At 40.6% G+C, this 271,897-nt stretch overlaps 1 long non-coding RNA gene across 12 annotated transcripts; it reads right to left on the bottom strand.

Moving 5' to 3' along the window:
* Positions 1 to 73,231: 73,231 nt before the first annotated feature.
* Positions 73,232 to 250,445, bottom strand: LOC144303157 (uncharacterized). Of its 12 annotated transcripts, none has more exons than XR_013370176.1 (10): positions 250,229 to 250,445; positions 186,039 to 186,227; positions 179,713 to 179,889; positions 178,807 to 178,861; positions 178,221 to 178,273; positions 178,020 to 178,137; positions 177,681 to 177,789; positions 141,731 to 141,883; positions 86,189 to 86,337; positions 73,232 to 75,612 (listed from the first exon to the last, which is right to left on the bottom strand). It is a non-coding gene; the product is annotated as an uncharacterized LOC144303157 (long non-coding RNA). The 12 variants fall into 12 exon arrangements; XR_013370175.1 differs by having other exon boundaries at positions 179,713 to 179,885; positions 250,168 to 250,438; XR_013370173.1 differs by having other exon boundaries at positions 178,020 to 178,116; positions 179,713 to 179,885; positions 250,229 to 250,431.
* Positions 250,446 to 271,897: the final 21,452 nt, after the last annotated feature.

Genomic DNA, 271,897 nt, shown 5'->3' with positions numbered 1-271,897 from the left:
CATGTCTGAGCTCCTAATTCACTCTTGCTGAAGGAAGCACACTCTACAGAAGGGTGATCTTTCTGAATGGGGGCTCAATCTACCTTCTCATAAAAGAGTGGTCTGTGGGGTGCTGACTCCCTTCTGATCCTGCTGATGGCGGATTGCTAAGAGCGTGTGGTCTGACTCTGAACACAGGCAAGCACTTGTACCCTGATAAATGGGGGACTTTAGGATGCTGAGCATTCTCCCAGACCAGACAGCACCCCAGTACCTTCACTCTTGTTGATGGTAATCTTTGAAAGGGGTTATTCCTCTGAAATTTCAAAGACCCTTTTGATACCTGATGACTGAGAAATTGAGGTTACCTTTAGGAATACTTTCTCACTAAAAACAATGTTTATTGGACACTTAATGTGCCAGGCTTTGTGGCAACTCTTAAAATACATCCTTATTTAAGCCTTAATGTCCCCAGATCTCAGCGATACAGTCCCATTTTACAGATGAGAAAATTGAGGCTCAGAGCTGTACTCCAGAGTGCTCAGCTACTAATTGCTAAGTTAGGATTTGAATGCTGGTCTGAATGATGCCAAGTCTTGAACTTATTATCACTACACTCTACCACCTCCTAACTGAGACATCACAAGACTGTTGCCTGATTGAGAGCTGTCAGTAGCTGGGCCAACTTCTAACAAAGGAAACTAGAAAACTATCCTTAGCTGTGGCATAAGCCTGTGAGCTAAGACAGACCTGTGGGAATCTCTGTGGATGAATTCCAGGAAACATTGTCTCTGGTCCAAGGTTCTTTCTTTCAAGAGACTGCAAGATCTCATTTGATGGCCTGCGGATAGTGATTTCTCTAACTTCTCAAGGTCTGGGACAGAATCTCCAGGTTTTAAATCCATAACAGAAAAAGAAATGATTCCCAGCATTGGAGAAATCTATCCATACCAGTGGGGGGAAAAAAAGGAAGTTGACCCAGAAAACTAGGAGCAGACCAGCTGAGCAAATGAGCTCACCTAGCTGCCCTCCCTCTCAGTGTAGTTTAGAGCAGCACCCTGGGAATTGGGATAGCCGATTCTTCCTTCATCTCAGATGTGATTTTGGTAGCTCCTGCAATGTTCTGGTCAAAGAGGGAGTAAAAGAATAGATTGTAACCAAGAAAGCACAAGGTTCCCTTCAGTTCTGGGTTTCCCATTGCCTCTTCTGGAAATAGGGAAGGGGAAGTATCTATCTGGTCAATTCTGGTCTGTCAGCTACAGATGTTGAAGACCTACTCCTTTAGGATTAGGCTGAGCTGGACCCTGAGCCAACAAGGACTGAGGTTGATGACATTTTAATAGTTACAGCCACCAACCCCACAGCAGACACCACAAGAATAGGAAGTCAAAACCTCATTGACCCTGATCTCGTTAGATAGCTACAAGTGTTTTCCTATTCTGATAACTATTAACATTGTTTAAATGTCTTTCAGTTTCTTTTTACCATTCCTATCTTCCCCTAACTTGCCAGTCCACACAATCTACTTGAGAAACTGAAAGTTCTCTAGAACAGAATGGATAGCCACTTGCCTTCTTTTCAACCTGTTCTCAGTGACCTTGAAGTACTCTAGATAAAAAACAGTTGCAAGCTTTGATTATGCGAGAGATGTGTTACTGAAAGGGATGTAGAAATGGAATTTTTCCACTAATACCTCATAACTTGAGATCCATTTATAAAGGAATAATTCTGGCCCCAAGATGTCATTGAAAATCACACAAAGAACATAAAATGCTATTTTATGAACTAACTCTGATAAAATATTTATAACCTCAGTTGAAAACTATACTAAAATGGTGGTACTCCAGGCTACCACAAGCTGAAGTAAGTGCTCTTGGGTTGTGGGCAGAAGGCCTCATTTCACTACACTTAAGAATTTGTGTTACAAAAAAAATAACTCCGGTAACTAACTGCATTGAACAAATGTTCTTCCCATTCAGTTCCCTGAGGTGCCTAAAAAATCATTATTAACTCTCCTTGAAATGTTCAGGTTACATACATGATTACATCCACTTGATAGGATTGCAAATCTGTCTTAAATTGCCCAAAAGGCTTACGCTTTTACACTTGAAGCTAATTAGACTACCCCTCCCCCGATTTACTGATTTCTAAATTTCCTTTATCCAGGTGATGAAAACTTAATGGGATGCTAAATACTTCACAGGTGTCCCCAGAAAGTTCCATCTCTCTAATCCCAGAGGTATGGAACCAAGCCAAAGCTTCTGCAGTTCCCGCAAGCATGAGGATTTGGGGAGACTTTGGCAGAATGCAGGCATGGATTGGAAATTCGGACCTAGTCCTTCAGCCCAGCCCAACCTCAGAGTTACCGATAAAGAGGGCAATGGGCAATGCATATTTCACAGGTTTGTGGGAGAAAAAGAAAAACATTTACCCTAGAGTGCCTGAAACTTCATAGGTGCCCAAATGTTGATTAAACACATTAAATCCATACCTCTATCCTAAAGGTCCTAAACACTACTAACTGTCTGGGGGGCCAGGCATAAGTGTGTCCCAGAGGGCCTGAGGGCAAGTCACTCAGTGGGGCTGCTGCTCAGTGCTCCTGGGAAAGACCACTTCAGTGCTGATGAAACTTGCGGTTTTTCCCTTATAGTGACAAGTCTGAATTTTTATGTGAAAAGATCTCAACTTTTAACTATTGCCTTAAATCTTTTTAGAAACCTTGTTTTAAAATAAATTTTAATAAAAATTTAAATAAAATTTTAAATAAAGCACACCTGCTACACCAATGTCAGCTGTGAGCCACCAGCTTGCAAAGCCAAATTTATAATTTTTTCCTGTTATTAATCATAAAAAAAAAGCCAAAGGGACACCTGGGTGGCCAGTGGTTGAGTGTCTGCCTTCGGCTCAGGGTGGGATCCCAGGGTCCGGGGATCGAATGCCGCATTGGGCTCCCCACAGGGAGCCTGCTTCTCCCTCTGCCTATGTGTCTCTGCCTCTTTCTGTGTCTCATGAATAAATAAAATCTTTTTTAAAAAAAGAGAAAAAGGAAAACATCCAAAACCAAAACAAAGAACAGAAAAGTGGCAAGATGATTCAATAGCAAAACACAGAAAGGAATATATTTATTGGTATCACCTATAGACAGGAAGGTTTTAGGCAACATAGGTAAAGAAATAATTTTATTAAAGAAGTTTCACATTGCAGACTTTTGAAATTGTATATATTGAATCATCTAAAGTGGTTCTCAAACCTGGCTACACTCTACTTTCACTTTGGAGGCTTTTAAAAAACACCGATGCCTAGTCCCTGCTTTCAGAAATTCTCATTTAATTGCTGTGTGGTGGAATCCGGGTGTTCTGTTTTTTTTTTTTTTAAGTGAACCTCTCTACCTCCCTACCCTCACCTCCACCCTAGAACTTACAGCCGAGATTAGGAACCAGATGTAAAGCAGCGACTCTCAAACTAAAGGAGGTTTCATTGCTGTTTTAACTGTGTCTTAGATCTACAGAATTGAAAACCAGTAGCTGGAGGTAGGGCTCAGAAATTTTCTTTGTTAATTTGCTCCCAGGTGATTCTGATGCAAGTGGTCCACAGACCACACTCTTAAAAACATCACTAATGTTTGGGTTGAGACACAATGCTTTCCTCCTATTTAGCATGTTCAATATGTGCACACTTTTTTTTTTCAACCTAAGTATCATTTCATAAAGTGTAATAATAGGGAAGGATCAGAAATGTGCTCACCAGGGAACATGGTGGAGCTCACATGGAGACTGAAACTGATGATTTAACCTCATTGGATGAGGACAGCCAAGTGGTAGCAACAGCGAAGAAAGTACAGCAGGGCCCAGCAACTCTTGGTCACCAAGGCATTTGCCAACACAGGGAACACCAGAAAACAAAAGCATCAGACTATATTTGCCATCAGGAAGGTCATGGCCATTTCCGAGAGAGCTGCCCCAGTGCAGCACCCACACCAGCGGGAGGTAGTGAAGCACAGAGGTGGTAAGAGTGGAGAGTGAGGGGCGAATGGAGAGGGCCGAGGAAGGCAGTCAGGGAAGGTAGAGCAGCTCAGCCACTCACTGGCATTCACCACAAGGCTGGGGTCCTGGCAGGGTTCTCAAGCAGAATTCATAAGTGAGAAACAGGCAGTGCCCAGCCTAATTGCTCCAACTAACTTTAACATCCTTTGATTCTTTTTTTCCTGGTCTCCCAGCCCTGGGAGTTCAATAAGAGGTTTCTGGTTGGCTGGGTAAATCTGACTGACTAAATGGACCCAGCTTGTTTATAATTCATAGGCATGCCGCATTTTTGTTAAGCATCAAATCATTCTTAAAAGCTTTGCTTTCCCAGGTCTCTCAATCAGCATAATTAGTCGAACACCTGTTATGTATCTTGAGCTGTGACCTAGGTATTACAGTGTGAGACAGAGGAAATGAAGATACGAATTTGTCCTGTACCTCACCAGACCCCTCCCTGTCAACCACAAATACAGCTGAAAATGACAAGATAATACAGCGAAGGAAATAGAGGGAAATGCAAACCCTCCACCACATTGTACCAGATTCTCTATAAGGCCGGTGCTTTATTTTCTAGGAGGCTTCCCCTACCAGGGAAGGATCCCAGTGGTGACTCAATATTGGTCACTGGGTCAACCGTATCTAATTCTCTCTTCCTTAAGATGAAGGTCCTTCCCAGGAGGCTCCCCTGTCACTCATGTAATAAATTCAGGTAGGCATGCTTCCCAGTCATCCTCAAATATCTAGACACTATTTACACAAGCTGTACCTCCCATTCCCCACTCACGACAAGAAGGAAGGTTAAAGAGGTGGAGGTGTCTGTCACTTTTACTGTCAAGCTCACTAACAGGATGTAGAATATTTACTAACTGGAAACAATCTAGAGAAAGCTGAAGGCAGAGAATATATGAGAATAACTAGATGAATTAATTTCATATTTATATGAGAGCCAAGTGCCTATTTGCTTCCCTTCTAGATTCCCTTGAATTTTCAACTTTCAAATCCAGCAGGAGATCATGAGTTTTGTTTCTGGTTCTTAAATGACTTCTTTCTTGCCTTTAACATACTTACTATGAATGTCCATCAACTGATGAATGGATAAAGAAAATGTGGCGTATATACACAATGGAATATTAGTCATCAAAAAGGACGAAATCTTGCCATTTGCCATGACATGGATAGAGCTAGAGTGTATTATGCTAACTGAAAAAAGTCAGAGAAAGACAAATACCATATGATTTCACTCATGTAGAATTTAGGAAACAAAACAGATAAACATATGAGAAGGGGAAGAATGAGAGAAGCAAACCATAAGAGACTCTTATCTTAACTACAGGAAACAAACCGAGGATTGATGGAGGGAAGTGGGTGAAGGATGGGCTAAATGGGTGATGGGGATTAAGAAGGGCACTTGTCATGTCAAGCACTGAGTATTAAATGTAAGTATGAATCACTAAGTCCTTCTCCTGAAAATAATATTACACTATATGTTAGCTAACTAGAATTTAAATAACATTTTGAAAAATAAAACCATATTTACTCTGTTTTCCTCTCCAACTTTTGAACTGATTTTCCACATCAGCAGTGAGACGCTGTATCCCTTTGAAAAGATGCATCCTCTTTTAAGTCACTCTCTAAGACTTCTCAAACCTCTAGCTTGCATCAAAGTCACCTAGGGGACTTCAGAAAACACAGACTGCTGGGCTCCATCACCAGAGTTTCAGATTGGGGTGTCTGGAGTGGGACCCAAGATTTGCATTTCTAACACATTCCCCAGTGATGCTGAGGCTGCTGGTCCAGACATCACACTTGGAGAACAACGAGTCTAAACCAACATCCAGTTCCTTTGGAGTTAGGAACTGAGTGGAATATCGCAGTGAATTTGCAAATTGGCATCAAAGAGCCTCCATAAGGTGGATACCAGAGTTGTATATACCTGCTCCCCTCAGAAAGTGTCTCACTACTCTTCCTAAAGGACTGCTTCTACTTCTCCTGCTAGATTGTCCTAGCTTTGGTAATGAGAATTAGAATAGGCTATTTCTGAAGACTTTTCAGGCACTCACCAAGTTACATGCCTCTTCATCTGTTAAACCACTGCCTTGAAAAATCTTCAATATTAAGCTTTATTGCTGTTTCCAACTAACTTTACAAAACATAAAATGGGAAATTATAGGAGCAGCCAGACTAGTAGCCTTAGGTTCCCTATGTGCCTGCAAGGTCAAAATGCCTAATTGTACCACCATAATTACAGTCACCCTTGAGTTCTCCTCAGACATAAGGGGTTACACAGAGAGAGTCATTAAACAATTACTTGTAAAATCACACTGTGAATTCAAACTTGGCCTTCATCAGCCCAGCCTAGCAATTATGACTTTTAAAATAAATATAAAAACCTTATTTAGTCTCCAGGCAATTGTAAGTATCAGCTAAAATAAACATTCAGAAAATACGAAAAGTATTTGTCTTCCAAGCAGCAGACATTTATGTTTTGCTCTAGTCCAATTAAAGCAAAGTTTTAATGATGCTAAATGTAATCATTCAGTGGGCTGGGACCACAATGCAATGGAGGAACAATTACAAACTGCTTTGTTGTTAAAAACCCATGTTCTAACATACCTGGAGAATAGACTTAGTGCTTGAACTACAGAAATCTAGACTTTCCTTCCTCCCCCATCAAGAGAAGGTAATAATTCAAAGTTAAGAAACACTGGTATGGGATGAGGTCAGGTATTTAGAAAGCCTCATATAGGGTGGAGAAAAAGTAGGCCAGAATATTAAAGAACATCCTGCAAGCCCTTTACCTATAGCAGCCATCCTCTGGGACAGGTTTGACAGATGCGGGAGATGCTTTTGTACATGTTAGTTTGAGATTTTTCCAAAAGATCTTTTCTTTCAGCATCTTCTCTAAAATCTAAGACTAACAATTTGTTCAATAACTTATCTAACTCATATTATGTGCCAGATACACAGGTTAACACTTAACAGCTAATTCAAACATATATTTTAAAATTTCCTCTGTTTTCCTTAGGTTTTAGTGCTAGAAGAGGCATACTACACAAATCTAGACAAGAGCTAGACTACACAAAGATTGTTACCTGGGGAAAACCAACCAGCCTCCAGTCTCGAGTTTTCTCATCTGAAGAGAGGCCATCTGGTTCCACATTAGCAGGTTTCAAACTATAGGATGCATCAAAATCACCTGGAGGACTTGTTGAAACAGAGATTGCTAAACTCAATCCCCAAGTTTCTGAGTAGGTCTGGGATAGGGCTCGGGAATTTGCTTTTTTTTTTTTTTTTTTTTTTTTTTTTTAAGAGAGTGGGGGAGTGGGGTGGGAAGAGAGACAATCTTAATCAGGCTTCATGCCCAATGTGGAGCCCAATGCAGGGCTCCATCTCGCAACCCTGAGATCATGACCTGAGCCAAAACCAAGAATCAGACGATTAACTAAGACTCAGTTAATTAACTCACTCAGGCACACCTGGGAATTTGCATTTCTAGTAAGTTGCCAGGTGATGCTGATGCTGCTGGTCCAGGTGCCATATTTGTCTAGAGTATAAAGATTATTACCTAGAAGTTTTCTCTTGCCAGGTTGCTCCTTTCCAAGTCCAAGAGCAGGATTTTTTGCAGAATGTTTTTGTTTGTTTGTTTATCTGTGGCTGTTGGTGTTTCTGGGTTGCCAGTATCTTCAGCTAAAAGTCTATATGTGAAACTAAAAGAAAGCCCAGGGAACTCATCACTATGTCATTCCTTGGGTCCTGAGATCCCTAGCCAGTCTTTATGCTTCCACCCTTTAGAGTCTTATGTTTGCTTTATATAAAATGTTTAGGACATTCTACTTACTATGAGAAACAGAAAGGTGGGATAGTGCTTCTCCACCCTCCCAGAATCAAAAGTCTCTGGACCTCATTTTGAGAACCACTACATTAGATACCTGTCACATCCTTTCCAACTCTATACTCTATGTAAAAAAGGGTCTCCATGAATTCATAAGACACATGACAGGGTAGACACTGAGCATCATAGAGAAGGGATAGGGTTAGCTCTCTGGGCTTCTCTGTATCTATTTTTCTAATTACAAGTCAATTAGCACTACCAGGTGTGAGGTCTAAGGCTCCTCCACTAACTCCCAATTGCCAAGGTTGACCCGCACAATCTGTCCACACCATACCTCCACACAAGTATTCTGGGTTCTACTGTTTGCTAACCTAGGACCCATTCTCTGGGCCCTCTCTCTGTGCCAGAACTAGTCTGTCAAACCTCTCTGTGTGTGACACTGGTGAGGCTCCAGATCACGTTTTTATAAGAACTTTATTTTTCTTTAACTTAGAGGATGGACTGGTAGTGATTTCAGTTGCTTCAAATCATCCTTCAAAGCTGGCCTCCCTTCTTTCCTGGTCTCCAACAATTGCTTCCCCACAGATCTTCTTCTGTACACTCTTGCCCCATTCTAACTTTCAATATGGAAGTCTGAGTGATCCTGTCAGAAAGAGAGGCTCATGGCTCATTTAGGTTTCAATCACTTTAAAACAAAAAGTACCTGCTATGTCTGATGTGGCTCTGCATGACCTGGGAGACACTTATCTCCTCTGCTCCCTGTACTCAGTGACAATGGCCTGCCTGGATTTCCTCAGCTATCTTCTTTAGTTCCAGGCACCTTCCTGCCATAGGGCCTTAGCTCTTGCTGTGCATTCTCCCTGAAATGCTCTCCCTATTCAGTCCGTTAATTCACCCTCCTTCACATGCCAAATCAATGCTTTCCCTGATCACTAAGACCTCATCACACCCAGCTGTTACTCATTTATAGCACTGTTTCCTTTCCTTCATGGCACCTATTGGCAAATAATCACAAAATCTCTTCTACTTTATTTTTCTTGCACCATTATATCACCAGGACCTACCACAATGCTTGGTATATGAGATGTGTTTAATCAATCTCTCTTAATTGGAATGTATTAGAAGAGGAGAAACCACCAAATAAACCAATTAGTCATGTGCTGCAAAAAAGAAAAAACTCACATTTGTTTCATTTCAATCAACAGTGCCTAGCACAATGGCTTTTCAAACATGTTGAAAGAGAAAATTTTCACATTTTATTTCATATGTTAAAGAACTAACATAGCGCTCAATACTCAACATAGCAGATTTTGCCATCCATAAGGGTGCTGTCTGGAGACTTTGGCTAATCCCTCAATACATGAACAACCCCCTCACATATTATTTACTCCACAAAAGTTTTGTTCAACAATGACAGACAAGCCTTTAACTCCTGATGCTTCAGTAAGATGACTGTGCCACCTCTCGACTTTGGATCACATTTGCAAAGAGACTCAGTCATGAGTTTCCTGAGCACGATCCCAACCACTGAGATAACTGCTGGATAGCCACACTGAAGTTTTCTCTCTTACCTACTAAGCCATTCTAGACCTAACCAAAACCTTCCTTGAAATGTATGTCACTTTTCTTATTCCATAGAGTGCATATGGTAAACTTGTTCTGGTTGGTCAGAATAAGAGCTAGAAATCATTAGGACAAATTAAATGCAGAACATTGAATTCAACTAAGAAACATCACTTTCTTTGACCTTGTCTAGGGTCACAGACACCGTATGATGTCTGTAGATCTCACAGGTGAAGAATCTTGATAAAGTACAAACCGCAGACTAAACTGTAATGCTGATTTATATGTAAGATCCCAGTTCATTTACTTAAGTGTAATTGGAACAAACTGTATAACATTGGTTAGCATGTATTTACAGCTACTTCTAAAAGGAATCGTATTTTGAGGTATTACATTCATAAAAGCAAGCTAAAAATTATCAAATATTCATAGAACAAAAAAAATTATGTAATACAAAACACTTGAAATATGACTTCTACTGTGAGAGTGGTTATTCAAAGCTTCACTTCAGTGAGCAAACATGGCTTGGACTAGAAAATTCAGTCAAAAAGCAGTCTGTAATGCCCAGTCATAAATGGTCATATACCCAAAGGAGTTCATATGTGCCCACTATAAGAATTTAATACAGTAGTAGCTGTAGTGTTTTATAAACAACAAACATCAATTGAAAAGTGTGAACCAGCAAAACATAGGTACCAATAAGGGAAAGAACATGGTAAGTCCAGAAAATGTGAATTGAGCTATGCAAAAAAAGGATTAAAGATGCTCAAAAAAGTTACTTGGAACCAAGGTAAAATTAGAAGGTAGAGGAAAAACAGTAAAGTACCCTCCAGACTGAGAAGGTACTTTGAGACCAAAAAAACAAAGCGAATTACTCCATACCATGTACAGTTTTATGCAGGGTAACTTACCAACAGGGGGGTAATTGGGCAGACAACAATCCAGGAGCTATTCTCTCCCAGACCATAATCCACAGCTTTTATAGGATGAGAGGCATCGCGGTGAAGTCAAAGGGTTGTGACCTAAAGTGTGCCATCTGTGTGCCAGAGGGAAGATCATAACAAGCCTTCTCGCATTCTGGTCAGAGTGTACATTAACCTCCCAGGAGCCTGGAACACATAGCCCCGAGGTAGGTCACCACACAAACATGAACAAGATGGGATTCCAAAGATGCAGTCAGAGTTGTTAGCACTCCTACCGCAAGTACTTCAAGTGCCTATTCTGATATGCTGTTGGGGACTTCCTAATGAGTTAGGCTTACAAGGACTGTGAGGCAAGATCTAAACTTAGCAGAAAAGAACAAATCACTAATTTTTAATACCTGCATGGGCTTGAGAGCAAAGGATGGTGGGAGAAATACCATTTTTTGTTGACCCGGGGGTCACTCTGGTTTTAGAGCTACTTCGAACTTCTCCTGGTCTTCACCAGTACAAGTAGTTGACTTTATTAGAGTCAATATTTTTCACAGAAAACTAAAGTGTTTGTTTCACTTTAGCAGAATTTCTACCTGAGGGGTCATGCATAGAGGATGGCCAAATCTCACTGGGATGCAGTGAGGTTTACCACCTGGCTAAGTGGTTTGCTGCTGCACAACAGCCTCACACATGGTCAGTTTCAGTTCTTGCCTCAGCATTGCCCAAATCACTACATGGGCATTTAGGGTCACTCACTGTTAGTTAAAAGTGTGATAGTTAAATGTGTAAATAAGGTTCAGTACTTGATTTGTGTACATGATTAGTAGTTTTGGACATAGTCCTTAATACAAGTTGACAATTTCTGCTGGAAAAGTAGATACAGTTGGATAAATACACATGTAAATAATGCTAACTTTGCAAATGTGAAGAAAGGAGCCCTTTTTAGAACTGAGCCTTGAAGGATTAATAGAATTTTGAAGGCAGGTTTTTAGTAAAAAAGAAAGTATTTCAGGCTAATCTTCCCTGGAGAAAATGTTTTTAACTCTAGTCCTGCTGCTTCTTCCAAAGATCCCATGGCTACCTCACCAATACTACTAAAATCTTGGTTTATATTAACTCTCCACAATTCTGCCTCTTGGCTGTTTTAGTGGGTGTTATCCTAGGACATACCCAACAGTGGAAAAGAACTCCACATAGCTGAAAAGCACTGCTGTGGTCTACAAGTCTCTAATTTTTCTGGACTGCCACAAGCAGAAGCCATGAACAGGATATATAATATTTTTTGTCTCTCAATGTTCTGAGGTTGATGAAAAGGAATAGCAGAAACTCAATAGATTGATGACAGGACAGACATCCCTTTATCCCTTTGCTTTTTTTTTTTTTTTTTTTTTTTGGGGGGGGGGTTGGGTCAGGACACAAATGCTTTTGTGCCACATAGAAAGTTTTGAATGATCTGAACTCAGCAGCTAGTAAGAAAGGCTCCCTGACCAGAGACACTTACCCAGAGCAGCTCTTCCATGGATGACAAAAGGTCTCAAACCTGCATGTATGCATCTACTGTATGTTGACGCAAATCCAGTGCTTGTGACCAAGAAGAATGTAAGATGGTAAATTGCTTTAGTATGCTTCTCTGACCATAATTTGTAACTTAATTTATCACTGAAAATCATATCTATAAAACATTTTCAATAGAAAGTATAAAATTCAGTGCAGCTTTTTGTGTTTTGCATTTATTTCTATTAGAAATTTGGCAAAGTGCATACCTCGGCACTAAATATTCCTAAGTCAGAATCCATGGAAGCAGGGTCTGAGAGGGAGTACTTGTTCAAATGATTTGTGGGAAGAGTACTTTCAAGAATAGGGGCATGAGGGAAGCAAGATAGGGCAGGGGGAGGAAAGGGAAGCAAAAGTCCACTCTCAGCTGGAGACGAGCTTGAGTCTCATCCCTGGGGAAGCTCTGGCGTATGAATTGCACCACGGAGTTAGTTCACTTTGCCAAAAGAGAGACAACCTTTGTACATACTTGCGGCAGTCATCAGCCAAAGTCAGGTCTCAAGAGGGAACATCTGTCATGTTTGTCAACACTCACAGTAACTGGGAGATCTGGGTGGGGCACCATCAACACCCACTGAAGCCATTTTTATTGGTAACTGGTCATCTATGCTATGACAGTTTCACTAATCAGTTGATTTTTCCTACTTCACTTACCTTTTCTCTAGTCCAGAAGTGTCAGCAATCTTTAAATATTTTAGGTTTTTCAGGCCACATATCATCTCTGTCACAACCACTTAATGTTGCTGTTTTAGCACAACAGTAGCCACAGACAATCTGTAAATGAAAGAGCTTGGCCAGGTGCCAGTAAAAGTTTATTTACAGAAATAGGCAGCTGGTCAGATGTGACACGCAGGCTGCTGACTGTTGCTCTAAGTCCATCTCTCTCTACGTCCTGACCTGTTTTCTTCACTACTACTCATCATTGATCTCCTTCACGTGTAATCACATGTCATTGCACCTATTAATTCCCCATTGCTCTCCTTCCTATTCTCCCCCTCTTCTGACATGCCTCCCAGCTAACTTCCTTTCCCGACTAGTCCTCTTCTTCTCCTCTTACTTGACCTTTGAAATACAGCATCATTTGAAGTACTTCACACAGTTGCTTGATAATATTCCCATTGTTCCTTCTCTTAAGACCTTTTCCTTGTTTTACTATCACATTTATCTTCTATTTCTTCTTCATCAGTATATCTGTTTATCCCAAAATTGAGTTCTCTTAGCCTGGTCTTCTAGAACACAGCAGCAACATTGTAGGCATCAACCAGGAACAAATTCTGTACTTATTCCAAATACCTACAAAAGTCCTGGTTTTCTGTTTGCTTTTCTTCCTTTTAGATATTTCTATAATTCTATTAACACTGGTTCAAGTTTTATATGCTGTATTTGGAACGCGAAAAAAATACTGATTTCCAACCAGTCTGGTAGCCCAATCTTACCTTACACCCTTCTCAAGGAGTATCTAAGGACATCGTGAAATCAATACTCAGAAAAGCAATCAGATATAGAATGTGGAGTTTTCTGTGGAGCAGAGATAAACTTGTTTTCCATGTAGAGAGTTCTTTTTCCTCCCTCTTTAAGACTAGTTTTATTCTCTAAGAACCCACTTCTTCATGTGGTGTTTCTGAAAATAATGGACAGGAGGGATTCTTCTTGGGTGGGGATCTCAGAAGCAAGAAAGTATGGAAATGCGGCAAAAACCTCTACATTAGTAGCCTTCACATTTCACTCTTAGTTATGACAAATTCATGAAGGTAAGATATTGCTTAAGAGTGTGGGCTAAAGCTCTGGCTACATTGGAATGAACCCAAGGTATGTATCCCTGGCGACTAATGGAAGTGGCAGCAATCATGGTAGGCAGCTGAGCAAAGATTTGAGGATTCAGGATACCAGTTAAATCTTTTCCCAGAGGGACACTTGGGTTGCTCAGTGGTTGAGCATCTGTCTTTGGCTCAGGTTGTGATCCCAGGGTCCTGGGATTGAGTCCCGAATCGGGTTCCCTGCAGGGAGTCTGCTTCTCCCTCTATGTCTCTGCCTCTGTGTGTGTGTGTGTGTGTGTGTGTGTGTGTGTGTGTGTGTGTCTTTCATGAATAAATAAATAAAATCTTTAAAAGAATATCTTTCCCAGAATCATACCTGATGGAAGTGACTAGATGCAGAACAGTACAGGATATGGGAGATAGGCTTACTCAGAAAGATCAGACTGCAGGGGCACCTGGGTGCCTTAGTCGGTTAAACATTGGACCCTTGATTTTGGCTCAGGTCTTGACCTCAGGGTCATGAAATCAAGCCTTGCATCAGCTCCATGCTGAATGTGGAGCCTACCTAGATTCTCTCTCCCTCTGGTCCCTCACCACCACCACTGCCATTAGCTCACTCTCACTCTTGCTCAGAAAGAAAAAAAAGAGAAAGAAAGAAGAAAGAAAAAGAAAGAAAGAAAGAAAGAAAGAAAGAAAGAAAGAAAGAAAGAAAGAAAGATCAAACTGCAAAAGAAACTTAACTTCTCATGGGAAAAGCCCCAGATGGAAAGAAAAAAATCTCTGGTATTGAGAGATATTCTCCATCACTGGTTCTAAAAGTCATCTCAGGGGGATAAGGATTCATCTTAAGGGCTAAGGCAGGTTCACTCCTAAAGTACAAATTATAACCACAATTATTTATCTAATCTCACCTGAAGCAACAAGATCTTGTTTCAGACACTGATAGGAATTCATTTCTGGATTGGGGCAGGCTCAGGTTAGTTGGGGAAGTGCACTTTGGATCTGACAGTATGAAGAATTAGTAGGAGGCAGTGAACTCACTATCTATTTTTGTTTTCCTTCTTTCTCCTACTTTCAGTGAGGACTGGAGACTAGCATTTCTGGGAATGCAAAGCCATGAATTTTACTTCTACAGTCTCCTATTATCTGCGAGGAGTTGCTTGCCTGTCAGAAAGTGGGAGTATCTTAATTTGGATTCTCCCAGAAACAGAATCTGAGACAAAGAATTGAGTATAAGTTGTTTATTTCAGAGATGATCCAAGAAACACTTGGAGGGAAGTGGGAAATGAGGCAGGAAAGGGAGGGTATCAAGCCAGCTAATCACTGTGGGCCACTAGAGGCTCACCCTGCTGGGAAACTAGGAATCATGGTTGAACAGGCAATCCAGAGATATCCCACCCAAGTTATTGATTAAGGGCTGCTTATGGGGCATCAATTCTGTGGCACTTAGGTACAAGCAGTAAGTTCCAGCTACCTTAGTAGCTCCAGCAAATCTGTGCAAATCCTGGCAGTTGGAAGTAAGATAGGGAATATACCACAAACATTAGGCTCAAAGAGACATGGTTGGGGGACCAACAGCATCTTTTACAAGGTATGATCCTGAATTCATTTGACTGTGGACTCTTCAGAAAAGTAGCAAAACTCCAATGTCCAAAAAAAAAAAAAAAGGATATAAGGCATTCTTGGTTCCTCCTTTTTTTTTTTTTTTTAAATTAAAATGTATGATCTGTACACAAAATGGAAAAAGGAGCCTTACAAACTACCTGGATGAAAAATCTTACCATCCCAAACTTAAGAGATTTTACTAAAAGAAAGGAATGTTTCAGAGTTGTGCCTACCTTCCTCTCCCCTTTCTTCTCCCCACCAAACATGACAAATTACAGTGTAAAAATGCTTTGTCAGAACTATTACATTTGAGTTTTAAATGGAGAGGGTGGGAGGGATCCCTGGGCTTTGACCCCGGATCTTAATCATTACAGCCCCATGAAGGCTGGTGCTTCTCACCAGGGTAGAAAAGGCGGTGGTGGGGGGTGGGGTGGGGGGGTGGGGGGTGTTCATCCCATCTTCAGTCCTAAGTGCCTGTCCCCTCCTCCTCCACATTATAACTAGGGAATAGTTTGACAAGTAGGGAAGAAAAGAGAAGAATAAGCAACAGCCACATCCGTTGGCTGTTGGTCTCGCCCCAGGCAGGGGACAGGCTGGCCATCCTGTGCAGTGGTGTGGCTGTGCCATCGGGATGGGAAGATGGAGGCCAGAGCAAGTACCTCGGTGGGGAAGCTCCCATCTTGCCGTCTGCAGGGTCCAGCTTGCCTCCTCCACAGGGGGCCAGTGGGTGGGGACCAAGCGCCAACAGAGTGGCCCTCTAACTGGGAGGGCCACGCCCCAGCTAGCGCCTCTGGGAAGGGGTTTTTAACATTGGTACATGTGCTGTGGTTCCTGAGGTGCCTTCCACTGCCCCCTGCTCAGTAACAGGGCCTTGGTAATTGGGTTGTCACTGGACAAAAGTGCTTGAGATTTAAGTTACTATCTTGGCTTTGCCCAACCTCAGTGACTTGTAAGACTGACCGTGAAATAAACTGTGTTAATCCTGAAAAATAAATAAATAAATAAATAAATAAATAAATAAATAAACACAAGTAGGCTAGACAATAGGTACCAATTAGTCTTGTCCTATGGAGAAACTAAAAGTCTCTCTCTCCTTCTCTCTCTCCCTCTCTCCCCCTCTCTCTCATCTTTTCTTGGTTTATATTATCTCCAAAATATGCTTCATCTTTGTGGTGGTCTCTTACTGAAAATAGCAACTTGTGGTTAGATTCTAAGATATGTGTTTGGTACTGGAAAAACTGGATTGCTTGGGGAATACATGTGCATATAAGGCAATTTGTACTTAGAATGTAAATATTTAGTTCAGTAGATCTGGGTCTAGACAGTTCCTTGGAACTTTGGAAATATGGAAGATTTGAGACTGGGGTAATTTCTGGAGGTGCCAAAGGAACAGTGCCATTTCCTATGGGAAATACTCTGGGTTGCAGCTGGAAAAGAGATCTAGACACCAGAAAGATAGCTGAGACTGAACCAAACAAGAATATAGTGACAGGCAAAGTATATATGTATATATATATATATATATATATATATATATATATATATTCACACACACTCATATGTAACATAATACCTGTACAATTATATATATATACTTGTATGTAATATATTACTTGTATAAATATACATGTTATTAGACCTCTAATCCTTCTAAGAACAAGAGATTGACTTTTAAAAGCAAGATAATTTTTAGAATTATATCAAATAAGGTTGTCTAGTAGAATAATAGGAACTGGAGTTATCCTCCCAACTTAAATAACTAAAAACCTGGACAAAATATATGAAACCACATTTTTTAGATATTAAGTGACAAAATAGCAGTACAAAAGTCCCTGAGAGATGGGAAACAAATGAGAAGATATCTACAACTTTACTGGTTTATGATTTAGAAGCAATTTTCAGGCCTTTGTGCAGAGGAAAAAGCCAAATAGCCCAGCACTTCTTGAATTGAGAAGATGGGCTAGAGTACAGGAGGCCAAGACAGCTAGAATTTGTGGGGCAGAAAACCAAAAAGGAAAGGCAATAAAAAGGAGAGCTTTAGATTTCTACAGCGGGATCCTCTAGAGTCTTTGGTTAAGTATAGAAGTGCATGTGTAACAGGGAAATAATCAAAAGAAAAAAGTAGGAAGAAAAATTCCTGAAAAGCCCACTCAAAATAGGAATAGATTTTTATCCTACTGACCAGAGTATAAAAATATCACAACACCAGGTGCATCGTGTAAGAGACTATAACTGTCATAATGGAGTTAAATTGATGCTAGAGTAAAGGATCATCTGGATCCACTCTAACAATTCTTGAAAGCCAAATTCAAAGATTCAACTGATTCAAGGTAATTTTACTGCATATTTGAATAAAATGCAGCATTATTTAATAAAAACAAAACCCAGCAGCCAAAACTAAAAACAATGTAAAATTAAAATGTTGGGCATGCAATAACAAATTATAAAGTATACAAAGCAGCAGAAAATTTTGACCTATAACTAGCCAATGCAAAAAGTAAAATAAAAAAAATTGATCACAAAATGGCTGAGGCAATCAGCTAGCACACAAACCATAAAAAAGGCTATAATATGTTCTACATGATCAAAAAGCTAGAGAAAAATATAGGCATTATGGAGAAAGAAGTGAAAGATAATTTTAAAAGACACAAATGGTTTTAAAAGTAACAATATAAAAATATGTACAATAGGGGCACTTGGGTGGCTCAGTTAAGCTTCGAACACTTGATTTTGGCTAAAATAAGGATCTCAGGGTTGTGAGGTCAAGCCCCATATCAGGCTGTGTGCTGAATGTGGAACCTACTTAAGATTCTCTCTTTCCCTCTCTCTCTACCCCTCCTTCCTTGCTTGCTCTCTGTCTCTCTTTCTCCCTCTCTAAATATATGTGTGTGTGTGTGCGTGTGTACAATAAAAACACTAATCAAAAGCAAGAAGGAAAAGCTATACTAAGGCAAGTAGACTTTAGTTTGAGAAATACTGCCACAAATAAAGAGAGATATTTTATAATGGCAAAGGGGTTGGTTCATCAAAAGTATATGCATTATTTTCCTGGGCCTACCATAACAAAGTACCACAGACTAGATGGCTTAAGCAACAGAAATTTATTTTCTTATAATCTGGGAGGCTAGGAGTATAACATCTAAGTGTCAGTATGCTTGGTTTCTTCCGAGACCTTTCTCCTTGCCTTGTAGATGGCCATCTTCTCCCTGGGTCTTCACACTCTCTGAGTGTGTCTATATCCTAATATTCTATTCTTATAAGGAAACCAATCATATTAGATTAGAGTCCATATAATGAAATCATTTTAATTTAGTTACCTCTTTAAAAAACCTATAGTCACATTCTGAGGTACTGAAGAGTAGGAGGACTTCCACATATGAATTTTGGAGGGATACAAATCAGTTCACAACAATACATAACAACCCTAAATGTATATGTACCCAATAACAGAACTTCAAAATAGACAAAGCAAAAACTATAAGAACTGAAAATAGACAAATCTGCAATTAAAGTTAGCTAATTCAACATATCTTTCTCAGTAATTAACAGAACAAGCAGAGAGAAACGTCAATGAGGATACAGAATGCTTGAACATCATTATCAACTAAACCAAACTGACATTTATTTCACAGCTCATCAACTGCAAAACACACATCTTTTTCAACTGCATATGGGATGTGCACTGAAAGAGACCATGTCCTAGACCGTGACACTAGCTTCAACAACTTTAAGAGAAGTTAAATGACACAAAACATGTTTTATAACCAGAAAAAGAATTAAACTAGAAATAATAGCAGAAAGATAACTAAAAAATCTCTAATATTTTCAGGTTAACTGACACACTTTTAAATAACTGCATGAGTTGAGAAGAAATCACAAGGGACATTTAAAAATATTTTTGAACTGAATGAAAATGAAACACGGCATCTCAAAATTTGTGGGATGGAGCTTATAAGAACATTTATAGCAATAAGTGTATTTAGAAAAGAAACAAAGTCTCACAGTAAGTTATGTATATCTCCACTTAAATAAACTAGAAAATATGAGTAAATTTAACCCAAATAATAAGAAGAAAGTAAATAATAAGGATAAAAGCAGAATTCAATAAAACAGAAAACAAGAAAACAATGGAGATAGTCAATTAATTTAAAAAATGTTTTTAATTGATGAACCTCTAGCTAGTCATGCTAATTAAGAAAATAGGAGAAATGACAGAAATTACCAATATCAGCAATTAAAGAGGGGTCGTCACTAGAGACCCTATAGTTATTTAAAAGATAATGCAGGAATATTATACACATTTATGCCAATACATTTGACAAATTAAATGCACATTTGTGACAAGACTCTTAAGATGCCAAGGCTCACTCACCAAGAAATAAATAACCTAGGTAGTCCTGTATCTTTTAAGTAAATTGAATTCTTAGATAAAAATCATCTCAAAAGTAAAACTTCATTCATCAGCGGTGAGTTCTACCAAATATTTAAAGAAGAAATAATACTAATCCTTCCCAGACTTCCTTAGGAAATAAAGGAAAAATACTTCTCAAATATTTTTTAATGAGGCTAGCATTTCCCTGACAGAAAACCAGATAAAAATATCATAAGAAATAAAAATGAAAATTACACACATAGATGCAAATATTCTTAACAAAATATTGGCAAATTAAATCCAGTAATAGATAAAAAGAACAAAGCATTTTTACCAAGTAGAGTTCATCCTGAAAATGCAAGATTGGTTCCTCAAATCAATCAATATAATTTGCTATTTATGGGCTAAAAAGAGCCATATGATCACCTTAATAGTTGCATTAAAAGCACTTGAAATTTTAAAAATTCAGCATCTACTTATGATAAAAAGCTCTCAGAAAACTAGGAATAGAAATATCCTGATAAATAACATATATGATAAGCATATAACTAATATCCTACTGATGGTAAAAGACTGAATGCTTCCTCCTGAGATCAGGAGAGAGGCAGAGATGTTCGCTTGTCACCAATTCTATTCAATGTGGTGATAGATATCCTGGCCAAGGCATTAAGGCAAAAAGAAGGGGGGGGGGATTTTTTTTAAAGATATACAGATTGAAAAGAAGTAAAACTCTTCATTTGCAAGTGACATGATCTATGGAGAATATCCTAAGGAATACAAAAAAGCTACTAAAACTACTGAGTATGGTGAGGTTGTGGGATACAAGATCAATATGCAAAATCATATTTCTATATAATAGAAATCAACAATTGGAAGTTGAAATACCATCAGAAAGTGTGAAACAGAGATAAACTTGACAAAAGTCATTGAACTTGTACAGCAAAAACTATAAAATATTGCTTAGAGAAATTAGAGAAAATTTAAATAAGTGGAGTGAAATTTCTAATCCTCATAAACTGGAAGACTCAATAATGTTAAAATATTGATTCTCCCCCAAACTGACCTATAAATTCAACACAATCACAGAAAAATACCACATGTATTTTTATATTTCTTTAAAAGATGCTTCTAAAATTTATATGGAAATACAAAAGACCTAGAATAGCCATAATCATTTTGAAAAAGAAAAAAGAAAGTTAGAACTTTCCTGTTTTCAAGGTACATTGTAAGGCTAGAGCAATAAGAGACTGGAGCATTTATATAAAGAGATATACCCCATTACAGAGAGCAGGAGCTTGGGAAGATGGCAGAGTAGAAAGACCTTGAGCTCACCCCATCCCACATTTTCAACTAAATATCATCCACATCCAAATCAACAAACCGGAGAGTACAATCCAAACACTGGCAGAAAAAAAAACTCTGCAACTAAATATAGAGAAAAAGCTGCATCTGAAAGGTTAGGAAGGTCAGAAAAGCAGACAGAGGCTGCCTGCAGGAGGGAAGGAAAGACACACAAAGAGGACAGAGAAAGGGATCCTCACACCAGGGAGCTCATACTAGGAAGACTAATCCCCATAATGTTTGGCTTTAAAAATATTCAGAGGGGCTGAATTTCATGAGTTTTTAAAACCAGTGGGACTTGGAGCTTGGAACTTTAAAAGTCAGCTATCTCAGCACGGGTGAGCTGGGAAGGCAAGTCATAGCTGGGTCACAGCCCTTACAGAGACAGCAGCCTGTGCAGAGAGGCAACATAAAAACAGCAGTCTACACAGCATAGGGGACAAGTAGGAGGCAGATCTGTTTACGCTAATTTGAGTGTGTTGGGGTACTTCTCTGAAAATTAGGGAGCTGACAGGTGCCATTTTCCTTGCCCACCCCCAGCATAAATACAGAGCCATGTGTGGCAGATGAAGTACACAGACACTGGTAGCTTGGCCCAGGGCTCAGGTTTTGTTTTCGTTAAGGTTGTTCAGATGCCATTCCCTGCTGCTGAGAGACTAGCTGCCACTGTGCACCACACCCAGCCACAACGCAGTACCAACCACTTGCTCCCACCCACCATTGTGCGCTGCACCCAGTTTCTGGGTGCATAGCTACTACCAAATGGCACCTCATCTGCTACACCATATACAGCCACATGCTCTCAACCACCATCATGTGCCCAGCCCACCATCACTGTAGGCCACCCCCAGCTTTCTGCCCCCAGCACACAGCCCACAGTTGCCACAGCACATCAGAAAAGCAGCATAGGCCCAGAGCAAATTTTGTTAACACTCCTGCCCCACTCCCAAGTTCCCCAGCAGGCACACTGCCTCAGAGCTGGCCAGTCTGGATCCCATTAACACCATAGACAGCAACACCAGACAGACAGTACAGATGACTGCACTGAAAGGACAAGTGACTCAGAGACATAACAATGGGGTGTAAACAACACACATAGGATATTCTCCTATAGTGCAAGGGTCTGGTGAACAGGGGAGTCTATACTGTAGATCACTCCAGAACCTCTTCTTCATAGTCACTACTTTCAAGAGAAGACACAGCTGACTTTGTTAACACAGAGTAGCAGATGCAAAGAGGCAGACAAAATGAGGAGACAGAGAAATTTAACCCAATTGAAAGTACAGGAAAAGGCCACAACCAGAGATCTAAGCAAGAGAGATCTAAGTGACATGCCTGATAGAGTATTTAAAACAATGATCATAAGGATACTCACCAGACGAGAAAAGAATGGAAGACATGAGTGAGACTCTTAACACAGAGGGGAAAAAATAACATGGTAAAGATAAAGGGCTCAATAAATGAAATGAGAAACACTCTTAATAGAATAAACAGCAGGATGTAAGAAGCAGAGGAATGGATTATGACCTAGGACAGAGTAATGAAAAGTAGTCAAGCTGAACAAAAGAGAGAAAAAAGAATTTTAAAAAAATGAGAATAGACTTAGGAAACTCAGAGACTCCATCAAATGTGATAACATTTATATTATAGGAGTCTTGGAAGAAGAAGAGAGAGAAAAGGGAGCAGAAAACTTAATTGAATAAATAATAGCTGAAAACTTCCTTAATTTAGGGCCCAAGGAAACAGATATCCAGATCCAAGAGGCACTGAAAACTCCCATCAAAATCCACAAAAGCAGACCCACTCCAAGACATATTGTATTTAAATTAGCAAAATATACTGATAAAAAATTTGCAAGCAGCAACATGAGTCAATAACTTACAACAGAAAACCCATAGGGATGGTGGGAGATTGTTCAACAGAAACTTTGCAAGCCAAAAGGGAGCCATGATCTATTCAAAATGCTGACTGAGGGACACCTGGGTGGCTCAGTGGTTGAGCATCTGCCTTTGGCTCAGGGTGTGGCCCTGAAGTACTGGGATCGAGTCCCATGTCAAGCTCCCCTTGAGGATCCTGCTTCTCCCTCTGCCTATGTCTCTCATCAATAAATAAATAAAATCTTTAAAAAACAAAAGCAAAAGCAAAATGCTGACTGGGAAAAATCTGTAGTTGAAAATGCTATATTCAGCAAGGCCCCTATTCAGAATTGAAAGAGAGATAAAGAGATTCCCAAACAGACAAAAACTAAAGGAGTTAATTGCCACTAAACTAGTCCTGCAAGAAAAATTACAGGGAATTCTTTGAGTGGAAAGGAAAGACCAAAAAACACAATATGAAAGTAGGAAACATAAGAGCAGTAAAAATGAATACTTCTGTTAAAAAAAATCAGTCAAGGAACTCAAAAAAGAAAACGGATATAAAATATAATAACATATACCTAAAAAGTGGAGAGGAGAGGAAAAAAGAATGTGTTCACACTTAAATGACTATCAACTTAATATGGACTGCTATATGTAGAAGATGTTATATACAAACCTAATGGTAACCAGATATCAAAACCCACTAATAAGTATGCAAAGAATAAAGAGAAAGAAATCTAAATATATCACTAAAGAAAATCAGCAAATCATGAAAGACACAAAGACAAGAAAGGATCAGAGAAAATCTTTAGGAACAACCATAAAACAAGTAATAAAATGGCAATAAATACATATCCATCAATAATTACTTTAAATGCAAATATAATAAATGCTCCAATCAAAAGACATAGGGTGACAGAATAGATTAAGAAAACAAGATCCATCTATATGCCGCCTAGAAGAGACTCATTTTAGACCTAAAGCACATACAGATTGAAAAGTAAGGGGGGGATCCCTGGGTGGCACAGTGGTTTAGTGCCTGCCTTTGGCCCAGGGCGTGATCCCGGAGTCCTGTGATTGAGTCCCACATCAGGCTCCCTGCATGGAGCCTGCTTCTCCCTCTGCCTGTGTCTCTGCCTCTCTCTCTCTCTCTCTCTCTCTGTATCTCTCATGAATAAATAAATAAATCTTTAAAAAAAGAAAAGAAAAGTGAAGGGATAGAGAAACATCTATTATGAAAATGGATGTCAAAAGAAAACCAGAGTAGCAATTCTTATATAAAATAAACTTTAAAACAAAATCTGTAACAAGAGCCAAAATAAGATGTGATATAATAATAAAGGGGATAATCCAACAAGAAGATATAAAAATTATAAATATTGGTGCACCCAACATAGGAGAACCCAAACACATACAACAGTTAATAACAAACATAAAGGAACTAATTGATAATAATACACTAATAGTAGGGGACTTTAACACCCCACTGACATCAATGGAAATATCTAAACCGAAAATCAAGAAGGAAACAATGGCTTTGAATGACACACTGCAACAGATGGATTTAACAGATATATTCAACACATTCCATCCTAAAACAGCAGAATACATACTCTTTTCAAGTATACATGGGACATTCTCTAGAACAGATCCCATATTAGGCCACAAAACAAGAATCAACAAATTTAAGGATATCAAAATCATGCCATGCATCTTTTCTGTCCACAACACTATAAAAGTCAACTTTTAGAAGTCTAGAAGTCAACTACAAGAAAACATCTGGAATGACAAATACCCACCATTTGCTTCAACGTGGATGGAACTGGAGGGTATTATGCTGAGTGAAGTAAGTCAGTCGGAGAAGGACAAACATTATATGTTCTCATTCATTTGGGGAATATAAATAATAGTGAAAGGGAATATAAGGGAAGGGAGAAGAAATGTGTGGGAAATATCAGAAAGGGAGACAGAACGTAAAGACTGCTAACTCTGGGAAACGAACTAGGGGTGGTGGAAGGGGAGGAGGGCGGGGGGTGGGAGTGAATGGGTGACGGGCACTGGGGGTTATTCTGTATGTTAGTAAATTGAACACCAATAAAAAATAAATTAAAAAAAAAAAGAAAACATCTGGGAAGACCACAAATTCATGGAAGGTAAATAACATGCTACGAGAAAATGAATTGGTCAACCAGGATATAAATAAGAAATTTAAAAGTACATGGAAACAAATAAAAATGAAAATACAAAGGTCTAAAACCTTTGGTATGCACCAAAAGCAGTTCTAAGGGGAAGTTTATAGCAATACAGGCCTACCTCAAGAAACAAGAAAAATCTCAATTAAACAACCTAAACTGGGACGCCTAGGTGTCTCAGTGGTTGAGCAGCTTCCTTTGGCCAGGTCCATTCCCACCAGTTCTATTCAACATAGTATTGAAAGTCCTAACCAAGCAATGAGATGGCAAAAAGAAATAAAGCACACTCAAATCAGTAGGAAAGAAGAAAAACTTTCACTGCTTGCAGATGACATGATACAGAGAAATTTAACCCAATTAAAAGTATATATATATAAAACCCTAATGACTCCACTAGAAAAGTGCTAGAACTGATAAACAAATTCAGTAAAGTCACAGGATACAAAATCAATGTACAGAGATTGTTGTATTTCTATATACCAATAATGAAGCAGCGAACAGAGAAATGAGAAAACAATCCCATGTACAATTGCACCAAAAATAATAGGAAACCTAGGAATAAACTTAACTAAAGAAGTGAAAGACCTTTAAAACATTGATAAAAGAATGAGGAAACACAAATAAATGGAAAGACATTCCATGCTCATATACTGGAAGAGCAAGTATGGTTAGAATGCCTATATGACCCAATGAAACCCACACATTTAATGCAATTCTTATTAAAAAAAAAAACAGCATTTTTTACAAAACCAGAACAAACAATCCTAAAATTTGTATGGAAATAGAAAAGACCCTGAATAGCTAAAGTAATCTTGAAAAAGAAAAGCAAAGCTGGAGGCATCACAATTCCAGATTTCAAGCTATATTATAAAGCTATTGTCATCAAGACAGTATGGTACCACACAAAAATAGACACATACATCAATGAAACAGCATTGAAAACCCAGAAATAAACCTACAGCCAATTAATTGACCTGCAGAAACAAAGACCTCTTCAACAAAGAGGGAAAGAATATGATGTTGGGAAAACTGGACAGCAACAAGCAAAAGAATGAAACTGGACCACTTTACTACTCCATACACAAAAATAAACTCAAAATGGATTAAAGACCTAAACATGAGGCCTAAAATCATAAAAATCCTAGAAGAGAGCACAGGCTTTGACATCAGCTTTGGCAACTTTTTTCTAGGTAAGTCCCCTGAGACAACAGATAAAAAGCAAAAATAAATAGGGAGACTACATCAAAATTAAAAGCTTCTGCACAGCAAAGGAAACAACCAAAAAAACTAAAAGACAACCTGTGGAATGGAAGATATTTGCAAACGACATATCTGATAAAGGGTTAGTGTCCAAAATATGTAAAGAACTTATAAAATTCAACATCCAAAAAACAAATAATCCAATTTTAAAATGGGCAGAAGACACAGACATTTCTGCAAAGAAAACATCCAGACGACCAACAGATAAATTAAAAGGTGTTCATTATCACTTACCATCAGGTAAATGCAAATCAAAACTACAATGAGATATCACTCACACCTGTAAGAATGGCTAAAATCAACAACACAAGAAACAACAGGTATTGGCAAGGATGTGGAAAAAAAGAAGCACTCCTGCACCATCAGTGGGAATGCAAACTGGTGCAGCCACTGTGAAAAACAGTATGGAGGTTCCCCCAAAAAGTTACGATCCAGCAATTGCACTACTGGGTATTTACCCAAAGAATATAAAAACACTAATTCAAAGGGTACATGCATCGCTGTGTTTATAGCAGCATTGTCTGCAATAGCCATGATATGGAAGCAGCCCAAATATCCAATATCCATCAATTGATGAATAGATATGCATATATATATTCATATATGGATGGAGCTAGATAATATAATGCCAAGTTAAATAAGTCAGTCAGAGAACAACAAATACCACAAGATTTTACGCATGTGGAATTTAAGAAACAAAAGGAGCAAAAGGAAAAGAAAAAGAGAAAGACAAATCAAGGAACAGATTCCTAATTATTAGGAACAAATTGATGGTTACCAGAAGGGAAGTGGGTAGGGGGAGAGGTAAAACAGGTGTTGGGGATCAAGGAGAGCACTTGTGATGACCACCAGGTGATGTATGGAAGTGTTGAATATTATATACCTAAACTAACACTGTATGTTAAACAAAGCAAGCCAAAAACCCACTGTATAGTAACTATTAACTAACTAGAAATAAATAAAAACTTAAAAAAAAGAAATACACCCACAATTTTTTTTTTTTTTTTTTTTTGCCAGTTGATTCTTGACAAAGGTGCCAACGCAACTCAATGTGGGAAGGATAGACTTTTCAATAGTGTTGAAACAATGGGATATTCATATATAAAAAGAAAAAGAAGTTTAACTGTTGCCTTATAGCATCAACAGAAATTAAATATTAGGGATCCCTGGGTGGCGCAGCGGTTTGGCGCCTGCCTTTGGCCCAGGGCGCGATCCTGGAGACCCGGGATCGAATCCCACGTCAGGCTCCCGGTGCATGGAGCCTGCTTCTCCCTCTGCCTGTGTCTCTGCCTCTCTGTCTCTCTGTGACTATCATAAATAAATAAAAAAAATTTAAAAAAAAGAAATTAAATATTAAAATAACATTACCTTATATTAATATTATAATATACACAAAAATATTAACAACCGAGTATGATCACATGAATCATAGACCTAAATGTGAAACCTAAAAGTACAAAATTTCTGTAAGAAACCATAGGAAAAAAACAAGACAAAATCTTTATGTTCTTGGGTTAGCAATGATTTTTTTTGGTAAGACACAAGAAGCACAATCTATAAAAGGAAACATTGGTAAACCTCATAAAAATTAAAATTTTTCAAAAGATACTGTCAATAAAATGAAAAAGGAAGGCTACAGATGGGAGAAAATGTTTGCCAAACATGTATCTAATAAAGGACTTGTATCTAGAACAGAGGTGGGCAAATTACAGCCACCTGTTCTTGTAAGTCAAGTTTTATTACTTGTTTGTCTTCTTTCAAGCTAAAATGTCAGAATCAAGTAATTGCAATCCAGACCTTATAGCCCAAAAGCATAAAATATTTGCTAGCAGGCCCTTTAAGAAAAAGTGTGCCAACACCTAACAATATTTAAAGAATTCTTAGAACAAAACAGAAGATAATCCAGTTTTCAAACAGACAAAAGATTTAATAGATACTCCATCAAAAATATATACGAAAAGAAAATTGAGTTATAGTTAACCAGATGAATAAATTCTAGAGATCTGCAGTACAACGTAGTAACTATAGTTAACAGAACAGTATCCTGCACTTCAAAGTTTAAGAGGGAAGATTTCACGTTAACTGTTCTTGCCAAAACAAAATCAAAAACAAAAGGTAAGCAAGGAAACTCTAGGAGATGTTGGATACACCATTACCTCAATTGTGGTAATGATATCACAGGTGTTTGCATATGTCCACACTCATCAAATTGTACACATTAAATATGTGCGGTTTTGTATATCAATTATACCACAATAAAGCTGTTTAAATATACCAAATATCATTAGTCATTAGAAAAATGCAAATTAAAATCATAATGAAATACCCCTATACATAACTAGAATGGCTACAATGAAGAGGACTGACAAAACCGTGCCAGTGAGAGTATGATACCGCTAGAACTCTCAGTCTATGCTTGTGGCAATATAAAATACTATAGCCATTTTGGAATAGTTTGGCAGTTCCTTATGAAGTTGAACAGACGTCATTTCACCCAACAATCCCATTCCTAAATATTTATATGAGGGAGATAAAGAATATGTCCACACAAATATGTTCATAATAGCTAGAAACTAGAAACAACCCAAACGTCTATTGATAGGTCAACAGATGAACAAATTGCAATGTATCTATCTGATGGAATACAGCAATAAAAAGGAAGAATAAATACAGAGAACAACCTGGATGAGTCTCAAAAGCACTAGGCTAAATGATGGAAGTATGAATTGGTTTTCACTTTCCGGAGTTTAAGTCAAAATGTTTACTATATTTGGACAACATCCTTCATTGTCTGTGATTGGAGTTTGCTGCTATTTCCTACGTTCATTTTATTTTTTTTAAGATTTTGTTGATTTATTCATGAGACACAGAGAGAGAGAGAGAGAGAGAGAGAGAGAGAGAGGCAGAGACACAGGCAGAGGGAGAAGCAGGCTCCAGGCAGGGAGCCTGGTGTGGGGCTCGATCCCTGGACTCCAGGATTATGCCCTGGGCAGAAGGCAGGCGCTCAACCGCTGAGCCACCCAGGGATCCCCTCCTATGTTCATTTTAGATGGATTTTTTTTATTCTACTTTTTAAATTTTATTACTGAAGCATAATTGACGTATGAGTTTTGAGTGCATAACACAGTGATTCAACAATTTTGTACATTACACAAGGCTCATACATTACCATAAGATGTTACCATCTGTCAGCATACATTATTAAAATTATATATATATGGTACTTTTCATCTCTGTGACTTATTTTATAACTGGAAGTTTGTACCTCTTAATCCCTTCACCAATTTTGCCCATCTTCCCTCTTTCCTCCCCTCTGGCAACCACCAGTTTGTTCTCTGTATTTATGAGTCTGTTTTGTTATGTGTTGTTGTTTGGTTGGTTGGTTGGTTTTTAGATTTTACATATAAGTGAAATCATGTAGTATTTATCTTTCTCTGTATGACTTATTTTACTTACCATATTACACTCTAGGTCCATCCATGTTGTTCCAAATGGCGGTATCCTATTTTTTTTTTATGATTGAGTAGTATTTCATTATATATATTATATTATATTTCATTATACATATATTATATATGTATCTATACATATATACATCTATTATATATATGTATACATTTACATATATATATATATATATCTCACATATATACCATTTCTTTATCAATTAATCTGTTGATGGATACTTAGGTTGCTTCCACAACTTGGCTATTGTAAACAAAGCTGCAATAAACGTAAGGGTGCATATATGTTTTCAAATTAGTCTTTCTATTTTCTCTGGGTAAATACCCAGGAGTGGAATTACTGGAAATGGTATTTATATTTTATATTTGTTGAGGAAACTCCATACTGATTTACAAAGTGGTTGCACCAATTTATTCCCATTAACAGTGCATAATAGCTCCCTTTTCTTGCCACACTTGTCTAAGAGAGTACTGCCTATGTTTTCTTTTAGGAGTTTTTAAGCCTCACATTAGGTTTTTAATCTGTTTTGACTTTATTTTTGTATAAAGTTTAAGAAAATCATCCTGTTTCATTCTTTTGCATGAAGCTATCCATATTCCCATCACCATTTATTGAAGAGATTATGTTTACCCTGTTTTATAGTCTTGTCTCCTCTATTATAGATTAATTGACCATATAAGCATGGGTTTATTTCTGGGCTCTCTATTCTATTGATCTACATGTCTGTTTTTGTGCCTGGCCATATTGTTTTGGTTACTATAGCTTTGTAGTATGCCTTGAAATCTGGGATTGTGATACCTCCAGCTTTGTTCCCTTTCAAGATTGCTTTAGCTATTCAGGGTTACATACAAAATTTAGAATCATTTGTTCCAGGTCTGTGAAAAATGCGATTGATGTTTGATAGATATTACATTGAAACTGTAGTTTTAAAAATATTAATTTTTCTAACCCATAAAGTATGGTGTTTCTTTTCCATTTGTTTGTGTTGTCTTCAATTTCCTTCATCAATGTCTTACAGTTTTCAGAAAATAGGTCTTTCATGTCCTTGGTTAGGTTTATTCCTAGATATTTTATTCTTTTTGGTGCAATTATACATGAGATTGTTTTCTTAATTTTGCTTTTTACTACTTTGTTATTAGTGTATAGAAGTGCAGTGAATTTTTGTACATTGATTCTGTATTTTGCAACTTTACTGACTTCAATAATTAGTTATAATAGCTTTTTGGTGGACTCTCAAGGTTTTTTATTTTTATTTATTTTTTTTTTTTTTAGGGAGGTTTTTTAAAGATTGTTATTTTTTTATTATTTTTATTTATGATAGTCACAGAGAGAGAGAGAGAGAGAGAGAGAGAGAGAGGCAGAGACATAGGCAGAGGGAGAAGCAGGCTCCATGCACCGGGAGCCCGACGTGGGATTCGATCCGGGGTCTCCAGGACCGTGCCCTGGGCCAAAGGCAGGCGCCAAACCGCTGCGCCACCCAGGGATCCCTCAAGGTTTTTTATAGACAGTATAATATCATCTGCAAATAGTGAAAGTTTTACCTCTTCTTTACCAATTTGGGTGCTTTTTCCTTCTTTTTCTTGTCTGATTGCTATGGCTAGGACTTTCAGGATCCTGTTGAATAAAAATGGTGAGAGTAGAGGACATCTTTGTCTCATTCCTAATCTTAGAGAAAAAAGTTCTCAATTCTTCACCATTGAGTATAACATTAGCTGTGGGTTATATATATGCTTATTATATTGAAATATGTCCTTGAGAGTTTTATCAAGGACATAAAAGGATACTGAATTTTGTCAAATTCTTTTTCTGCATCTATTGAGATTACCATATATGTTGAGGGTTTTTTTTTAAGACTTTATTTATTTGAGAGAAATAGAGAGAGAGGGAGAGAGCACAAGCACGGGGACAGCAGAGGGAGAGGAAGAAGCAGGCTACCTGCTGTGCAGGGAGGCCGACACAAGCTTCGATCCTAGGACTCTGGAATCATGACCTGAACTGAAGACAGAAACTTAACCAACTAAGCCATTCAGATGCCCCATATATTTTTAACTTTTTTTTATTTGGATTCAATTTAGGTAGCATATTATTGTTATTAACTTCAGAGATAGAATTTAGTAATTCATCGGTAACACCTAGTGCTCATTACATCAAGTGCCCTCTTTAATGCCCATCACCCAGTTACCCCAACACCCCACCCATCTCCCCTCCAGCAACCCTCAGTTTGTTTTCTAGAGTTAAGATCTCTTATAGTTTGCCTCTATGTTTTCATCTTATTTTATTTTTATTTTTCCTTCCCTTCCCCATGTTCATCTGTTTTGTTTCTTAAATTCCACATATGAGTGAAATCATATGGTACTTGTCTCTCTCTGACTTATTTCACTTAGAATAATACCCTCTAGTTCCCTCCACATCATTGCAAATAGCAAGATTTCATTCTTTTTTCCACTGCATCCATGTTCATCAGGGATATCGATCTGTAATTCCCCTTTTCGGTGGGGTCATTGTCTGGTTTTGGGATCAAGGTAATACCAGCCTCATAGAATGAATTTGGAAGTTTTCCTTCCATTTCTATTATTTGTTAACAGTTTCAGAAGAATAGATATTAATTCTTCTTTAAATATTTGGTAGAATTCCCCTGGGAAGCCATCTGGCCCTGGACTCTTGTTTGTTGGGAGATATTTGATTACTGATTTAATTTCTTTGCTGGTTATGGATCTGTTCAGATTTTCTATTTATCCCTGTTTCAGTATTAATCCATCATTCTGATAATGTGATGTATCATGTTACTGATTTGTGAATATTGAAACCATTCTTGTGTCCCTGAAGTATATCTCTGCTTGGTCATGGTGGATGACCCTTTTAATGTATTGTTGAATGTGAGATTTGCTTATATTTTGCTGAGGATTTTTGCTTTTATGTTCATCAGGGATATTGGCTTGTAAACTTTTTGTACTATCTGGCTTTGGTATCAGGAAAATGCTGGTCTCACATAATGAATTTAGAAGCTTTCTTTTTTATTCTTTGGAATAGTGTGAGAAGAATATATATTAATTCTTCTTTAAATAGTTGGTATAATTCGCCTGTGAAGTCATTCAGTCCTGAACTTTTGTTTATTGGGAACTTTTTTATTACTGATTCAATTTTGTTACTAGTAATTGGTCTGTTTATGTTTTCTATACCTTCCTAATTCAGTTTTAGAAAATTACATATTTCTAGGAATTTATCTATTTCTTTTACATTGTCGAGTTTGTTGCCATATAATTTTTTGTAGTAGTCTCTTATAACCCTTTGTATTTCTGTAGTGTTAATTGTTACTCTTCTCAATGAGTCTGGGTAAAGGTTTATCAATTTTGTTTATCTTTTCTGTCATTTTATTTTTTTAGTAATAAATTTATTTTTTATTGGTGTTCAATTTGCCAACATACAGAATAACACCCAGTGCTCATCCCATCAAGTGCCCACCTCAGTGCCTGCCACCCAGTCACCCCCACCCCCCGCCCTCCTCCCCTTCCACCACCCCTAGTTTGTTTCCCAGATTTAGGAGTCTTCCATGTTCTGTCTCCCTTTCTGATATTTCCCACTTATTTTTTCTCCTTTCCCCTTTATTCCCTTTCACTATTATTTATATTCCCCAAATGAATGAGACCATATAATGTTTGTCCTTCTCCGATTGACTTATTTCATTCAGCATAATACCCCCCAGTTCCATCCATGTCGATGGTGGGTATTTGTCGTTTCTAATGGCTGAGTAATATTCTGTTGTATACATAAACCACATCTTCTTTATCCATTCATCTTTCGATGGACACCAAGGCTCCTTCCACAGTTTGGCTATTGTGGACATTGCTGCTTTTCTGTCATTTTATTTTGGTCTTTATATTACTTATTTCCACTTATTTATTTATTATTTCCTTTCTTCTACTAACTTTGGACTTTGTTCTTTTTCTGATTCCTCTAGGCATACAGATTGCTTATTTTGGATTTTTCTTGTTGTTTTTTTTAAGATTTTATTTATTTATTCATGAGAGACAAAGAGAGGCAGAGACATATGCAGAGGGAGTAACAGGTCCTATGCAGGAAGCCTGATGTGGGACTCGATCCTGGGACTCCAGGATCATGCCCTGAGCCAAAGGCAGACACTCAACTGCTGAGCCACCCAGGCATCCCTCTTATTTCTTGATGTAGGCCTGTATTGCTACAAAATTCCCTCTTAAAACTGCATTTGCTGCATCCCAAAGATTCTTGGACTATTGTATTTTTGTTTTCATTCATTTCTATGTATTTTTTTAACTTCCTCTTTGATTTCTTTGTTGACTCAATGGTTCTTTAGTAGCATATTGCTTAGCCTTCATGTGTTTGTGTTTTTTTTTTTCTACTTATAGCTTGATACCTAATTTTTATTATTTTTATATCTATGGCCTTTTGGGAAGGGAGAAGAGTAAGTATACCTTTATCTTCTGTCTTTGGCTGGATATTATAAGCTCATGGTTATGCACTTCTCCAAATTGGTACAGATTATACTATACTCTTTGCCCTGAGTTGTGACTAGGATCAGGGAATAGGCCACTAGTTATTAAATATCTCATGCTTGCTTACTAATGGATTTAGATAGTTAAAAATGTTTAAGTTAATCTATAAATGAAAAATAGTTTTAAACATAAGAGTGAGAAATAAGGGTAAAAGGGACAGAGAAAAGAGAGAAGGAAAATTCTGCCGGCTTTCTGTGACAACACTGAAATTAACTCTAAGCTTCCTAGAATCGAAGGTTGGGGAGGGAAATCACAATGGCTGATTCAGTTCTAATACCTTGATAAAAGAAAGCATGTTATCCAGTGGTAAGCAACTATTTTTTTCTGGCTTTAAAAGAATTCATAATAAGGATTTGTTCAATAGATAACTATTGTTCATTATCTCACTACATATCCCTTATATGTTTTAAACTGCAAAAGATAGATTATTCTCCTCTTTGGAGGAGAGGAGCTAGGAAGGGGAAGTGCCTAACATTCAGGTGATAACAAACAGTGAGAGTAGAAATTGCCTCTGCCCTATCTGTGAATTTACTACTAGTGCTGGCTCTAGGTCTTCCTACTATACTTACACCTAGACCTGCATTCTTGCCAATCCTGATTTCTGAGGCCTAGTTAATCCTCCTGATTTGGTTTTTCTCCTGGTTCCCATAGTTTCTACTTACTCCAAATAATGAGAACCTCCTAGACTTACTTGCCTTATCTTTCTTGGGCCCGTAGCTTGCACCTCTTGCTTCAAATTCTGTATCTGATGCCATAGTATGGTAATGTGTTTCCTTATTCAGAAACATAAAGGGTCAAGTCAGCCCCTCAGTAAATGGTGGATATAATCATGGTGGCTTAATGGCCTCTAGAGAAGAGTGCTGAGATGCATTACTCAGATCCCTCACAAGGAGTAAAGGATTTATTCCCCCAGCTACTGAGACTGCTGATGGAAGAGATCTCAGCTGTCAGTTACCTATTGCCATGGCTGAAGGTGATGATTCTTCCCAAGGCTGCCTGAATTCAAAGAGTGATCTTCACAGGGATATGACCTTTTGTTCCTACAGGATTCAGAACTCCTTATAGGGTTTGGCAGAGGCCTTTCTTGAAACTATATTATAACTAAACTTCTCCCTCCACACAATCTGGCTTTCTTCCCTTTCCTTCCTCACTCACTAACAACTCTCCTGCCCAGTAATCCCCATTGAGGAGTCTACTTTCTATAGAACCTAATGGGTAAAACTTCTTTTTTTTTTTATAATAGATTTTATTTTTTTAAGACTTTATTTATTCATGAGAGACAGAAAGAGAGAGAAAGGCAGAGACACAGGCAGAGGGAGAAGTAGACTCCATGCAGGGAGCCCGATGTGGGACTCGATCCCCAGGATCACACCCTGAGCCAAAGGCAGATGCTTTAACCCAGGCATCCCTGGGTAAAACTTCTTAAAGCTAGCTTGGGCTGATCAACTGCATCATCATGATCAGAACATCATGTAATTGGCATAAGTGCCACAGTATTAACTAATACGAACATGTAGGGCCAGAAATGAAATACAGGGTACTAGAAAAGATTTAGAATTCTAGAATGGAAGGGGATGATTTAAAAGAGTAGGTAAGAAGGAAAAAGAACAGCAAGCATATCGGTGTAGCTATCTCTATCCTCAAGACACAAGTCTGGGGATTAGACATTGAAGGAATATCTAAAAACCACCCTCCACATTCCACCAGCACCATATCACCTGAAAAATGAACTCCTGAAACATCTTGAAGATTCCTAATCCTGAAACCTCTAAAATGTTTCTATGAATCTTCCAGTTTAATCATCAAGCTTTATCTGCCTGAAGTGGTGCCACCTTCATTTCACAGAAGGGGAGGAATACTCAGAGAGTTTAGACAATTTGTCCCAGGCCATCAGCTACATGCGCAAGGCCACCCCCATTACAGTCTCCTCTGAAATAGAGGGACCCAAGACAGCCAGTTGGCACTTATCCATTTTAACTTAGCTTTTTAAAATTAGAGTTGCCCATTTCCTGGGGTTATATACACAGCTTGAGTAAAACACTCTTGGATCTCTGGCCTGCATGAAGTCACTGCAAAAATAATGGAAAGCCAGTTAGAGTCAAAGAGAAAAACCCTGATCCTCTCAGCTGTTGCCTTCCACTCTCCACAGGTGTAAATACTACTCCACAGACCATTTTAGTGCAGGAGCTAGAGGCCTATTTATTTTCCTAGTTAAAAAAAAAAAAAAAAAAAAGCTTTTCTGAAATCTTGCTTGGGGTCTCAGAGCTTCCTGCTATGCCACTGTGTACCTGCAGTTTTAGTATATAAATATATGGAGCTTGTCCCTGAAGTTTCCATGGGGCCTACATTAGCTTTATTTTCCTTGTGTGGATCTAAGCATCACTTAGCAAATTAGAATCAATTCCTGGAAGACCATATAATAGAGAGTTGCGACTTAGCTGGCGAGGGACACTCTGCTGTGAGTCTTGCTACTGAATATTTTAAAACAGATATAGATCAAGGAACTCGAGAAAATCTCCCACTGTCTTTGCTCTGACTCCTGATTCTTGCTCATTTGGATCTGTGTCCAACATGCCCTGTTGCCTGCATTTTGTGTTGCCCTGGGAGGTGCTAGACTCCCAGGATTAGTAACAATGTATGTTTCCTTCTGTTTCTCCCCTGGACAGCATGGTTGAATTTTTTTTTTCATGTGTAAGTAAAATAAGCAAATCTCTAAGAACATCAATAGGAGAAAAATCAGGGACTTTCTACTCCAGCCACCTCTTGGAAGACTCAGCACAGGTCCTCTTCCCATGTATCACATGGGCTGGTTTGCCATGCCTCTCCCTTTAAGCCTGATTCAGGAGAGATTTTTACAAAGCTATTTTGATACCTGAGAACTTCTCTTAAAACAAAGCAATATTTAATTACCTTTTCTTTCTTTTATTCCCCTTTTATTTTGGTGTTTTCTTTTTTGTTTTTTTGTTTTGTTTTGTTTTGTTTTGTTTTAAGTAGGCTCCACACCTAGCATGGAGCCCAATATGGTGATTGAACTCACAACCCTGAGATCAAGACCTGAGCTGAGATAAAGAGTCAATCACTCAACTGACTGAGCCACCCAGATGCCCCTTGGTGTTTTCTTTTAACGAGAAGTATAGGAGTCATCCATACTGGCCTTTATTTTGTGGAAGAATGCTGTAGGTAATAGGACTACTTTGTAGAAGACAACAAGCGAAGAGGTTTAAACATAAGTTACCAATGCTGACATTTATGACGCTATGGGGTATTCCTCTTTTTTAAGTATTACTACCACAATGGAGTTGTGGGTGATGGATGTGGATAGTCAATCAAGACCCATACAAATAGAAAGTGACTTCATTTAATTTTCTTTGTAAAAGAACAGAAAAAAAAACAATTTTACCTAGGTATTTTATAATTCAGAACAGAATAAAATATTCTTCCATCCAAATGAATCATTTTAGTGAATATTTTAAAGAGAAAGCAGGGTAGGAATGGTAGTAAAGTGTTGTGTGTGGTGAATCATGTAACTATTGAGTGAAGACAGTCAGGACTGTGCTGCAATGTACTGGATAAGAGTACTAACTGGGAGGTAGATCTCTTCGTACTGGCTCCATAGGCTAAAGTAAAATTAAGGAACATCATATCTAATCATTCTCAGCCCTGTTATTTATGTCATTTAAATCTCAGTTATGGCCGAAGACCAAGTTCTGAATGTTAGGAGGTTTACTCTACCATATTAATACTGATAAACTTTAGGCTATTTAAATAGCTATTTAAATAGCCCCCAGGGCTATTTCTTCCCCCTGGGGAAGGTCATCTTTTGCCCAATTTCATACTGTTAAGAGGGAGGCCTGAAAAACCATAAAGCAGGAACCAGTATCACTCTAACCAATCAGATCAACTGAATCAACCTTTATAATCAAAGCAGTAACATGTTTCTTCTAGACTCTTCCTTCCCTGCATATCCACAAAAGCTAGCTTCCATACACCAAAACATACAATCTTTTTGCAAGATGCAATTTCCATCAATATAAGGTGCAGTTTTGGAACATGAAGTGTGTGCGTGTGTGTGTGCGTGTGTGTATCTGTGTGTGTATGTCTGAATGTGCTGATTTGCTGAGTCTGATGGGAATAGTTTGAAAAAAGATCCCAGAGTTAAGAAACCTGGAACAAAAAGCAGCAAAATAAACCTTAAAAAAAAACATCCTCAGATGGTAGGAAGAACAAGTGTGGCTAGACACAAATACATGCCACCCTTCAGAAAAGGAAATCTACTAAGCTATCAGATTGTGGGAAATATGGTCAACAAGATGGATCTGCCTCAGCTACAGACAGCTGCTCAGCCAGGTTGCTGCCTTTCCTGGGACAGCCTATATTTAGTGACCGAGTGAAGTGGAGGGACAAAGTCCTCCTATGTCTGTCCACCAGATAGTTCTGATTGACAACACACATTCCCAAACTTCCCACCAGCTTCCTGGAGACAAGTTGGGTCTGCATTGCAGTACAATTGCTTCCCACTGACACACCCTTCCTTTCCCAAGTGTTGGCTCTTAACAAACTGCCTCCATCCCAAACTCCATCTAGATGTCTACCTCTGGACAATCCAGTCTGTGACAGTTGGTGTCTGTTTCTGAGAAAGCTCAGATTGGGACTTGGAGATGGTTTGCTGGTCCTGGCTGGCACTGAGCTCCCCATCATTAGAAGAATGTGAAGGATAATCAGCTCCTAGTACCACTGGCGCTGTTGAACTGTGAAAACATTTGACAGTGCTAAGTTGGAATGATGCACTTTTGAAAGTATGGTAGATGCACTGGCGAACATGTCAGGTGTTTGAGACCCATAGAGGAAATAGTAGCTCTAGGGATAATAGGAATGCATGGTTATGCCTGTCTTCCATATTCCAGAAAGATAACTAATAGCTGAGCATAAGTAGAAGCATAGCGTGGCTCTCATCTCCAGCAGGAGGAGGGCAGAGGATTTAGAAGTTAGAGTGGTTCAACATCAAAGAATTAAACACCCCAACAGGACAATCATCTTATCCTGAGATCAGGGCCTAGGTTAGGAAAACACAACACTAACACACCAGATGGAAACTTCTGTGTAAATGCCCTTGAAGATTTTATCTCCCTAGACTCCTCAGAACATTCTCCAGTAAGAACAACCATTTCCCCCAACCTCTCCAACTGGAAGAGAGAGCAAAGGCCTCTCCCCTAAAAGGCAGCATGTGCTCTGGACAGGCTCCACCTCCCATCCTAGCTATTTAGGCCTATTTGTACGTAACCCAGTTATCTTTCTGGAGTATGGGACAGCAGCCCAATCCTGCTACCTCATCTTCCTCTCAAAGGTGTTGATTCCAAACTCCTCATCAATGCTTACTTCTGGAGAATGCTTCCCACAAAAGGAAGGGTCGCTTAAGATAGGCCCCAAATCATTTTTAAACATTAGTGTGAAAAACTGGATGTGTAGCACAGGAGAGTATATTTTGACAAGATATAACTCTAGAAGGACTGGTTCTGGGGTAAAACTGTGAAGTAGACAGAATTTATCTCTAGAGCATTTCCCATCACCCTGTCTGCCTCTATCCCTACCTGTCTGCCTCTTCCCAGGTATGTAAGGTCTTCTGCTCATCTGGATGCTCCCTCTCCTCATATTATGGTTCCCTACACACAAGGCTCTCTTGCTTTGGTCTCCCCTCATATCAAAATTGATCTCTAATACATAAGACACATAGGTATTAACCATGCACAATATCTTAAGGTGTTTCTCCCACAAATGTTTAATAGCTATGGTCAGTCAGCATTCTTAAATACCTATTAGGTGCCATGAAGAATTTGGAAGGGATTGTTTCCTGCCCAACAGCTTCCTCGTTAGTTCTACCTGCCATTAGCCTTGTCCTGTGTAAACGTATTCAACATGAGAGAGGTTGTCCCTTGAACAACCTTTCTAAAATGTAGGTTGATTATGTTGTTTGCTTGTTGGAATGCCCCCATGACTGCCATGATGCTCAGACTGAAATAACAACAGCAATAATGATAACTATCCTTTACCAAGTACTTTGTATATGCCAGGCACTGTATTCAACATTCTCTATGGGTTAGCTCAGTAACTCCTTACCACATCCCACTAAAGCAGGTAAATTGTTTCGAATTGACAGCCCTGATTCAGGTGCAAGTTTAGGATGCCAGCTCCTGCCCTCCTCACCATTACACTATACTACTGAATCCTTTCGGTGACTTATAGAAGCCCTGTATAATGTGGTTCCAGTTTTTCTCTCCAGCCTCCCCCAGTCTCTTGCCTCTCCCTAGCCTGAACTCACTGGGCTCTGCTATGCTTCAGACCTTTGCCTGATGTTTTCTAGAACTGCCCCCAATGTACGCTATAGCCCTGCTGCTTTCTTCTCACTTAGCCTTTATTCACTCTTCTAGCATCCATTTAGACATCACTTCCCATGTCAGTTCCCTTCACCATTCTCCTAACAAGTTGTAAACACATGTATTTACCCTTATTGTGATTTCTATTTGCTTGTCACCCCCACTAGTCTGCAAGTTCCTTGCAAGAAGGAACATCTTGCTTACTGCTATATCCTCAGTACTGGTAGCACCTGACAGAGAGTAAATGCTCAAAAACAATACTTGTTTGATGAGTGGATGAATGAAGCCCAAAGGAATACATGAGATGGGAATTTCTTGGTGGTGGTGGAGGTGTGTGGTTAATTTTATGTGTCAACTTGACTGGACTAGGTGGTACCCACAGAGACAGTAAAACTATTTCTGGATGTGTCTGTGAGGGTGTTTCTGGAAGTGATTAGCATTTAAATTGGTAGACTGAGTAAAGAAGATAATCTCCCTCAATGCCAGTGGGCATATCGTCCAATCTGTTAAGGGCCTAAATAGAACAAAAAAGTGGATGAAGGGCAAACTTGCTGTCTGCTTGAGTTGGGATATCCATCTTCTCCTACACTTGGACACCAGTGTTTCTGGGTCTTGGGCTTATGGACTTATATGGAGACTTACTTACATCCTTCCCTTCTTCCCCTCCAGCAGTTCTCCAACTGGTCATCTGCAGATCAGGGGACTTCTTGGCCTCCAAAATCACATCAGCCTATTCCTAGAAGAAATCTCTCTCTGTCTCTCTTTATATACATAAATATATACACACACACCATATATACACATATTTAGTATATACTTTCATTAGTCATACTTTTATTTATATGTATATATAAAATACATACATATATATTGTATATATATGAAAAAATAAGAGTTTGAACACTAAGCTCCAGGCATCTTGCCCCACAAATTCATCCATGAACTCTTAGGTGACTAGGGCTAAATTTTGGATCCAAGTCAGGTTCAGAGTCTGTTATGCCATTTTGTGTCTGACCACACGTGCCACCCAGGAGGATTTGGGCTGGCAGGTTCCAAGCCAGAAGAAGCCTGACAATTGCTTGTTGAAAGAAAATTGTTACCAACTCTCTAGATATTTGCAGTCTGACAAATAAACTGTCTTCCTCAAAGAGTTTAGACATACATAGCTAAACACTGAATACCCAGATGGCCCATCATGAATGAAAAGGTGGTAAATAAGAAAAACCCAGTGTAATCAATGTTGCTGTCTTCTAAACTACATGGAGAAAAATCCCAATCAATATTTGGGATAGTCAGTTCTTTTAAAACTGGGGAATGCTGAGAATGAAAGACTATTCCATACACAGAAAATGATTTGCGGAAACCTTCATTCTAATTTAAAATGTTCACATTTTTGCAATTCATGAGATTTGCTCTGTAGCAAAAAAGGGGAGCTACTGTATATAGAATTTAGCAGCTCTGGACAAAATTGACTAAATGCTGTAAACACTTTTGCAGTGTTTTTTGCCTACAAAACTGTACAGGAAAATAATAGCTAAAAGGCAGCAAGAAATAAGCAGCCTTAGTTTGGAGGACTTATTTTTGCAAATGCATTTTTTTAATTACCAAGAAATTGCCTCAATTAATTGTTTTTAGGAATAAGGCATAATGAAAATCTAAAAACAACACTTTCTAGAAATTATTTAAACCAACTTGGTTAAAAGACCTTTTTAACTTGCTATAAATACAGCTTGCTAACTAAATATTTATCTTACTAAGAAATCAAGACTATTTTTTTCATGATCTCTTATTTTTTCCCTTAGAAAGGGAGAATGTCTCTTTCCTTTCCAAACTTCAGTAAATTAGAATATCGGTCATATTTATTGAGTGCCCATGATTTGACCCATGCTGGTCTACCGGTTAGGCCTTTCTTCTGACAATAGCTCTGCTGCTTTCTTATGTATAGAGAGTGATTTCTGCTAATTTTGAAGAAGCTAAAAACACATTTCCCAATGGATCGCAGGATATCCTGGCTATGTGTGTCTGTTCTAGCCCTGACTGTCTCATGATCCCGGGAGTGTTCCACTCACTTAGGCCTCACACCCCTCTACCCCCATCATCCTTCCTCCCCAATCTCAATCTCAACACTCCACATCTCTGTGACCATATAACCAGCCCCAAATGGAAACTCAGGGCACAAAGCAATCACTTGTCATCCTTTCATTCTTTCCTTCTTTTGAACACTTAAGCATTTAGTCTGTGCCAGGCTCTGTTTTCAATATTGGAGAGAGACAGAAATGTATGCAAACAATAACCAAGATGACTCCAGATGATGAATGCTAAGAAGGGAGGAGTAGGCTTTACTTTTATTGAGAGTGTGGTCTAATAAGCAACCACTTTGCACAGATCTAGGGGCAGAGAACTTGGAGCACAGGGATAAGTAACTATGAAGGTAGTAAGGTGGGAACAAAAAGGCCAGTCTGATTGGATCACAGTGCTTTCTGGAGGGAGCTGGAGATGAAGTTATAGAGGTAAGGAGGGGTCAGACCATTTACCATCTTTAGTGGATAGCTCCCATCTGACCCTCCAGGTTCACTCTTCACCCAGCTTTGTGTCCTGGGGGCAACTTTCTCTGACCTTCTGCCTTCTGTTTGTATCCAGCCAATGATGAGTCCCAGCAGATGACAGAATATAGGGGCTTGAGTGTTTAACTGCTAGTCTCAGCTCCACGCAGCCAGTCCATCTTCACGTTAGAGTTAACAGGTAGCCTTCCTTTCAGACCTGGGGTACCATCTGTGCCGTTCTCTTACTATCTCTGGGGACTCCACACCACCTGTTGCTTCAGGATAGTCTGCCTACACTTTTAAGGAAAGTTCAGCAAAGTATTTACAGCTTTTTTAAAATTTGAATGTGTCATCTATTTTCCATGGAACCCTGACTCATATAGCCATATCAGCCATGGCAAAGAGTATGGGTTTTGTCTTAAGTACAATAGAGAGTTACTTGCAATTTAAAAATTTTTAAATTTCAAATCACGCTTATTGAAGTATGATTTATGTATAGTAAAAATCACCCCTCTTAGGTGTACAATTTTATGAATTATGACAAAGGTGAGTCATATGATCCCACCACAATCAAGATACAGAACATTTCCAACCATTTGAGTGTTTTAAACAAGGGGGTTACATGATTTTTGTTTCTGTTTTTAAAATCTTACTTAAACTTGAAGAAGGGTCATAGGAAAGCAAGAGTATATGTAGAAAGGCTAGTTAGGAGGCTACTAGAGTGGTTTGGGCACTATGCTGGTCAGGGTATGATAGTGAATGATCTGCTCTTTAAAGCATTATAGTCTAGCAGGACAAATCAACAAGGAAGGAGAACATTATAATTCAGTGTTATAGTTTGTGGGATATCCTGAAGTATGGGGTGCTATGGGAATACCTGGGAAGAACACAGGGGATCAAAATTGCACAAATTTTGTCTTTCTGTGACCTCTCTAGTCTAACCAATCCCTTTGGCCTGGGAGTTCCCAGAAGAGGTCTGATTCCATCAGCACCAGTACTTGTGGGCAGAGGGAAAAAGGGCTTTTGAGTTCTCAAAATCCCAATAGTTCAAGGTATGAATGCCACTCATTCGAAGTATAAAGCAAAAACATAAAAGATTAATACATCAACATCAGATAACATATATCAGTGCTTCCTGACATTTTCCACATCACAGTCCACATAGCACACTGGGGTAAAGATCAGAGGTAGCTCACCTCCAAGCATAGACCAACCAGGCTATCTTGGCACACAGTTTTTACCAGACCACCTTGAGGGCTGAGGAGTGTTAAGATTTTGGCTCTCATTTAAGCTATTAATTGAGAAGCACTAACATAGTCTCCCTCTCGTGTGAAAGGGTGTCACAGAGAGTGAAAAGAACCATGGACTTTAAAGTCACGAAATCTGGTTTAAGTCACAACACTGTTTGTGTCATCTCTGCCAAGGACAATCTCTTTGGGCCTCAGAAAATATCTTCTGATTTTATAGACTATTGAGCACTTTGTCAAACATCAGTTATTATTACACTGTAAAAACTTCAGTTTTTTGGTGCATACAGAATCTTCAAGATTGATCACAATGCCCTGCTTGATGTGTGTACCTGAGAAAAATGCTAGTTGTTGCCTGACTACCTCAGAAGAACAGCTCAGACGAGGGCAGTGAGTGGAGAAGGGAAGACTTTGATGAACCCTCATCATTAACCCCCTGCTGTCACTGCCCACCTGAATCACTTCCATTCACCTATATCAACAATCACCTTCTCCACCAAGCCCCTGGAAAGCAGAGGCTAGAAAAGAAAAGTGAGACAATGTGGTTGGAAGTACCACTGGGTTGATTTTAGGTCATTAAATAATAGACTTGAAGAGGGCTGAATGTCATTCTTCTATTACAATTTAATCCTTTGTTATATTTTTCTAAGTTTTAACATTACCTTGCATCTGTAGAATTATCTGAAATGGCTTGCTAAAGGTAAACAGTGGCTATCAAAGGATTCCACTTTAACAGGCAACTAAAGATCTGTCTGGATACTCAGAAGAGGAATGCTTTCAATCCCACAGAATAATATGAGTGGTAAATCCAGGCAGGAGGAAGATGATGGTTGATCATCACTGAGATGATGATGATAATAAGTACAAAAATAAACATAAGACATAATGATAATGCTAACTACATTGACAACATCAATGTTGACATTAACGATGAGCTATAGTGGTGTAAATGGTATAATGGTGCAAATAATTAAAAAGCATGAAATCTGAGGTCTCATTATTATAAAGTTAATGAAATGATCAAGGTGAGCCTGCTGTGGAGGTTGGAAATCAATTACTAGTTAAGGTTATCTAAATTTTCCAGGTTTCATCATACATACTATGTACTAGGCTTTGTGCTAAGCGTTATTATGAATTATCTTGCTTAGTTCTGACAAACAACCATAGGAGGTAGGTAAGTACTATTGATCCTACCAAATAACCAATTAGAAAACTAAAACTCAAAGATTCAGTATGGTTTTGTAGCCAGGCCAAGGTCAGGGAAGGGGATCAATGGCAATATCAGAAGACTCACACTTTTGGGAGGCAACTTTGCCACGACTTGAACCTCCTCATAGAGCTATGTAGCCAATGCAATTGGCAATTTATTGCCTCAAGGTCTTTTATGATGTTTCTGATATTATTCTCAGAAGTCTCTGAAATAGACCAGAGCATGACATCAATTCATTTTACTTCAAGGTCAGCCTCTATACTAGATGGATGGTTTTCAAATTTTGCCATGCATCATAATCACCTGAAGAGACCATTAGATCACAGAGGTCTATCCCCTATACTCAGCCTTAAATCAGAACCTCTGGGAGTGGGGCCTGGGAGTGGGGCCTAGAGAGCTGCATTTAGACAACATCTTCAAGGAATTCTGGTGTATATCTGTTTGGGAACTATCACAGCAGGCAGTAAGGAAAACATCTCTTATTATATTTTTTCATCTCAAATTATGCTCATGTGTTGTCAAAACTTTCTTAGGATTAAGAATCTAGTATATACAGTGAAACAAATAGAATTGTGTCAGCAATATATAAATACTGCACATTTGTTGCTATCTTCATTTAATTTTTAAAAATCAAAAACTTCATCAATTACTGGATATAATTTGGTGAGTTTTGTAAATGTATATAATATATATCGTTGCATATCTACCACCACAATGGCGATATGTAATATTTCCATTATCCTCAAATTATTTTGTGTCTCTTTGCAGTTAATCCCTTCCTTGGCCACTGGCAACCACTGATTGGCTTTCTGGTAGTATATTTGCCTTTTCTAAAAATTTCATATAAATAGATCATACTAATTATAGAATAGGATAATAGAGTATGTGTCTTTTATACATCCTTGGGTCTTAATAAGAATATAGGTTTTTCAGAAAATCAGTGAGAGACCAAGGGGCCTAGCTTTACCTGGAAGGATGAGTATGAGTGCATGCCCAGCCCATGCAGAGACCACCATGGAGACTGTTACACACTGAGGAACAGAACAAGAATTGAAGAAGTGTTGTGTCTATTTTCACGTTCTCCAGTTATGACTCCTGGCCTGAAACAACCAGAGGTGAGAAGGTTGAAGAGAGACTAGATTTGCTCTTGCTTCTTACACCCAACTAAGCAAGGTAAATAAGTACAAAATCACCAAACAAAAGACCTACAAGCCATGGAGCTGTACTACAAATTCACATGGGTCTCCTGCCTGGTGATCTGCATCCCCACAGAGGGGACAAGGGGAAGATTATCCCAAAACCCAAGGGATGGTAGTAGCATAGATGTGTGGAAATACCAAAATGAGAAAAGAAATTTAAAAGGCAAAAGAAAAATGAAGAACACATATCAGGAAAAACTATGGTGGAAAATTCAGAAAGAGGATATAATAAAGCCACTACAAAAATGTAAAACATTAAAAGCAGCAAAAAAGAAAAGAGAGACATCTGAAATGCAGTGACATGAACTCTTTGAAGCTAGGCAATAAAATGGGAAAAAAAAAGACAAAAGAAGAGGCTAAAGAGAAGATCAGAGGCATGGAAGATGAAAGCAGATAACTAATACACACATAATTGATAGTTCTCAATAAGGGAATGGAACAGATGGACGCCAAATTTTTTTCAAAAATATAATAAAAGTTGGCAGAGAAAAAAGCAAGCCCTAAATCTGCAGTAGCAAAGATCACACTATGGCCCAAGAAAATTTGCAGGAAAGCACTATCCTCACTGAAAAAGTCACATGCAAGGGGATAGAAGGTATCAGGTTGGCACATATATTCTCAACAGGAATGACATCACCTCCAAGGGGAGAAAAATTGGTTCTCAGAGGGTAAGGGGGACTGAGAAAAATCTTAGATGTTACAATAGTTTGTGGCCCACCAGAGGCCATAAGAGTAAACAATGTAGAGTATATTTGTGGTATTAAAGGATCTTTCAGAGAGAAAGCAGTAATGCAATTAGAACATATGAGATATTATGTATATGTGTGTGTGTTATATATGTGTATATAAATATAATAATAGTGAAAATAGAAACACTGGATTAATATAACAAATGTCCACAAAATCTTCCTTGCCAGAGCAATGTTTAGAGAGGCCAGGGGAGAAATAAGCATGTCCCAAATAATTTCAAACTAATCAAACATCAATCATGAATATAGTCATTAGCCATGCATTTGCAACTACACAAAGAATCACAACATAGCAATCATAGGCCCTAATGGGAAAAACTGAGAGAGAATGAACTCCAGCTAGCCAAAAGAGGACCTGAAATAAAGAACCAGAAATGAAGGCACTGTGATTTTTAAGGACTGGTGGTGAACACTGAAGCCATTAGAAGTTTATTACATTCACTAGAAGTGTTGTAAACTTTAATGCTGTGAAAATAAAGGAACTAAAAAGCAAAGTAGTGATGTAGGGGTGATGTAGGATTTCCCCATATTTCATAGCAAGAAGTCAATAGACCTAACTTTAAAAAATATTAACAATCATAAAGGTAGCCACTAGAGGAACTAAAAACCAGATTATAAATCTCTCAAAATATCAATAGTAGGAGAGCAATAGAACCAAAATAAAGACATAACCATATAGCAAAAGATGAAAAGCAACAGAAGCATTAGAAAGCGAAAACACAAAATGACAGAATTGAAATGTATTATATATGTAATAAATGTGTTCTATATATATATGAAATATAAAAAATTCTTCAAAGATTCTCAAATTGTATTTAATAAACAATAACTATATGTCTTAGTCATTCAGGAATGTTAAAAGTAAAATGAATGATATGACATGTGATTCTGGCTTTTCTTTTCTTTTTTTTTGGCAATAATTTGTCATGTCTGCCAGACAGACGTCAAGGCAAAAAGCATTAAACAAGACAAAAGAGTAGTTTATCATTACAAAAACATTCAAACTTAAATGAAGATATAACTACCGTTATATTTTACATTCCAATTATTGTAACATAAAAACACAGAAAGCTTAAAATACAGGGAATTTAAAGAGATTGCTCCAAATGGAGAAGGATTTTAATTTATTTCTTTCAGCTGTAAAAAAGTCAAATTCTCAAATGAGCAACAGTATAAAGAATCTGTAATCTAATCTATCAGATTAACATTTATTATTACAAGAATAGGCTTGTTTTCAGGTACTTCTAAAAACACTTACCAAACTTGACCATACTTTAGGCACAAAAAAGTACTTAAAAACAAATGGTAATAATAGTAATGACCATGCTCTTAGGTTATAAGCCAATTAGAGTAGAAATTAGTAACTAATAAAACCAACCACCTGAAATGTTATAATTCATTCTTTAACAATTCTGTTCATGATTTCTTTATTGACTCCAAAGTTACAGAATATCTAGCAAATAATAATATTGAAAACACTACATTAATAAAACCCCATGTCAATAGCTAAAGCTATGCACTGTAAAAAATATGAAGTTATTAACACATTACTAAATACAAACTCAACTCAGTAATTTAAAAAGAATAAAACCTAAGGCAAGCAGAAGGAACAAATTATTTAAGATAAAAAGCAGAAATGATATATTATAAAACAAAAGAGAGAAAGTAAACTTAATCAGTAAACCAGAAAGTGATTCTTAGGGTGAAAAGAAATAGAGATAAATCAGCAGTTAGTCTAAACAAAAAATAGAAAGGAGACAACGCAAACACAGATCATTAACAATGAGACTAAGGGAGGAAGAAACTTCATATGCATAAGATTTTTAAAAGAATTATGAGTACTTTGCAAAAACTCAAATTCAAAATATTGAATTCCTAGATGAAATGGATAGTTTCTAAGAGTTTAAAAAGTACCAAAACTGAGAGCATTCTTAATTTCTTTCATGTCTATAGATTTATCTTCTTTCTCTTCTGGGGTCAAAGAATAACTACTCCCCATCTCCCTAGTCCCCCAACAAAAGTAGGTCAAAAAGATGCAAAAATGCATTTTGTCAAATCTTCAAGGAACGAATAATGTGATATTATTTACACTCCTTCAAAGCATACAAAACAAATAAGAAACAAAGTTCAATCTTGCTAATTAATGTCAATGCAAAAATCTCTAATGTAATATTAGCAAATAGAATCCAACAGAACATTTTAAAAAATGTCCCACAACCAAATAAAGTTTACTGAGAAATGAAAGGATGGCGCAAGAATAATTAGAGGCCACAACCTTCCCTTTGCTATTGATCATTTCTTCCCTGGACCAGTCTTGTAACTGGCCCCCTGCCTTCTAAGTTCATTCATCTTCCCTCCCTCCTCATCATTCCATCAGAGTGGATCGCCTACATTATTGACTGAGAAAGCGTGCTAATACATGAATTTATATTTTGTTGTTTCCCTACTTGCACCGTCAGAGATTCTCCACCCTTCAAATAAAGTGTTATCCTCTATCTGTGGCATGTGAGGCAGGCCTCGCCCACCTGTCTAGCTTTGTTTCCTGCCTACGTACACACACAGTTGATTCTCTAGACACTGCAAAGTACTTGGAGATCCTTAACTCTTTTTATTGTTTCTCACCTTTGTGGTCCACGTGCTATTTCCTCTGCCCAGAACACTTTTCTTCCTCCTCTTAGCTTCTTTCTCAGCTTATTCTGGCATCATCTCCTCCAGGAAGCCTCTCGTACGAGGCTGAGTTGGTTTACTTCTGTGCTCACTACAACGCCTTGTTCAGACCTCAGTAGGACTTACCACAGTGCATTAGAATTGTTAGCTGTTGGCAGTCTCCCACTTGACACCTTAACTTCCTTGAAGATGAAGAGTTTTACTTTGTCTCTTGCATTGAGTGTATGTCTGGCATATGGCAGACGTTAAATAAATGCTGAAAGGGGGAGTACTTCCAGTCTGGTAGAAAATCAACTCCAGATTGACCAAGTCACTGTAAGTTGTTAATGAAATCACCTAGAAATGGAATGACTTTGGGGGCCCGGCTTAGAACTACTATATGCCAGCTTCTGACAATGAGAGATTTTTTCCAGGAGTGTCGCCACTTGAGAAACAGATGATTATGTTAGAAGACTGTGCATTTTAATGTGTTTTCCTATACTTGGGAGGATTAGAAACAAAATCCCATAGTTTGAAGATGACAGGATGCCAAAGACTAAATGACCCATCTCAAAATTCAATTTGGAGCAAGAAGAGATTTAGTTTACTACCACTGCATAGGCAGCATGCTTGGACACAAACACCCCTGGTTTGCCACTGCAGAAGAGCCACACAGCCACATATCACATTATTTTATATCGCAGAGTGTAACATCAATACAGGGAAGAGACCCCCATCCTTACCCCTATTGCTAACTAAAAGAGCTACTTTGTTTCTCAGTAGGATATCATCTGCATTTCTGGGTCCTTGATTCTCAAACATTTCTACTTCAACCACAGCTTCAGTTGTATTTGTTTTATATAATTTATTTCCCCCTGTAATTTTATCTAAAGATTACCTTCAAACTTTTTGGCAGGAAAGCACTCTGATTTGGTGCAACTCTTATTTCACAGATGAAGAATGTGAGGCCAGGTAGATTAGTTACGTTTGCCCACACAGCTAGTTATTAAAACCCAAACCCCAAAGAAATATCAAAAAATCCTAGATACAGTGTTCTTTAGGGAGAATAATCCTTATACTTATTTCTGCTTCCAAGGTCTATTATAGCACAGAAGTCTATGTGCTCATTGTCTATGTCTCTTAATACAGCATCAGCTACTATTTTATTCAATTTTCTGAGCTGGGCAGTCATATTTTCTCAAGTATTACTCAAAGACAAGATTTTTAAAACCTAACACTAACCAGACAACACACACACACTCCCATGAGGTTACCAGACACATATCTCATGCCACCTGGAAACTAGCTAGCAGATTTCTACTCTAATCAAATCCATTGTCAATAAGTCACAAAACAAATTAAAATGCAGCAGAGAATGAGGGAAGTTAACTTCAGAGTCCACCAGTGTGTTCATTCCAGCACCATCTGTGCATCTGTTACATGATTAGACTCTGTGTTGGGCAGTTTTTAAATAACTGGGCAGCCCTACCATAAAGACCATATGCTTACAAGTGAATAAGACTTGTCAATACAAGAACCATCAACTCCTCTGCAGATTTCTCTCTACTCTGAGAGAAATCTTCTTTAAAGAGTTTTGTTTTTTCTCAGACTGAAGTAAGATTGTAGAAGGGAGTTCTTTCTAAAGAGCTTATAAACTAGAACTACTTTGGGGCTACAGCACAATTACATGCAGCCACAAACCAAGCTGCCATTGCATGTGCCGTGGTAGAGATAACAGTTAAGCCTTCAGACCTCACAGAGCCACTCCATTCTGCGAAGTTTCACACAGCTATGAATGAAGTGGAAGAGGGCACTAGAGGAAGTATACTGAATTTCATATACACTATTCCAGTTTTTACTATGCACTTACATACTAAGTCATGCATTTTGTGTGTCAAAAACATAGTAAAAATTTTTTTTCTACTCTACTCTTTTCAAAACTCATTACAATGTAATCTCTTGCCAGATCATGTCTTACCAAAGAGGCAGTTATTTTTCCCTCCTTTTATGTGGAAATATTACACTCTTCTTAATCATCTGTTTTGTTTGCTACCCCCCCCCACCAGACAGGGAGCAATTTTGTATATCTACTACATAGTGCAGTGCTTGCCACATGCTAGATACTAACAATTGTTAGAGAGAAGGTGAGACGAGAAAGGGAGAGAAGGAAGTAGCTGTTGAGTCATCAGAACAAGAGCAATGTGAGAAACACAGAAAAAAGTATAGATCAGATGAGTTGTAAGATTTTTGCCATTTTAGCACATGGGCTATGGAACTTCAATCTTAATGAGAGAAGATTAAAGACTGACATTGAGAGACACAGTATATCTTCAAATTTTGTTCTTTTAGTATATACATATTATATACCATTTTCATTTTTGAATGTAAGATCAAAGGGATTTGTTGAAAGTGACAAAAGTCTTTATAAAGCCCACATTAATAAGCCTCTTAGATACTGTCATACACCTAGGTAGACATTGCATTACTATTAGAGTCCCGATCCTACAGCTGAAAGTGAGCAAAACTCCTTGCACTCTACCTGCACCTCCACCGTTCCCTGTTAGACAATTTTTTTCTGATGATGTTACTCATTTCATGACCTTGAGCTCAGAGCCTAATGTGAGCACATATGATCGGTTTACCCATCTAATGCCAATTCAAGAGGAAGTAGCCAGACAGAAGGTTACCATGGGAGGGGAAAAAATCAAGTCTGAGACAGAATATAAAGATAGAATAGGAACCAAAGACTAGATTGGCCTTGATCTCTCGAAACTGACAATCCCAGACTGAAATATCAATAAAGATGTATTCAAATTTCACTTGAGATTGACTATCTATGAAAGTTTGAAACTGCTAGGTTATGAAGAAGAGATATATTAACCACATTTGAAAGTAATACTGTTTCTCTGAGAGCACTGAGTAGCAAACATAATTTGAATTGAAAATTCTTAAGCATATACTCAGATATTAGTGATGTAAGAATCTTAGAATCATGTCCAGATCCCTAACACTAACAAAAGAGGAAGCTAAGGTTCAGAGATATTTCCCTTGGTCTAAGATCATTGAGTTAGTGTCAGATTGAGATTCCTAATTCCAACCAGAATACTCTCTCTTTCCGTCCATCTGAAATAATTCCTAGTTATGCATCATTTGCACAAAACTAGCTTAAACAATGAGGAACTATATGATTTAAGTGGGCCAGAAACAGAGTAAGCTTCCAGGTACCCTTGGTCAGCAACTCAGTAATGTCATCAAAGACCCAGGTTCTTTCTATCTGTTCTACTCTGTCTCCCTACGTACAACTTCCTCCTAAGCCTGATAACCTTCATTATTTCAAGACAGCATCGATTGCTACTGGGGGTTATGTGTTTGTTTGTTAATATTGGTTATGAGTGGTAGGGAAGGAATATAAATCTTTTCTAATTCAGCAAATTTAGATTTTATGCTCACTCCTCATCTTGAAAGCTGGAGATGGGATGGATACCTAAATAGATCCAGAGTGTTGTTATCCACTAGGAATTTAGAATTGGGTAATGAATTTAGTTTGACTACTATGTGTCTATCCCAGTGGTAGTTCAAATCAGTATGCAAGTAATCAGAAATGCAAGCTGCCCTAGATACACCTTAAATGCTCCCCTCCCACTTCTAACCCACCATTCCTCAATATTTCCTCCATCAAATTTCCAAAGTGATATAGCAGATGGGGTGAGAGAGAAATTGGCATAAGCTATTGTATCCATTTGCACGCAATTTCTGTTCCTGATTGGCAGGACTCCTTCAATTTTTTGGGTGGGCAAAACACAGCAGACTCTGCTAAACCCAGCTTTTGGGTTTAAATTAGTGTTGCATATTAGAATATTGATACCTGTACAGCACCAGGAAACTAATTAAATTAGTCTTTCGGGGGGTAGAACCTAGGCATAGGTATTTTTTAAAAGCCTAGGTAATTCTAATATGCAGCCAGAGTTGAGAAACACTACTGTGCTAAATTTCTCAGTTATTATCTTTGAGTTGTCTTGTTGGCCTAAGACTTTGAATTCAGTTTCTTTGCAATTCTCCCAGGTGACTTAAAGCATGATACATTTAAATAAAACATCATCTGTGGTATGATAACAACTACAATTTAAGGTAAGGATGCTGTGTCAGCTTCCTTTCAGAGAATGCTGCTCAATCAATGGATGAAAGTCTGAACCAAAATATTATATAGGCATGAGGGTTTTTGTATTGCTTTCTATCTATTTCTGGGTGTAGTGTATAACATGCATTGGCAACATTTCATTTTTATATTGTAATGGGATCTCCATAGGCTTATATTGAAATTGGTTTTCTGTTGTAATCTCACATTTTAACAGCCTCTATAGTCCTGCTCAGAAACTGACTAAAAATTGTTGTGAAGAATATTTGGCATCATAATTTATTTTTTTAAATTATACAAATGCCTCAATCCCCTCTACCACCAACCACACAGATATTGAAGTACCATTATAACTGCAATGGGAAGTAAATACTTGACATATTTGATAGTCATTTTACAAAAGCAAGAAACTGTTTTTCCCCCTGAGTAGAGAGTCTTCAGTCATCCTCAGATTTTTAATAGGATTTTGATGTCCATTTCAAATTATAAGAGAAAGTGATTTTATCACTTATTTTCTTTGAGTAAATGTTAACTTGAAATTAATATTACAGGCACCAGAGTTCTTCAAAGCCCCTAGTGCCTCCAGGTGGTAACTCTCCTTTATCAGACTTGTCACATTCACGCTGCTGTCCAGATCAGCCAGTGTTGGAGGAGGTCATTGAGAGGACATGACCAGTGGTTGACCCATGAGCTGGACCTGAGCTTCAGGGGCTTCTCACCTCCTTCCATGTTCTTGGGATGTGTATTTTGTTTGGCCTTTCCCAAGCTAAAAGTTTCCCCAAAGACATAACCTTCAGATAGTTATGTGGTATCAAAATCATCTGGACAGTATACACAACTGAACCCAGTTAGGACTTCCATATCGACTAATCCTGTGACTGGCTGCCCAAGACAAGCATTGCAAGTAAGTTCCCCTGCTTATTAAATCTGCCCACTTACTATCTGGAGTGGCCTGCCTCTTTCTTCGGTCTGTCTTTCCTCCCAGTGTAAGGGGGTCAGTTTGCTAACCAATAGTGGGTGAACCATCCCAGAAACTAAAGAAATGGGTGGAAAAGAGGCATCCCAAGTTGGCCATTGACCTCTATACAGGGAGGGATAGCCTATATGTTAGATGTTTTGTGGACTGCCATGTGAGTAAAAGGATTCCCTGAAAACACTGGCTGCATGAATGCACTTGTTTAGGAAACTACACATGGTGCATTGTGGCAAAGAAGTGAAATGAATGGCTGACACAGAGGGTTGGCCTCTACTCTGGGCAATTTGGCTAGACACTGATGCCCAACTAGAAGCTAAAGCTCAAGTTAGAAAGCAGGGAGGAGAACTGAAGTTAGAGAAGGATGTGCAATCTCCCACTACGCTGCTAGCTTCCAGGCTGGCAGGCAAGGTAGAAGAGCTGAAGAATAACTTGGGAGAACTTATTGTGCCATTTTGTAAAGCTAGGAGGCCTTGTGACAAAGCCTGATTAGGATGCTAAAAGGTAGAATCCCTGGGACAGTAAGGAAAGCAAAGGGAAGGATGTTGTGATTGACAGTGAAACATGAGTATCCCATGCTGTCTGACCCCTAACACAAAGGAAAATTTTAAATAGCAAATATCTAGACTTCTGATAATAAAGAAAAATACCTCAAAACTCCTAGGAGAAAAGTTGCATTCTTTCTCTGTCCTTTGAAGTTGTAAATCTTAAAATGTCTTTGAAATATAAACACCCCAGGAGATAACTAAAACACTATCCACAAAGACTTTTTTTTTAGAGATTGTTGTGATATTTATTTATTTATTTTGTGATTTTTTATTTAATTTGGGATTCTGATTAGAATAAGAACAGTGAAAATTATGCCTTATAAACATTGCATTATTACTACCATCATTGTGATATGGCTTCATATTGATTGTAGAGGGAAAAAAAAATAAGAATTAAGGCAATAACCACATGTGCAAACCAAGCACAATATACCCTGACACAGTCCTTAGTAAAAAGCTCTTTTGGTTAGGTGATGGTTGATATTGCTGCATGCAGATCAGTCATTGAAGGATGAGAAAGAGACTTTTTCAAATATGGACTGCTACAGAAGCTCCCCTGTCCAAAATCTAGTTCAGCCTCCATATGATTATTCATCAAGGGCTAAGATTTTGGAATAAAAGCTATGGGTCTCTGTTTGTGTCTGTCAATATGTTTGTGTATGTCTATGGATGTGTGTTATGTATAAGTAATTTTTTTGTACCTCTAGAGGTTATTTACAAAATTGATTTGTAAAAGAGCTCTATTTAATTGACCTAAAGAAAAATAGGCTTTAATATCAAGGTGTATTTATGTAAAACTGAAAACTAATTTTCTTTCATCTGCTAAAAGTTCTTGGTCTGTTCTTGGTAGGGTTGTGAAAGTCTTTGCTTTCCTTGTTAAGTAATATGCCAAAAAAAAACAAAGATTCTGTATTTTATCAAACTAATTTCTTGTGCTCTGTATTGTATTTATCAGGTCTTTGATTACTGGAAAAAACTGAGTCTTCTCTATTCAAAAAGCTAAGATTTTTTACAACTATGTAACTTTCTGTATTTACTTTGAAGTCTTTGTCACTTTCATTAATGGATAACTAAGTGTTGTTTCACAGTGACCTATGATCCTATTTAATCAAATGTTTTAAACATTTTGATATTTTTAACAAAGTTCCCCCAAATCAAATCCTGAATGAAGTCTTATTGACCCCGAGCTAACTTTGGGACTTTTCCAAAGGGTCCTGGACCATCTCAAAAGATATATTCTTTCTTCTTATGAATGCAAGATGCTGAACTAATTAGGCTTAATTGGTATATCAAATTTCATGGGAAACATTGTCAAATAAGAAATAATACTAAACTTTCCTTGGGATATATTTGTATGAAATTCCTAAAAATCTGACACGTCCTGGTATAATGTTATCAGTTATAACTTTAAAATGTGTGTCACTGAAATAAATTCCCTTGTCAACTGCATTATAATAAACTCTCATCAGATCTTTAACCATAGGTTGTTTTAAATCTTTTGCCATTTACAAACAGTTATTGTTTTACTCTGATATTTGCGAAAGTGTTCCTGCAAAAGTGTTTCATCTTCAAAGAGATTCACAGAAATGACTCTGCCAGGTACAGTTTTCTGATAATTAAGATCAATTGGCTTTCACATGGGAAGGTTAACAATGGACCTTACATATGCTTCCCCAAAGCTACCTATGTGGTCTTACAATATGTCATGGGATGGTAGCCTGAGACCTGTCCCTGTTCTTCTTCCCCGCATCAGTAAAATGAGCAATTCCATTGATAATATAATGTTTACATGTGAAGACTTGCCTCTGCTGTTAGACACTCTTCAGGCTTTGCTGAAACATCTGTGAGGGAGAAGTTGGGTGGTAAACTCACAAAAATTCCCACAGAAAAAAAGGCCAAGGCACCCCCACAAAGTATTTGGGAGTCATTTGGTCAAGCAAGACATACATCCTCTTAGAAACCATTGTTGACAAGATGCAAGTCTATCCAACCCCTAAGAATGTAAAAGAGATGCAAGCCTTTGTAGAGATTTTAGGATTGAAGGACTTTTTTTCCTCACCTGGCAGATTGCTTCCATCCCTCATACCACCTGGTAAAGAAAGGGCATGTGTGGGAATGAGGATTAGAACAGTAAGCTGCCTTTGGAAAGACAAAAATACTAGTGAGGCAAATTAAAGTGAAGCTCTGGGCATCTCCCAGGCAGGACTACCATTTGAGTTAGATGTGCTTATATTCTGGAATTTATAGGTCACACGCTGTGGCAAAAACAACAGAAGAGACTACCTTAGGATTCTGGTCCAAGCTCTAAAAGGGGAAAGAAACCCAAAATATCTCCTAGAGCAACAGTTCTTACCTAGGAATGCAGTTCTCCTCCAGGTAGATACTCTCATACAGAAGCCAGTGGAGTAACCAGTAGGCTGAACTCAGAGCAGCTTGGCTGGTGATCACTCATGATACCTGACCATTAACTGTTTGCACTAACAGTTGGACTATTCTAAGGGGATTAGCATTATGGCTTATATGATGGGAAGCCAAGATATGGATAATGATGAGCGGATCCTTGTGGGGTCAGGATGAGTGGAAGGAAATTTGGGTTCACCTGCAGGAGCCTGAGACATTCTTCCCTATCTTCCATGTCCTGGCTCATAATGCACTGGTATTCCCTGGCAATCAGGAAGCTGATACCCTAACCCAGGTATAAGCCCTAACAACTGACCCTTCTGTAGATATAGCAGATTGGGTGCATAGGAAGAGTGGCCATCATTGCACTTGGGTTGTTTAGAATGCTGGTATTGCATTAACCAAGTCACTATAATTCAAAAGCAAACCAGTATCCTTGGCAATATGCCATCCCACCTGGGTACAAAGATGACCCAGTTGGTAGGTGATTGGAAAATTGATTATATTAGCCCCTCCATCTGAGTGAGGGTTGTACATATGCCTTGGTTTATGCAGACCCCATATCTACACTCACTCAAATTTCCCCATGACCATACAAATCAGGCTGCCACCACTGGGGGTTTAGAGAAGCTGAGTACCATGTATAGATATCCTCATTAACTAAAAAGTAAATAGGGGTCACATTTCAAAGGTCATGATGTGCAGACTGGATAAAAGAACATGCCATTGAACAGAAGGTCCATCTCTCCTATAACCTGCACATAGCAGGGTTGGTAGAAAGGAAAAATGAAATATTAAACCAGCAGAATAAACTAATGAGTAAAACTACCTCAGTTGGGTAGACCAAAGTACTGTCCCAGGTTTTAATACATATGAATGTAAGGCCCACTGTCCCATATGCTAGACTGAGAACCCCTGCTGAGACACCCGGGGCCACAAGGGTATGGAAGTCGAAGGGAAACGTCATTGCCCACTCTCACTATAGATCAATGTGCTATGCTTCTGAGAACACTAAGCCCCATCAGACCTGGAAAAGGTGTTATCTATTAGAATTTATAATGGGATGTCCCACCAGGATGGGTGAGTTACTTCACACCCCTGGGTAAGGAGGAACTACTCCTTCTCCACTGAGATTCCTTTGTCCTGCTATAAGGTGGACCTACTGAAATGGAGTGGAATGGAACTATACCTGGAATGGACCATGCAGCATTAAAACAGGGAAGATGGTGGGTGGGGGGTCCTGGTCTGGCATATCTGGTGACAACCAGTCCATCTTCTCATGCCTGGCAGTACTGTCTCCCCCAGCTAACAAGTATGGTATATACAGTCAGGTCAAGCTCCTAAATCTGTCAACCTCCCTCTTCTCAAGTCCAGACAAGTACATTTTGTTTTCCAGTGGTATGATCATTTAGCCACCATCATTGTTCCCGCCTTTGGCCTGTAGAATGTTATAGCACACAGAAAAGTCCTTACTATATACACCCAGCAAGCTTTAAATAACAGCCTATCCTTATTGAACACTTAAATGTCTCTAGTGAGAAAGGTTGTCCTCCAAATAGGATGGCCTTGGATATTATTACTGCTTCACAAAAAGGCACCTGTGCCATTAGCCAAACAATGCTGTATGTTCATACCTGATGCACCTGCCTATGTGTCATCTTTATTAAATTACAAGAGGACATGTGAATGCTCTGAGTGCCTAGAAGACTTAATAAATCAGTGAATCAGATCATGCAGTTCTTGGTGGAAAAAGTTTTCACTGATGTTGGAAATGATTGTCTTAATTTATTTTCTTTTGCGTGTCCTGTATTGTTGCTATGGTATCTGCCTCCAATGCAGCCAGAGAGCTGCCACTGAGCCATACCCAAGCTAGCAAAACCCCTTGCCGACCACTCAGGACACATTGCAGAACAGGGGGGTGTCTGAGATTGTAAGAACTGGTCATGAGGGGTGGACGGTCAGAGGAGGTCATTGAGAGGACATGCCCACTGATCAACCTACAAGCTGAACCCAGCCAACCAGAAGGTCCTTACTCCCTTCCCTGTCCTTGGAATGTGCATTCCTTTTGCCTTCTCTACCCTAGAAATTGCCTCAATTTAGCCTTGAAATAGTAATGTGATGCTGAGACCATCTGGACAATGTACATGACCAAGCCCAGTTGGGATCTCTATATAAATTTTCAAGATTTGGCAGGTAGGTACAGAGATCTACCTGTCTTGCAGCCACCCAAGACTAGCCTCAAGGTAATTCTCTTGCTTATTAAACACGCTACCTACCAATCTGGAGTGGTCTGCCTTTTTCTTCAGCCTCCCCTTGCTTTCTGTGTATGAAGGGTAGTTTACAAACCAACAGCCAGGCCACTCTTTTTATCTATTCCACCACTTAGGCATCCCCAAAGTGACAGGAGAACTAAACCCACCTCCTCTGTGGTGAAATCAGCATTATCAGTTGCCTCAGAGCCTATAAGATTCAAAAGGGAGGTAGCCACCTGCTCCCTCAGGTCATCCCCTCCTCTGGGCAATCTCTCTGGGTTAGAGTTTCACTCCTTTATCCCACAGCATCTCTGGAGCTCTGCAGAGGTTCAATGTAAGATGCACGATTTACTAACTCTAGGTTATTTAAATAACTTTGCCTCAACAAATCTCCATTTCTTAATTAGTAAAATGCTAACATTACCTTTTAGTATCTTTGGGAGGATTAAATGAGATAATGCATAGATTGTGTTCACTCAGCACAATACACAGCACAGATTTTTAGCTCCTGTTGATATAACACTGCTACTGGCCATTGTTGCCACCACCATACTGATGCTTGCAGAATTCTATGGGTTTTTTTTACATCTAATTTATTTTTTCCCATTGCTGCTTCAGTCCTTTACCATATTATACCTAGACTAACATTGTTAAGATCCATAATAGTCCTCTTTTCCTGCCTTAGCTGCTTGTCTTTCCTCTCCAGCAAGAGAAAAACAAACAAAAACAACTCAATTCTCTTTGTGAGAACTTCACAAAGAACCTCTAGTTGAAATGGAAGACCATGGATGCTGTTCCCCAAATTTACCCCTCACCCTTTTTTTAGTACAGCTCTTATCACCCCTTTGAACTGTAATGCTGCAGAATACACTTTGGGAAATGGTATTTTAGGGAAATGATAGGACCAAGTCACAGGAGCCTACTATGCTCTTTCTCGATGTTCCCATGCCCTAGAGAACAAAAGGCCAACAGCCTAAGAGAGGGAGCACAGTCAAGCCTAATTGAAGTCCTCCTTCATGAACCAAGTTTCCAGGAGTCTTCACTTCTGTCATGATCTGTAAGGAGATGGCTTTAGGAAAGATGGTGACACATACAGTGTGAGGCCATCAAGACATGCACAGCAATGACATCCTGCATCTGATGCTGCTTTTCAAGCCTTTTCAGTAACACAGGAAGGACATGGAATTTTCTGAGTCACTCTATAAAATCTTCATTCCCATCGCCTGCTCAGCATGAACCTTGCTTATTGCTTGGGTTTGAGGTGATTTACTTAGTTGCTACTTTAGGATGCACCAACCACTGTTCTGTTTTAATTAGGCTAATGTAATAACCCAGGGTTCTGAAAAGAAAGCTTTGCTACTTGGTACAGAGATTGGTGCAAAAATTTATAAAAGCATTCTCTCCTGCCACTTCTCTCTCCATCAAAATATACAGTTCTGTAAACAGGAGTAAGGGATTTGTGCTCACAGAAATAACCTTTGCCACTCCTAACTAATAGTCTAAGTCTTGTACCTGTGGCGGCAGAAGCTCCATTAAGTGTTAAGCACCTGTTCTCCTCATCTCAGTTCACAATTTAAGGGTACAGTGGGCAGAGTAACTGCAGTCACTGCTTCATGGTACAGTATGAGTAGGGGAACTATGTAATTAATTATCCAGACCAGAACACTTTTAAAAGTGAAAGGGAACAATTAACAGTTTTACTTGGACAACAGGCATAAAACAGAATGATCCCAAGGAAACTAGGAATTATATCACCATACTTAACAAATACTACAGTTCTTAGAAAATGCTATGGGAACACAAATCTCAGTCCTGTGTCCCCAGAGATAAAGAAGATGACAAGTCTTCTGCTACTACCAACTGGCAGAAGAGAAGGAGCTCTTCTTCCCCATTCCCATCATCCAGGCCTTTTCTTCTAATCTGATATCTAGGATGAGAACTGTCTACCGCTCTGACCTTCCAACATCAGAAATCAGATTTTTTTCCTCAGAAAAAAGGGGAACTGTGTTCTCTGGTTTGATTCCATATTTGCTCATTTTATTTGCTCAAAGGAAGAAAGTATAGACTATCCCTGACTTACGATGGTTCAACTTACAACTTTTCTACTTTATGATGTGCAAAAATGATATGTATTCAGTAGAAATCTTATTTCAAATTTTTATCTTTTCTTGGGCTAGCAATATGCCCCATGATACTCTCCAGATGCGGAACAGTGGCAATGAGGCATAGCTCCCTCAGTTACACAATCACAAGGGTAAACAGCCAAACACTACAACCATTCTGTTTTTTCACTTTCAGTACAGTATGCAATCAAATACATGAGATATTTGACACTTTATTATAAAATAGGCTTTCTGCTAGATTACTCCACCCAGCTGTGGGCTAATGTAAGTGTTTTGAGAACATTCAAGGTAGGTTAGGTTAAGCCACAATGTCCACAATGCTAGGTTAAGAGTATTTAAATGCATTCATCTTTCAATGGACACCAAGAAGATGTGGTCTATGTAACCATGGAATATTCCTCAGCCATTAGAAACGACAAATACCCACCATTTGCTTCAACGTGAATGGAACTGGAGGGTATTATGCTGAGTGAAATAAGTCAATCGGAGAAGGACAAACATTATATGGTCTCATTCATTTGGGGAATATAAAATTAGTGAAAGGGAATAAAGGGAAAGGAGAGAAAATGAGTGAAAATATCACTGAGGGTGACAAAACATGAGAGACACTTAACTCTGGAAAACGAATAAGGGGTAGTGGAAAGGGAGGTGGGCGGGGGATTGGGGTGACTAGGTAATGGGCACTGAGGGGAGCACTTGGTGGGATGAGCACTGGGTGTTATACTAAATGGTGGCAAATTGAACTCCAATTTAAAAAAAGACACACAAAAAAAGAGTATTTAAAAGCATTTTCAATTTATGATATTTTCAACTTCCAATGAGTTTTCTGGACGTAATTTCACTGTAAGTCGGGGAAGATCTATAATTTCCTTTGACATTGAATCATAAAATCAACTGATTATTCAAATTAATAATTCTGAAAATACAGCTCAACTTGTGATAAATACACAAAAAGAAAAATCTAAGTTCACAATACCCCAGAAATAGAGGAAAATTCTAGTAGATGAATGGATAAAGAAGATATAGTATAGAAATACAATGGGATATTACTCAGCCATCAAAAAGAATGAAATCTTGCCATTTGCAATGACATGAATGGAACTAGAGGGTATTATACTAAGCAAAATAAGTCAGAAAAATACATATACCATATGACTTCACTCATATGTGGAATTTAAGAAGCAAAGCAAAAAAAAAAAAAAGAAGCAAAGCAGATGAACATAGGGGAAGGGAAGGAAAAATAAAATAAGAGAAAAGCAGAGAGGGAGGCAAAGTATAAGAGATTACTAACTATAGGGAACAAACTGAGGGTTGCTGAAGGGGAGGTGGGTGGAGGATGGGTAATGGGATGATGGGCGTTAGGGAGCACACTTGGTGTAATGAGCACTGGGTGTTTATGCAACTGATGAATCACTAAATTCTACCTCTGAAACTAATAATCCAGTATATGTTAGTTAAATTGAATTGAAATTAAAATTTTTAAAAATTAAAATAAAATAAATAAATCTTTCTAAAACATAAATAAGAAGAATTCCAAGCAATAAAAGCTGAAAAAATTCGAGAAAAAATTTTTAGAGTGTGTATACTGTCTCACAGTAGAAAATATGCTAAAATATATAAATGACCTATGTGGCAAAATTGAAATGATTATGAAGGGGATGATCAACTATTATAAAGATAACTGATCTTTCCAAATCAATCTATAGATCTAATAAAATTCCCATCAAAATTGCAGCAAAATTAGGATGTGAGAGAATTGCCAAGTGGTTGTCAAGTCTTTCTCTAAATATTTTATTCAACATCATTTTTGCTATTTTCACAGATGGAGGATGTCTAACCCTTACAAATATTAGAATATATTATAAAACCACAATTCCTAAAATACCATTAAAATAAGATTTTTTTAAAGTAAATATCGATATACATCTAAAAGCCAAATACATGGAGTAATTCATTAACTGAATTGGGAAGAGATTGTTTGAATAATAGTTGAGAAATTCATCTTTGGAAAAAAAAAATTCTAAGTCCTCAGTTCATTCCATAACCATAACCAAATAACCTAAATATATGTAAAAGTTAGATTTAAATTAAAACCAAAAAAATAAAATAAAATACATTCATATATTTAGTTGATTTCTCAGTGACAGATTTTCTACACATTAAAACAATGGAGAAATCACAAAGGGGAAAAACAGATTTGGTTTTATAAACCCCTTAAACTTCTAGAAGTAAAAACATCATAAACAAAATTAAAAGGCAAGATCTAGGACATATTTGTAATTTAATGGCTAAAAATAGGATAATACTTGTATGTTATCTATTACCATAGCAATCAAAGCCTCAGAAGACAATAACGATATTTATTGCTCACAGTTCAGGGTCAGCTAGGCATCAGCTAGATGGTCCTGCTCATCTTGACTGGATTCACTCTCATATCTAGAAGTCAGCTACTGTCAGCTGACTTAAAATGTTCTTGGGGCACCTGAGTGGCTCAGTCATTGAGCATCTGCCTTTGGCTCAGGTCGTGATCCCCAGGTCCTGGGATCTAGTCCCATATCAGGCTCCCCATGGGGAGCCTGCTTCTCCTTCTGCCTATGTCTCTGCCTCTCTCTCTGTGTCTCTCATGTATAAATAAATAAAATCTTTAAAAAAAAAAAGTCCTCTTCTCCTTTCCACATGTCTCTCATCCTCCAGCAAGGTAATTCTGGCACATATATACTCATGATAATGGTAGAGATACAGGAGGAAATGTGGAAATATGCAAAGATGTTTGGGACCTAAGCTCAAAAGCAACACACTTCTGCCTCATTTTATTGAAAAAGGAAGTTCTATAGGGTGGAAAATAGACTCTGTTTTATTGGGAGGAACTTTAAAGTCACAGGTCAATGGGCATAGGTGAAAATTTGTGACTATTGATGCAATCAATGTCCCAAACATCATTAATCAATTAAGAACATGATCTTATTCCAATTAATAAGGGGGCAAAGGCTCAGGTAATCACACACAAAAAGACAGATATACAGATGGCAAATAAAAATATTAAATTTCAATGAGGATAAACAAAATGCAATTTTTAAGAGATAATATGTAAAAATATTTTTTAATTTATTCTAATTTGATAGCTTTCAAAAATATAACTTTTAAAACAAGAAAACATACTATTATTTCCTAATCTATTTTCTAATTTGATACTATCAAAGGAGTATTTGATATTTGATACAAAGGATATTTTCTAATTGATACTATCCAAGGAGTATCCACTCAGATGGAGCTGGTGCAAACACACATTAGTACACCTTTTCTAGAGGAATGCTGGGCAATATATATTAAAAGTGTTTTCTCTATTACCTCTAACTTAGAGGAAATAAATACACCTGAAGAGGTTTGTAAAATATAGAACACACAGAAGTCAATAGCAGTGTATACTACAGGCATTTATTAAAGTTTGAGAGGGAAAAAAAGGAAGAATGGAGATAGGAAAGCAGACTACTAAAGTAAGCATCGGAATAAAGGGGCACCTGGGTGGCTCAGTGGTTGAGCATCTGCCTTTGGCTCAGGTCGTGATCCTGGGGTCCTGGGATCAAGTCCTGCAATAGGCTCCATGCAGGGAGCCTGCTTCTCCCTCTGCCTGTGTCTCTGCCTCTCTCTCGTTCTCTCATGAATAAATAAATAAAATATTTAAAAAAAAAGAATCTGAACAAATACAGCTCCAGATGCAGTCCTTCCTTAACTAAAAAAGATCATTTTTCTTCTTTGGCAGAACACACTTCGGTTTTTTACCCACATCAATCTCTTTTCTTTATCTTTTCTAATAGTACCCCAGTGTTGTCCATGCATCCTCCCCATTTCCTGAAATCCTGATCCTGTCCCAATCTGCATATAGCATTTTCCTGATACGATTACTGATCTTGATAGGAGCACATGACCCATGATGGGTCAATCATACCAAAGGGAAGAATGTATATTTCTTGCTACGGGAAAATGTTTCCTCACTCTTCTACTGGTTGTGAACAAGGAAGCATGGTACCCTGATTGCTACTGGTGATCATTCTGCAACCAAAAAACAAACAGCCCTAGAAGGTAATAGAGCAGAGAAATGGAAAGAACCAGAGTCCTGGGTCACCATGCTTAAAGTCAGCTTTGCCTCTGGGTTCCCAGTTATGTGAGATATTTCTCCTTATTGTTCAAGTCTGAAAGTGTCTAGGCTTTCTGTTACTTGTAGCCAGAGACATCCTAATCAGTACACATTCCCCCCAACACACACACCTTTTTACTAAAAGTATCTCCTTCTAAAGTATGTGCAGCCATTGGAACTAAAACTTCTTTACAGACTTCAAGACATTGTATAGAAAAATATTAATCAGTATCACTAGCCACTTTTGCCTCCTAACGAAAGCACCAAAATGTGAGACACACCTGCTCCCGCTTTCTTGCAGCCAGATATTGGAAAAGCATTCCACACAACCCTGAGAGTGTGAGATAAAGGGGGTGGCAGTGGCAGTGGCCCGCTTTCTATGGATCTATCTGTGGCCATAGACGCAAGTCAGAATCTCAGACAAAGTCTGTTATGTGCAACAAAAAGAGCATGGTTTTATGTAATATCTCCAAACATATTCCTGATTTAAGACTTAAGATTTAAGATTTAAGAGCAAAAAAGCTCTTTTGTGCTTGGCATTTCTAATCTGTGGGAATACTACTTGTGTCCCTACTAAAAATGGTTACAGTCTCAATATTTTCTTATCTGAGAACCAAAATACTAAAGATGTGTTACAGTAAATGTCTTTTATAAAGACATGAGTTGTAATTTTGTTCTCCATATCACAATTTTTAAGCTCTATTAGAGTGATTATGACCTTTCATTTGAACCGTTCTTGAGATTTTTAAAAGCCATATCCATATGATTAGATAGAAAAAGAATATTTTCAACACACTTTTAATAGGACATTAGGGTCCAATAAAACAAATGTTCTGTGGATATGAGAAAGTTCAAATTATTGGTGCCTTTTTCAAAAATTTTTATTAAGATTATATTGAATTTTAGCACTGAGTTGGAAGCTATTCCTATAGTACAAATGCAAAACCTCATCAATTTTGACTGCATGAGAATGCAAACTCTGTCCTTCCAAGTACCTTAATGAATAATTAATATCATGTTCAATGATCTGGCTGCAAGCACCAATCAGCTGGCCAAAATAAATTGGATTTGTATTGAAGAAATAGTTCCCCATGCTCATCACAAAGATTACTGTTTCTTTTAGGGAAAGCCTATAATAGTATAAAATGAAGCTCTGTTGGAAATACCTTGCTGCTATCTGCTTGAATAATCATTCCTTTTTTAAACTACACTGTCAAAGCACTAGCTGTTCCTAGAAATTAAAAGATGGTGGTATAGGTTGTTCCCGAGTCTGTTCCCCACCACCTACACACAAACACACACACATACACACACACACACACACACACACACGAAGAACTAACAACTATTCAAGAACAAGATACCACTGAGAGAATTTCCAAAACACAAGTGCGAGGCTAAAGCACTCCCCTGCACCACAGAGGCCAGGACCGACTGCATTAGAAGGGTAAGAGGAACATTTACACATTAACCACGTGATCCTCCCCCAAACCAGCACAGCACCATGTGGAGAGTCTCCTCTGGTCCTCTGGTTCCTCCAGTGGAAAAAAAGAACCCAGAAGGACAACAAGCTCCTTCCACCCCAGCACTGTGAATTACTTTGAGGTAACCCCTATTTTGATCTTGCACCACCACAGGGATTGCAGGGGAATTTGACTATGATGGAGAAGGAGGGAGGGACTTGCAACAACTAGCACACAGATCTTGACAGACCAAGTTTATATCTGGATCGTTCAACCAGCGGATTTCCTCATCTATAGAACCAAGTCAGAGGAGCAATCTAACCAGGGAACTCAGTAGGGTACAGATCTGCCTGATTTGAATCCTCAAGAAGATTTGCTAGCCCTAGAGCCCAGCTTAACTGTGCCCAGGAAAGGGGCTGAATCACAACCACACCTGCTGTGGCAAATCTCCTGCCCCCATCTGACCAGAAAGGCTAGACAACTCCTGGAAGCTGTGCAGCCCAATGGTGTTTAAGCCAAGACGTGGGCATGCAGAGATGCTCACCTCCAAAGCAAAGCCAGTACAGGGCATGGTCTATTCCCATGCTATACACAGGCAGGGGGATTAATTCATAGCCAAGACTACAGGTAGCTCCCAGCCCTTCACAACCAGAAAGTCATTTTGGGAAATTGAGAGTAAAACAATCCTTCCCAGTCCTACCCAGACAAAGAACTGAATCATAGCCCTACATGCTATGGAGAGTGTCTTTTGGCCTTATCTGACCAGAAAGACATTCTGTGCCCCAGTGGTCCTTGAGCTAACAGGTGGGCAGGCAGGGCCAATACATTGCATAATAAAGCCAGCAGCCCTGTTTGGTCAAGAAATTGAGGTCTAAGTCACATTAAGAGACCGAAGAGTTTTACTGGCATTAGAGCTGCTTCTCCCACTGCATCCAGGCAGGGAACATACTTCACAGCCCCATTCATCACTGAATATAACCTTCAGCTTTGCTGGCCAGGGAACCTAACAAGAACACACAGGAAGTGGCTAAAATACCCATTCAACAGCTCCATATACAGTAGCACTTGAACAGAGAGCACAGCTCATAGCTTCCCCTGTTTGCAGAGCAAAACCTGTGGCCTCACATAATCGGGTAATTCACACTCTGGCCTTATTCAGATCCCCCAAACAATGAGCTATACAGGCCCTGAGTCTGTCCTGCTGCCCTGCCAGAGCAAGGAAGCTAATTCATAGCCCCATTTACTACTGAATATAGTACACAGTCCTGACCATCTAATAAGCCTGATTAGAGAATTCAGACAAATGCAAGCTTATCCTATACACTTGCTTGGGTAGGGAACCAACCCAGAAGTCCTATCTAACTATACTCAGACAGTGACACACTGCCCATCCCTGTCCTCAGGGCTCAAACAGTCACCTCACCCAAAAATAGACCATAATAGCAGGACTCACTTGCCCAAAATATTACCAGCAAGCACAACTGAAAAACCCAAAATGAGCTAACTAATGAACTGTCTCTGCCAAAGCAAACCTGTAAAGTCAGGAAAAGGAGCCCAGTTGTTCAACTGGCACAGAAACCAACATAAAGAATTAAGGATCACAAAAAATCAGATAAATATGATACCACCAAAAGAAACTAGTAATACTCCAATAACTGACCTTAAGGAAATAAGAGATGTATGAACTGTCAGACAAAGAATTTAGAATTCTCTTAAGGAAGTTTAGTGAACTACCAGAAAAACACAGACAACTAAATGAAATTGGAAAACAATGTATGAATAAATGAGATGTTTAGCAAAGAACTTAGCAACCATCAAAAAAAAAAAAAAAACCAAAAATAGAAATCCTAGAGTTGAAAATACAATAAACTGAAAGGAAGAATTTAATAGAAAATTTCAAAAGTAGTCTTAACCATGAGGAAAAAAAAATCAGCAACCTAGAGGATAAGACTAGGAAATTATCCAGTCAGAGAAGCAAAAAGAAAAAGAATGAAAATGAGTAAACAAAGCCTATGGGAATTATGAGACAAAATGAAAAGAAACATTCTTTGCATTATGGGAATCCCAAAAGGAGAAGAAAAAAAGAAAGGGACAGAAGATATATTTAAAGCAATATTTGCTGAAAGCTTCCCAAACCCAGAGAGGGAAATGGACACCCATCCAAGAGGCCCAAAGTACCCCAAAGAGGTTGAAACTGAAAAGGGCTACACCAAGATACATTAAAATTAAATTGTCAAAAGTCAAGGTCAAAGAAGAATTTTAAGAGCAACAAAGGAAAAGAGAGAAGTTAAGGGAACCCCCATAGCCTATCAGTGAATTTTAGTGGTTGAGCATCTGCCTTTGGCTCAGATCATGATCCTGGGGAGCCTGCTTCTCCCTCTGCCTATGTCTCTACCTCTCTCTCTATGTCTCTCATGAATAAATAAATAAATCTTAAAAAAAAAAAAAAAGGAAACTTTTCAGGCAAGTAGAGAATGAAATGCCATATTCAAAATATTGAAATTAAGTAACTGTTAACCAAGAATTAGATACCCAGTAATGCTGTCCTTCAAAAATGAAGGTGGGATAAAGATTTTGGTGAGCGACCAAAAGTTGCAGAAGTTTATTAACACCGGACTTGTCTTACAAGAAATGCAAAAGGAATTTTTTGAGAAGTAAAAGAACATTCATTAACATAAAAACATAAAAAGGTAATGTAAATATTACTGCTAATGGTAAACACATAGTCATAGCTAGATTCTTCTATATGGTAACAGCGGTATCTAATTCACTTTCAAGTATAGTTTAAAAGTTAAAAAAAAGTAAAAATAATCATAATTACAACAATCTGAAAGCTATGTTAGTTACACAATATGAAAAACATGTGAATTTTAACATCAATAACTTAAGTGTGGGGGGGTAAAAGTGTAAAGTTTATAAATTCTATTGAAGTTATTTGTTTAAAATAGGGTATTATAAGTTTAAGATATTTTATGTAAGCTTCATGGTAACCACAAGGAAAAGGTCTGTGGCAATTATGCAAAAGAAAATGATAAAGAAGTGAAAGCCTACCGATACCAAAACACATCAAACACACGAAAAAAGTCATCAGAATAAGAAACAGGACAATAAATCTACAAAACAACAGAAAATAATTAGCAAAATATTAATTAATAGTAAGTCCTTGCCTATCAATAACTTTGATGTAAACATATTACATTCTATTACATTCTCCAGTTAAAAGACATAGAATAGATGAATAGATAAAAAGCAAGATCTAAAAATATGCCACCTACAAGCGACTCATTTTTTTCTAAGAGTTATTTATGTATTTATTTGAGAGAGAGAAAGCATGAGCAGAGGCAAGAGCAGAGGGAGAGAGAGTGAATCTCAAGCAGACTCTGCACTGATCACAGAGCCCAATGAAGGGCTCAATCTCCCTACCCTACGATCAATATTAAAGCTCCTAAATACATAGGGACACCTAGGTGGCTCAGTTGGTTGAGCATCTGCCTTCGGCTCAGGGTATGGTCCAAGGGTCCTGGGGTAGAGTCCTGCATGGGGCTTCCTGTGAGGAGCCTGCTTCTCCCTTTGCCTCTGTCTCTGCCTGTGTGTGTGTGTGTGTGTGTGTGTGTGTGTGTGTGTGTGTCTCATGAATAAATAAATTTAAAAAAACACCTAAATAAACAAAGCAAAAACTAACAGAGCTAAATGGAGAAATAAACATTAACATAGTAAAATAGTTGGGGATTTTAACACCCCACTCAACAATGCTTGATTAAATGTTTGTTATGTCTTCTTGATGTATTAACCATTTATTATTTGGTTTATAATGCTGTTTAGATCTAGAGAATCAATAAGGAAACAGATTTGAACAATGCTATATACCAAATGGACCTAACAGACATATACAGAACAATCTGTCCAAAAAACATTCATCTCTCAAGTGCATATGGAACATTTTCTACGATTGACTATATATTAGGCCACAAAACAAGTCTTGGTAAATTCAAGAACTTTGAAATCATACCAAGTATCTTCCCCAACCACAATGACATGAAACTAGAAATCAATGACAAGAGGAAAATTGGAAAATTCATAAACACATGTAAATTAACACTATCCTAAATAACTAATGGATCAAAAAAAATAAAAGAGAAATAAAAGTTTCTTGAGACAAATTAAAATGGAAACACAACATACTGGAACATGCGGGATGCAGCAAAAACAGTCCTAAGTGGGAAGTTCATAATAATAAAAATGTACATTAAGAAACAAAACAGATGCCAAAAGAAAAAAAAAAAAGAAACAAAACAAATGCCATATAAAGAATCTAACTCCAAGCCTTAAGAAACTAGAAAAAGAAGAACAAACTGAGTCCAAAGTTAGCCAATGACATGAAATAATAACTATTAGAGCCAAAATAAAGAACAGAAAAGATTAACCAAACTAAGAATTTGTTCTTTAAAAAGACAAACAAAATTGACAAACCCTCAGCTAGAATAGTCAAGGAAAAAAAGAGAAAGGACCAACACAATTATACATTTTTAAAAAGGAGATATTACAATGGATACCACAGAAATTCGAATAATCATAAGGAGCAACTATATGCCAAGAAACTGGACAATCTAGAAGAAATAGAAAATCTCTTAGAAACTTATAATTTATGAAGACTGAATCAGGAAAAAATAGAAAATCTAAATAGATCAATTATTTGTAAGAAGATTTAATCAATAATCAAAAATCTTCCAATGAAGAAAAGTCCAGGACCAGATGGCTTCACTGGTGAACTTAACCAGACATTTAAAGAAGAATTAACAGCAATCTTTCTCAAAATCTTCCAAAAATTGAAGAGGAGGAAGTATTCCCAGACTCATTTTATAAGGCCAGCATGATCGGGATACTAAAACCAGAAAAGGATGCTACTAAAAGGAAAACTACTTTAGTAATACAGATACAAAAATTCTGAACAAAATACTGGCAAACCAAAGTTAGCAGCACATTAAAAGCAATATTCACCATGATCAAGTGGGTTTATTGCTAGGATGCAGGGATGATTTAACATACACAAATCAATCAATATGATTCATCACATTCATAGAATGGAAGAAAAAAATTATATAATCTCAATAGACACAGAAAAAGCATTTGACAAAATTCAACATCTATTCAAGATAAAAACTCTTAACAAATTAGGCATAGAAGGAACATATCTCAATATAATAAAAGCCATATGACAAGTCACAGGTATCAAATCATACATGTGATAAGGGCTTAACATCCAAAATATATAAAGAACTCATACAATTCAATAACAAAGCCAAAGACAAATAACCCAATTAAAAATGGGCAAAGGACCTGAACAGAGATTTCTTCAAATAAAATATATGAAAGGTCAACAGGTACATGAAAATGTGCTCAACACCACGAGTCATTAGATAAATGCAAATTAAAACAACAATAAGATATTATCACCTATGCCTTTCAAAATGACCATCACCTACAAGAAAAAAATAGCACATGTTGGCATGGATATGGAGAAAAGGAGCCCTTGTGCATTGTTGGGATTGTAGATTGGTAGAGTCACTGTGGAAAACTATGGAGGATCCTTAAAAAATTAAAAATAGGACTACCACATGATCCAGCAGTTCCATTTCTTGGACTATATCCAAAGTAAATGAAAACACTAATTCAAAAATATATCTGCATCCCTATGTCCATAGCAGCATTATCTACAATAGCCAAGACATGGTAACAATCTCAGTGTCCATCAATAGATAAATGGATAAAGAAGTTGTGAAATATAAAAATATATGGATATATAAACATACATATAATATGCATATATGCATACACTTACATAAAATGGAATATTATTCATCCGTTTAAAAAAAAAAAACAAAACAAGAAAATCTTATCATTTGCAACAACATGGATGGACCCTGAAGGCATTATGCTAAGTGAAATAAGTCAGATAGAGAAAGATAAACACCATATGATCTCACTTCTATGTGGAATCTGAGGAAAAAAAAAAACCAAGACTTAGAAAAAGAGACCAGATGTGTGCTTGCCAGGGGGAAATTGGAAGAATTTATAAACAAACTTCTGGTTATAAGACAAATAAGTAGTAGGGATGTAATGTGCAACATGATAACAATAACTAACACTGTAAGATACATAGGAAAGTTGTTGAGATAGTAAATTACCAGGTGTGTATGAATTGTTGAATCACTATATAGTGTACCCGTAATGAATAAAACATTATATGTTTAAAAAAAAAAAAAAACAGAAAAATCAGAAGAAAACAGAAATGCCATTTCATTGAATCATCCATCTGGTTTTTGAATCCTCACTGCAGAAAAATATCACGTAGACATTTTTGTCAGAAACATACTTGGATCCCAGGGCCTGTCTTCTTCTTTTGGAAATAGGGTAATACTTGGTGATAATAAAAATGAAGCCATTGAATAAGCAAAGCAATTTGAAAGTGGAAGAGAGGAGGTTTGGGTTTATATACATATAGGTATGTCAACAGAGGTAAGAATAACTCATTTTGAGCTAAATATAGTTTTAAAGTCTAGCTAATGGTAAATTATAGGTGCAAAATGCTCCTGAAGCAAATATATCCTACTATATCCATAGTGTTAATGAAACAATTCACACAATTAACTAAATAACGATGCTAAACTAATAATTTTTAATTCAAACATTGTTATAAATGCATCATAAATATTATCAAATTATCATAGTTTAAAAAGAAAGGCAGCAATTAATTATGAAGCAATGCATCTGGAACTTTTCTGAGAGTTCCTAATCTCTATCTGTAAATATACAAAAATAGTTTTGCCATGCTGGCAATTGCTAAACACCATTTGTTAAATTACTCCTCCTCTGTAAGCTGGTAAGTGCACATATTTTCATTTATGAACAACATTTTATAAGTCTTCATTCAGATACCTTCAATGGCTAACAAAACCAAAATCCAAGGAAATCGTGCCTTCTGAGTAGCTGCCATTTAAAGAAGGGAGTTGAATTTTGGATCCGGTTTTGACTCATCAAGAAGACTTTTTTTGACCAGCAGTGGGCCACAAAATATAATTTAATCACCATCGTAAAGAGACCATCTATTCACTAGTGATCTTAAACTTAAAACTTAGAACTCTCCCAAGATGAAAGGACATGCTGTCTTCCGTTCACTTCTTTCTCTTCACAAGTCTTAGTTAGCTGTCACTGCCTCGGGCTGAACAAAACGACTCTAAACCTCTTCCACATGGCAGCCTTTTAATTAAAGATGGTGGTTTTTTCCCTGAGTCTTTTCTCCTTTAAGCATGATTTAGGATCCCATCACATCCTGGTCACTCTGCTGAATGCAAGTCTTGTGCTGAGTCTAAATAGCTGAAAAAGAGAAGAGAGAGGAGAAAATACTTGACAGAGAAAATGGTATATAAACAAGAAGTCAAGAAGAAAAAAAGTACCTAGTAAGTTCAGAGAAGAGTTGAGTCAGGGGTGAGAGAGGCACTGAGTAGGCTAGCCTGCCAGGAGTGCAAGGTCACTGAGAGTAGTAGAGGAGACAGTGCTGGCAAGCTAGCCTGGAGCCAGACTGTGTGTTGCCTGGCTGAAGAGTTTGGACTTTACATTCTGTATTTGGGAAGAAGCCAGGAAAGCTTTCGAGCACAGGAATAAAATGTTCAAAGTAGTATTTTAAGAACATTAAATCTGACAGCAGCATAAGGCTAGCCAAGAGGCAAGACATTTAGTTGGAAGACAACAAAGTATTAGTGATTACAGACTTGGGCTCTGGAGCCCAACTGTCTGATATGGAATTCCTGCTCTGGTGCTTTCTGTGTGAATGTAGTAGGCAAGTTTCTCAACCACCCTAAGCCTATTTCCACATCTATAAAGTAGGCATAGAAATATTACCTACTGCAGAGATTGGTTGTGAGCATTAAATGAATTAATATATGGAAAGCACTTGATATGTGATACATACTAAGTACTTAAAAATGTAAGCTTGTTTTACTATCGCATTTATTATCATTATAAGGCAACACTAAGTGAAACATAAGATCTTGCACTGGAGTTATGGTAAAGGGAATAGAAAGGAGGGGGTATATTTGAGATTTGTTGCAAATGAAATTTCTCACCCTCCTCCATAATCTTCCTTTGTCTTTCCTCTCATTGTTGGTCAACGACATGGGTTTCGGTCCAAATATATGTGACAGCATAAAGTCATGAAAAAAAACCTTGTTTAGTAGACAGGGAATGAATTCATTTTCTGTCAATAAGTCCAAACTGCCTCACTAATTTTAGACAAGTTAGAGAAAGGGTTATATCTACACAGACTGTAGCCCTAAACTCTTGTCTCATATACTAACTCCAGGATCTTTTATTTTATTTTATTTTATTTTTAATTTTTATTTATTTATGATAGTCACAGAGAGAGAGAGAGAGAGAGGCAGAGACACAGGCAGAGGGAGAAGCAGGCTCCATGCACCGGGAGCCCGACGTGGGATTCGATCCCGGGTCTCCAGGATCACGCCCTGGGCCAAAGGCAGGCGCCAAACCGCTGTGCCACCCAGGGATCCCACTCCAGGATCTTTTAATCACTCCTGCCCGCCGTTCTCAGATTCTAGTCTTTCCTGATCCAGGAGGGGAAATACTGAACTTATCAACCCAAATGTGATATTTTTTCTGGTGCTCTTTCGATTAAAACGTAAGAGTTCTAGGTTCTAAACTTATTGCATTCTGAGTTCTAAAACCTCACCATCAGAGGGAGGTAAGATGGTGGAGGAGTAGGATGACCCCTAGCCTGCCTCCTCACTCAAACACAGCTGGATAAATATCAAATCATTCTGAGAACCCAAGAAATCAGTCAGAAGTCTTAGAGAACAAAGCTGCATGTCCTCAAATCAGAAGAGTGACCCATGGAAGGTAGGAACTATGGACAGTTGGTGGGCGCTCCCTAGGTGAGGGAACCCTGCCTGCAGAGGGAGTAGCAAGAGAGGAGGAGAGAGAGAAAACCCATAGGGGAAAAAATAAAGAGTGAAAATACACACAAGAAAACTACTGCTCAAAACCGTTGATGGAAGAAAAGGAGAAGAGTACAATACCACCAGTTTTCTATAAATACAGTAGAGATTCTAAGGTATCAGAGGTTTGGGACATAGCCCTATTAATGCCTGAGGAACTGAGGGGTGCTCAAGGGGGAAAGCAGGGCTAAGCCCCAGCAGTGGGCAGCCTGAGGATCCCAAGGGTCACAGAGAGAAGTGGTGTGTTTCAGAGAGGTGCTATAGCCTCTCTTAAGGCAAAAGACCCTATTGGAGCCATTGAGCCGCCACCCACCAATATAGGAACAAAGACACCCACTGAGGGCTACAAATCCCAGTGCCATCTGTATGTTGCAATTTACCGTAAACTCTAAACTGCTGCATGGTGGTGCCACTATCTTCTGGGACATGCAGGCACTGGCCACAGCTTGAGGCATTTGGGAGAGGTGATAGGCCTTTCTGGTGGGCAAAGGACCCTGAGGGCCCATTGAGCTGTCCCACCCACCAGTATGGAACGAAGACACTGGCTGAGGGCTACATAACCTGGCCCCAGCTGTGTGCTGCAATTCACCATAAACTCTGAACTGCTAAAAGGTTGCACCACTGTCTTCTGCTACTAGCCAGCACTGGCCACAATGTAGGGAAACTCTCTCTACCCCCACCAGGAGGATCAGGGTGGGTCCAAACCTCAGGGGTCTCTGAAATGTGGGGTTTTGAAACACAACCACGCCTGAGATAAAACATAGGAGTGCTGTACCATTTGGCAGGTAAAAAGCTCTAACACAGACAGAGTAAGGTAGAAATCTGACAGAAACCAGGGATACAGGGGGCCTCACTAAAAAGAGGTGACATGCATTGAGAAAACCAGGCAAGACCATTTTCTCCCCACACCCACCAGCTTGATCCACCTCAGTGAGCTAAATAGCACCACCAAAAGCAGAATAGAGCCGCTACACCAAGCTTCCCCTTCCCCTGCCCTCCACTAGGGCACATCTCCACTAGGGCAATTCCACCTGAGAATCAGAGCAGCAGATCCTTCCCCAGGAAGACCAGCACAAACTCCTCACCCATACCAAGTCCATTATAGAGTGCCAGAAGGCTTCAGCTTTAAGGGAAACAGGATCTAGCATTTGGGGGCTTTTTTGTTTTTTGGTTTGATTGTTATTTGTTTCTGGTTGTGGTTTTTTTTGTTTTTGTTTTTGTTTTTGTTTTGGTCTGGTTTTATTTATGTATTTGTTTTTTGGACATAGAGCAATTAGTTATTTATACTATTTTATTTTTAATTTTTATTTTTTCTCTTTTCCTTTTCCTTTTCTTTTTTCTAACAAGCTTCTTGTAATAAGTAGACCATAACACACCTAGGATCTAGCTTCCTTTATGTATTTTATTTTTTAATTTTTTTCCATTTTTTTTATTTTTTTTCTTTTTCCCCTCCAAAATGACAAAAGAGAGGAATTCACCCCAAGAGAAAAAAAAAAAAAACAGGAAGAAATGATAGCCAGAGATTTAATCAATGTGGATATAAGTAAGATGTCTGAACTAAATTTAAAATAACAATTATAAGGATACTAGCTGGGCTTGAAAGAAGCTTAAAAGACACTAGAGAATCCCTTACTACAGAGAATAAAGAACTAAAACTTAGGCCAAAATTAAATATGCTATAACTGAGATACAAATCCAAATGAAGACCATAAAAATGAGGATGGATGAAGCAGAGGAACAAATCAGTGATACAGAAGATAAAATTATAGAAAATAACAAAGCTGAAAAGAAGAGGTCATGGATCATGAAGATAGACTTAGGGAACTCAGACTTATTAAAATGAAATAATATTTATTTGATAGGAGACCCAGAAGGAGAGAGAAAAAGAGAACTAAAGAAACTCGATGAGCCAGAAGGGAGTAGTAGGATATATTCAATGTTCTAAATGGGGAAAATATGCAGCCAAGAATTCCTTATCCAGGAGACTGTCATTTAGAATATTAGAAAAAATAAAGAGTTCCCCAGACAAACAAAAACTACTAAGTGACTACTAAACAAGCCCTACAAGAAATACGGAGACTCTTTGAGTGGAAATAAAAGACCAGGGCAGCCTGGGTGGCTCAGTGGTTTAGCACCACCTTCGGCCCAGAGCATGATCCTAGAGACCCAGGATTGGGTCCCAAGTCAGGTTTCTTGCATGGAGTCTGCTTCTCCCTCTGCCTGTGTCTCTGCCTCTCTCTCTCTGTGCCTCTCATGAATAAATAAATAAAATCTTTAAAAAAAAAAAAAAGAAAGAAAGAAAAGACCAAAATCAACAAAGACCAGAAAGGACCAGAAACAGCATCACCATCTACAGATAATACAATGATACTAAATTCATATCTTTCAATAATCACTCCAAATGTAAACAGACTAACTCTTCCAATCAAAAGATTTGGGATACAGAATGGGTTAAACAACAACAACAACAGCAACAATATCCAACTATATACTGCCTATAAGAGACTCATTTTAGACCTAAAGACACTTGCAGAATGAATGTGAGGGGATGGAGAAACATTTATCCTGCAAAAGGACGTCAAAAGAAAGCCAGAGTAACCATCCTTATATCAGATAAAATAGATTTTAAAACAAAGACTGTAGCAAATGATGAAGAAGGGCATTATATCATTATTAAGGGGTCTACCCATCAAGAAGATCTAACAACTGTAAATATTTATGCCCCCAAATTGGGAGCAGCCAAATATATAAATTAATAATAAACATAAAGAAACTCACTGTCAATAATACAATCATAGTAGGGGACTTTAACACCTCACTTACAGCAATGGACATATTATCCAAGCAGAAAATCAATAAGGAAAAAATGGCATTGAATTATACACGGAACCAGATGGATTTAACAGACATATTCAGAAAATTTCATCCTAAAGCACAAGAGTACACATTTTTTTCAAGTGCACATGGAACATTCTCCAGAGATCACATAGTGTGTCACAAATCAGGCCTCAACAAGTGCAAAAAGTTGAGATCATACTATGCATTTTTTTCAGACTACAATACTATGAAACTTGATGCCAATCACAAGAAAAAATTTGAAAAGCCCTCAGATAAAAGAAGAAATTTAAAAATACATGGAAACAAATGACAATGAAAACATGACAGACCAAAACCTTTGGAATGCAGTAAAAGCAGACCGAAAAGGGAAGTATATTGCAATATAGGTCAACCTCAAGAAGCAAGAAAAACTCAAATATGCAACCTAACTTTACATCTAAAGGAGTCCGAAAAGGAACAGCAAATAAAGCCTAAGGCCCTCAGAAGGAGAGAAATAATAAAGATTACAGCAGAAATAAATGGCATGGAAACAAACAATAAAACAGAACAACAAAACTAAGAGCTGGTTCTTTGAAAGAATTAATGAAATTGATAAACCCCTAGCACTCTTATCAAAAAGAAAAGAGAAAGGACCCAAACAGATAAAATCAGGAATGAAAGAGATCATAACCAATACCACAGAACTGCAAACAATCATGATGGAATACTATGAAAAATTATATGCCAACAAACTGGGCAATCTGGAGGAAATGGACAAATTCTTAGAAATGGACAAATTCCTAGAAACTTGCAGACTACCAAAACTGAAACAGGAAGAAAGAGAAAATTTGAACAGACCCATAACAGTAAAGAGATTGAGTCAGTCATCAAAAATCTCCCAACAAACAAAAGTCCTGGGCTGGATGGCTTCCCAGAGAAATGCTACCAGACATTTAAAGAAGACTTAATCCCTATTCTTCTCAAACTGTTCCCAAAAATAGAAATGGAGGAAAACTTCCCAACTTATTCTATGAAGCCAGCATTACCTTGATTCCAAAACCAAAGACCCTACGAAAAAGGAGAATTAAAGGCCCATATTCCTGATGAACATGGATGCAAAATTCTCAATAAAATATTAGCATATCAAATTCAACAGTACATTAAAAGATTTATTCACCACGATCAAGTGGGATTTATTCCTGGGCTGCAGGGGTGGTTCAACATTTGCGAATCAATCAACATGATACATCACATTAATAAAAGAAAGGATAAGAACTAGATGATCCTGTCAGTAGATGCAGGAAAAGCATTTGACAAAATACAGCATCCTTTCTTGATTAAAAACCCTCAACAGGGAATCCCTGGGTGGCTCAGTGGTTTAGCGCTGCCTTCAGCCCAGGGCGTGATCCTGGAGTCCTGGGATCGAGTCCCACATCGGGCTCCCTGCATGGATCCTGCTTCTCCCTCTGCCTGTGTCTCTGCCTCTGTGTGTGTGTGTGTGTGTGTCTTTTATAAATAAATAAATAAATAAATAAATAAATAAATAAATAACTCTCAACAAAGTAAGGATACATGGAACATACCTCAACATCATAAAGGCCATATACAATAGACCCACAGCTAATATCACCCTCAATGGGAAAGACTGAGAGCCTCTCCCCTACAGTCAGGAACACGACAGGGACGTCCACTTTCACCACTGTTATTTAACACAGTATTGGAAGTCTTAGTCTCAGTAATCAAACAACAAAAAGAAAAAAGAGGCATCCAAATTGGCCAGGAAAAAGTCAAACTCTCACTATTTGCAGACAACATGAAACTCTATGTAGAAAATCCAAAAGACTACCAAAAAATTGCTAAAATTAATACATGAATTAATACATGAATTCAGCAAAATTGTAGAATATGAAATCAATGTGCAGAAATCTGCACACCAATAAAGAAGCAGCAGAAAAAGAAATCAGGGAATGATCCCATTTGCAGCTGCACCAACAACAGTTAGGTACCTAGGAATAAACCTACCTAAAGAGCTAAAGGATCTGTACGCTAAAACTATAGAACACTTATTAAAGAAATTAAAGAAGACACAAAGAGCTAGAAATGCATTGTATGCACATGGAATGGAAAAACAAACATAATTAAAATGTCTATACTACCCAAGGCAACCTACACATTTAATGCAATCCTATCAAAATAACATCATTATTTTTCAGAGCTATAACAAACAATTCTAAAATCTGCATGGATCCACAAAAGACCCCAAATAGCAAAAGCAATCCTAAGAAAGAAAAACAAAACTGGAGGCATCATGATTCTGATTTCAAGCTATATTACAAACCTGTAGTCATCAAGACTGTATGGTACCGACACAAAAATAGACACAAACATCAATGGAACAAAAGAGAGAACCCAGAATTGGACCCACAACTATATGGTCAATTTACCTTCAACAAAGCAGAAAAGAATATCCGATGGAAAAAAGACAGTCTCTTCAACAAATGGTGCTGCAAAAACCGGGTAGCAGCATGCAAAAGAATGAAACTAGACCACTTTTTTTGTTTTGTTGTTGTTTGTTTACTGGACCACTTTCTTACACCACACATAAAACTAAATTCAGAATGGATAAAAGACCTAAATGTGAGACAGGAATCCATCAAAATCCTAGAGGAGAACATAGGCAATAACCTCTTCAACATCAGCCATAGCAACTTCCTACTAGACACACCACTGGAGGTAAGGGAAACAAAAGCAAAAATGAGCTACTGGGACTTCATCAACATAAAAAGCTTCTGCACAACAAAGGAAATAATCCCCAAAACTAAAAGGCAGCCTACAGAATGGGAGAAGATACTTGCAAATGATATATCACATAAAGTCTCCACACATACCATTCACTCTACTCTGCACCCTGTTCAGACACTTTTTATGTTTATATAAACACAACCCATATGTTCATCATACACCATGGACTTTACAGTGTGCCCTTATGAGTAAGCACGAAGTAAGAACTAATAGATGCTTTTTGGCAGTGAAAAAAGCCAATGCAAGACTTGCAACTACCCATCTTTTCTTCCTTGCTGCTTGCAGGTCAAGCTTTTACCAATACCCAACAATAGAGCTTCTACAAATAAGGATCTGAAAGCTTAGAACAGGTCAATGGTGTCAAAACTTGCCTTAAAAGAGGGGTTAGATAAGTTGATCTTTAGAGGTGACTTCAATTGCTAAGATGTAGATTCTCTATCTATGGTTTTACAGACCATTTCTGAAGTTTTTAATATCTGGTGGTATTACAGAAAGACCACATTGTCTAGGTGAAGTTTGGAAGCCCTACCCTGTACTTTGCCACATTCACCCTGCTATGACATGGGGCTTGGAGCTAAACTGAGGCTCATCAGTAAAATAAGGATAGTAATAGAATCTAATCCATACAGATGTTCTCAGTGCAGGTGCATATCAAGGGCTTAGCACAGTGCCTGGCTTATAGAAAGTGCTCAAAAAATGTTGGCCATTACTTGATTAACAGGAGATGGGTGAGTTTCTCCCCAACTTGATCTCAGTGAGTATTCACTGCAACAAACTAGCTGCCACATCAGATTATTCCAGGAGAACAGCAGCAGCCCTTCCTTTTAGGTGACAGAGACACAAAATGCCCTTTAATAACTGCAGGTCCCACTCGGATGAAGTTAATTGAGTATTCTCACTTAAAAAAAAAAAAGTATTTATACTCTAGTAGTTTATGTGCTCTAAGGTTCTAAAAGCAAAGACAGAAAACAGTGAAATAAGAGTTAAATTAAAGATTTTCTGCCACAGACCTCCAAATCTGCAAGAACAGGGGCTCCTCTAACATGCCAGGTCACTCCAGGACAAGGGCTGGTGGTGATGGGAAACTTAAATCAATGAGCGACATCACTGTCAAGCTGCTACTTGGTATTTTTAAATAAATTCCATTAGAGAAATCTCCACGTTTGGGAAAAGAGCAAATGTCAGTACTTTCTACCAAATTAGAAAGGAGAAAAGAAGAATGACCCTGAAAATGATAGATAAGTCAGCTTAATGTCACAAACCCTGGGTGACACTGGAGCAGATCATCAAATGATCGATTTATAATCACTCAGAAAATTAAGCGCTAACAAGTGCAATCGAATAGCTTAGGGAGCTACAAATTATACCACATTAATTTTACACAAGGGCAGTTTATCTAAACAAGGGCAGCAGGGATGGGAGAGCCAGAGATAAGACTCTCCTGAGCTCAGTGAAACTTCCAGAGTCTCCGCCTCAGGAGATTTTTCAGAAGCAAACCAGGAGAACGTGGTCTGGATCATAGAACTCTCAGGCAGTTTAACCCACTGTGACTTAGTTGGGTTATTATTTCCAGAAAAAGGCCTAGCCTATTTCCATCCTTTACTGATACAGCTGGACTCCAGAATAAGTGTAAAGGAGTAGCTACCATGTGCTAGGAATTATGTGTAAATTATCTATAATCTTCCTCCTTCCCTAGTTCCTCAACAATACCGCAAAGTAGTGATTTTCTTCACTAGGAAATGGAAAAATACAAACCTGAGAAGGACAAATATGAGTTGTCCAAGGCCATAAAGCTGGTAAGTGGTAGAGTTAAGGCTCACACTGACCAATGGAGAGGCTGAGGGGCAGTGGACACTAATAATAGCTAGTGAAAGCTTTGAGGAACTGGGCCAGATGGTTTGGGTCTTGAGAAAAGAGGACAGGAAAGGAAGAGAAAAAAAAAATGTGCAAACTATAGGCTGAGAATTTTGGAACTGAACTGAGGTGCAAAATGCTTTCTGACCCTCTTAGCCTCCATTCCTCCTCAAGAAAAACACCATGGGGCTTGGGGTCTCTCTAGGTAATATTCAAAGTACGCACACAGCGGGTACCCTCTGGATCCTGCTAAAAACTTCCAAGAAAGGGAGGAACTAACATTTCAGTGATCATGTACCAGACCTTAAGCTTACTGCCCCCACACTTGTTCTCTCACTCAGGTCTCTCTGAAATCTGAGTAATCCAATCTTTATCTTTTCCTTTTTACATGTGAAGCTCAAAGAGTCTGTCCCTTGACCAAAGTCAAAGGGCTAGGAAATGACAGAGCTGAAATTGGAACCCATATCTGTCTGACTCCAGATTTTTTCTTCACTGAGATAATAAACCAGGTATATTTTTAGGCCCTGAATCACTAGGCTGATGATTATTATCAAAATATATTTTTCCTGTGTGGGCTTTGTTCTCTCTCTCTCTTTCTTTTTTCCATGTGAGGCCCAAGAAAAATCAGATAGCAAAGACTATCTTGGAAGATGAGATACAAGGCTTTTTGATACAGATGGAACTTCTTGAAAGTACTCAGAATTTTAAAGTTAGCTCTCTTGGGTGTTCTTTTTAATATGCACGTCACAGTTGATAAGGTGTCAGCAGGAAGGAATCATACAATACTTACAGCAGACATCTGAAGAACATAATTGCCCCAGCTGACATGTGTGACTGCTCTTTCATTATCATGTCAAGAGGACAGTTCAGCTTATAAATTGTTTGCAGTGAAAATAAAATAGGAAGTACTTGCTTAAAGTTTATTATAGCCTTTTAGAGTAACATAATTATGATTATAAAGTGTTCTTCCTTGGTGTGAACATTTTATTTGTTCTTCCGAGGATTTCTTCAAGATCAAAAAAGAAAATGTTATTTCAGTGGATGTTAAGCATAAAAGTTCCATTCATGGAAACTTTACTCGAATGTTCAATCATATTCTCTGGAGGACATAAGCCCCCCAGGGGCCTGCTGTGCACTCTTCCACAGATTAAGAATATCTTAGCAGGTTGCCTTGCTGCAATTTTCCTGGGATATCAAGGCTCCGAACTAATCTTCAGGACCAGCATCAATCTATAGTAGAATTTAAAGTGAGAAAGGAATGGATTCATTAGAGTCAGGACTGAGACTGTTCTAACTCCCCAACAAGACAAGACAAGCCAGGAAGTGGTTTTCACACCTGCTAAAATGAAAGACCCCTGGGATGGGCAACCTCCAAAATACATCATTGGCTCCTTAAGTGAACTGATTTTAGGTTATATTTAGTTTTCACAAAATTCTAAGGACGAGAAGAGGCTTAGAGACCACCTTACCCAGTGCTTCCTTTCACAGATGAAATAACTAAGACAGTCAAGGTTGTGTGCCTTGTTCGGGATGACGGGAGACAGAACCAGGGGACAGATCCAGGACTCCTACTCCAATTCAATCATCTCTCATCTAAAGAGCATGAATCACTGGACAACTGAGAGAAGACAAAGGAGAAGACAGGAATCAGGCAAATTGCATCTTTGGTGCCCCTCATCTCTCTGTTCTGTTCCCTGAGATGAGTGAAATGACAAGACAGAAACTCATGCGGGAAATTTTTATGAAATAAGTTTTCCATGCACATGTAGTGTATATTAAACTGCCTGTATTCTGTTGCTCAGAACTCAGTCACATGGCCCCAAGCAACTGCTAGAGAAGTCACTTGGCTATGCAGCTAGGAGGCGAAGGAAATTGGTTTGGGTAAATATATAGCAATCTCCTTGAAATGTTCTAGTTCCATAGCTTTTAAGACATTTTTTATTTTCTTGTTCTTAGATTCAGAAATTGTTGACTGAAGAGGAAGCCTGATCCTCTTGAGGAAAACCATGTAACCCACATAAGTTATTACAACGAATACTTCCCCAGTTCTTCCCCTAAATGATCTGAAGCTATTTATCAGGGTAACTGTACACCAGGAAATGGAATGTCCAGAATATGAAAATTTTTTTGAGGATTGTGAGATACAAGAACTGAGCTGCCACTAATAATAAGAAATAATAAGAAACCCAAAATAGCTCCCTGGGCAAGGTGAATGTCTATTGAGGCCAGGTGATGATAGAGATCATACAAAGATCATTTTAAAGAGGGTTCAATAGGACTTCAGACCTGTCCTATGGTTATTCCCTAGTTCCTAAGTATATAATTGGATAGATATGCTTACTCCTAGAAGAATATTCACATTTTTTGTCCAACTTATGGGATAAGAACCATATGGGAAAGGCCAAGTGGAAGCCTCTAACACAGCCCCAGCCTTGGCCTAATTAGTAACTCACAAACAATACTGTACCCCAAAAGGAATTTCAGAGATTAGCACTACCCTCCAAGGCTTAAGGAAAACAAGGTTGGTACTCTCCATCACATCACTCATCAGTAGAAAAAGAAAAGAACCATCCCCTTTATCGCCTTAGTAATATGGGTGCTGGATATCACAGAGAACACCATCTGCGTGATACAAGTGAGAAACTATCAAACCCTGCCTATGTACCACCCAAGTCCTTGAAACTTCACCACCCCTTCCAGCTCTGCATGCTTTCTTATCTGCATCTTTCTTAAGCAGTTGCATCTCAACACCGCCTCACCTTCTCACCTTCTCCCCAAGTCTTGCTTCTTTCCTTTCTCTCTCCCAAGTGCTATCCTGTTGAAGCTGTTGCTGGACCCTAAATGGTACCCACAGGCACAAATGCACAATCAGGAAATGCTGGGAAGTTAATACCCTTGACAATGGAAAGCAAGGGTCAATAGATAAATTCTTCCCCTATCTCCCTTTTCCCACCCAAGGACAGTTCTGAGACACAATTTATATAACTTCTCAGAGATGTAGTCCCCTGATTTGAGCAATTAATTACACTGGTGGCCCATTAAATAGCACCTTCACACGGGCTCTCCCTCCTTGACTGCATTATTCACCTGGGTCCTTTACTCCTGCTACCTGAGATTGCATTTCCTAATAAAATAATAGAGAAACCTGCCTGAGCTTCTGTTTTCTTGGGAACCAAGAAAGACTAAGACAGTTACTATTGTTGATTTTATTATTGTTGTTGTTGTTGTTGTTATAATGGCCACCTAATAGATTTGTTGAAAATATTATAATTCTTAGCACATTAAAACTGCTTAGAAGCAATGCCTAAACATTGGCTATCATCATCAACATTAACCATCACCATTATTGTTAACATCCCAGCCACATTTCCTGCCCTACCCTCTGCCCTCCTCAAACTCTATATTCTATAAAAATTGCACTTGTCCATAAAAGAGAGGATATGTTCCAAGGTGCTCCTTCTTGTACTGATTTCAGAGGGGTAGAGATAGAGTGCTAAGTGGCAAAAGAAGGTAGTTTGGGACCATGAGGTGGTTCCCAGAATGTTCCGACTATTCTAAATCTTGGTTACATCCCTCCCTTCAGAATTCATGCACCACTAATTGTCTAAACCAACCAAAGCTACTTTTGATTTTATGGTGTTCTATAAAATTTATACATACACATGTATATACACAAGCACACATACACAAATATGTTTTGTCTTCCTATCTAGACTGAAGAACCTACTTAAATATGCCTCCTGAGGTACTGATCCAGGCTGAGCAGATTCTAGTGTTTGATTAAAGTTTATTTCTTTACTGCCGGACAGGCTGAACAGGATTTCTTCTCATTGTTCCCCCATGGCACCTTTTCTTTCCACTCTCAGTTGTTCATCTCACCTGCCTGGATTCACAACAAAGCATGAACTACTTGTATCTAGCATTTCTTTTTCACAATTCCCTGGCTGCTTCTTCTCTAATTAAATAAGTCTTTTCTTAGGCAGAGAAATCTACCATTTTATGGAAGAAGTACAAAAGAGTCCCAATGGCTCCTAAGCCTTCATGGAATACTCTGCTCCACACTATAACCATCTTGGCCAGGCTGGACACCCTGTCTTCAATGTAGAGTCCTGTCCTGAACACCTTGAGAAGAGTTTGTGTGCCTGTGCCAGCTCAGGGGAGAGAAATCAGTCAAAAGTAACAAAGCTAGCAAATAATCCCCACACACCTCCAATTCCAGACTTTGTATGGTCCACACTTAGCGCTAAGGCTGAGTGTAGGGAGTTTACAAGTAAATAATGTGGGGTAGCAGATAAGGTCCTTCCATATTACTCCCACATTTTCCTGTTGTTATTTTACCTTGTCTATTTCATTGGTGTTCATGTCACAAACTATGTGCCTCTGGGACTGGATCTTGTTCTGCTATTTTAATTTTATTCTACCATTTTCAAAATTAAAGGGACTCTGTTTTTATTTCAGACCTTCCTTCTTTCCCCTCTCACCAGATTGCCTGGAATATAATCTGTCAAGAGGAAGCAAAACCTGCCTTCTCCACCCTCAGTATTGCTAAGCTTTTCATCTTTGTCAAACAGAGGGGATAGCAGTTGTTAATTGAGCTTTCTTTGCAATTATCAAACTCTAGGCAAGATGGGACCCATGGGGCTCAGAATGTGCTACAGGGCTCCTTGCCAACTTTGTTACCTTTGTGGCTCACTTATACTTAGATGAGATATTCCTCACCTAAGGACAGTCTTCTCCTTGAGGATCTGTACAAAGTAATCACTCTCATGGATTTCTTTGAACATCAGAAATTTTAATCCTTGAGGAAAAAAATTTAAAGACCATCAGCTCTACTGCTCTTAAAAAAATGCTAATTTTCAGAAATATCCTTTTGATGCTTTGATAATAGATACAATTGGAGCCATACTATTAAGGGTTAAAGGCACAATGTACAAAAATATTCCACATCTAACCAAAAGAAGTTCTGACTTTTAGCTCAAACCTAACAAGCCTATCGTTTTGCACATGAGAACAATCAGTGCATTGTCAGTTGTGGATAAATGGTAGCAAATTCTGGATTCATTGGAACTCTAAATGCATCAGAATTTTTGGAACCCATAAACCTTTCCAGAAGATAAAAAGAAAATCACAAAGAAATATGTCTTCTCTGTAGACAGTCTCCACAAATCAAACACCTCTTTCTCTATGTATAGCTTTGACTCCCCTCCCCCCAATCTCCTATTGTACTATTCTAGTTAGGTTTATCTGGTTCCAAGAAATAGAAACTTGTTCCAATTACTTCAAATAATTCTGGGCTCATTGAAAGGATGGGCAATCATAGGAGTCCAAGAACAAGCAAAATTCAGACCTTAGGTGACTATGCGTCCATCCATGTTAACTCTGGGAAGAATTTCACAAGTCTTCATTAGGACATATAAGGTGATCAGTCATCAAGGTCACTTAGCAACTTTCCAGGTATCTATGTCTCTCTACCAAATGGCTTCCTCACCCTCTGCATTCCACCTTTCTCTCCCCAATGTCAAAGTTTTGTTGAATCAGAATTTGTTCCCTCATTTACTTCCATCTCCCAAGGAGAGAAAGAAGGAAGGAACATGAGACTCTGCTCTCAGCTTGCAATACTTCAGTGTCTCGTGATTTCCTCTTGCAAACTCTCAGGAGATTCTGATTCAGGTCAATTGATTTATTGTTGTTTTGTTGTTTCTACCAGGCCCTATTATAGATAGCTGGCTAGCTTGTACACTGGCTGCTTTGAGGACATGTGACCACCTCTGATCCTGTCTAGAGTCATACCACCCAAATACTATCACAATTGCCCTAAGCAGACCATTCCTAGGAGGGAATCTCAGTATGGCAGCCCCAACGGCTGATTTGGGAACCTCAAGCCCTTAAGTTCCCTTAGATAGAACTTAACCTTTAATCATGCATAATGCTATGTTGTTCACTAAGTTTTCATGTATTCATATCTGTTAATCTGAGCTACTATATATAAGCTACTTGAAGGCAGAGGCCATTTTTAAGAGTTCTGTGTTCTCCACAGCACCTGGCACAGGCTTGAACTTACACAGTAATATTAGCTTATTGGCTTCCTCAGAAACTAGTTAAAACAACAAACTAACAAAAATGGATTTATCCACTCAACCAAATCTCCGTATGCCTTCTATATCCTCTAATTCTGTATCATAATTTTAGTACTTACTGTCTCTACTTATACTGTATCAACTTATCCCACCAAGGTTTGAGGTTGCATGATCATTCATTTCCCAATAACAACGCTAAGGCACTAGAAGTTTCTGGAAAGAACTCAGGTTAATCTTTTGCTACGTGAGAAAAGAGGATTCATTATAGGCTGAAATAAGAATCATGTGTAACCTTGAGTCAAACTACTTTAATAATACATTTAGCTATTCTGGTTCTTTGTAGTTCTGCTAATATTTGGCCTTCCTCTGTGTGTCAGTTGCCTAATGTTTCCTAAAACCCTAAAAGAAGACCCAGAAGCAATGTTCACAAAACAGTAGAGCTCTCATCTCTCTCTTTGTGTTCAAGAAGCCACTAGATACAGAGAGATGATGTTGACTTGCTCCACCTCAGCACTTCTAGATTTATGAAATTCTAGAGTTGGAAAAAACCCTGGTAGTTCACCAGCTTTTAAAACTGAGACAAGATAGTGTAGCATGGGTTTAGAAGTTATTCAGGATTGGATTCAAGCCCTGCACTACTACTTACTAGCTGAAGATTGTGGGCAATTAATTACAATTTTTTAAACTAGGGAATTCACTTATAGAAGATGAGAATTGAATAAAATAGTACATCTAAATTACTTACTCAGGTGCCTGGGTCATAGGAAGTATTTAATAAATGTTAGTTGACTTTAATTATATAATCTATTTTCCTTAATTTACAAATGAGGAACTAAAGGCCAGAGAGGTAAAGGGAACTAGCTAAGGTTGTATATCTGCATACTAACTAAGGTACGTATTAAACACTTGAACAATAATTGAATGAAATCTTCCCTTTAAAAAACAAAGCTCCTTTCTGGCCCATGTTATGGACAAAGAATGGCTGCTCCAAACAAGAAAAGTAAATTGCATATGCTGAGTGTTTTCTCTTTCTCAAACACTGAGCAGATATAAAATGAAAAATAAAAATATAAATGAAACAGTCCTGTCTTGGAATCACTTAAAACTGATTTGAAGGGGCAGCCCGGGTGGCTCAGCGGGGTGTGATCCTGGAGACCCGGGATCGAGTCCCTCGTCGGGCTCCCTGCATGGAGCCTGCTTCTCTCTCTGTCTGTGTCTCTGCCTCTGTGTTTGTGTGTGTGTGTGTGTGTGTGTGATGAATAAATAAATAAAATCTTTAAAAAAATTTTAAAAAACTGATTTGAAGAGATGAAAGATAATCCTAATTAATTAATAAAATTTTTCCTAACTAAATGCCAGGTATGTGGAACAGGTTTGCTAAGAATGAAGAGGTGAGACACGGTACTTCCCTGGTGCAATCCGAGAAAACTTCTTGATAGGAATAGGTCTTAATATGGGGTTTCTTATTGGGCAGCTGAGGGAAGAAGAAGGGGGAAAGCATGACAGTATTAACATTTTGTTACCAGAGAGGGAGAGCCCAAAGTCTTCATTTGCCATCTAATTAAAAAATTCACAGAGATGTACTCTTTGCATCAATGAAATCTCCCTTATACAACATAATTTGAAAAATGAAATTTTATTTCTTTCAGAGATTATACCTTAAATCCTTTTCCATTACCTTTGATACATTAGACACTCTCATGTAAGTGAATGCAAAATGTAAATAATCCAGAAACAAAAGGCATATATATAAATTTAGCACTCTAGCAATACCAGGGAACTGTCCTTCATTGTCATTGGATAAACATTTCCTTTTTAACCATTAATTTCTTTAATAAGCCTCCTTTTTCCTTTTTTTAAGATTTTATTTATTTATTCATGAGAGACACAGAGACAGAGGCAGAGACAGGCAGAGAGAGAAGCAGGCTTCCCACAGTGAGCCTGATGTGGGACTCAGTCCCAGGACCCTGGGATCATGCCCTGAGCTGAAGGCTGATGCTCAACCACTGAGCCACCCAGGAGTTCCAAGCCTCCTTTTTTTAAAATAAATTTGTATAAAAATATATTTCAATCCATCTTCTTTAATTGGTTCCTGGATCCATGTATTCTTTCTTTGAGGGACAAGCCCCACATAGAGGGTTCTCATAATGTGTGCGTGCCCTGCATTCTGAGGATATGCTGCCATCCTGCATTCTGGAGGATGGCATTATATCCTCACAGTGTTGCCTCTGACCTGTGTATCAGCAGCACCTTCAGCAGATTGTTCCAACACTCTACTAAGCCACTGCTTCTGGGTGGTACAATATGTCCAACACCACAGATGTGTGGTAAGGAAAGGGCTGCTGGTGCAACTCTGGTGACTACTGTGGGGCTCTGGACTACTTAACTCATAGATTGTTTGTGCTTCCTGGTCCTACTTGTTCTAGATTCCACATGTACCACTTCCAATTCACAGTGAAAAACTGCTAGGTATACACCTGATTTTATGAGTTGGCGGTTCAACAAGACCTTATGGATGATGGGAAATTCTGAACCTATGGTTACTCAGTGGTCCAATGGCCAAGTATTCTGTCTCTACAAGGCACTACTGGGGTGTCAAAAGCTGTTTTGCCAAAGGTACTATGGCCTTGCTCCAGAACAACAGGGGTCTGCATTTTTATTTTCATACTGAAAGGCTTTGTTGGATCAAATAGCCCAAGAAACAGGGCGGCTTGTGCTGCAACCTGGACATGTTGCAATGCCTCTCTTGTTTTGGAGTCCATTAAAGGATGGCAGTCTTTTGTGTTACCAGGAATATGGGCTTAAGCACCATTCATAAATTTGTAATATGACACCTAGTATGAGTTGCAATCAATGAGTTAACTTCTGCTAAAGTTTCTTCTACCACCAGGCTTAATCTTCAAAGGAGAACTACCAGTGAAATTCTTAATGGTGCTAGTATATCTTTTACAAGTGCCTTCCCAATAGCTTTGGAAAATGAGGTGTGTCCTCAGCCCCTTTCCATGGAATATAATCCAATGGTGGATCTTCTGGACTCATATAATATCTCCACTCCAGCAAGTCCACTTCCCTGAGACTTTTGTTTTCTTCTTCTGATACCTGAAATGGCAATTCTGGCATTTCCACTTCAGTCAGCATGGGCCATCATTTTCTCTTAGTTCTAGAAGCCATCCTAACAGTGAGTCATTGCCAAGGTAGTAAATCATCTGTCCTAAGAAAGTGCCTCCAAGCCAATAAACTTTCTCATATGCAATGTTATGTTCTGGCCCCTAAAGAACCGTCAAAATTCAGTACCATGAGTACTCCCCTAGCTTCTGGTGGTACATGCAGACTAGATCTTGTAGCTCCTATAGAGTATAATATCATTCCTCCCTTATTATAAGATCTAGGACATCCCATCTGGGACATGCTATGATATGATCCTAGTTATAGGCCAAGCATCCAAGATAAGAGGTTCCGCCCATATCTTGTTGAGGCTAGAGAGAAGCCTGTGAGCTTACAGAAGAATGGCCAGAAATGGCTCCTCAGATGAAAGGGTTGTATATTAGTTCTTAGTAGGGAAAGGGACCACCTCTAAAAGCTCTGAAAATCCAGAGGAGTTTGGAGAGCCAACATCTGGGAGACAGCAACAGAATACCCCCTTCATCCATGTGTTAGGATGGGGACAGTTTTCTCAAGCAGAATCCTAACTTTGGCATAACAGACATGCTTCAGCCACATAACCAGTTATGTTTGAAGCTCTGGATTCTATTTAACCCTGCGTTTGGTCTGTTTCTTCTCTTCCAATGCTGAAGATAAAGGCCTCTTTTTAAGCTACCAAAAAGGACTTCTGATATCCTTAGTTATCAATTTTTAACTGCCTTCAGCTTTTCATAATCCCTCTAACAAGCATCAATGCTACTTAATAACAATCAGAAAATTCTATTCTCCTTGTATGAATTTTTTTCCCTTATCTTTTTACAAATGCCTAAACCATCGCAATGGAACATCGTCTCAATTCAGCAGAGAAAGTTTTTGCAATTGGGCCAACATCTTATGCCAGACACTAATCTGTGCCCCCCACATACCACCTGGGATAGGATTCTCATTGCCAATCAGGCACTGAGTGATCCAAGCCCAAAACCTCATCTTACCACCTGTTTTCCTCTAGCACTCCTGGAACCACTGTGTCAGTGAGGTCCTCTGGGAAGCAGGTGTTGAGAAAGAATTAAGAATGCAGATTGAAGAATAATACTCATGAAAAGAAAAGGGAGAAGTAGGATTGAGCAGAAAGAAAAAGAGCCCATAATGTGTATTGGACAAAGCTTCAGCCTGCCCAGTAAGAAACTCTGAAGCAAAGATCGCCCATTTGGGGAGTGCCAGCTCAAAGGCTGACATGGACCTAAAGAAATAAACAGCAGGAGGCTGCCAGCGAACCACGCTTGAGCAGCAAGTCCTTTCCTGAAGGAGGATCCGAGAAATGCATCTGTGTCTGTCACTATGCTAGCTAAAATAATTAGGTTTTATCCTATATATGCGCCTGAATATATATAGACCTAATTAAGGCTGGATGGCCCCTCATGAAAATTTGGACAAATTTTACTTTTTTAATGAGTCCTTCAACCCTCTCTGATCTCCAAAAGCTTCTAAGTTCCTCTGAGTCTCTTCTTAGTGTGTACCCAGACATCTTCTTGACATCTCCATGTCAAAAGAGATTTGGAATAATCGTAAGGAAGAGAGGAAAGTTTAAACATTACCATCATCTCTGAAACTATGTCCTATTTTCTAATTAGCTTGCTCTGAAGAGGAAGTCAAATGGCTTATAGTTAGTTCAACCAGAAAAACTACCCATGGCTACAATTCTCCAGTCAGACTCCAAGTGTCAAACAGCTCCAGTGTCAACATTTTGCAAGTTAACATACATTGGTCATAATAAAAAGTGCTGCAGATAAAGTAACGGCCTAAGCTCTGACGTTATGATGTTTGCAGTATTTCTGAGCATGTGTAGGAAATTCTACAACACTGAGACCAGAGTAGAGAAGACATTCACACTATAAATCTCTGCTTGAGAGCTATTAATCAATGGAGTAGTAACTCAGGAGCTAAGATAATACAATTTTCAACAACCACCCCATTTGTTGACACTGTAGGGAAGCTCTGAATCTTCTCAAAACGAGTGAACTGCTAGCCTATAAGAACTTAGGTCTTCGGGTCTGAACTGATACCAAAAGATTGGGATCGTCCCCTGCATATTCTCAGACCATAATGCCTTGAAATTAGAACTAAATCACAAGGAGAAGTTTGGAAGGACCTCAAACACATGGAGGTTAAGGACCATCCTGCTAAAAGATGAAAGGGTCAACTAGGAAATTAAGGAAGAATTAAAAAAATTCATGGAAACTAATGAGAATGAAGATACAACCATTCAAAATCTTGGGGATGCAGCAAAAGCAGTCCTAAGGGGGAAATACATCGCAATACAAGCATCCACTGAAAAACTGGAAAGAACTCAAATACAAAAGCTAACCTTACACATAAAGGAGCTAGAGAAAAAACAGCAAATAGAGCCTACACCCAGCAGAAGAAGAGAGTTAATAAAGATTAGAGCAGAACTCAATGAAATTGAGACCAGAAGAACTATGGAACAGATCAACAGAACCAGGAGTTGGTTCTTTGGAAGAAATAATAAGATAGATAAATCATTAGCTAGCCTTATAAAAAGAATAGAGAGAAGACTCAAATTAATAAAATCATGAATGAGAAAGGAGAGATCACTACCAACACCAAGGAAATACAAACGATTTTAAAAACATATTATGAACAGCTATACGCCAATAAATTAGGCAATCTAGAAGAAATGGACACATTCCTGGAAAGCCACAAACTACCAAAACTGGAACAGGAAGAAATAGAAAACCTGAACAGGCCAATAACCAGGGAGGAAATTGAAGCAGTCATCAAAAACCTCCCAAGACACAAAAGTCCAGGACCAGATGGCTTCCCTGGGGAATTCTATCAAACGTTTAAAAAAGAAACCATACCTATTCTACTAAGGCTGTTTGGAAAGATAGAAAGAGATGGAGTACTTCCAAATTTGTTCTATGAGGCCAGCATCACCTTAATTCCAAAACCAGACAAAGACCCCACCAAAAAGGAGAATTACAGACCAATATCCCTGATGAACATGGATGCACAAATTCTCAACAAGATACTGGCCAATAGAATCCAACAGTACATTAAGAAAATTATTCACCATGACCAAGTAGGATTTATCCCCGGGACACAAGGCTGGTTCAACACTCGTAAAACAATCAATGTGATTCATCATATCAGCAAGAGAAAAACCAAGAACCATACGATCCTCTCATTGGATGCAGAGAAAGCATTTGACAAAATACAGCATCCATTCCTGATCAAAACTCTTCAGAGTGTAGGGATAGAGGGAACATTCCTCAACATCTTAAAAGCCATCTACGAAAAGCCCATAGCAAATATCATTCTCAATGGGGAAGCACTGGGAGCCTTTCCCCTAAGATCAGGAACAAGACAGGGATGTCCACTCTCACCACTGCTATTCAACATAGTACTGGAAGTCCTAGCCTCAGCAATCAGACAACAAAAAGACATTAAAGGCATTCAAATTGGCAAAGAAGAAGTCAAACTCTCCCTCTTCGCCGATGACATGATACTCTACATAGAAAACCCAAAAGTCTCCACCCCAAGATTGCTAGAACTCATACAGCAATTTGGTAGCGTGGCAGGATACAAAATCAATGCCCAGAAATCAGTGGCATTTCTATACACTAACAATGAGACTGAAGAAAGAGAAATTAAGGAGTCAATCCCATTTACAATTGCACCCAAAAGCATAAGATACCTAGGAATAAACCTAACCAAAGAGGTAAAGGATCTATACCCTAAAAACTATAGAACACTTCTGAAAGAAATTGAGGAAGACACAAAGAGATGGAAAAATATTCCATGCTCATGGATTGGCAGAATTAATATGGTGAAAATGTCAATGTTACCCAGGGCAATTTACACGTTTTATGCAATCCCTATCAAAATACCATGGACTTTCTTCAAAGAGTTAGAACAAATTATTTTAAGATTTTTGTGGAATCAGAAAAGACCCCAAATAGCCAGGGGAATTTTAAAAAAGAAAACCATAGCTGGGGGCATCACAATGCCAGATTTCAGGTTGTACTACAAAGCTGTGGTAATCAAGACAGTGTGGTACTGGCACAAAAACAGACACATAGATCAATGGAACAGGATAGAGAACCCAGAAGTGGACTCTGAACTTTATGGTCAACTAATATTCGATAAAGGAGGAAAGACTATCCATTGGAAGAAAGACAGTCTCTTCAATAAATGGTGCTGGGAAAATTGGACATCCACATGCAGAAGAATGAAATAGACCATTCTCTTGCACCATACACAAAGATAAACTCAAAATGGATGAAAGATCTAAATGTGAGACAAGATTCCATCAAAATCCTAGAGGAGAACACAGGCAACACCCTTTTTGAACTCGGCCACAGTAACTTCTTGCAAGATACATCCACGAAGGCAAAAGAAACAAAAGCAAAAATGAACTGTTGGGACTTCATCAAGATAAGAAGCTTTTGCACAGCAAAGGATACAGTCAACAAAACTCAAAGACAACCTACAGAATGGGAGAAGGTATTTGCAAATGACATATCAGATAAAGGGCTAGTTTCCAAGATCTATAAAGAACTTATTAAACTCAACACCAAAGAAACAAACAATCCAATCATGATATGGGCAAAAGACATGAAGAGAAATCTCACAGAGGAAGACATAGACATGGCCAACATGCACATGAGAAAATGCTCTGCATCACTTGCCATCAGGGAAATACGAATCAAAGCCTCAATGAGATACCACCTCACACCAGTGAGAATGGGGTAAATTAACAAGGCAGGAAACCACACATGTTGGAGAGGATGCGGAGAAAAGGGAACCCTCATACACTGTTGGTGGGAATGTGAACTGGTGCAGCCACTCTGGAAAACTGCGTGGAGGTTCCTCAAAGAGTTAAAAATAGACCTGCCCTACGACCCAGCAATTGCACTGTTGGGGATTTACCCCAAAGATTCAGATGCAATGAAATGCCGGGACACCTGCACCCCGATGTTTATAGCAGCAATGTCCACAATCGCCAAACTGTGGAAGGAGCCTCAGTGTCCATCGTAAGATGAGTGGATAAAGAAGATGTGGTTTATGTATACAATGGAATATTCCTCAGCCATTAGAAATGACAAATACCCACCATTTGCTTCGACGTGGATGGAACTGGAGGGTATTATGCTGAGTGAAGTAAGTCAATCGGAGAAGGACAAACATTATATGTTCTCATTCATTTGGGGAATATAAATAATAGTGAAAGGGAATATAAGGGAAGGGAGAAGAAATGTGTGGGAAATATCAGAAAGGGAGACAGAATATGAGAGACTCCTAACTCTGGGAAACGAACTAGGGGTGGTGGAGTGGGAGGAGGGCGGGGGCTGGGGGGAATGGGTGACGGGCACTGAGGGGGGCACTTGGCGGGATGAGCACTGGGTGTTATTCTGTATGTTGGCAAATTGAACACCAATAAAAAATAAATTTATTAAAAAGAAAAGAACTTAGGTCTCTTCTTCTGCCAAGTAGAAATGTTATGGATTTAAGAATGTGTCCAACCTGGATACAAGTGATACTTCACTGTAATTAAATTAAATGCTAATGTTATCAAAGAATGCTCTGATTCAGAAACTTGGAAAGGTACTTCCCAGATAGTGAAGAAAAGTGTGATCCCTGGAAAAGGGAAGGGAAATAACTGGAGAGAAAAAAGAAACAGCAAGTTTTGTTTTGTTCACAGGTATCATTCTCACTTTATAATGAAAATGTTCTAGTTAGATAATGAGCCGAGTCCTCTAAGGGCTGGCGCTATCCCTTGCAGACTTTCTGAAGGTTGCTGGCAGAGGAGATCAGGCCCTCATACCCTGACTCCTGAAATCTTTTAGGTAGGTTTCCGATGTACAGGAAGGGAGGTAGGGGTGCTAAGGAACTTACACCCAGACCAGAAGACAAAAGCATTTGTTAGCATTTAATGAACCTCCCTTCATGTGGCTTCAAGCTACCAGAAAGCAGCCCTTCCACTCCCCACCCACATATATCCCTAATAATCTTCTCAGCTCTTCTACTGAAGAATTTGGCCTTCAGGATGACAGGCTGTTCGAGGAGCTTTCCCCTTCCCAAAACTTTGCAGCAGCCCAATCACACCATGTCACTGATAGGAGCAGCTCCAGTCTCGTCTTTGGCAGCATTTACTCATGTCTACTCACTGAGTAAAGTCCACAGTTTATCAAAGTTGACAGATGGGAAGAAGCTCTGGTTCCTCTTCAAGTGATAATGTCTCATAGCAATTTTTCCAAAGTAACCTAAGAGATATTTGCCCAAGTTGATCCTGTGGTGATGCATGCCACCAGCATTACCCTCCAGCTTCCTGGGTGCTTCCAGAGCTTGCCTATGTGACCTTGACCATGGCTCACATGGCTCAGTCTGGATGGCATGTTGGCAGCCCAGATGAAAGGGTGAAACAACAGGTTTTTGGATGCTCTGTGACCCCATAAGGGAACAGAGGCTGAGAAGAGATGGGGAGAATCAGAATTGCTAAGTGGAGTGATACCTGAGCCCAGGAAGAATTACATGGGACCATAAGGTACTGACCATGGACATTCACTGACTATCTTTACCTCAGAATTGTGGAATCACCAGTTGGGCTGATGGCTCAAGGGACCAGAAGAAAATCGGTTTTTTCCTACTGGTAAAGTGAAATGAAGAGCCATTTCCCATATTCCCAAGGCCATGGAAAGTGAGCTCACAGGGCTTTGAGGACAGAAATAAAGCCAACTATCAAGAAAGGCCAGTGACCTAAAGATAAGAGCAGAAACAGAAGCTCAGGAGTAGCCACATGATGTGTGGGTCCTAATTAGAATTACAAGCAGAATGTGGGTCTCTTGCTCAAAAATTATTAAGTTTAAAGTGCAACAATGAGCATGAAGCCAAGTACAAGGCCTATCTAAGCAAGAGGCTCCTGCAACTGCACAGGTTGCAAACCCATAAATCCACCCTGAACAAGTTAATTGTATTAGTTATTTATGGCTGGGGAAGGAGAAGTCCCCACCTTTGAAGAAAGGAGCATAAAAAGAAAAAAAAATAGGGACTTATATTAAAACTTCCACAGCTGTCTTCTGGTCGAAAATTATTTATTTTCCTCCCATGTGCAAAATGGACTCATCTCCCAAGATCCCTCAAAAGCCTTATCCTTTTATGTCACCAACTCAAAGTCCAGGACATTGGCATCCGAATCCAGTCCAAATGAGCATGACCAAAAATCTGTTTATTTATTGCTACATAACAAATTGCCCCAAAATTTAGTGTGTTAAAACAATAAACATTTCCTATCAGTTACTGCGGTTTATGTGGTCAGGAATTCAGGAGCAGATTAATGGGGTGGTCTGGCTCAGGAACTCTCTAGGGCTTGCAGCCAAGATGTCATTGAGGGCTACATTCACCTGATGGCCTGCCTGGGGCCAGACTGTCCACTTCCAGACAACTCACTCGCAGGAGGCCTCAATTTTTAGCCACATGAGTCTTTCCATAAGGCTGCTTGAGTAGGCAAACAGGTTCTGCCCCAAGTAGATGATCCAAAAAAAGAGAACAAGAGGAGGTTGCAATACCTTTTGTGTCCCGATTTCAGACACCACACACCATCATTTCTGCCTCATTATGTGTAAGGAGCTAGCCACTAGTGGGAGTCCAGCTCCCACTCAAGGGAAGGATAATTAAGTTCATATATGGAAATGGGGAAGAGATAGCTAAGGATTTTAGGACCTATTTTAAAGTCACCACACTGACCAATTCAGTAGTTATACAGAGTGTCCTTTCACTCAAAAATATTCTCACTCAAGAGTATTATTCACAGTTGCATAAAAAGCAATAGAAAAGGCAGTGAACCAAGAAGGATCCTAAAGCCCTTGAGTGGTGACAAGAAAGAGCTCCCTGACATTCTGTGAGTTTAAAAAGCCATTTCCCCTCTCACTATTGACACCATTCTACCTGCTTAAACTGGCGTGGGTCTAGCTTGGGTTGGGGTAAGTGCCTGTGACCCTGCAATAGAGGGAAGATGGTTATGTGAGTATAATGTCTGCGATCTGACTTCATGAGCACCACGGATCCAGCAGAATAGGTCACTGAGGAGGGTAAGAATAGGGAGTGAGTGCTGCTTAGGGCCATGTGAAGCCAGCCTTCTGCCGAGCAAAGCATGCCGGTGGTAGGGGATGTTTTCCTTCTTTCTCCTCTTTCTGTACTTTCTCTCTTCTACCCTGGGGAAGACCTAGATTCTTTTCCTCAAATATGATTCTCTCATGTGAGGAAAAACAAGCTTGAAGCAATCCAAAAATACCTGAAGACCTCAGGCACCCGTATTCCAGGTTTGTAGTCAGTAAGAACCAGTAGCATAAACACAAATAGGAGATGGAACTGCCAAGAAATCACGAAGGACTGGTGAGAAACCACTGAGAAGCAGCACCATGAATCAAGAAATCTGCTGGGAAATCTGCTGGGAAAGCCAAGGGAAGAAAGCCTTAAGGAAGTATTTAAGTAATGTCTTAAAAAATGATGAGATACAAAGGTGATACAATTTTGAGGGCATATCAAGCAACATATTTGGATAATATTTTGCTGACAAAGATGATAAAAGTTGCAAAATAGTATAGAGGAAAGAACATCAAACACCCAGACTCTTGTGCTATAATTTTGGCTTTGCAACATTTACTCAGGTGATACTGGACAAAACATTCTGCCACCTTTAATCTCATTATCTGAGAGAGAGACTAAGATTGTATAAAATTGTATCTCCTCTAATTTTCTCATAGGATGTTCTAAGGAGCAAATAACATGCAGCGAGAGACTAAGCTGCATATCCACAATGAATCAGAGATCCCGAACTGTTTTTCTAGGCATGTTGGAAAGAACCTGTACCTCAGGGGATGCGAGGGGCTGAATGTTTGTGTCCCCCTTGCCCCCACCTCAAACTCAGGACCACCTTCATGCCTTCATGTTTATGTTTGAGTAAAGACTAAAAGTAACCTTGTCTTATAACACTTAACAGCAACTAGCCCCTACGGGTCCTGAAAGCCTTGCTTCCAAATTCCTTAGCAACTTACACTGTCCCTAAACCCCACTAATTAAAAAGCATATGATCAGTCACTCCTCAAATTCATATGTGGAAACTCTAATCTCAATGTAATGGTATTTGGGGGTGGGGCCTTTGGGAGAAAATTGGGTCATGAGAGTGGAGCCCTCATGAATGGAATCGGTGCCCTTATAGGAAAAGACCAGAAAGCCAGCTAGCCCTCTCTGTCATGTGAGGATATAATGAGAAAACAGCAGTCTGCAAACTTGAAGAGGGCTTTCGCCAGAACTGATCATGCTAGCACCCTGATCTCAGACTTCCAGCCTCCAGAATCCTGAGAAATAAATTCATGGTAATTTGTTAGCAGACCATACTAAGACAAAAATTAAGACCTCCCACACAATCAGGAAAAAGATAGCTTATCAATAAACTCTCTAATCAATGCATTGAATGAGAGAAGGCAAGGCTTCCAAACAATCCCACAGAGTCACTGTTGTCAAGGAACTTAAATCTCATTTGTCAGTTTCACCTGGAAAACCCTGGAGTAGAACCTAGGATCTTAAATCATCGAACTCTTACATTTTGAAGCCATATCTGGACCTAGTAACTGTGACCAGGTAGGCACAGTGCTGATTTGAAAGGAAGCCACCCTAGACATTTGGGGCCCAGGAAATTGTGTGGTCGCCCTCACACATATAAATTAGAATGATGGGAATAGAGAAATAGGCATTTCCAAAGGAAGATGATGAGGGAAACAGGCAAGAGAAATGTAGCTTAAATTAAATCTCCTTACAGCTTGCAGCCCACTGATCCCTGACACATGCTGTGACATGACCTTCCTCAGGGAACTCAGAGCCACCTTCATGCCTTCACATTTATGTGTTAGTAAAGACTAAAAGTAACTTTGTCCTAACAGCAGCTAGCCCCTATGGCTCCTGAAAGCCTTGCTTCCCAATTCCTTAGCGATTTATACTTATCCCTAAGCCCCACTAATTAAAACGTATATGATCAGTCACTCCTCACAATCCCAGGGCAGCTCTTTCTGCCCACGAGTCCTGTCCCCATGCTGTAATAAAAACACCTTTTTGCACCAAAAATGTCTCAAGAATTCTCTATTGGCTGCTCACACACCCAGAAACTTCCAAATTTTATCATTTTGGGGCCCTTATGTGGGGCTTCGAATCTTTTCCACTGAAAAGATTGAGCCTTGGTGCAAAACTGGTAATTCTTCTCTTCCCTTCCTTTCATCTCAAGGGCTTTTCAATGAGCACAGTCTTACTGGAATGCCTTCCTGTCAGTTACTTAGGCTCCAAACCCCTAGCCCATGACTACTTTACAGGGTGGAAAGACTGCCTTTTGGATGGAAGTTAGTACCCTGGCTGGAATGGTAATAAGATCCAGAAACTATAAACCCTCTCTTTATTCCTATTCTTATACAGAGTTGTCTTTTGGGCATGGGACAGCCGCCTAGGTCACCAGGATGGCAGCCAATCTTAAGACTCCATGAGAAGTTTCCTCCTCATCAGTCTACTGTGATCCCCTTCACATCTCTGGTCTAGCCCCTCCTGGCTGAGGAACCTCTGACCCGAGCCAACTGAAACCAGTACTCAATTGAATTAAAACTCAACTGGGGACTGTTCCCTAGAGAAGTCGGTTATAAGGACTATACGTGTTGGAATGTCACTTAAGTCATGGTAGATTTCGATCTTCACTATTTTTCATTGGTGTCTCCTACTGATGATTGAAGACACAGAATTGTGTAATTTCCCCTTGTAAAACTTTTCTGGTGTTTTCCGTGAGTTGGAAATAGCAGGTTCTTCACTGCTCAGCATGGTATTTTAGTCCATTCACTGGTACCCAATTAGACAATGGGTAAGTTGGGAGATGCCAGCATACCTCCTGTGGGGCCTTTATGGCAGAATGGTGATCAACAGTGATTTTGTTCAAGGGACACCTCCGCTCACTTTTGACGCCTGGAACCTCTGACATATCCTGTGTGGGATGCCCACCTGGGAGTCAGGGGAGATTTTTGGTAATGGATCTTTTTTAGGCTTCTTCTTTAGTTCCCAAGAACTCTCCCTAGGAATGCCTTTATCCCACTGGAATAGATTCAGATTGCAAGATTTAAAAAGGACTGGTCTTCTGTAATATTGCACAGCCTCAATACTTCTTAGAGAAATGCCCATTAATGGGACATTAAGCTTCAGTATGACCTATCAGTTAGATCTCTCCTGCAGAAACACGGCAAATGGACTGAGGCACCCTATGTCAGGCCCTCAATGGCCCTAAATCAGGACCCTAATCTAAGGTCCTCTTGCAGAATGTGTCTAACCACCAGCCAAGTTAATGAACCACCTCTGGACACTGGATGTTGATCATCTAAACAAGCCTTCTCCAAACAAACCCAGATTGCCAGAGAAAAAATAGGCCATCACAAAGAAGGGGACGCTCTCTCTCACTGTTCCTCCTAATAAACTCAGGTTACTCTTGTTGTATGTAGGAGCTTCTCCCTCATTCATTTCTTAGGTTAAAGGCTATGGTAATGAGCCAACTGTCTGTGGTTAGTCTACCCCAAGCAGCTGCCGAAACTCCTTTTGTTTCAGGGAAATTCCCTGTCTTCTCCAGCCTGACATGGTCTGCATACTTCCACTTGTTGGCAGGAAAAAAAACCTATCTTCATCCATCCACACTGATGAGCTTTGGGACTGGGAGACCTCTTTCTCAGACCTCTGGGCTTTTATCCACCTCCAGACTTCCTGGCAGGACCTCACCTATTCTGTCTCCCCATCCTCCTCCTCCTGTTTCTGCACCACCTTGGGTGCAGCTTGCAAAACTGGCTCCTATACCATCCTCAGTGACTCTCCGTACCATCCACTCCTCCCTTCCCTGTCAAGGAGTGCACAGCACCCCCTTGGACTTACACTGCCTACTTCAGATTTCCCCACCAGGGTCCCAGGTAAAAACTGACGATGGAGAACAAACTGATTTTAACTGGGCCCAGGCGAAACACATTCAGTATTCAAACTAATTTGAAGATTGTTGGTGTAATTAAGATATACATGTCTTTAGAGTTATCACCATTAAATATAAAGCTTTTTATTCTACCAAGGTTTACTGAAGGTCAAAGAAGCTCATGTTATCTCTGTTGCAATTTGTTAGCAAAGGGATGACTTGAAAAGATGGTTCATTCTGTCTCAAAGTTGTCATGGGTAATTGTCAAGATAGCTTTCAAAGTCTTTGGTAACCTGAAACTTTAAAGTTTTGCTTGGCTGATAAATTGGATTGCATTTGTTAGACATCTAGGTCTTTTCCAAATATGATGGAGTGCTGAAGCATTGATTACTAAATGCAGGTGTGTGCTTTTGGCTTCTTATTGCAGAGAAGCTGAGGATACTTGGGTCTGTTGGTAAACATGCTTTGTGCTTTATTAAAAGATTATACTATAAAAATGTTTTTTGTTAATTATAAAATGTATTTATAAATGTCAGATCTAAAAGAAGTCTGATGTAACAGTTCTCAATTGGTTACTACTTAGTTTTCACTAAGAGATTAAGGTTCCTAAGAGTTAAAAGTCTGCTAAATGTAATTAAGACTGATTTTTTTAAAAAAGAGTTTAGGTCAAAACCTAAATAAATAACAAGTTGTAGATTTATAAAGAGAAATCTTTGGAAAGGAAATTTATGTGCAGTCAGGACTAAGGTTGAAATAAATAGATTTTTAAAGTACACTGGCATAAGACTGAATTCTGCTTTTCTCTGTTAAAAAGACAAAGTTTTCTCAGATTATTGACCTCCTTTAGATAATAAAAGAAAAAAATGTGAACAAAATTTTTTCTCTTTTGTCTCCTCAGAAAGCCAAGGTTTCTATGTTTTATCTTTATCAGGTCTTTAATAACTTAGTTAAAACTTCTTAATATTAAAGGAGCTAAGTTTTGCTAACAGCTATATAACTCTTCATAGTGGCCTGTGGAATCTTCTATTGCCACCTTGGTTAAATAAATAATTAAACTTTAAGTTTTGTGATGATCTGTAATCCTATTTAGGCATATGCTTTATAACTTTCTGAGGTTTTTAACAAACTTTCCCAAGATTGAAAATGTAAAGACCAATGAGGTTTGTTTATTTGGTACGTTAAATTACTTGGAAAGCACTGTCAAACAAATAATGATAGCCTTAGGTCATATTGCTTGGGTAAATGCTATAACTGTTCAAATATATACATATGTATATATACATATACATATATATGATTCCTGAAATTTTAATATGTTTTAATAATAAGGTCATTACTTGGTATTCTGATTATTGAAGTGTTATGTGTCACAAAAATAATTGAATTTCCTTGTCAATTGCATTATAGTCTTTTGTCATTTATAAAATAAACTTCAATGTGGTCTATGTATACAATGGAATATTACTCAGCCATTAGAAATGACAAATACCCACCATTTGCTTCGATGTGGATGGACCTGGAGGGTATTATGCTGAGTGAAATAAGTCAATTGGAAAAGGACAAACATTATATGGTCTCATTCATTTGGGGAATATAAAAATTAGTGAAAGGGAATAAAGGGAAAGGAGAGAAAATGAGTGAAAATATCAGTGAGGGTGACAAACCATGAGAGACACCTAACTCTGGGAAATGAACAAAAGGTAGTGGAAGGGGAGGTGGGCGAGGGGTTGGGGTGACTGGGTGATGGGCACTGAGGGGGGCACTTGGCAGGATGAGCACTGGGTGTTATGCTATATGTTGGCAAATTGAACTCCAATAAAAAAATTTTTTAAATAAAATAAAATAAACTTCATCTTCAATGAGATTCATAGGAAGGACTTTTTTCAACAAATACAGGTTTTAATATCTTTAAAATCATAAAACTAAAATGGGTAAAAATTTCTAGAACAGAAAAGCTGAATTCAAACTGAACAAGAATTAAGAACATGGAACTAGGGATCCCTGGGTGGCGCAGCGGTTTGGCGCCTGCCTTTGGCCCAGGGCGCGATCCTGGAGACCTGGGATCAAATCCCATGTCGGGCTCCCGGTGCATGGAGCCTGCTTCTCCCTCTGCCTGTGTCTCTGCCTCTCTCTCTCTCTCTCTCTCTGTGTGACTATCATAAGTAAATTAAAAAAAAAAAATTTAAAAAAAAAAAAAAAAAAGAACATGGAACTAAATGAACTGAAAAAGATGATTATAGTGTTGTGACTCTTGTTTAAAATATTGCTGGTTCTCTAATATTTTCTCTTGCAGACTAAAGCAACTTTCTCTTAAGATATCCATGATATAGGGGCACCTGGGTGGCTCAGTGGTTGAGCATCTGCCTTTGGCTCAGGTTGTGATCCTGAGGTCCTGGGATGGAGTCCCATACCTGAATCAGATCCCTGCAGGGAGCCTAGTTGTACCCATGTCTCTGCCTCTCTCTCTCTCTCTCTGTGTGTCTCTTATGAATTAATAAAATGTTTATATATATATCCATAAAAGACAGAAACAGGATAAAATATTCTTTTATATACAAATTGAAGCACTTAACTTTTCTCTCTACCGAACCCTCTGAAATTCCGAAATTTTCAGTGAATATTTTTTCTTCTATGGCAATTATAAGCATTTGCATAAGTTCAATAAGAATCTGTTCTCATAACAGGACACCATTGGAAACACTGGTTATTTTACCAAGACTTTGACTGGAATGTCATATTTGAGAGAGACATGCATAGACCCAGATATGACCAGACACTTTAAGGAACTAAAGTTGACTTTATGAACCATGGAGCCAATAAAGCCCTATGGAAATGTTGGCCTGATACCTTGCTTACAAAGTTCCCAGCAGCCTTCCCGAGTGAGTAGAGAATGTCACTTCCGGGCAGGTGCAGGAACTTCAGGATATTTTGGGGACCTCGAGAAGAATTCACCTAAATCTACAAGTATTACAGGCATGTCAGATGGCAAGTAGTTGGCTTGGCTTCTGGCCTCAAGAGGCTATTAAAAGTTCAATTGAGATTCCTTATGAAAAGTTCCAGCAAAATAGATTTTAAAAGATCTATACACTCGGGGCACCTGGGTAGCTCAGTCAGTTAAGCATTGACTCTTGATTTTGGTTCAGATCACGATCTCAGAGTTGTGAAGCCCACTTAGGATCCTCTCTCTCCCTCTCTCTACCCCCTCTCCCACTCATGCTCTCACTCTCTCTCTCTCCCCCTCCTCATTAAAAAAAAAAAAAAAAAGGATCAATATGGTCAATCACTATTCTTGCTGAGCTTATATAAATAAATAACTAGGTCAAGTTTGTTTTGGACTTGCTTTTTTAACAAATTAATTTTTTTAAAAGATTTTATTTGAGAGAGTATGCACAAACCAGGGGGAGAAGCAAAGGGAGAGGGAGAAGCAGACTCTCCACTGAGGAGTAAGCCCAACTTGAGGCTCAATCCCAGGACTCTGAGATCATGACCTGAGCTGAAGGGAGATGCATAACCAACTGACCCACCCAGCTACTCCAAACAAATTAATCTTGATTTAGGTATCTCTGATTAAAAATAAAGGTGATTGAAGAGAGGAAAGTGTTTCAATAACACATCTTTGTAAATATTAGATTTGATTTAGCCAAAAAAGATTTAGCCAATATTAGATTTTAACACTATTTCCTGAATTCTTCTGGTTTCCTCAAATATATGGCTCTCCAAACAGGTTTCCAATCTTCTTCTATTCTCTTGACTTAAAGTCATTAAAAACTAAAACTGCCCCTTCTCCTAAAGCCTTGAAAACTGATGCTGAACAACTTGAGGTCAGCCTCAAAAAATTGCCACAAAACTCAAGTATAGACAATCTTTGTACCTGTTGCTCTATAAGCCATTCGAAAGGACCACCAGAGACATCCGAATCACAAACCAGAAAAACCTATCTGATTCCCTCTGCCTATTCCCACTCTGAGGATACTTTAAGTCTGACATCTAAAAATTTTCTCACTGGCAGGACTTCAAAATCAGATACTGACTTTATAATTTACTCTAACCATTCACCTATATTTTTCTTTTGTTTCCATAAAAGCGCCTCTTATTAATTACCTGATTGCTTGCTAAACAAAACAGAGTCTATGTGATGGTTAACAACACCCGCTACACAATGAAGGCCTTAAATGGCTCTCAAAATAGCATTATATTATTAAACACTAAAATAACTCAGATGCATAACACAGCGCTACAAAATAAAATGTCATTAGATGCTTTAACAGCTGTATGAGGTAGAGCATGCACCATTATTAAAATGACATGTTGTATATGTATTCCAGATCATCACAAAAATATAACAGGATTGCTAAAAAATATAAATATATTGGTGCTTTAAACAATCCTCCCTCTTCTTTAATAACTGGTTAAACTCCTGGACTAGAGGAGGATTTTGGTTAACTATCAGAAGTCTTTTACTGGACTTCTTTTCTCATTATTTTTTAAAATATTTTATTTATTTATTCATGAGAGACAGAGAGCAAAGACACAGGCAGAGGGAGAAATAGGCTCCCCAGGGGGAGCCTGATGCAGGACTCCATCCCAGGACCCCAGGGTCTTGCCCTGAGCTGAAGGCAGATGCTCAACTGCTGAGCCACCCAGGCGTCCCTCTCTTCCTATTTTAATCAGGTGCTGCTGTGTTTTCCAATGTCTTTCCACCTGGTACAGAGACTCCTTCACTGCCATAACTTCAAGCTAACAGATGATCCTTTCTGCTCAAGGAGACTCCCATATGTTATCACCTCTAGATACAGCTGCCTCAGCCTTTCCTAACTCCTATTAAATTGTCAACTGACCAACCTGGATCCCTAGGTAGAGACATCTCTATGTCCATATTCAGTAGGAAGAAGCTACAGAAGATGAGACCTTTTGCCTTCAACAACCTTAAAGATTTAAGGGTCAAATTTGTTCAGGAGTAAAATGATGAAGGAAACAGAGGCAAGAGAAATGTGGCTTAAATTAAATATCCTTACAGTTTGCAGCCCACTGATTCCTGAAACATGCTGTGGCATGACCTTCCTCAGGGAACTCAGGGCCACCTTCATGCCTTCATGTTTATGTTTTAGTAAAGACTAAAAGTAACTTTGTCCTAACAGCAGCTAGCCCCTATGGCTCCTGAAAGCCTTGCTTCCAAATTCCTTAGCGACTTACACTTATCCCTAACCCCCACTAATTAAAAAGTATATGATCAGTCACTCCTCACAATCCCAGGGCAGCTCTTTCTGCTCATGAGTCCTGTCCCCATGCTGTAATAAAATCACCTTTTGCACCAAAAATGTCTCAAAAATTCTTTCTTGGCCATTAGCTCACAAAACCAAAATTTTACAGATTTCATCAAAGAGAGCCACATATCTTAGGAAAGGGAAGGAATTCTGCCCCCCCCCCAAAAAAAAAACCCCAATAGTTGTACTTTTTAGAAAAGAGAAGGTAGTTCAGACAAAGTAAAAAGCTGAGGTCAGGGGCACCTGGGTGGCTCAATGGTTGAGCATCTGCATGATCCTGGAGAGTCCCAGGATCGAGTCACACATCGGGCTTCCTGCATGGAGCCTGCTTCTCTGTCTGCCTCTCTATCTCTCTGTGTCTCTCATGAATAAATAAATAAAAGCTTTAAAAAATAAATAAAAAATAAAATAAAAGCTGAGGTCATTGAAGGGAACTGAAAATATAAGGTCAGTCTATCCCATGCCCTAGCTTCAAAGAGCTAGAGAGGTGCAGGGAGAGTATGCCATAACCCTCTGAGTTTGACCACAAATAAAGCAATGCTACTGCCACCTCAATATGGGTAATATCAAGCAAGAAGCGTTTAGGGTAGGGAGGGATGACACCCAGCCATGGAATGGGAGCCACAGGTGGCAGGAATGCCATGCCCTAGCTAGAGGAGACGGGCATTTAGGGGCATTCACGGTGACTCTCTGGGTGATTTTGGAGGTATTTGGGAACAAAGACAGCAGAAGCTTTGCTAATACTGCTGCAAATCAGACAAAAATGTAACATTGATTTATGCCTTAATTAAACTGCCTAGACTCTTGTTGCTTGGGAAACCATTGACTACTGAAATAATAATGCCAAAGAGCTAAACAAATTAAAAGTATCAATTTCAGAAGTGATAGGAAACATCTATTAAAAGGAGGCAGAAGGGAGCTGACATTTATGGAGCATCTACCACATGCAAGCTCTGAGCCAGGAAGGTGACAGTAGGTCTCACCTCATCTTTATGAACCCTCTGGGTATAGAATATAAGCTCCTCGAGGGCTGAGTTTTTTGTTTGCTCACTGCTGTATCCCCAAAACTTAAAATAATTCCTGCAACTTAAAAGGCACTCAGTAAACATTTGCTGCAAAACCTGAGTAAGTGTAACTGTCCCCATTTCTCAGAGGGGTAGAACTGAGTAATAATAAAGTAATTAAATTGCTGAAAGTAACGCAAGATTTTAAACCCAATTTGTCTGACATCATCAAAGCTGACCTCTCTTGGAAATCATTTTCTACTAAAGGCAGAACTTCCAAAAAATTTCTGACTCCATTTACTATTTAAACTGCACATCTCCAAAAAGAATTGGGAGAGCTCAATGTGTGACCTGTCTCACTATTTATTTCATCTTTCAAAAAGTTAAGGAAACAAATACTCCATATTTTGACCAATAAGAAAGTAGTAGTCCATGACACAGTTGTAATAGAAGAAACCATTTAATGTGCCATAACAAATGATGAGAATAGTGTCTATCACTGGGCATATAACCTAGATGCCATCCTGACTATAAATGAAATCCCAGGGTTAGATCATTTAAAAGGGAAGATACTTTTCCAGGATTAGAGATTCTCAGAAAGAAAATTCTGACATTTGAAATTTCCATGGACAGTTCTAAGATGGTAAGATATTTTTGAAAAAAACAAACAAACAAAAGCAAGCAGATAAGCAAAAAACCCTGTACCTCGCCTCTACCCCAAGCCTAACAACAGCAATCTGCCCTTAAGAAGGGGCCAGAGCATGGGGAAAAAAAAACCCTGAGAGGGGCAGGTCTGCAATGCCCACTGGGGGCTGAAAATAGACTGCAATTCTGAGAAAAATCCTGCATCAGCCTTGGGACCCACACAGAGCACAATATACCAGTAGCCAGATGCTGGAAGAATTCGAGGTCTGTGTGGAACTGAAGGTAGAGTCCTGCCAAAGGCACTGATCATAAATCTGATACTTTGCTTTGGCTGCTAAAGTACAGGAAATTCACAGGACAAAAGAGCATAGTGAAGTGCACCAGAAACATGCAGTTGACAAAAATCCAGACTGTGAGTAATGCTACAGGTCAAATACCTTCAGATTCTTCAACAGATAACTTATAAGGGAAAAAAAAGGGATGGAGAGACACTGTAAATGTTTTAAAAATAAGAGCAAATAAAAATGAACAAGACTAAGGTACACTGTCTAGAAGAGATGACTATAAAAGCCTGATGAGTGGCACTTTGGAGGGAGGGAGAGGATGGAAATTTTAACAGGGCACATGGAGGAGTTTCGAGATGGGTGGCAAAGTTCTGTTTCTTCGCCTGGGTGATAGTTATAAGAGTGCTTGCCTCATAATTACTCACTAAACCACACACTTGCTTTATGTGTCTTTTTTCGCTGTGTTTTCTACAATAAAAGGTTAAGAAAAATAAGTGTGATCTCAGACCTCGGAACTGAAAAGAAGTTATATAAAAGTTGAAAAACGGGGGCTTGACAAAAGATAGATCCTAAGAAGGACTAAAATCTATCAGGATATTGCAGAATAAACTCAAAGCAGAAATATACACAAGAAAAAGTAGACTCACTACCCATGGCAAAGGGATTCACGTTAATAGGTTCTCACGATGGCAGAGATGAGAGACCAGAATTTCGATCTCCAATTGAAGAGTGGAATCTTCAGTCCTTCTTAATGAGAACTATTCTTGTCTTTTGGGTCCAAAGTCCAAGATTGATTTGAAAAAAAAAAAAAAAATTACTTAGAGACCCTAGTAATACCCTAAGAATTCAGGTTTCCGGATTAAAATAAATTACATCTCAGAGTACAAGAATTATCTGATCAAAGGAATGTTTTCAGCCAGCTCTGAGGAATCATGGAAAGAAGTTTGGAGTGATTTGTTTAGACTCCACATAATTAGGGTAAATTGGAAATTATGAAGGTCTTCAGACAGCTACTAAACTATGCCACAAGTTTCCTATTAATACGTATTTATATATGCCTAGTAACTACAAGTAAAGATTACTTGTCAGAGTGCTAACGCATCATAGGCATTTTCCCTAAAACATGATAGCAAACGTTTTTATTTTTTAAATTACTATAGCCACAGTATTTGATTCAATATACACTACACAGTGACATGAATATATAAATTGTGAATCTTCCAATATGGAACATGCAGTGCTTTTAGCTTTCATTCTATTTTACTTAAGTACCTTGATGATTTTCATGAAGTCTGCTAACACCAGCATTTCTAGCTATAATTATGATAAAATAACTGCTATTTGTATTCTCACAGTGTAGAGTACTAGGCTAGAAGTCAGAAAATTTCGTTTTATTCTGAACTCTGTCATTAACTAGCTCCGTGACCCTGGTCGAAGCACCCTCTGGGAAAGAATTTAGTTTTCCCATCTGTAAAACATAGATATTGGATTATATCTGAGGGTCAAATAGAGTGTTTTCACTTTAATAGAGGGCTCAGGGTTTTGCAGGTTTCTCAGATTTGAAAGGGAACAAGTCTCTAATGGTGTCATTTTGGACACCTTTTCAGGGTTTGTGATTGAGATTTGGTGCAAGAGACCATACATACTTTGCTTCTCTGCTTCTGAGTTGAGAGCTCCAAGCTCAGCTAAGTCCAACCCCTCAGGCTCCCAAAAGAGGATGGTTCTAACATAGATCCACCAATAGAATCATGAGTTTGGGGATGGGGGAGGGGAACCTTTTAAACTGACTTATTTAAAAGCTACATGCTCATTTTCACTCATTAAATTGGCAAAATTTAAAAGAATGACAATACCCAGGGTTGGTATAGCAGTGGGCAAAGGTGCACTGTAGTTTACTGTTCAGGAAAGAACAAACTGGTAACGTTCTGAATATCAATTTGGCAGTATCTACCAACATTTACATTTCATATCCTTTGCCTCAGCAATCTCAACTATGAGAATTTGTCCCACTGAAAATGCTATATCTACATAAATACATACATGTGATAGTAGGTTTTATGGCCTTATGTGTGCAAGTGAAAACTAGAAAGAACTCAAATGCTAATCGAGAACTGGCTGAATAAAATGAAGGATAGCCAAACAATGAAATTCCACTCAGCTGTGAAAAGAATGAAGAAGATCTATTTGTACTGATATGATATTCCTATGAAATTATCAGTCAACGAAAAATGCACGTTGTAAAACAAAATGTATGACACCATTCACAAAACTATAAGCATTTGTATAGATATGCATACATATTCATGCATATATATGTGTGTGTAATAATATGGGAGCTTACACAGGCATAGGAAAAAAGCAGAAAGACAAAGCCCAAGCCCTGCAGAGGCCATGACAACATATGTCTTAGATTATCTACTGCAGGGAGCACAGTTGACCAATGGATCCCAGCTACTGTGCTCTGAAATCCATTGCTGGGTTAGTATCAAAGCCACATTCCCCACCAAATGACTAAACACAGCAGAGATACCAAGGCAGGCCCATTTCTGGAAGATGCATGACTCCTGACAGAAGACTGTCTCAAAGACTCCCCATTGGCCAGGCCTAAACTTTCTTGGAACTGTATTACTAAGACCTCGCTTCCGGCATTGCAATCTGCTGGCTCTTATTATCTCCTTTGACTCACTTCTCACTGTCCCTCATAGGCGTCTTCCCCAGTAATCTTTTCTACGTCTAAACCCAGGTTGACATCTGTTTTTTGAAGTACCCAAACTAACATCCAGCTGACAGTGTTTGCCTCCGGGAGACAAAAATGTATGTAGATATTTTGCTGTAAGCCATATTCTTTTGCAAACTCTTTTTCTTAAAGATTCCAGAATAGGGAAGCCCCAGTGGCTCAGCGGTTTAGCACCACCTTCAGCCCAGGGCCTGATCCTGGAGACCTGGGATCAAGTCCCACATCAGGCTCCCTACGTGGAGCCTGCTTCTCCCTCTGCCTGTGTCTCTGCTTCTCTGTCTCTGTCTCTGTCTCTCTTTCTGTATCTTATGAATAAATAAAATCTTTAAAAAATAAAATAAATATTCTGTAAGTGAAAAAAAAAAGACTCCAAAATAAAGCCCAAGTACCAATACCCATGTGCTTAAAGTAAATCCCTACTCTGTATGAGCACATGCACAGAGACCCGCAGGTGCTCTGGTCCCTCCAGCAGCAGAGCAGGTAATGACTCCTCCTACTGTTTGTAGAGTCCATTACAGTTTTCATTCCCAGTACATCTCCACTCAGAAAAAAACTTCAGTTCTCTGAGCCCCAGACTTCTTGATTCAATCCAGTGTTCCTATTCCCCAAATTGCCCCCTGCATTGGAGAGCCTGGGGCACCTGGTTGAGGTACTGCTATCCTGATGAGCCAGCATGCTATGCTCATACCCACCCAAAAAATAGATATTACCTTTATCCTTATTTTACAGATGAAAAACCAGAGGTCAGAGAAGTTAAGGGACTCATCCACAGTCATAGTAGGAAGTCATAATTCAAACTTTGAACCAAGGTAGTATGATTTCAAATAAACTTGTTGCATGAAACTACTAAGAAAAAGCTGACTAAAAAAGTAGTAAAATGGGCAAATTTCTCTTCTTCCATGTATATTTATTGTTACTCCTATTCTCCCCACTCCGGCAGAGGTATCTTTTCACCCTCTTCCACTCTTCCTTTCTCAAATGATTTTTTTTTCTTTATGGAGATACTGTCTTCAATCAGACTTGAGTGAAGGCATAATCTACAATCCACACCCTAGAAAGAGGAGGCATTGACTTGACAATGAGAGCAGACCTGAGGTTCAGACAAGAGTAAATGAGGGGTCTAGTGATTTAAAGGAGCCAGAAAGGACTCCACAGTGGCATGTAAGCCTGGGACAAGCTGAACCAAGGTGTGCCAGAGTGAGTCCTAGAAGTTCTCCTAATACTGGTTTAAACTGAAAAGTAATTCAGGAATTTTAAACTATTCTGAGACCTATATGCCAGTATCTCCAGCAGTGACTTAGGAAAATGGACATAAGAAATTGGGGAGTGAGGGATGCCTGGTTGGCTAATCAGTTAAGTGTCCAACTCTTGGTTTCAGCTCAGGTCATAATCTCAGGGTCATGAAATCAAGTCCCACATCGGCTCCATACTCAGCAAGGAGTCTGCTTGTGTTTCTGTCTCTTTCTCTCTCTGCCCCTCCGTCTTCCCTACCCCCAAATCCACACTCTCTAATAAATAAATAAATCTTTTAAAAAGAAGAAGAAGAAGAAGAAGAAGAAGAAGAAGAAGAAGAAGAAGAAGAAGAAGAAGAAATAGTAGTAGTAGTAGTAGTAGTAGTAGTAGTAGTAGTAGTTGTTGTAGTAGTTGGGGAGTGAGAGAGGGATAGTGATTTCAGACCCAGGGAACAGATGAGGAAGGGGTAGAGATCCTAACCCGAGGAAGAGGAAGGGGAAGGAGGTTAAGTCATCAGCCTCAGAGGAAAAAACAGGACACCTTCCTTCCCCCAAGATCTGAGGAACAGCCAGCCTTACAGAGAGCCACGTCGGATCACACAAAGCAATCAGGAATACCTGCAGTTCCCAACCTAGACAACTGAAAACACATTCCCCAGCATGTTGCCAGCATGAAGAAATTCTGTAATTATAGACATCCAGGGGTTTGTGCTTCTGACCTCACTCATCAATGAAACACTTCTATCCCCTCCATTTCCCATGGTGTCTTTAGCAAGAAATGTAAAGCTAGACCCTTCAGAAAAGACTCCTCCCAGATGTGAAACTGATCTTAAGATCCTCTGCATTTCCTGCTCCAGAAGTCTAGAAACCACCACCAAGAGATACACAGCCACCTTCCTGTTTCAGAGTTCATGGACTTCCTGACATCTTTCCATGGACCCTCTAGAAGTCCAAGGAACCCCTCATAAAGAACACCTACCCCACATGGCTCTGGAAGCCCAAGCCCTTTGAGCTCCTAGAGGATCAAGTTCAATACTTGAGGCATCTTTTTAGCCATGCTTTTGCTGAATGACTGACTTATCACCCCATACCACAAGCTGTGAAATGAACCTGACTGACCCCCCCTCCCTCCCCAAGAAACAGTTAAAACCCAGTGACACAATGGGTTATATTGGACAGAATCTTCTCAGACCACACTGTGCCTCCCTGTTGCTGATTCTGCAGCACAGAGTCTAAAGTGCCATAAAGTATCAAGAGGATAGATGGTCTTCACTGCAATAACAGAAAATACGGTACAGCTTAGACTGGCTTAAACAATAAAAGGTTTAAGCTTTGGTCCATGACAATAACAAAGTTCATGTCTAAAAAAAAAAAAAAAAGAAGTTGGGGAGTGTAATGTGGAGATAAGGAAGACTAGAGTATCATAAATGAGAAATGGGGATCCCTGGGTGGCGCAGCGGTTTGGTGCCTGCCTTTGGCCCAGGGCACGATCCTGGAGACCCGGGATCGAATCCCACGTCGGGCTCCCAGTGCATGGAGCCTGCTTCTCCCTCTGCCTGTGTCTCTGCCTCTCTCTCTCTCTCTCTCTCTGTGACTATCATAAATAAATAAAAATTTAAAAAAAAAAAAAATGAGAAATGGGAGCTAATATGAGAGAATGAGTATGAGTAATATGAGAGATGGAATTTTTAATAGAGGGTAGAAGTTTTTGAGAAATTAGAGGCATTATAAGTATAATCAAGAGCTAGCATCACTGCATCACATACCCATGCAGAAGGCTAATCTTTCCCAGCCACCTTTCTTGAAAAAGATCAGATAGGTAATGTCTTCTACCCAGGAGAGCTGAAAAAAGGAGATGGTCCCTGATCAATATCCACCAACTCCAAGCTAAGTTCTTTAGGTCATAATCCCAAAGGGTAAATAATCATAAAAAATTGAAGTTAGGTCACCATTCTACCCAGAGCTAGAAACCATCTGAGAGAAGAAGGTGTCAATTCCCTGATCAGGATGGCAGGAGATCAAGCAGAGAGTTCTTCAAGAATTCTGAGGCCAAGGACTGGCCAACCAGCAGAATCTTGACTCTCTAAAAATTCACTCATCTAGCGTCAGCTATGTACATGGCCTCAAAATAGTTGTGGCAAGATTACGTAGTTTGGGCCAAGAGTGCCAACTGCTGGCCCAAGCATCAGTGGGAAAAGGGCAAGAGAAATGTCAAATAACATTGCACCCAGGCTATGATGGGCTGCTGTGGTCAGCAGCCCAGGAGGAAATAGCAAAGAAAGAGAACATATGAAAGAGGATAGCTTCTTTATTTCTTCCTATCCTGAAGCCACACACCTGGGAAAAGGTTTGTGACAACTCATGGGGGCTGTATTCAGTGTTTGGTGCATAGGATCTTTCTTGGCTCCCCTCCGCACTAAAATGACCCCCCTGGATGACTGGAAAAAATGGAGGATGTAGGAGGGGAATTCAGTGACAGCCTAGTGGAGTCAAAAGAAGAGTTGAGTAGTTCAAAATTTTTCCAGTTTCTAAATTACCCAATGGATGTTAGGCTAATGACAAGATAATCATTTTATTTTTTTAAAGATTTTATTTATTTATTCATGAGAGACACAGAAAGAGAGAGAGAGAGAGAGAGAGAGGCAGAGACAAAGGCAGAGGGAGAAGCAGGCTCCATGCAGGGAGCCGGACATGGGACTCGATCCTGGATCTCCAGGATCACACCCTGGGCTGAAGGCGGCGCTAAACCACTCAGCCACCTGGGCTGCCCAAGACAATAATTTTAAATGACCTCTCCTGGGGCACCTGGTGGCTCAGTGGTTGAACATCTGCTTTTGTCTCAGGTCATGATCCCAAGGTCCTGGGATTGAGTCCCTCCTCAGGCTCCCTGAAGGGAGCCTGCTTCTCCTTCTCCCTATGTCTCTGCCTCTCTCTGTGTGTCTTTCATAAATAAATAAATAAAATCTTCAAAAATAAAATAAGTGATCTCTCCTGACCCCTCCCAACTTGATTTGGTTTTCTCAGATGTGGGTAGCAATGTATCATGTACTTGGTTAACCACAGTAAAATCACTTGTGCTCTTTCAAAGGCCAAGGTCAATCTGGAGGAGACATCTACCTTCAAGACCTAAGTAATGGAAAGTCTGCCCACACAGGGAGAGAAATCAGCTTATGAACACTCTCTTTAGGAGCTACACTGGAATGTTTGTCTAAACATTAGCATTTCCTGTTCAAGCCTGAGCTTTCCCAGCACTATCACATCTTCTGAAAGCCTCTTTCCTTCCATCCCTCTCACCACCCCTCTGGCAGCATGTGCACATCTTCAATGCTATGGGTCCAGTTCATCCAGCCTATTTTGTTAACCATAGACGTTCCAGGACAGCCTTCATTTTAAATATTTGATAGGTCCCATAAATCATAAAAGTATACCAGAAATTCCATTATGTCTACATCTAAATTATGCCCTCATACCCAGAAATAGCATAAAATTCCTCTTGCATATTTTTATCTCGATTTTTTTAAGATTATTTATTTATTTATGAGAGACAGAGAGAGGCAGAGACATAGGTAAAGGGAGAGGCAGGCTCCCTGTGGGGATCATCCAGGATCACTACCTGAGCCAAAGGCAGATACTCAACCACTAAGCCACCCAGGCACCTTTTTATCACGATTTTTATTAAGAAATAGACTATTCATTTTTAACACCAAAGATCTTGGCCTTGAATGGCAAAAAAAATCAGCCTGAATTCCACAGCTTCCTCCCTCTAAATCCACAGCAGAAATTATCAGTGTAATGCAGAGCTCCTTGCCACTGAGGTCTCATTCTACCCCAGAACCAAGACTGAGTCATTGTCAATCAATTATGCATTTGTTCTAAGTTTTGTAAACTTATTTATACTAAGATTTCACTGTCCAATAGGTTGATGTAGTACCCCACAAAGTTTTCTCTTATCTAGATCACTGTATCCCAAGATATCTGTATTTTAAATCTCATCCTGAACAGTAAATCTATTTTTTTTTAAGATTTTATTTATTTATTCATGAGAGAGGCAGAGATATAGGTAAAGGGAGAGGGAGGCTCCCTGCAGGGAGACTGACATGGCTCTCAATCCCAGGACCCCAGGATCATGCCCTGAGCCAAAGGCAGACACTTAACCACTGAGCCCCCCAGGTATCCCAGTAAGTCCATTTTCTAAAAAAGACACTGTGTTAATAGTTCCTTTATCAAAGAGTGTATCTCTACCTGTAAAATTTCAGGAGTTCAAGGGGATGGGCAAAATAGGCCCTCTTGAGGCTTTGAATGAAGCTAGGTGGGAGACTCCAAATCCACCTGTGCCTGAGACAAGCCCAGAAGTAAAAATGTGTGCTCAAACTATGACCTTATATGTCTTAGAGAAATCATTACTAAATTACAAATCCATCCCTATAATAAAACACCAAAGACACAAGGTATGTTACACTCACCAGGACTACCTGAGTCCTTTCTGGAGACCACAAAAGTTTAAGGAAGAGTGAAAATGATTGTTCTTACTCCCTACCTCTTATCACACAGTCGGAAATGCATGCACACATGAATCAGGCCCATAAGAGGATGATTTGCAGATGTATTTATTATAACAGAACTATTTCAGAAAATGTTTGGTGTCTGGGGAATTATTTTAAGGATGATAATTAGCATTCATCTACCACCTCCAGAAGTAGTTCTGTATTAGCAATGCTGTTTAATTTCTGAATTTATAATGTCACATTTTATGAGCTCAAATAAAGATAGAGACAAGACCCAGCGTTGGCTGAACTGTCTGAGGACCGTTTACAGGGATAATAATAGTAACCTGAAACTTTTGGAGCAATTGCTGTAATTTTCCATTTCAGCCCTAATTTCAAATATTGAATTGCAGGCTACAGAGGGTAGCCTGGTTCCTGAGTAAATTTATAGAGTGCATGGTTTTTGAAATTTGAATAAAAAGGATAGTGAACTATTTTCTTTTGAACATAAAAGAAAAGACAGGTTGATTGCCAACTCTGGATTATGTTCGATGACCACAAACTATCAGGCCAATATATTCATAAGCTTTTTTCTTTTCAAGTTAAAACCATCACAATAATATTACAAAAAAAAAAAAAAGTAAGGCAAAGCCTTTTTGTGCTTTGATTCTCAACTTGGAGGTACTTGCAGAATTGGGATTTGCAAAGGCCTTATGATTTGGCCCTCATATATTTTAAGCATAGTCTATAATAAACTTTAAAAACAATCTAAATGGCCATTGATCAGATAATATAAGAAAGTTGTCATCATCTACACAGGAATAACATGAAGCCATTAACAATGTCTTTGAAAAATGTGTAAATAGGAAAATATATGGAAGTACACATAAACATTTTGACAGTCTTTACCCCTGTGGAGGAAGTCTGAAAGCACAGGGTAGGAAAGAGTTTACTTCTCATTATCATACTATCTGAATTTTTTATTATAACATTTTCATTTTAAAATTAACTGTACATGGAGTATAATAATACAAATAAATAGGCTTATCTCTGTATTTTGTTTTCCTAGGTATTTTCTAAATATTCCTAAAAAAATGCATTGCTTTATAAAAAAGGGAAAATGTGCATAATTTATTAAAATACATCACAATAATCTCTTTAAGCCTCATTTTGATAAAGTAAACAATACCGGGTTTGGCCTCTGGGATTACAGAACTAATTTAAAAACTGGTTGAAAAATAAAAATAAAAATAAATAAATAAAAATTGGTTGATAATTCAGTAATACTAGGTTGTCCAGGTCTTCCTTTCTAAAGGCAACAAAAAGGTAACCAACAATAGTGACAAAGACAGACATTCATGAACGCTGTTGAAAAGAGAAAGCAAATTACACAACCCTATGCACAGAATGATTCCATTGCATGTATGAGCTAGTGTGTGGGTGGGTGAGTGGTTGGATGGATGCATGGATAGACAAGCAAATACAAGGAAGGAAGGGAGAAGGGAAACAAAGGAAGAAAAGAATGAAAAGATATTCACCAGTTTCTAAGAGGGTTTTGTTTTTTTTTTAGTGGGACTATGATAACCTTGCAGTTCTTCTTTTTGTTCCTTGACATTTCTGATTTTTCTACAATCAATGTGATGAATTTTTTTTAATTTAAATTAAATTTATGCTGAAGAAGGAGCTGGACCTCCAAAGAAATTCAATGATTTACTAAAGTCTATCTAAATAGCTAGAGTAGAACTTGGACTTCAACCTAGATTTGGTTTTTTGTTGTTTTTTTTGTTTTGTTTTGGGTTGGTTTTTTTTTTTTTTTTTGTATATTTTTTTTTATTGGAGTTCGATTTGTCAACATAGAACACCCAGTGCTCATCCCATCAAGTGCCCCCCTCAGTGCCCGTCACCCAGTCACTCCAACCCCCCGCCCTCCTCCCTTTCCACTACCCCTTGTTCGTTTCCCAGCGTTAGGAGTCTCTCATGTTTTGTCACCCTCACTGATATTTCCCACTCATTTTTTCTCCTTTCCCTTTTATTCCCTTTCACTATTTTTTATATTCCCCAAATGAATGAGACCGTATAATGTTTGTCCTTCTCCGATTGACTTACTTCACTCAGCATAATACCCTCCAGTTCCAACCACGTTGAAGCAAATGGTGGGTATTCGTCGTTTCTAATGGCTGAGGAATATTCCGTATCCATAGACTACATCTTCTTTATCCATTCATCTTTAATGGACACCGAGACTTCTTCCAGTTTGGCTATTGTGGACATTGCTGCTATAAACATCGGGGTGCAGGTGTCCCACGTTTCACTGCACGTATCTTTGGGGTAAATCCCCAGCAGTGCAATTGCTGGGTCATAGGGCAGATCTATTTTTAAGTCTTTGAGGAACCTCCACACAGTTGTCCAGAGTGGCTTCACCAGTTCACATTCCCACCAACAGTGCTAGAGGGTTCTCCTTTCTCCACATCCTCTCCAAAATTTGTTGTTTCCTGTCTTGTTAATTTTCCCCATTCTCACTGGTGTGAGGTGGTATCTCATTGTGGTTTTGATTTTCAACCCAGGTTTGTATATCTAAGTCTTGGCCAAGGGTTTCAAGTGTTTTATTCCAGCAAAACAAGCAGGCATCCTTATTATACCCTAAGGAATCTTTACAAATTAGGCTCCAAAACTAATGGCCTCAGAAAGTTAAGAATCAACTAATATACTAGGTACAAAGACCAGTTTCTGCTCTCCTTAAAGAGAGGGTGGTGGGTGTGTTGGTGGCTCATTGCTTCTTTTCATGCCTTCTGAAGAGGTAGGCTGAACGACTCCTCCCAAGGAACTAGGAGCAGGGGGCCTCTTGTTCCAAACACTGCTTTGGAGGAAATGAAATGGGGAGTTTTACTAACTGCTCTAAGCTTTTGTTTCTCCAAAATAAATGTATGTTCTGTTTCCACAGACCCAGCTCACTGGTTTGCAGAACAATCTGGTATTTTCATCAAGAAGAGTGATTACAACATCAGCAGTGGCTGGAAACAGTATCTATTGTCCTGATTATTCATTGTCAGGCATTCCTTGTAATCAGATCAGTGAAGCATTGTTATCCTAGGGCAGTCCCTACAGGGGCACTCACACAGCTACCTGTGCACTTGTACAGAGGAGGATTTAGCCTGTACTGTTTGAACACAGGGATGCAAGTTTTTCAAATTATATGTAGGAACAGTTGAAGTAATTTGGAAAACTGCATCCCTGTGCTCAGACAGTACAGACTAACTTGAAAATGCCATCTTTACACCCACTTTCTCCTTCCATCAAACCCAACAGTCTAATTGAACAATAGTTAAATGCGGTATCATAGGCCAAGCAGTCAGGCTGATATATACATGTATGGTTAGATGAGCAAACAATATGTCCAAGAAACATAAAGGTATCCTCCATCCTCCCAACCCCCCCAGAAAACGGTAAAGAGGAGGATGATTAGAGAAGAAAAAAGTTATAATTAAGTCATGAGTTGTTTAGAAAGGCTGTTTCCTGGATAGTCCCAAGATCCTCTATGTGAATCACAATGAAACAAGGAGAAGCATCTTGGAACTTAGAACGTGAATGAAAATGCTTCCAAGCCTTCCTAGGGAGCCAGATAAGAACAAAGGCCAAGCATAGGCTAGGTCCAGCACTCAGAATTAAGATCCATGCCCTAAATTCTACACTCAGATTCTGTGCCTGCTTGAAGCATACCTCAGGGTACAGCTCATCTCCCACCACATCACTGCGGATGCCCATCTGTTCCATTCATTACATCTCATGCCCACAGTCTGGCAGATTTTATTGTGCTCTAGAAACCTGACTTGAGAGTAAACTGTTCCTTTAGTTAAAAGATTTTCCTCTGGAAGGTGGACAAAGTAAAGGGAAGTGCACTCAGTTCCCAGGCCAAAGCCACAGAGAAGAGCCTCTCAGAAGAGCCTCATGCCATGAATTAATATCATGGGCTGAGGAAGCCAGTGAACCAGCCATCTTCTACATACGCATGGTTCCAGATAGGTCTGTCCATCATGCCATCTTTTTGTTCTAGTGAAAAGTCTGGTAGTTCTTTGTTGTATAGTAGGGCACCCCATGTCAAAAATCAACTATTAACTTGACTGAGTGATCCCAATCTTCCAGATTGCAGTAGCACCAACTTTACCCATTGAATGTGAGTGAGCAGTGTGACCACAGCTGGCTTAGTTACTCAGAAAATACCAATAATGATAATGGGACTAATAATAGTAGCAAATACTTATTTGGCATTTACTAGGTGCAAGGCACTGTTCTAAGCATTTTCACGTAGTTCTATATCTGAGCTTCAGTTATCCCGTATACAGTCAGGCTAATAATAGTACCTGTACCCTTGAGTTATAAAGATTAAACAAGTTCTGAAATGTTCTCAGTGACATATGGCCAATATAGTAGAGAGCCAGGATTCACATTTAAGCAAATAAAATCTGCTTTTGACTGTTTGTATTAACCATGTTTCCAGCTTCTATAAACCTGATGCTTTAACGCACTTTAACCCTACATGCATATGTCACACAAGCCTCGCTCTGGGCAATACAACACCACCATGTTTGAATCACCTTGCCTTGGCTTTCTGTCCCCATTGTCACCTGACACCCTCTTCCTCAGGAGTCCTCCTCCTCCCAGAAGCATGCTTTGCAAATACAAACTTACCAATACAGAGCTCAGACCCCCAACCACCAACCACCTCTATCAGGCTCTCATACTCCAGGCCACTACCCACCTGCTAAATTACCCTATGGCCAGAAAGCAGACAACTAGGGACAGGCCCCATGCCCCAGAGCCACTGAAAGTATTCAAACAAAGCAATCCCCTGCCTCACCTAGTCCTCCCATGTAAACTACAATAAAAGTTTTTGTCCACAGTTACCCCTTCTTCCTCTACTGCCTGGCCAGCCCCCTATGCCTCCCTGGGAACTGACATTTATATGATATGCCCCTTCCTCTTGGGAACTGACATTTCTAATGTCAATCATCTCTTGACCTGGTGGCCTTACTGTACCTCAAATCTTCTATTAATACACTGTATTCTAATATATATATCACTATGCCATACCCAGCGAACACATTCCTGTGAATCAGACCAGGAATGTTTGTTCTGTACTCAGTTCAATTCATCTCTGAAGGCTTTCTTGCTTCCAGCATTACTGGGTGGAATTTCAAAAAATTCATCTGTATATGAAAAGAGCCCTACGGTGCCTGGGTGGTTCAGTGGTTGAGTGTCTGCCTTTGGCTCAGGGCATGACCTCTGGGTCCTGGGATCGAGTCCCACACTGGGTTCCCCTCAGGGATCCTGCTTCTCCCTCTGCCTGTGTCTCTCATGAAAAAATAAAAATAAAATCTTTTAAGAAGAAAAGAAAAGAGCCCTAAGTGAAGTCTCTGATCCTTAGCCCCATCTTCTAATGATGTTTCCTTCTCACAGGATGAGGTGGGAGGCCCGTCCTTAAGCACAGCACTGTCAGGGTTGCTGTACATATTTAAAATCTATAGAGATATAATATTTGCAACAATATATATGACACATCTCTACTCTAAGAAAAAAAATTAAAACCTGCAGATCCCTCTGCAGGATGTATTTTCACTAGAAATTCTGCTTGCTTCAAATTTACATGGATAGGTGGAAATATCTAAAAATATACATATAGGGGGAACCTGGGTGGCTCAGTTGGTTAAGTGTCTGCCTTCAGCTCAGGTCATGATCCCAGGGTCCTGGGATGGAGCCCCAGGCTGTGCTCCTTGCTCAGCGGGGAGCCCACTTCTCCCTTTCTCTCTGCCATTCCCCCTGCTTGTGCACTCTCTCTCTATATCAAATAAATAAATAAAATCTTTGGAAAAAAATAGATAGAAAACGTATTCTTTGGTATCCTACATAAAGGAAAGTTCTGATTGGATATGTGACAGGCCTAAGGAAGGTAATAAATGCAGTTAGAATGTTCCTCAACTTTTTGCTGGAAAAGTTGTCTCACGAACCCCACAAGGGTTTAGGTGGTCACAATGGGCTACAGACAAAACACTCAGTGTGAACACCAACAAAGAAGGCAGCTCCAAATTCCAAAAGTATTTAAACCATGTTCTGAGTTCAGAGGAACTAACTAGTGGTATGAGGCTTTATCTGACAGAACAGATAACATCTGAAGATAACGTGACATGTTATTTGATAGGAAACAAAAGGTGAATAAAGCCCATTGGTGACTCCCTGATTGTATGTGTCCTAAAATATCCATCTTCTTGTAATCAGAAGAATCAGTACAGTCAAATCCAAACAGGGAAAGTCATCCTAGTGGTGACAGTCACTGAGACAGCCTATCCTGGTGCTGAGTGAGTTGCGAGCATATTTTAAAATCATAGCATCACTTCAAGACAATTTGCTAAAATGAAACACTGAGACCCCACTATATCTAACTCGCTTCCTCATTTAAGTAAATTGTATTTGTGAGAAAATGCTTTATTTGCATCAACGGCATATGCATCAGATGCCAGGTTTATCTCAATTCAGATACGCATTTTAAAGTTGTAAACATATGGTTACAATTTCTGTGGAGCTGTTTAGGAAATTTTTATGGATCAAATACTTAGTCCTGACATTCCAGCCAGGTTCAGAGATTTTTAAAACTGCTGCAAAACTCTTCACTTCCTAACGGTTCATTTATAACAGGAATTGGCTTTGGAAGTGTTTGTATGCTCTTCGGTGTTGTCTATAATTACTTTCTCAGCTGAAGTGGTGGGAAAGAGGGAGATCCAGACTGAGAAAGGAGATGAAAAAAGCCTGAATAAATAAATAAAAGTCTCTTATGGGGAATCTGTTTCATCTCTCTGGTCTTGCAATTTTCTTCCCCACCCCCCAGCTATAATTGAAAAAAATACTTGAGTCCAACTATGGATATTAAAAGAAACATTGCTGATTTTTGTTATGTGGGTCTCATAGGCTTGAGGTTTCAATAGCAGCTGTATAATGGGCAGTGTCCAGTGAGGAGACTGGGAACAGTGAAAACTGAGTTTTGTCTCCGTGTTATTTAGACACACTTGAGAAAACTATTTTCACTTTACCTGGGAGAATATGAAAAACAGCTTTCTCAGCCCTCTATTATGTGTATAGTGTATGAACAAGTCCAAGATAGGGTACTTGAAAGTAAAATTGCTATTCTGAGGGTTACTGAGGTAATAAACAAAACTTGTACTATGTGATGTGCTATGGGCTTCTTGACGGTGAGAGTTGGATAAAATCCAGAGACTCTCTGGACTGTGCAGTCTGGGGTCTGCGAGAGACCTAATATGAGATTTGGGTAAAATCCACCAAATTTGAAATTAGTAGAGACTTCTAGGACAGTGGTAGCTGTCTTCTTTCTTCCTACTATTTCATTTCTCTGATCATTGCATTCCACATCTTGCTTCCCTCATTACATTTGCCTACGCCCTGGATTGTGTCTACCTATAATGAGAAGAAACAGTGAGGACCCCAGAACAGCAATTGAGCAGGCAGGGATCACCCAGTAGAAATCTCTAGCAAGATACCACACCGAAATGTGGCCACTGCTTACAATAACAATGCAGCCCTTTTTCATTCATTGGACTATGATGCTGATAAAGGCATGGTTACTATTTTTAAACGAGGCAAAAAAATATAGAGACACACATATGGAACACTTTTAGATATGCTTCTAAATTAAAAAGTAGAGTCCTGAACAGTGAGTATTTTACTTCTTTTTTAAGGCAAGGACTTATTTATATCCATATGCATCTCTATGTTTAGACTATCTCTGAAAATATAAACTGATAATATGGAAAGGAAAGAGCATCAAAGAAAGAGAACTGGCTGCTCATGGTCTGAGCAAAGAGGGAAGGCTGAGTTTTCATTTTGTTCTATATGAATTTTTACTATGTACACATATATTAATCAGAAATTAATAAAACATAAACAAAAATAAAACAATGATTCGTGTGGTCTAGTTCTCAGAACAGTCTCAGCTCCAAAGAAACACAGTCAGCAGACAAAAGCTATTTCTAAAAAAATCAAGTAAGTTTTACTTACATCTCTTGAACACCATGAAGGACGCCTGTTTCGCTCTTCCACTTCCTTCACACCATCACTGTTCCAGAACATTTCCTCCTCTTTGTCTCCAAACTTCTTACAAAACTCCACCTCCCAACCAAGACTCCTGCATCTTCTATCTTTTACCCTTCACTCTTTTCTCCAAATTTTTCCTAATAAAGCCCCCCAGGAGTTTGACTATGGACACAGGATCACACTCACAGGGCAGGCAGGGAAGCAGACTGACTGAACCAACCTAGAAATCTTCTCAGTCAGGCAGGGAGGCGAAGGCTGAGACACAATAGAGGCATTAGTTTTCATCCCATTTCATAACACTTATTGACCTATCAGGACTGGAGCACTGGAAAACTGAAGTCAAGATACCTGAGCATAACCTGCTTCATCCTGACTGGCTTGGCCAGAAGTGAGTGAGCAGAGGTAAAGGACCAGTGGTGCCTTCTGTATAAAAACATGCTCTTAAGTGTTATATGTCATACATAATGAAATCTAAACATATTATGTGTGTTTATTTTTTTAAGATTTTATTTATTTATTTGAGAGAGAATACACATAAGCAGGGGAAGCGGCAGAGGGAGAGGGAGAAGCAGACTCCCTGCTGAGCAGTGACCCCCCCCCCCCGGCCCCCTCCAAATCCAGGCTCAATCCCAGGTCCCTAAGATCATGACCTGAGCCCTAAGCTGAAGGCAGATACTTAGCTGATTGAGCCCCCCAGGCGCCCCAAAATTTGTGTTTATATGTACACACACACACATACACACATAAAGACTGGTGATCTATAAGCGTCATGTATAAAGGGGACACTGTTGCAATTCAAAACTAAGCCTCAAAGATTTGGCAAGGCCCACTTTATGTGCACAGCATCGCTCTTAGCTTCGCACCCTCTCACTGGGGGCTCTGAGGCCTTGGAAGTTGGGTTGATTCACAGTGTAAGCTCTGAGTCTATGTGGCCGTACAGAACCAAAGTTACGTAGCCTTTATTATAAAAATTAAGAATTAAATTTTTAGACTATTTGCAGTTGTGTGCATGTACCAATATGAAGCCAATCCAAATCACTGCACATAATTAAAGAAAGGTGACCATGATTTTTTAAAAGTCAAGGCACAATTCAGCAGTACCTGTTCAATCTCCATCTACATAGGAGGACTCAACTTACCCGATCCTAGTAGCTTCACTCCTCCTGCTGTGTACCATGGTTCCTCATACAATTAAAACTTGATGCATTAAAAAAAAAAAAAACTTGATGCAAATGTTATTAACACCTCTAATTCTGATTTATTGCACATAGATAATATTAGGTTTATAATTTGGTTTCCCACACAATGAGCTACAGAGGGAAAATAAGTTAGCCAGAGGAAACAGGTGTCTGGTTTTCTCCACAGTTCTTATTCCAACTTAATTCACCAGCATAATGGTTTTAGATATCAGTCTCCATAAGTTTAGTTAATGTAAGTATACCCCTGAGAAATTTTACTATATTAAGTCAGCCCCCTCAAAATGGATTTCTCAACTTAAAAGCCTGGACTCTGGATCCAGTGAATTCTTACTTCGGAAGGCCTCTTGGAAGACAACCTATAAGCCACCTTAAAGGTACCATTTGCAAGGGGTTCATTTTTTCAATCATATTATTTGTTTGACTATATAAGTAATGGACTCTGGGCACCTTGGTGGCTCAGTAGTTGAGCGTCTGCTTTCGGCTCAGGTTGTGATCCTGGGGTCTTGGAATCGAGTCTCACATCAGGCTTCCTGTGGGGAGCCTGCTTCTCCCTCTGCCTGTGTCTCTGCCTCTCATGAATAAATAAATATAATCTTTAAAAATAAAAATAAAAAATAAGTAATGGACTCCTGTTGTAGAAACTTTAAAACATACAGAGAATTTGCAAGAAGATAAGAATCCCTCAAACAACCATAGATAGCCATTGTTACATACTTAGAATCTTTCCCCTGACTTCAGCTCTGCACTTGTATCTCTAAACATGCATGTGAAATTTAAATGCTACCAGAAATCACGTTGTAACCCATTAATTTCACTAAACAGAATATCTTAAGCATTTCTCATATCATTAAATATGTTTTGAAAATACCTTTAATCAATCCCTTTTGGATACTTAAGTCAATTCCAGTATTTTGTTAAAATAAAACATGCTCTGATGAACATTTCATCTTCACAGCTCTGAATATTTACTTAGGGTAAACTCATAAAAGGAAAAAATACTGACTGGAAAGGTATGAACAATTTTGGTGCTTTGATCTATATTGCTATATTATGCCCAAGAACTTGCTGAGCTGATTTTCACTAAATCAGCAATTTTGCTTTTGGTGCCAGGATGAGAGTTTTCTTTACCTTTCACCAATATTGGATGAAAGATTATTACTTTCAATTTTTGATTAATTTGAAAGGCTAACTTTATGTTTGCCTTGTAATAATGTGCACTTTCTTATACTTTCTGTGAACATTTCTTCAAATATCTGTGGCCACTGTAGTTCTCATTTTGTCATTTTGCTTGTTCTTGCCCTTTGTACATCATCTTCTTTACGCACTGATTTGTAAAATCATTTTTATAGTAATCCCATGTAACATATTAAATTTTCTATCCAGTTTGTCTCATATAGATCAGTTATGTTCATGGATCACTTTTTTCCATTTTTTGATAGATGGAATTTTTTCAAATTTCTCTTTAGAGATCTCAATCTCAATCTGTTCATACCTCCTTTTGAGTGAGTCAGCAGCCCATGGTTCCTATTGCCTGGCACTCATGCTTGATTTCAAGCAACCCCTTCTTTCCCAGTCATAGCTGAGGGATAAGAGATAAGCATCTGACCCAGAAACAGCTTCTCTGTAGGCTGATCTGCAGTCTCTACCTATAATGCAGTCTGACATAATGACAGAGATGTGGTTATTAGTGGAACTAAATTTTTATCTCTCAAGGAAAACAGTGGGGCAGGATCTGAAAGGAATAAATTCCAGAGGAAGAGTTGAAAAGCTAAAGGAACATTGGGCAGAAGGGAGACAGGATCAGAAAGAGGATAAACAGAGGAAACCAGTGAAGAGAGAGAGGACAAAGGACAAGTAGGAGAGCAGAGAAAGTGCTGCCCTGAAAGAACGCCCATGAACCCTACCAGAGAGATGTGGAGACCAGAGCTAGTCCCTTTATCTGCCTTGTTTCCTTGAAATTTTACATTTCCAAGACAAGGCCCCATGTAGGTGCATGATGAGCCCCCCATGACTTGACTTTGCAGGGGCATTTTTTCCTTTTGCATCCAAAAGGAACTAGTGATTCCCATGCAGTGGCATTTTTACCCCATAGGGAACGTCTGGCAACATCTGGGGACATTTGTATTATTATGACTGGAAGGGTACTACTAACATCTAATGAGTATAGGCCAGGAATGCTGCTAAACATCCTCCAGTGCTCTGCCTCCCATAACAAAGAATTATCTGACCCAAAATGTGAACAGATCAAGAAACTGACTAAACATACAATGGGTCACAATGTCTTCGTGCCTGTGATTACCACACACCACTAGAAGAGAACGTGACAAAGATGCTCGCAACTTTCTTGATTTAATAAGTCTTCTCTAAAAAAAAAAAAAAAAAAAAGAGTCTTCTCTTCCGTAAAGGTGAACCGGTTACTGTGAAAATCCATCTTCCTCTTAGTGGAGAGGCAAATGCTAATAAATCCCCTCAGCAGTTGTACTGAAAAAATACAGTCTATTTAACCACAAAACTGATGACATACAGGATTCTATATTTACTCAACCACCAGATGTTCAAAATTACTAGATTGGGGAAGACTTAAGAAGGTGGTACTCAAGGAATAGTGTCAGGATACTGGTCATTAGGCATACAGGACAGAAGTCGCTTACTTATAAGGTAGAGTTTTTAGAGGTTTTCAAGATGAGATGAGAGGATGGAACTAGGTTAATATGGTAAAAAGCTATGCCATGAAGAGTGGAATATGACTTAAATCAACTTTAGTGAAAGTTTACACATTTGAGCCGGTTTTCAGACGTCACATCCTGTCCTCTCTTCTTTTTGCCAACATTATGGGAGCCATAAAGTTTTCTAAGATTCTGTGAGGCAGATGGTTTCTGTCCGCATATCACCATAACAACCTATATTTCACAGTAACTAACAAGCATGATTAGGAAAGACAGATGGAATGAGCCTGCAAATGTAAAATATGCCCCTCAATTTAGAATCCTTTGTCCCTGGGGGAAGGTTCTCATCTGGAAATTTAGTTGTCTTCTTGTGAACTCTTGGTAGCTCATCACAAACAGCACTCACACATTAGACTTGTTCCTTAAGAACTCAGATTCTTTTCCCTGTATCTACCCTGAACCAAAGATTAATCCATTCTACCTGTCAGTGACTTGAGAAGTGGGGGAAAAAAAAAATAGGCATTTTCTGCTCAGTTACTCCAGATTCTATCCCCAGTATAATACAAACTACAACTTGAGCAGCTCTCTGAAATTTCAAATAGCAGCATTTTGCTGGTCTGCACTTGCTGGCAAATTATCACCATGACTTCATTAAGTACTTGTATCTTCTCTCCCCTGCCCCTTAGAACTTGAATTCTTATGTTGACTCTGTCTTTCATGCAGTCCTTATTTGGACATGGATACCTTTAAACCTAAGCATACTCACTTCCCCAGTACTTATGAGCTAAGTTAATATACATATATCTGGCAATGTATAAAACATCCACAGGCAGAAACATGGAGAAAAATTAATAACCAGAATACAAAATATAACTTTTTTCCATAAAAACAGGAAAGATCAATGCCATGATTAGAAAATGTGCCTTTAAACAAAACAGATTTGGAGAGAAAGAGATTGAAAGCCCTCTCAAGGCCTATCTATACAACAAAATAAGCTGATTCCAAAAAATACCTCTTCAAAAAAAATGAAAATAAATAAGTGTTCACCAGCAAACAGTCATAATCCAATGAGGTTGTTTATTAAGAGCAGTTTTTAATCTTTTCTTTGTGTAACACTATCATATAGACCAAGGGTCAGCAAACTGTTTCTATAAAGAACCAGATAACAAGTATTTTAGCCTTTGCAGCTCATAAGGCTTCTTTTCCAACTACTCAGTTTTGTTATTGTAGCACAAAACGGCCATAGATGATATGAAAATGAATGAGTGTGGCTGTGTTCTAATAAAACTTTATTTATAGACATTGGAATTTGAATTTTATACCATTTTGTATCATAAAATGTTATTCTTCTTTTGATTATTATCAGTGAGGTCAATGATTTAAAAACTTAAAACTATTTTTAGCTCAGAGAACATACACAACAGGTAACAGGTTGGATTTGGCTCATGTGCCAAAGTTTGCCGACCCCTGAAACTGACCTAGGTTTTTGGCTTCTTTTAAGATTTCATGTATTTATTCATGAGAGACACAGAGACAGAGGCAGAGACACAGGCAGAGGGAAAAGCAGACTCCCTGGCAGGAGCCTGATACAGAACTCCATCTCAGGAACCCCGGGATCATGCCCTGGGCCAAAGGCAGACACTCAACCACTGATCCACCCAGGCATCCCCAGACTAACGTTTCTTATAACTGAAGTGATTCTCAAAATGCTTCAGTGAGAAACACAACTTAATAATGTTCAACTCTCAAAATAATAATAATAATAATAATAATAATGATGATGATGATGATGATGTCCAACCCTCCTTACTTTGTTTACTGGGCAAACTTCTCCCAACCTGCAATCTAATCAGTTCCTTTGTGGTATTTCTTTCTGGTGAGTTGGTTCAATCAGAGAACCAAGAAGGGATTCTAGGAGCAGAGCTTTCTTTCCTGGTGCATTAATAAGCTCATTTCCAGATTTCAGTTCATCTTATAAATTGTCCCTTGTTCCCCTAAGTTTACATAACCATTCAAAGTTCCAGATCTCATATTTAAAGGAGCAAAGACTGTAATATGAAAGTAAACAGCAGCTATTAAATCCCTGGTCAAGGCAGAATCAACATCCTTATTGTAGATTCTAATACATCACTGTCAACTCAAAGGGAGTCCAAATGAAGACAAGTTACAGTTGAGTCAATTGCTAGTCTGATTAGTGATGATTATAAAGTAATAAATTATAACCATAAAACTTTAGGACCTCAAACATCTAATATGCACACAGAGTCAAAATGTGCCAAGATTGTACCTATAGGATAAAGGGAAGATCCCAACAGCCACATTGCCACAGGAGAGATAAAATGGAAAATAAACATCTAATAAGCAAGTAGCTAATAATATAAATATACGAGTTTCATAAAATTAATGGAAGCATACCTATCCCAAAAGAATTGTATAATAAATAAGAACCTAGTTTAATCTGTGCTAAATTTGTCTATTGCACAGTTGATCAATCATGGAATAATATGAAACCCATGAGTCCCCAGAACTCACCAACTAGATGGTAAAAATGAATTCTATTACTAATTTAATCTCATTCTTGTCTTCCTACACTGTTGAGCCAAACTTATAAGAGTCTCATTTTTTTTTAATGCAGTCTTTTTCATGAGATTTTTGAGGTTCTCATGAAAATAAATGTCCAGTGTCTTTCCATCCAGCTATTTAGACATGGAATACTGGAATCCTAACAAAGTGGAGAAAATATAAATCAAATAAGCAAAATCCTGATATGTGGCAGAGCTGAGGCTTAAACCTAAGCTACTGAGTCTAATTAGCTCTATAAATTTGGGACAAATTGTCTTTACTTCTCTGTGCCACGGAGCAATAGGGAGACCTTCAAGCTTATCTAGTCTCGATTTTGAAGCTCTTCTTTAGTAAAAGAATCTTTGTTTAAAATGTCATTTAACACATAACCCCCAAATGTAAAACTGAAAAAATATAGCTGCTTTGTTAAAGAGAGTTCAGAGCACCAGGTGCCCTGCCCACTCAGCCTTTCCAAGGCAGCTATTTTGGCCCCCAAGGGTCTACCTCAGAACCCTAGATCATTGGGGAGCACAGCTAGAAACCACTGATCTTATGCAATCCTCTCACTTTACAAATGAGGAAGCTACTAAAAACAAGAAAAATGGCCCTGCCAGCAGCCAGACAGCGCTATTCCTAACTGAACATAAACAATAAATATAAACAGCGCTCAGACAAGGCCATACTCCTGCAGTGTTTGGAACAAGACAGAGACAAGGCCACTCCACAATCTCACAATGACAAAACACCCCCTCTTCTGATTAACACGAGACTGCAGTTTCTCTCCTAATAAGAACTCCTAGCCCACCTATAATCAACCGGCCTCTGAAAAAATGTATTAAGAAGATACCCAGTCACTGAATGCCCCTGCTTTTTAACACCATCCATTCTAGAACCAGCCCCTGCTCTCCCGATTCCTCCCTTGAATCATCCAACATAACTTTTGGGTTTTACTCCAGGTGTGTCCCCCATGGTCTTTGGCCTCAATGCTACATTAGAACAATTCTAAGCAACGTCCTCAAGAAAAACAAAGCAGTACCAAGAATCGGTTAAGAGAACAGACAGGTGAGCTCCTGGAGTGATAAATAAATATATCAGAAACAAATAGAGGATAATTCAGGCCATAATAGACAAAACACTACATACATTTGATTGTTTCTTTTATTTACTAATAATTCTCAAATCTGCATTCCTAGGCCACACAGTTCTCCTGAGCCTTGATATCTACACTGGTTCATCTCACAGGCAATAAGTTGTAAGATTTTTTACACCTGTAAAAGCCTTGGTCATCTCCTCCTTTCACCTTTACTTTACTCCCACCTCAAGCCTGTTCTGTCTCCTGGTTTTTATATCTTTTCTTGGTGAACTGTCCACCATCCCCCACACCACATCTGAAATCTTGGGATCATTCTAAACCACTCCCTCGTTGTATTCTTTCATAGCATTAGCCACCAACCAAGTATTTCTCAGTTTCTCTCCTCTTTTCCATTCTTCCTGACACATTGCTTATTTGAAAGAGTCCCCAGAGTGTTCTCTCTGCTTTCATTTTCCTCCACCTTCAAACAATCTGCTACATTGCTGAAAGAGAGCTTCCTAAAATGCAAATCTAATCACATCATTCTCTGCTTAAAACGACCATTTCAGGCATCACCCAGCCCCAACCCCACCGCCACCCACTGTCCCAAGGAGGAGGCCCCTGCCCCATCTCCTGCAGTACCCCTCCCCCCACACTCCAGCCATGCCAACTGGCAGCATCCTCCCCTGGAGTCAGAGCACCAGGAATGCCCTTCACTCCTCTCTGCCTAGCTCACCTTAAGTGTTCTCTAAGCAGTTCAAGCATTGCCTTCAGAGGGCTCTCTCCATCCTGATCCTTCCCCTGGCTGAATTAGAGGCCATCTTCTTTTCCCATTGTACACAAAATGTTTCCACTCTGTGTGAGGCAATTCAGAGATGCTCGACTCTAGCTGCATGCTAAAACTCACCTGAGCATCTGAGTGCCCAGAACTCAACCACTGCGATTCTGATTTAATTGTTCTTGGAATCAATATGATTCCCATGTGCACTGGGCTTCATGCTTCTCAAACTTTAATGTAAGGAACAATCACCTGGGGAGCTTTTAAAAAATGAAGATTCTGATTCAGCAGGTCCGGCTAGGATCTGAGATTCCACATTGTTAATAAGCTCTCAGGTGATGTCAATGTTCCTGTTCCACAGACCACACTAGGACTAGTAAGGATCTAAATAAACTCTGACATTGGCCAGCCCGTCAGGAGGCAATAAAGCTGTAAATTGACAAAGCAACTACAGAAAGACTTCCCTGTCAAGGAAAACAGATGTTGCTAAAACGTGTGACATACCCTGGTTCCAGAAAATTTTATGAGTATCTGCGATAGCTGCAAGGTTGTAGAAGCTATTGTCACCTAAGGGTGTCAAGCCCAGAAAGTGAAAGTGATTTGCCCAGAAAATCACAGAGAGTAAATAGCAGGACAGAGATCTAAACTCAGAATACTTGATTTTCCAGTCTGTATTCTATTCAGTATGTTAAATGCCTGGAAGAGATGTTGACCATCACACTAGGGAAGTAGCAATCAAGCAGGGCATGACCAATATCAGCAAGACCCAGCTAAACATTTTGATACAGAAGTGACTGAGCAGTTCATTCAAAAGAGATCCCAGTCAACAACTGCTGATGAGAAGAGCAATAGGGAAACTGGTCACTTGAGGCCAGAGGTATTGAATGTGTTCCTGAATGAAGTTAACCTTGTCCAATGGCAAATGACATTGAAAACATGCACTGCCGAACTCCAGACTATGCCAATGTCTTTCAATATCTTGAAGGCAGCAGGAATGCACTGTTCATTTTAATATTTCCAGCATCCAGCACAGCATTTGATACATAGAATTCACTGAATATCTGTTGAATAAAGCCTAACCAGAGAAAGTCTTGGCCTTCTTTACATAATACTACATCTAACTATGTTGTAGCCAGTATCCGTCCTATAGGGTGAGATGATACTAGCCTGCTGCCTGACTTTCTCCTCTAGAGAATTCCTCAAGTTTCTGGGTGGGAGTATCTAGTGGAAGTATGATACAGTACGAGTTTCCCCAGGCCCTTCACACATATGCATGGAAGATATAAGGATTAAAGGCATAAACACAGTAGTGTTTATTCTTCCTGGAGAATCAGGCAAAAGTTAACTGCTTTTATTAAGTTGTGGAGTGAGGGATGGAGGAGTGGTGACCTCACCAGTTTTCCAGAAAGCAGAATTGTTGGTCAGAGACAAGAGAATCATTGAAGGATGAGTCATATTATCTAAAGGTGAAGAGCATAGGTTTAGGGTCTGAGAAATATGAGTTTGAATGTCATTTCTACTGATCACTCATCACTTGGTACAAGCTCCTTAACCTACTAAGCCTCAGCTTCCTCCTCTATAAAATAGAGAAAACAAGTAACTTCCAACGAGTATTGATGTAAGGATTGAGATCACTGTGTATTTAACACAGTGTCCAGGACACTGTAGATGTTAAATAATAACAGTTTAGCAATAGTACCAATGGAGAAAAGCATCAGTGCCAATTGTGGCTGCATGGCTAATTCTAGAATCAAGGGTTGTGGTCACCATTTGTATTTCTTACCAGAACATACAAGGACTGAAAAAGGGGTTTTATTCTTGTTTTTGTCTTTTCCCTTTTAAAAAATGAGAGTGATTATTTCATTTTGCTTGTCTCGATCACATTTTGGCTTGCCCTCTTTTGTTGTATATGAAGTAGGTAGGCGATAGGTATACTAAATAGACAAGGAATGGTGAATTTTTTCATCTCAAATCACTCCCGCCTATTTGGGATTGGTGGCCAAGCTCACTGTATTAAGAGGGATGTTGGTGCCAAGCCCAAGCTAAGTGAAAAAGAGAGCTATGATTGATCCGCACTACCTGCAATGAGTGCTTGTCACACCTCAGTTTTATCCAGAAGCAGTAGAATACTGAACAATAGCTAGGTAGGGTCACAATGAAGCCAGAGGGAATGGATGGCAATGGTAGCTTGTAGATGGAGAGACTGATAAACATTCCTACACTGACCTTGAGATATTTTGTGATATAGTTGCTGTGTGTGTGTGTGCCAATTTCCCCTCCACATCTACTCTTCACCCAGCTCCTTGCCTGGAAGCTGACCTATACACAGTACATAAACGGGGTTGTATGCCCACTGGCTCTGGTTGGCTTGGCCAATGGAGAGCACCCCAACAGGAGATATATGTGAGAAAACAGCAAGAGCAAGATCATTATTTCCCTGAAATTATTTCTCTCTGCAGGGCTGCTTCAGGCTAGCCATGGTCCCTCAGTATGAAGTCATTGATCCTCTCAGTGGAGTTGACTCTATATGATTCTTAGTTCTTAAAGATCTCAAAAGCAATCTCCTCTTCCCATCCCTTTAAAACAAAAGGTGATACAAGCTCTAGGATACTGCACTACCCTTGATGGTTCTCCTCACCTAAACTATTATAAATAGTCCCTTTATAAATGAACGCTATCAAACTATATCATTTTGAAAAGATCACCCATATCCCTTGGAACCCTGAATGATAGTATGCCTTTGGGTTGCCTATATGTTTGAAATGAAGTGAGCATTTACAGAAACACAAATGATAGAATATGCCAGGTAGGGGATCTTTGTAAATCTAAGAAAAAGGGTATGTGTCTGGTGGCCAGATAACTAGAGATAGCAAGACAGATGCCTGTCATACCTGCTTCTCCATCTACCTTAAACTGCCCACCAATGATCTGGACCTTGCTCTTCACAGCAAGGTCAATTAACTGAGCAGAATTAAGTACTACCATTAACAATCTCTAACTTGACCTGATGAGACAGGATGTCCTAGAGTATTCTGCTTCCCTTGATGGAAAATTAAAACTCAAAAATTCATCATCTGGATGTCAATGAGATGCAGAGGTACAGGGGTACCTGGGTAGCTCAGTCAGCTAAGCATCTGCCTCAGCTCAGGCCATAATCCCAGGATCCTGGGAGAGAGTCCTGCATAGGCTCCTTGCTCAGCATTGAGCCCGCTTCTCCTCCTTCCTCTGCCTGCCATTCCCCCTGCTTGTGTGTTCTCTCTCGTGCTCCCTCTCTCAAATAAATAAAATATTTTAAAAAGAGAGAGAAAGAGATGGAGAGGTACAGACAACTAGAGGGTGACTGAGTCAGGTTATCAGCAGAGAATTGGACTGAGGAGCACAATGTGGTCCTGCCCCACTAGTCATCTGCCTTTCCCACCAGCCTGCCCTTTCTGAGGCCAAGTTGTAGAATTCTTTCTAGGTCTCTACATTTGAGGAAATAAATGCATCTCTGATCCCTATTCAAAAGAAAGGAAGAAAGAAAGAAAGAAAGAAAAAGAAAGAAGAAAGAAAAGAAAGAAAGAAAGAAAGAAAGAAAGAAAGAAAGAAAGAAAGAAAGAAAGAAAGAAAGAATGAATCCCTGTTCACCACCCTTCAGTGATCTAAGAAGTAACATTTCAGGATCAGCAATGTAGACAGAATCAGGACAGGAAAGGTAACCTCTCCACCCTCAAGGTTAAAATGCTATGCTTGAATATTGCACCCAGCAATTTTGTGACTCGAATAATTATTCACCTGTAAAGCCCCATGTGGACTAAGGTGATCCCGGTTCTTGGTAGGAGACAGACCCCTCAGAACCATTAAGCCTTCTCCCAGTGTCCAGCATCCAGAGATAAGGCCTCCATAGCAAGCACAGGCAAGGTAGCGAAGTATAGCTCTGACTCTCTCCTATAGAAAAGATGAGAAAGCATACAAAGGGAAAAGGTAATGCAGGATTTCTCTGAGAAGGCAGATTGTAGGAGAGCAATCACAACACTATTTAGGGGAACAAAAGGGAGAGGAATTAGGGCCAAGGAGGGCTGTAGGTCTCTGCCCCTTAAGCTAGGAAGACAGTAAAGCTCACTCCAATTCCATTTTAGTAAGATTCTTTTTAAGCTTCTGCAACCCTTCAATTCACTATCTTCAATAGTCTTTTCATCTCTCAAGGTCCAGATCAAATGCTTTCTCTTTTGTGGAGGCCTCCCTGATCCCAACACCTCCCACTCCCAGTCAAAATTAACCGTTCCTTTCTTTACACTCTTAATGCATGCTAATCCTTCCTTTAGCATTTTTTACTTTGTAAGATATGAACATGTTTGCCTCCCCCAAATGATTTGTGAGCTTGCTAATGGCAGGACCTGTCTTAGTGATTTCCGAATAAAAATGGTCCCTAGATGGTAGTGGAATATTAAATGCTCACTAAGTTTGACAATGACAGGCTTTTGCTATCAACTGGAAACTGGACAGCCTCCCTCCCCCCACCTCACTCTCATCTCTTTCCAGATATGTCACTGGTGGGAAAGTTAAGGGAACCTCCAATGCAGGTAGATCTCTCTGAGCCTGGGTTCCAACAAAAAGTGGAATTTGAGGCAAGGACTTCTGGGAACAGAGGTGGGTATGGAAAGGCCAGGAAGAATTGAAAAGGAAAGGAAGGAAAGTCAAAATAAGGGGTGTTATTGAGCTGGGCCCCCCTTCAGCAACTAGGGATCCCCTCCACTGGGGACAGTCTGAAGGGCTATGTAGAAAGTACCTGAGGGGTACCTGGGTGGCTCAGCGGTTGAGCATCTGCCTTTGGCTCAGGGCATGATCCTGGGATCCTGGTTTTGAGTCCTGCATTGGGCTCCCCATAGGAATCTGCTTCTCCCTCTGCCTAATTCTCTGCCTCTCTCTCTGTCTCTCATGAATAAATAAATAAAATCTTTAAAAGAAAGAAAGTACCTCAGAATTGTCTCCCCAAGGCCAGAAGATGAGAGAAGATATCCACATGCTCCCATTACCCACTGATCAAGGATTACTTATGGGAGCTTACCTACCTCATACTTTCCAGTGCATGGCTGCCTGTCAGAATGACTGAGCAAATGTTTGCAGGAGGCTCAGATGACGGTAGCAGAGATGCCCCGGGACATAAAGCAAGTGACAAATGGTTCAGTCAAGTTAGGTGCAGTCCGATTACACCTGAGCAGAGCTGGTTACCACAGCAACAACTACAGTAGAACGGCGAGCTAAGAGGATGTGAGGGGGGCCATAGACGTATCCCACACACGTTGTGATGACTCTTATTGGCCCTTTGTGATTTCTATCCATCCTGGAGAATAAGTCTCCCTAATCCTAGCATTAGTCATTGTTAAGTTGCTAGGAAAAAGAAAACATTGCATGATACAGCTAGAATTTCCCCAAGCTCCACTAGACTGTGTGTACAGAGTCATGAGAAACACCCAAATTTCAATGGTTCTAACCCTATGGCTTCTAGCTCTAGTTCTCCAGCCATTTGCAAGCTTCCCCCAGCTACTGCTCCAGGCCTGCTGAGCGGGCTTCACACATACGTAGAGATCAGTCTGTCAGCTGTGATCACCCTGTGGAGTTGGCCATGCACTTCCCCTCCTGTTTGAGTCCCCCTTCTGCATATCATTTCCCAAGCAGCTCTTCCTGCCATCTCTGCTGCCATGGCCACAATGAGACCACACTGAAAGCATAATCTTCCTTGTTCCTGACACTGCCAAACCCTCTAAATGCCAAAAGGACACATTTCTTTCCACTGTCCTTGTGCCAGAGCCATGTCATGGCTCAGACACAAATGGGAAGATGCTTCTTTCCACCATGTCATCCTCTGAGCTAGGAGAATACCAGCACTGCTGCCTTGACCTGGAGGCTCGGTCATTAAAGGTAGCTCCCTCAGCTTCAGCTCTAGTCAAGGGTGGATCCTCCTCTCTTCCTTGTCTTCCCTTCCCCATCTCCCACCACCAACACAGCTCACGTAAAATGAGACAAATACACACATCCTCATGCAAATAAACTCAAAAAAGTCAGCAGCCTGTGGCCCGTCACCACAGGGTTGTGGACATGGCCAGGCAGGCCCGCACACCAGGGTGCTCACAGCCTCAGCACACACGCCATATATCCCTCTCAGGGCAACTATCTGATATCTTCTACATGCCAGTGATCATATGTGTTGAAGCTCAGAGTCACATGGATGCAAACAGTTTGGCACCAAAAAATCCCAAGGTGTTTGTGGGTTTGTTTGTTTTTTTACTACAGCTACAAAATGAAATCTCATTAGATGTCCTAAATAGCTTTTTATCCTGGCATTCCCTCACATCCCTTCACTTTAAAGAAAAATGGGGTTTTGCTTGACAAAAGTACTTAACCTCCACGAGACCTACTCTCCAAGAGCCACGTGGTATGAGTAACTCCAGTGCATACAAAGTTTCCCTGGACATATCCTTAAATGACAAAGTTCCCTAAAAGTAACCGTCACAGACATGTGACATCCTTCCTCAGTTATATCTGTAGAAAAAAATGTGTTCACAACATGCTACAGCTTGGTCCAGCTATTTGAAGAACAATAACGGATGGAAGCCAAGAGCAAAAGAAAATGGCAATAAAATAAGGTGGCATATTGACAGCTGAGATCTAGTGTGACATCTAGGAGTGGCTCTGTGGCTCCAGGATTAGATTGCTCTCACTTCAAAAAAGCCATCCATGAACTCCATCAATCAGCAACTTGGTCATATATACATAAAATTTCTTCCCCAATATGCTGCCAAAAAAAAAAACAAAAAGATGATGCTTAAAAAACAATGTATAGACCATATGCATTCTATTAGTGAACAGTTGCATTTTTCTCCTCGACTAATTTCCAAACTGAGTTGAATTTTAATCCAACCTTTCCCATGCCTCACTTTTACAAAAGGAATTCAATTTATTATTCTCCGTGGACTTCAAATAAAAAGGTAACATCAAAGTCGAACAGAAAATGAAAGCCCTGGTTCAGACATTATTTTGTTTTCCTCTCCCAAGTAAATATTTGCACTTGCTGAAGGAGCTTATGCCGCTATGTCTGTAAATTGAAGACGTATTTTTATGAGAAGGTAAGTAGCCAGGAACAAAGGGATGCAAACCAAAGTTCCCCTGTGCTCTCTTCCGAGTGACCTCCAGCCAACCGTTCAGATGACCTGTTTAGAAGGAAGATGATTTGGTCTCCATGGAAGCTCAGTGTGTGGGTTCTGCTTTCACAGATTGACAGCTGTGCTAAATGATGTTGAAATTACATGTAATAGATTTTAGATTATGACTATTGTCCAGTAAGGACTAAAGAACCTCATGCAGTGAGAGAGGAATCAGTCTGGTTAGCTACTTAAGCTTCATTGCAGAGTAAAAAGGCAAAGGCTCTTATTATAAATCGGACTTTTGGTTTGTCGGGGGAGGTAGTAAGTACTAAAGTAGTTTCACTAATTAGAAGCTATAACCCCAGAACAGTCATTGCCATTCTTTCCTAGAATGAAACATAGGCATGCTCTGTACATTTCTGGACACAACTTTACCCAACTGAAAGCTAGGAATAAATGAAATGCTTAATTTTTCAATGTCATAATAGCCAACTAGAGTAGCGTTTGACTCTTTGCAAAACTAGTGGGCTGCTGACCTGCTCCTGATATTTATTGATATGCAAGATTTTCTGTTTTATTTTGCCTGTATAAAGTAGGAGAGTGGGGTTTATAGGAGGATAACCAGGAGAGAGGAAAGTGATGGAAAGGATGCGGGTGTCAAACCCCAAAGAAATGGAGGAAATGAGCAAGAACAGGCTTAAACCTGAATACAAGTGAGATGGGATCCAAGAATTCCCCAAAATGAGGAGGAACCAAGTGCCTGTATGAGAAGGTAGAAGTGTAAGGTCTGAAAAATGTGCATTTTAAAACACTACCATATTTGTTTCCATTACTGGGAGTCAAAGGATAGATTACCCTGAGTACCTGGGTTTAAACAGTATCCCCTTTGTCATAGTACACCACAACACAGGTCATGCTCTATCTTTACCCTTTTAGAGAAAAGTTGGTGTATTACTCAATAATTAACATCCTTGCCCAAAGGACTTGAACCTCTGTAAAAACACAACAAAACAAGCAGCTTATTAAGCCACTGGATAGAGGACAGGAAAGGTAACAGAGAAATAGGAGGAGAAAATAAGTAAGAAAGATATTTTACATTTCATCAAAATATGAAGTCACATTTCCTGTTTATCTCCTCCAGCATACTATCACCACCACCCCCAAAGTGAAGCATCAGTCATATAAAAACTAGCTCCTTTTCTGAACTAAACCGACCAGTTCAGACAAACATGTATTTGCTCTAAAAGCTACTTTGGGAACTATGGTCTGAGGTTCACTGAGTGCCAGGGGAAACCCCCATGATGCAGTCACACCCACATGCTGTCTGGGGGCCGGCTACTAACATGTAGTCCCAAACCAGGAGCCTTGGCCTCACTTGGCAGCATATTAGAAATGCAGGATCTTAGCCCCACCCAAGACCTACTACGTCAGCCCAGGTGATTCATGTGCACATTAAAATTCACCCCAGCTCAGATGATCAGTTCCACCCTTTAAATATTTTGAGAGAAGCCAGAAAGGAGAACTTAAACAACAACAACAAACAAACAGGGTACCTGAGTGGCTCTGTTGTTTAAACATCTAATTTTGGCACAGGTCATGATCTCAGGGTCCTGAGATGGAGCCCCGATTTGGGCTCCCTGTTCAGGAGAGTTTGCCTCTCCCTCTCCCTCTACCCTTCCTTCTGCTTGTGCTTGTTCTCTCTCTCTCTCTTTCTCTCTCTCTCTCTCTCTCAAATAAATAAAATCTTAAAAAATAAATCTGAAAATAGTGAAGGTGGTAACTTATCCTTTCTTATTTGTCTCTCCCATTAAGAAAATCTTCCCAAAATGCAAAAGAACATACTTTGTGTAAGAAAGAGAAATAAAAAGTGTATATATTTTTTTTCACCAAAAAAGAAACATAGGACAGATAAAACAGAAAACAATCTGATTACTTACAAGGTATGAGGCAAGAGAACAGAGTAGAAGACATATAAGAGGGAGCGACACCTCTCCAAGTATACCTTTTGGTATAGTTCTGATTTACGGGATCATGTTAATATCCAAAAAATAAAATGAAACAATGATAGAGGAAAGAAAAACCTAAAACCAAGCTAAAACAAATAAACAAATTGTATTTTAAGTGAGTTCTACAACCACGGTAGAGATAAAGTCAAAAGGAAGAACTAATCCAAGTAACTTATGAGCACAGTATTTGACGGTACAGATGGTCCTCAACTTGTGATCGTTCAGCTGGCGATTTTTCAACTTTACAATGGTGCAAAAGAGAAATGTATTCAGTAGAAACTGTACTTCAAATTTTGATTTTCTTTCCTGGGTAGCGATATGCAGTACAATACTCTCTCATGATGCTGGAGAGGGGCAGTGAGCCACAGCTCCCAGTCAGCCATGTGATCACGAAGGTAAACCTACAACCATTCTGTATCTGTGCAACCATTCTGTTTTTCACTTTCAGTACAGTATTCAATCAATTACATGAGCTATTAGTGTTTCATTATCAAATAGGATTTGTAGGGGCACTGGGTGGCTCAGGTAGTTAAGCAACCAATTCTCCATCTCACCTCAGGTCTTGATCTCAAGTCATGAGTTCAAACCCTACATTGGGCTCCATGCTGGGCATGGAGCTACTTAAAAAAAAATAAAATAAGACAAAATAAAATAGGCTTTGTGCTGGATTATTTTGCCCAACTATAGGCTAATGTAAATGTTCTGAGTACATTTAAGATAGGCTAGGCTAGGCTATAATGTTTGGTAGGTTAGGTACATTTCATGCATTTTCAACTCATGATATTTTCAACTTACTATAGGTTTATCATGACATAACCCCATCATAAGTCAAGGAAGATTTGTAAGTCCCCCAGTCTTGGGTAAGATGGAATGATAACAAGAGCTACAAACAAATCCTAAACTTTTTTTTTTTAAAGATTTGTTTATTTTACAGTAAAAGAGAGAGAGTGAGCAGGAGAAGGGGCAGAAGGAGAATGGGAGAGAATGCCCAAGCAGACTCCCTGCTGAACATGGAACCTGACTCAGGGCTTCATCCCAGGACCCTGAGATCATGACCAGCCAAAATCAAGAGCTGGCCACCTAACCAACTGGGCCACCCCTTTAACTCTTATAATATCTTTGTTTCTTGTATAGGTATTGGCACAGCAATTCTGAAATTGTTTTAAATGTATTATAGGATTAAACAAATGAGTAAATGTATGATGTTGTTGGGAATCAAAGACCAGTGCCTGCTTGAGACACACACCAATGGCCACAGGAGCGAGCTATTTCCCTAAGCCCAGCATCAGGTATGATTTACATGGGAATCAAGATACACAATAAGAGATGGACAGAGGGAGTTCCAGATGAATACCACAGAGGAGAAGGCAAGGTGAAGATTAAGGCAGAGATTGGAGTGATGCAGCCACAGGCCAAGAAACGCCTGCAGCCACCGAAAGCTAGAAAAGACAAGGAACAGATTCTCCCCTAGAACCTCCAGAGGGAGCATGGCCCTGTTCACACCTTGACCTTAGGCTTCCAGCCTCCAGATCTGTGAGACAAAACGTTTGTTGTTTTAAGCCACCAAATGCATAATAATTCATTACAACCTCCCTAGGAAATCTGCAAGAAAGATATATTATCATCTCCACTTTCTAGACCTGACAGTAGAGGCATAGAGAGTTCAAATAACTTGCTTAAGTTCCAGAACTAGTCAATAATTTAATAGTAAATGTTAACCCAGGAAATGTGATTCTAAAGATAGCCCTTTATAACCTCTATTTCAAACTCTTTCTGCCATATAGTCATTAAAGATAAAAGCTACGTGGAGTAGCCATCTTCCCATATCAAAATGTGATTATGTAGAAAGGCAAGTCACAGAACTGTATACAGGGACACTTTGGAAAGCAAGCATGGAACCTTACCTTAGTAAAAACTCATAGAAATGCTGGGTAAAGAACTAAAAGAAATATATACCAAGCTGAGCTTGAAAGGAAAGGAAAATCCCCAGTAGCCAGAAAGGAAGGAACACAAAACCAAAGCAATTAAGCGTATGAATAAGGGCAGGGGATTAACATCCACCAAGGAGCAAGAAGCTTAGTCTCAGAATGTACAATTTAGGGAGGAGGAATTGAAATCTCCCTTTAAAGCCAGGACTCATAAAGAGCTATCCCTCAGTGAAGTGGAACAAGACAAAAGATCCACTCACCTGCTCAGGGAAGGTTAAAGAAAGCTGGTCTGTGCACTGTACATGGGGAAAAGATACCCCAATAGAAACAGCAGCCCCCGGCCTAGTCTACACATGTATGTGGGGGGTCTGGATTCATAAAAACCACACAGTATAGGAATCTCCAGCCAAGAAATTATGTAAATATGGGCTCCACATAGGTGAAACCCCTGGGACTTCCAGCAAAAGCAAACACCAAGCTGTTTAGGAACAAACCTTCTAAACCCTAAAACATACAAAACATTCTAAGGCACACAAACACACACACAAATAAATACATTCTGGCTGAAAATGAGCTCAAAATTAAAAATTCCAGAGCACAGGAGAAAGGGGGTCACCATGAAGCAGAATCAGCAGTCACTGCAAACAGAAAGATTTGGGTGGTCAATGGGAAGGCCAGCGGAGGACAAAGCACAAGGTGACACCCTACAACCCGCTCCCCCTATCCCCTCAGGTGGGATCCATGTGACATTCCTCAGGCATTCCTGGCTGCCCTAAAGCTAAGGCAAAGGAAGAACAAATAGTTAACTTATAGAGATTATAGTCCTATAAACCTGAGTCCCCCTCAGTTTACAAAATGTCTCCATGATTTACAAGAAACAAAACATTCTTATCAACAACTGGACTTCCAGAAGGAAACTCCCAACTATCTTAAGTTAATGCTTTACTAGAGGGAAAAACAACCTTAACTTGACAATAGTAAGGCCTCCAATTTCTTGTAGGTACTCTTTAGCATACAAAAATTATTTTGAAAATCTCCCTTTTCCTTACCTACCCTAACTCTCAGGTATATAATCACAGGTATATAATCCCTCACAAGCCTGGGGCAGCAGCTTTCCTGCCCCAGGGTCTTGTCCTGTGTTTTAATAAAACTACCATTTTGCACCAAAGAAGTCTCAAGAATTCTTTCTTGGTTGTCAGCTCCAGACCTCAACCCACAAACCTCACCTATATTCTAAAACTACCTCAATATGACAACCTGAAAGGGACTGTTTCAATAATCATGTTTCAACTGATACAATAAAAAGACTTGAAACCTTAAGGAAAGAACAGGCATTGCGTGGAAAGAACTGGCAGATATGAAAATGACCAAATAGAACTTCTAGAAGTGAAAATGTAAAATTCAACAGGTAAGAGAGCAGATTGGAGACAGCTGATAAGAATACAGATGTGAGGAAAACATCCAAACCACAGGAATGAGGGACACTTGGGTGGCTCATTGGTTGAGCGTCTGCCTTCAGCTCAGACTGTAATCCCGGGTGCTGGGATCAAGTTCTGCATCAGGCTCCCTGCAGGGAGCCTGCTTCTCCCTCCTCCTATGTCTCTGCCTCTCTCTCTCTCTGTGTCTCTCATGAATAAGTAAATAAAATCTTTAAAAAACAAACACAGCAATGAAAGATAAAGAGATGGAAAACATCTCATGTTTCCATGAGATGAGATGTTTCCATGAGTTAAGAGTCATGAAAAAGTTAAAAAAAAAAAAATCTTTCTCATTATAATTCCAAGAGAGAAATTAGAGAATGATATAGAAATAATAACCAAAATATAATGGCTGAGAAATAATGAGAATTGATGAAAGATAGGAGTATCAGGTTCTAGACAGAAAAAAACTCTCAAGCCAGGTAATTGAAAAAAATTTGATGAAGCAACTGTTTACAGAAGCAGGAGTGCAGGGAAATGAATAAGGGATAGAGGAACACCCGGGAGCTAGTAAGAGCAAGGAGTCTGCAAGGGCAAGGTGACCAGAACTCCGAGAAAGAGCTGCATGAAGAAAGTTGCCCAGAACAGCAGCTGTGCCTTCAGTGGAGCCACCCAGCGCCCCCTGGTAAATTAGCATGGGGGGAGCCCACAGAATAAACACACAGACCTCACTCTCCTTTGTCCCCAGAGCCTCTGCTGGGGCCTTGCACTGATGGAACTGTACTGGAAGTGAAAGGGCAGGAGGAGATGCAAACCACTCATTAACCTTCCTGGTTCAGGGTCTTCAGGTAAAGGCTACTAGCAGCTCCTTCCTGGAGCTCCTGGGTGCTTTATCAGTTTTCCTAAACCCTGCCACACCTTTGTAAATAGCCTCCAGGCATTGTGCTACTGCTTCCTGCCAGAACCCTGACATCCTTCACCTGTGTAGACGTGTGCGCCTGCATTATAAGTGGAAAGGAGAGAGAGGGGAGAAAAATACAGAGAAAGCCTAAAAGTAAATATACCAGAATGCCACTTTTTTTTTTTTTTACTTGCTACATTTTCTCATTTTTCTACAGTGAACACAGATGGAACACAATGATGCAAAACATCAATATTATAGTAATGCTAAAAATCTATAGAAAATATGGATTCTTAATCAATTCATTCCCCACTAGTCTGACATCATCCCTAATCCAGAACTCCCTGCCTCCTGATATCAGAGCTAGACACACAAGCAAATGATGCAGCTGGAAAAAAAGAAGAAAGCGGGGATGGGGGCGATGGGGAAGAGGCAGGATTCAAACCAGGTATTGAAAATACCTATTTACTTTGTAAATAGTGAAACTTTTATAGACAGGGTTATATGAAGACTTGCTTAAGCTCAGTAAAACAGAATCTCCCAACTAGGGCATGGCCAGGTTGTGGAACTGAGCCCCAGGCCCGTGAAAGGTAGCAAGAAGTCCTATGAAAACTGAGACAATTATGTATTTAAAAAGACAACAATGAAGTCTCGTCGCTGACTACCTAGGATGCTTCCAGAAATAGGTGTACCTTCACTTTGGCCAAAATGGAAGCTTGATGTTATGATGTACGATGCTTGCTAGATTTTTTTTTATTAATCTATGCACACAGCTAATCATTGCTTGAAACTCAAATAGCCATTTGTTGAGGCTGGGGGTGACATCTGGCTTTTGATGGATTAGCAGGCAGGTCCTCTTTTTCGTCTCTTGCCTCTAAATGTTGCTGCCTGGAAAGTGACACAGGCCCGGTCCCACGCAGCAAACTGGCCTGGATCCAGAGGGAAGAGCGCCATCTACCGCTGAACGCCCCTCAGCCTGCAGGCTCACCGTGTGCTTGCCCCCAAAGGCCTTCATTCGGATTGTTCCAGCTCAGACGGGCTCCCGAGAATTAACAAGATTTCAGCTGGGGGTGGGAGGGAAGGGAACCTTTGACCACAGACCAACACTTAACTATATTAAAAATCCCAAGTCTTTGGCGGGAACTGTTTGCTCTTAACGTCGCAGTGCTATTAGGCAAGGATAATGATTGATAGAAGTCATTTTACTAGGCAGTCAGATACAAGTGGCAATTTCTTGGAGTTTGTATGAGAAATGACATCATCCCCACAATTCTCTGGCGAGGAGTGCAGAAGGATGTAAAAGCCAGTAGAGCCAGCTAGAAGCCTTTTGGTCCTTAACAGGAGCCACTCCTGCCTGACACCCCTGAAGAGAATACCTAAATCCTACTTCTATCCTCTATCTGTGATAGAAATTCATGTGCGGGTGAAGGGACAGGATGAGGCAGTGCAATCACCTAGGGTGACTCTATCTTCTGCAAAAAGTAGACTTTGGTACATCTCAAGTGGGGCCGAAAAACAGGCTTTAGCTTAGAGAGCAGCAAGCAGTGGGGCTTGGTGGGTCAGATAGCCTCACAGAAGATTCCACCAACCACTGACAGAAAGCTTCACAAGGGACTGGCAGTCAGTCTCTTATGAGATGGAATGCAAATGTGGCTGTCTTTGGGCTATGAGTCAAACCCTGATTGGCATGCAAATGCACAAATATTCCTTCCAGCTCTAAAATTCTATGGCAGCTTACGCCCACATTAAACTATGTGATAAAACACAGCTCAGAGCAGCATCAAAACCAGAGTTCCCTGAAATGCAAATCAGAACCACAATGAGATATCACCTCACACCTGCTAGGGTGTCTATTATCAAGAAGACAAAAGATAACAAATGCTGGCAAGGATGCAGAGAGAAGGAAACCCTCATGCACAGCTGGCAGGAAAGTAAGTTGGTGCAGCCACTTTGGAGAACAGTATGGAGGTTCCTCAAAAAATTAAAAATAGTATATGATCTGGCAATCTCACTTCTGGATATATATGCAAGGGAAGTGAAATCACTATCGCAAAGAAATATCAGCGCTGCTTTATTCATTGCAGCATTATTCACAAGAGCCAAGATACAAAAACAACCTAAGTGTCTATCGACAGATGAATCGATTTAAAATATGGTTTAATATACACAACGGAATATTATTCAGCCTTTAAAAAAGAAGGAAATCCTGCCATTTGTGCCAACACAGACAAGCCTGGAAGGCTAATTATGCCAAGCGATGTTAGACAGAAAAAGACAAATATTGTACAGCATCACTTATGTGTGGACTCTTAAAAAAAAAAAGTCAAACTCTTAGAAATAGAGAGCAGGATGGTTGGCTGAGGGTGGGGGGAATGGGGAGAAGTTGATCAAAGGGTACAAACTTTCGGTTACGAGGTAAATAGGTTCTGAACACCTAATGTACAGCATGGTGACAATAGTCAATAATACTATGCTGTATATTTGACATTGGCTAAGAGGGCAGATCTCAAGCATCTTCACCAAAAGAAAAAAAAAATAACAATGTAAGATGACAGATGTGTTAACCTGGTCATGGAAATCTTATAATGTATACATATACCAAATCATCATTTTGCACACTGTTAAGTATATTATAATTTTATTTCTTAATGATGCCTCAAAAAAGCTGGGGGGAGGCGGAAAAACGGAGTGCCCTCAGCCTTTATTACCACTGCATGAATTCCTACCCCACCACCCAAAAGGCTGGAGGAGTTTCTTCTTCAACAGCTGCACCCTTGGGTCTGTAACTTTTCCCTGGCTCTATTACTTCTCTCATTACATCCTCTTTATCACAGAACTGAAAACTCAGGGTTTAGAAAAATATATATATCTGTGTGCCTCCACAAAGAAAGTTAATGTACATAGTAAGTAATTATAAGAAAGCCACATTCCACACCTTTAATTGCTTTATATTTCATTCTTTCTGCCCAGTAGGAGTCACCTCACCACTCATACTTTCACTCATTCATTCGTTGGATTTCCAGCCATCTGGGTTGAACTCTACCATCTGGCTCTCTTAGAGTGCAGTGACATAGTAGCTGGGCTTTATGGATTTCCAACAGAGTGAAGTACTCTCTATTATTTCAGCAAAGTTTTAGTACTATGGGCTGGCAGTCTGCGTGCAACTGTTGTTTACTCATCTTTGCGACTTCTACCTAGGGTTAGATTTTGAAGGGTCTGTCACACATATTCAGCAAATCCCCAGTTTGGGTTGGTGCCGCTGACCACCTGTCCATTCCACGTCAGGACCATTACAGAGAGAATCACACACACACACACACTTTTGGGTGATGGATAAGCATGAAATCAAAAGCCTTCCACATTTCACAGTGCTTCACAATCCTTCTACATGTTCCAGGTTCATTTCTCATGTTCATAATTTCTAAGCTTTATCTCCCTTCCTAAATCCTATTGTCTAACCATCTCCCCACCCTCTGCCCAAAGAGAAAAATGGATATGGGAGGAATGAACCCCTTTCATGTTTTGCTCTCCCATCTCCACCTCTTTGCCTGCACTCCTAACCACACCTCTGTCCCCATCAGATGTTCAGGATTAGTCCTCCCACCTGAGCTCCCATTCCAATCTTTCCCACTTTCTCAAAGACCTTACCCTGAGAAGAAAGAAATAAATAAAGAGAAGGAGAGAAAGGGGGAAAAAAAAGAAGAAAGGAAAGCAAGATAGAGAAAGAGAGAGAGGAGAGAGGGAAGTGAAAAGAAAAGAAATGGAATGCAAAGGGAAGGGAAAGGAAAAGGAGAAACTCCCTCAATGGGGCACCTGGGTGGCTCAGTGGTTGAGAATCTGCCTTTGGCTCAAGGTGTGATCCCAGGGTCCTGGGATCAAGTTCTACATCGGGCTCCTTACAGAGAGCCTGCTTCTCCCTCTCCCCATGTCTCTGCCTCTCTCTGTGTGTCTCTCATGAATAAATAAATAAAATATTAAAAAAAAAAAAAAGAAAAGAAAAACTCCCTCAAGACAACATCCCTCTGATTTTCACTCAATCTCTTTTCTTATGGCACATACCAACTAACTACCCTTAAGAGTGCCCTCTTGGGGTACCTGGTCAGTTAAGTGTCTGCCTTCAGCTCAGGTCATGATCCCAGGACCCTGGAATCGAGCCCTGCATCCTGCTCCCTGCTTCACAGGGAGCTTGCTTCTCCCTCTCCCCCTCCCCTCACTCCCGCTCATTCTTTCTCTCTTTCTCTCTCTAATTAATTAATTTAAAAAATAGTGTGCTCTCTACTTGAGTCTCCCTTGTCTCATAAACTACCCTTTCATCAACTGAGTGCAATCTGGTTCAGTCTCCACCACTCCACTGAACCCTAACTGAGGTACACCTGTGTGAGCATAAGTGTGGTGCATCCTACAGTGCCTGGTATAGGGTGCAAGGTCAATAATAAACTTTTCTGGCCAATCTCTCCCTAATCTGTAAACTAGATGTGAGCTTTCCAATTCCTCCTTTACTTGATGTTTCTACATCAGTGATGCCTACCCCCTCTGAAATCTCCCAGATGTGCCTCCAGGTCCCTCCTCTCTCCTGGAGTTTCTCCTACCTCTAACTACTCCTTATGTCTCCTTTTCAGAATCCTACACACCCCCGATGCCTTAAATTAGGACCACTTTTAGTCTTCATCTCTTGGCTGTATACTCTTACCGGGCGGCTCTATCAAGTCCCACAAAAGCTTTACCATCTCTATTAAATGGACAAACATACAATGAGTTCCTACTGTATACCAGTTCTACAATCCTCCCCACTGGATATCTCCATTGAAATCACACACACACACACACACACACACACACACACACACACACAAATTATTCTTCATTCTCTCCTTCCTGTTTAAGGAAATGACACCACCCATCCACCAAGTCAGTCAAGTGAGAAACTGATAATGTTAAAATTGCTTTTCACCCACCCCACATCCAAAGAGTTGCCAGGTCCTGTGTATGCTACCTCCTAAATTCTCGAGAGTCCCTGCCACTGTCTCCAGCCAATTGGCTGGCTTCCATTCACACTTCATCCTTTGCCATCTGAATTACTGCAGCAGCCTCTTAACTGGCCTCTCATGTCCATTCTAGTTCCTGTCCAGCCATTCCCTACCCTGGCCTTTCTAAAACATGATCTACTACTAGCATTTCTCTGTCTAAAAAAATTCAGTGGATCTCCCTGCCCCAGTATAAAATCCAAACCTGTCAAACTGCCCATGATCTAACCCTTTCATGTTTCTCCCACCAGCCTGCCCACAATCGCATCTTGACACCTACTCTCCTACTGATATTCGGTGCCTGTGGTTTCCCACACTCTCTCATGCCTCCAAGACTGTACACACTCAGGTCCTCTTCACCTCTTCCTTTCTGTCCAGGTTTGTTCTATTTCCAGACTCGGATCAACCGTCACCTTCTCTGCCCTTCCTCCTCACATCCTCAGTCTGAAGTAGGTACTGCTTTCTGAGGAATCCCAAAGCATTCTGTACTTCCCTCTGCAGTATAACTTATCACATGTTTGTGATTCACATTACATAGCCATATCCCCTATGATTTAAGCTCTACTATAAGCTCCCCAAGGCCAGGGGTCATTAATATTCAGTATCAACAGTACCTATCACAGTGCCTAAAACATAGTAAGTGTTCAGTAAGTATATGTTCATTAAATGTGTATAGAGTGAAAGCATTACAAAGCTCTCCCCAGCCTCACCAGCTATGGCACCAGTGAAGTCATAGTAACAATATTAACTCAAAGTCCAGTGAATTTAGGCCTCATCTTTTCATGTTAGATATAAGGCCCTGCAAATACACATGCATATGCACATCATGCACACTTGGTGAAAAGTGCACAGGAACTGCTGACGCATGATTCTTTCTGCTGGCAAGAGCTCCCTGTTCCACCTGACCTCACCACAGTCTCCATTGGTCACAGATGCCCCTTTCTGGTGCCTGCACTGGTACCCTAAAGGTTTTGTGATGGTGCTCCTTGGCAAAGGAGGAGCTGAGAAAATAAGCAGAGAAAGCCCATCTCCTCCATTAAAGGTGCCCCCAAAACAATACAGTTTGTGCTACAATTTTATTACACATCTGTGAATAAAACATCTTTTTATCACTAATCTGCACACTCCTTCTCTGCATGAGGCCCCAGGCAGGATCAGTAGGGGTTGTTGTCTGTGAGAAATCTGAGTATTGGACACTAGGCCAACTCAGTTACTTTTCCCTTCCAAAAATTATGGCATTCTTTACAGAGGAAGTTCATCTGCGTAGTTTCTCTCTCCCTCTGCCCTGCCCCAGTGGTTCAATGGATACGGTTGATTCTCACCTACCTCAAACTGGGACACCTGTCCTTACTACACCATGATCAGACATGTGCTGGCACTGGGTACAAATGGTCAACAAGGCAGACATGCCATCATGCAGGCAACGCAGCATAGAATTGAAAGGCAGGGAGCTGGAGCTCTACCACCTGGGTTTACATCCCGGCCCTGCCATCTTCCAGCCTGTGTGACCTACAGCATAATACTTTAACTTCTCTGTGCCTCAGTTCCTCCATCTGTAAATAGGTGATAATATAGCACCTACTTTATAAGGTTGTTATAATGAACAAGTTAATTCATGTTAAACAGCATTGCCTGTCAACATGTCACATTGCAAGTACTCTATAAAAGTTATCTACTATTATTATAGTCTAGTGGGAGGTAAACAATAAAATAAATAGATAAATAAGCAAAATAATTACTAGTTGTAATAAGTGCTAGGGAGGAAAGGAGCCAGCCACACAAATAGCTGGGAGTGCAAAATTCCTGGCAGGGAGACAGAAGGAACAGCAGCGCAGAGTCCCTGAAACGGAAAGGATTTGGTGAATCATAACTCTTGAAAGAGGGTTCATGAGCTGAGAAGAGCCAGTCGGGCACGGAACAGCACAGGAAGAGGAGAGGGAAGATCAGATTGTGTTAGGCTGATGAGCAGCAGCAGAAAATTTCAATTTCATTCTATGTTAAATGGAAAGCCATTGGAGGGCTTTAAATGTTATCTAATCTACATGTTTTAAGATTACTCTGACTAATGGACTGAAGGGTAAGCAAGAGTAGAAACAGGAAGATAATTAGGAGGTTATTGCTGTTGTCCAGGATAGAGATGGCGGTGGCTGGCACTAGGGGGTGGCAGTGGAGATATAATGAATCAGTGGTCTAGAGTGTTATCTGCAGAGAAAATGCAGTGGACTCTGCAATAGGGCAGAGCCAGCTGAAGCATTAAAGGTTAAGAGAAGGTGAATTATCTCCCTACTGTAACCTGAAAGAGAGAGAGGCCTTTATTAGTAAACATGGCTTTGGTTTTCCATGGAAGATACACAATCACTTCTGCCCACAACACAAAGCAATGATTTACTGGGAGCCTGTCGAGGGTATAGCTCTGGGGTTGGTAGAAATTACTTTGTTCTGTAATGGATGCACAGATAAAGATAACTTCTTTTTTCCTTGATACATGTGCCTGAAACCACTGCTTTTAAGCCATCAAAATTATATTTATAAATCCTCTAAACAATAAAAATGAAAACAAAATAGGTATTGGATATAATAATCATGAGAGAATTAACTGACATGTTTTAGGTCACTTATAAAACAATAGATTCATATTTGGTAGGTTATATGTGTTTTGTGATATTTTGTGGGGCCTTCTGTTGCAAATATATACAGTATATTTATTAATATTTTATGGAAATTATAATATAATCTGTTTTAAATGATTAGATTGATTTTATAATATTTTCCTTTGTAAATATTATATATTTATATATTACCATATGCAAGACTGTTTTATATGTTACACTTTTAGTCAAGAATTGTAGCCCTAAAAAGGGAAATGAAATTTCCTTCATGAGAGTTTTTAGAAACCTACTCTGCCAAAAGTGGGGCCTGCTTATGATCTCTGTTTACTTTTCCCTGGCTCAGAGTCACACATAGCAGAGGTTTTAAAATCATTGTTTAGTATTCTCTTTTCTCTGCTCCCAAATAATTGAAGCTTTCTCTCTCATAATCTCTCTTGTTACTAAAAAATAGCATCTAAGAATGCTATTACAAAAACATTGCAAGAGCGAGAAAAACAATCAAATCAAATCAGCATATATTTATCAAATAACTAATACTTGAACTCCCTTTTCTATATATTCCACTTCCAAACTTCATTATTTCATCCAAACTAAAAATAAACTATATGTGGATTGAGCCACCTAAGGAAGTAAATAGTTACTTAAATAGAATGGGGGAGAGGTATAGTTAGAGAAAAATAAAGGAAAATAAAAGAAACCATCCAAACTTAGGGGCTACTGGCTCCCTATGCACTTTTCTCAGGATGGCTTTCTTTTATATATATATATATATATATATATATAATTTATTTATTTATTTGAGAGAGAGAGCACGCACGTGCACACCAGGAGGGGGAGAGGGGGCAGAGGGAGAGAGATAAGCAGACTCAGTGCTGAGCAGGGAGCCAGACATGGGGCTCAATCCCAGGATCCCGAGATCATGACCTGAGCCAAAGGCAGACACCTAACTCACTGAGCCATCCAGGCACCACTCAAGATGGCTTTCAAGAGTAAAACTCAAGAGAATTGGAGCACCTAGCTGGCTCAGTCAGTGGAGTATGTGATTCTTAGTATCAGGGTTTTGAGTCAAGCCCCATGCTGAGTGTTCAGCCTACCTAAAAAATAATAATAAAAATAAACCTCAAGAGAATTAACATTTGTTGCATGTGTGAACTTAGAGAAGACTCAGCTAATGTGAAAGCAAATGACCTTCTTGGGAAGGTCATGTTTCTTACCATCCTTAGAACAGGTAAATTCAGCACATGGGTGGAATAACACTATGAGGAGAAGAAGCAGAGCCAGCACTGGGAGATTAGGACAGTGTGTGAGAAGGCAAGTCAATTTCCATTTATTCAATCAATGCATAGATAAAGACTAGCAGATGGGAAGCCAGCCAAGGGACTCAAGGTTAAAATATATACTTTGAGTTGAACATTATGCAGACAATAATTCACAAGTCTTTGGCTGTATCAAAATGTCTGAACTAGAAGTTTCTCAAATCCATTGCTAAGCTAGGAATTCTATACACTAAGTTCATAAACATGTAAGTGAGAGGATAGGGTGGAGGGAGACTGCATGTCTCCAAAACGGTCATCCTTCATGTTTATGTGTAGAGGAGAATCTGCTTCTTGGCTAGCTTGATGTTAAGGATCTGTTTCACCCATTTGGTTAACAACCAAAATGGCAGACCTAACTGATTATCTAAGACACTAACTCCTAGGGCCAGACTGAAAACTAGCCAAAGTGCAGGGAAATTATCAAATTAAAAGGAAATCAGGGGATCCTGGGTGGCTCAGCAGTTTAGCACCTGCCTTTGACCCAGGGCATGATCCTGGAGACCCGGGATCGAGTCCCACATCAGGCTCCCTGCATGGAGCCTGCTTCTCCCTCTGCCTGTGTCTCTGCACAGCCCCCCTCCCCCCCCCCCCCCGCCGGTCTATCATGAATAAATAAAATCTTTAAAAATAAAAATAAATAAATAAATAAATAAATAAATAAATAAATAAATGGAAATCAGATTCGAAATGGCTATTTTTAAATGAGACACATCATTTTTGAAGGCCAAGGGATAAAATCAGGTTAGGGAAGGAGAGTAGGAGTACAAAGGAATATACTGCTATTAAAAATTCCAACAGAATAACAGGATGCCTGTCCCAAAAATCTGTGCCCCTATAATCTATTATCAACATAGAATCCAGGTAATTCCATTAAACACAAGTCAGATCATGCCCCTCTTCTCTTCTAAACCTTCTAAGGACTTCTGACATCGTTCAGAGTAATTGCCAAATCCTGTAGGGCCCCAAGTGATTTAAATGGTGAGGACCAGAAACAGAAGGCTCCGTGGGATATTTCCCCCTTTTTTGGCTCCCCAATGTTCTGTACATCCTTCCCAGCTAGGGGAAATCCTCTGCACAGTATGGTGCTTAGAAGGAGGCAGGGCTTATAGCAGTGAAAGAGGGACTGTTCCCTGTCCCCACTCTCTAATCAGCAATCTCAAGACCCAGGCTAGGCCAATCTGGGTCTGCATTTTTTTATTATTCCCTCAAGATTCAAAGATGGAAACTATTTGCAATGATGGAATCAAGGATGCAGTGGCTGTCACGCTGTATATGGTGGTAGCAGCACCACCAACAGCAAGCTGTCCGTCTTCAGTGGTGCCATAGTAGCATCCCAACCAGACTGTTCTTTTGCATGACTCTGGTGCCTGCTGAGCTTTCTTTGCCTCCTGCCCATTTTCTGAGGCTGTTTCTATAAACTCTCCTTTGATTCTAAAAGTTGCTATGACCTGCCAATAAATTCCTTTTCTGCTTAGATTAGCCAAAGTTGTTTTCTGTTGTTTAAACCCAAGACTCATGACAGGTAAAATGAGCTTTGTTGCACATCGATGAATCTTTGAATATAGAAGGGAAAGGAAAGACTAGAGTCTAGTAGGGTGTGCAGAGAGCCAGCTGGCTCTGAATAAAGTAGACAAAATTGAGTTTCTTGGGGCACCCAAGGAGTAGTGGCCTGGGATGCAATCTTGAAGGAGAGAGAAGAATCTGAGTAACTGGGCTGAGGAACCCATGAAAGAAAGGGATCAGGAAAAAAAGTTCTGATGAGCAATAAAAGGAAAGGCAAAGGAAAGTGAAATTGTAAAAGCTTACTCTAAATAGCCTTACTCAAAATAAATAAATAAATCAGTAACCTTACTCTTGGGGCACCTGGGTGGCTCAGTCAGTGAAGCATCTGTCTTTGGCTCAGGTCATGAACCCAGGGTCTTGGGATGGAGCCCCATACCAGGCTCCCTGTTCAGCAGGGTACCTGTTTCTCCCTCTCCCTCTGCCTGCCGCTCCCACTGCTTGTGCTCACTCGCCCTCACTCTCTCTCTCTAATAAATAAATAAAATCTTTTAAAAATAATAATAAATAAAAATAAACAGCTTTACTCTTTAGAATCCCACCTCCTGTCCTGTATCTTATCTGCCCATAATTTCTTTTCTTACTGGAACTGCTCAGTTAAAGTCAGCAGCTCCAAAGCTTTGGGTGAGATGTCATTTGCTACAGCTGAATTTAAAAAAAAAAAATCTTTTTAATCAATACCTAGGTAAATCTGACTTAAGAAAAAAATGCAGTTGAATACGGGTCATGTATTCTGCTTCTACAGGACTATTGATGGCTTTGTCATTTGGTTGAGTAATTGATGTATTTTATCACTTGTTGGCCATTATTCAGAGATCAATTTATTGAAACATGAAACTTTGGAACAGTCAACAAAGAATGCTACATTTCTGAGGTGAGTAGTGATAGGAAGGGTGTAAGTCCCTGCATTACTCAAGTCTCACACCCTACATCCCTCTCTGGCCCTGTCTCTGCCCCTCAGCATCTTTTCCTAGTCACTTCTCCATGTCCCTGCCTCCTTCCATCTGTGTGCTTCTGTCTAGATCTGCCTGTTTCTGCTTTGTTAACTCCTCACCTCACGTTCAAAAATGGTTTACTGCATCTCAGAAATAGCAAGAAAACATAGATTCAAAGTAAATAAGAAAGGAAAAGAAAAAGGAAAGAAAGACACAAACAAGGGTCAAAAATGAAACTAATACAAAAATGCATACCAGGAAGCCCTACTCACCGGCAAGGGGACCATCAGTTTTTGTGGGGTTTTTAAAGATTTTATTTATTTATTCATGAGAGACACAGAGAGAGAGAGAGAGAGAGAGAGAGAGAGGCAGAGACACAGGCAGAGGAAGAAGCAGACTCCTCGCAGGGAGCCTGATGCAGGACTCGATCCTGGGACCCCGGGATCATGCCCTGAGCTGAAGGCAGATGCTCAACCGCTGAGCCACCCAGGTGTCCCGGAACCATCAGTTTTATCCACTCTCTAGCAATCATTTTAAAGATGGAAATACAATTGGTATCCATAAGATAAAATTATACCAATTGCTCAAGCTTCCTAAATCTGCATAGTAACTTAATTTGTGAAAACGATGCATCACAATGACACAATTTGTCAGAAAATCCCTCCACCTCACAAATGGCCCTGCCACACTTAATAAGCAGAAATAACTGGCAGAGAGTTCACTCACCTTTCTTGGCTGGAAGAGCTGGTTTCTCCGTGTGCTTGATGGGAGTATTGCCTCACACAGCAGGTAATAAATTTGCAGAATTCATTACCCCCAGGAGGAGGTGCAGGCAGGAAATAGAAATGGATTTAAAAAGGATTGGTCAAATTTATACATGGTGAAGCCATCAGTGGCTCTTATTTTGTTTCTATTTAATAATATTTTATACTGTGATCAACCCCACCCCCTTACCTGCTATCCTAAAGGGCATCCTTACAGTTCCTTACCTTTTTCTCCAGTGAGATTTCTGATGCTATATATAATACTTTATATATATATATATATATATATATATATAGAGAGAGAGAGAGAGAGAGAGAGAGATTTATATACAGAAATACTCTATTTTTACTTTTTATAGAAATATATTTCAAATTTCACTAACGTTCAAATATAGATGTTTTAAGTCTTCACATTTTCAACATATAACACCACACAACACATAACTAAATTAATAATTACAGTGCTGCAGTCCCAACTAATACCCTGCTTTAGAACACATTAATTGTGCTTTGACAATCCAACTGAAGTAAAGCTGGCCCTGGGAACATTTAGGAAACTTTCTTATTGTTCAAGGCCCAAAAGGGAGTGAGGAAGGTAATTAGGGTTGGATGAAGCTCCACTGACACTTTGCATGGGCAGGTAAGTCAAGTCTCTGCTGTGTCCTGCAGTAGTAGGTGCCTCTCTATCCTACAATCCTGCCTGCCTGAAAATCGGGAAATACATGGTCAGTCTTTGCAGGAAATCAGCACAGCTCTGCTATTACCACTCTAGGGATCACCATCAATGTGTAGTGTGGCAGTTCTGGGAACCAGTCACTCTTCCCCCACAGGTAGACATCGGACATCTGTTCAAAGGCCTCTGAGCATAACAATGGGAGACAGGGTTCTGCTGGGCTTCAGGTCACTTTCTTCTCTTCACTTTGGGGAAACTGTGGAGAACTTACCAAGCCCTTGAGCAGCTGGGAAAAGGTAACCAGAAGCCACATCCTCACTGGTTTTTTAGGGAAAGAATTTCTGGGCACCTAGGGAAGGAATCAGTTTCAGGTGTCTTATTTAAACCAGGAGGCACTGAGGCTCACATTGACAGAGTTCTCTGGCCCCTCTGAATGGGGTGATTTTTGGAGGTGGGAATGAGTGTAGTAAACAGTTTTGCAGCAATAAAAATATGCTTTTTCGATGTGTTGGGATTTTCTGTAGCTGCCACTAATACGGCAGAGACAGGTCTCATGATCTAGAATCAAGCCAGGAAAAAGAGGCCAGTACTGTCCTGGTGTACTTTCCCATTAGTCTGACTAGGGCTTGCTTTGAGCCCCATTAAATTGGAATATCACCTTGGACAAATTCCTTAACTCCTCTACATCTTCCTCATCCATAAAATCAGGCAGCTAGACTAGGTTATCTTGAAGGTCATTTCCAGCTCCAAGCTCCTTTCTCTCTGGCCTGGGATCATGGTTCTGTGGCTATAAAAGGCACTGCTAAGGGTGTTCCTGCCTACTACCTGTTAAATTTGCATGATGTTTCTAAGTACTGATTTTTTTCCTGATGGTAAGAAAGCAACACTCATCTCACCAGAATATTCTTGATGAAATGTAAAAATATGTTTCTACAAACATTTGTACTGAGCAAGAATTGCTTGAGGTTTTTAGGGACCTACCAGGAGAGAGTTGGGAAAGCAAATTCAGGCTGCTCACTTTCCTTCTGTTTAAAATCAAGATGAGGGGTGCCTTGGTGGCTCAGTCGGTTAAGAGTCTTGACTCTCCATTTCGACTCAGGCCATGATCTCAGGGTCATGGGATGGAACCCCTCATCAGGCTCCATGCTCAGCATGGAGACTGATTGTGCTCTCCCTCTACTTCCCCCACTTCAAAATAAATAAATGAATAAAATATTTTTAAATAAATAAATTAATTAATATAATATAATATAATATAATATAATATAATATAATATAATATAATGAAGGGGCTCCTCAGTGGCTCAGTTGGTTAAGTATCTGCCTTCAGCTCAGGTCATGATCTTAGGGTCCTAGGATCCAGCCTGGCATCATCAGGCTCCCTGCTCAGCAGGGAGTCTGCTTCTTCCTCTCCCTTTGCACCCCCTTCATGCTTGTTCTCTCTCTCAAATAAATAAATAAAATCTTTTAAAAAATAAAATAAAGATGAAAAGGACACCCACCTCAAGGTGTTGTAGAGATTAAATGAAACCATATTTAGCCACCATGGTTTCCTGTGTAAACAATGTTATGAATGCTATGGTGAGTGCTACCATGAGGTGGCTATGCTTATCTCTGTGCAGATAAAAAAAAAACTGAGATTCAGAGAAGTGAAGAAAATTCCCCAAGGTTATATAATTATGACATAGTAAATTGGCTTTTAAACACACAAAAATTGGAATGCCTGGGTGGCTCAGTGGTTGAGTGTCTCTCTGCCTTTGGCTCAGGGCGTGATCCTAGAGTTCCAGGATCAAGTCCCACATCAGGCTCCCCAAGGAGTCTGCTTCTCCCTCTGCCTATGTCTCTGCCTCTCTCCATGAATAAATTGAAAATGTCTTTATTAAAAAAATAAATAAACACAAAAATTTGACTCCAAATTTCATCCTCTTAACTCAGTATATGTATGAATTGTTTGGCTTTGCAGTCCTCAGTGTGTGTATGCATTTTGTAGTCAGAAAGAGATGTAAACAAATGATGACTAGCACATACAAGCAATAACTCTAGACAAATAAATTCATTTTGCTAGGCCTTGGCTTCTATATCTGGAAGGATTAAAGGAGATTATATATATATATAAAGCACCTGGGGGATCCCTGGGTGGCTCAGCAGTTTAGCCCCTGCCTTTGGCCCAAGGCGTGATCCTGGAGACCTGGGATCGAGTCCCACATCAGACTCCCTGCATGGACCCTGCTTCTCCCTCTGCCTGTGTCTCTGCCTCTTTCTCTCTTTCTGTGTCTCTCATGAATAAATAAATAAAATCTTTAAAAAAAAAAAAAAAAAAAAACACCTAACACATGGCAAACCTTCACCACATGGTGGTTTTCATCCTGAATTTGTAAGTCCCTAAAACAGACCCTAAGAAAAGGGTTTGGATGCAGTAGTTTGTTTGGGAGATGATCCTCAGAAGTAAAAATAAGGAGGTGGGCAAAGCAAGACCAGGAAGGAAGAAGAGTCAATAAAGGATGTATTAGTGGCTCAAGCCCATCTAGACTGAGAAAATGCATGAAAGCCACCTTAGAATCATCCCATGAAAGCAACAGTATTCAGACTTGAGGACACAGAAGAATCTCCTGGAGGGCTTGTTAACATAGATTGCTGGGCTCCATTCTCAGACTTTCCCATTCAGTAGGTTTGGGATGGGGCCCAAGAATTTGCATTTCTAACAAGTTCTCAGATGACGCTGATATCGCTGGTTCAGGGGCCACACTTTGAGAACTACTGCATTAAAAGAAGCCACTGGTTTGTCCCCTACTGATTGAGATGCCCCATTGTTTGAGAATGAAACTATCACACACATATTTCCAGGCTGACCTACAATGGTGAAGCAAATTTGAGCAGCACCAAAGCAAATTTTCAGGCACAGCAAAAGAGAAACGGGTGCTACAAGTAGGAAGCAACTGTGTCCCACAGCAGCTGATGAACCCAGGTAAGCTGAGGGGTAGGGGCAAGGCATCAATAGTATCTGCTATACTTTCTCTTCATTATTGTTGCTGCATTTCTGGCCATTATTAGTCTCTAAACTGAAAAGCTATAGTCTCAAGGTCACTGGTGGAGAAATCTCTGAACCCAATGGCTATAAAGGTGGAAAACTCTCACACCCTGAGGCTGATAGCAGTCATGAAAGACTCTTCTAAGTCAATTTCTTCGTCAAATCAAAGAAATGAGGACAGGAGTGAATGAAGGCCAGAGCAATTATCAGTGAGTGACTGCAATGACCAGCAGATCCACTATGACCCAACACAAACTTCTGACCCCACTGAGGCACTTCCAGGCTACAAAGAGGATACATTTTACATACAAATCACGCAGAGCTCAGTGCTCTCCCACAAGCTTTTTGTGCCCTGTGGAGAAAATGGCTAACACTGGTGATAAAACGGGACTGCTCCATTATTCTGTTCCGCTGTACATTTAATTGTCAACATTGCAATAGCTTTAACTGCAAATAAGCACAATCTCATTGCCCATCAATTGTTTGATGGGAGGAAAACAGGCAATTTGGAGATGATTCTGAGATGAGAAACATCATTATTATCTTTTCATATGAGGTTTTGTTTTCATTCTTCACTTCCCTCACCCTCTCCTCAGTGATTATATTTTTCCACAAATTTAACATCAAAATACTATAGCCAATACAAAATATTTCAGCATTCATATGAGTCCTGAGGGTTTCATTTACTAATTTCAGATATCTGTAGTAGCATTTTTTTTTCTTTTCTCAAAACACTTAGTATCTCTTAATCCATTCATCCTCATAACAGTGTCTTGAGCTTAGGGAGTTGGAGTACTTTTTGCAAATGAGGAAACTGAGGCACAGAATAGCAAATTGACTTCTCCAGAAACTGACTGATAGTGATAGAGCTGACTCACACTAAATTTCAGAGTATCACATTCAAATTTGCTCATGCTGTTAGAAAATCTTTGGATATTTAATCAATGAGTATAGAGAATTCCTCATAGTTCCTCTTCCCTTATTCAAGCTAGTAGCAGAACTCTGCTCAATGCCCAAGGAAGACATGTGGTTCAAAAAATAGAATAATTCCTGAAGAATTCTACAAGTTCCCAGAGGATGTAGGAAGGAAAGTACAAGAGCAAGTACAAGACTCTCCCCAGACTAGAAAAGGAATAGAAATTCAAGAAGACTGAAAAGAGAGAGCTGTGTGCTAAATCAACAGGGATCCAGACTCCATTTCCTGGCATCACAGTCAGGGAATAAGCAACATGCTAGGAAGTGCTGTGGGTACAGGACACCCTAGGTACAGACCCTGGACTCACAAAGACTTTCAGAGCCCCAGAATATTTAGGAAGCAATAGTATCCCAACACTTGAAACGATATAGGGACAAAGGCATAGTACGTCTCAGCTTAAAGACAGATGACCCATCATCAGAGGTCCTGCAGTTTCTCCTTATGTCCCAAACATGGCACTAAGTAATACATGAAACATTGAACCAAATCCATGAGACAGAGGCCAGGGGTGGGGGGCATTGTAATTGGAGAACCCTCAGAATGGCTGAATTAATTATCTAGCAGAGAAAGAATGACTGAATTATATGATATAAAGTAAGTGATATTTCACATTTCTGGAGTCTGGGGCTAAGCTTCTCATCTGTTATGGTATCTGTTGTTGCTTTGGTACCCGCAACATTCTTGAACAAGAGAGTCTTAGAGAAAACAAGTGAAGAGGCACCTGGGTGGCTCAGTCGGTTAACCATCCAACACTTGGTTTCAGCTCAAGTCATGATCTCAGAGTCATGAGACTGAGCCCTGTGTTGGGCTCCAAGCTGGGTGTGGAGCCTGTTTAAGATCCTCTCTCTCCCTCTCCACCTTCCCCCGCACATGCACTCGCACTCTCTCGCTCTCTCTCAAAAGAAGAAGCGAATGGAGGAGGAGGAAGAAGGGGAGAAGGAGGAGATTTATCTGACTCTTCCACCTCAAAATGCTGGAGCCCTCTCGGCACTTTCCTCTGCTGCCTCTTGGTTCCACGGCTGCATCTTCCTGGATGCTTGCTCAAGAAAAACCTTCCACTACTACCATCAGAACACCACCTTGTAGTACCAACTAGATTATTTAATTATCATTTTCAGTCTCCTACCCACCCAAGCCCTAGGAGATATAACACACAAACTTCCATCAGCATAACTTCCATCAGAAGCAGCAGCTCACCATGCAGAAATTCTCGGATGAGGATATAGAAATGGATATAGGAGAAATACAGGGATCTAAGTAGAGAGAAACAGAGGTAAGGTATGAGCTACTAATGTTCACCAAAATGGACATAGGTTTAAACATGAACACCCCAGTACAGTATAGGAAGAGCATCTTCAAATTCTAGACAAGGCCATTGGGAGTGCTGTAGACATGAGCCATGCAGGACAAAAGGTTCAGAGCCACTGCATTATGTTTAATCACAAAGCTTTGGAACTATGGAAAGCCAGGAGAATAGAGTAGATCCTAACTCTACCATTTACATCCGCATGACTTAAGAGGAGAGTCATAGATAATTATTCTCTCACACAGTAATACTGATATTAGCAGCAGCAGCATCTCATCCTCATCATCTCTCCTACTACTACTACTTACAGCTAGTACTTGCTGACAATTTCTCATGGAACAGACATTATTTTAAATGCCTTTAAGCTGCACACAAATGTTTTGTAGTATCCTTTTTATCACAAGGATCTAAGGCTCAGAGAGGTTAAATGGCTTGCTCAACAAGAGAGTCAGTTGTCTAAAGAGAGCAAACCCTGTACTGTGAAATGAGAGCTCCGAACCACACTGCTATTCTCTGCATAGAGGCATAAGGAGGGTTTTAGGAGACAATCCAGGACTGCGTTACATATACTATACTGAAGCCATGCAAAGGGGATATATAATCATGGGAAAACCAAGTTCCTTCCCAATTCATGGAGTACTAGTCAGGGTTCTTGGTTGCAAATATGTAACATATATCCCTGCAAACCTAAGCAGAAAGGGAATTTACCCAAAGGATACTGAATGATCAAGAGCTATAGAAAGCCTGGCAACAACACTAGGCTGAACACTAAGGGCAGTGAGCTACAGTGAGGACCCTACCATAAGAACAATCCACTCGGGACCCACCACCAGCACTCATTGGCCCCAATAATTGACCATGGCTTTGCAACCCTAAACCCTCCCTGCCATGCTGCCTAACTAACTCAGTAATGTCAGGTTTAATCTGATCGGTAGTGAAATGAAATAGAGAGGCCAGGCAAAAGTTGGTCGAAACAGGCTTTTAATGGGACAGGCTCTCAGGCGAGGTTCCACGGCCCGGCCCGCAGGAGAGGGAAAGAGTGGGGAAGTCGCGCGGAGGGGAGGGCGAGCCGGCTTTTTAAGAGGGGAGGGGGGGGAATCCCTGGGTGGCGCAGCAGTTTGGCGCCTGCCTTTGGCCCAGGGCGCGATCCTGGAGACCCGGGATCGAGTCCCACGTCGGGCTCCCGGTGCATGGAGCCTGCTTTTTCCCTCTGCCTGTGTCTCTGCCTCTCTCTCTCTCTCTGTGACTATCATAAATAAAAAATAAAAAAAAAAAGAGGGGAGGGGAAGGGGGTTGTGTGTCTGTCCGGGGTGATAGGTATTAGGCATTTTACTGGTGAAAACAGCATGAGGCAGTAACTGCCCATGTCCTTATGTGGGGTCTGGGCAAAGTCCGGTTCAGGTTTCCTGCATAGGTCCTGTCTCCCCCTAAAGACGTGTCCCCAGGCGGTCTGCTGGTGATGGGAAAGCTCTGAGGTGGGGGCAACAACGTGGGGGTCCGCCGCCGTTTTGTTGGTGCCTCCCGACCCCCTTGATCCCGCAGCCCAACATTCCGATCCTTCTGTTGTTATAGGGCATCGGTTCAGATCTGGCTACTTCCTGCTGAGTAGGGGGCATCGTGGGGTCCCCCGGAGTGGGCAAGCAGGAGTAGGGGTGTAGGAGGAGTTGGTTGACAGATACTCGAGACATCTGGTGGATCCGTTCCTGTTTCACTGATGTAGTCACAGCATTCTTCGGTGAGAAACAGGCAGGCTCGGCCCTTGTCTGCGGTGAGGAGGCCCCGGGCACGTGGGTTCTGCAGGGCCGGCCGGGCCACTCGGGTTCCCTGGCGTGGGAGGGAAGCCAGGGACTCCGCCGGGCCTCGGCCATTGGGAGCCTTTCAGATGGGCCCCTGGTGGCATCTGCGGAGTGGATTAGACCCCCGTCCCCGACTCCGTGGCCACCAGGGTTGAGGCCTGGGAGACCCGATAACTAGTGGGAGAAAGATCACTCGTTTCTGCTTTTCGGGGGGCCTGGCAAGGAGGGCTACTTCCGCCTGACTATAGAGGGTTAATCGGGGAACCGGGGAGACAGGCAGACAGGAGAGAGGCAGAGGCATGGAGAGATTTGGAAAGGGGGCCATTGCTCCAGAAGAAACTGCCAATAAGAGCGTGATGAGAGGTAACATTGACAGAGTGACGTTGCAGAGGGAAGAGTTAGGGGTGGAAGAACAGAAAGGGAATTGGTGGTTGAGAGGGTCAGTGAATAAGGGAATGTCACCGAGAGAGGGATAATGTCCCGGAGGTGTGGGTGGGTGTGAGGTTGGTGCAGTTAAATGCATTAGGAGGGGACCCGCCACCAGGGGGGCTTTGCCCAAAGCGCCACAGATAAAACAGTGGGGCGGACTGCCCGTATGGGAAAGGCTGGCCAGGGAAGTGCCTTGTTGGAGAAGTTTTATCCAGGAGAAGGGGCCCTGGTCCTGAGCTGGATTAGCCTGTAGGTGGGTTTGGAGAAGTTGTTCCTGTGCGTGTATGGTGTGAGCTTGGTTACTTAGGGCGGTTTGGAGAAGTTTGTTAAAACCTTAGAAAGTGGGATCCCTGGGTGGCGCAGCGGTTTAGCGCCTGCCTTTGGCCCAGGGCGCGATCCTGGAGACCTGGGATCAAATCCCACGTCGGGCTCCCGGTGCATGGAGCCTGCTTCCCCCTCCGCCTGTGTCTCTGCCTCTCTCTCTCTCTCTCTCTCACTGTGTGCCTATCATGAATAAAATAAAATAAATAAAAAATAATAAAAATAAAAAAAAAACCTTAGAAAGTTTTAAAGCACACACCCAAATAGGATTAAAGACCCGATAAAAGGCAAAACATAGAAACTGGTTTTTGTGGGCAGGCTAAGAGAAAACAACCCTTTAGATTTTCTTATCAAGAGCAGACCAACAAATCAAGAAAACTCTTGAATAGAAAGCAGACTTTCAATCTTATACCCATGTACTTCCATTCACTTCTTAGTCTGTCCTGACCACACCTAAAATTCCTTTCCAAGGATTTCCCTTCACAAACCTTCTACCTTCTACACCTTCCTTTGCATTCAGAATTTGTCCCAAGCCATTTCTTTCCAGTCAGTCTCATTTAGGACAAAATTGCTTTCTTTTACCTTGAACAGAAATATATTCCCATTCCTTATATTTTTCTTACACATCTTCTACTTTTCTACATACAGAGTTGCCTCCCTTATTCCCACTAGTCTTAATTCTATTTAGCAGAGTTTTTCACTCTTAGAAGCCTTAGTCTCCAGTGAAAACTAAGGAGTAACAAATTTTGAACTGTCACACCAGAACTCTTTAGACGGCAAATTTATGAAACGGTTAAGTACAAAGCATGTTCACCAACAGATTCGAATATCCTTAGTTCCTTTGCAATCAGAAGTCAAAAGCACAAACTGATGTCCATTAATCAATGCTTCAGCACTTTATCCTGTTTGGAAAAGACCTAGATGTCCAATGAATTTAATCCCATTTATCATCCAAGCCTAACTTTAAGGTTTCAGGTTACCAAAGACTTTGAAAGGTATCTTAACAACCTATGAAACTCGGAAACAGACAATTAACCATCATTTTAGCCATTGTTTTTTACTAACAATTTGCAAAGAGATAACAGAGCTTATATGACCTTCAATAAACCTCAATAGAATAAAATTTTCAGGCTTAGTAGTGATAATTTTCAAGACCTATGTTAGTTAAACCAACATATTTAGTTTAAGTACCTACTATGTCCCACCTGGATCCACTTAAAGTCAATTAAAGTCAATCAATTTGCTACCCATTGTCAATTTTTACCTGAGACACTGGTGGGGAATCTGGAGTGGGCAGTGTTAAGTCCAGGGGGTGCTCTTCTTGCTCCTGGATGGTGAGGGGAGGAGGAGCCCCTGCACCTGAGGTACCGAGGATGGCCTAGAAGCCAGCTAGGCAGGCCCTACCGGGGTGCTGCAGAAACAGGAGGAGGGGGAGGGAGAGGGGGAGGCAGAAGAGGGAGGTGCTGCCAGAAGGCAGGGAAAGGGCTCCTGGTTCTAGAGCGCATCGGCTCCCACAGAGGAGCGGACCCATGTTTTCCCACCAACAAGGGGGAACAGGCAGTCCACGTTGGACCTGAGAAGACAGGGAATTTCCCCCGAAACAAAGGGAGTTTTGGCAGCTGCTTGGGAATATTTCTTAAAGTCTGTCTCCAGGCAGACCAACCCCAGTTGGCTCCAATTATAGCCTTGCACGGGGACGTGAAGGAGAAGGACAAATGGTGGCCTGGAGTTTGTGTAGGATATCCCAGCCCAGGAGAGGAGCTGGGCGGGAAGGGATTATAAGGGAGGAATGGAGAAGGGGAACCCATCCAGGCTGCAGGAGAGGAGTGGGGTGGTCCGTGGAATGGAGGAGGTGCCATCAATTCCCACCGCCGCTCCTGCAGAACGGAGTGGGCCGCCCCGTCCAACAGGACTTACCGCCACCGCCACCGTGGGCAGGACCCTGGGCTCGGCCTGGGGGAGGGGGTGCGAGTCTGGGCCCGTCAGTCGCCGTTGGGAGGCCGGACTGGCTGCACTTGGGCTCAGGGCTTCCTCCGCGTGGAGGCGCCGGGGATCCCCGAGACCGGGCAGGCGGATTTCCAGTGGGGCGCGGCCGCGTTGGCTCCTCGGGATTGGGACCTCGCGGGCCCAGCGGCCCTCGCTGCAAGCCCCGGCGGGGGGCGGGGGCGGGGGGCTCCCCCTTTCTGCGCGTCCGGAGCCCGCGGGCCGCAGGGCGCCACCAAGGCGGGGCTCTGGACTTGGACCTTGGCTGGAGCCTGGCCTGCCTGAGGTTCAGCCGCTTCCCTCGGGAGGTAAAGACCTTAAATGCCCTTTCACCCGGCGGCGATGCGGGAGGACTGAGGGATGACACGGGATGACACGGTCGCCCAGACAGTAGCCCCGCCGCGAGGCAGGCGCTGGGTTACGGCCTCGGCCTCGGGAGCCTATTAAGGAAAACTGCAGGGTTTTCCCCTGGGTCCTGCCCGGCGACCGGAGTTTGTCTGAGCCGCGGGCCCGTGCGCCCCGAGGAGGCAGTGGCCGTGCGCTCGCCCTGGCCAGCCTGGAGCCGCGCGGGGACCCAGGGCGGGCGCCCCAGCACCCACCGCCGCCGGCATCGGCCCGGCCCTCGCGCGTGCTCCGGGGCAGCACCTGAATACGCAACCTCTCCTCCTGCGAGCGGGGCCTGGACTACGCGCAAACCCGGCCAAGTCAAGTCACAGGCCTGCGCCAAATACGGACTTCCTGGCTATAGTTTCCCGGGCTAGCAGAGTAAGAGCCCAGCCGTTTTTCAATTTGGGAAAAGTCCTGGAGCGAGAAAGGAGCGTGGCCCCGAACGGCCCCTCCAGCTCCCGCCACCCGCCTCCTCTCGCAGGGGCAGGCCAGGTCGGGGGAGGAGGAGGCCTTGTGGGATTTTGCGCACGTGGAGATCTGGAGATCGGAAGGGAGGTTGGAGGGGAGGTAGGGGGTGACGGTTGGGGGCCAGAAACGGTAAAGAAGTGTGTGGCTGGGAGGCAGGAGGAGAAGGAGAGGGGGCAGGGGGAGGGCTGGCATTCCCCAGTAGGTGGACAGGCCAAGGTCTCAGGAGACTCCAAGGGAGGGGAAGGGGGAAAGGACTCGGGGCTTTTGGAGCTGAGGGAATAGGTGGAAGGGAGGGAGGCAGCGGCGCCCGGGCCAAAAGGACCTGAGTGCTAGAGCATGGGGAGCAGAGGGAGGGACAAGAGCGGAGGTCCCAGAAAGCCTGCACGTATGACACCTCAGTCCACTTGCCCTGGCGTCTACAGAGATTGTCCAGGTCCGTGAGAATTTGCTAAGACGACGTTTTCTGAGGTCCTGTGAGAACTCCAGAGTTTCAAAATTGGCCAGTAGACAAACCAATGGAGTTTTGGGGTCTAATTTGTATTGGGCAGTTCCCATGATTCCATTCTAAGTGCTCATTCAAAAGCAGTTGATCAGCCACCCTTAGGTCACAGGCTCATTCCCTACCTTGCTAGAGATCTGTAACTGTCAACTATTGCCACAATAATGCTATATAACAAACCACCCCAAAACCCAAGAGCTTATAGCGACAAGCATTTACTTTCTTGGCTCACTACAAGTCAGCTGGAGTAGCTCTGCTTCAGACTGCAAATCCGTCAGGATCAGATCTGCTCCGTGAGTCTCTCATCTTCCTTGGATCAGAAGCTAGATGGCCATGTTTATCTCATGTACGTCATCAGTGCAAGAGCATGAACTGAAATACCTGATGCCTCCTGAGGCCCTGACTTTAAACCAGCATACTGCCACTTCCACAGATATTCCATGAGCCAAAGCAAGCCACAAGTTGTATGACCAGTCCCAACATCAATAGGGAAATACGCTCTCCTCACTTTAATGGGAGAGACTGCAAAGTCACATGATAAAGGGCATGGATGTACAGAATTCTAACACAAAAATGTGTAATATATTGTGAATTCACTCTATCACATGGGCCAAAAAGAAGGAATGTGCTTCTGTTCCCCAAGGAGTAGAAAGGGTGTTCAGCTTCTACTCAGCCACTACTCATTCTAGGGAAGAGGCCTTCCAGAGACAAGAGGACCAGACTAAGAAACCTCAGAAATGAGAAATCCTCTCACTTCACGCAGTGAGTTATAATCTCAACCCAAGTTCCAGCTTAGGGTCAAAATTTTATTGCAAGTTTTTAAAGAGGTGGACTTATTCAGTATGTCTCAGCCTGTGATACCCATCAATTGTATTATTTCCCTGGATGATTTTTTTCAATTTTTATTAGAAATGACAGCTTCTTTATTAAAAAGGCAGGAAATATATCGAAGAAAAATACAAGCAACAGTAATCAGGTGTTAAAGGATATGAAAGTCCTATCTTATGATAGAGAACTAACCATATCTTTAGAGGATTTATGGTTTGAGTGGTTTATTAAATCTGACACCAGGCCTGTAATTACCACCAATTATTTGGTCATAGTGTCAGTTCCATTTAAAGTGAAAAAGATAGTGATGGCAACAGCTTATTTTTAATAACTGATTTCAGAGAAAACCATTTTATGTCCAATTGCTACTTCTTCACCTTCTGATCTCCAAATAAAAGACTTGTACCTGTGGGGTTACTGGTGTGAACCCCAACTCAGGAAAGCAGCCACAAGATGCTATTATGGGCTGACAGTAAGGTATATATTTACTCCACTGCTCATCCACCCTATAAACACCTGGGTGCATCCACTGGGTGCTGGCCCCTACAGTAAATGCCTCCTAAACACGCTGCATTCGACTGAAATGCTGAATCTGAAAAATCTCACCACATTACTAAGAGGGCCTTCATTCTCAGAGCAGGAAGACACTTCATAGAGTCTTCTGTTGTGGTGCTTATGTATGAGGAAATGCATCCTTCCAGGTCTATGAATCCGCTCCCTCTTTACTCATTTAAAAAAGAATTGAGTGCTTTTGTTTGGCTGTTGAAAGCTGCCATCCTTGGGAACAAATGGCTTTCAAGTCCCAAGAGTGCTAGCAGGACAGCGTCTTACCCCTCACGCACTGGTCCCTGAGCCAGGGAGGGGAGTATAGCTCCAAATACAAAGTTGCCAAATATAAATGAAGTTACCTTTTAAAAATCCGCTTTTCTTTCTATTTCCAGATAAATGAAGTTACCTTTTAAAAATCCGCTTTTCTTTCTATTTCAAGATACAATCTCCCGCAATCTGTATCAAATGTATGTAATTTAGGGACTAAGTATTTATACACTTCTACTTCGAAGTGCTTGTGTTTGATACTATGTTCAAATGCCACACCCACCCACCAAGTTTTTTGCTTGATTTTGCTTCAGTTTTTCCCCTACTCCCTTAACTTACTTTTATGATTCTGGAGTTTAAACGACAGCAACTATGAAAACCCAGAAAGTGTAAATTTAAGAAGTTTTAACCATCTAATCCACGGAGGTGAGTGGATAAATAAGGTGTCAAGATTCAATTTTGACATAAAGAGTGACTACTGGTAGGAGACTCGACTGAGGTCATCTTTTCCAAATGTTGTCAGTGGGATGGAGTAGGAGAGAAAGGAGAGATGAGGGAAGGAGGAGGACATTAGGGAGAAGTCTGTATATTCTCATTCAAACAGACAAGCAAACAAAGACTAAGAGAACCTTTAAGCCTTTTGGTAAAGGCTCCTCACTGGAGGCAACACATGTCATCGTCTGTCTCAAGCTCCGAGCCTCTCTTCAGCGTGAACACAGCTGCTTCAGGAGACAGAGACTGAAATAGAAAACCAGCCATGGTGATGAAATGTGACAACTTGCTTCAGAAAAGACATGTTTGATGTGTTTTCCAACTGGATGTTTCTAAAATTTATGGCAGTTTCAGACAAGATTTCCAAAGAAATCCTTTTTCTTACTCATTTCAAGCTTCTGAATCTGTAATATCCTTATCACTGCTGCAAAAAAGACACCAAAGAAAGTTTCTTCCCCGCCAGTTTCACAAATTACCTTTCAGTCTTGAGAAGATGCGTCTCCACTTGGCCAACTCGGGTATCTCTCACAGATCACTCTGGCTCATCTTCCCCAGCATCATAGGACTTGCTTCCTAGAGATTCAGTTTTCTCATCTGCACAATGAAGAGGTTCTGCTAAATAATCTTTAATGCCCCTTCCACATGTAACATGCGGGAACCCCAATTTTACCACCAACCTGAAAGCATTTGAAGGATTCATTGCAACCATAATAGTGTTAATAGGGACCTTCTGGAAACACGAAGAGAAAAAACAAAGAGATGTTTTAGGACAAGGATTGAGTTTCTAGTAATAGCCAGGGAAACATCCTGCTCCATGTAGGAGAAACCTCTGCATATTCCACATGGAATAAACCCTCCATAGATAGATATTCTGAAATACAGACATATACAAGAAGCAGCTACATGAAGGCACAAGACAGTGAAGGGAAGTAGATTCTAGTGAGAATGAGATGCATGAGAGGGGGCATTGCATGGAATAAGTCCTCCATTTTGCTGCTTCTCTTATAACCTGAAGGGAGGCTCAGTCAGCATATATAAAGCATCAAGCATGTGTAGAAAATTGCCACTTTTTTGGCCCAGGGAATCAGAGTACTGAGTCCAGGGTAACTGTAGCCATTGGATAAAGAAACAATTTGGGAAGGAAAAGAACCAGAAAGGGAATACTCAAATTCTGCCTCCTTACATGTCTGGCTGACTCCAGAGCCATGTATGCAAGGAACAGCCTTGAAGTACCTCACCTAAAGGTAAAAGATCAGAACTGACCTGAGTTTGGAACTAGAGAAAAGCAGAGTTGGGAGCTCATATCTAATCAAGTGTGCTGGAATGAAAAAACGTGACTCATTAGAGGAAATGAAAAAGAGCATTCAGAGTCTCTACAATATTACATTGATAACGTACATGATATAATCCAAAATTACTCAAAATATAACAAATCAGAGAAATGGAGATCCTTAAGCACAACAGACAAGTTCACGAGGAAGGTCATAAGGGATATTTACTCCCTTATCTCCCTTCCTGTGAGGTCTGGCTATGTCCGGCCATCCCATAATGTTTTAAATTACCTACTCCCTTCATACCCCTCAATCCCAGGAGTCATTTTATTTCTCTAAGTTTGGTATTCAGTGAGATATTCATTTCAGGGGATAATAAGGGATTCTTTTCACCACTGCATGCCCTGAGCACCCAGAAGACCATCTCCTAATATAAAGGGATTTTTACCAACTTTTGCCCCCAAAGAGCGAGCCTGTATCCCTCAACTCCCTTTGAGGATTGGTTGTTTATAGTCTGCTCCCAGTAGCAGTATCGTAACACCAAGGTTCTTGATTGCAAACCACAAAAATCAAAGTCTAGCTGATTAAAAAGAAAAGACATTTACAGGAAAGAACAAAGTAGTTCAGAAAAGTATGAGGGAGACAACTGCTTCCAGCCATGGTAGAGTAACAAGAAATCCACTTTAAAGAGAAAGATACCAAAGGTAAAATCAGATGATGTGAAAAATATACCATGCAAACACTAAACATAAAAAAGCTAGAGTGATCATATAGCTACAAAGCAATTAGGTAGCTCTCTACAAGCCAAGAAGGGCAGCCTCAAGCCAAACCTGCTGACACCTCAATTGTAACTTCCAGCCTCCAAACTGTGAGCGAATATTGTCTTCAGAGAGCTTACCTTTGTTAAGATAGTGGAACTTTGGGTTGGAGTGTAGAATTGGGAGCGGAAGGACACTGGCTAGAAGATTGAATGTCCACAGTGGCATCCGATGCAAGTGATCAGTGTTATCAGCATTTATGGTGTGTATAAGAGCTGAGGGCAGTGGAATGGATGGAGCATGTGCTTAGACTCTGCCTCATGTTGCAAAAAAAAAAAAAAACATAAGTATTAGAAATACTTTCAGTATTATTTCTGTTCTGGGATCTAACACAAAGTGTGTTTTATCTGCCTATAGTATGAGAAACAGGAGACCAATCTAATAGAAATTCTTACAAATGAGTACAGTACATAGAAGCTGGCAGGGATGGGGGAAAGGATGGAGAAGGGAGGCACACAGGATCAATTTTATGTGCCTCTCACATAATAGGTATTCAATGTATTTGATATTGATAAAAATGACAGATAAACTAAACCTATTATGCTTGGGGTTTTTTTGTTTTTTGTTTTTGTTTTTGTTTTTGTTTTTGTTTTTGTTTTTAAAAAGGATAGGACAGCCCGGGGGAAGGTGGGGGGGAGAGTTCAGTGGTTTAGCGCCACCTTCGGCCCTGGAGATCCAGGATCCAGTCCCACATCAGGCTCCCTGCATGGAGCCTGCTTCTCCCTCTGTCTGTGTCTCTGTCTCTCTCTGTCTCTCTCTGTGTCTTTCATGAATAAATAAACAAAATCTTTAAAAAATAAAAATAAAGGATATTAAGTACAAATGCTATCCTAGCAATGATGTCCTACAAATGTGACTAGTTACCTGAAACCCTTTTTAACACCATGAATTAAATATATCTTTTATAAAAATTATAGGCTACCGAACCTTTATGGCAAAAGCATCAGGAAGAAATTAAGCAATGAGTCACAGCACCATGTAAAGACAATCAACCAGAACCAATTTTCAAGCTTCTGTCAGGGCAGTATTTATAGCATGTGATAGCTGGGTCAGTCCTCTTTGAATAAGAACCATGCACTAAGTCCTAATCACCATTCCCGAATGCCTATTAGCAGGACCCAGATCAGCTTGGCATTAAGTGATACCGTGATGATGTTAAAAAGCTGGCACAGAGAAGGCCTGAGGTAATGAGGGCAGGTTTGGGCTTTAATGAAAGGAAGGGGAGGTGGCTGTCATCCCTCTTGGGTACTACACATCACGTTGTCTCTAAGTCAAGCAACCAATGACGCAAGAGCTGTGCCTTCGACTGAAAAAAACGCTTAATTAGATCTATAACTACACTGAGCCCAAAACTTCACAGGTATCTTTTCTATGTTGTATGAGGTCTGTTTTCAATCTGGCTTTTATACTGCTAACCAAAGAATTCCAAAACAAAATAGACTTTTTGAAAACAACGTCAGTTGAAAATATTCTCAGCTCACTCCATATTTTTTAAAGAAGATATATATTTTTAAAGTTTGAGTAATTTTATTTAAAATATAGTATAAATGGGGATCCCTGGGGGGCTCAGCGGTTTAGTGCCTGGCTTAGGCCAGGGCCTGATCCTGGAGTTCCAGGATCGAGTCCTGCATTGGGTTCCCGGCATGGAGCCTGTTCTCCCTCTGCCTGGGTCTCTGTCTCTGTCTCTCTCTCTCTCTCTCTCATGAATAAATAAATAAAATCTTTAAGAAAAAAAATTTAAAAAGAATAAGTGTAGCCCTGGGGATATGATGACCACTCTGTAACTCCTATTTCTCATCTAAAAAAATGAGAATAGTAACCTCCTCATGGGGCTGATAGGAGTACTAAACGAGTGAATACCCTTCAAGTTCTTGGCACATAGGGGTGCTGGGTGGCTAAGTGAATTCAGTGTCTGCCTTCTGCTCAGGTCATGATCCCAGGGTCCTGGGATGAAGCTCTGCATTAAACTCCAGTGAGCCTGCTTCTCACTCTCCCTCTGCCTGCCACTCCCCCTGCTTGTGCTTGTGCTCTCTCTCTGTCAAATAAATAAATAAAATCTTAGAAAAAAAAAAGTTGGGATGCCTAGGTGGCTCAGTGGTTGAGCATCTGCCTTCAGCTCAGGGCATGATCCTGCAGTCCCGGGATCAAGTTCCGCATTGGGCTTTCTGTATTGAGCCTGTTTCTCCCTCTGCCTATGTCTCTGCCTCAATCTCTCTCTGCATCTCTCATGAATGAATGAATGAATGAATGAATGAATGAATGAATGAATAAATAAATAAAATCTTTATAAATAAATAAACAAACAAACAAATAAATAAATAAATAAATCAAACTGTTCCTGGCACACAGTAGGTACTTTCTTAATATTAGCTAGACTTCTTATAATTAATGTGTTATAGGATTTTTTAAACAGATTTTAAGCTATTTCTACTCATAGGTAATAGAGACAGTAATCTATGATAAAACTTAAGAGATCTTTAAAAACCCATTGCCCTTAAAATATACATTTATTCAAAAACAGTTTTATACATTTATATAAAACTGTATATGATATGGCCTTGCCCTTGAGAAACCAATCTACCAAACAATTTTTTTATTTTATTTTTTTTAATTTTTATTTATTTATGATAGTCACACAGAGAGAGAGAGAGAGATCGAGAGAGAGAGGCAGAGACAAAGGCAGAGGGAGAAGCAGGCTCCATGCAGGGAGCCCGATGTGGGATTCGATCCTGGGTCTCCAGGATCGCGCCCTGGGCCAAAGGCAGGCGCTAAACTGCTGCGCCACCCAGGGATCCCCAATCTACCAAACTAACTATAATATTAATAGGATATGTTTTAGTAACAAAAAGAAAGAGAATATACAAATTATCTCTTACCATCCATTGATGCAGTATATCAAGCATTTGAAATTTAGGGAAGACAAGCAAAACTACAAGGACAATGAGATTAGGTAGTTATTGTCAAGGGGTATTGATGCTCCTTAGAAATAAACAAGTTGCTAAGGTAAATTAACAAGCAATAGGAAACCAAGTGTAAAAGCCAGAGGACCACTTTGGTAGCACAAAGAAGTCCTTATCTCCTGCAGAGCAATGAAAGAAGAAACCAATGTTCAAGGCCAAGATTTAATGGTCCAAGTGACTGAATTACAAAAAAAAAAAAGGTCAAATGCCCAACAATGGCAGGTCTATTACACCAAGGTCAGGGCAAGGTCTCCCTACTTGGGAAAACCTAGTAACTGATATGCAATGAAGACATCTGGCAGGAAGCCCCTGAACATTTTGACTCCCTAGACAACTCTGAATTTTCTGAACCAACAGAAGTGGCCCATCCCCTATTAAGAGCTAATATTACCCCTTCCACCTCATCCTGGAAGACAATGCAAAGATCTCTTCCCAAGAAGGCAATAAGATCTACCTCACTTACCTCCCTTGCTACTAGGCCTATAACTAAGGTTAAATCACAGCATAACCCAGCTGGGAATATGCTGGGCCTGATAAGGAAAGAAAGGGACAATGTCTTCAAGGAAGCCACAAACCCAGCCAAAATACACCACCATGTACCAGCATATACCAGAGTAGTATATATGCATATGGGACCGGATTCTGAGGGTGATTAATCAAGGTGACTGGAACACAAACTTAAAATAGGAAAGTATTCATCAACTTGGAAGTGGTCTCCAAAGATACAGAATTTATCCCTTGACAAGGACCCCAACAGATAGTATGAGCTTGCTATAAAAATGGCTCCTAGAACATTAATTAATAATTACAGATGATGATCCCTGAACAAAGTTGCAATGCCAGGATTATCATGGCAAATGGTGCAGGAAGGGATTTAAGGACTGACTGAAGTGGCCGAAATGAAATTGAGATACTATGTATGGCCAGAAGACCTGCTCAATGATTATGTTCCACAGAAAGGCCCAGAAGACCTACCATTTGCCAAGACTCTAATGTGGTGGAGAGAGGCACCAATGCTAAAATGTTCAGTTTTGTTGCTCTTCTACAGGCCAGAGGTGATGGTAGGCAAGGCTGTTATGGAACAAGGCTCCTTAATAGCAATGGGGATAATAGGGCCCCAAAGCAAAAGAGAACAAATGGTAGATGTAAACAGCTCAAAGCCAGAGGATTGCAGTAATGGTAATGAATGGCAGGGCTGGCGCAGCAGTCATGAAGCCTGAGGTATAGAGAGTTACACAGATGATTAATAGAAACCAAATATCTAAAGGCAAAATACATGGGTACTACTCAGTTTATATCAGCAGAGGAAATTAATGATGGACTACCAGGAGACCAAATACAGTCTCCTCTACAAAAGGCATGATCCCTTATGCAGTTTCCACATTTGAGCCAATTTTCAGATCTAGAACCCACTGAATAGGTTGCCTGATACCCAGGAGGAAGGACTCTGTAATATCACAGCAGTATATACGCTAACGATTGCTCTGACTCTTCCCCAAAGGGACCTATGACCATTTATTTGGGTAAATGTACGCTGGGGAAAGGGAAACAGCCAGGGCTATGGAATATAGAGTTTGAGGACCTTAGCTGATAGCTGAAGACCTGAAATATTATCATGGACCCTTATGAGAGTAGGGATAAATGGGAGATAGGTAATAAATGGAGCCATAGCCAGGGTCTGGTTTATAGTAGGATCACTGGATCCACAGATTAACCTGGTGGCAATTTCTCCAGTGCTAAATTTACAATTAGCAGTTGGTATTACCCAATACAGTGGGGGAGGTTGGGCAGGAATAGTGGAAATTAGTGCCACCCTTAAAGATGTAAAGGATCAAGTGGTAATTGCCTCCCATAATATCTCCATTTGATTCTCCACTCCAGCCCCTACAGAAACCGGATAGATCCTGGAGGGTTAATGTAGACTAGTGGTCAGCAAACATGTTCTATTAAGGCCCAGATACCAAACATTTTAGGCTTTGTGGCTCATACAGTTTCTGTCACAATTCAACTCTCCCACTGTGATGTGAAAGTAGTTACAGATAACATGCGAGTAGGTGTGGCTATGTGTTCCAATAAAACTTTATTTATAAAAACAGGCAACAGGTCACATTTGGCTATAGTTTGCTAACCCCTGATTTAGACTACCACAAACTCTACCAAACACTAGCCCAGCTGGAACCATATGTCACATGTGACATCTGCTACAGCAAATTAGCATGGCATCAGGTACATGGTATATGGCTATTGATTTGATTTGATGAGTAGATCAGGAAAAAGAATTAGAAACATTTTGCATTTGTGCAAGAGAGATGTTAGTCATTTATAGTTTTCCCTCAGGACTATGTTAACTCTCTGTACTTTGTCAAACTAGAATTCAAAAAGATCTGAATCATCTGAACATTCCACACAATATTGATCCATCACGTTGATAATATGCTGATTGTACTAGATACAAAAGAGGTAGCTATCACTTAGATTTCATAAGAAACACACATTTCACATAACCCTATGAAGATTCATAAAGTGGAACCACTATTTTGGTAAAAACGTTAGGCTCTAAAGACCAGGAGTATACTGGACATCCCCTCCAATAATTTATTTAAAAATAAAGTATGGCTTCTTGTACTTCTTACCACAAAAAGGAAGGAAAACATGCCAAGCCCTTTTGGATTCTGGAGGCAGTATGTTCTGCACTTGCAATATCCAGTATAGCGGCCCTTAGCCACACAAGGTCATTTACACTTAAATTTAAATTAAATTAAGTTAGAATTTCAATTCCTCAGTTGCATTAGCCATATTGCAAGTGCTCAATAGCCACATATACCAGTGGCTACCATATTGAAAACACAGATATCAGGTATTTCCACCAGTGCAAAAGTTCTATTGGAACACACTGTACACCTATAAATAGGACTATTGTTCTGATCCATATGCCTGGTGACCCAAGAGCAGCCAGCTTTCAGTGCAGCCCAGAGCCAGAAAGAGTTCAAAGGTCTAAACTGCAGTGAAATAGCCTGCCACTTAAGCCATATGATCCAGCAGACCCTATGATAACACAGGTACCAATGGTTGGCAAAAAAAAAATCTTGTTGGAATTTGTGACAAGCTCCAGTGAGAGAATCACAGTATAGGTCCCTGGGACTCTAAAGCAAGGTTATACCATCTGAACTAGAGGTTACTGGTGAGATTAGACTTGGGATATGAACTGGGAAGGGGTGCTGTTAAAACAGTGATGGAAAAAAAAAAAAAAAAAAAAACAGTGATGGATGCCATGGTTTGGGGCTCTAGAGCAATGTCATGCTATCTGTCATAGGGAATTAGATGCTATTTGAAAAACAACTCCTGGCATGCTACAGGGCCCTGGAAGAAGCAGAAAACCTCTTGATCTTGCTCATGCTCATTCTCAGATGTACAATTTTCATATTACAACAGATAGCTATGCCCACCTGGTCATATGTGTTGTCAGGTCTGATGGAACTCATGATTGGCAAATCCTGATATATGGTCACTTGGTATTTTGTGGTAAGATATTTCTTCTTGCCAGGATTAGAAGTAGGTCCATGATCACAAAATCCATTGATCATATACTATTCCTCAATATCCAGAGCTGGGGCCTAACAGAATGTTGGATAAACCTGTGAAAGTCACAAAGAAAGTGTCATCTCAGAAGTAATACTCTGATAGAATAAGATGCCATCTTCCAGGACACAGTATAGACATTACATGAAATATCATTGCATGACACTGTCTGCAGTAGAAAGAATAAACAGGTCTGGGCACAAGAAGAGTGAAGTAAAAATAACCCCACTTACCATTACTCCCAATAACTGAATTAAAAAATATGTGTCTCCTATCCCCACAACTATGTGTCCCACAGGGTTTAAGATCTGGTCCCTGAGAAGAAACTCCTACTAGAGAACTAGCAAAATCCCCATTGAACTATAAACTGCTGCCTGGTCCCGCTGGTTTCAGCAGAAAGAGGAGTCATCATCTTAATAAAGTAATTATCCTTGATCATGAGAATAAGGTAGGAATATTGTTACAAAATAGGGCCAAGGAAGAATATGGGTGGCATTCAGGTAATTTATTCGGACACCTCTAGGCCCTCCCTTGCCTGATTATGACTATAAACAAACAGATACAACAAACTGTGCCAGAGAAGGGCATAGTTTCCAAGGTCTCAGACCACTGAGTATCAGGTTCAAGCCACTACATAAGTCCCTGAGGCTAGCAGACCTGGTCAATGAAGGTGACAGAAATCTTCAGTGGACTATAGAAGAGGGAAAGTAATAACAATTGCTATGACCTGGGGGAGCTGCTCCCCACAAAATATATGAAGAAGTGGAGCCAAGGAGACTATGGGCTGTAGTAGGTCAGAGATGCACCATGCAGATCCCTCTTCAGGGAAGGACTTGCTCCCCAACTTCAGGGAGAGCAGGGATCTTTCAGGTGTACCCCAGCTACAGAGAGTTGCCTGGCCAAGGTCATGTCCTTCCCTGAGACAGCGCCAGTGCAAAGACTGAGTGAGACAGGGGTACAAGGGCTCAGCTATTTCAGTCCAGTGAGGTACAACCCCAATGGGCAATACTCACTCCAGAGCTCCCCAGTAGGCTGGCTGAGCCTTTCTCAGACCCACAACTACAGTTCAGTTTCTCTCTCTGCCCAATCCTGCTTCTTCCCCTTTCCTTTCTCAGGTATTGATGCCCAATAAACATTTTAAATCCCAAACTCCATTTTTTTTTCCAAACTCCATTTTAATGTCTGTTTCTAAGGAACCCAACCTGCAACTGTGTGATTGTATGTTTGTAGGAGCCCAAGCAGACAGTACAACCCAGCTGAATGTAATATATAACAAAACAAAAAAACAAAAACAAAACAAAACAAAACAAAACAAAAAACTTTCCCCTGCCCCCTCCAAGAGTATTTGGAAAAACTGTTTCTGAGCTAAGGTGTACATCATTCCAAAAGTCATTTTCTTCAGTGGTCAATGACTATCCCAGGCTGTTGGACCATCAGTGTCAATGGCAAGTATGCCCACATCACCACAGACCTTTTGGTAGTGGTCAGGTACAACACAGAAGCATCAAGAACAGCAACAGCCAATAAGTCAATGAAAGAAAGACAAATACCATATGATTTTACTCATATGTGGAACTTAAGAAACAAAACAATTGAACAAAGGAAGAAAAGAGACCAAAAAAACACTTTTTTTTTTTTTTTTTTTTGCAAAAACAGACTTTTAACAATAGAGAACGAACTATCAGTTACCAGGGAGGAGGTGGGTGGGGGATGGGTGATGAAATAAGTGAAGGAAATTAAGAGCACACTTACGGTGATAAGCACTGAATAATGTATAGAATTGTTGAATCACTATATTGTACACCTGAAACTAATATGACACTGTATATTTACTCCACTGGAATTAAAAATAAAAGAACAGCAACACCCAAGAGAATGGAACAGTTCCCCTGACTACAGATTTTCTAGTCTTTTTCCATGGCAGGACAGTGACCAACACTGAGTCTCAGAGTTAAGCAAATACCCTTGGGTTTTCTTACCCTGATGTGTGAGCTCAAATTCTGAGACAGGAAAGAAAGGGAGAAAAGAGAGAGAAATGAAAGAAAGATATTATTTTTCTTTTTTTGAAGATTTTATTTATTCATGAGAGACACAGAGAGACAGGCAGACACACTCAGAGGGAGAAGCAGGCTCCCTTCAGGGAGCCCGATGCCGGACTCATCCCAGGATCACTCCCTGAGCCGAAGGCAGATGCTCAAACACCGAGCCACCCAGGCATCCCAAGAAACATAATCCTGTATTTTGGAGCCACAGAGTAATTCGACTAGAATATTAGAAGTAAAGTGAACTCATGCTTACAACCTCTAAACTGATAAAACATACTAATACAACTCTTAAATGAAAAAAGCAGATTATAGAACAGTATGCAGGGATCCCTGGGTGGCACAGCGGTTTGGCACCTGCCTTTGGCCCAGGGCGCGATCCTGGAGACCCGGGATCGAATCCCATGTCGGGCTCCCGGTGCATGGAGCCTGCTTCTCCCTCTGCCTGTGTCTCTGCCTCTCTCTCTCTCTCTCTCTCTCTCTCTCTATCATAAATAAATAAAAATTAAAAAAACAAAAACAAAAACAGTATGCATAGTGTGAGCCCACTGTTTATGAAATATATATCAATATGTTCATTTTAAAAAAAAGATCAGAAGGCCAAGATGTTTCTTTAGCAGTGGTTATGTCAGGATGGTGGATTTTTATTGCATTATTTCCCTTATCTGTATTGTCTGAATTCTCTGTGATGAGTTTGTATTTTGGTAACAAGGAAAAAAGTTATTGTTTCAAATTTACTGAAGTGGTAAAACTGTTCCCCCCCATCCTTCAACAGCTTTAAATTTTTTTTTTTTTTTTTTTTAAGAAAAAGAGAGTGGTGTTGCATTCTTTTCCTAAGAAATATAAACATTTCCCCTTTCTTTCAATTAGAACAGGGCTGCCAGGTTGGAGGCCATTCCAGATGTCAATCTACAAAGCAGTCTAGAAAGGCAGGAAATAAGCCATGGAACATTTTAATTGCTTTCATAACCTTGATTACAGAAAGGAGACATCTCCTTTGTGGTTTCTGCTTCTGAGAGGAAGGTGTTATGGCCAAGGGCTGAGAAGCTCACAGAATCCCTCACCCCCTTCCATGAGTATTATTGAAGACAAGGTATCACACTGAGCGATTGTGAGCATAAATAGAGTAACATTCATATGCTCTGTGAGCTCATCTAGTCCAAACGGCCAGCCTTTCTGCAAGCTCACTAATGGCTATCCATGCGATGCCCGCTTGAACATCTCTATAACGGGCAAATCAACCCCTAGTGGTAGTCCACTTAGATATACTTAGGTACTTTGAACTCAAAACTAAATTTACCACCCTTTCTCCCCATAACAGTACCTTTTTATATATTCGACTATTGCCACTCCCCTGACTCCCACCCTGCTAGACTGTGAGCAGGTCACTCAGCCTGTCTCATTTCTCCATAATACCGGTGCCTAGAACAATATAGTAGATAGATAATATAGTAGTTACTCAATTCACGCTGTGGAATTACTGTTGAATGAATAACAGGCACCCCAAAGATTCTCTTTAAAAAATCCAAGTCCTTTGGTAAGCTTTTGTCTTTGATCAGCTTGTCTGTTCAATTTCTGCTGTCCTTCCTTTGACTGCGACCTTGTGCTATCTTGGAAGCAGTTGGTTTCTGTCCATTTTCTTTTGCTAATTATCTCAGTACCCATAACCAAGGTCATCTATTTCAAGGAGCCTATGGGGTGTCAACATTCTACATATAGTCATATTCCTCGGTTAACCCTCCTAAATAAAATTTGACAGAAAAAGGCATTTTTTGAAATGTAAGGGTGAAAGAGTAGCTCAATACAATAAAAGCCCAGTAATTTGAACTAAGTGCAGAGAAGGTCAGTATGACAGGGAAAAGTACAAATTATAAAAGCTTTTTTTTTTTTTTTTTAATAGAGAGTGACTGGTCTCATGCATAGGAGGGTTATAGACCAAATTCAAAATGTACCTTTTAAAAAAATTAATGTTATATTATGGGTGGAAAGAGAGAGGAAAAGGCAAAAGCAGCCAGAAACAGAAAGAAGCAACTGGGCTCAGGCTAGAACACAGGCCACCAGGAAAAAGCCAACCATTAAGAATGCAACCTCTCTGTACATGCCGCTGTACTATCCAGAAAGATGAAAGGAAGTAGGCACCTGGGTGGTTCAGTGGTTGAGCATCTGCCTTCAGCTCAGGTCATGATCCCGGGGTCCTGGGATTGAGTCCCACATCAGGCTCCATACAGGGAGCCTGCTTCTCCCTCCACCTATGTCTCTCTGCCTCTCTATTTCTGTGTCTCTCATAAATAAATAAATAAAATCTGGAAAGAAAAAAAAAGATGAGAGGAAGCTTAGGAAATTTGAGGGAGGGAATGTTACCCATATTCTGATCTGACCTGAAGTCATGACCAAGAATGCCACAGAGGGTAGCATTCCAGGTAAGGCAGGCATCACACCTGGCAGTGATGAGGAAAGAGGGCTGACAGTGAGCAGTGAGCATCTCCTGGACTTCCAGTGCAGGCCCTTGTGCCATGCCTACTGCTTGAAGGACCATACATACCAGTCAAGTTTCAGGCATAGGACCTATGCAACTCACCTAGGCCTAAATCCATGAGGACAAACACCATCTCTTGTGAAACCCTGAAAGAACTAAGCCAGGCCCTGGGGCAGCACATGATCTGAACAGCATATGATGGTGAGATACAGTCAGACTATGGAAACCAGGACTTTGTGGACCAGTGGAAACCATCATGGAGGACACAGATCTCCCATATAGTAGGATGGGTAGGATTTGCTTAGTAAGAGAGAGGTGTGAGGGGAAGCAGGGTCTGTAGGGAGAACAGTGTGAGTACAACCCAGAAGTGAGGAGGGGAGTCGATCGTGTTGGGGGTGACAGCTGAAGGGATGGTCTAGGCTCAGCGTGGGGAACCGACCAGCTGAGACAGAGGGGGATCAGTATGTAGTCCCTGGGTACGAGGCACTGTTCACAGCACCAGGCAGACAGCAGGAAACGAGACCAACACACCACAAGGCCAACATTTAGTGGAAAGAGACATCCCACTGAAAAACTGGTAGGGAGCTGAAAAGCACACATAATAAAAAAACGAGAGCTACAAAGAAATTCACCTCACCCCTCAAAAAACCACAAGTTTTGTCCAACTGATACTGGCCAGAGGGAGGGAAGTGGTTACGTAAACTAGTGAGGATGGCCAGCAGTGCCACTGCACTTCTTCCCAACTCTGAGTAACCCGGTATGATAGGTGGATCACAGCTGAAGAAAAGAGGAGGTGAAGGTGGAAAAGAGCCTCCAAAATAATCATGTCACTTTAAAAAGACCCGAATCAGAAGAAACATACTCTGGATCCTTTAAGAAGTGCTGACTCATGCCTTAAAATTATATCTCCATTTACTTATAAAATAATTAATGTGCCAAACATCAGCAAATCAATCTAGTTTTTTTTTTAAGATTTTATTTATTTATTCATAAAAGACACAGAGAGAGGCAGAGACACAGGCAGAGGGAGAAGCAGGCTCCATGAAGGGAGCCTGATGCAGGGCTCGATCCCAGGACTCCAGGATCACGCTCTGGGCCCAAGGCAGACGCTCAACTGCTGAGCCACCCAGGAGTCCCTCAATCTAGTTTCTAGGCAGAATTTCAAATTGAATGTTTTCCCATTTGCCTGGAAAAGCTCTTCATAGGACAAACTAAGTCAAGAATAATAAGAGGTCTTTCAACACTTTTATTCCTACCTATTCCTTCTCTTCTTAGCAAAATAAAGACCAGTTCATCTCAATTTTCACTGCAAATATTATTTTAGAGAGCTGCCACCAAGTGTAAACATCTTCATTCACTTTCCTTTAAATTGCACTATTTTATTGAATAAATTATTCAGTGTCAGGGACCTAGACAAGGGACCACATTACTCTGAAAGAAGTTGAAATATGGCATTAGAGACTAGCAAGCTGTCATGGCAAATTGGGCATGACCCACCACCTCTACTCCCACCCAAGCCCCTACCATGTTCCTGAAGCTTCTGTGACTGAATCATAAGTCTGGAAAACTCAATTTGGTAAGTGTGGGAAGACAGATCTTAATTGAAAAGTTCAGTTCTAATAAAATGCAAGGTGGTAAAAGGTTGGGCTGGCAGGGTAGATCATTTGAGTCTTTATTAATAACATCAATTCATTTTAATTCAGTGAAGCACATAATTGGCATCAAGCTTTTCAAGTTCACCACACATTCCTGTGCCTGGAATCCCTAATATTTTTTTTAAAACTTTTCTTATTTGGTAATAGATGTTCTAATAATTTGCATTTTAACAAGAGGTTACTTGTAGCAGGCTTATACTAATTATAAGTATGTTGAGTTTTACTAAGCCAGTGGTACCCACCAGCCAGTGACAAATCTTTCTAAGTCTTAACTGGAATTCCCAGTAATTATTCTGCAGTCAGCTAAAACTCCAGCAAAGAGATGAATGAGGCCCCTTGAGATTACCGCACCTTGAATAATCACAGGCGGTCAGCAGGGTCAATTACTGTTTCAGTTTGTGCTGTAGCTGCAGCCTGTAAATCCGTTTACTAGGAGCTCCAAGAAAGCCTTGATAGCATTTGTTTCATTGCCTTTATCTCTGCAACTGCAGTCATTTTGTGATGCAAGACCCCAAGGGTGCCAAGGACCACCTACCTACATGGGAAGTGAGGTCGCCTGCAGAAGGGCTGTGTTTTTGAGAAGGAAACAAACAAACAAACAAGAACATCCTGTGTTGTCTTATTCACAGGATGGAAGAGAGGTGGAATTGTTGGCTTAGTGAAAAGACAGGACTGAGAATCCAAAGACAGTTTTCTAATCCTCCTTGGCTGAGATAACCAACCAGCCACTCACACCAATAAGAGCTTCTTCTGGGGCTTCATACTGTCATGCAGTTCTCTATAGCAAGAAACACAATAGGGAGTAGCAGAGGAAAAAAGGCAAGAGGCAAAAGCAAGAGGGAGAAGGGGGAAGAAGCCCTACCATGAAAGTAAAAACAAACAGGAACAGGTAACCCAGGCAGCCCTTGTTAGTGTAAAAAACCGAACATACCATTGCCTTCATTTGAACTGGATAAATGTGCACAGTGTTTCTGGTTTAATTTAATGATAACTTATTAATACCTATTGGATGTTACCGAGGTTACGAAGATAACTAAGAATAGCCACTGCCCTCAATCATTCAAGCTTGTAGACAAAAAAGACATATGCAAAGAACAATATTAGTGAACAAATGATGCCATTAATTGTTGTTCATTCAAATAAGTTTCAATATTTTTGCAAGATTCAGGATGTCAACTTTAGAACCCGTAAGTGTCCAAGCCTGGCTGTGCATTGGAATAAGACCACAAACCTTTTTTTTTGGAAATACAGATGCCCAGGGATCCCTGGGTGGCACAGCGGTTTAGTGCCTGTCTTTGGCTCAGGGCATGATCCTGGAGACCCAGGATCGAATCCCACATCAGGCTCCTGGTGCATGGAGCCTGCTCCTCCCTCTGCCTGTGTCTCTGCCTCTCTCTCTCTCTCTCTCTCTGTGTGTGACTATCATAAATAAATAAAAATTTAAAAAAAATTAAAAAAAAAAAAAGAAATACAGATGCCTGGATTCCAATCCAAACTTCAGGAACTATATATTTTTTTTAAAGATTTTATTTTATTGCGAGAGAGAGGAGGGAGGGGCAGAGAGAGAGGGAGAGAGAATCTCAAATAGACTCCCCACTGAGTGCAGAGCCTGACCCATGTCCCTGAGATCACAACCTGAGCCTGAGCTAAAATTGAGAGTTGGACGCTCAACTCAGGCACCCCAGGCTATATTTTTAATCAGCCTCCTAGATCATTTTTATTCAGTCATCCTGACACCAGAAAAGGTTCAAATTTTGAAATCCATGCAGCAATTTACAAATTATCAATTTTTCCCAGTTCTAAAGAAAGAAAAAAAAATCACCTTCATTAATCCCCCAGGCAGAAAAATGGAAAAACTTCCTCAGTTAAATCCAGAACCCAGAATACCTTTCTCCCAATTCACTTATCCCAACCCTCTGTTCTTTATGGCTTATTTTCTTCAATACAGTCAGGGACAGGAAGGAAGCAGAGGAAGTGTCAAATTCTCAACTTGCTCAAATATTCCTGTGCAGTGAGGAAAGCTCAGCAGGCTGCATCGTGGAAGTGCATTTAGATGGCATTTAAGGACAGCTGGAAATGTTTGGGAAGTAAAAGCAGCTAGTGTGACTTTTAAAGCCTGCCAAAATGATTTTACTATAAATGAGGAGACAAATGAAGAGTTCACCATAACGACCACACCTCTACATGGTATTAATGATGGGACTAGAACCCTGATCCCAGAACCCCCATAAGCTCCTTCCACAAGGCCTTTCCCATCCCCCCTCCTGGCTGCCAGCTGGCCATAATGGAAGTCAGGCACACATGGTTTTGTTCTCCTGCCACGACACGTATTTATAAAGGAAATGGATGACTATGCAAATAGTGCATTGGAAATATGTACTTAAGATATCTTGTCTCAAGGCTGTCCACTTACTTATTCAGCAACCAGAAAGCTAAAGGTTAAAATTCACTGCTTCCACTTCCCCTTAAAAATGTGTTTGTGGCTAAGGAACACACACTGAAAACAGTGAGTCAACATCTCTAGCCTCTGAACTCATTTAACGTTGGAAGAGATGAGCCCTGGTCTGGGCTGCTGGTGGCCACAGGCAGGATTGTTCACCACCCTACAGTAGGATCAATATGGAAGGTATAATGTTGGCCCAGGAAAAACAGGTAAGGGAAGACAGGGACATATCCTAGGCCTCTGTAGTCAAGTGGATAATAGTCAAGATGGGGAGGAGCCTCAGTGTGACTGGGCAAGGTGAGTGCAGGGGCATCAAATGGCTTTGCTTTTATGGGAGGTGTGTCCCTGGATCCCCACGTCAATGTCCCAGATTCAGTGTCTCAACAGATGAATTGACTAAACCTGTGTCGAGTGCCTACACCTAGATTCCTGGAGCCAATGAGAGGCCTAGCCCCTTCTAGCTTCCTCTTTTTCTCTTTGGAAAATAAGAATCTGCTTCCTATATATCCTCACATAGTAGATACAGGAAAATCAGACACACAAATTATAATTGCCCACTTTAGACACCATCTTTCTCCCAGCTACTAAGGCTCAAAATCATAGAATCATCTTGGAATATGAAGGAAGGGTTGGGACGCCTGGGTGGCTCAGTAGTTGAACATCTGCCTTTGGCCCAGGGCATGATCCCGGAGTTCGGGGATTAAGTCCCACATTGAGCTCCTTGCATGGAGCCTGCTTCTCCTCCCTCTGCCTATGTCTCTGCCTCTGTGTGTGTGTGTCTCTCTCATGAATAAATGAATAAAATCTTAAGAGAGAGAGAGAAGGAAGGGTCATTCTATAGTTCAATTCTGTGCCCCTTTGTCCACAGTGTTCCTTCCCTACCCTATCTGATGCAGGCAGTCTGGGTCTGAGGACCCAGAAGGAGTCCCAAAGGGCTAGGAAAAAGGGTCCTTGGCTTCATGCAGGATAGAAATCAAACATGAGCCAGCAGAAAGTGAAAGCAGAGTTACTGGAGTTAGAGAGAGAGATGGATAGAGCATCCAGGAGACTCTGAAAAGAAAAAGAGCATGAGTTTCATTTTTGCTTGGGGCCTGGGGTTTTTATTGGCAATTGTGGTCTGTTGTTCTCTTAGGCATCCAGGAACTGGTTAAAACAAGGACAGGGTCCAGATGTCCTCCATAAGTCACTTATTTCCTGAAGCCAGAGGTCTTGGCATCAAAGTGTTTGGAGTTCATGGTCTTAGAGAATGTGTGGCAACCTTGCCTGGTCACTGCTTAGACATTATTATGCTGGAAGACTCCAAAGTTACCATTACCTCTTTGTCCATTACAAGGAGGACATACACTATTTGCATTACAAGGCTGTGTAGAGTGGGGTGGGGGTGCAGGCCCTAGTAAGAATAGAAGCTGGAAAAGAGGCAAAGGGGAAAAAAATACAACTTTTTTTTTCATGGGATCCCTTTAGTTTTCCTGTCTCACCTCTAACATTCATAGGCCCTTATGCAAAGCCTATTTCAATCACCTCCAAACAATTTTTTTTAATTTTATTTATTTATTCATGACAGAGAGAGAGGGAGAGAGGCAGAGACATAGGCAGAGGGAGAAGCAGGCTCCATGCAGGGAGCCCAATGTGGGACTCGATTCCAGGACCCCAGGATCACACCCTGGGCCGAAGGCAGGCACCAAACTGCTGAGCCACCCAGGCATCCCAATCACCTCCAAATAATTATCTCAACACGTCCACCCTTTCTTCCATGGCCAGAAAAACGTGTCCATGCACAGAGTTCCAATAATGCACCTTCTCCCTCCATAACAATTGCCAATCAAATTAGATGTGCATTCTTTTCCTCTTTTTCATGTAAAGCCTTTCATTTTTTTTTTTTTTTAAGATTTATTTATTCATGATAGACATAGAGAGAGAGAGAGAAAGAGAGGCAGAGACACGGGCAGAGGGAGAAGCAGGCCAGGAGCCTGACGTGGGACTCGATCCCAGGACTCCAGGATCAGGCCCTGGGCCAAAGGCAGGCGCTAAACCACTGAGCCACCCAGGGATCCCCCATGTAAAGCCTTTCATATTGTGGTCTTCCCACCTACATTTCCAGCCTCTACTTTCCCACCCACCCCCCACCCCCAACACACACACACACACACACACACAGTTATAGCTTCCTGATTCTGAATCTTTACTCATGCCACGCCTTCCACCCAGAAGCCTTTCCCCATAATTTCTGATTAAAACCCTGCCCATCCATGATACTGTGATTTACAAGAAATCTGAATAACCAAAATTTATATGTCTTAGGTGAATTTGATCTTCCTCCACAGTTTCTGGCTCACAGTTCCCAAAACCCTTGGAATTTCCTGTAACAAGGGTGAATTAGAGTCTTTTGTTATGTTAATGAGATAGCTTTTGGAAAGCCCTTAGATAATCTAGGAAGAGGGGCTGGTTGCCAGGAGAAATGACCAGGTGATTTGAGGGTTTGAAGTTTCAGTCCTACTTCCCACATATGAAAGAGAGGCTGGAGGTTGAATCAACCAATGGCCAATGACTTAATCATGACTGTGTAATGGCTCCTTCATTAAAAAACCCAAAAGGACTGGGTTCAGAGAGCTTCTGGGATGGTGAACACTTGGGGTGTGGAGAGAATGGCACACCTGGAAGCTCCACACCATTTCCCTGTACCTGGCCCTATGTATCTCTTCATCTGGCTGTTGATCCATACCCCTTATTATATCCTTCAATAAACTGGTAAATGGTAACTGTCTCCCTGAGTTCTGTGAGATCCTCTAGCCTATTAATCAAATCTAAGGAGACAGTCATTGGAACCTCCAATCTATAATTGGTCAGAAGCCCAGGTAACAGCCTAGGGCTTACAAATGGTATCTGAAGTAGGGGGTAGAGGGCACTCTTGTATGACTGAGCCCTTAACCAGTAGAATCTGATGCCATCTCAGGATAGATGGTGTCAGAATTGAATTGATTGCTCAGACTCTCTACTGACGTCTGTAAATTGTTTGGTATTGCACATGAGGGAACTCCCCTGTCCCTCCCCTGCCCATGTTGGAATTGGGGCTGGGAACCTAAAAAGACCATCCCATAAAGAATCACCATAAATATCTGTTCCTTATCGAGCATTTCACAATGCCTCCCCTCAATTGCATCTCCTTCCCCTAAGTTCAAAGTCATTCACTTGTTACACTTGCCTTTCCTAGAGTACATTTTGCATTGCTTTCATGTTTGTGTCCTATTACCCATCCCCATCCCTAAATCCCAAGCCCTTTGAAATCAGGAATCAAATTCTACTCATCTTTGGGCTCTGCTCCTCCTCTCCAAGTCCTGTTTTCCTAGCATGCACCACAATGCCTCCTATCAATTAGTTGCTCAATAAATGTTTGTTAAGTGTAATTAAATTTTGTGGGTTAGAGAAAAAGAGCCATGGTTGTCTGAATTTTATGGTAACTAGAGCCAAAGTGCGGTAAGAGCCCTCGACTGACATTTGCCTTCCCTCCTGCATGTAATGTGTAATGTGAGTAGCTTTGGTGTCCTCCGAAACTTTCCTCATAATTGTCATTATTTATTTTATGTCCAGCCTTTCACTAGAATATAAGCACCACGAGGGCAGGAATCCTGCTTTACCTGATTCGCCTCTGTATTCCTGGTACATACCTCAGTGCTCAGCATACAGAAGGTGCTCAAAAAAGAGAACTGAATCAAACTGAACTGAATCTTATATAGTCTGATCTAACCACATGGAATCTAGAAGGAGAAGGGGGGTAGGTAACAGGGTGCAAGCCTTGCATTACATCTTAGTCAGCTGACTCCTGCCAGGAGCGGGGCCCAAAATAAAGAAAGGAGTCACTTAGGTCTTCCTAAGATTCCTTAATAGGAAATGACCCAGGCAGCTGAAGCACAAGTCTTGGGGCCACAACTAGCAGGGGGAAGCATGTAGGATAACATTTCATTAAAGGAACCAGATGGAGACAAGTAATGTTTTGCTGAAGGAAGGTCCACCTTAAGGCCTTTCTATCTTTTCACTTATGCTTAAAAGAGTTTTAAATGAAGGCCTGCAGTCTAGTCATGCAATTCCATAACAATTAATTAAGAGAAGAGCTAATCTTTGCAGGAAGCTGAATAAATCATTACTCATTTAGTAAAATTTAAAGGTCACTAAGAAAGCTCCCCACACCCTCGCCAAAAAAAAAAAAAAAAAAAAAAACCAGAAATATATCTTCCGATACTAATTATTCCTGTTTCCCACACATTAATTAGGTGACTTCTCTGAACTGCAGAACAAGATGTCAACCAGTCCTGCTTCACCCTATTACAGATGAACAAATCAACCATCTGTGGCTGCCTTAAATTTCAACATCCTACCATGAGAGACCCATTCCTTTTGGTTTGGGAGGAATCTTATCCTAAGGAGACCTTTAAAAAATGCCAATGGCCCTGGAAAGGGTTGTGTTATCATTATTTTTGTTGGTCTCTGCAAAGTTTTCTGAATCTAGTTGAGAGGGAAGAGTGTAGAAACAGGAAAGAGAGAAGGTGGATTCCTGGAAATAAGAGAGATATTTGAGAGGACCAGGGGTGGAGGAAAAGAGAACATGAATTGCTAATGACTGCCTTTGTTTCTGCAATTTCACTTATAGCTGGGACAACTAGGAAACTTCTCAGAATCAGTCTGACTAGCTCAGTCAGTTGAGTGTCTTCCTTCAGCTCAGGTCCTGGTCCTGGGATCAAGTTCAGTATCAGGCTCCCTGCTCTGTGGAGAATTGCTTCTCCCTCTCTCTCTGCCTGCCACTCCCCCTACTTGTGTTCTCTCTGTCAAATAAATAAATAAAATTAATACCCTCTAGAAAGTAAAGTTTATAGACAAATAGATTAGTGGCAAATAGATATACATACAGGAACATTGATTTAAAATAAAGGTGGGCGCCTGGCTGGCTCAGTTGGTAGAACATGTGACTCTTAATCTCAGGGTAGTGAGTTCGAGGCCCATGGTTGGCGTGAAGTTTACTTAAAAAAAAAAAGACGAACTTTGAAAAAAATAATAAAGTGGCACTGTGAGCAATGAGGAAAGAACAATATTGTCACCAAAGGATGACAATGGAATGCCCTTATGAAAACAATAAAATTTGACTCCTACTTCATTCTATGTAAAACTCAAATCCAGATAGACTGTAAGCCCAAATGTGAAAGACAAACAAACAGCAACCGAAAAACTGTTAAAAGAGTATAGAGGAGATTCTTGCTATCCAAATCAGGAAAATTTTTCTTAAACAGAACACACACAAAAAAACCAAAATTATAAAAGGGAAGATGGGAATTATACAGTTGACTGTCTTTGAATTAAGAACTTAGAGGCATGAAAAGACACTATACAGAAGTATAAAAACAAACCAAAGTGTGAGAAAACATATATTTGGAACACATTTCAACAAAGGACCCTAACCACAATACAAGAGTAACTCCTACAAGTCAGATTTTTTTTTTTTTAATGATAGTCACAGAGAGAGAGAGAGAGAGAGAGGCAGAGACACAGGCAGAGGGAGAAGCAGGCTCCATGCACCGGGAGCCCGACGTGGGATTCGATCCTGGGTCTCCAGGACCGCACCCTGGGCCAAAGGCAGGCGCTAAACCGCTGCGCCACCCAGGGATCCCCAAATCAGATTTTTTAAAAGCAGGTAGCCAGAAGAAAACTGGGCAAGAGATTTGAATAAGCACATCTGAAGAGAGAATATCCAGGCGGCTCCAATAAACACATGAAGTGGTATTCCTCATCAACTTCATTGTTATTGAAGAAATACAAAATAAAACCACAATAAAATACCAATGCACCCACCAAAATAGCTAAATTTTTTAATATCAAGCATTAAAGAGAACGTGGAACAAATAGGAACTTTCCTGTATTGCGGAAGGGAGTGTCAGTTAGAATAACCATCTGTGAAGAGTTTGGCACTATCTACTTAAAACAAATATACACGTTCCTTCTAAGCCAGCAAGTCCACTCCTAGGTGTATACCCAACAGAAATGTGCACACACACATCAAGAAAGCACACACATTTAACAATAATAGCAACATTATTCTTTTTTTTTTTCATTATTCTTGAGTCCAAATGATAATGACCCAATTTGTCCAACAGCAATAAAATTAAGTATATATTTATACAATGAAATAAAATACAAAAATGAAAAAAGTGAACTATTTCTATGTAAACAATATGGTTGAATCTCAAAAACAATACTGATTTTTTTTTTTTAAGATTTTATTTATTTATTTGAGAGAGAAAGACAGAGAGCATGAGCAAGGAAGAAGACGAGAAGCAGGCAGAGGGAGAGGGAAAAGCAAGCTCCCTGCTGAACAGGGAGCCCATGAAGAGCTCAATCTCAGGATGCTGGGATCATGACCTGAGCTGAATGCATACAATTAACTGACTGAGCCACTTAGGCGCCCCCACAATATTGATTTTTAAAACACAGAGACAAAGAATACATACCATGGATCCATTTATATAAAATTTAAAAACAGGCAAATCTAATATTAAAAGTCTGGATAGCAGTTATCTTTGGGAGTAGGCAAGGTTGATGATTAAGGGGGACACCAGAGGAAGGCCTCTGTGGGCTGGCACTGTTCTGTTTTTTGAGCTGGCTGGTGATTACATGAATGTTTATGATATCCACTTAGCTAAGCTGTCCACTTAGATTGTGTACACTTTTCTATATGTTTGTCATACTTAACAATAAAAACATTTTTAAGTGAATACCCTTTAACATGGCAATTTTACTTCCAAAAATTTAACAAAAAAATGTAACCTAAAGTTGATGTAAGGTGTAAAAAGATATTCATTGCATTGTTATTAATATGATGAAAAATTGGAAACAATCTAAAGATTCAACAATAGGGTATTGGATAGATAAATGAGACTATATCTCCCTGGTGGATAGACATATCTATTAAAATAACTGCACCAGATCTGTGTGTGTTCATGTTGGAAAGACATCATGTTATATTAAGGAAAGAAAATGGTGTATAGAATAGTATAAGTAATCTAAGTCTAATTGTGGAAATACATGCATAGAACATTACGGTTGAACAATCCAAATGTTTTTTATTTTTAAAGTTTTATTTATTTATTCATAAGAGACACAGAGAGAGGCAGAGATATAGGCAGAGGGAGAAGCAGACTCCCCGCAGGTAACCAGATTCAGGACTCCATCCCAGGATTCCAGGATCATGACCTGAGCCAAAGGCAGACGCTCAACCACTGAGCCACCAGGTGCCCCAACGATCCAAATGTTAATAGTTATCATCTATATATAGAATTTTGGCCACTGCTTTCCTAATTTTTCTGTAAACAAGATTACTATGGTTATAAATAACAATGGCTACTATGTATTGAACAGTAGCTTAGTGACAAATATTGAGAAAGATATAAGACATATTTTTCTTATTTAATCTTCACAAAAATAAGTACAATTATCTCCCTTTGGCAACTAAGGAGACTGAAGAAGAAGTTAATACGCAAGATCAAATAGCCTAAAGTGGTCAAAGTCTTTAACCAGGGTTTGTCTGGGTCCCAGCAAACACTCCACTCCACCTCATCACACAGTAAGGTTGTATTAAGAGTAAGGTTCATAGTCAGAGTTTGAACCCAAATCTCTTCATTCTATTTCAAAGCAAGAATTTCTATCAGTTCATGAAGTAGCACACACAAACCAGATACAAAAATAAAACCTTAGACACTAGATGTGATGTAAATAGGGAGTAATAAAAACTGCTACCATTTATTAAATGATGGCCACGTGCTAAGTACTTGCAAGTAGCATCTCATTTTAACCTCATTGTCCTGCAGTAGATTGGTTGTATTAATGGCCCCAGTTCTCTCTTCACATTCTTTGCAAAGTAGCTTTGTAGTGTCCTCCCATTCTGCCTTAGGTCTCCATCTTGTGATTTACCTTGCCTTGTGGCTAATACCAACAAAGTATTAGCCACCATAAAGCAAACAGAGGCTTGAAAAGTGCTTCTGTGTTTCTGCCTACTGTTCTTGCCTCTGTCATCACCATGAGATCATGCTAAAGCTAGCCGTGGGGCAGATGAAGAACACGTGGGGCACAGCTAGTCACCCCAGTCAACCCAGATGAGGCCATACAAGATTAGCCATTAGCCAGTCAACACCCAGACAAGTGATTGAGCCCAGTCAAAAATCAATGGAACTGCCTCAGGAACATCTCTGTGACCTCCAGACACATGAGCAATAAATACTCTAGGCCACTGAGATTTTGTGCTTATTTGTTATACCGCATTATTCTAGCAAAAGACATCAGTTTTATCTAAATGATAAAACTCTTGGGAGGTAAATAGTATTATTATTGTGTCGATTTTACATGGGAAGAAACTGAGGCTCAGAAAAATCAGCTAGTAAGTGGTGAAGCCAGGATTTGAATCCAGGTCTGTCTTAACCCAGAGGAATACATTCCCTCTACAAACACACCCCCAAGTATAATTTTAAATGAAGCTCCAGCAACCTGTGTGGCCTGTGTACACAAGTGCACACAAGTCTTTCTCCGCAGCTGCTCACTCACTAAAAATTTAAAATTTGGAAGCAGTATTTCTGACTAACTTTAATATCTGAGCCCTATTTAGCACTTTTTAAAAAGCTGACTGATCATAGTCAATTCTATGCACACCAACAATTCTGTGCATGGGGACTCTCATGTTTGTTTGTTTGTTTTTTCTCTTTCTCTCCTATACTCTCTCTTCCGTAGGCCACAGGTATTTAATTTCTCACAGATGCCTTCCGTGCTGACATGTATCCCAATATTAATTTGTGTGCTTCAAAGATTTATCCTAAAAATGCTGATGACACCAATAGAAGATGTAAAATCTGACCTTCACTTACACAATGATTGGCATTGACTATAATTCCTTATGAGATTTCACATAATCAACATGCTGATGTGTGCAGCTAGAGTACATAATCAGTTGTTCCGTATCAAAAATCAACTTGCAGTTGGGGAAAGGAAACAAATTTTTATATTATATGGTCAGGAGAAACAGATATCAGATATGCAGCCAACTTCTGGGGTGCCTGGGTGGCTCAGTCAGTTGAGTATCCAAGGCGATTTTGGCTCAGGTCATGATCTCAGGGTCATGGGATCAAGACCCAAGTCTGGCTCTGTGCTCAGTGCAAAGCATCTTTTCCTCTCCCTCTGCTTCTCCACCTATTCTCTCTCTCAAACAAATGAATTAATTAATTAAGTAAGTAAGTAAATAAATAAATAAATAAATAATTTTTTTAAAAAAAGATATACAGCCAATTTTCAATAGTCCATGTTAAGGATATAAGTGGATAAATGATATATCCACCCAAAGTTTTGCTTTCTCACCAGAAATCCCAAATTTATAGTGATGAAACCACAGAGGGCTCGCAGATAGTTTGAGGCCAGGTGCCATGAGGTGCCATGCTATGCTTTCTCCCCTCCCGAGGAAAGCATAGCATGTGGACACATAACAGGTGGGGTATCTGGAGACGTGACCTCCAGTCCCAACGCTACCTGAGACTGATGGGTTTGGCAGACACCTTTGCTTCCCAGATCACTCTCCACTCTCTCCTAACCTACCTGGTGCCAGGAGGTTGTATGGACTACCTTGCCCCTGGCTTCCAGCTGGGATTTCTGGAGAGGGAGCTCTGGCAACAAATCAGTGGGATGGAGGAGAGGGAAACAGAACCATTTGTTCCCCTGGCTTTCCACCTGTGGTGTCACAGTGGGGTGGCTGTACCCCTCCACAAAGGTCTCAGCTCTTTTCAAGTGGCCTCTCCACACATCCCTCCCTATCTCAGGGTTCTGCTAATCACTTCATGCATTCAGAACTAGAAGGAGTAATAGCCTCACTGCTTACAGTTCTAGAATCTGCCTTACCTCTTAACATGTTTCCCTACACCAGTGCAAACCTTTGTGGGTAATCTCTGCATTAAACCTACCTTGAATCTTCCTGCTTTGAGTGAGCTGGGACTGATCCACTCTGTGACCCTAGGGACATCCTCTCACTGGTGTCATCTTTCCAATCTACAGAATGAAGAAAATCTCCCCTATTACAGAGGGTGGGCAGATTTTCTTTTTTAAGATCTTAACACCAACACCCTTGAAAGGGTTAAGTGCTATAGAACAAAGATATTATTACATCAAGTCAGTTTTTTTTTTTTTCAACAACAGTGAGGGATGTGATTTATTGATAAATTGGTTACTAATGAAGATGAGTTTTTACACTATTTCCTTTATAATTAGCTAGTTCACAGAATGAAGAAAACAAAAAACAAAAGCGACACCCCAATCTTTAATGTCTGAACAGAACATTTCCCTTCCACTTACCTGAAAATATAAAAATATAAATGACCATGTATGGAGCTGTACCATTAAATTTACTTAGTGTTTCTGGTTTTTTACTGAGAATTTTACTTATTTACTTTGAAAAAAATTAGAAAATTGTCATTTTGAAATCAGAACCATTAACATATTGGAGGCAACAAACTAAAAAAAAAAAACCAAATGGCTAAAAATAACTCTGTTGTAAAAGTACAATTTACAATATCACATATTTCAGAAAAGTAAACAAAACCACTAAATGTCTTTCCTTCTAGATGACTATTTTCTCTCCAGAAAGAAAAAGCAATGAATGAAATTAAAATCAAACATATCTTAAAGCCTTACTGGGTTGACAGAAAACAATCGTATGTCAGAAACAGGAGGGGAGATGAAAGTGTGTAAAGAATCTGACTAAACATAGGGTCTGACGCAGAGAAAATGAGGGAGGAGAAGAACAGAAATCGGACTGCCCTTCAATGACAAGCCATGGTAGGATCGGTTCTGATTGTGACTGATGTCCTACCCACCTTCTTGGTTTTTGCTCCTTTTATCATCTCCCACTTAGAGCCCACTCAGGAAAGTCTATGTTTTGTTGAAAATTAAGGTATGTTAAACTTGCTGACATAAAAGATGAATATATTTGATGCAAAAGAATCTGGATAAAAAGTAAAAACTTCGCTGGGATCAATACTTATTGACATGGGCTGGCTCAGTGGTTGACCATCTGCCTTTGGTTCAGGTCATGATCCTGGGGTCCTGGGATGGAGTCCTGCATCAGGCTCTGCACAGAGAGTCTGCTTCTCCCTCTGCCTATGTCTCTGCCTCTGTGTGTGTGTGTCTCTCATGAGTAAATAAACAAAATCTTTAAAAAAAATAAAACTTATTGACACTATAGCCCATAGATTCCCCCTGGCTCTCTCACCTAACCTAAGGGCCTGGTCTGCGTCCCTATGATTGTGGCCAATTTGGCCTTTCACATTATGTTAACAGACACTGTAAATTTTTACTAACATTTGTTTATTCATTCAGCCTCATTTTTTAGATAACCACTGTGTGATAGGAATTCTCCTAGGCAGTGGTGAACAAGAAAAACAAGGTTCCTTTTCTCTTAGAGTTTATATTCTAGTGCCATAGTCCAATGGGATATGTATAATCTTTAAAAAAAAAAAAAAAGTCTTAAAGAGGTAAAAGCACAAATACTGATTTACAGTATCCTCTACATATATATGCAAACATAAAAGACTAATGATTATTCAAAAACGGAATTTCAGATCACTAAATCAGACCCCAAACGCCTCATACTTCCCCACCCCACTCTACTCCCCACACAGAGAAATTACAAATGAGTAAACAGACTGGGCGATCTTTGATAAATATCACAACCTCTCTGAACCTTAATAAATGGCAGAACCAGCACTAGATTCCAGGCCTCCTGAATCCCACCATGCTTCATCCCTGAGAGCTGATTTCTCTTGGTGTTTCCCTGCTCTGGTCACCCTGTGGCAGGTGGGAGATCATCTTCTCATCTTAGGAAGGCATCTCTTGTCCTGGTCAGAGCCTTTCCACCTGTTGTTTGCCCAAGCAGGCTATCTCCCTCTCTTCCTCAAGGTTCTCCAGGGAAGCTTCTCAGGACTTCCAGACCAAGCCGATCAGGGCCTGCCCCACCCGCACCAATACCCATCAGGCACATCTGCAGTAACTCACCCTCCCCCATCAGCATTGCTTCTCTTTCACAATTCCTAGCGTCTGACCGTCCTGCCCCACTAGACGTCTCTAAGGTCCGTGCGCCCGTCTCCCCCCTGTGCCCAGCAGATGGCAGGCCTGCTGAAAGGATCTATGAAGAAATGAAACTCTTATTTAATTTATAAAGGAAAACAGTGAGAAGATTGGAATGTGTTCACAGAATTTTACATGAAAGAAAACTCCAGAATGAGGCACTTCTACACCTCACTGTTTTCAGCAAAAAAATAAATTTGATTATGTTTCTGAATAAAAGAAAAAAGAAGGCTACTCCCTCCCTGGGCTCTTGTCCTGTGAGGAGCCAGGTCCTCCTTCCTGCTCTTTTCCTCCCCCTCCCTCAGAGCAGCAGGCCTGACACCACTTCCTCCTCTCAGGCCAACAGTGATTAACACACAACAGTCCCCTTCCTCCCCTTCATCCACAGCAGCACAGAAAATGTGTCTCCCAGCCTAGGAATTTCCTCATCAAATCTAAATGGGAGGAGACCAGAGGATTCAGAGGGAGGGAGCCTTTCCCCTCCAAGGCCATGGACCACACAGTCCTCAGGGTGGAGGAAAGATTACGGAGAAGCACAGATGGCATGCTGGCAGTTGGATGAATTAATGTGATTGCATCCCAGTAACGTTTCAAGTGAGATATTCATGTAATTCATGCAAATTCAGAAATAATTGAGGCTCGTGTTTCTAGGATAAAGTCGTGGCATTTTGCTTTCACCTGAACTACCCCCAAAAAGGGTCATTTTTATTATTCTGTATTCAATTATTCATAACCACACGCTCATGGATTTTAGAACCATAAAAGGTCAGCCCTCTTTGATTCTGCAATTGTTTGCCTCTGAAGTCGGAAGCGGTGCATGAATATGCACGCGCACACAATCCTGACACTTCCCTCACTGTTCATTAACAGCGTGTTCACTGTATATTTCAAAGTCAAACAAATAATACCTGTCATGAACATGAATTTTTAATATCTCCTATATTTCATTTTAAATGAAATGTCAAAATGATGGAAAATATTTCCACGCAAGTTTGGAAAGGGCAGCGTCGCCCCAGCGCTGCCTTGTGAAATCCAGCACTGGTTCGAAAGCATCATTGAAGCAGGTCCACTACCACTGGAATCAGATTGTTTTCTTGGTATTTTACTGCCTTTGTCATTCCCGGGAAATGTCAACGTGAAATCTGTTTGCCGAGTCAATATGCTTTGGGGGCTGATGGGACCCACTATCCTCTTTTCATCTGAAAACGGACGCCGTTGGTTCACAGCCTGTTCAATTCCCTGCTTTTTGGCTCAAACTGCATTTTATTTGTGCGTGGCGTTCCGCTTGGCATATGTGCCATTTGTCCCTCCTCGTTCTTTGAACACTATTGCTTATGCTTGATGGCAGGGAAATTAAACAGCTCTGACCTCCCTTTCTCTCCAACCCTCCATCAGAATTTCTTAATTTCAAGCTCCCATCTCCTTTTCCAGAAATAGCCTATTTTTTTCCCTAGAAATCGTTCCCTGGAGATTAGCACAAGTCAAGGGCAGAATGCAGCTGAGATGGGGTAAGAGAATGAGGCTCGTGGTGGCAAGAAATGACCAGTTAAGTCTATAGTAAAGTGTCTCAACCTCAGCACTACTGATATTTGGGGCCAAATAATTCCTAGCTGTGAGGCAATCCTGTGTATTAGAGGATGTTTAGCAGCATTGCTGGCCTCTACCCACTAAATGCCAGTAGCACACGCCCTCTTTCAGTTGTGACAGCCAAAAATGTCTCTGGACATGCCAAAAGCACCTGGGGGTGGGCTTGGAGGTGGGGATGCGAACTCCCCACCCCCACTGTAAACCACTGATCTACAAATACAACCACAAATGATTGTTTTCTCCTCTCAGCATTAAAGACAGCAGGTGGCCCAGGAGCTACAGCAAACTGTACCAGTACTAAAATGTGCAGCCTCTCTGATACCCTGGAAAGCAGAGGTTTTCTGTTCTCCACCACTTGGAGATTTGGCCAGGTAGATGTGGGCTGAGACTATGGTTGTGATCCCCGCTCCCCCCCCCCCCCCCGCCCCGCCCTTTTGGCCAAAAGCAATTTTCTGATCTCCTACCTAGTAACATGTATCCTATTATATAAGAGGCTATTATTTTAACCTATTTGTGTGGCCTTACCCTCCCACTGCTCCAATCTCTAAAGAAGGCTGAGGCCTGTCCATTGTCAGGCTCTTCTACCTGAGTCCTAGGGAAGGGTAGGGTGGGGTAGGGCAAGAACAAAGAAATTGGGGATAATGACTTGTATCCTTTTAGTGGTCTTCAAGACATACAAGCAAGGGACCTAAGCTAGCCTCTTAGTTGTGTGAAGGAAGAAAGCTGGGCTGTTTCTTCCTCAGAACCTCCAGAAGGAATCAGCCCTGCAACAATTGGATTTCTGACTTCTGCCTTTCTCAACTGTGATGCCCTCCAACTGTGAGAGAACACATTTCCACTGTTTTAAGCTATTTAGTCTATGGAAATGAGAATGGAAGTCCTAAGAAACTAATACAGCCCTTTTGTGTCTGGGGGACATGAACTTTAATGTTCAATTTGGGAGCATTGGAGCATGTTGGGCCAGACTATCCCTAGCCTCACAGTGTGTGCTGGAGGTAGCCACTAACAAACCCTACACCTTCTATAATCAGGTTCAGGCATGAATGAAGAGGCTTGCTCTGTCAACCAAGTGAGAATCACAATTGAACAACCCAATTAAACGGCTGTCTAAGGATGCTACCGGTTTTAGTGCAAACCTGGGCTTGGAGGAAGTGTTTCCCTTTCCACTCTCTAACTTCAGGATTACCAGCATGTGAGAGTCCTCCCCTAAGTGCACCAGACCAAGGGGTCCATAGGGAGACACCACAGGCCCTGTAGGAGAGTTCGACTGTGAGCAGAATCCCAACTGTATTCTGCTGCACACTCCCCCATGACCAGGCACCTTTAGGAATGCTGGGACAGATATGTAAGAGCATGTGTGCATATTCTTCCCCACATAGCTCCACCACTATGAGTAGCTATGAGATTTTTCTGTGCCCTAATAACATGGCTTCACACAGAAAGGGTGAAATAAGATTTATTCTGCATGAGAAGTCAGTAAGAATGGTAGAAAGAGGTAAACGTTTACTTAGTGACTAGTCTTTGCAGGGAACTTCATATATGAGCCAGCATAGTACCTATAAAATAATAGGAGGTCTGAAGTGATCGAACCATATAAAGGAGAAATATCGACAGGCCAGGGCTGGAAGGGAGGACTGGGAGGCACAGCAGCAGAAGCCACAGAAATTGTACACAGAGGAAAGAGAAGCAGAGTACAGACAGCAGGATAATGAAGTAAATGGTAAAAGAAAATGGTGATGAAAAAAAAGGCAAGAGACCCAAAGAATCCTATGTCAACAAAGCTGCAAAAGAATTGGTCCAAGTTCACTTGGATGCCTGGGTGGCTCAGCGGTTGAGTATCTGCCTTCAGCTCAGGGCATGACCCTGAGTCTCACATTGGGCTCCCTGCAGGGAGCCTGCTTCTCCCTCTGCCTCTGTCTCTGCCTCTCTCTGTGTCTCTCATGAATACATGTATAAAATCTTAAAAAAAAAATGAAAATTTGTATGATTAAGTGTTCATCAACAAGGAAAATTGTAATCTTCCACTCTTCTAAAAACAAAAGTCTCCTTCTTGATTTCATTATTTAAACAACAGATCTACTGGGAGGCAGTCAGCTGCCACCCATCAGCATAGCCCATGGGGACAGGTGGCATTTAGTGGGACAGCAAGACACAGGCAATGACTGGCTACATGGTCTCAGAGAACAGAAGACAGAACTGTGTCCACATTCCTGATCTTTTCCTGATCTTATCCTAAAGATTTCTCTTATAAATACCCCTACCCGATACTGTGTTTTGGCGATATTTTTGATCATCAAACAAACTACACCTGCTGGTTCATGGATGACTTTGTTTCCCCCGCTTTTCTATTAATTATTCATATGCCGTAGAAGCATACATAGCTTCTGATCAGTTTGCATATTCACCATTCCCACACTCAAGCAATAGAATCCTAAGCAAAAGCAAAGAAGCATGTGTTCTTGCCAGCCCATACAGCCCTTTCAGAGAGCAATGCATAATTTGTCTGACTTTCAGAGATTTAAAAAAAAAAAATGTTCATAGAGTCCCAGCACAATAGCATCGATCTCAAGGTCAAAAGATCCTAGGCTGGAAACCACTGATTAACTATGATTTTGTCTAGAAGCTGTTTGACCCCTGGTAAACCTATAGAGGGATTCCCTCCAATCCCTAGTTTCTACGGCTTTTTCCTTCTCTGTCATCTCTCTGCCAACCCTCCTACAGATATCAAATATCTCCCCATCATGTCAGAATTCTGTCCATTCATTCTTTTCCCTGTTTGATAACACTATTACATAGGTCACACAATACTATAGAATAAAACAAGAGATACTGAAATTCTTCAAACTGGTAGGATTATTTTCTATATCATAAACCTATTTTTTCATGGTAATAATTATAGACAGTGCCTCAGTATTCAGGTACGGGGAATGTCACATTTGTTTTTCTCAAGGTTAGTCCAAGTCCAGCATTACCTTTCAGAGCTCCTCATTCTCCTTTGGTTGGTTCAAGGCCCCCAGGAACTTACATAGCTCAGAAAGCAAGCCCCTTCCATTTTCCTCTGGGCCAAGAAGGACCCCCGCATCTGTTCTGGCTGCCTTCTCTGCCCTTGCCCTTGTCTGCCTCTTGGTGGTGCTGTCGAGCCTTCTTCAGACACCGGGGTCCTTGCAGCTTTGCTCAAGCAGAGGCCAGCTCTATTTCCTCCACAAGAAGCAATCTGGGCTTTAAACGCCACCACAATCAGTTATCAACCCATTGGGAGCCCACGCAGTCATCCTCTAAGATCCTACTACCTCCGAAGTGATTGCCAGCATGAACTCAGCATCCACCCATCCATCCATCTTTATAGGCCTTACTCCTCTTCTCCCAGGGGAGCCTCTTCATCCCCCCAGAAACCAAAGTGTTCTGCCATTACCTTATTAAGAGTGTAGAAACACAGAGGCCTGTTAACTCCTGTGAGGGTCAAGGGATGAAGAGGGGATGAGAGGTTGGTGAGCAAGGAAGGATCTCCCTCCACTTCTTCCTAATGAAGGAACCACAACAGGGCTTCATGCTATAGCACTGAAAAAGCAAAACTGAAGTTGTTTTCAGCAGGACACACACACACACACACACACACACACACAATGGCTATGGACAGGCTACTGCCCCAGCTTTACAGTTTCAAATGAAATTGTTAATATTTTCCAATTACAAATATATATTCACTGTAGGGATTTAGAAAATAAAATAATTAAAATAGCTTTATGTAACTCTGGATTCAGTAAGATAAGGAAGCATAGATTAGTATAAAGAAGATCAAAATGGCATTTTCCATTGAGGCCATGCTAAGGAAATTGCCACCAGACAGCAACATGACCACTAAGATTCCTGTAGAGGTTTATAGTCCCTCATCCACAAATCTGATTTCCAAAACCAGAATCTTTTCTGCAATTCATTTGGCATCAAAATCTGACCTAACATGGAACTATTTATAGTCTTTGTTTATCTTACTTAGTGTGAATATTCATATTTTGCTACAGAAATATTGGTGTTTTGATATTATTAGGTGCTTTCCCAAATGAGACTGAAAGTATTCCATTATATATTATATTTCCAAAATTCAAACCAATTCTGAATTCTGAAATCTATCTGTCCCAAGCTTTGTGAAAAGAGACCATAAATCTACAATATCCCAGTCTTTGAGGAACAACCTCTGCCGTGAGGAATTGGGACTAAAACACCCATTTCTTCAAGATCTTAAGTAAGATATTGTTTTAACACTGGGTCATCTCAAAAGAGCCAAAATTTACAACATTAAAATGCAAGCCTTTTTCACCAAGATTTGTACACTATAAACATTCTTCTCTCCTCTCTAAGCTCCTCTTCCCTATGGGGAGTCTTGGGGTGAGATTCAGGGACAGGAGGAGGGTGGAGGCTTGAAAGTCAGGGATGGACTGAGGGTTAAAGATATCATTTCACTTTTTTAAGTTCAATAGCTATTTTTTTATGGTCACAAATAGATATGAATATCACTACAGCAACCAAATGGCTATATCAAAATGTCATGAACCCCATGAAAGAAAGAAAGAAATCTTTATAGCTACTAAAGGAGAAATTGTAGCTGCTCCCAGGAGGTCTAAGACCTCAGAGAGATAAATGGCACCCAGGAGTCTGGCCAATGAAATACTGTAAGCCCTAGGTCAGACTGGAAAGCCACAGGCCTGCTTTGTTTAGATGGCACGGCATTGATCTTCACAGGTTTTATTTTGTTTTGTTTAATGTGAGTAGCTTGCCACCATTAAAATTTGGAAGCTTTCATGTAAATACCTTTTTATCTGTCTTCTTTTGAGAAATCTAAAGACCTGGCAATATTGGGCCCACATTCAGGCATGGCAAAAATCATCTTGAGCTAAAGACAAGCCATTGCCCCATTTTAAGCAGACATGATCTCCCCATTCCAGCACAGTCCCCATACTCTGGGAGCTCCATGTAGTCCCTGCCAGCATTTGGAAGTGAGACACAGGCTTTGGCCACCACCTCTGGGGTGCCTGCCAGGAATTCTGAGATGTACCAGTGTGTACCATGCTGGGGTTACACATGACCATGGATAAGCTAGGGACAAATTAGTCTTTCTCTGCAGGGGAAACTTGCAGTCTTGCTCCAAAGCACATATTTGAGCAAGAATGACTTATAAAGTGACCCAGGGAAATCACAAAGGGAAGTACTGAGCAGAACTGGGAAGTCAATGAGGGGTTTTGCATGAGTAAAATAGCAGTATTGGGCAGCAGTTGATACAGGTACTCTTAGCTGAAATAAACCTTAGGGGACTTCTAATATAAATATTTTCACTCATTAGAAGCCTGTTGCTCTTCTTCCAGCCAGACACAAACATCCCTAATGTTTATAGTATACCTACTAAGTACAGGTGTTTGACATATACTCATTTACTGTTTACAACATCCCTGGGAGGCAGATATTATGATGTCCATTTTTGAAACAAAGAAATGAAGGAAAAAAGAAATTACCATCTAGGGATTGTAAATAACTTTACTCAAGTACACCAGCTTCTAACTATTATAACTGAGATTCAAACTTAGGTTTTTGTGACCCCCAAATAATTCACTTCTCATTATACCACTAGACTAAAAGCAAATGTTTTTATCTTTACCCACCAAGAAAGTTATCCTCAAATAATTGAGACGCTTTCATTGTTTCCTCTCTCCCCTGAATAAAAATTACTCTCAGTACCAGACATACCAGGCCATTTTAAGTCATCATTTTAAGTCATTTTGGAGTCTTAACAGAAACCGCAAGATTTTTCACCCAAATGAAAGGAGGGAAGAAGGGCCCCTCCTGGTGTCACTGAAGTCACGTTAGCCTTTATTAACCATACTTCGGTTTTCGCCAAGCTTGCAAATATGATCTGGGAGGCATGCTCGGGGCCCATGTGTAAGTTTTCTCTATTAAGATTTGATCAGGGAAGTCACAACCTCCTGGCAAGGAGACAGTTTGGAGAAGGATAAAGCATTGATTGTCCAAGCCGTGCAAAAGTCTCTGGCACCCAGGTCCCTACTACATGATCTCAGAAAACCCGATTATTTTATTTTATTTTATTTTTATTAGTTTTTTTTTTTAGAAAACCCAATTATTAATGAGTATATGAACATCATTTTGTTTTGATTAGATTTCACTTTAATTTAGATTTTGTTAAAGCCACAAGAGAGTACAGAAACAGTCTCGTGAAATAAACGAGACAGTCTCAGTTTTATTTTTCATGTTTGCAAGCCAGGATTGTTGGCAAATCTTATCAGTCAGGCGGCAAATTACCAGGAACTGCATTAAAAATGTGTATAGTCATTTTCATTTTTGAAAGATTCAAGACTATAAATAATTAAATGCATTAGACATCTGTTATTTATGAACTGAAATGACAGTTTTAATTTAGTTCTTCATTTAGCTGAACCTGACGTATTGTGACTCTAAAGGAAAACACAGGAAATATCTAAAAATGACATCTTTCTGAGTCCACAGTGACCATAGGTGCAGATCAAAGCCTGGTTATTTTCACTTCCCTTCAAGACCTGTCAAGACACAATCTTCATTCGTGACCTTGTGTTGTCTGTCCTCGGAAATTCTGATTGGCTGACAGACCAGCCCTGCACCTGCTAGCTTCACAATGTAAATCAGGCAGCTCAGTAGGAGCTGGGAACGGGCTCCCAGTTAATTATATATGGGGAACTAAGTCACTGGATCAGATCTACAGTCCACTTCAGGGAAATGCCAAAGAATTCAAACCACCTGCCTTTCCCTCTCCCTATGCTAGAGATGTTATTTGGGTTTCCCAAAGATGTGCACAACTCATGGATTATGGAAAGGAGGAAGCAAGAAACAGATGCAGGAGTCGTGATTTGGAAGCCAAGGGACAATATGTTAATAATTAAGATGCACTGCAGTCACTAACTATAGTCAGAAAACGATGGACTCGTTTTTGGAAGTGGAGGCTCCCTACTTACACAGCCCCACACCCTCACACACATCAGCCATGTGCCCGGTGACAAGATACCCTTGGATTCCTGGCTCAGAGGAAGCACAATTTTCTGTAGCTTGGAGCCTTCCAGAACTGTGGTGAATCCTGAAGTGACCCTGGCCTCCAGTGATAGGGAATCACAGCACCCCAGCCTATGCCAGAGCCTCTGGAAGTGTGACAGGTCACATTATCCATACTCAGCCAGATAAAGAAGTGTGCCATTTGATTGAGCACATTAAGCATTGGCCACAGGCTACAGTTTGGAAATTACCGAATATTTAATAGTAGCTCACTGATTCCCATCCATAGATGGATTGACTGATTTGCAGCTTGTCAATTTCAAACGATTTGCCTTGTGAATTTTTATCTACGTGTTTGTGTATCATGTGTGTAATGCTTAAAGCACTAGGACTCCTGATTGGAAAAGACTAGCACACAATTAGGTGAATTCCAAGTGCCCAGAATTGCTTAACAGACTAACATGGATGTATGGTTTCGGGATCATTTGCAAACCACGTTCTTTTTGGGGAACAGTGGTTAAAGTGTTGTTTGATCCAATATACAAAATATAAATCAGGGAGCAAACCAATGCTTTTTAGCTGATAAAATACATGCAGGTAACAACCCTCCTGCCTCCCCAGTCCTGAAAGTTTTCAAACTCCCAGTTGGGACCACTTTGCCCTTCCTCGGGCTATAAGGCTGACCCTGAAGTCAGAGAAATGGAAGGACCACTGGGGCTCAGGGACTCACATCTGAGGAGCCTGGGGGTGTCCTTGCCCTAACCTTATAGCCAGATCCAGTGCCAGGACTTCTTCTTGCCTTGCTTCTTACAGTAAAACTTGCCTTACATACCATTGTCCATATTGTCCCCAGGACTCCTGAGTCCTCACCTTCCTTGCCTCTAGGTCCTGTGGGAGCTGGAATCAGCCTTGCTTTTTCCCCAGAAACTAGCATCTTCTCCTTTAAACCTACTGCCAGTAATGAGGTCAGACTCTGTCATGCACAGTCCTGGATACCTGCCTGGACCCTCCCGAGGCTCCCTAGGCCACCAGCCAGGACAGCTACCCCGACGTCTCTGCTGAAACCCCCCAGGGTCTGTTTCGACTTCTTTCCTCCTTACCCTCTCCACCCAGCTGGGTCACCCAGTCCAGTGCTGGTCCATTCTCACAATGCCTTCTCAGATGTGGTAACTAGGCATTTAGCTTTTCCCTCTGCTCCATCCAACAAGCCTGATTGACAGCTTTTCAGGGATTTCTGACTTCCCCAGCTGCTAATCCTGCTCCTCACCCAGCTCTGTATTTCCCTGCTCAAATTAATCTAGGCAGGAGCTGATTTGGCTTGTAATGTGAGGTTAATTACAGAAGTGATAACATTTCTAAATAAAAATGAGCAACTTGATTTTAAAAATCCAAATTAAAATAAAACCAGAAGGAAATCATGTTGGGTTACAAAAAACAACCTCTGTTCCCCGCTCTTGTGAGCACTTCTGCCAGGGGCAGCTTGTCCTTTTCAGCAGGGCCAGCTTCATGGACATACATCCTGAGCAGTCACTCAGGGTCCTGCCCACAGGAGGATCTTGTGCTTGGTTTAATGTTCTGCTGCTCTTGCCTAGAAATCCTCATCTTTGAACTGTTTTTTTTAAGTGAAGCCCCATGGGACAGTGGAGCATGCACGTGTGCAGAGGTAATGTGTGTGATCTACATAGTCTGTCATTTCCTTGCCACTCTGTCAGCATAGAGCATTCTTGATGCCCCATGAACGTGGAATTTGCATGGACCCATGATGCATCAGTGAGACTCCAAGTGACTACAAGGTACATATTATGTCTACAACAGAGTTTGGGGGGGGCACTGATAGCCCCCAGAAGCCATAATTTTCATTCAAACCAGAATTTGCTTTGAACAGAGAAGCAGAGAAGAAGCCAATGGTCTTCCTAAGAAAGTGGAATGACCAAGGAACCCTGTCATACCCTTTCTTACTTGTGTTACTTGTGTTCCTTGGAAGTTACCAGTAACTTCCAATCACTCCCACTGAAAATGATGACATAAAAGAAAAAGGAAAAGATAGTACAACCCACAGTTCTCTTCTTCTTACTCCTTCCTTACAACTTAGCAAGAAAGAGGTCGAGTGTGTTGGTAAAATGTGTACATATCACAAAGTGAATGAAAACAGTTGAGTTAGTTTAGTGTAGTGTTTCCACTGTTCTGGTCAGAACAAAATACATATGCATGTATTTTGCATGAAATACAAATTGTGTAACTTTGGTGGTTCTACATAGGAGTTGAATGCTCTTATATTTGCATTTAAAACTGGCATCACGGGATGCTTGGGTGCCTCAAAGATTGAGCATCTGCCTTCAGCTCAGAGCATGATCCGGGATCCTGGGATCAAATTCCAGATTGGGTTCCCCACAGGGAGCCTTCTTCTCTCTCTGCCTGTGTCTCTGCCTCCGTGTGTCTCTCATGAATAAATAAATAAAATCTTTAAAATCAATCAATCAATCAATCTGGCCTTGCAACTGGGTGATGGGCATTAAGGAGGGCCCATAACCTGATGAGCACTGGGTGTTATATTAATATATTGGCAAATTGAATTTAAATTTTAAAAAATAAATAAATAAAACTGGCATTGTGTAATATGAAGTTGAAGAGTAAAATCTGTGCTAATAATCTCAAATTTCAATTTGACTCAACTTAAAAAGATGGTAAATAGCAAATAAAATCATCACAAAATATTTCAAAAATAAAAAATAAATCACTATGACAAATTGTGGGAGAGACCATCAGAGAAAAGAAAAAGCTTTCTGTTTTGGTACTTTGAACATCACTCTTCCCTGATTTTTGAACAAGGAGCTTCACATTTTCATTCTGCCCCGGGGCCCACTAATTATATGGTTAGAAGCAGGCTAAATGGGCAGGCAGGGAGGGTCTTCCTCATGCAGCTTAGATGGGTGGGAGGGCAGTGCAGAGGCCCCCACTGCTCCCAGCCTGTAGGTTCATCTCTGTGTTTGCATCTTCGTTCTGGGACCCCAGTGCTGTGGCTCTTCTGCCCCAGTGCTGAGTTCCACTCTTCACCTGATGGACTAACCTTGAGTTCTATATAGCTGACTCTGCCGTGACACAATTTTGACCACTGTGTCCAGGCCACCAATACCCGAGGCCTGAGCCCCATCCATCTCCCCACCTCTACCCACCAGGACATTCCTGCTCACCCACTTCACACTGCTTTCCCCATCCTTCACCTTACCAACCTCCCTCTGTAGCTCTGCCTCCCCAGCAGTCCTATCTTTTCACCAGGTACCCCTATCCAAGCAGCAGGACCAGTTCTTGGCCACAAGAAGCCCCATTACTGGTTCAACTCCCCTCTTAGGTTTCCTGTCACTAGGGACATACCCTTTGGGATTGCCTGGTTCTCTATCAAACTGCTAACCTCTGTAGATGATCCATGTAGGGGTCAGAGGAACAGTGCTGGCTAGGGCCAGTTAGCATCACAGAAGGAGGGGAGCCCCACACCAGCCCCATAGCTCCCACAAATGTTACTTGGTTGTCTCTGACATCCAATCAGTCAAGACAGCTTACATCAGAGGTTCGCCACCTTCATTCATTAGAACCACCTGAGGAGATTTTAATAAAAACTGATGCTGGGCTCCCATCTCAAGTTCTAGCTGAATTGGTCTGGGCCCAGGCTCAACACTGGTATTTTCCAACATCGTCCTCAAAGGACTCAGACAATACAGAGATCCAGCCATAAAATAAATTGCTGAACTGAGCTTAAAGAGCAGAGCTAAGAATGGAAGACAGGACCACCTGGTTACCTCAAGATAACTGCCTGTTTTTACCTCTCAGGTGGCATTGGGTGAACCGCCTATGTCACTAAACATCACTTTTTTCTTGTGAAAAACAGAAATGATTTTATATATCCCTGCTATTGATGCTATAAAATAGGATTAGAGCAATAATACATTCCTCACGTGAGCCTAGTAATTTACAATTTATCATTCTTTCATAGTCATCAGACCCTAAGATAATCGGGGCACACTCGGGAGGTGATGCTATGGACTGCATGTGTGTGTCTCCCTCCAAAATTCACACAGTGAAATGTAATCCCCAATGAGATGGTATTTGGAAGTGGGACCTTTGGGAGGCAATCAGGTCATGAGAGCTCCACCCTTACAAAAAAGACTCCAGAGGGATTTCTTGCCCCTTCTGCATTGTGAGGTTATAGCATCTCCAAAACAGGAATTAGGCCTCACCAGACACCAAATCTGCCAGTGCCTTGATCTTAGACTTCCTACCCAATTTATGGCCACGCAGTCTATGGTATTCTGTTATGGCAGCCTGAACAAATTAGGACAGGTAGGGACATGGGAAGCATGTTAACAAGCTCAGACCCCCCAGTTAGTGTCGTGAAGACACACAGGCTGGTATATTTTACTCCATCTCTGAAAACTTCTTCAGTGTGACAAATACTTTGATAAATCATTAGTAAGACACAAATCCAAACTTATCAGCAACATTCTCAATTATTCCTGTTACCTATTTTTTAATTTAGCCACTTATTTATGCATAAATGTTTCTATCAACACTTAATGATCCCTTAAGTGGGTGAATGACCTGATCCTATTCTTTAATTTAAAATAATAGCTCAGTCAAGAACTTTAAGGAGACTGGTTTTGAAAGTGTAAAGCCTTCTACTTTGTCACCAGGTTCTCACTGTTTTTCTTTTTCTGTTTCCCTCTTCCTCTCTCTCCTACCTTTCTCTGGCTTCGGCTTCCTTCCCCTCCACTTTCATCTTCCCTGAGAGATTCACATTAGAAGAGACTTTTCTCAAGGCATCCAGTCCAATTCCTTGACTGATCCCTCTTACCGCATGACTCTGCTGGTACTGACGAGGCGGCCATCTCTGGGGACAGTCCTGTCACTCGGTCTCCTCACACAACTCAAGCAGCCTCAGACTGTGCGGCCTCCATGTTCCCCCACAGCCCCGGCCGCTTCCTTCCACAAGGATAACTGCCATTGGATATCTAGAGAATCTTTTCCTATTTCTTCTCATCCCTTTTTTACTGACTAAATGTGTGCCTTCCAGCAGAAAGTGGTTTTCCTCAACGTCTTCACCTGTCATTTTCATAGGCCATCACATGGATGGCTGAGGGTTAAGCTCCACTGCCATCCTGACCCCAAGCTACCTCTTTTTTTTTTTTTTTTAAGATTTTATTCGTTTATTCATGGGAGACACAGAGAGAGAGAGGCAGAGACAAAGGCAAAAGGAGAAGCAGGCTCCATGCAGGGAGCCTGATGCAGGACTCAATCCCAGGATCCTGGAATCATGACCTGAGCCAAAGGCAGTTGTTCAACCACTGAGCCACCCAGGTGCCCCTCCCCTACCCGGCTACCTTTTGAAGTTGGTTGCAGGTGGTTCCAGTGGTTGAGCCCGAAAACTGAAAACAATGGCAAGGAGCAGACCTCGGGGCTGGGCTTGGGCCTTAACAGGCAGTTTATGGGATCAAGAAGAAACTTCTGGGGAGCCTGGGTGGCTAAGCGGTTTAGCGCCGCCTTCAACCCAGGGTGTGATCCTGGAGACCTAGGATCCAGTCCCACATCGGGCTCCCTGCATGGAGCCTGCTTCTCCCTCTGCCTGTGTCTCTGCTCTCTGTGTGTGTGTGTGTGTGTGTCTCTCATGAATAAATAAATAAAATCTTAAAAAAAAAAAAAAGAAGAAGAAGAAGAACCTTCTACTCTCAGAGGCAGTGCATCCTTCCACAGTCCAGGCTGCCCTGGGGCGAGAATCAAAGGGCAAGCCATTTCCTTGTATGCCCACAGTTCAAAATGCAAAATGTTGCTGTCAGAAAAGGCTGAAAGAAGCATTTTGGTTTTTCCGGTTGGGCCTTTTTTCCTAATAGACATACACACACATTCCAGACCTATACACTCTCTCTCTCTTTATAATTTCACCTCCTCAACTTTCTCTATTCCTTTCCCTTCCCATCTGTCTCCTTCCTCAAATAATCACTGAATTTAACAAAATCTAAGTATATACATTGTCATTAATTGGTGAGACATCCTGAAAAATTTATTGTAGTCATTAAGGAAAATAAAGACACTTGACTGTATCAGGATCCACTTTTTTTAACAGACTATTTTTTAAGAGCAGTTTTAGGTTCACAGAAAAATTGAATGACAGGTATAGAGAGTTCCATATACCCCCTGTCCCCACACATGCAAGAGATGTCCCCATTATCAACATCCCCCACCAGAGTGATACACTTTTTTTAAAGATTTTATTTATTTATTCATAGAGACACAGAGAGAGGCAGAGACAGAAGCAGGCTCTCCCGAAGGAGCCCAATGTGGGACTCGATCCCAGATCCAGGGTTCATACTCTGAGCTGAAGGCAGATGCTCAACCACTAAGCCACCCAGGCGTTTCTATGTTGCTTTTATTATGATTGCAAGACACCCTCAGCAGTAACTATCAGGAAATGTTGAATGACAAGGTTTTAACTCACAACACCTAGAGAGTACACAGCACACCTGGGGCCATGCAGTAACGTCATGGGTAGAGAAAGAGAGTGTGGACCTAGGGTTCTGCTTTTATTGGGGTGGAGAGTGAAGGCCTATAGTTTTATGACTTATTCTTTCTTGGTGAATTTAACAAAGGAGTAGGAATCAATGCACAAGAAGGGAAAAACAGAAAGTCAAATGGTGAGTAATCTAAGCCAAGCAGCAGTCTCTAAAACAAAATGAAACTGGAGTGGGGAGTGTGCGGTAGCTTGACTCTTTATTTGGTCCTGTGGCTGGCAACGCATTTATTCAAAGTAGCCAGGTGTCTTTGAAACGGTTGCCTTTACAATCAAGAGCTTAAGTCAGTTGGGATGCCTGGTGGCTCAGCTGTTGAACATCTACCTTCAGCTCAGGGCGTGATCCTGGAGTCCCAGGATCAAGTCCCGCATTGGGTTCCCTGCATGGAGCCTGCTTCTCTTTCTGCCTATGTCTCTGCCTCTCTCTCTGTCTCTCTCTCTCTCTGTCTCTAACAAATAAATTAAAAATCTTGAAAAAAAAAAAAAAAGCTTAAGTCAGGCACTTGCATTACATTAAAAACAAAACAAAACAAAAAAAAAAAAATACCAGCCAGGAACTTACACTTGTCAACTCTTCCAGATTTTCTATATAAACAATCATATCATATTCAAACAAAGACAGTTTTATTTCTTCCTTTTCAACAATATATTTGGGGGGGGGGGTCTCAGTGAATTAGCTAGGACTCCCAATACAACATTGAAAAGGAGTGATGAGAGGGGACATCCTTGCTTTGTTCCTAATTTAGAGGGAAAGTTTTGAGTCTCTTCCTATTAAGTATGATGTTAATCATAGGTTTTTGCAGATACTTTTTATCAAGTTGAGGAAATTCTCCTCTATTCCTCATATACAAAGAGTTCTTATCATGAATGAGTGTCAAATTTTGTCAAATACTTTTTCTTCACCTATTTATGTGATTATGTGATTTTTCTTCAATTAATGTAATTAATTACATTACATTAATTGATTTTCAAACTGAACAAGACTTGCATACCTGGGATAAATCCCAACTGGTTGTGGTATGTAATTCTTTTTATATACCGTTTAATTTGGCTTTTTGATATTTTGTTCAGGAATTTTGCATCTATATTCATAACACATACTGGTCTATAGTTTTCTTTTTTCATAATGTCTTTGTCTGGTTTGGGTTTTAGGATAATGCTGGCCTCAGAGTAATTTAGGAAATATTTCCTATGCTTGTAAGAGATATAGAGATTATAGAGAACTGGTTGTAATTTTGTCCTTAAATGTTTGGTAGAATTCACCAGTGAACCTATCTGGGCCCACTACTTTCTATTTTAGAAATTTATTAATCATTGATTCAATGTCTTTATAGATATAGGCCTTTAGGGATTGTCTATTTTTTGTGTAAGTTTTAGCAGAGGGTGTCTTTCAAGGAAATGGTCTGTTTCATCTATATTATCAAATTTGTGGGCATGAAGTTGTTCATAATATACCTGTATTATCCTTTTAATATCCATGGAATTTGTAATGATGTCCCCTCTCACTTCTGACATTAGTAATTTGTGCCCTCTCTCTTTTTTCTTAATTAGCCTAGTTATAGGCTTATCAATTTTATTGACCTTTTCAAGGAACCACTTTTTGGTTTTGATTATTTTCTCTATTGATTTCCTATCTTCAATTTCCTAGATTTCTTCTCTAATTTTTATTATTTCCTTTCTTCTTCTTACTTGGGATTTAATTTATTCTTCTTTTTCCTAGTTTCTTAAGATGAAAGCATAGATAATTAACTTCAGATCTTTCTTCTGTTCTAATATATGCATTCAATGCTATAAATTTTTCTCTCAGTACTGCTTTCACTGAATCCCACAAATTTTTATAAGTTGTGTTTTCATTTTATTTAGTTCAAAACATGCTTTTAATTTCTCTTGGGATTTCTTCTCTGACTCATGTGTTCTTTAGAAGTGCTTTAGAAGTTGTTTAATCTTTGAGGATTTCCCTGAGATCTTTCTGCTGTTGATTTCTAGTTTAATGCCATTGTGTCTGATAGCAGACGTTGTATGACTTCTACTCATTTAAATCTGTTAAGGTGTGTTTTATGGCCCAGAATGTGGTCCACTTTGGTGGATGTTCCAGGTGAACTTGAGAAGAGTGTGTATTCTGCTGTCACTGAATGAAGTATTTGACAGATGTCAATTAGATCCAGTTGATTTTGGGTACTACTGAGTTCAGCTATGTCTTTAGTGATTCCTGCCTGCTAGATCTGTCCATTTCTTTTTTTTTTTTTTAAGATTTTATTTATTTATTCATGATAGACAGAGAGAGAGAGGCAGAGACACAGGCAAAGGGAGAAGCAGGCTCCATGCCAGAAGTCCGACATGGGACTCCATCCCGGGACTCCAGGAACAGGCCCTGGGCCAAAGGCAGGCGCTAAACCGCTGAGCCATCCAGGGATCCCCTGATCTGTCCATTTCTGATAGAGAGGCACTGAAGTCTCCAACTGTAATAGTGGATTTATCTATTTTTCCTTGCAGTTCTATCAGTCTTTGCCTCAAATATTTTGACTCTTTGTTGATAGGTGCACACACATAGGAGAACTGATCATTTTTTCTTTATGTAATCCCTCATAACTTTTGTTTTTCCGAAGTCTGTTGTCATGGATCTCCCCTTTAAAAAAAAGTATCATAACATGACAAGCAATACCTCCCCTTGGTATTGCCACTTGAGTAGTGACTTGTTAAGTCTTCTAATCATGGTGAATGACCAGGGCATATGCACACCCTCACAGTATAGCACAAAGAGTCAGTTTCATCTTGCAAACCATAGAGTGTTGTACACTATAAATATGTATGGACAGACCTGAGTCGGCTGACCAACCCAGTCTATTCTTATCTAAATGGCTAGAGCAAAGAGCTTGTGTTCCTTCAATCCTTCTCATCTTAGTTATGAAACATGAAGGCAATCTCTTTAGTTTCTACTAAAGACACAAGCTGACCTAAGGTGAACAATGGGCTCTGGACAAAAAGAGTTCTGGATGCTTGACTAGTCCTGGAACACATTACATATACAAACAAGTATAGACTTTGGAGTCACAGACAGCCATGTTGTATGACCTTAGACGACCCTTAGTTTTCTCATCTGTAAAATGAAAGAGGAAGAAGTGAGACTACAGAAATAAACATCTTCATATTTTGTTGTGAGAATTAAATGAGGTACAGTATGCATAGTACTAAAACAGCCTGGTACTTAGTAAATGCTCAAAAAATGGCAGAGAAGTATCTCCCTAAAATTATTCATTAATTACAAAGAGGAAAATAGTAACTTCACAGCAGAAAAACCTGAGAGACACCATCTTACCAAGTGATCAATGTTAATATCACCAGTAATGAGACAATCTGACATCAAGTGCCTCCTGATGTGATGCATTTCTATAATATTCCTGCCAAAAATATATAACTGAATCTAATTATGAAGAAACATCAGACAAATCCAAATTGAAGGACATTCTAGAAAGTTGTGGCCTGTACTCTTAAAAAATGTCAGTGTCATAAAGACAAAGGCTGAAGGACTATCCCAGATTAAAGGACTAAAAAGACCTGACAACGAAATGCAATGTTTGATCCTGTGTTAAATCCTGGGCCAGAGAAAATAATAGCCATAAAAGACACTATGAGGACAGTTGGAAGTTTGAATATGGGATGTGTATTAGATCACAGTATTTCTGCAATGTTAAATTTTCTAATCATTGTGCTGAGTTATGTAACAGAATTAGGAAATCTGCGCTGAAATATTTAGAGGTAAAGGCGCATATGTCTGCAGCTTACTATCAAATGGTTCAGAAAAAATAATCATTTTATATAGGTAGGTAGAATGAGAGAGAGAGAAAGCCAGTGTGGTAAAATACTAACACCAGGTGAATCTGGATGAACTACATACAGGAGTCCTTCGTGCAACTTTCTGTTCTGTGGGTCACAACTTGCCTGTATATTTGAAATTATTTCAAAATAAAAAGACTTTAAAAGGCAGGGAAGATTATTTTTCATTGCTAATTGGAAAAAGAAATCAAGGTACACTGCTCACTCTCTCAAAAAGGAGGAAGATCCTTTGATAAGGATTTTCTAACTTCTGTAAACTCTTAATTCACAGAAACACAGTATCTGAGCAACCCCACCCAAAGCAAAGCTATGATATTTGTATCGGTGAAGCACTTCCCTGCAAGCAATGACCCTCACCCCTTTGCTTTATCAGCATCTGAAGAACCAGAGTTCTGTATTGTCTGTCTGATAGGTACCATGCTAGACCCTAAGAGACTCATAGGAGGACATCAGTAGGTAACAAAAAGAATTATTCTTTTTGTGTGTATATGTATATATATATATATATATATACTCAAAAATATATATATAACATATATAAAATATATCTATATATATCAATTTAAGTTTTACCTTATTAAACAAATTATAACAATCTTTCAAATCATATATTATTACCCACTTTATAGATAATGAAACTGAAGCTCCAGAGAATAAGTGACATGCCTCAAGTCACACGCTAGTAAGCAATAATGCCAAAATTTGAGCTCAGATCCATCCAATTCCCAAGTCTTTGTTATTTCTACTATCCCTTTGCAGGATGTCTCATGTTTGTTTAGCAGATATACTCAAAAGCCACATCTTTGGCAGCTCTTTTGTTACATAATTCCCAATCCTTTCAAGCAATTAACAAGTTCTGGGGGCAGCTTGTATATTTCCGTAGCACTAACATCAGAAACAATCTCTGGGTGTACACACTACTATAGATAGCCCTAGGCACAAGGCTGAGTGTCCCACCAGGCATAATCCCTGCCTAACTGAGCACTTCACATAACTGAGCAGAGGGAAAAACATGGGATAGATTGCTTCTGAGTATCCTAGTGTGTAGATCTCAAATGGCAGGGGACGGCAAGTGCGCTAAAATGCCCAAAACCATGTGGAAATTCAAGGGGTCTTCCATAGCATTTATATGTGCTCCAAGTCTTACTGTGCATTGCAAAATAAGTAGGCCATGCTTGATGGTGAAGGTAACCTATTAATGTTGGAAGCTTTGGGGGGAAAAATCATTATTCTCAATGTGCTTCAGATGCTTGTCTGTAAACATTTTATCACCTCAGAACTCCAGCGATACAAGGCCATGGCTGATGCTGTGAAGGTTGTTGACTATCAGAATCTCATGAGTGCTAAATGTGAGGCAGTAAAGCTGTCCAAAGATTAATTCACACCTGTGGCAAAGAATATTCTTTTCCCAGGCAGAAGCTTAATTCTAAAAAATACTAAGGTGGGGACGCAGGATAGAACACTACCACAGCCCTCTAACAACTACGCTTCAGCGAAAGTGAACATGTGTGTCTGCATTCATTATCTATTGCCGTGTAAGAAATCACCCCAATATTTAGCAGTTCTTTAAAAATGCACACTTTTATCTCATGGTTTCTGTGGGTCAGGAACCCAGGTGTGGCTTAGCTGGGTCCCCTGACTCAGGGTCCCTCACAGGCCGCAGTCACAAGAGGAAGATAACCACTTCCAGGCTCACTCATTTGGGTGTTGGCAAGATTCGGTTCCTTGAGTGCTGTTGGACTGAGGGCCTCAACTCTCACCAACTGTTGACTGGAAGCCTCCTCCCTTGTTTACTTGCTATGTGAGCCTCTCCATAGGGCAGCTCACAACAGGGCAGCTAGCTTCCCTAAGAGTGAGTGAGCAAGCAAGATAACTAAAAAGGGGAGCAAGAGGGAGGCCAAAGTCTTTTTGTAACCTTATCTCAAATGTGCCACGCCATAACCCTTGCTCATAGATCATCATTCTATCAGTTAGAAGCGAATCACCTAGCCCAGCCCACACTCAAGGGGAGGGGAAAACCCAAGGGCCTGAATGCCAGGACTTGGGTCTCACTGGAAACCAGCTTAGAAGCTGCCTACCCCAGGGTCATTGGACTTGGTACAACAGAAGCATTCAAGTCAGGCTTTAGTTTGACTCTTGCCTACTTCCACTCTATAAACAGTAGCTCCTCACTCAGCCCTGGATGACGCAGGGGTACACTAGCAGGACCTATTCCAGAGGAGGCAGGCTTTTGCTTTTGTTGAAACTACACTGTTGTTCACCTTGTAATATTCCCCAATAACCTCTGCTTCATCCTAATAGAGTAATACTATGGAAAAACACACACACATTTAGAGTGAGAACACAAACAAAAATGGCCAACGTTCTCATTTTTTTTAATGTAGACTGAGCAACATCCTTAAAGAATTAACCTCATAAAAGTGGTGAAAAAGAAAAGGACCTTTTTTAAGATTGATTTTCTTAATTTAAATTCACTTTGCTAACATATAGTATAACACCCAGTGCTCATCTTATCAAGCGCCCTCCTTAAAGCCTGTCACCCAGTTACCCTATCCCCCTCCCATCTCCCCTTCTGCAACCCTTTGTTTCCCAGAGTTAGGAGTCTCTCATGGTTTGTCTTCCTCGCTAATTTTTCCCCACTCAGTTTCCCCCTCTTCCCTTATGGTCCCTTGCCCTATTTCTAATATTCCACATATGAGTGAAATCATATGATAACTGCGTTTCTCCAATTGACTTATACCCTCCAGTTCCATCCATGTCAATATAAATGGTAGATATTCATCCTTCTGATGGCTGAGTAATATTCCATTGCATATATCTACCACATCTTCTTTATCCATTCATCTGTCAAAGGACAGTGTGGCTATTATAGACATTGCTGTTATAAACAGTGGGGTGCGGGTATCCCATTGTTTCACTACATCTGTATCTTTGGGGTAAATACCCAGTAGTGCTATTGCTGGGTCATAGGGTAGCTCTATTTCTAACTTCTTGAGGAAACTCCAAGCTGTTTTCCAGAGTGGTTGCACCAGCTTGCATTCCCACCAACAGGGAAAGAGGATTCTTTTAGAAAAGGCTCTTTACGTATCAGACAAGAGACTTGAGTTCAAACGTTGCCTAGGGATTCATCGTATGACCTTTGACACCTCACTTAACCTTTCCTCACCTATCAAAATTAAAGAAAGAGAAAGAAAAAGGTGCCCCTCCAGCTCCTTTCCTAAAAGAACTCTTACAACCCCTCCTTTAGGGGCCTGCCATACTGTAATTTAGAAGAACTATACATTTGGGCATTCAGATGACCAAAATTTATTTCTCATATATATTTGTTCTTCATCCACAATTCCTTGTTCACAGCTGCCAAAACCCTTGGAATTTCCTAAATTTTAAGAGTGACAAAGGCATCTCTTGTTATGTTAATGGATGACATTTGGACTCTACCTGAGGATTAGAAGGTCTGAAACTTAAGTCCCTTTCCCCAACCCCATCTCCTCCTCCAGGGAGGTTGACTCAACTGCTGATGACCAATGAATTAATCAGTCTTGACTATGTCATAAAGCCTCCATAAAACCCCAAGAAGATAGAGTTTGGAGAGCTTCCAGGTTGGTGGACACGTGGAGGTGCTGGGAGTGTGGCATGCTTGAAGAGGACGTGGAAGCTCTGCACCCCTTCCCAGTACCTTGCCCTGGGCATCTCCACCATCTGGCTGTCCCTGGGTATATATCCTTTTATAATGAACTAGTAATCTAGAAAGTAGAATCTTTCTCTGAGTTTTGTGAACTACTCTAGCAAATTAATCAAACCTGGGGAAAAGGTCTTAGGGATCTTTGATTTACAATCAGTCAGGTGGAAGCAAGGATGACAACCTTGGTTTGTGACTGGCATCTGAAGCAGGGGCCGGGGGAGGGGGTGGTGAGCAGTCTTGTAGGCCTGAGCCTTTAAACAAGGGATTCTGATGCTATCTCTGGGTAAATACTGTCAGAATTGAACTGAATTATAGGTCACCCAGCTGGTCTTGGAGAATTGCTTGATGTCTAGGAAATCTCTCCCTCCACACACTGGAAATCAGTCTCAGAACACCAAAAGAGGGCCCAACGTCAAAAGTGGTCATTTGCCCTGTTTTCCCACATCCCAGGGCACCCTAGAACCCTGGTCAACTGGTTACTTGTCAGTGCACTCAAATTCCCACAGTAGCCAAGGATAGGGTGGTTTTTTTTCATTGATATGATTTTAATGTATTGATGGTTAAACTGAAGCAGCACTAAGCAATTCAATACTTTGTAGGACCACACAGTAGCAAGGGCCAGGCTACCAATAACCCGATAATTATGCTGTGAAGTGTCATGCCTCATAAAATAACAGTTAGGGACAAGTAATTTCAAATGTGGATATAGAACAATCTCATTATTAATGAATATTCTGAAAGGAAAGCTGATTTCTAAAGAAATTGGTTCCGTTTTAAAAATAATATGTCATATACAATCAGCACCACACCATTTAGCTTGTGTGCGTGTGTGAAAATCAATAAAGGGAAACCCCACTGCAATGGAGTCAGGACAGTCTGCATGGCAGCTCTCACACTCCACCGCTTGTCCTCAATTGCAAATTCAACAGGAAGACACAGACTTTGCACATGGATACTGCTTTACTCTCCCAGCAGGAAGAAGAAAGGCTTTTTTCATGCCCGCTCCCGGCCCCTCCCACCACAGTCACCAGCCAACTCAGCCACTACACTTCTAGTTCCCAGTTTACACCAATGGACTTTTTGTTTAAAAAAGGCTTCCCAACTCCACGCTTTCATTTATAAAAGAGCATTTGTCTCCTTTGTTCTTTGGGTTGCCTATGGTTTTGCCACAGCTTGCCTGTCCTGGATTTCAATTCTCTGATATTCACAAATAAATCCATCTTTTGTTAGTAAAATACTGAAAGTTTGTTGGGATTTTTTTTTTTTAAGATTTTACTTATCTGTTCTAGAGAGGGAGAGAGAGTGCACGCATGCACAAGTGGGGAGAGGGGGAGAGGGAAAGGAAGAGAATCTCAAGCTGACCTTCCACTGAGCACACAGCCAAATATGGGGCTCCATCTCATGACCTGAGTCAAATCCAAGAGTCGGATACTTAACCGACCGAGCCAGCCAGGCACCTCTGGAAGTTTTATTTTTAAGGTTAACATCACTCAGTGGCCTGTATGGGGATTCAGGGAGGTCCCTCAACAACTCTGAGACTAATGAGCAAAGGGGCCAGTACCCACAGAACCCATTGAGCTCACTGCTCTCTCACCAACCCTAGGGTTTAAAGGTAGGTTTTCTCTTGGATTTTGAGTTCCACATTTTGTGTTTGATCTCTCCAGGCTTTATTCAGGATCTGTTTTAAGGCCTCAGTTTGTGTTTTTCCCTCTGAGAGTACTCATTTGTCCTTAATTCCAGCTCCTTTTCAGAATCCAACTGTTTGTGATGGAAATATGCAGCCCTAGGGGCGCCTGGGTTGCTTAGGTGACTGACTCCTGATTTCAGCTCAGGTCATGATCTCATGGGTCATGAGATCAAGACCCACACTGGGCTCCACACTCAGCAGGGAATCTGCTTAAAGATTCTCTCTCTCCACCCTTCCTTTCACAATCTCTATCTCTCTCTTTCTCTCTTTTGCTCTTACTCTCTCTAAAATAAATAAATATTTTTTAAAAAGAAGAAGAAGAAATGTGCAGGCCTTCAAATCTGAGTCCTGTTTGGAACTGGACTGTTCTATTGAACTGTGCTAGTCTTCAGTCTGACTCCTTTTTGGAACCAGACAGTTCCTGGTGGAACTGTGCCAGCTTTCAGTCTGATTGCTTTGGAACCAAGCTATTCCTCCTGGAACTGTGCTGGCCTTTGGTCTGATTCCTTCCAGGACAGGCTATTTCAAAAATGCTTTGAGGGTGCATCTCCCTACTGGGACTCTGGCTGCTTTTATGCTTAAGACCTATGGTCCTTCCACATGCACATTTATAAATAAATGGACTGCCTTAGCCAAAAGTAATTCAGAACTTCAGTGGCCATTCTGTGGAACTTTCAATCTCCCCAAACTTGTTTTTCTTAAAATTAAAAGAAAGTCATGGCTCCTTAAAAGAACAAGGAAAAAAAAGAAAAAACCTGAAGGTATGCTAGAAGGTACCTTGAGGCTTCCAGATGGTTTCAGGATTCTGGGTTGGTGTCTTTGCAAAGTCCTATGTCTAAATTAACTAAGGTAAATAACTGAAAGAAGTCAAAATCTCTTCTGAGGCTTCTTTTTCCCCTCCCCCAGCTTCTCAGTCCACAGACACGTGGCAGCCACTTTGTGTCAGTCCCCGCCTCTGGTGCCATTTTCCTCTATTCTCTCTGCTGATTTTTCCTTTTCCTTCAAATCTTTCCCCTACTCCTTCCTCTTCTGAGTCAGTTAAAACCTGCTTTTTTAAAATTAAATCTTCTGAGAACCTAAATAATCCTCAAGTTTCTTATGTTCCCCAGGCTAAAGTCAAATTATGAGCCATAGTTACAGTGTTTCTTCTTTCTTTTTTCTTTCTTTCTTTCTTTCTTTCTTTCTTTCTTTCTTTCTTTTTAAAGAGGTGAGAATAAGTGACCTTTTTTTTAAGATTTTATTTATTTATTCATGAGAGATGAAAGAGAGGCAGAGACATAGGCAGAAGAAGTCTCCCTGTAGGGAGCTCAATGTGGGACTGGATTCTAGGAGCCCCAGAATCACAACCTGCGTAGAAGGCAGATACTCAACCACTGAGCCACTCTGGTGCCCACTGTGTTTCTTAAAGAGACTGAGGACCCCCATAAGTTTGGTGAAGAATTTAACATAGTTATTTAAACTTACCAACCTGGTTTCTCAGGTTTATATTATATTAATAAGTTCACACACTTGTTGGTGAGGTTCAGGCCAAACATCGGGTCAAACTAGCCAGAAGGGAATATCCCAAAAGGAATTTACAGAAACAAAGCCCTAATTTTTGGTAAGATGCTAGAAAACGCACCGGAAATCTCTATCAAGCAATAATAATAGCTTTTCCTGAGCCTGTTGATTGGAATGAAATTCAGGCTAGCACACAAAAGCCTGATGAATCTGCTCATGATTATTACAATCAACTCCAAATTATCTTTTAAGAATATTCTGGTCTTCCTTGAATGTTGAATCCATCTGGTAGCATAGAATTTTATGTTTATTAACAGGCTTAACCTGTGTCTTTCCCTTTTAGTTAAAAGGACTGGGATGGAATGGAAAATTATGTCCACTCTAAATTTAATTAATTAAACCCAGTTAACGTGTACCCTACATGAGTCACCTAGAGGAAAAACTGTTAAAATTTTTGATGTTCAATTCCAGCAAATGAAAGCCCCTAAACAAAATCAGAAATCTAGTTTCTGCTATTATTGTAATGAACCAGGACATTGGGGGAAAAAAGATGGTTAGAAATTTAAGCACACCAAGTGCCTTCAGCCTTCTAGGCAACTTTTACAGTGTCCTCCTAATTCCCAATGACAGGACTTCAGGGAACTACAGGAGCTCTTCCCATTCCTCCCTGTTGGTTGGCTCAGATAAACCATATTCCAGGCTGGGAATGAATCCCTCTCCCTCCTTGTTGACCCTGGACCTACACCCTCTGTATTTAACCCCACTGCTGTAAAGCAGTCCCTGCATCAGAGTACTAAAGTTTTTGAACAATAGTGAGGGTCTTTAAAAAGCCTCAACAGATTCCTGTCCTTAAGCCTATTCTATTTTGTCTAGGCCCTTTGAGAAATACACACCCTTTTTCATTAGTTCCCCTGCCCCTATTCATTTATTGTGCCAAGATCTCTTAGTAAACATGCCAGAATTTCTCCCAAAAGGGGGAAGCAATTCTAGAATTTGACAGTAGTAACCAAAATAGCCAACAAAGGGAAATAAGTGACCCTTCAGCATCTTTTCTATGCTCTGATTCTGATGACACTACAGCTGAGTCTGGGGATACTCATCCTTTGTTCCTATTGGTTCAGCTACCATCCCCTCTGTGGGCAAAATCCTCAGTAGATATTAGCAGAATTCACAGTACACCTACCAGCAAGATTCAAACAGATTCCTCAAAATCTCTTCCCATAATAAATTGATGCCCTTCAGGGCACCAAGCCCATAATAGAAGATTGCAAGGCTCAGGGCCTTATTATCTCCTCTACTGATCCCTGGAACACCTCTATTTATAAATAAACACCTATGAGGAAGCCCAATAGCCAAGGATGGTGGTTTGTCCAGGACCCCTAGGCAATAAATAACATTATTATCCCTTAGCACCGTGTTGTTTTTAACCCTCAGATGCTGACTTTCCCACTGAAGGCAATTTTTTTCACTATAATTAATATATGTAGTGCATTTTTAATATTCCAGTTGATAATGATAGCCAATATCTTTTTGCTTTCACTTGGGAAGAACGAAAATGCATCTGGACAGTAATGCCTCAGGGATATACAGAGAGTCCTTCTTACTTTTCACAAACCTTAAAGGCTGATTTGGATGGTAAAAGTTTTCTGCAGCCTCTACCTTGTTACAACATGTAGATGATTTCCTTCTCTTCTCCCCTTCTCAAACCTGTTCACAGAAAGATAGCATCCACCTGTTAAAACTTTTGGCCTGAAGGGACATAAAACCTTTTATGAGCAATTTGCTTAAACTCAGGTTCAATATTTAGGGCACTTGATCTCTGAACAAAGACTGGATTTGGACCCAGGTAGACTTCATGGAATCCTGAATTTCCCCAAATCTAAAACTAAGCACCAATTACGAGGCTTTCTTAGACTGACAGGCTACTGTCAAAATTGGATTCCAAACTTTCCTCTTATGACTCAGCCTTTACATGCCTTATTAAAAAACAAAAAACTTAACCCTATTTTTTGGAAAGAGGGGGATGATGTAGCCTGTGAGACTTTTAAGAAAAGCCTAACAAAGCCCCTTGCCCTGAGACATTCTAATTATCAACTTCCCTTTTCCCTCTTTGTATGCAAAGGAAAGGAAATGCCCTTGGAGTACTCACCCAAAAACATGGAAACCATCATCTGTCCATAGGGTACTCTAACCAACAACCAGACCCTGTAGAATGGGGATAGCCCCCTTGTCCCAGAGCCCTTCCTGCCACTTTTAGTTAGGGCCACTGAAGAAATAATCACAGGGGCCCCTTTAACCATCTTGTACCCCATGCAATAGAAGCCCTCCCAAATTCTCATCGCACTGAACACTTTACAGTCAGTTGCCCCACATTCTAGGAAATCCTTCTTTTAATTCCTCATATAACTCTTTCTCATTGCCACCCTTCTCCCCTCCTTCATTGATGAAACCCCTCATAGCTGATTAAGATTGACAGGTCAACTTTTGACTCCTTGTGACAATTTACAGGAAACTCCTCTAACCAACGCAGATTTGTCATGATTTACTGATGGTTCTTAGCATAAAAAATGGTAAGTGTCAGAATGGGTATGCTATTGCAACTCCTCCTGAAGTCATTGGGACAGCACCATTACCTCTGGCTGCTTCAGCCCAATAGACTGAGTTATATGCCCTTACTCGCTTCTACCTTAGCCATGGGTAAAACCCCAAACACTTACATGGATAGTCTGTATACCTTTGAGGTAGCTTGTGATTTGGGAACGTTATGGAAACAACAAGGTTTCCTTACTTCCAATGGGGATAAGATTAAAAGTGGCTCCTGTGTCCAAAATTTATTAAGTCCCATACTTTTGCCAATAGTTCTAGCTACTATTAAGATTCCGTGACATTCCAAAGTTGACTTCCTGGAGGCCAAAGGAAACCACCTTACTGATATTTCTGCCAAAACTACTGCTCAGAAGATTGATGGACAGACCTCTGTCATATTCCAAAGGGATGTTCTCCCAAATAACAATTTGGAAAAATTGACCAGAGATGCCTAATAATTGGCCCCAGAAAAGGAGAAACAATATTGGAAATCTAGTAATTGTTGGCTCATAAAAAGAGAGATCTTTGTTTTATACCAAACAAGCCAGTCCTACCAAAAATTCTAAAAGTTCCACTATGTACAACTGTAAATGCATTAAACCATTGGTCTATTGACAAAATGATAGCATTCATGGACCAGTATTGATGGCGAAAGGTTAATAAGGCGACAAAAAGTGGCTACTTCACTTGCCCCAGCTGTCTGAAGTATATAATCAAGAAAAACCTGTTAATGTTTGTACAAATGGATTTCATCCAACTTCCCCCTCTCACGGATAAACATGTTTTAGTCATGGTCTGTATGTTTTCTCACTGGACCAAAGCTTTCTCTTGTAGACAAGCCATTGCTGCTTCTATTAGAAAAGATTATCCCTACCTGGGGAACCCCTCTCAGACTTCATAGTAATTGGGGAACCCATTTTATTAGTCAGGTGCTTTTGACAATTTTGTGCTATTTGGTCAGTTTTATGACACTTTCATTGTGCATATCATCCTCAATCCTCAGGGTTAGTCAAACACAAGAGTGGCACTACTGAGACTCAACTGGCAAAATTTGTGACATTCTCCAAATACTTTGGCCCCACATTGTTGGTTCTTCTAAATCTCAGATCCACCCTCTTGGGAACTCAAAGATTCACCCTTTGAGACAGTCATAGAATATCTAAAGCATTTATATGGCCCCTGCCTCCTCGACCCCCAGTTGATAAAAGGAGATATACTTCAATAATATAAAGTCTAATAGTTTCTATTAAAAATAGCCATGATTTGGTAGAACAATCTTTTTACAATGCATTCCCAGGAGACAATTGCCTTAAGCATCTCACCTTACAACCTGGAGATTTCATCTGTTGGAAAGGACACCTCCAGAATGACCTCACTGGAATGACCCTTATCAAGAACTGCAAACCAACCCATGTTGCCCCCAAACTCCAGGAAATAGACTCTTAGATTCACATGACACATTTAAAGAAGGCACCATACCCTGACTGAACCTGCACACAATCTGGTGACCTGAAAGTAAAGATTTCCCAGAATTGAAGCGGATGACATCTGGTGAGACAGCTTTCCCAAGATGTCTGGACCAGGCTTGTATATCTTTTTCTCACTATTGCTTTTTCTCTCTATGAGAAAACAATGTCCCTGTCTGCATTTCTCAAGCCCTTGCAAAAGGGGGAAACTTCCTCTTCTTTTGATTTTGAACTTTCAGAAACAGGTCTCATTACAATTCCAGGACAAGTCAACTTTCACTTGTTTTTTCTAAAGCATTAGAAGGTTCAGTATTCATAAAAGTCCATTTTTTCAAGAATTTAAACTATTAGCTGATACTGGATTCTTATTCAAATTCATGATCTCTGAATTTACAACTTTACAGATTATATTATTGGATAACATTTGTTTTCAAAACAATTCTTTTGAGATCACAATGTTTTTCTTTACTACATCTGTTAGAAGTTTTGCTATTCTTGCAAAAAGTTCATTAACTATTGCTTCATGTTTATATTTGCACTGTAACTTCCCAAATGTGTCTGGTTATTTCATTCAGTGCACTCTCGCAGTATTCCACTACTTTACTTCGCAGCCACTTTAAGAGGGTTTGCAAGTGGCATACCTGACCCCAAGTTTGCCTTTACAAGAAGAAATCTTTCTTCCCTAAGTCCAATAGGTATTTTCAGTGGGCTACTTTCAGATGTAGGGTCCTGGCTCAGAACCAACAAGATCCATCCACATTGTCCCAGTTTAGAATTGTCATGTTACTTTCAACTCTGTACTCTTTCATCTCTTGTAAAAAGGATGTACCCAACAAGGTGATGTTGGCTAGACACTCAAAACCTCTAGAAGATGTAGACTTCAAATGGGAAGTGCCTGAGAGTTCTCTCTCTTATAGCCTTCCTTGTTACTCTGATGTGCCCTGAAGTGGTTTCCAATGACTATGAATGAGGACATAACTACCAGAAAAGGTCCTTTCTGACACTAAACCACTAAACCACTAAATATTAAAAACCTGACTATTGATCAGCAGTGCTTTCAAAGGAAGATCTTGATGTAAAGGGGGAAATGCGAAAATTAATAAAAGGCAGCCTCTCTAAACTAGAGTCAGGTAGTTTGGCAGAGGGAGCTCTCATCCTCTACCGCTTGTCTCAATTACAGATCCAACAGGAAGACAGACTTTGTGCACAGACACTGCTCCGCCATCCCAGTAAAAAAAAGAAAGGATTTTCTCACGTCTCCTACAGCCCGACCAATGAGAGACAGTCACAACTCAGCCAATGAAAAGCCACTATACTTCCAGCTCCCAGTGTACTCCAATGGACTTTTGCTTTTTTGGGGGCTGGGGGGAGATTTTCTCTTTATTACAGCCTTCCCAGCTTCCCACTTTCCTTTATAGAGGGTTCTTTCCCTTCGTTTTCTGGACTTGCCAATCGTTTTTTCAGTAGCTTGCCGGTCCCAGATTGAAATTCGCTGCTGTTCCCAAATAAACTTCTCTTTCACTGGTAAAAAAAAATAAAAATGGAAGTTTTGTCTTCAAGGTTAATGGGTGTGACTTTGGGTAAATTAACTTTCTCTAACTCAGTTTGCTCATGGTAAAATGTGGGAAAGAATTGGCAATTTGTTGGTGGAGTGTTAAATTAGATTGAAATAGCTAAGGTGCTTGTCACGATACAAGCCAAAACACTATATCTGTATTTATATTTTACAATTACATAAACATAAATTATATTATAATTGTATTTTTATTATAATTATTATGACTGGCTCATAAAGAAAAATCCGTGTAGTTTGTTTAAGTGATGTAATTAAACTTTGGGACCACAACAGATGGACAATAATTTCTCTATTCAGGTGAGCATCTTATCTGTTCTTTCAAGGACCAAAGAGTTAATCTGAAACATTCAGGGTTATTTTCAGGAGCTTCCAAGGGCTAAGGAGCAGTAGGACCCCCCATTAAGAGTTTCCCCTGTTATTCAAAAGTAGAGCATTCTTATGAAACCTTTTGTAAGCCGAAATGCCATAAAGTGAAGAAACAATTACCATTAGTTTATATGGGAAATAGTTCAAGCATTCCCAGATCCAAAAAAATAACTTCTCATAGACTTTTCTGATACCTTAGAACACACCTTGCTAATGGATGCACAAAGTAGGGATAAAGCACAGATGCTCCCAGACACAATTCAAAGCTATGACGGCTTGATGCTAAGACGTTGACCTTTCAAAAAGCAGAGTATACCATACAGAGTTTTGTTTTTTCTAAACTAGAATTCCCCCTCCCTTAGTATAGGTCACCTTGATAACCTTTATATGTATCTAAATTCTGTATGTCCTCTCTTTTTTTTGTCATCCAACTCCCAGATGCATATTTTATGTTTTCTCAGGCAACTTAATATAATTTCACTCAGCACTTAACAATTAATTTTTTCTCTTAATCTTTATATGTAATACCTAGAGTATATCTCCAAGTCTTCCACATTATTTTTATTTTATAGCAAGGAACCTTCTGATAATGAATGTATGAGCTATGCTTATAGCAGTGCCCAGCACAACGTTTTCAATGAATGTTGGCATTAGTGTGGCTGAGCCAACAATAGCTAGCTAATATTTATTGAGAACTAATTCTGTGCCAGGCACTGTTAGCCAAAGGCTTTTTTGTTGGGCTGGATTATCCAGGATCAATGTATTTACCAGGACATCTTTAAACCATTTAATTGGTATTCAAATTGATGGTCCAGATTCTTTCTTCTTCACAAAAACAGGTGTGGGATCGTGCACAGGACGCAGAGATGTTCCTGTAGAGGATATACTTTAGAAAAGCTCCTGCAATCTCATTATTCCCAGCAGTCTCACACATAAAATTTTTGATAGCTGACAATTTAACACATCCAACCAGAAACAAATCATCATCATTAAGCATCACTGATAGGCCATCCACTAAGCAGATGTGTGAGAATTTGTGTTGTAATTACCTATGGAAGAGTTGCCAGCAGCTATTGCCCCAGAAAATTTTTTCAAGCACACTGGAGTATTTTATATCTATTGTCTAATATGCCAGGAATCAAAGGTACTTTAGCAGCAGTATTAGCAATCCAACTATCTGTAATAACCTCGTTGGTGCCCTGAGTTTCAAATCAGTACCTTTCCCAATTACCCTTAAGTCCTAAAATTTCACTGTTCATTGTTGGTTGCAACCATATTTCTGATCCACCAAAACTTGAGAGTGGATATTAAATAGCCCACCTCCCTGCCTCTATTGGTAGCACAGCTCCCCATTAAGAATAGCAATAAAAGCCCTGTACTTGTACTGCCCATGTGTGCAGAATCCTTCATACTGAAATCTTGGAATGGAATATACTATATTAATTCATCCAATGGCAAGTACACAAATCCCTCTCAACATTTCCTGCATTTCTATTATTCCCCATAACACTAGCTGGGCACTGATTAGGGGTGAAGTGTTGAATTGCTGGACTTTCCCCTGTACCCAATCATTTGTACCCTACTTATTCTTGGTCCCACTCTCTCATGCTCAGATGATCTCAATTCCTATTTCACTGAATGGAGCTACTTTTTAAAAAATTGCTCCAATTTTATCAAGATATAATTGACAGTTAACATTGTATTAGTTTTAGGTACACAACATGATGATTTAATATATGCATATACTGTAAAAGGATGACCCAGTTAGTTTAGTAAATATCCATCAACTCACACAGTTGTACAGTTTTTCTTGTGATGAGAACTTTTAAGATCTACTCTCTTAGCAACTTTCAAATACATAATACAATGTTATTAACTATAGTCACCATGCTGTATATTATATCCCCAGAATATATTTCTCTCATAACTGGAAGTTTGTACTTTTTGACCACCTTCACCCACTTCACCCATCAATCCGTTCTCTGTTTCTCTGAATTTGGTATTTTAGATTCAACATAAAAGTGAGCTCATGCAGTATTTATTTATCTGATTTATTTCACCTTAGCATAATGCCCTCAAGATCCATCCACATTGTCCCAAATGATAAGATTTCATTCTTTTTTTATGGTATAGAAGAACTCATCCTTTTTTACATGGTGATATATCTAATATATATATCACCTATCCGTTAATCCATCAATGGACACTTAGGTGGTTTCTGTATCTTGGTTACGTGATGGTTACCTGATACCAAGAGGAGCCTGATGTGGGACTTGATCCCAGGACCCCCAGGATCATGACCTGAGCCAAAGGCAGATGCTCAACCACTGACCCACCCAGGTGCCCCTTTTTGGTCTTTTCAATAATAGCCATTCTACCAGGTGTGAGGTGATATCTCATCGTGGTTTTGAATTGCATCTCCCTGATGATTAGGAATGCTAAGCACCTTTGATGTACTTGTTGACCATTTGTATATCTGAGTAGAGCTAATTTAATTCCTCCTCCCATCTACCCTCATTTCTCTGTACCCCACCATCTGTGGAATTACTTTCCCATATGGGTTTTTCCCAAGATGCTTGTGCCCTACCACAACCTCAGAAGGATGAGTTACAGAGCAACTGCCATGTTGATATTGCAAAAAGAAAGTGTTGAAGGCAGAGAGCGCAACCTTCTAGTCAGAAAGTAAAGGGCATCTCATACCTATCCTGCCTTTTTCATCTCGCCAAAATGTCCCTGCTACTACTGCGGGAGATCCTCCAATATGGCGACCCAGCCCTGCCTCAGGAATTTGTAATAGACAAATATTATTTTTGTGATGTTCGACATTTGTCTATCAGGTAGACATTCTGGGTCTATTACAAAGCTATTTGGCTTTTTTTCTTTGTTATTGCTAAGGATTTTATTGTCTTGGTTTGTGCTAATTTAAATTTTCCTTTCCTTTCTTCTTCCTTTATTATCAATCCCTTTCTGTTCAAGCTTTTTTATTTTCTTTTTAAAATATTTTCCCTTAATCCTCTTTGTTAAAGTACTAATACTGAAAAGCATTCTGAATTCCTTATCTTGTACTTAAGCTTCAAACCCATCAACTTTTATGTTTTTCACATTTTTATAGCATGTTTTTCCATTTTTAGTCTTTTATTCTCTTGATGTTTTATCTTTTACTTTGATGCATTTACTCTTTCACCTTGTTGACCTTGTTGGTTTAAGTTATTGTATCTTTTATCTTAAATCTTCTTTATCTCGTTACTTTTTAATTCTTCATTTTTATTTTTAAAATTTTATTCATAGTCTGCTAACTTTATTTTTTAACTTCAATCTGACTTTGGCTTCTTTGTGTGTGTGCACACTCCGCTCAATTTCTTTCAATGATTCTGTCTGTTCTTCTATTTCCTTTATCTTAAATTTACTTAATTCATCTTTCATGACTATTTTAAGTCTTGAGCTTTTATCTGTATTGGCTTTATTCTCTTATTAAAACATTTATTCTATTCTTTTTCTCTCAACTTTCTCTTACCAAGTCTCAATGTTTTTATTTTAATGTTCTCTTAGCCTTCCACTCTGCTTTTACCATTTTCCTTAAGTTTTCTCTTCTTTTTTTCTTCTCTTACATTTTTATTTATTTTATGACTTGGTTTAAAATCACCAGCAGGAGCAGTAGTGAGAGAAAAACCCCACCTCCCTCAGGCAGGAATTAGAAAGCTTCTCCCCCAGGGAATCCTCCCTGCCACTGCCCCCCCCAGACCCCCTATCTCATGGATCCCCCAGCCCCTTTAAGGAGCCTTGAGAGACCATCCTCTAACTCTCTCCAAGACTAACATTTTCTTTTTGTTTTTTAAGATTTTATTTGTTTATGCACAAGAGACACAGAGAGAGAGGCAGAGACACAGGCAGAGAGAGAAGCAAGCTCCATGCAGGGAGCCCAATGCGGGACTCGATCCGGGAACTCCAGGATCACGCCCTGGGCGGAAGGCAGGCGCTAAACTGCTGAGCCACCTAGGGATCCCCCAGACTAACGCTTTCTGAATGGTTGGGGGTAGGGAGGTAGGCATGATGAGTTTACTCAAGGGCATTGCTTCCTAAGATCAAATGTTATCATATATACATATGATAGCCAACACAATGAGGGAAATGTGAGCAGTTCACATGAGAGAGAGGGGAACATTTTTTACATCAAATGTTATAATATATATTATATTAAATGTTATCATTTATATATGATATTGTCATTTATATATATCATTTATATGATATGTTATATGTAATTTGTATATGTCATTTTATATATTTATATATCATTTATATATTATATATGGTAACATATATATAAATGTTATCATATATTTGTGATATATCATATATATCACATATATTTGATATATTCATTGAAAGTATCATCACAGATCTGCAGAATCAACCCTACATCTGCTCAGACACAGGCCACAGAGGTGTTCACCAGTGCCCCTCCGGGACCCCCCCACCCCCACGCAGGTCACCTCGGACCTCTCGCTCTAGCCCACTATTTCTGCAGATAGACTCAGTGCGGGATGGTGGTTGGCAAGCCATGGCCCAAGGAAGGTGGTCCTTAGCTCCACTGGGCCCTGGCGGCCCCTCTGCCGCTTCAGCCTTCTCTGAGATGGGCCCACCTCAAGTGGTTGGGTGCGGTGGGTGGGAGCGGGGGAACAGGGGTCCAGGGAGGGTGGGAGTGCAGCATCGCTCGCCCCTGCCCCAAATGCTGCTTGCAGCACCCCTCTCCCCCTAATACCCATACTTAGCCTCAGCAGGAGCCTGGCCTGTAACTTAAAAAGTGCAACCTCATGCTGCACCCTTAGCTCCAGGAACTCTCCATGGACCTTTTTTTTTTTAAAGATTTATTTTTATTTATTTATGATAGACACACACACAGAGAGAGAGAGAGAGGCAGAGACACAGGCAGAGGGAGAAGCAGGCTCCATGCCGGGAGCCCGACGTGGGACTGACTCGACCCCAGGACTCCAGGATCGTGCCCTGGGCCAAAGGCAGGCACTAAACCGCTGAGCCACCCAGAGATCCCCTCCATGGACCTTATTTTTATACAAGATTAATGAAGATGTTTGAAATATATATATGTATGTATATATGTATTTGAAAATTTCGGTTATTTATTCATGAGAGGCAGGCTCCCTGCAGGGAACCCGATGCCAAACTCGATCCCAGGACCCGGGAATCATGACCTGAGCCAAAGGCAGTTGCTCGACCACTGAGCGACCCAGGTGCCCCCCACATATATATATATATTTTTTAATTCTTGTTGAGGCTGTCTCAAGCCTCAGCCTATGTTGAGGCATTTTGAGAGAAAGAGCCCTATGAAAACAGACACTGGGGGTTGCTAAAGATGGAGAGGATCCTTTTCCTGAGTTCAACATCAAGAATAGGAATAGTGATACTAGTTCCCCTCTCTCTCATATGAACTGCTCACATTGCCCTCATTGTGTTGGCTACTAGAAGTCTTAATGCCAAATGTATGGCCTACCCCAGGCAAGTTCCCAGAACCCAAGGGCAGGCCCTGTGCACACTAACTTCCCACCAATTTCATCCTCCCTTTCGCTCAGCTACAATTTTTTTTTTTAAGATTTTATTTATTTGAGAGAGCGAACACAAGCAGGGGGAGGCGGGGAAGCAGACTCCTTGCTGAGCAGGGACCCTGACGTGGGGCTCGATTCCAGGACCCTGGGATCATAACCTGAGCCGAAGGCAGACACTTCACTGGGTGAGCCACCCAGGCACCCCTCAGCTACAGTTTTCTAATCTACTTGTTTTACTCACTTTTGTGCTTTATATGTATTTGAAAGCATCATAAATCCTTTCTAAAACCAAACCACTTTGAGTTAGTACCTGAGTGACCTCAGGCAAGATCTTTGTTCTCTCTGTACTTCATCTTCCTCATCTGCAAAATGGAAATAACTGATGGGTGATTGTGAGAATTAAATGGAGATAATGGACAGGCCTACTTAGCACAGTGCCTCACGTACACTAAGTGCTTAACAAATTGTAGCTAAAATCAAGAGAGAAGCCTGAGAAAGGACTGGAATAACAAGCTAAATAAAGTGCTATACAAATGGGTTACAACAGACAGTATTTTCTAAAATTGGCAACATTTTCCATTCCACCTGCTCTTCTGTAGTGTGAACTTGCTCCATCATGGGGTGGAGCCTGTATCCCCAACACCTTGAATCTGGGCTGGCCCTGTGATTACTGTGACCAATAAAATACAGCAGAAGTCATTGTGCCCATTCCAGGCACAGCCCTTAACTTTTCCAGAAACTCTGTTTCTTGTCTTTAGGGGACCAGCCACCATTAAAAAGGGCTACAACCCTGAGATCAACAAACTCCAAGAATCCCAAGACATGTGGAGGGGCCCTGTAGTATGAAGCCATGTGGAGAAAGAGAGGCGAGGGAGCCCCTAGGACACCAGATATGAGAGGAAGATGCCATGTTAGGAACAGATCCTCCCAGCCCCTCAGCCACCCAGCTGATACCTTCTGGAACGCCTGACCCAAAAAACTGTGAGCAAAAGGAAAGAGCTGCTTTAGGTCACTAAGTTTTGAGGTGATTTGTTCTACAGTAATAGATAACTGAAATGGAAATGGAAGTTCTTTGTAAAACATATAGAAACTTATTGGGTCCTCAAACCAACACTTTACAGGGAAGTAGAATCAAATTAAACACACTGTTTTAGTTGTATGCTAAAAGTCCACTTCCTAGTAGACAAAGGCCATGTCTAACACGTCCACAGAATGTCCTGATAATTCCTAAATTCCAAGTTGGGCATTTTGGTATAAAGGCCATATGTCCAGTATGCAGGATATTTATTCATTCATTCAACAGATAAGTGTTTAGTACTTACTATGTGTCCAGCACTGTACCCCGTTGGAGATATAGCAATGAACATGTCAGATCAAGTCTCTGCTCTCAGCGAGCTGGTACAGATACTTCCCTACGCTGATTACTCTTCATCCCATCCACCAGATCCATTCTCCCTTCTCTGTACCCTGGAGGCCAAGCTCTATGGTCTGCATTACCTGAGCTTCTCCTCACTCTCTGGCTTTCTCATTAAACGGCAAAAAATTTACTGAAGGGTCTGTTCAGTACATAGGGCTCAGACATTAGAAGGCACTGAAAGATCAAATGGCAGAAGGAGAGAAGGGTCAGGATATTTGCTCCCCCAGTTCCCTCTCTGCTCCATCTCCCTTGGTTCTGTCCCTCAGCCTAAGGCCCAAGGACCAGTTCATATAGAAGGGGCCTCTTCCAGGTCTCCAGATCCCCAGTATCCTTAAACACTGTACCTTCTGTTTGCATTCAGGCCAGAAGATGAGAATTTATTTTCACTTGTACTAATACCTGGGTGCTTCACCATCCCTCTTAGGGTTCCTTGATCCTCCCCTGAACCCTGTCAGAGACCCTTCAGAGACCCTTCAGTACATTCTCTAGTTTTACCACATTGGGTATGCAGTCTGTTACCAGCCAGGATCTTGACCCGGTCTCATTTCAAACTCAACAGGATCTTTACATAGAACACATTTCAAACTTGAATTTATTTATTTATTTATTTATTTATTTATTTATTTATTTATTTATTAAAGATTTTATTTATTTATTCGTGACAGAGAGAGAGAGAGAGGCAGAAGGAGAAGCAGGCTACGTGCAGGGAGCCTCACATGGGACTCGATCCTGGGTCTCCAGGATCACGTCCTGGGCTGAAGGCGGTGCTAAACTGCTGGGCCACCGGGGCTGCCTTCAAACTTGAATTTAAATCAGGATGGCCATTGTGGGCTTCCAGAAGTATTGACCACTCTGGTACCAACTTTATACAACTCTAAAATCCAGCATTCAAAGACATCAATGATGAATTCCAATCATTATCGATCATGCATAAAGATAAAAGAGGTCTCATTTCATGCACTAACATCAATTAGTTGGAAGAGGCTGCATAGAACACCGTGTTGAGAACTGCAGGATCATATCAGGGTTCTGCAATGATTAGCTCTGTGATCAATTAGCAATGTCTGCTGTAAGCACAGGATGGGAAGTGACAGTATGTGAAACCCAGAGTTCAGGCCATGATTCTAGTATCACTACTGTACCACTATATGCCATTGGTATCTTCCATAAATACCCTTTTAAACATAATACATAAAGACCCACAATAAGTAAAGCTTCTACTTTGTACATGTCTATTTCCACGAGTCAGAGATTTTTTTTTTGTCACTAGAAGATCAAGGAAGTGAGCAGAACTGAACCCCATGACCTTGCAGTGCTCTGCCTGAATCAAACAAAACTTCAAGGTACAAAGACTATATATCCTCATGAAATCGGTATTTATTTGACTGTTTGGAACTATCACAGTGATTTTTAAAAATTTCTTTAGCAATAGAACTCTTCATTTAAATTAAGCCTCAGGGATCCCTGGGTGGCGCAGCGGTTTGGCGCCTGCCTTTGGCCCAGGGCGCGATCCTGGAGACCCGGGATCGAATCCCACATCGGGCTCCCGGTGCATGGAGCCTGCTTCTCCCTCTGCCTGTGTCTCTGCCTCTCTCTCTCTCTCTGTGTGACTATCATTAATAAATAAAAATTAAAAAAATAAATAAATAAATAAATTAAGCCTCAACAGAACCCTGAAGAGACAAAGGTAGAGTTGCTCTCATTAAAGACAGAAAAGCCAGAGGCTTCCCTTGTCTGTGACACCCATCGGAAGCATCTGAGCAAATCTCTGAGACCTGGAGGGCACATCTTGAACACTAAGAGGAACCCTCTTAGGTCCATTGAGGCCTATGTAATTGTAGCAGTAGAATATTTTGATGTATTAACCAATTCTTTTCACCTCCAATTCCCAGTTACCCTGTGAGCCAGCCCCAGTCATGCATTCAGACATGAAGCATGGCTTGCCTCAAGGAGGATTCATGCCATGGAACTGCAGATATAAAAGGTCAAATGCTTAGCATTTGTTTTCAAAAGGCAAGGTCCAAGTTGAATCAGTCTTCCTGATTAATATTAAGCTATCCTACAGCAAAAACCAACCAGAAACATCAGTGACTTGGCACAGGAAAACTTATTTGGGTTGGGTCTTCCTCCTCAATCTTTAGCAACATCATCTAGAACACATGAAAGTCGGTACCACAAAACAAGAAAGAGAATGGGGTCTCCCTTTTAAAATTTAAAATTCTTCAGCCTGTGTGTGTGCTCAGGCAGCCATAACAAAATACCACAGACTAGGTGGCTCAAACAATAGAAATTAATTTTTCACAGGTCTGGAGGCTAGAAGTCCAAAATCAAGTTGTCAGCAGATTTGGCTTTTCCTGGGCTTGTAAAAGGCCACCTTCTTCTTGTATCCTCCTTGTGGTCTTCCCTCTATATATGCACACCGTGGTGTGTCTTCCTCTTCTTTTAAGAAGCAGTCGTATTGGATTAGCAGCCCCCTCTTTGATCTCATTTGACCACATTTATCTTTGTAAGGGCCCCATCTCCAAATATAGTCACATTTCTAAGGTCCTGTAGTGTTAAGGCTTCAACATATGAATGGGGTGGGGGCTAGGGATGGAGTTTAGTCCATACGTCCTGGAACCAGTTAAGTACCATTTCCATTCATATTTTCTTGGCTAGAACAAGTCACATGGCCCTACCTGACCATAGGAGAGACTGGAAAGCTTCATCTTCACATGTGCCCAAGAAGTAAAGAAGAGCCAGATGTGAGTGAGCATTAGCAATCTCTTCCTCACAAGAGTAAGACAAAAAGATTTAGGAAAATATATGATTGGGCACAAACACCCATAGGGTGAGTCTTCCCCACCCCTCGCCCCTAGAGTGAATGATGGGGAAGGAGGAGGGACAGGTGACAAAAGGGAAGTGATGTGGGGAATTGATGAAGGGCCTCCATTCTGACAGACATGTGGATGTGCCCCCACATTCCCCTGCATTCAAGCAATAAACACCAGCACCAGAAAAACAAATGGAAACTGCGTTCATGCTCACAGGTGACCCAGACTCCATTCTATTCAAGTAGGCCCTCTTGAATAGGGCAGAGCAGCCATGCTAATCATCCTTTCCTCTACCATGGGGATGATCTATTATTGACACTGGCCAGCATGTTGTCCACTGACCATCCAGAAGGACTGTCGCCCATGTGCCCCAGACTTAGTATCCAACCGCTCCATCATCTGACTACTGTCTCCACACAACTCACACACAAACTGAGGCCCTCAAAAAACCGAGACACAGAGGGCTGAGATGCTGATGAGGGCAAGGGGCGGGGGAGCCTTCACCCCCCATTCTCCTCACCTGCGGGACTGAACGACACAGCCCGAGATTTTCCCCACTGGCCAGGGCAGAGGTGAATTAACCTCATCTATTTAGTGGCACCAACGGAACGCGTGTCAATACAAGGAGCGCCATAGAGCCATCTACTGGTCACAAGTAAAAAGAGAAGTCACCCGAAAACAATAAACAGGAAAAAAAATCAAAATAATCAAATCCAACTTTAATACCTTCATTATAGAAACACGATGGGAAGTGTCATCTCATTCCCTCCAGTGCAAGAAAACATAAGAGACACTCCAAGTTAGACATGCCTTTAATAGATGCGTTTAGGGAATTAGAATTGCAATATCCTAGAAGGTCATCCAGCACACGGTTCTGTGAGGTGCTTTCCAATGCTCTCAGTTCTACCTGTTCAGATTCCCTAAAAATAAGACAGGGATTGGGATCCCTGGGTGGCGCAGCGGTTTGGCGCCTGCCTTTGGCCCAGGGCGCGATCCTGGAGACCCGGGATCGAATCCCACGTCGGGCTCCCGGTGCATGGAGCCTGCTTCTCCCTCTGCCTGTGTGTCTCTGCCTCTCTCTCTCTCTCTCTGTGACTATCATAAATAAATAAAAATTAAAAAAAAATAAGACAGGGATATAAGACAGGGATTCATTTTCTGAAGCCTGAAACCTGCAAGTGTAATTAAGGAAATTGAGATCCTGCAGTTCGGGTGACAAATGACCCCCTGGGCACCCCGCTATTAGGTGCTCCGCGTGCACAATCACACAACCATGGAGCACGCACAATGTCTGAGACGGAGTTTCCTGGGCACCAAGGGTTTTAACAACAACAAAAAGCTCCAGACTTGGGGCAATAAGAGGCCTCCCTCAGGCGGATGCCCCCTTTGCAGGGCGATACCTGGAACACCAAGCAGCCGCGCTGCCCCTGGGGAGCTGGGATCTGCTCCACCGACTCCTCGGTCCGCGCGGGCTGCCGCGGTGCCTCTACCGCGGTCTCCGCCGCCTCGCGCGAAACCCCGACAGGCTGCGCGGCGGAGGCGCTCCCTGGAAACCCCCGGGTCACGCCGTGGCCTGTGCGCGCACCTGCGGAGCCCAGCGCGGGGCACGGTCCGGCCTGCGGGGAGCGCCGCGTTTGAGCACGTACCGGCTGACCTTCCGCTCAGGGTCGGAAATCGGCTAATCTGTGTCTCAGACTTGCTCCGCAGACGCTGAGCTGATAGAAGCAGTTTAACTAAAAAGACGCCGGACGCCCTCCCCGGACGAAGGGCCCGGAGACGCGCTGCCACCAAGCATCGAGTCCACAGCGCCACCTGCAGCACGATGGGTGCCGCTCATCGGAGCCCTCCGCAGCCGCGTGGGGGAGGAAGAAACATCCCCCCACTTTAGGGGTTCAGGGCGCAAAGTGACCCAAACTTTACACTTGGCAGATATGGGATGCCCGGGTGGCTCAGCGGTTGAGCATCTGCTTTTGGCCCAGGGCGTGATCCCGGAGTCCTGGGATTGAGTCCCACGTCGGGCTCCCTGCTCCTCCCTCTGCCTGTGCCTCTGCCTCTCTGTGTGTGGGTCTGTCATGAATAAAGAAATAAAATCTTTAAAAAAATTTTTTAAATACTATGTTTACTTAAAGGTGGAAAAAATAGAAAACTCCAATAACGTGGAGGAGTTTGGGCTAATTGGTTATAGGCTTGTCTGTTTGTTTTCTTGCTTACTTTAACAGCAATGAATTCTGACATTGTGATTTTTTTCCCCCTAGGATCTGTTGCAAAAATTTACCAGGAAGTAAAAATCAATCAGAAATAAGCATCAGGGGGATCCCTGGGCAGCTCAGCGTTTTAGCACCTGCCTTTGGCCCAGGGCGTGATGTTGGAGACCCGGGATTGAGTCGGGCTCCCTGCACGGGGCCTGCTTCTCCCTCTGCCTATGCCTCTCTCTCTCCCTCTCCGTGTCTTTTCATGAATAAGTAAATAAAATCTTTAAAAAAAAAAAAAAAAAGAAAGAACCGTCAAAAAAAATGTCAAGAGCAGCTGACATTGAAATCTGATGTGAAACATTCAATAATCATCTGCTATCTCTGAAATTTAGAAAATAAAACCCTAGTAGAAGAGACTCCAGAGTCTTCAAACCTTACAGAAGCTAGATAGAACTGGATGTGATCACAGCTCAGCATTCTGGAAAGAGCCGCTACAGTCAGCTTCCCACTAACTCCTGAAAGCCTAACCATCTTTCCCCAATTTTGAGTCCATCTTCACTGATTCTTTTCTTTATGTTTTAATTCAAACTGATTAAGCATCTACTACGTGATATAGGGAGATAAGATAGAAGAGGGAAAAAGAAATATAAAGATGAGATTAGCTCTTAACCTCAAAAACTTGTGCCATTTATACTGCCTACCCTAATTTTATCACTTTAACATAATGTGCTCTTATATACAGATCCACGTTTTCTACCAAGTTTTATTTGCTCAGAGGAGGAAAAGTCACTGTTTGGGCAATCAAGAAAATTTCATGCAGAGGGGAAAAAAATCTCACTTCTTCAAATTCAAGCTCAAATGTCAAGAGGAGACAGCATGTGAAACATAAGGAATGACACACAAGCAAAGCCATGGAGGTGCTAGATGTGCCCTACATAAAATAGCACTCACAACTGCACACATACAGGCAGAGACAGACACATCTTCACTTACACAAAATCCACTCAATCTCATTATTCTGCTTTGTTCTCTCTCATAACATTTATTATCACCTGATTTATATGTATTCCTGGGATTACATTCTGTCTCCATGACAAGCTATACAACAGTAAGAACTTTGTTTCATTCGCTTCTGTATTCTGAGTGCCAAATCTGGCACATTGTAGCTTCTAGATAAATATGGAAGGAAGGGAGGGACAGAGGGAGGGAGGGAAGAATAGGAGGAGGGGAGGTGCTTAGGACACCCACTGAGAAGCAAATGAGGAAGATTATGGGAAATTAGATACCTGGGATGATGAAGACAGAGTACAGGGTATCTTGAATGCCAGGTGAGAAGCTTGGATTTTTTTCTGCTTCTTCAAAGCTGCCAGTTTGTACAAAAGATAATGACAGTAGGCTAAGCTAAGATTTTAAAAGATTGATCTGGTGAAAGTATAGGATGAATCTGAGGGGAGACAGATTAGAGGTGAAAGGAGCAGTTACTGTAAAATAAATAATAATAATAATGGATTTATTCAATGGTTGTTGAATAAAATAGAAATCTATAAGACCTTAAAGATATAAATAAATAAATGAGTCCAAGTCCAAGATGAATTTGGAATATTTTGCTGGGTCAGAAAGTAAGGAAGTGCTCAGAGGTTAATGAAAATATGTCAAAAGGACTAAGGAGACAGCTTGAAGGGCATCCTACTAGCCAAACTTGGACATCTTAAACTATAAAATAAGTGATAGTGAATGTTGTACAGCCCGTTGAATAAAATTAGAGTCCATTAGAGCTTGAAGATAAAAATGGATACATAAATAAGTAGGGAAGAAGGGAAAGCTCTTTCCTACAGTTGAATGCCAACTCATAAATGTAGATGGAATGATGGAAATAGAAAGTCATCATTTGGCAACCATCACGGGGGGAGTTACTAATAATTGCTAAGGCAGGTGAGTAGAAGTTTAACAAGGAACAGGATATTGGTATAATTTCAGAATATCTCCCCACAAGATATTTACTAATCGCAATGAGGGGGGAAGGGTGGCTTTATTGGTGGAGAGACAGAAACCAACTTGACAAGGTGGTCAGGATTAATACCACCAGTTGTTAATGGAAAGAGTTACCATCAGCCTCCTGCTGGTATGATGCACCAAGAGCCTAGCTACCTCTCTGTACAACTCTTGCCAAGAATGTATGGCATGAGTCTGGTCGTAAAAGCACATCAACCAGACCTGGACTGAAGGTCAGGCTTCAGAATGGAAAGTCACTACTCTGGAAATCTTTCTAAGTCATGCAAGAGAGAAATACTGAGGAACCATTCTAGACCAAAGGAGATTCAAGAGACATGACAACTAAATACAGTGTGACCCAGGGCTGGATCCTAGACCAGAAAGGTAAACTGTCCCATGGCTGGGACAGTTGGGAAAAGTTGGATGCAAATGTATTAATGTTTTTTTTTGTTTTTCATTTGAGGACTGTAAGATGGTTATTAAGGAAAGTATTAAGGAAAGTTATCAAGGAAAGGAAAGTGATGGAAGATCCACTGTGGTATTTAGAGGTGTTGAGGTTTCATATCTGCAGCTTGCTCTTAAATAGTTCAGAAAAAGAAAGAGTAATAGCAATAATTCTATATAATAACAAGGTTTTATGTTTAATTATAATAAGATGGTATATAGAAAGCCCCTGGCACGTGGTAGATTCTCCCTACAAAGTTTGTTGTTTCCCCCAAGAAAAAGGGAGAAAATATTAAGGCTGTGTCTACACACTCTGTCCAAAATAAAGGTATCACATAAACTCTCTCTTCAACTTACGAGGAAGCCCACCCAAAGACAGCAGTGCTAATAACAGGTATTGAGCAACATGAAGTATAATGATAGTTCTTTTTGGATTACGAAGCACTTTTGAGTCCATTATCTCATTTTATCCTCGCGGTACCCCAGGGAGACAAGCAATTATCATTATTGTTGCTGGTTTTTTATACTATTATTACAGTTATTATTATGAAGAAATGGCAGTTCAGAGACCTCAGAGTCAGGCTAAATAAATAATAATTAAAATGATGGTTTACCTTTGCTGAGAGAGAAGCATGATTATACTCATAACTTGCATGCACTCACATATACAACCACAACCTAATATTCTGTAGACCACAGAGGCATCTCTCAGGACCCAAAGGAAAATGGTATGATTGTGTACTCACTCTGGAACTAGTCCAGCCTGACCTTAACATGCCTGTAAATGGGCTCTATGATCCTCAATATATGGTTTCCAACTCTGCACCAGTTAGAAGATGAATAAGTTCTGGGGATCTAGTGTGCAGCATAATGATGATATTTAATAATACTGTATCATATACTTGAAAGTGGCTAAGAGAGTAGATCTTAAACCACAAAAAAGAAATCGTGATTATGGGACATGATGCAAGTATTAGCTAATGCTAGGATGGTCATCATTTTGCAATCTATAAGTGTATCAAATCAACATTTTGTACATCTTAGACTTACACCATGTTACATGTCAATTTTATCTCCATGAAGCTGGGGGGAAATGTCAATGTTATAAAAGACAAACAAAGGCTAGGGAAATGTTCCAGGTTAAAGAAAGCTAACGGGACATGACAACTACATGTAATCCCTGACACGACACTGGATTCTATACTTGAGGGGAATGTGCTCTGGAGGACATCATTCCATCAACTAATAAAACTGGATTATTAACAGTAGATTAGGTGAAACATTGTATCAGTGAAACTTTGTGAGGTTGATAACTGGACTGTGGTGATGGAAGAGACGACCCCTATTGCAGTATTTAGTAGACCTAGTATTGTAGTTTAGTATTTAGTATAATGCATTATTTAGGGTTAAAGGCCATGATGCATGTAACTTACTGTAAATTATTCAGAAAAAATGTATATACAGATATAAAATATGTATTCGTATACATATAATATGTATAAATATATGTACATACGTATATAAGTGTATGTACGTGTATATAAATGTGTCCATACAAATATTCCATATATTTACAGAGAGAGGGAGAAAGACAACACAAATGACTAAAGAGGAGCAAAATGTCCTAATAGGTAAACCCGACTAAAGGGTATTTAGGTGCTACTTGCACTACTTTACATTGGCAACATTTTGTAAGTTTGAAATTATTTCCAAATAAAAATTAGGGGAAAGAGAAAGAAAGGCACTGTAACCCTGGCCCCCACTGCTGGATTCTGGAAGACCTAAGCGACAGGGACAATTCAGCTCTGGCCCTCTCAGTCCCTCTTCTTAGCACATTAATGTAGCTGATGCTTTAACAGCACTCTGGCACTTCTCAGAGACTGCTTTACGTGGCTTATGTTTATTAACTCACTTAATAATGGTTCACACACTGTTATCCCATTTTTATAAATGAGAAGAGTACAAATGAGTAAGCCAGTACCTCTTCATGAAGGGAGGTCACCTTGGACAAGCAGTGAAGCCAGGACTCACATCTGCCTCTTTCTGCTCCATGTTCCATCTTCTTTCCCCCCTTACGTGGTTCTCAAGCCTGGGCGAGCACCCAACTCACCCCAAGAGTTTTTTAAAGTATGGACTTCCACATCCTGCCTCAAATTCATCAGTCAGAAGCACCAGACAGGGGACATAGAGACCTATTTCTGGGTTTTGTTTGGTTATCTGCTACCCTCTTCTGTACCCATTAAGCTCTTCCATTGTCCCTGCTTCTAGATATCTAGTGTCCCACTGAACACATCCTCCCAGGATGCTCTTACTCATCTGGCCTCTGGCCTATGGACTCCTCTATGGAAACATAAGCATCCAGAGTCCCCAGATGCCTTAGAGGCCCTATCTCAATGTCATAGCTGACATCTGTGGCCAACTGATTCCAGCTGATGGGTAGAAGACACCATAGGCCATTCCAACCTTCTGTTTGGCTTCTATGCCATATGGCATATGGTAGGCCCAGATGATTCTATGCTCAAATGCTCACTATCACACTTCCTTCACTGTAAAAAGAGGCCTCTGGTATGAAAAGCTATTACGTGGGATCCCTTGTCAAAAGCAGACACTCTGTAAACCCTTAATGATACTAGTAGAGGCACAGAAAGGAAAAGAGATATCTAGGGGGATCAGTTCCATAAAGGATGGATCACTGTCCCCTGTAGGATGATAAAGGCCTGATGGAATCAACTTGCCAGCAAATCCAGCTAGACTTCATATTGAGAGTTCTGTCACCAACACATTGGGTTTTCAGCAGTGACTGTAACTCGACCAGCTTTGGACAGAGGGAATCCCTGCAGAGCCTCTATCCAGGCTATTATGACTCTGCCAACCACGGACCCATTGGGTGAGCACTAGGGTGACCAAGGGCAGAAGCTGACAGGCATCTACCAGATGAGTCCTCTCATCTACCTGGTTATGGAGTGACTTCTGCTGGGTATTAATGGTCAACATTAAGATCTACATGTTTTGTGCCCACTCCTGTGGTTCAATCATGTGCTTCTCCAGAATCCTGGTCTCAGATCTTCCACACTGTTCCTTCCAGACTTCTAACCAAATTATTCACTGCTTCTTAGGAGTTCATGTAAACTACCTCAGGCTACCTCTCCTTCCATACAAAATGGACAAACAAGGGTACTGCTTACAGCTCTGCTCATTCTTAGGATTTCCCTCACCACAGTTCTTAAGGCCAATCCTGAGTGGAGCAGTATTGTGACAGGTGTCCCTTTTTAAGCCCTACAAGAAGTCTCAACCTCTTCTCTAAGTGTCATAGAGAACTCTCCACCCTGCCCCACTTCATGAAGCCATGATATAAGCTGGGGGAGGCATCAGTGTAGCAGGGGTGGACACCATAGGAATGGGGGCCACCTTTTAATGTAACACAGATTGCCAGGCTTAGGCCCAAACTGATCTAAGCATAATCCCCAAGCAAAGGCTCTTTAAAAGAGAAAAAGAAAGAAAAAATAGATTGTGATATGCCACCATGTTTGGGAACCACAGATATGCAGATACCTAGAAGACCCAACACAGCTAGGTGGTAAGGCTTCAAAGTATAAAGTAGATAGGGTCTTTGCCCTCCAGAAGCCTAAAGTCTGGTGGCTGGGGACAGGGGAGGATCAGTGGATACAAACTTCTTTAATGAAGATTTTAAAACTATCACTTTAAATCAATCAATAATTAGAAACTAGATTACGGTGCTTACAATCAGAAACGGACTATTGAAGTGAGGCAATCAGAAATGGCCTCTCCTAATACTAATATTCCCCTCTGTAAAGAATAAGTAGAATTTCACAAAAAAAATAAACTCAAAATGGACTAAAAACCTATATGTAAGATATGAAACCATAAAACTCCTAGAAGAAAACATAAGTAGTAATTTCTTTGACATCAGCCTTCATAACATTTTTCTAGATAGGTCTCCTCAGTCAAGAAAAACAAAAGCAAAAACAAACTATTGGGGCTATATCAAAATAAAAGGCACAGCAAAAAAAAAAAAAAAAAAAAAAAGCACAGCAAAGGACATCATTGACAAAATGAAAAGGCAACCTACTCAATGGGAGAAGATATTTGCAAGTCATATATCTGATGAAGGAGTTAATATCCAAAATATATACAGAACTTATAAAACTCAACATCAAAAAAACAAATAATCCAATTTATAAATAAGTAGAAGACCTGAATAGCCATTTTCCCAAAGATATGGAGATGGTCAACAGACACCTGAAAGGATGCTCAACATCCCTAGTCATCAGGAAAATGCAAATCAAAACCACAATAAGATATCACCTCGTACCTGTCAGAATGGCTAGTATCAAAAAGACAAGAAATAACAAGTGTTGGCAAGGATGTGGAGAAAAAGGAACTTCTGTGCACTATTGGTGGGATGTAAATTGGTATGAGCATTATGGAAAACAGTATGGAGTTTCCTCAAAAAATTAAAAATGGGAATACCACACAGTCCAGTAATTCTACTACTGGGTATTTAGTGAAAAACAAAAACAAAAACACTAATTCAAAAAATATGTTCCTTTATGTTTTTTGCAACATTATAGTAGCCAAGATATGGAAGCAACCCAGGTGTCCATCAACAGATGAAGAGATAAAGAAGATGTGGTATACGTATATATACACATTCATATGTATCCAATGGAATACATATACATGTGTATACATATACATATATATGCAATGGAATATTACTCAGCCAGAAAAAAGCAAGAGATCTTGCCATTTGCAACAATACAGATGAACACAGAGGGTATTATGCTAAGTGAAATAAGTCCAACGGAAAAGAAAAATACCAGACAGCCCTGGTGGCTCTGCGGTTTAGCGGGGCCTTCAGCCCAGGGCCTGATCCTGGAAACCCTGAATCGAGTCCCACATCAGGCTCCCTGCATGGAGCCTGCTTCTCTCTCTGCCTCTTTCTCTGTGTCTTTCATGAATAAATAAATAAAATCTTTAAAAAAAAGAAAAATATATGATTCCACTTACATGTGGAATCTAAAAAACAAAACAAATGTACAAAGCAGGAACAGACCCATAAATTCAGACAACAAACTGGTAGTTGTCAGAGAAGAGAGTGGTGGGAAAATGGGCAAAGTGGGTGAAGAGGAGTGGAGGTACAGGTTTCCAGTTATGTAATGACTGAGTCATAGGGATAAAAGGTACAGCATAAAGAATGTAGTCAATGGTATTCTGATAACATTTCATAATAATTTTAATAACGGTACTTTAATAACAGCAATTTAATGAAACAGATGGTAGCTACACTTGCATAAGTGTATAAAGTTGTCAAATCACTATGTCGTATACTTAAAAATAATGTAACGTTGTGTGTAGGGCAGCCCGGTGGTGCAGCGGTTTAGCGCCGCCTGCAGCCCAGGGTGTGATCCTGGAGACCCGGGATCGAGTCCCACGTCGGCTCCCGGCATGGAGCCTGCTTCTCCCTCTGCCTCTCTTTCTCTCTCTCTCCCTCTCTGAATAAATAATAAATTAAAAAAAAAAAAAAACCATTGTCGACTATACTTCAATCAAAAAACTAATTAAGAGGGATCTCTGGGTGGTGCAGCGGTTTGGCGCCTGCCTTTGGCCCAGGGGCGATCCTGGGTCTCCAGGGTCGAGTCCCACATCGGGCTCCCGGTGCATGGAGCCTGCTTCTCCCTCTGCCTATGTCTCTGCCTCTCTCTCTCTCTCTCTCTCTATGTGTGTGTGACTATCATAAATAAAAATTTTTAAAAAACTAATTAAATATTTTTAAGAGCAGATTATATATGTCTATATATTCCTTTGTGTTATTATTGATAAAGGCAGGGGGTATGCAAAATAAATATTTACATACTCAAATGTAAAAAAAAAAAAGAGTGAGGACAACTTAGGCATGCAGAATCCTCAGTGAGTCAAAGACTTGGGAGCAAGGGGAAATTGCAAGGAGTGGGGGTAGTGGAGGAAGACTGGTGCCTCTGTAGATTACCTTAGGCAGCTGCTCCAGACTTTCATCCTAAATGCTACCAGTGTAAGACAAACTTACAGAAAGAACTAGAAAAGCGTGCGATCCTGCATGCATACACACATGATGGAGCTGGCCAGCCGTAACTCACAGAGGTCTCCGGTAGCTTTACAGTTTCGCCCCATATGGTACTGATGACCAACTTCCCAAATTGTACATGAGCCTAGTTCGAAAATTCTGCCTCCTGTCACAACAGATGTAGCATAATTTCCAGTTCCAGAAATGTGCTCATAATACCTGCAGCCCGTTTCCCAATGCTGCCCACCCAGGCCCTCCAATAGACACATTCATACATACACCATACATACCTACACGGTGTGTTTGTGGGTTTTTTTTCTTTTTTTTAAGATCTTATTTATTTGTTCATGAGACACAGAGAGAGGCAGAGACACAGGCAGAGGGAGAAGCAGGCTCCCTGCGGGGAGCGCAATGTGGGACTCGATCCCGGGACCCCAGGATCAGGCCCTGGGCGGAAGGCAGGCAGCCGCCCATCCACTGAGCCTCCCAGGCATCCCCGACACGTGGGTTTTTACCAGAGTCAAAATGCAACGTGGGTTCCCGCCCAGAACAAGCGACCCCCCTAGAACGAGCTGGAGCAATGAGGCGCGCCCTCCTGTGGCTCTGGCCTGACCTTGTCGCCTCCTGCCCCGGAGCCGGGCCGCGGGCCTCTAAGCCTCAGTCACCGGAGGACGCGGGTGAACCGCCCCCGCGCGGCGGTGACGCTGATTAAACGAGCACTTGGATGCGAAGCGCCCGGCCGGGTGTCGGCCCCAAAGCGCTCAGAACCGTGGCGGTCGAGATCATTCCGACGGCGACCGCGGCGGCGACGGTGGCTGAGCAAACCGCGGAGCCGGAGCCGGGCGGGGAGGGGCGCGCGCGGCGGGGCGCGGGGGGGCCGGGAGGCTCCGCGCCGGAGTTAACCACGCGCATCGTGGCGTGGCTTCAAAGCGGGCTGCTGGGCCGCGGGGTCGCGGGGTCGCGGGGTCGCGGGGGCCGCGGGACGAGGAAGGAGCGAAGCGGCCCGAGACCGGCAGGCGGCGCGCAGGTGCTCCGCGGTCCTGCGGGGGCGCCACGGCCCGGCCCAGCGCGAGGGCGCTCTCCCCCGCCCGCCGCCTCCACCCGCGGCGACTCCGTGGCGCTGTCACCGAGCCCCCCGGGAGCCCCGGCAGCTGAAAGGTCCTGTGCCCGCACGTGCTGGCGGGAGCCCCCGGGGTGGGCCGACTTCGGGGGGGGGGGGGGGTTCAGTTCCCCCTTCCTCGCCAGGAGGATGCTTTGCAAGCGACCAGAGGACCCCTCCTGAGACTCCCTTGGGCCAAGCTCCCCCCTGAGGCCCGAGCCGGCTGACTTACCTGGGGACCCCGCGGCAGGCCAGGCGTCGTGCCCATGTATTCGCAGAAGGAAACAATAGATGAAGAATAGATTAATATTGCTGCTAGAGTAGAAGACAGGATGTGTCCTTGTTGTCCTTGTAATAAAGGTAGGGCTTCAACCCTAGCGTCTCATGGGGAATCACCCTCTTCCACAGTCATTCTCAGTCCGTGTGGCTCCCACAGAGCTGACACAACCCCCCCCACCCCCTCCCCATCCCCCCGAGACTGGACGCAACGTGGTTGGTTCAAGAGAAGTCACAAACCCAGCTTGGACCATCAAATCTCTTCCCGCATTTTTACTGTTTTCACTCAGAAAAGAAGGACTGTTGCTTTAAGGACCAGGTACACACACCTGCCCCTGCCCGGGGCCTCACCTGCTGATGATTTTGTCAGCAGGTGAGGTGATGTACCTGAGGAAGACCCAACACAAAGGAAAGCAAGCCAGAACAAGAGAGGAAGACTTTTGAGCCTCTGGATCTGGCCATGCCTGATTTCTGTCTCAGACTACTTAAGCCAGTAAATTGCTTTTTTTTTTTTTTTTTCTACTTGGAAAATAAGACAATTTGTACTAATACATTTCTCCTTTTACTCCTGAGCAGAAATATTACAAGGTTGAACCATGAGAAACCTTCCGAAGTAATCCTGATATCAACAGGTTTTCCAAGACGCTGAAAACAGGCTGAGGTTCAGATCCCTCTTCTGCTTCTCATTTGTTATGTGATCTTGAAAATCTTTCAGGCCTTTTTTTTTTTTTTTCTTTCAGGCCTTTTGACAATGAACACCTAGTCCCTAGTCACAGATGACAGCCCATTTCTAGATTTAAAAATTGGATTCAAAACTTTCATCTTAACCATAACCACTCAAATTACGGTGTTTTTATAATTATTGATGTTTAAGCAGTAAACCTACACTATTGGTGAAAAAAAAAAAAAAAAACAATATGATGGGCAACCTGGGTGGCTCAGCAGTTTACTGCCGCCTTCAGTCCAGGGCATGATCCTGGAGACCCAGGATCGAGTCCCACATCAGGCTCCCTGCATGGAGCCTGCTTCTCCCTCTGCCCTTGTCTCTGCCTCTCTCTCTCTCTCTCTGTGTGTGTGTCTCTCATGAATAAATAAATAAGATCTTAAAAAAAAAAACAATATGAAGGCATTTGTCATTTAGAAGACAGCCACCATTAGTCAGATCTAAGGTGAATTAGTAGGATGTAGGATGTATTTACAAGCTGGCATAGTACCAATTTGGAGAAAGAAAGTTAATAAAATCAGCTCTGGTGGAGCGAAATGGCACACAATGAGGTCCTTGAGTCTCACTGCCTGCATTTGCCCAGATAAGGAAGGAGTAGGGTAAGGAGAGTTTTCTACCCCAAGCTTGTTAAATTTCAGACTATGGTCTCCAGTCATCAGTAGGGCATCAACTTTGGAGGAAGGTCTCTAGCTGATCACTAAGAGAGCCAACGAGGTGGGGACAGAAATGTAAGGCTGGTCAGCAGTTGTCCCAACACCCTCTCCTCACATCCTCCCATTGTCCCATATGGGGATTGATGCCCTCTCATCTTTTTAATGAGACCCATGCCCAGGTGCACTCTCCATCATTTGCCTCCCAACCTCTTCATCAAAGTCTGTTCTTTTCACTTCTTGGCTTTGCTTCAGGCCTCCCTCTGCTGTTCACAGTACTACGCATGCCAACAGGACCCTCAGGCCAAAGAGATTGCCAACATTTTCCAAGTCCTAGAAGGTCTCCCATAAATCTACCAAAAGGAAGATTTATAACTGCTTTCTCCTGAAAGCTGGATATTCATCAGCTGTGGAAAGATCTGTTAATCCCAGGTTTGGAATACCAATTTTTATATGTCAAAATACTTTATGGTTTTATTCCATGAATATCATTGAGTGAAGCAGTCTGAGTAAAATCCCACTAGGGCAGATGGCTGCAACTCCATAGTTGGCAGGGGGTTGGGAAGCTAACCTCCTGGCAGTGCCTCCCTCCCTGTCCAGAATCTTCTCTTCAGCAACTCTCCCTCTCCATGGTGGCATTACCATCCATCACAGTCACTCAAGTCATCTCAGCCTCTGTATCCCTTACCCCTTACTAGTCATCCCAAAGCCCTGGGCTTATGTGCCCTGTCCCTTTTATACTCACCCCTGTGTCAAGGAGGAAACCTGGGAAAGATAACCAGTTTCATTTAGAGTCTGCCAGTGAGAGAAGGGTTCTTGCACCAGACTGAAAAGCAGAAGAGAAGAAGCCCTTCCTCCTCAGGCAGTAGTGGGCCTATATGTCTGTAGACGTGAGGCCTTCATAGATGTGCAGGCAGCCGCCTACTTCAACGTGTCAGACAGCTGAGATCCAGGAGGTCAGTATTTCCTGCCATTTCTTCAGACTCCTGATCTCCTGCAACCAGCAATGGTTTTCCATGATATTTGTCTCCCCATCTATTGCCACAGTTCTGTACATTCCCAATGTTCTAGGAGTCAGGAAACTTCCTCTGAAGAGCTAGGTAGTAAATATTTTAGGCTTTGAAGGCCATGCAGTCCCTGCCACAACTGTTCAACTCTGCCATTGTAAGGCAAAAGCAGCCCTAAGCAATACATACACAGAGGAGCACGACTGTGTTCCAATAAAACTTTATTTATAAAAGCAAGCAGTGGACTGAATTCAGCTCATAGATCCTGTTTGCCGACCTCTGCAATCTTCAGTTTCTTTCTGCCTGAACTATTTATACAGGGTTTCTGTTTGTCTAATACAATGTCTTAAGTATCTGTGACTTTCCCCATCCTCCTTCCTTAGTGTCTCAATTCAAGCCATCATCATCTCTTACTGAAGCTAGTTGGCCCTGGCTTTGGTCACTGCATCTGGAGTCTTCTCAATCCACACATCACTCAGGCTGCTACAATTCCGTCATTCGTATATACATTTCGGTATCTCCACATCCTTTTTAGTTATCTTGTGTTAGGGGCGCCTGGGTGGCCCAGTAGATTAAGCACCTGCCTTCAGCTTGGGTCATGATCCCGGGGTCCTGGGATCAAGCCCTGTGTCGGGCTCCCTGTTCATCTCCTCTTCCTCAGCCTCTTTCCTCATTCATGCTCCCTCTCTCCCTCTCTCTCTCAAATAAATAAAATCTTAAGAAAAAAAAAGTTACCTTGTGTCAGTAGGGTCCCAAAAGGGAACAGAGGACAAGGTAAGGTTAAGTTAGGATCATTCAAGATAGGCTTATTTACACAGGTGGCCTGGATTAGGGGGACCGCAGGCACACTACAGTCATTTGGGGTTTGTATTGTGGGGCCGTTTCCACCTTTAGACCCATAGGGATGGTGCAGGAGTGGTTATCAGAACCCAAAAAGAGTCGTGCAGAAAGACCAGGTTTGGAGTTTTTGTTCTCATATTGTTTGATTGGTTTAAAATCTGACTCTTCTCAGACTAGTACTTTTGTAAAATACAATCAAAATTTATTAGAAGAAAAAATGATATTTGAAAACACATAAAATACAAGCTCAGTTTTTTTATTATTAGATTCAACAGTTATAAAATATATCTGTCAAATTGCTATAAAAGTTTATAAACTCTTACTCTCAATTTCTGTTATTATCTCATCATGGGGCCAAGACATTCCTGCAGGGAGAGAGCAGCCCAACCTGGAGCTCTCCTCCCTCTCATCCCCTACCCACAACTTCCAATGGCCAAACCCGGGCAGAAACTAGACAGCAGGGGACACTATTCACCCTGCCCTCACCAGTCTGGCTCCCAGGGCAGAGGACAGGGTGCAGAAAGTGAAGGGTGGAACTGAAGGAGCAGAAAGCAACAGAAATCCCAGCTGTTTCACAGAACTAGGACAAACAATCCTAAAATTTGTATGGAAACGCACACACACACACACACACACACACACACAAACCGCCGAACAACAAAAGTAATCTTGAGAAAAAAGAACAAAGCTGGAGGCATCATGCTCACTACTTTCAAACTGTATTACAAGAAAGCTATAGTGATCCAAACAGTATAGCACTAGCATAAAAACAGACACAGTGGGGGGCACCTGGGTGGCTCAGTGGTTGAGCATCTGCCTTTAGCTCAGGGTGTGATCCTGGTGTCCTGGGATGGAGTTCTGCATTGGGCTCCCTGCGGGGAGTCTGTTTCTCCTTCTGCCTGTGTCTCTGCCTCTCTCTCTGGGTCTCTCATGAATAAATAAATAAAATCTTAAAAAAAAAAAAAAAAGACACCGTGGAACAGAATAGCCCAGAAATAAACCCACACATATATGGTCAGTTAAATTACAACAAAGGAGCTCAGAATATACAATGGGGAAAGGACAGTCTCTTCAAGTAAATGGTGTTGGGAAAACTGTACAGCCATATGCAAAAGAATGAAATTAGACCACTATCATGTACCACATACAAAAATGAACTCAAAGTGGACTAAAGACATCGATGTAAGACTCAAAGCCATAAAACTAAAAGAAAACATAGGTGGTAAGCTCCTTGATGTCAGTTTTGGTGATGATTTTTTTGGATCTAACACTAAAAGCAAAGGCAACAAAAGCAAAAATAACAATTGGGACAACATCAAGCTAAAGAGCTTCCACAAAGCAAAGGAAATCATGGGCAAAATGGGAAGGTATCCTACTGAACGGAGAAGAGATTTGTAAATCATATATGTGATAAGGAGTTAATATCCAAGATACATAAAGAACTCATACAATGCAATAACAAGACAAGAAGAAAAAAAATCCAATTTAAAAGTGGGCAGAGGAGGCACTTAGCTGGCTCAGTCAGGAGAGCATACAGCTCTTGATCTTGGGGTTGTGAGTTCAAGTCCCACATGGGGTGCAGAGATTACTCAAATAAATAAAAGACATAAGTAAATAAATAAATAAATAAATAAATAAATAAAGGCAGAGGATCTCAATAAACATTCTTCTAAAGAAGACATACAAATGTCCAACAGACACATGAAAAGATGCTCAACCTGACCAATCATCAGGGAAATGCAAATTAAAATCACAATGTGGTATTACATCACATTAGCCAGAATGTCTAGTATCAAAAGATACTAGAGCAAAGGGAATCCTTGTGCACTGTTGATAGGAATGTAAATTGGTGGAGTCACTGTGGAAAACACTTATGGAGGTTCCTCAAAAAATTGAAAATAGAAATACCACATGATCCAGTAATTCCACTACTGGGTATCTACACCCCAAAAAACAAAAACACTAATTCAAAAAATATATATGCACCCTTATGTTTATTGCAGCATTATTTACAATCGTCAAGATACAGAAGTCCCCTAAGTGTTACTGATAGATGAATTGATAAAGATCACACACGCGCACACACACACACACACACACACACACAGGAATATTATTCAACCATAAAAAAAGACTAAAATCTTGCCATTTGCGACAGCACAGATAGACCTTGAGGGCATTATGCTAGGTGAAAACAGATAAAGACAGATACCATATGATCTCACTTAAATGTGGAATCTAAAATGAAAACAAAACAAAAAACAAGCTCATAGATACAGAGAACAGATTGATGGTCACCAGAAACAGAGGTTAGGAAGTGAGTCAAATAGGAGAAGGGGTCAAAAGGTACAAACTCCCAGTTATGAAATAAATAAGTCATGGGGGAAGGACACCTGGGTGGCTCAGTGGTTGAGCACCTGCCTTCAGCCCAGGACGTGATCCTGGAGTCCCGGGATTGAGTCCCACATTGGGCTCCCTGCGTGGAGCCTGCTTCTCTTCCTGCCTGTGTCTCTGCCTCTCTCTCTGTGTGTGACTCTCATGAATAAATAAATAAAATATTTAAAAAAAATAAAAAATAAGTCATGGGGATCTAATATACAGCATGATAACTATAGTTAACAATACTATATTGTATATATGAAAGTTACTAAGAAAGTGAATCTTAAAAGTTCTCATCACAACAAAAAAATTGTGTAACTACATCTGGTGACAAGATGTTAACTAGATTTTTGTTGATCATTTTGTAATATATATGAATATTAAAGCATTATACAACTGAACTTATATGTTATATGTAAACTATACCTCAATTTCAAAAGATAGCCCAAAAAGGGAAAAAGAAAAAGAAAAAAAAAAAAAAAGATCCCAGCCCAAGATCCTCCATTAACCCATTTTCTACCCTGTCTTCCTGTGGTCCAGTATTCTATCCATACCAAATTATCTATAGTTGCCTCATTCTCCCACCTCCATCCCTTTATACATATTGTTCCCCATTTCTGGGAAGCTTCCATTCTTCTTCTCCTGGGAAAGTCTTGCCCGTGTTTCAGGACCATAGAGGTATTAGGGTTTTGGGGTGCTCAGAATATTTTTCTATCAATTTGCTTTTGGTAGCAAGCCCTACTCCTTAGATGTGGGGTGAGCATATGGCCAAAATTTAGCTGGTTAGTTCAGTTATTTAGCAAATATTTACTAAGAACTTATTTTGTGCTGTTCTAGAACATACGTGCTGTTCTAAATCATCCTCTTCTAGGTACTACTAATACAGCACTGAACAAAAGAACATAAATCCTTGTACTCATTCAGATAGGGGAAACACATTTGTTTATTAGAAATAATAATCATAATCCTTCCCCAGAATTGGTTAATGGATATTTGAAAAGCAAAGTTCCTCTTTTCCTCTAGAGAAGCCAACCTGGGAAGACACGCATATTGTTCTCTTTCCTAGCCACACTGAGAAAGCCTGTCTGCCATAGAAGATTGACTCAGAGGGAAAAGAATTGGGAGACGGAAAGAGAAAGTATCTTTTTTTTTAATAAATTAATTTTTTATTGGTGTTCAATTTACCAACATACAGAATAACACCCAGTGCTCATCCTGTCAAGTGCCCCCCTCAGTGAGAGAAAGTATCTTGACTATATTATTTGACTCCTAGATCTAGCCAAGTCTGAAATCTACCCTTGGATTTCCTAGTTACATGAGCCAATAAGTTCCCCCATTTTTGCTTAGGCCTATTTGGGTTGGATTTCTGTCACTTGCAATCACATAAGTCTTAACTAATAGACTCAGCTCAAACTTTACCTTCTTCTGGACATTTTCCCTGAATGACTAGTATAAGTCGGTGGCATATACTGAATTCTGTGAGCCTATACAAATAAGACATCTACCTTGGCACTTAAATAATTAAACAGAGCTTACTTAGGACAAAGACTTTCAACTCTGAATCCCCAGGGCCTTATATATATTAGATACTTCCAAAATGCTTGTGGCAATAATTAATAATGAATTCTTGCAGTTACTGAATGTCTGGAGAGAAAGATTGATTGAGATCAAGAGAGATTGACTACAAAGGGCTTTCTATGATCTGAACTAACTGGCATCAATACAACACAACTTAGGTCAGAATAGCTGCCCACAGGACCCCTCCAGTAAAAGAACCCATCTGTTTCTATGGGTTATCTCATTACAAATCACTAGGAAGGAACCAGTCAACTTTTTTTTTTTTTTTTTTTTGAGGCAATTAGTAACTTCTACCTAGCACAGTGTTGCTATTTGGTGAGCACTAGGTAAGAGTCTTCACAATAACCCAATAAGGTAAATTCTACTACAGTCCCCATTTTATAGGCAAGAAAACAGGGCCCAGAGAGTCTCCCCTAGATCACACACTGGCTGGATGCAGATTTGTGCTCTTAGCTGCTACTGCACATTGCTAACCTGTAACAAACACTGGGAACTTTCCAGCTCTGAAGGTGTGTTGAAATGAGGCAGAGAGATGTAGTATCAAGTAACAGAATCCAGTGGAATTTAAGAAACAAAAGAGATGATCATAGAGGAAGGGAGGGAAAAATAAGACGAAATCAGAGAGGGGCAAAAACCATAAGAGACTCTTAATAACCGGAAACAAACTGAGGGTTGCTGGAGGGGGGTGGGGATGGGGTAACTGGGTGATGTGCATTAAGGAGAGCACGATGTGATGAGGACTGGGTGTTATATGCAACAGATAAATAACTGAAAGCTACATCTGAAACTGATACACTGTATATTAACTAACTGAATTTGAATAAAATAAGTTGAGATGCCTGGGTGGCTCAGCGGTTGAGCATCTGCCTTGGGCTCAAGGTGTGAACCTGGGGTCCTGGGATTGAGTCCTGCATTGGGCTCCCTGCAGGGAGCCTGCTTCTCCCTCTGCCCATGTCTCTGCCTCTCTCTGTGTGTTTATTTATGAATAAATAAATAAAATCTTTAAAAATCAATGTTAATTTTTAAAAGAAACAGAAAAAAAAAAAAAACCTAACAAATCCACATGGCTTCCAGTTAGGACAAGGATGCTAGATCATGTGTCATGATCCCATTTCTCCCAGGCAGGTGGGAATTCTTAGTCTAAGGGGAAGTTGTATTTCTGAGGGCTTCATTCAACTACTAGAGTTAACGACAACATAATAGCTTCAGTCTCTGGGCCAAACTGCTAAAAGCTATACCTTGGTTCATTTAGTGCTTACATCAATTCTATGAGGTAGGCATTACTGCCCACCCTACAGGTGACAAAGCAGTGGTTGAGAAGCTTGAGTTGAATGCTGAGACATTAGTGAATGGGAGAGCCAGCACCCAAATCTAGGTCTGTGGTTCCAAGTCCTGTGTTCCGTTGGGCTGTCTGTCCTCCAAGAAGATCTGAAGCCAGCTGGTGTCCTCGCAGCAACCAGAGTTCCTGCCTTTCTGCAGCTTCTGTGCTACTGTTAGCCTAGAGGTGGCCCCAAATTGTACCTGAGGGATGCAATCGCAGCAGTTGTACTACATGCAAATATGGAAAGCTATAACTTAATTTAGGATTTTTAAAGTGTGCTCTACTCCAAGAAAGTTAATTTTAAAAATCAATATTGAGGAAGAAAACTGTCCAGTATTTCACCATCCATCTTTCTCAACTGTCTTTTGTGATCTTTCTACCTGTCTGTTGCAAAGTATTAACCTTGATTTTTCTCTTGCGTATAGACAAGGATTCTCCTTGCAACTTGGCAGTTAACCTAACTAGAGAGACCTGGTCTTCATTAATCCATTAAACAAGCTTCAGCTTGGGGCACCCTGTGGGTCAGTTGGTTAACCGTCTGCCTTCAGCTCAGGTCATGATCTTGGGGTCCTGGAATTGAGCCCTGCATTGGGTTCCCTGCTCAGGAGGGAGCCAGCTTCTCCCTCTCCCTCTGCCCCCCTCACTCACTAATGCTATCTCTCTCTCTCTCTCTTTCTCATTCTCTCTTAAATAAATAAAACCTTAAAATATATAAATAACAAAACAAACAAAAAGCTTCAGCTTATCCAAAGCATTTCTCTTGTTCCTTCCTTCCCTGAGATGATCCTGAAAGTTCCAGGTGTGGTCTTAGGGCATGAACTGGGAACTTTGCTTTAAAATCAGACTGGGGGGATCCCTGGGTGGCGCAGCGGTTTGGTGCCTGCCTGCCTTTGGCCCAGGGCGCGATCCTGGAGACCCGGGATCGAATCCCACATCGGGCTCCCGGTGCATGGAGCCTGCTTCTCCCTCTGCCTATGTCTCTGCCTCTCTCTCTCTCTCTCTGTGTGACTATCATAAATAAATAAAAAATAAAACAAAATAAAAAATAAAGTTTGGGAGCTCACTGTGTCTTCTTTAAAAAAATAAAATCAGACTGGGAAAAATAAAATAAAATAAAATAAAATAAAATAAAATAAAATAAAATAAAATAAATAAAATCAGACTGGAGTTATCCTGCACATTAAAACAATCAGAGAAGCTACTCTTAACTGTTGGGTTACAAAAGCTACCTTCCTCAAAAAGAAGACTACTCCATGTCTTTGATAATTTTGTTCGTAGGATATGTGAAAAAAGTATCTAGTGCTGACTATATCCCAATACCCTAAGTAGTTATGGAACATACATTCATTACATTAATTAATTAGCAATTTTCTCAGCCATCACAAAGGATCTGTGCTACTTGTGTAGTTAATTACTCACCAATCTACTCCTCTCTACAACCAACCTCTGGGCCCTCAAAACATATAAAGTATAAAACACAAATAGTACTTGCAGTGTGATTCTTTTTGTTTTCAAAAATTTTATATGTGACAGTACTAGGTTGACAGAAAAAGATACCAATATGAGGGATCCCTGGATGGCTCAGCAGTTTAGCGCCTGCCTTCGGCCCAAGGTGTGATCCTGGAGAGCCGGGATCGAGTCCCACATAGGGTTCCCTGCGTGGAGCCTGCTTCTCCCTCGGCCTCTCTCTCTGTGTCTGTCATGAATAAATAAGTAAAATCTTCAAAAAGAAAAAGACACCAATATGTTATGAGTTGTGATAACTGGGGGATGGATTTGGAGTAGTTTTTATTCTTTTTGTTTATCCGTTCTCTAAATTTTCTACAAAAGTTAGACATAAGAAAAAACACTAAAAATATTTTTAATACCAAAAAAATCTAAATAAGAATCAATACTGTCCTTTGTGACTTAAGTCTCCCTTCCCTCCCTACACACCAGTGGTCCCTAAGTTGCCACCCTAGCTGTTACTACACCCATAGCTCACCCAGGCCTAATGCCAAGGCAAGGAATTTTGGTTCCTGGAAAGAAGGTCCAGAGACAAAACGAGGGGGCCAAGGAGAGATTTGTCAAGTCAATAGTTCTGGCCTGGTGTCTCTTCTGTATTCTGAAGGCATCGGCCTCTGGGTAAGACAGAGCTCTCCACAGGGTGGAACCTGCAGCCCTACCATTGGAGAAACCACCCACCTGCGTCTCTATCCTGGTCTTACCCCTTCTTCTGCTGCCTGATTCCCAATAACCGGAGGCAGCCCCAAGGGAAGGTCCCACCCTTGGCCAACCCCACCTTTGTGGTAAAGGAGATAAGGTTTCAAAGGCCAAGCTTTTCTGGAATTCTGGCCCATAGTGGTTACCACTCTCTCCAGCCTTGGCAATAAATCTGCCCAGCATAATGCGAATCTATAAGCAATTTCCTGATGCGTGGAGGTCTATCCAGAATGTGTGATCCTAAACAGACCCAGAAGGGTTCACCCTGTAAGGGATTTCAACGTGACTTGACCTGGATCCTCCTCAGCTATCCCCAGAATCCCAGCCCATCCCTAAAAATGTAGAAACCGGCTTTACCCACACTTTTGTTCACACCCAGGGAGAAAGTAAGGGCTGGCTACTCCCAGGACCCCCAGGAACTTGCAGAGGAAGGTTTTTGAGGCGAATAGCGCCCAGCTCTCCCTGACTGCATGCCTGCCAGCATGGGCAGGCTGCCAGGAGCCAGGCTGCTGCCACCTCAGGGAGAGATTCAGAATGGAAGGAAGAA

This window comes from Canis aureus, chromosome 32 (genome assembly GCF_053574225.1).
Source record: "Canis aureus isolate CA01 chromosome 32, VMU_Caureus_v.1.0, whole genome shotgun sequence".
NCBI lineage: Eukaryota > Metazoa > Chordata > Mammalia > Carnivora > Canidae > Canis > Canis aureus.
This window is presented reverse-complemented; position numbering and strand designations above follow the sequence as displayed.